Source organism: Oryctolagus cuniculus, chromosome 15, assembly GCF_051225735.1.
Source record: "Oryctolagus cuniculus isolate XC-2025 breed Fujian yellow rabbit chromosome 15, ASM5122573v1, whole genome shotgun sequence".
In the NCBI taxonomy this organism is placed as follows: Eukaryota; Metazoa; Chordata; class Mammalia; order Lagomorpha; family Leporidae; genus Oryctolagus; species Oryctolagus cuniculus.
The window spans coordinates 81,707,524-81,995,881 of record NC_142881.1 but is presented as its reverse complement, the minus strand read 5'-3'; the positions used below and the strand labels follow the sequence as shown (position 1 = coordinate 81,995,881).

Below are 288,358 nucleotides of genomic sequence, written 5' to 3'. Positions count from 1 at the left end.
CCCTGCACCCAATGGGAGACCTGGAGGAAGCTCCTGGCTCCTGGCTTTGGATCGGCACAGCTTCAGCCATTGTGGCCATCTGGGGAGTAAACCTGCAGATAGAAGATTTCTCTCTCTCTCTCTCTCTCTCTCTCTCTCTCTCTCTTTGCCTCTCCGTATTTCAAGTAAATAAATAAATCTTTTTAAAAAAAGAAATAATAGACCATTATTTCCTCACTTGTGACAACTGTTATGAATCCTACATCATGTGATCCTTGTTTTCAAGAAAAATAGTAGGCATGTGTATGATCTCTACATACGAAGTGAACATGGAAAAATGTTGAAAAGATTAAATCTAAGAACATAAATATGATATTTAAAATACATAGACACTTGAATACATTATATAACTCAAAGTAATTCTGCACCAATGGAACATTACTTCCTATAGAAAGAAGGCTAAAAAGTAAATATTAAAAACATGAAATTCAGAAAAACAAGTGGACTGATCAAAAGCAAAGATCATGGCAACAGTATTGGAGGTGCTCAAGGCACTGTGCTGTTGACTTTTTGGGGAATAAAGCGGGGTGACATCTGCTTCTTACGAGGCTGTTTCGAGAAAGTCACCCAAAAGCTTAGCAGAAAAATGCCCAGGAAGCTTTACAAGAGAATCTTCCACGATGACAAAGCTCCTACTCATGCCTCTCATCAAAGAAGGCGATTTTGTGAGAGGTTCAGTGGAAAATAGCCCTGATTTGCTCCTTCTGAATTCTTTTTGTTTCCTAATTAAAAAAAAAAAAAAAACATTATGGAGCCGGTGCTATGGTGTAGTGGGTAAAGCCACTGCCTGCAGTACCAGCATCCCAAATGGGCGCCAGTTGAAGTCCCAGCTGCTCCACTTCGGATCCAGCTCTCTGCTGTGGTCCAAATCCTTGTGCCCCTGCGCCCACGTGGGAGACCCAGAAGAAGCTCCTGGTTCCTTGCTACACACTGGGGCAGCTCTGGCTGTTGCGGCCATCTGGGGAGTGAACCAGTGGATGTAAAACTCTCTCTCTCCTTCTCTGTAACTCTGGCCTTCTGGCCTTCAAGTAAACAAATAAATCTTTTAAAAACATTTAAAAGATACCAATGTTTCTTTGTTTAATAATTAAGTAAACTGAAAATAGATCTTTGTAAAAATTAAGAGTGGGAATGTGAGAAGGAAGGGTTGGAGCACAGGCAAGAGGAAGGTAGGGGGCGCAGTGTCACTACGTTCCTAAATCTGTATCTAGGAAATACACAAAATCTGTATAACTCAAATAATTTTTTTAAAAAAAGATTTACTTATTTATTTGAAACTCAGAATTACAGATAGAGGGGGAACGACAGAGAGAGAGAGTCCATCTGCTGGTTCACTCCCTAAACAGCCAAGACAGCCAGGGCTGAGCCAGGCTGAAGCCAGGAGCCAGGGGCTTCTTCAGGGTCTCCCACATGGGTGCAGGGGTGCAAGCGTTTGGGCCATCCCCTCTGCCTTTCCAGGCACACTAGCAGGGAGCTGGATAGGAGGTGAAGCAGCCGGGACTCGAACCGGTGCCCTTATGGGATACTGGCACTGCAGAAGGTGGTTTAAACCCCGGTGCCACAATGCTAGCCTTCTGTGTTTCTTACAACACACTGTAAAGTCCAGTCTGCTAGTCCTCAAGGGCCAGATCAGTGCTGGCACACACAGATAATCAATGAATGTAAAGTTCCTTTGACCTCCTGTTATCAGCCCCCAGCCTCTCTCACAACTACAGCATCTCATTTCAGAAGATCTGAAATTCAGAGTTGAGTTTTCCTAACTGAAGGAGTCATACCACCCCATGCCACCCTGGCTCTTTTTAAATGCATGCATAATGTATACATTATTTAAATGTATGTATAATGCCTCTTTTTAAAATGTATGCATTTGCTGGCCAGCACCATGGCTCACTTGGTTAATCCTCTGCCTACAGTGCCAGCATTCCATATGGGCGCCGGGTTCTAGTCCCAGTTGCTCCTCTTCCAGTCCAGCTCTCTGCTATGATCCAGGAGGGCTGCGGAGGATGGCCCAAGTGCTTGGGCCCCTGCACCTGCATGGGAGACCGGGAGGAAGCACCTGGCTCCTGGCTTCGGATCGGCACAGTGTGCCGGCCGTGGTGGCCATTTGGGGGGTGAACCAACGGAAGGAAGACCTTTCTCTCTGTCTCTCTCACTGTCTAACTCTGTCAAATAAAAAAAAAAAATGTTTGCATTTGTTCAAAGAACTGGAGGGGAGGGACAGCATTTCACAGTTTTGTTCCAGCAAAGGCATGTTGGCTAGGTGTCTGAATGCCATACAACAACAAAACGCATGGGGCCAAAAACTGGGTTCTGTTCAAAACTAATGGATCTACTGTGCGATTCCAATTTTAGAACAAACTTGAAATGACAAAATTTTAATGATGGAGAACAGACCAGTGGTTGCCAGAGTTAGGGTCAGGGGGAAGGTGTCATTATACAGAGGTTGATTGAACGAGTTCCTTTGCAGTGATGGAGAGTTTTGTGTCTTGATTGTGGAGGTCTCAACACTGATTTACACCTGTGGAGAAACCCCACAGTATTACATACCAGCAGCAGCAACAACAAAAACTGATGAAAACCAAACAAGTGCCACAGTTTAACCAATAGTATTGTACCACTGCCAATTTCCTGACTTCGAAAATACGCTCAGGGATATAAGGTGTTGCTGGGAAAAGCTGTGTGAGGCACACATGTAAAATTCCTATGTGATTTTTGCCTCTTTAGTGGGCTTTAAATTAGCTCAAAATTTTAAAAAGTTTTAAAAATGCAAAACGGAAGTGCACTATTGGTACAAAGGTGAAGATGCTGCTTGGGATGTCCACACCCCTAGTCAGAGTGCCTGGGTCTGAGTGCAAGTTCTACTGCAATGCCAGTTCCTCGCTGATGTCCATCCTGAAGGGAGCGGGTGGTGGCTCAAAGCAGCTGGGTCCCTGCCACCGATGCGGCTGACCTGGATGGGGTTCCCAGCCCCAGCTTCAGGCTGGCACAGCCCTGGCTGCTGTGGACATTTGGGGAGTGAAGCAGCAGACGGGAGCTTTTTCTCTGTGTCTGCCTGTTTCTCTCCTCTCTCTCTCCCTCCCTCTCTCACAAATAAATAAAATAAATGAATTTAAAAATGTATATACTGTATCTGACAGACCATGAATTGAGCAAATAGGAAGAAAAGAAACTCCATAAAATTATTCAACAACTCATGGACTCACCTTCAAGCTGGCCATGAAGGGATCTGATTCTGCTGAGTGTACAAGAGATTTAGAACTAAATCAACCAACGAATCATTGCCCAAGTCTCAGACTGACCACAAGGTGGCACACATGTGGGCTAAATCTGAATCACAGTCCAAAGAAAATGAGTTGAAGCTTGTGGTAGAAATGCAGCCTGGTTATCCGCCTTTAAAAACGACCCAGAGTACAAAATATAATATTTGTAATATTCAGGAAACAATCCTGGATTATGCAGCACTGGAGAATCAGGAAACTCTCAACCTGAGTGGGAAAAGACTATTATTAACAGGCACAGACGCCAAGATAACACAGATGTTAAAATGACTTGGTAGAGACAGTGGCACAGCTATTGTGCGAATGGCCCAACAAGCAATAGTAAACACTCTTGAAAAAAAAAATGACAAATCAGAAGGCTAGCAAATAAGAATGTGTAGGAAGAATCAAATAGGAGTTTTGGAACTGAAAAAAAAATTAACAACCAAAATGTAAAATTCGTTGGATGAAGCAGAGAATGATAACAGAGAGAAAAGAAAAGAAAAAAAAAAAAGAGTGGGAGGAAAAGATGAACAGAGTTTTGGTGATCTGCGTGACCACAATGAAGAATTCAGGCCACTAGAATTCTAGGAATAGACAACTGACAAATATAACAGGTTTTTATTTTACAAGATTTATTTATTTATTTGAGAGTTAGAGTTACAGACAGTGAGATGAAGAGACAGAGAGGAAGGTCTTCCATCCTCTGGTTAACTCCTCAAATGGCCACAATAGCCAGAGCTGTACTGATCTGAAGCCAGGAGCCAGGAGCTTCTTCCAGGTCTCCCACACGGGTGCAGGGGCCAAGGCACCTGGGTCATCTTCTGCTTTCCCAGGACACAGCAGAGAGCTGGACCGGAAGTGGAGCAGCCAGGACTCAAACTGGCACCCATATGGGATGCCAGCGCCTCAGGCAGAGACTTAACCCATTGCACCACAGTGCCGGCCCCAAGAGGTTTATAAAATGGATTCAATGGGGGCTGGAGCTGTGGCATAGCAGGTAAAGTTGCCACCTGCAGTGCCAGCATCCCATATGGGCACCGGTTTGAGACTCGGGTCTCACAGAGAACCCTGCCCTGGAGCAGGAGTATCACGGGGCATCATGGTCACTGAAAGGCCAGAGTGGCTGAAGCAGAAACTGCAGTGAAACTGTACAAAATGAGACTGGGAATTTAGAGCCAAATACAAAAGGAACTGCCTCTTTTTTAAGAATATTGGCAAGGCAGAAAGAGAGGGAAAGAGGGGAGAGAGAGAGATCTGAATTCTGAAAAAAAAAAATATTTTGGCTGCAGAGTGGCAGCCAGCTTGGCGAGGAGCAAGGGCAGGTGCAGGGGAGGCTGAGGCAGCTATGCCAATGTCCATGGTAGGAGAGGGGGATGATCTCGAGTCAGTGTGCTTGGACGAGAGACAAGGCAACAGGACGGTAAGTTATTTAGAAGATAAAGTCAGCCGTGTGCTGATGTGTTGACCACGGGAGACAATGGAGAGGAGGACCTCGAATCAGATCCCCACACAGATTCCTCCTCTTGTAATTCAGTGGGTGATGCGGCCATTCACTGACTCAGAGAGCAGGGGAAGGGTATGTGATGGAGAAGAGGGTGGAGGTCTGCTCTCAGGAGATTTTGATCTCAGTTCTGGACAGATTGGTTTGCAGGGACTTGCAGGCTTCTAAGAGGAGATATGTATTGCAAGTCTGAAACTCAGAGGAGAGATGTATGCTGTCTGCCTATTGATGATAACCAAAAGTCATGTTGTGTAAGAGAATGTCCAGGAAGAAAAATCTGAGTGAGTTGAGAAATGAGAGCCTGTGATTGAATTCTGAGAATGCCAACGTCCGCTTGCTGTGTAGAAAGAAGGAGTTCAGAGAATAAACAGAGAAGACGTGTCCAGAGAAGTAGAGGAAACGCCAGGAAAATGCTGTCGTGTGGAAGCCAAGGGAAGAGTGCTTCGAGAACCACGAGTGACCATTATACCAAAGATGTTGCTGAGAGTTTGAGAAGCAGAGCAGGTGGGCGTTCGATGGGCGGGTCAAGGCACTTCTTCAGGCTCCTGTGTGCCGTATCCGAGTGCCTGCTGCAAGTCTGACGATTCCACGTCCCACCCAGCTCCCTGCTAACACACACCCACACCCTGGGATGTGGCACATGATGGGTCATGTACTTGAGCCCCTGCTACCCCCCGCAAGGGAGACCCAGAGGGAGTCCCTGGATCCTGGACTTGGCCTGACCCAGCCCCAGCCCTGGCTGTTGTAGATATTTAGGAAAGTGAACCAGCAGATGGAAAATCTACATTTTTAACATTTAATAGAAGAAAGAGGGCACTAAGAAATATCTCTCTTCAGCAGAGTTAACTGGATGTGAAATTATGGGAACCAAAACCACACTGGAGTAGTTGAGGAATGAATGGGGGATGAATAAATGAGAACATTTTGAGAAGTTCAACGAACGAAGCAGGGAGACACCGCAATTGCTAGAAGGAATTTGTGGCTAGGATTTGACTTGTACTTAATGGAAGAGCTTGAACACAATTTTAAAAGCCAATGGGAAAATCTAGTTAACAGGATGAAGCTATGGATAAGAGAGAGTACATATAATTAATGTGTTCCAATGCTCCCAGGGAAGCAGAACTGAATAGAATCTATTATTCAATATGAGCTGTGGCTTTAGCTCCTGCGAGAGACGTCTCCCATACTGCAAGGAAATTGAGACACACACACACACACACACACACACACACAGAGAGAGAGAGAGAGAGAGAGAGAATGCAGATGCAAGTCACTGGCAGATCTGGGAAGACAAGCAAATTATACAGAAGCTATAATTTCAATGTGGTTTATTTCTGTGTAATGGATCTGGAATAAAACGACTTGAGCCAGGACTTCGGCTTCTACATGGCAGAGCAGATGTGCCTTCCCGCCCCCCAATGACAACTTGGAGCCCTGGATATCACATAGGGAAAATAGAAGACTCTGGAAGGTGGAGAGATGGAAGGAGACTGGCTGGACCTTAGGCTGTGAGGAACACATGTCAGATGAACCCCCCAGGTTTTCTATTTCTCTTTTATATCCTGGACTCGGAGCTGAAGAAGCACACAACTGGGCAACACCAAGGGGCACAGAGCAGCCCCTCCAGCAGAGTACTATTCTCTGTATCCAAAGTACTAGGAAACATGCAGTCTTGCAAGACAGAAAACTGGGTAATAACTGTTTCACTACGGCAAAAATGACAGAGAAAGGACCATGGCCCACCCTCACCTGCACCAACAAAAACCAAGAGGCAAGCTTAGACGTCCACCTTTGTGGCACTCAAGTGAGGCTTGTCTCCAACTAGGGTGCTCACAGAGAAGGGAAGGATGAAAATCAGCCCTCTCCATCCATAACTGCCAGGGCAGCGTCAGAGGCATCGTGGTGGGAAACCAGACTTTTATGACTACCCATCAGGGGTAATGAGCAACCCCCCTCCCCCTGCCCCACATCGTGGTGTCCGTTAGGACCCAGGGAGGAGCTGGAACTTCCATGTCCAAGCACAAGTAACAAAGAATTCACCAATTTTGGATCTCAATGGAGGCTGAGCAGGGAATGTGGACCTCTACCACTTATGTAGCAGTAACCAGGCAGCATCTACACCTTTTCCGACCAGAGCAGAGAGGTCAACCACACAGAGGATTTCATAATCCAGGGCACGTTTATCGCACAGTGGGTTAAGGCACACTAGGGACACAGCCACCCCATATAAGAGGGCAGGCTTGCGTTCTGCCACCTGCACCTCCAGTCCAGCTTCCTAATGCAGCCTGGTTCAGGATGCAGTGCCCACATCCCGTATGGGCACCAGTTCGAGTCTCAGCTGCTCCACTTCTGACCCAGCTCCCTGCTGATGACCTAGGAAAGCAGTAGAAGATATCCCAGGTGTTTGGGTCCCTACACCCACATGGGAGACCCAGAGGAAGCTCCTGGCTTCTGCCTTCTGATCAGCCCAGCTCCACCCGTTGAGGCCATTTGCGGAGTGAACCAGCAGATGGAGGACCTCTCTGTCTGAAACTCTGCCTCTCAAATAAATCTTTCAAAAAAAAAACAAACAAACAAATAAATAAATAAATAAATCTGGCTTCAAGAAACAGCTAAAGTAAGAAAACTGTGTGGTGTATGTAGATGGGTACGTGGATAGACGATGAGAAGAGAATAGGGAACTAAGAAATAAAGCAAAGATGTTCAACTTATTTTGACAAAAGTGAAGAGCAAGTCGACAGCAGAAAGGTAGACTTTTTACACTTGATCTCAGTGAAAAGGCCAAGACGCGATAAAGGTAAGATTTTTAACAAATAGTCCTGGAGCAACAGGCTACCCAGAGGAAAACAATTAAACTCAACCTAAGTCTCACAGCTTGTTTAAAACGGAGCTCAAAATGAATCACAAACTTAAATATAAAATGACAAAATGTCCAGAAAACTATAAAGCAGTAAAGAATGAGGTAGGGGCCGGCACCATGGCTCACTGGGTTAATCCTCTGCCTGCAGCACCGGCATCCTGTATGGGTGCCGGGTTCCAGTCCCGGTTGCTCCTCTTCCAGCCCAGCTCTCTGCAGTGGCCTGGGAGTGCAGTGGAGGATGGCCTAAGTGCTTGGGCCCTGCACCCGCATGGGAGACCAGGAGGAAGCACCTGGCTCCTGGCTTCGGATCAGTGCAGCGCCGGCCGTAGTGGCCATTTGGGGAGTGAACCAACGGAAGGAGGATCTTTCTCTCTGTCTGTCTCACTCACTGTCTATAACTCTACCCGTCAAATAAATTTTAAAAAATGTAAAAAAAGAATGAGGTAAATACTTTAAGACATGTATTTACAAACAACACAGATGACAAAGGACTAGTATCTAGAAAATGTAAAAGACTCTCACAACTGAACAGTAAAATAGCAATCCAGTTAGAAAACACACATTCCACCTAAGAAGTATGCAGTCGGCATATATGCCCATGAAAAGATGTTCCATGTCATTACCCATGAGGGAAATGCAAGTACAAACCACCCTGGGATGTCGGTATAGACCTATCAAATTGGCTCAAATAAAAATCACTTAAAATATGCAATGCTAGCAAGGATGTGCAGAAACTGGATCAACCCTACCTTGCTAATGAGACTATGAAATGGTACAGCTACACGGGCAACCAGCTTGGTAGTCTCTCAACACTAAATTAATAATAAATTAAAGTGCCAGAGGTTTTTATCCCTCAAAAATTAATTCCTACATTCATGTAAAATACTTCATGTCTACAGCAGCTTAATTTTTAATAGGCAAGAACTGGAATCAACCCTGATGGACCTTAGTGGGCAATACCAGACCATCCATCCCACGGATGTTAATACAAAGGATGGAACTATGGGTACACACAGTGACCTATAGGAACTATGGGTATGCACAGTGACATATAGAAACTATGGATACACAGTGACCTATAGGAACTATGGATACACACAGGGACCTATAGGAACTATGGGTACACACAGGGACCTACAGGAACTATGGGTACACACGGTGACCTATAGGAACTATGGATATGCACAGTGACCTACAGGAACTATGGGTATGCACAGTGACCTATAGGAACTATGGGTATGCACAGTGACCTATAGGAACTATGGGTATGCACAGTGACCTACAGGAACTATGGGTATGCACAGTGACCTATAGGAACTATGGATACACACACTGACCTACAGGAACTATGAATACACAGTGACCTATAGGAACTATGGGTACACACGGTGACCTACAGGAACTATGTGTACGCACAGTGGCCTATAGGAATCTCCAGAGACCCATGCTGACTGATAAAACCCAGTCCCTGGGGCACCTACTCTGTGTGACTGCACACAAATGACATTCAGGATGTGACTCAGTCATGGAGCTGTGGGACAGACTGGAGCCTGTCAGAGGAAATGGGTGTGGCTCTACGAGGATGACGTGAAGTCTTGTGAGGTCCAAAACATTCTCTCCCTTGGTTGTGCCCATTGTGGTCTCCTGGCTTTGGAACTGTACTGTAACTCTGCAAGAGGCTGGTTCTGCAGGAGACTGGATACAGGGTCCAGGGACCCTCTCTGTACTGGGTCTCACCCCATTACGTGAATTTATAGATACTGCAAAATAAACAGGAAAGTTCGACTTTAGAATTACTGAGTGAGGGAGAAGAGGCATGCTTCCGCACATTAAAAGTGTGAAAACTTTCTAGGGATAGTAAAGGAAAAGTCAGCCCACAAGTTCTGGTAGGACCCCTGCTGTCTTGGAGATTGGTGATCAGGAATTTAGAATGCGGCAATCTGCTCTGTTGTGCGAGTTTTCATCACCTGCGCTGTGCCGTCTGGGTATAGAAACAGAGAAAACAGGTGGTGGGGTTTGTTCAGGACAGGGGCATGACAACAAGGTGCAAGAACAATAAGCAACCAAGGACAATTTTTCTCAGATCCCTCTGTTCTCTCCATGCTGCTTGGGCTCAGAATCCTGTTTGCACTTCTTATATGGGCCGAGTGTGTGCTCAGGGCCACACGGGTCCTTGGTCTCTGCCACACTGCACTGTCTGCCCTCAGCGACCGGAAACTAGCCTGGGCTCAGTCCTCCCGCCCTGTACTGCTACAGGTGCTGTGGTTAAGGATGAAGATGAAGGGGATCACAGCGACCCAGGTTGCAATGTGGACTGAAGCAGGGAACAGAAATTCTCCTAGTCTCTACTATCTGATTTCATGGTGTAGTGAGAACTAAATGATAAAACACACACACACACACACACACACACATGAACACAGAGCCAATCATTATTGAGTCAGCCCCCAGTATCTATTGACCCAAAGGGCTTGAATCTGGCCCCACCCCCACTGCCACACATCCCTCCTGGGTGGCCGTTCCCTGATTCAAGTTTTACAACCAGCATCTGCGTAAAACAAAGCCCTGGTTTATAGTGCCTGTGGATCTCCATGGTGTACGTGGCCCGTACAATGTACTAAAGTGACCACACATAAACACACCATAGGCTCTTGTGAGTTGTTAGCAGCAGGTTCCAGCACTGACACTGGAGCTACCCTGGGCCACAGGTTAAGCCCTGCCTTGGTCCTTTCCTAAGAATTCCTTACTAGCCCATGCCCAAGAGGCCACCCGAACATGATCTGTTAGAAAGCTGCCCCCTTTTCTCTCCCAGGGATGACTCTGGGTAAAGGAGGCAGTAGTGTCATCTCTAGACACAAGAGAATGCCAACAATTCTGATGGACAGAGAAACACAACCTCAATTATAGCCAGGGGTCATCTCATTACTTGGATGGCCAACACTGCCCTCTGGGCTCTTTATACCACTTCTGTTTATCTCACAGTTGCTAGGAGCACCTGTCTGCAACTTTACTTCTCATAAGTTGTCCCAGGTCTTCCCTTTCTACTAAGACCAACATTTCCAAGAACAACAACCAGAAAAACTGCATGAAACAAAAGCATCTGGTTGCAGGTTATTTGGGAGCTACTGAAAGATCCAGGAGTTGAGGGCCACAGTCCCATGGAGAATGGTGTGAGGTGCTTCCCACTGGCAGTAGCCACTTTGGTCTGAAGCAAGGAGCTGAGAACCCAGCCAGAGAATGGACCAGAAGCCAAGGGAAGATCATTACCCAGGCAGAGCTTTCCACATATCAGAACCAGGGGAACAAAAGGTGGAGTTTGGGCCAATGAAAACATCCAGATCTTTTCAATGGTGATGTTTACTTATTTCAGGGAGCTGGGAGAACTCCCACCCATTGGTTTATTCACCAAATGTCCACAGCAGCCAAGGATGAAGCTGGGAACCAGTATCTCCATCCAAGTCTCCCTTGTGAGTAGAAAAAAAAAAAAACAACAATTATTTGAGCCATTATCACTGCCTCCCTGGGTCTGCCTTGAAAGGAAGCTGAAGCCAGGAGCCAGAGCCAGCAATCAAAACTAGATACCGTGACGTGGGATGTGGGCACTTGAGCCACTAGGCTAACTGCCAGTTTCCAGCATCTAGACCTTGAGGGACCAAAATCCCGGAGAACAGCAGGTCACAGTAAAAGACAAGCAGACCAGATGCCAGTTTTCCTACTACAACATTAGGTTAACAGACTAAGAAGTAGAGGGGAAGAAAGAATGGGAAAGAGGAGTGCAGGTTTTGGTCATTTTAGTAAGAGGCCAACTTACGGTTCTGAGAATCAGCCATCAGGAGGCGTTGGTAAACGTCGCTGATTTTCACTTGGGATCCCTGGAGGTCCACAGCCTAGGGGTGGAGACGAAGCCAGACTCTTCTAAGGAAGGAAATGCAGACTCGAGCCAGGGCCACCCCAAAAGATTGAGTTATGACCCTCATGCTATTTGCCTGGTCTATGATAGAGTGAATTATCTCTGGGCAATGAGATTATCATTCTGAGCCTTCATAAGTTTTTAATACAATGTCCAACTTTCAATAAGATGTTACCAGGCATGAACATAAAATAACCTCGCTGGCATCTAGTCCAGCACACTAAGGAGCTTGTAGATCATCAGTTCATATGCATAACAAGTGAAAAAACACTGCACAAACTCAAAACAAAAACAAAAACTTTTCCTAGCCTGGTCGGAGAAAAGAGCTCACAGGGTGAATCACTCCGGACCAAAATTTTAGACAAAGCAGCAGGGGCAGAGAATCCCAACCTCCATCAGGGGCTCTGGAGAGGAGCGGGATGGGAAAAGTCTCCTCACTCTTCATGAGCTTACTTCCCAGAGTTCTACTATGTGGGCCATGAACATATTAATGATTTTGAAGATTTATTTATTTACTTATTTGAAAGTCATGGTTAGAGAGGGAGAGACTGAGAGAAAGGTCTTCCACCTGCTGGTTCACTCCCCAGATGGCCAGAATGTCCAGGCCAGGGCCAAGGGCGAAGCCAGGAGCCTGTCTCTACCCCTGTCTCCTATGTGGGTGTAGTGGCCCAGGTACTGGGGCCATCCTCCGCTGCTTTCCCAGGGGCACTAGCTGGAGCTGGATAGGAAGTGGAGCAGCCGAGACTCGAACCAGAACCCAGATTATATTAAATTTGGTGCAGGCTCTTGTCTCCTTCCAAGACAGAAACACAAAATGCAGACCGGCCCCACGTGCAAATAGGAAGGAGGTTATGTAGCACCCAGGAAACACACACACACATTCAGGCCCAGGATGGGCTGCCCCGCACAGAGAAATGCTCAACAAGAGCGGGCCAAAGAACTGCCCGTGGACAAGAGAAAGAGAAAAAAACGAAAATGGTACCTACGGTTTGGTTGGTCCATGCACACGTCGGAGATAGAGAGCAGGAAAGCACCAAGGTGGACGGCTCTGCACGGGGAAAAGCACGCACAAGCGGTCCCTGGCTCCCGGTGTGCAGCGCTCCACGGAGAAAGAGAGAAAACGGCAGCCTTCATCCGCGCTGGAGGTGCAGCTCCTTCCGGCTGGTGCGCCCTCCGAGTAGCTCCACGAATGTGTTGGGGTGCGAGCACGCATCCTGGACCTGGATGTGACAGGTGCATTCTGGGAAGGCGGATGTCATCACACTGACAGTTAAAGACACAGCCTTCCACTGCAGGAGAGGAAGAGTTCCAGGCCCTAACCCTGACTAGTGACACCGTCTCACCGCCACGTTCTCTGAGACTTAACCCACTGCACCACAGTGCCGGCCCCAATAGGTTTTTAAAATGGATTCAATGAGGGCCGGTGCTGTGGCATAGCAGATAAAGCTGCCTCCTACAGTGCCGGCATCCCATATGGGCACTGGTTTGAGACCCGGTTGTTCCACTTCCGACCAGCTTTCTACTATGACCTGGGAAAGCTGTAGAAGATGGCTCAAGTCCTTGGGCCCCGGCACCCATATGGGGGACCTGGAAGAAGCTCCTGGCTCTTGGCTTCAGATTGGGGCAGCTCTGGCCATTGCAGTCCTCGGGGAGTGAACCAGGGGATGGAAGGATGGAAGACATCTCTCTCTCTCTCTCTCTCTCTCTCTCTCTGATCTCTCCTTCTCTCCCTCTGTGTAACTGTGACTTTCAAGTAAAATAAATAAATCTTTTAAAACAAAATTGATTCAATGATTGAACCAAAAATTATAACATTCACCTGATGAATTTTTAATGTGGATTGTTGGGATATGTGGAATATGTAAGAAAACTATGACATAGAAGAGAAAAGAAAGGACCTACCTGATGGTAAAATTTCTCCCTGATACGGCAAAACTGTTACGAGCCTATGAAAAAGAAAGTGTGTGTTATACTTCTGAGGGCAGTCACTAACAATCTATAGAAACAGATAATGTATACATCACAACTGATAAATTAAAATGGAATGAAAAACCATGCAAGTCACCTGACAGCAAGAAAGGAGAAACTGAAATAAAGGAGTTCAATGTCAAAAAACAGATGATGAAATTGGGCTAAATCCAAAACTATCAATGAGTATGTTGAATGCAGCTGGCCTAAACACAGCAAGTGAAGGAGAGAAATTTTCAGAAAGGATTTTATTTTAAATGACCCCTCCTGATGCTGTCTATGACAAACTTACTTCAAATACATCGAAATAGATAAAGTAGTAAAAGGGGTAAATAAATACATCCTGTGCAACATTAATCCAAAAAATTTGAACGACTGTATTAATACTAGAGAAAGTACAATTTGGAGCAGAGAAAATTAGAAGGAGTTAGAAGGGTCATGGCATGTTGCCCAAAGGTGCAATTAAAAAAAAAAAACAATAAAATGATTCTACATGCATATTACATAGCAACATAACTTCACTATGCAAAGTTGACGAAAATCGAAAGAGAAATAGAAATATTTACAATTTTATTTGTAATTGTTGACGCATCAGTTAGTAACAGATAGGACTAGAAGACAATCAGTTAAGGATATTGAAGAATTGCATCAAACTTTCAATCAAATGGGTATAACTGATGTTTTTAGAATACTGCACCCAAAAATAACAGAAGACCCATTTTTTAAGTCCGTAAGGAAATTCACCAATGTAGCCCATTTCTTCATCATAAAACAGACTTTCAAATTTTTTTAAAGAAACTAAATGCTATAAAGAATGTTATTAGATGTAAATTTATTTAATTTATAAATTAATACTACAAAGATAGCTGGAAAACTTCCAATCTTGGAGTAAAACAACACACTTCCTTTTTTTTTTAAAGATTTATTTATTTTATTTGAAAGGCAGAGCTACATAGAGAGAGAAGGAGAGGCAGAGAGAGAGAGAGAGAGAGAGAGGTCTTCCATCTGCTGGTTCACTCCCCTATTGGCAGCAACAGCCAGAGCTGAGCCAATCTGAAGCCAGGAGCCAGGTCTCCCATGCGGTGCAGGGGCCCAAGGACATAGCCCATCTTTACTGTTTTCCCAGGCCAGAAAGCTGGATACGAAAAGGAGCAATCGGGACTCAAAGCGGTGCCCATATAGGATGCTGGCATTGCAGGTGGCAGCCTTACATGCTAGGCCACAGTGCTGGCCCCACGATACACTTCTAAATCCCTAAGTCAAAGAGGAAGCCTCAAGATAAATTAGAAAAGGATATAACTTTAAAAAATTTAAAATGCAGATGTATCAGAGTTATACAGATGCAACTTAAGCAGTATTTGGAGTAAAATTCATAGCAATAAAGGCATTTATTAGAAGAGAAGAAAGATATCTATTCAACAATAATTTTTAGTTTAAAAAAATAACAAAGAACAGCAAAATAAACTAAGCCAAGCATAAGGGAGCAACTAATAAGTCAAAGAGTGAAACAGATTAAAATTGAAAACAAAACAAAAAACTAGTGAACACAAAAACTGCGTCAGCAAAACTGATATATCTTTATTGCAATGATAAAGAAAAAGAGAAGACAAATTATGGAGGTGCCACACACCACATATACATTAGAAGGATAGTAAGTGGGGCCAGTGCTGTGGTGTAGCAGGTAAAGCTGCCTGCAACACTGGCATCCCATATAGGTGATGGTTTGGGTCCCAGCTGCTCCTCTTCTGATCCAGCTCTCTGCTATGGCCTGGGAAAGCAGTGGAAGATGGCCCAAGTGCTTGCACCTCTGCACCCACGTGGGAGACCCAGAGGAAGCTCCTGGCTCAAGCCTGGTCCAGCCCTGGCCGTTGTGGCCATCTGGTGAGTAAAGCAGCAGATGGAAGATCTCTCTGTAACTCTGACTTGCTAATAAATAAATAAATATTTTTAAGAAAGACAGTGAGCTAAAATTCTGCTGAGCTTTATGTACTTAACACTTTATCTGAAATAATACATTTCCCTGAAAGCTATAAACTATAAGCTTAAACAAGATGAAATGAATTAATGATTCTTATAAATATCAAAGCAATAGAATTTTTAGTTTGGCAAAATCTTCTGAAAGATAGCTCTCTACTCCCTGATGGTTTTAGAGGTGAATTATGCCAAATATTCAAAGAAATGACAACAATTATACACACTGTCTTTCAGAAACTAAAAGAAACACTTTCTAAATCATTTTCTCCCACTCTGTGCAATAACTACACAGGCACAACAGAGAAAGGAATATAGTTAAGAAGTGGCAGACAAGAATACTAACATGACTTTTAACTTCAATGCTTCAATGAAGGTGCTTGCATCTCTATGCAGTAGCTGCTTAAATCAAAGAGGTCAGGCCCACATATATGATTGTAGAATCATTACCATAAATCAAATCTTCATTATTTTATATGTATGTTACTAAAAGCAAGGATATCATAAGTTATTTCCTGCAATCAATTTTCATGTATGGTTTCCACTCATCAAAACACAACTAAACGAAACCGCTGTCAGGGACACACATATTTACTACTCCCCGAGGTTATCATTTTTTGAAATCTTTGCGTAGCTACATTTGACAACTGAAATGTCATACTTTGAGGACACAGGCATCAGCCTCTCAAATCTAAGTTGTACAAACAAAAGGACAGCCCCAACTGTTTCAGTTTCATTAGGACAAGAAAGGCATCCACATTCACCTTGGAATCATATATTTGGCCAAATGTTCAGTGGAGTCACACTTTTCTTCTTTTATTAAATTTTAAAACCTTAACTGATTCCTTTCTTCCACTTTTTAACCTTTTTTATGGAAGAAATCTTGACAATTATTAGAATGATAGAATACAGCAGTAAAGTACTTGGCACATTACTGAGTTAGTAACTACAGGATGAAAATGTAAGGAACTCATTCCTTACAGGCATGCACTAAGGGGACAAAGAAGAGGGGAACCATCCTTGCAGCGGTTAGCCAAACAGTTAAGAGGCTAGGAAGAGGCCTATGTAGGTCCAATAAGACAATGCCTGGGTTTAATTCTGGGTTTCATCCTGGGATTCCAGCTTCCTACAAACATGGTTCCAGTGAGACAGCTGATGCTGACTCCAGTAGTTATCTCACATCTGCCCACTTGGGAGACCTGAACTGTGCTTCAAAGCCTTGGTTCTCAGATTCAGCCTGGTCATGTTCCAGGAGTTGCAGGAATACAGGGATTGATCCATCTATGGGATCTGTTCTTGTTTGAACTGGTACATGCCTGTTTTCTTCTTTCTCTTTTGAACAGTTTTTAAGACAGAAAAACAACCATTCCCTTCTCTGTTTTAACATCAACTAATGCTTATTTTTAAAAAATCACACACACACACACACACACACACACACAGAGAGAGAGAGAGAGAGAGAGAGAGATAAATAAACATAAGAGACCATACCTGCTGGTGGCCGTGGTCCCTCAGGAGCCCATGAGGCTGTCTGCTCACTGATGGGAGGGGCGGTGTATTGCTGGAGATGCCACCATACACGGCTATGGGGGCACTGAGAAGGTGGACATGGCTGGGAGCCCACTGTTGACCTCAGCTCCATGCAGCTAGTAGTCCTTATGCTCCTAGTACATAATACCAAATGCACTGTGGCCTCAAAACCTACAACCACTGCCCATCCAGAGGGGTAGGTGGATGAGCTCCCACCCAGCAAGGGCCTGAAACCATCCTGGTCTGAGGGGCTCTAGAGCTCCAAGGAAGGGTGCAGGCTGGCCAGGTAGACAGCTGAGGAGCAGGTGCTACAGGGAGTCTTGGCAGATGGGTAGGCAAAGGCATCCCTGCCTTAGTTGCCACCTAAGCTGGGATGGGGTGGGGGGTACAATGAGGAAGGAAGAACAAGTAGAATCTTCTGGACATTCTTGGGCTGTGAGCCCAGTGGCCACCTGAGGCTCTCCCCAAGGGTTCGAGGTTACGAGGAAAGTGAGTCCAACGTGGTGGGCCAGAAGGAATGGGAGGATATACAGAGAGGACAGAGTGGGAGGCAAGTATGTAGGCCCTCAAGTAGGTTGAAGCTAACATAGAGTAGGAGGGATGGTGGTGCAATGGTGGAAACTGGGTGGATGAGGGTCTCGTAGATGACTAGAAGTGTAAGGCTGCAACGGAGAAAACAGAAGGAGAATGAAGGCATACACAGATTACAACATTTTTAATGACAGATTAGAGTACGTGATGCAGTTGGGAACCAAATCCTGGTTTGAAATCCAAATTCCATACATGACCAAGCACCAGTTTCGATTCAATTTCCTGCTAATGCACACACACGGAGGCAGTAGATGTTGACTCAATCATCTGGTTCCCTTCCTCCAACGTGGGAGGCTTGGACTGAGTTCCCGGCTCCTAGCTTTGGCCTGGCCCAGCCCCAGCAGTTGCAGGCAGTCGAGCAGTGAAGCAGCAGAGGAAAGGAACTCTGTTGGGATTGCTTTACCGAGCAGGTCTGACCGAAGTGATCTTCCCAAAAGATCTCCAATGTTTTAGAAATGGGCCTGATAGGAGCTGGCACTATGGCACGGTCAGTTAAGCCGCAGCCCACAATGCCAGCATCCCATGTGAGCACAGGTTCGAGTCCCAATGCTCCACTTCATTCCATCTCCCTGCTAATTTGCCAGTGAAAACAGTTGATGAGGCCTAAGTGTTTGGGTCCATGCACCACTTTGGGAGACCCGGATGCAGTTCCAGGCTTCTGCCTTTGGCCTGGCCTAACGCTTTCCATTGTGGCCATTTGGGGAGTGAAGTAGCAGATGGAAGATCTCCCTGTCAACTCTGCCTTTCAACTAAACAAATCTTTAATGAGATGGACCTACAAGACCTTGTTCCCCGGGACCAAAAGTTTCATGAGAAGCCAGTTTCAGTATTTCCCGATACCGATCAGCAAGTAAGTGGTATGTATGTTGAGGAAGTACTTAGTTCTATTTAATCACCTCCTTTCTGAGGATTTCATTAACAAAGACTTATACTATATCCTTCTAATAATACAAATAAAGAGAAGTTTTGTGCGAGCAGCACAAAATCAGTACTTACACATCCTTGAGCCTCCAGCATTAGATGTTGCCAAATCAGTACTTACACATCCTTGAGCCTCCAGCATTCACTTACGTGAATTCGACTGCTATTGAATTAATTTCTTCGACTGCTTCTAATTTGGGTGGAGTACAGTCTTACTATGAAGCAGCACAGACTATAATTATGTAAAACATAAAGTTATAAAGACTGTGTAGCAGTTGAATAGTTAATTTACAAGAGTGGAAAGGCAGTGAAATAGAGTAAACGACTGAAAACCAAAGCAGCTTTTACAAAAACATCTAACGTGTGTTGTCAAGTTTGAATCCTCACATGCTATCTATTCCTACAAACACGTTAACTATTCTGTTTTTAAAAACAAAGTATGAAACATCTGATATACCCAGAGTCCATTCTTTATCTCAACTTCCAAACAAATTCTCGGCTTTCCCAACTCTGTGTCACTTCCATGGGCCTTTTACTCACAACTGGGATTGTTGTCACTTCCCAGAGTTCATGACTGACATGAATAAGAAGCCCCATGACACGAAATTTGGGAAGTAAGAAACTGTCCTTTACAACTGTTTCCATAATGAAAGCAAAGTTTGGTTGCCCCACTGAAGGATCTTAAAGAGACCATCACTCTTTTCAGGCTCCTGATTCCATGCACGTCTCCATGAATGGACAACGACAATATAATACTTGGAATGACTCCTGCATCACAAATTGTCTCGAAATTTGAGTTACTAGGTTTTATAAAATACTCATTCTAAATGCTGCGTATCCTCATGAGTAATTTTCCCATCAGCAACACTGAAATGACTGTGAACGTTACTTTCAAAGCCTACACTAAGACCTTGCAGTCACATTTTTCTACCACTTCTTGTGGTAAGTTCCCACATGTGAATCTCTAGAGACAACTGTATCTGAGTACTCTGGTTGTGTTGTGTTCTATCAAAAGACTGTAATGCTCTTCATTCCACATTGGAAATACTATTCACAAGGCACCCATGGTGACCTGTGTGTACATAATTATCATTTAGATTCCTACCACTCCTCATGAATCTGGCCACAACAATGACTCTGGTCTGCTCATCCTCCTTGATGGTAACTCTCTTTAAAGGCAAAAAAATGTGGGTCAACACGGATACTGGGTGGAACGTATGGGGAGATGGGAGTAAGAACATTCACTGAGGAAGACTGAAAACGACTACAGCATTTAAAAGAACGAGGCGGGAGGAACAGAAATCACATCCTTGGTCTGAAAAACATTCACGACCAGGTGCAGAAAAGTCGATCTTCATCTCCTATAATATTCCCAGCACACCTTAAACATTTTGGAAGTCTACCTTCTTCAGAACTGGAAAACAACAACATCTATCTCCTTTCCATTGTTAAGAATGACTTGCACTTGAATGCTCTTATGAGTTTTTAAAACCTTTCATGGTTCCCTCATAATATGCCAAGAAGAAGGTGGAATACTGATGGTTATGTGAACAGACGATCTACAAGGTAGTACTAGAAAATGAAAACAGTCCTTTGATTTTTATTTCGGTGAGCCTCTTCTGACACTCCATCATTACAGAAGAATGTAGAGATAACAAGAAAAAAGATAAAAACACAGTAACGCTCAACAATCAGAATGCCTTGCTCTCTAAGATCAAGTGAAATGAAGAGAACGCAGATCTATTAACTACCTGAAATAACCTCAGGACAAACAGAACTGATGCTTCAGCATAAGATTAGGAAATGGTCCCAAAAGCAATCTCCAAATTCTTCACTTTCACTTATCCAGAAGCCAATCAACGGACCCTGCCTGGCTTCATAAGAACAATAGGTACAGGTTCTAACTTTGAAAGCCTTTACATGGTTCGGCTTCCAAGAAACCAGCATTGATTCAGAAAACTCATTCAACGTTGCATCAGATGGCTAACAGGATGAATCTGGAGTGGTAGCAGAATTCATTGCAAAGAAGTAGAATTTTCTTCAGGCTCACTGAGGAGTACACTTCTAGCATTAAAGAACAGAGATCTAAATATCAGTAAGGACTGATCTGTAATAAATTTATCTAATAGTAAACTTCAAGAAAGTCAGGGATGGGATGATTTTGCAGCATTTTTGCACCGTAATGCATGCACCCAAGGCCAAAGACAAGAAGGATCATCTCCCTACATTCCTAAAACTTAAGACCAACCAATCACTGGTTCATTCCACTTTTAGAGTTATTTAGTGGTCAAAGTGACAAGAAAAACAATATTCCAAATTAGTTTGATTATGTTAGCTTCCATGTTCCTTTTACAATGAGTCTCAAAATGTTCCACCAAAACATGCCTAATGGCAGAATAATCTAACGATGCAATTTGAATGGGCTTATTCATTATTATGGGTGAGAAACTAAACCTGAAATGGCCAAGATGTGTCAAAGAGAACTGGTGTATGGTGAAGTCAGGGCTTGCCCAAGGCAACCTAACCAGACACACCGTTTCACTCTTAATTACCGTTCAACACTATTTGCTCCATATTTTCCATGGCATTCTGTTCAGAAGGTCACTTTGTCAATAACATCATGAGTTTAACATCCTGTGAGTAGATGAATCCTTTCCTTCCTGGAACATGCATAAATGATCTTAAGGCTTCTAAGGCAGCAAGACAGCTGCCACCTGGGCCTCTCCTAACACTGGCTCTATGGGGATCCAGCTATGGTGTAAGAAATCACTCCTACTGCCCATGTTGTGAGGAAGCAGAAGTGAGCCAAGTGGAGACACCACCTGGAGGAAGAAATGGTTACTTTCTGCCAGCTTTCAACAGCCTCATGATGAAGGAACCATCAGCCCAGCCACCACCAGACTATACACACAAGAACTCCAAGTAAGAACCACCCAGCCATCCCCCAAATACTGGGAAATTAATAAGTACCATTTAAACCACAACGTCTGGGATGACTTGTTACACGAGATTAGAAAATTGGAACAAATTTCTTTCTGCACCTAGGACTGCACTGTTTTTCAATATAGAACCATCTAACTAACTGTGTTTAACGCGAGGCTTGGGGCTAATTCTGTGTTTCAATAAAGCTGACAGATGTTTATGAGCACACACTATGTGCTAGGCACTTCTAACACCCTGTTGAACAAAACAAAATGTTCTGCCTTCTCAGAGAGCTTATGTTCCAACAAAGATTAAAACAATTAAAAGTACAAGAGTATTTGCTGAAGTTTGTGGAAAATGACATTTACATATTTACTTTGGTGCAATTTTTTTCACATATTGAAATATATTGCATGCTTCTGGTTTCATTCCTGAGCAATTCACCTTTTCGTTAATCAGTTTTGGACTAGGACTTGAGCTTAAATTGAGTCTTTTTCTTAACATGATTCTCTTGGGAGTTGATGTACGGCTGTTGGTGATGACATTTTGATTCAAACTTATATCTTGACTCTCCTGGTTGTTGCCAATCAGGTCATCACTTGGGGCCACTTGCAGGTGCAATTTATTTTTTAAATCCATGCATGTGAACTTCAGAAAGCTCATGGAAAAGCCCCTCATGAAAAACCCTTGCCAACAGACAACATGGAAGGGTTACTCCGTAACACATGGGCATACCTGTTGTCTGCTAATTCTACTTTCTTGCAGGATATAAATTATGGACCTGAGAAACAATCTTCTGATCCCTTGGCTCAATCTTCCTTTTGCACCTTGCATTCTTGAGATCTATTTCCATATTGCTTTCCAAACACCAATTTATCAGCATTTGCTGAGACATTACTAGTGCAAATGTTGTGTGAAAAGGAGATTAATGATCAGTAATACAAAGTAGATTCTGTCTGATACTGGATAAATCTGAGTGGATCTGGAGGTGTGGTTCAGAGGGTTAAGCTGCATTTGGGACACCAGCTTCCCATATGGGACTTAAGGTTTTGAATCCTGGCTCTTTGGCTTCTGATTCAGCTCCCTGCTAATGCACCTGGGAGGGCAGAAGACAACCCCAGTGCTTGGACTCCTGCCATCCATGTGGGAGATCTGGATTGGGTTCTTGGCTCCTAGCTTTGGCCTGGCCATTGTGGTCATCCAGCGAGTCAATCAGTGGATTAAAAACCTTGCTCTATTATTCATACACACACACAAACACACACACACACACACACACACACACACGTAATTCAAGAAACCATTCCCGGGGCCCGCGCTGTTTCAAAACTGGTAAAGCCGCCGCCTGCAGTGCTGGCATCCCCCACGGGTGCTGGTTTGAGTCCAGGCTGTCCCACTTCCAATCAAGCTCTATGCTATGACCTGGAAAAGCAGTATAAGATGGCTAAAATCCTCGGGGCCCTGCATCCACACGGGAGACCAGAAGAAACCCTGGATCCCAGCTTTGGACCGGCACAGCTCTGGCCACTGCAGCCCTTTGGGGAATGAACCAGCGTTCTCAATCTCTCTGCCTCTCTGTAATCCTCCCTTTCAAATGAATAAATCTTTTTTTTTTTAATTTTGTGACAGGCAGAGTGGACAGAGAGAGAGAGAGAGACAGAGAGAAAGGTCTTCCTTTGCCGTTGGTTCACCCTCCAATGGCTGCCGCGGCCGGCGCGCTGCGGCCAGCGCATCGCGCTGATCCGATGGCAGGAGCCAGGTACTTATCCTGGTCTCCCATGGAGTGTAGGGCCCAAGTACTTTGGGCCATCCTCCACTGCACTCCATGGCCACAGCAGAGAGCTGGCCTGGAAGAGGGGCAACCAGGACGGAATCCGGCGCCCCGACCGGGACTAGAACCCAGTGTGCCAGCGCCACAAGGCGGAGGATTAGCCTAGTGAGCCGCGGCGCTGGCCAAAATGAAGAAAATTTTAACAACAAGGAAGCCATTCTTCAGGCATGTCCCCAAATATAGCTTCAGTCAATGAGTGACAAAAAGTTACAAACACTTATGCAAACACAGAGGCAGGACACATAAAGCTTCGTAAGCAAAAAATGAAACCAAGTACATTAGAAAGTTTATTGTACTTGTAAGAAAAATGCAGATCAAGTAGAAGTCAATATAAAAGCTTTATATTACATATTTATTATATAGACTTTGACCAATGGGCAGAGATCTCTGTGCCATCTAAAGATGTGACTATTTTTCAAAACCTTTCAGTTTTCACAATTAAATTTCATTTTATCAGAGATAAAAAGAATATGATAATTGGGAAAAGCCATGAAATTAGATTTAACGAAAGTAGATCTGGGCTTAAATAGGAGACAAATTAAAACCTAAATTACATTTAGGCTTGGGTAACAAAATGACAACTCTGCGTGAGAATCTATGCACTGTGAACAAACTAGCAAAGCTTAAAAATTTACATGCGGGCATGTATAAAACTAGTCCAGATCCAATTAAATGGGACATTTGGAGGGCTAAAATATTAACTAAAGTCATACACACTCTATTTAAAAACCATGTGAAACTTAAATCAATAATCCTAGAGCTTTAAAAAGGGAAATTGCGTGCATGAACACTCGGTAGCCTTTGTCAATTCAGTGTCTCATGATAACAGATTCAGGTACTTGTGTATTCAGCCTTAAACACAAATGCTTTTGATTATCCAAGGGCCAAGAGACAGCAGGAACAGAAACCAACAGAAAACCTCAGGAGAAGGCAGAAGGTCACAGAGAACCCTACTCCTTTCAACTTATCTCACTCTACATTCCTACTTCCCTAGCCATCCCAAACCAGAATGCATCTCTTCACAATCAACAGGTAGATACTTCCATGAACCCGGAAACTGTCTGCAAACCTGCTCCTCACTTGGGCTAGCACTGAGGCACAGCAGATGAACCGCCGCCTGTGAGGCCAGCATCCCATACGGGCACTGGTTCGAGTCCCAGCTGTTCCACTGCTGATCCAGCCTCCAGCTAATGTGCCCAGCAAGGCAGCAGATGTCTCTATAGTCGAGCTCTCCCACCAACACGGAAGACCTCAATGGAATTCCAGGCTCAAGGTTTTTGCTCTGGCGAGCCCTAGCAATGGCAATCATTTAGGGAGCGAACCAGTGGATGGAAGAACCCCAGGCCCCCGTCACTCTGTCACTATCTGTACTGTGCCTTTATGTCTTTTAAATAAATAAAACCAAAAAACCATTTTTCAAAACCCAACCATTAAGTGCAAAAAAGTTTTTTCATCACTTTGCATCCTATCCAAAACACCCCAGAGAAACATATTTTTACTAGTATTAGTCTGCTTTTTGACTATCAGCACTGCCCCCCCCCAGCACACACACCAAACTGTCGCTCCCCCTCTTCGTGGAGGAACGACACAGAACCCTGCCTAGGCTTCATATCCGAGTCACGGCACCATTATGTCGCTCCCCGTCTTCGTGGGGGAGCGGCACACCGCCGGCCGGCTCTCTCGGGGGCTGCACAGGTGTTCCCTCAGATGTTCCCCTTAGATGTTCCTGGTGCATGCCGTCTCTCTCCTCTTTTATAGTCCTCCTCCGCCAATCCCAACTCGGCTGCCCACACGCCAAGTACGCTGCTCTCCTCCAATCAGGAGCAGGATCAGCTCCTGGAGGTCATCACTCAAGTTGGCAAGAGGCAGCTGCGTAGAAGCTGTTTTCTCCTCTCCCAGCGCCATATTGTGGGAGAGCAGATGCATAGAATAAGTCTTAATTCCAGTAACTCAGTCCAGTCCGGGTTGCTCCCCACACCAAACAGACTGCAGAACAGGCCAGAACCTTGCAGAAGCTGCCAAGCGTCAGGTTGTTTCTGACATATTGTCATACAAACACTGAAGTAAAGACTAAACAGAGCAGTGCCTCCTCACACGGGCACCAAATGCAGGGGAAAGGGTGCAGATCCACAGCAGTCACAATACAAACTCACAGCCAGATCAAACTTAGTCAAAGAAAAGAAACTCCCAGAGTTGGACCAACTGCCAGCGAGCACACAGACTGAACACGTGGCAGAAGGCCCAGACCCCAGCAGGAAGGGCCTTTTTAAATCTTAGGTGGGCTAATGGTGGGTGTGGGTGGTAGCAGGTGGAGACGAGCATCTCTATGCAGGTTCTTCAAGTTTGGCCTCCTGGCTTCCAAACCTGGGGAGAATGCAGGCGGTGGGGGGTGGAGGGGAGAACAATAGGATGTGAGATGAAACTGGTCTCTTGAAAGAAGGCATGAGTAACCAGGAGTTTTTTAAAATGGCTGAGACATCTGTCCTTGTTCCATCAATCCTGATTTTGAGTATAGATAAGGAAGCGGGGCGCTGGTTTCTTTCTGGCTACTTCCTGCTGATACGGGGTGTAGACGTGGGGCAGGGTATCTATACGCTGGATCAGATTGATTGGAGAAGGAGAGAGCAAGCAGCCTTGTATTGCTCCTGCGTGACGGCTCGAGATACAGCAGTCACAGCCTCCTGTAAGGGCTTCTGAAACATGTACATGTTGTACATGGTAGGAACAGCAGCTAACGATTACGAGGATAAAAAGACAAATCAGAAACATTGCCCATGGTGGGAACGATGCCAAAATGAGGACAATGGGGGATATAGGAAAGAAAGAGTCCTGTCCAGTTAATGCGAAGACAGGTTTATGCCTGACCACTCCATGTGTAGGGTGTCTAACAAGCAGATTAGAAACACAAGGTGCAAGCCACAGGACACAGTCATTGTTACAGGATCTAAGAAAGGAGGGAGTTTTCCTACTGAGATGCAAATGGAAACTGACAGAAGGGGTTCAGTAATAAGCAGGTGTGTTTTAAGGCATGGCCAAGGAATCTGTGAGGTCCAGACCTGCCTGTCTCTTCACATGTAGCCCTGGATGAGACATAGCAAGGGAGATGGGAACCCCCTTGGGGAAGACACCCCGTTGACTTCCATTACCTTGTTGGCCGGGGAGGAGGGCTGGCCTGAATAGGAAGTTAGTATTGAAGAGGTGGCATCTGCCTTGATTGGTGCTGACCCGAGGCTGTCCTCCTGATGGCGGTGGTTACTTTGGGAGCTGGGCAGAGGGAAACGCTTTTTAGCCTGGGGCCAACAGGGTCTGCGGTTCTGACCCAGGAGTCCTTCAACCCCGAGGGCAGTTCCGTTTTCCAGTGGCCTGGCTCTTGTCACAGCCGACAGGGCTCTTCATGACAGCTACTTGCCCAATGCCCTGACCCCTCATTTCCTAAACAGGTGCCATTCAAGGGTGGACTGGCCTGGCTGGGTCTCCTTGATGGCAGATCATGGTGTAAAGTGGCCATTAACTGGCCTGCCACCTAACTTTACATTGCTCTTGCTGCCTCACTCGCTCCTCTTTCTCCTGGTCTCTGTTAAAGTAGAACCCAGAAGCAGCCTTTAGGAATGGCAGCCAAGGGGGCGCTCAATCCCGTCGCTAATCTTTGGTGGCCTGAGCTAGCAATCTACGGTCACAGGCATATTACGACAATATTCTTCCTGTGAGGTAAGATGATGCCAATGAGGAGAGCTATGTTCTTCTATGTAAGATCAAAACCTTGAGACCACCCTATCGAAACTGTCTAATATAAGGTCTGAAGATCAAACTGTACACCCTGATGGGGAGTCCTGCAGAATAGAATCAGTTCCCCATCTTGAAGAGACTAGAGAAATGAGGGAACAAGTCAGATTTCCAGACTGCTTACTGTCAATAACTTAAAATCCCGTGAAAACTTAGCAAACATTTCAGCTGTCAAATAACTTATGAAAACATTTACCGAAAGGTCCAATGCCTTCAACCAATGTTAAGAGTACATATAGTTGGAAATACTTCTCAAATGTCTAACACAAGTGTAACCCAACTGAAACAGAGAGCTGTTAATAAATTTTCCCATGTGGACATACAATACATGCACACATATGACACAGTACAGGAGAGTGACAGAACAGTTTGTTACTAGCAGAGAGATTTTTGTCTGCCACTAGACAAGGGAGGGGAAAAGATGGAAGGCGACTAGGCATGGAGCATTCTTTGGAACACAGTTGCTCAGGACTCACCCCTGCTCCTCAGTTTTTTGTTTTTTGTTTTGTTTTGTTTTGTTTTGATAGCTCTGCGAAACATATTATTAGAGATGGCTGGAAAAGAGGTTCTGTCTTTGTGCAAGAGAGAATTTAGATGTGAGAGCAGCAGTGTGAGATGCAGCTCCATTACATTAAGTTTCAGGATTTTCGGGTTCATAGGAGGAGGGAAGCGACGGGTAGAGAAGACTATTTTAATTAGGACAGAAAGGGGGGGACCGTAAAGAGAGCAGGGGCTTAGCTTGTGGGACAGAGGGTGGCATGTGGGAGTGTGGGTGGTGGTGCTGAAGTCAGGCTTCATTGCATCTGAGCAGCAGGCAGAGTCCTTTCTTAAGCTCTTGTTGGGGGAGGTGCTGAGCACCACATGGACCCTGAGAAGGTGGGCACACGTGAGAAAGGCTCCTAGTTGAAGTTTACAGTGCATTGTCTTTGGAGCTTGGCATGTCTCAGGTGCAGAGCTTTCCAGAGCCAATACACATTCTGCTAGCCTTTACACTATCTTTCTACATCCAGGGGGAGGGACTGGCAGAGGAGACTGGAGAGGAGAGATCAGAAAGAGAGGAAAGAGCCAGTTTTGGCTGCCACTGACAGGAGTGGGGAAGAGCCAGACAGGGGGAAGGGTAAGGAGAGGGTCATGGTCCAGAGGCTGCAGCATCCCTGAGAGAACAGTGGAAGGGAAAGTCGAGGGTTCTAGGGGAGATTCCAAGTGTTTCTCTGGTTTTTGGTCTTGGAATTAGAAAAGCTGACCTCAGGGGGGCTTAATGAAGGGGAATCAGGTGGGTTGGCCAGACAGGAATCACCAGATGGACGCTTGGGAGGACCCTGGGGTGGGCAGGGAGGAGGGTCACACTCCCGGGCCAGGATCTCAGAGAGGAGGATATGAGGGAGGGACGGAGAGCTTACAGAGAGTTTGATCTCCCTCAGGAAGAGCAGGATAAAGAGAATTCCGGGGAGAAGAGGCTGGAAGGGTGCTAACTTTCCTTGTTGCCAGTGGAGAGGGAAAAGGAGGCACCAGAGAAAGAGGGGGAATGGAGTGAGCAAAGGGTTGTGTTCCTGAAAGGCCAGCTTCTCAGATGTGGGAGAAAGGAGGGGTGGGCAGGCTGACGATTTAAGGGGTGGCTCCAGGCCTTCTTCCTCCATGAGAAATTAGAGTGAGCAACGTTGACCCCAATGGAGGAAAAGGGCTTGGAATAGGAGCTTCTGACCATTTGCCTTTTCTCTGTGTGAAGTTATTAAAATCTTGGAGAATTTTGAGACAAAAAAAAAAAAAAAAAAAACAACAACACCAAATTCGTGCTGAGGTGGAATAATCGCTTTGGCTTTGTCTCCCCCTTCAGGCCCAGCTTGTGCAAGTCTGCAGAGGCAGGCCAAAGGGGAGCTGAAATTTGGAACCCATGGATTAAGCAAACTACGGTCTGAGGGAAGAGGTTCTTCTAGCAGGGTTTCCCTGGGAAAAAAATCACCTCAACCGAGCACCTAAGTCCTGAGTCCTCTAACAGGAGGCAGCGATAGAAACCAACTAAACACCCAAGCCCTCCGAGGGGGGGATGAACTGGTCACGAGCATCGCCCCAGCATGCCTGAGGTGAGAGTGACCTCTCTTACCCATCTGATGGGCTGAGAACTAGGTCCGATGTGGGCATGCAGCGATGAGATCAGGCAAAGGCTCTGGCTGTGAATTCGCTCCAAATGAGAAGTGCAAGAGGGAGTGAGAAAATGTTCTGGAGAGGCGTCTCTCAGGGCCTTCCAGGTCAGAAGGGAAAAAGGAGATTGTAGGAAAGAGAAGGTTGGGGTGGGTGGAGACACTAAAAAGGGGAAGGATTTGTCCAGATGAAGGGTGGGGGGGTCACAGCTCTCACCCAGAGAATACGAGATCGGCAGATTGGGACAAGATGCTGGCCCTTCCCTCTATTTCTCACACGGGGCACCAAATATAAGCAAAAGGGTGCAGATCAGAGAAAAGACAGAATACGAACTCACAGCCAGACAAAGCTTATCCAAAGAAAACAAATCCGCAGAGATGGGTGACCAACAGCTAGCACACAAGCACAAGCGCGCGCGCACACACACACACACACACATAACACACACACACACACACACACAATACACAGCAGAGTGCCCAGACCCCAATAGGCTGGACCTTTTTATATCTTAGGTGCACTAGGGGTGGGGGGGCAGTAAACAGAGGTAACCTTCTCCATACAAGTTTTTTCAAGTTTTGGCCCCCTGGCTTCCAAACATGGGGAATAATGCAGGGGGTGGGGTGGAGAACACCACATTGAGAGACTCAATTGGTCCCTTGAGAGAAGGTAAGGGTCACAGAAACCTAAAGTGGCTGAGGCGCCTGTCCTTGTTCCATCACTACGTACCTATGTCAAATATACACACACTGAATGTCTTGCTAACAGCAGGTAGAACCGTCTCTGCTGTCAAGCGTTAGTTCTACTGCTGGGCATTAGATGGCTGGGCCCCAGGGTGTTAACTCGACTACTTAATGTATATGCAAATCACACTACTTGTGGGTCTAGGGAGATGATGGTGAGGGAAACTAAGGTAGGAATTCAAGCCAGGTATACCACATATGTGGAAGTGATCCAACCTCACCCAGCATATGGGAGTGGAACCAGATCTTGCAAAATAGGCATTCCAATATTCCAAGATTGGGTGTCAGTGTCCCAAATAATGACAAATGACTGCTCCTTGACACTGCACATCCAGTTGAGTAAGAGTATATCTAATAATTTATGGCATTAATGACCAAGCATTTAACTAACTGCTTTAAAAGTATTATATATACAGGATGTCAGTCAAATCTGTAACACTCCCAAGAAAACATATACAAAAACGCAGGAGTGTGCCCAGTGTCGTCCAAGTAGAGGTACTCAAACTTAAACCTAACTAAAAGATTACATCACATATTAGTTAAGGGTAAAGGTAAGTATTACTATTCCCTGAACACTAAAAGTACTCCTGGTCAGTCCTCTCAGACTGACACTGTCAACATCAACCTTCTGCTGAATCCACTATGTAAATACTAAATACAAGTGTATAAAACAAGTTTTATAAAGTGATCTGGAAAGGTTTTATACAACCCTAGTACTTCATGGCATAAAAATTTCCTCCTGGGGAAAAGTAGCAATTGACTCAATGACCGGATTTGATGTAATTTGATTTTTCCTCCATTCCCTGTATTGTCCAAGTCTTCTATAATGAATGTGCACTTACAAAGAATAAAATTAAAACGAGCTGCACCCTATAACTCAAGGTCCCATCAATCCCGACCTTGCTTTGCATAAATAGAGTAGAGCAGAAATGAGGCACATGAAACTTTTTTTTATAGAACCACAAGGGAGTGGCTGATCTAGATAGTATACTCCAGCACTGTACTGGCCCAGCAGGTGGCCACTACCAATCCTGGGTGACATGCTGGACACACTACACGTGACTAGTCCAAGCTGAAATGGGCTGTAAATGCAAAATATACATTGGATTTTAAACACTTTGGTCCAAAAACACTAAAGAAATCTCTTAACAGTTTTCAGCATATCAATTAAATGTTGAAATGATAGTACTTTGGGTATATTAGGCTAAAAAAACACTGAGGTTGATTTCACATCATTGTCAAATGAGGCTACCAGAAATGAACTCACAGTTTACACTAATTCGTATATTCAAACGAAGCCAGCAGCATGGCCGTCACCTGGGATCTTGTTCAAAGGCAGAGTTTTGGGCCCCAGCCCTGGAGTGCTAAGCAGAATATGCATGTTAACAAGACCCTCAGTTGATCAACATACACACTGAATACTGAGATGCACAGTTAAAGAAAACTTGTATTTTCCCTAAGCGTGACAATCTCACTTTTCTTCAATTTACCCAATCATTAAAATGCTACAAGGCTTTTGTGACAATTCTAGACAACAAGAACCTAAGGTGCATAAAAAATGCAAAAGCGTATTTCACTACCTGTTTTGGTGGTTTCTATTCCACAGAAGATAACAAATTGAAAAATAACAATCCAGTTCTACTATGAACGCTTGTTTTTAAAAATGCAAATTTGCGCAAAAACAACTGATGCATCATGGACTTTCAAACCAACCTATTAATGCACCAAGAACATATCATAGTGTCTGTGCAAAACTGCCAGTGTCAATAGAAAAAAAGACTGAAAATCAATTAAAATACCATAGAGTGTCTATGGAGCCACAAGATGTTAGGAAAATCTAAAGGTGTCCACTTAATAATTTCACCAAAATAAGGAACTTAAAGAATACTAAAAAAATACAAGAAACATTTCAATTTAAAATGTAGGACGAATAGAAAAAAACAGCGTATGACAAAAGTAGTGTAAACTTAGTGCACAAGAATACTGTGCTGATACAAACAATGAACTCATTTAGAGGAAGACACTGTTCTGGTCTCCAAAGTCCTTTCCTGTATGCCACTGCACCTTTTGATTCTACAGAGATGCATTACTCAAAACTAAAGCAAGCAGTTGCTCACGTCCCCATGCTTCTGACTGATTATAATTTAATAAAATTCTGACTGATTATAATTTAATAAAAGGAAATGCGCCCACAGGAAACTGAAAAAGAATTGATTCTCTCTGCTCCACACTCCCACTTAGTTATCCGCCACCCAAGAAAATTTATACAGAGAATCCATACTTATTCACAAGACTATACCAAAAACATCGTTTTGTGTGATTCACCTGCAAAAATGTGAATTTCTGAAGAGCTACTAGTGGAAGTGGGGTACTTAGGCCCTCAAAGATTTGATGAATAAACGATAACGAGCCTGTGAGTTCACACATTGAAAGGAAAGCTTTATCTGATTAAATTCAGTGTAGGAAGTGCTGGTTTCCTTTTTTTAAATGAAATAAAAAATACAGCTAGTTTGAAGAATAGCTTGACGGTAAATCAGATTTTTTTAAATTTTTCAAATGCTGTTTGTATATCCTCTGTGTTTCTCCCCCATTTTTCACTGTCAAGAAGTAAGGTATAGACAAAGGGATCTGTAAGTTACATATAGGCCTTAATACTAAAGGTATACAAATACTAACACACTTTGAAAAAATAACCTCATTTCCAAGAAAATACAGAACAGATCCAACATGGCTGAATAGGGTATAGCAACAATAATATGTTGCACGTTGCGGCCATCTGGGGAGTGAACCAGGGAAAGGAAGACCTTTCTCGCTGTCTCTCCCTCTCACTGTCTGTAACTCTACCTCTCAAATAAGTAAAATCTTGAAAGAAAATTCATGTGGAATCACAAAAGGCCACAAACAGTTGGAGTGATCTGGAACAAGAAAACCCAACCTGGATGAATCATAATGCTCGATTTCAAAGTATTCTACAAAGTTACAGTAATTAACACAGCTTAGTAATGGCATAAAATCCAACACGTAGCTCAATGGGACAGACGAGAGAGCCCAGAATTTAATCTGCATACAGATAGCCAGCTGACTTCTGACAAAAGTGCTCAGACCACACAGTGGCGTTAAGGATAATATTTTCAAAATGGCGCTGGCAAAACTGAATGCATATACGTAGAAGAACCAAAGTAGATCCATATCTCTCTTCACATACAAAAATCAACTGAAGATACATCAAGGACCCAATTTAAGACCTGACATTATGGACATTATGAGGCTGCTAGAAGAAAACGTGGGGAAACACTCAAAGACGATGGTGTGGGAACAACTTCTTGGATGGGAACCCCCGAAGCACAGGCAGCAAAAGCAAAACTAAGGAAACAGGACTATATCAAACTCAGAAACAAAGCACATGACAATTAGAGTGGAGAGACGTACAGCAGAACGGAAAAAATAGTTGCAGGGGATTAATATCCCAAATACACATGCAACTTAAAAAAGTCAACAACAACAAAATCAATCCAGTTCGGAAATGGAAAAGGACTTCAAGAGACAATTCTCAGAAAGAAGAAATACAAATACAAATGGCAAACAACCATATGAAAAAATGCTCAACATCTCCAGGCTTCAGGGAAACTCACATCAAAACCACAATGAGGTATCTCCTTACCCCTATTAGAATGGCTGAAATCCAAACAACAGAGGAACAAGTGCTGGCATGGATGTGGGGAAAGGGGAACACTTAGACGCTGCTGGGAGGAATCTCAGGGAATCGAACAGAAAGAAATGTTTGTGTGTATCAGTACTGATGCGAATACAGTTTGTAAAACTTTGTTTTATGCCTTTGTGAAACCGATGGTTAAAAATGTTATCCTACCACAGTTTCAATGATCTACAGCTACTTAAAGATTTACCACAGAGGGATGAAACGCTCATTTCTCCGTTCAATTACTGTTTACACTCGGTGTCTATAGTCTCACTAAACTGGTATAATTTTGTTTTTTACTCGCTAAACTTATCTAGTGAAGTATTAAGCCTTTTTACTGTAATGTAATTTGAAAATTGGCTCAAAATCTAAACCAAAGACAGAAAGAAAAAGAAGAAGGAAACACAGTGGAAAGGAGAAAGGGGGAGGGAGGAAGGCAATATCATGGTGTTCTTACAGCTGTGTCTACAAAACACACTGAGTCTGCTAAACACTAATTAAAAGAAAAAAAGTAAAGACATACAAAGAAAACCGACGCACATCCATTTGTTCCCCACATCACCGCTTACCCATTTGCCAAACAAACTGCAAAAACGCAGTACAGAACTAAGAAAATAAGGTACATTCAATAAGTAAGAATTATTGAAATGTATTAACTATAAACAGGATATGGTAAAAAAAAAAAGCTACATCACGAAGCTCCACAGAGTACCAAAGTATTTACATAAAATGTGTGTACACATGAAAAAGGTAAAGAGTATATGCAGAGAAATAAATATATGAAGGAAATGAAATTAAAACACATTGTAAGTTCTTAATTTCCTTTTTTAAACTGTTGCTAAACTGTCATGGTTTTTCGAATTCAGAGGGACAAGGATTTGAAATCTTGGTTACCAAGCCAATTAAGGTCACCTGCATCCCAACCCTGAAGAACCCGGGTTCAGTATCCACCTCCGGCTCCTGACTCTAGCTTCCTGTTAAGGTGGATGGGGAAGGCAATTGTGATGGCTCAAGAAATCGGGGAGCTGTTTCTGGCTCCTGCGTCTACCTTCCTGTAATGTGGACCTGGAGGGCAGTGGATAGGACTCAGGCATTTGGGTACCCGTCACCCTTGCTGGGAACACGGAATGAGTTCTCCAGTCCTCAACTCAGCCAGGCTCAGGCCCAGTAGTTGTGGGAATTGGGAAGTCAACCAGCAGATGAGAATCCTCTTTATGGCTGTTTCTTGCCGTGTGTGTGTGTGTGTGTGTGTGCGTGTGTGCGTGTGTGCATGTACATGCATGGGTATGAATATCTGCCTCTGAAATAAATCTTAAGAATACATAGAAACCACCCACTTTGGAAGAATTTTAACTTTAGTTGGTTAAGAGGCAAAGAGATGGAGCTCTCCCATTTACTCCCCCACTCCTTAAATGCCTGCAGCAGCTAGGACTGGGTCAGGCTAAAGTTAAGAGCCAGGAACTCAGTCTCCCATGGGGCTGACAAGTACCCAGACACTTGCCATCACCTGCTATCTCCCCAGGACACACCTCAGCAGGAAAGCTGGAATTGGAAACGATCCAGAGTTCCAATCCAGACGCTGGAACACAGGCCACAGACACCCCAAGCAGAAACTGAACTCCCACATCAAACGTGCGCCCCCAAGCATCTGACAAATGACGCCCACAGGCTGTGAGCCTAAAGCCAGGGCAAGGGGCACTCTCCAAGCTAGAGAAAACCCCCTCGCAACTGCCTGCCTAGCTTCCTTCCCCTTCATTTAGTAGATTACGACTGCTGTGACGTGTCCGGACCCAACCTGTTAATCCGTACTGCCCACCTGATGCCCACGCCACGGCCAACTCAAGCCGCCACCGCGCCCTCTCTCTCTTCTGCTGCCCAACGCAGAGCCACAGCCGCCTGCTTCACTGCCGCCCCAGCGTCACTGAGGCCCCGCCGCCTTCGCCGCGGCTGCCCATCACGTCAGCACCGCCACCCCTACCTGCTGCTTCCTTCCCGGCCGCCCGACGCTGCTGACCCCGGACTCTGCACCAGAGCCGCCCCGCGGTATCTTTCCGCTCCGCCCCGCCCGCCACCGACCTGCGCCATCCAGAGCACCACGTCCCACGGGACGCCCACACGACAGCAGCCGCTTCCTGGCTTCCTGGTTCACTGCCGCTGCAGCCGTTGCCAGCGAACACTGAGGCTTCCGGCCTAGGAAGTCCCAGGCTTCAGTTAGGCCGAGGCACAGCCGCACTTCCCCGCCCAGGACGTCCGACCCGGAGCCGCCACCGCCGCCTCTATCCCCGCCACGCCTCACCGCCGCCTCTATCCCCGCCACCCCTCACCGCCGCTGCCGCCGCCTCCTTCGCCGCACTTCCCAGGGCTACACTCACACCGTCCCCACCTACCTCTGCTTCCTCGCAGACCTCCGACTTCTCAGACCGCCGCCGCCACTTCCTTCCTCACCGCTGCCGCCGATGAACTTAGCTGCCACGCCCACGACGTCGAACGCGACCCCGACGCTACGCACGCTGGCGCCGACGCTGACGCCGACGCTACGCACGCTGACGCCGACGCCGACGCTGACGCCGACGCCGTACAGGACGCTTTGACGCTGACGCTCACTGACACTGCATCTGTGACAGCGTCTGCGTTGTAACGTCGTGTATGGCGTCGGTGTCGGCGTCGGCGCCAGCGTGCGTAGCGTCGGGGTCGCGTTCGACGTCGTGGGCGTGGCAGCTAAGTTCATCGGCGGCAGCGGTGAGGAAGGAAGTGGCGGCGGCGGTCTGAGAAGTCGGAGGTCTGCGAGGAAGCAGAGGTAGGTGGGGACGGTGTGAGTGTAGCCCTGGGAAGTGCGGCGAAGGAGGCGGCGGTGCGGGGTGGCAGGGATAGAGGCGGCAGTGGCTGCTCCGTGCGGGGCATCTTGGGTTGGGAAGTGCGGCTGTGCCTCGGCCTCACTGAAGCCTGGAACTTCCTAGGCCGGAAGCCTCAGTGTTCGCTGGAAGCGGTGAACCAGGAGGCCAGGAAGCAGTGGCTGTTGTGTGGGCGTCCCGTGGGACATGGTACTCTGGATGGCGCAGGTCGGTGGCGGGCGGCGGCGCGGAAAGACTGCCGCCTCTATCCCTGCCACCCCGCACCGCCGCCTCCTTCGCCGCACTTCCCAGGGCTACACTCACACTGTCCCCACCTACCTCTGCTTCCTCGCAGACCTCCGACATCTCAGACCGCCGCCGCCACTTCCTTCCTCACCGCTGCCGCCGATGAACTTAGCTGCCACGCCCACGACGTCGAACGCGACCCCGACGCTACGCACGCTGGCGCCGACGCCGACACCGACGCCATACACGACGTTACAACGCAGACGCTGTCACAGATGCAGTGTCAGTGAGCGTCAGCGTCAAAGCGTCCTGTACAGCGTCGGCGTCAGCGTCGGCGTCGGCGTCAGCGTGCGTAGCGTCGGCGTCAGCGTCGGCGCCAGCGTGCGTAGCGTCGGGGTCGCGTTCGACGTCGTGGGCGTGGCAGCTAAGTTCATCGGCGGCAGCGGTGAGGAAGGAAGTGGCGGCGGCGGTCTGAGAAGTCGGAGGTCTGCGAGGAAGCAGAGGTAGGTGGGGACGGTGTGAGTGTAGCCCTGGGAAGTGCGGCGAAGGAGGCGGCGGCAGCGGCGGTGAGGGGTGGCGGGGATAGAGGCGGCGGTGAGGCGTGGCGGGGATAGAGGCGGCGGTGGCGGCTCCGGGTCGGACGTCCTGGGCGGGGAAGTGCGGCTGTGCCTCGGCCTAACTGAAGCCTGGGACTTCCTAGGCCGGAAGCCTCAGTGTTCGCTGGCAACGGCTGCAGCGGCAGTGAACCAGGAAGCCAGGAAGCGGCTGCTGTCGTGTGGGCGTCCCGTGGGACGTGGTGCTCTGGATGGCGCAGGTCGGTGGCGGGCGGGGCGGAGCGGAAAGATACCGCGGGGCGGCTCTGGTGCAGAGTCCGGGGTCAGCAGCGTCGGGCGGCCGGGAAGGAAGCAGCAGGTAGGGGCGGCGGTGCTGACGTGATGGGCAGCCGCGGCGAAGGCGGCGGGGCCTCAGTGACGCTGGGGCGGCAGTGAAGCAGGCGGCTGTGGCTCTGCGTTGGGCAGCAGAAGAGAGAGAGGGCGCGGTGGCGGCTTGAGTTGGCCGTGGCGTGGGCATCAGGTGGGCAGTACGGATTAACAGGTTGGGTCCGGACACGTCACAGCAGTCGTAATCTACTAAATGAAGGGGAAGGAAGCTAGGCAGGCAGTTGCGAGGGGGTTTTCTCTAGCTTGGAGAGTGCCCCTTGCCCTGGCTTTAGGCTCACAGCCTGTGGGCGTCATTTGTCAGATGCTTGGGGGCGCACGTTTGATGTGGGAGTTCAGTTTCTGCTTGGGGTGTCTGTGGCCTGTGTTCCAGCGTCTGGATTGGAACTCTGGATCGTTTCCAATTCCAGCTTTCCTGCTGAGGTGTGTCCTGGGGAGATAGCAGGTGATGGCAAGTGTCTGGGTACTTGTCAGCCCCATGGGAGACTGAGTTCCTGGCTCTTAACTTTAGCCTGACCCAGTCCTAGCTGCTGCAGGCATTTAAGGAGTGGGGGAGTAAATGGGAGAGCTCCATCTCTTTGCCTCTTAACCAACTAAAGTTAAAATTCTTCCAAAGTGGGTGGTTTCTATGTATTCTTAAGATTTATTTCAGAGGCAGATATTCATACCCATGCATGTACATGCACACACGCACACACGCACACACACACACACACACACACACGGCAAGAAACAGCCATAAAGAGGATTCTCATCTGCTGGTTGACTTCCCAATTCCCACAACTACTGGGCCTGAGCCTGGCTGAGTTGAGGACTGGAGAACTCATTCCGTGTTCCCAGCAAGGGTGACGGGTACCCAAATGCCTGAGTCCTATCCACTGCCCTCCAGGTCCACATTACAGGAAGGTAGACGCAGGAGCCAGAAACAGCTCCCCGATTTCTTGAGCCATCACAATTGCCTTCCCCATCCACCTTAACAGGAAGCTAGAGTCAGGAGCCGGAGGTGGATACTGAACCCGGGTTCTTCAGGGTTGGGATGCAGGTGACCTTAATTGGCTTGGTAACCAAGATTTCAAATCCTTGTCCCTCTGAATTCGAAAAACCATGACAGTTTAGCAACAGTTTAAAAAAGGAAATTAAGAACTTACAATGTGTTTTAATTTCATTTCCTTCATATATTTATTTCTCTGCATATACTCTTTACCTTTTTCATGTGTACACACATTTTATGTAAATACTTTGGTACTCTGTGGAGCTTCGTGATGTAGCTTTTTTTTTTTACCATATCCTGTTTATAGTTAATACATTTCAATAATTCTTACTTATTGAATGTACCTTATTTTCTTAGTTCTGTACTGCGTTTTTGCAGTTTGTTTGGCAAATGGGTAAGCGGTGATGTGGGGAACAAATGGATGTGCGTCGGTTTTCTTTGTATGTCTTTACTTTTTTTCTTTTAATTAGTGTTTAGCAGACTCAGTGTGTTTTGTAGACACAGCTGTAAGAACACCATGATATTGCCTTCCTCCCTCCCCCTTTCTCCTTTCCACTGTGTTTCCTTCTTCTTTTTCTTTCTGTCTTTGGTTTAGATTTTGAGCCAATTTTCAAATTACATTACAGTAAAAAGGCTTAATACTTCACTAGATAAGTTTAGCGAGTAAAAAACAAAATTATACCAGTTTAGTGAGACTATAGACACCGAGTGTAAACAGTAATTGAACGGAGAAATGAGCGTTTCATCCCTCTGTGGTAAATCTTTAAGTAGCTGTAGATCATTGAAACTGTGGTAGGATAACATTTTTAACCATCGGTTTCACAAAGGCATAAAACAAAGTTTTACAAACTGTATTCGCATCAGTACTGATACACACAAACATTTCTTTCTGTTCGATTCCCTGAGATTCCTCCCAGCAGCGTCTAAGTGTTCCCCTTTCCCCACATCCATGCCAGCACTTGTTCCTCTGTTGTTTGGATTTCAGCCATTCTAATAGGGGTAAGGAGATACCTCATTGTGGTTTTGATGTGAGTTTCCCTGAAGCCTGGAGATGTTGAGCATTTTTTCATATGGTTGTTTGCCATTTGTATTTGTATTTCTTCTTTCTGAGAATTGTCTCTTGAAGTCCTTTTCCATTTCCGAACTGGATTGATTTTGTTGTTGTTGACTTTTTTAAGTTGCATGTGTATTTGGGATATTAATCCCCTGCAACTATTTTTTCCGTTCTGCTGTACGTCTCTCCACTCTAATTGTCATGTGCTTTGTTTCTGAGTTTGATATAGTCCTGTTTCCTTAGTTTTGCTTTTGCTGCCTGTGCTTCGGGGGTTCCCATCCAAGAAGTTGTTCCCACACCATCGTCTTTGAGTGTTTCCCCACGTTTTCTTCTAGCAGCCTCATAATGTCCATAATGTCAGGTCTTAAATTGGGTCCTTGATGTATCTTCAGTTGATTTTTGTATGTGAAGAGAGATATGGATCTACTTTGGTTCTTCTACGTATATGCATTCAGTTTTGCCAGCGCCATTTTGAAAATATTATCCTTAACGCCACTGTGTGGTCTGAGCACTTTTGTCAGAAGTCAGCTGGCTATCTGTATGCAGATTAAATTCTGGGCTCTCTCGTCTGTCCCATTGAGCTACGTGTTGGATTTTATGCCATTACTAAGCTGTGTTAATTACTGTAACTTTGTAGAATACTTTGAAATCGAGCATTATGATTCATCCAGGTTGGGTTTTCTTGTTCCAGATCACTCCAACTGTTTGTGGCCTTTTGTGATTCCACATGAATTTTCTTTCAAGATTTTACTTATTTGAGAGGTAGAGTTACAGACAGTGAGAGGGAGAGACAGCGAGAAAGGTCTTCCTTTCCCTGGTTCACTCCCCAGATGGCCGCAACGTGCAACATATTATTGTTGCTATACCCTATTCAGCCATGTTGGATCTGTTCTGTATTTTCTTGGAAATGAGGTTATTTTTTCAAAGTGTGTTAGTATTTGTATACCTTTAGTATTAAGGCCTATATGTAACTTACAGATCCCTTTGTCTATACCTTACTTCTTGACAGTGAAAAATGGGGGAGAAACACAGAGGATATACAAACAGCATTTGAAAAATTTAAAAAAATCTGATTTACCATCAAGCTATTCTTCAAACTAGCTGTATTTTTTATTTCATTTAAAAAAAGGAAACCAGCACTTCCTACACTGAATTTAATCAGATAAAGCTTTCCTTTCAATGTGTGAACTCACAGGCTCGTTATCGTTTATTCATCAAATCTTTGAGGGCCTAAGTACCCCACTTCCACTAGTAGCTCTTCAGAAATTCACATTTTTGCAGGTGAATCACACAAAACGATGTTTTTGGTATAGTCTTGTGAATAAGTATGGATTCTCTGTATAAATTTTCTTGGGTGGCGGATAACTAAGTGGGAGTGTGGAGCAGAGAGAATCAATTCTTTTTCAGTTTCCTGTGGGCGCATTTCCTTTTATTAAATTATAATCAGTCAGAATTTTATTAAATTATAATCAGTCAGAAGCATGGGGACGTGAGCAACTGCTTGCTTTAGTTTTGAGTAATGCATCTCTGTAGAATCAAAAGGTGCAGTGGCATACAGGAAAGGACTTTGGAGACCAGAACAGTGTCTTCCTCTAAATGAGTTCATTGTTTGTATCAGCACAGTATTCTTGTGCACTAAGTTTACACTACTTTTGTCATACGCTGTTTTTTTCTATTCGTCCTACATTTTAAATTGAAATGTTTCTTGTATTTTTTTAGTATTCTTTAAGTTCCTTATTTTGGTGAAATTATTAAGTGGACACCTTTAGATTTTCCTAACATCTTGTGGCTCCATAGACACTCTATGGTATTTTAATTGATTTTCAGTCTTTTTTTCTATTGACACTGGCAGTTTTGCACAGACACTATGATATGTTCTTGGTGCATTAATAGGTTGGTTTGAAAGTCCATGATGCATCAGTTGTTTTTGCGCAAATTTGCATTTTTAAAAACAAGCATTCATAGTAGAACTGGATTGTTATTTTTCAATTTGTTATCTTCTGTGGAATAGAAACCACCAAAACAGGTAGTGAAATACGCTTTTGCATTTTTTATGCACCTTAGGTTCTTGTTGTCTAGAATTGTCACAAAAGCCTTGTAGCATTTTAATGATTGGGTAAATTGAAGAAAAGTGAGATTGTCACGCTTAGGGAAAATACAAGTTTTCTTTAACTGTGCATCTCAGTATTCAGTGTGTATGTTGATCAACTGAGGGTCTTGTTAACATGCATATTCTGCTTAGCACTCCAGGGCTGGGGCCCAAAACTCTGCCTTTGAACAAGATCCCAGGTGACGGCCATGCTGCTGGCTTCGTTTGAATATACGAATTAGTGTAAACTGTGAGTTCATTTCTGGTAGCCTCATTTGACAATGATGTGAAATCAACCTCAGTGTTTTTTTAGCCTAATATACCCAAAGTACTATCATTTCAACATTTAATTGATATGCTGAAAACTGTTAAGAGATTTCTTTAGTGTTTTTGGACCAAAGTGTTTAAAATCCAATGTATATTTTGCATTTACAGCCCATTTCAGCTTGGACTAGTCACGTGTAGTGTGTCCAGCATGTCACCCAGGATTGGTAGTGGCCACCTGCTGGGCCAGTACAGTGCTGGAGTATACTATCTAGATCAGCCACTCCCTTGTGGTTCTATAAAAAAAAGTTTCATGTGCCTCATTTCTGCTCTACTCTATTTATGCAAAGCAAGGTCGGGATTGATGGGACCTTGAGTTATAGGGTGCAGCTCGTTTTAATTTTATTCTTTGTAAGTGCACATTCATTATAGAAGACTTGGACAATACAGGGAATGGAGGAAAAATCAAATTACATCAAATCCGGTCATTGAGTCAATTGCTACTTTTCCCCAGGAGGAAATTTTTATGCCATGAAGTACTAGGGTTGTATAAAACCTTTCCAGATCACTTTATAAAACTTGTTTTATACACTTGTATTTAGTATTTACATAGTGGATTCAGCAGAAGGTTGATGTTGACAGTGTCAGTCTGAGAGGACTGACCAGGAGTACTTTTAGTGTTCAGGGAATAGTAATACTTACCTTTACCCTTAACTAATATGTGATGTAATCTTTTAGTTAGGTTTAAGTTTGAGTACCTCTACTTGGACGACACTGGGCACACTCCTGCGTTTTTGTATATGTTTTCTTGGGAGTGTTACAGATTTGACTGACATCCTGTATATATAATACTTTTAAAGCAGTTAGTTAAATGCTTGGTCATTAATGCCATAAATTATTAGATATACTCTTACTCAACTGGATGTGCAGTGTCAAGGAGCAGTCATTTGTCATTATTTGGGACACTGACACCCAATCTTGGAATATTGGAATGCCTATTTTGCAAGATCTGGTTCCACTCCCATATGCTGGGTGAGGTTGGATCACTTCCACATATGTGGTATACCTGGCTTGAATTCCTACCTTAGTTTCCCTCACCATCATCTCCCTAGACCCACAAGTAGTGTGATTTGCATATACATTAAGTAGTCGAGTTAACACCCTGGGGCCCAGCCATCTAATGCCCAGCAGTAGAACTAACGCTTGACAGCAGAGACGGTTCTACCTGCTGTTAGCAAGACATTCAGTGTGTGTATATTTGACATAGGTACGTAGTGATGGAACAAGGACAGGCGCCTCAGCCACTTTAGGTTTCTGTGACCCTTACCTTCTCTCAAGGGACCAATTGAGTCTCTCAATGTGGTGTTCTCCACCCCACCCCCTGCATTATTCCCCATGTTTGGAAGCCAGGGGGCCAAAACTTGAAAAAACTTGTATGGAGAAGGTTACCTCTGTTTACTGCCCCCCCACCCCTAGTGCACCTAAGATATAAAAAGGTCCAGCCTATTGGGGTCTGGGCACTCTGCTGTGTATTGTGTGTGTGTGTGTGTGTTATGTGTGTGTGTGTGTGTGTGCGCGCGCGCTTGTGCTTGTGTGCTAGCTGTTGGTCACCCATCTCTGCGGATTTGTTTTCTTTGGATAAGCTTTGTCTGGCTGTGAGTTCGTATTCTGTCTTTTCTCTGATCTGCACCCTTTTGCTTATATTTGGTGCCCCGTGTGAGAAATAGAGGGAAGGGCCAGCATCTTGTCCCAATCTGCCGATCTCGTATTCTCTGGGTGAGAGCTGTGACCCCCCCACCCTTCATCTGGACAAATCCTTCCCCTTTTTAGTGTCTCCACCCACCCCTAACCTTCTCTTTCCTACAATCTCCTTTTTCCCTTCTGACCTGGAAGGCCCTGAGAGACGCCTCTCCAGAACATTTTCTCACTCCCTCTTGCACTTCTCATTTGGAGCGAATTCACAGCCAGAGCCTTTGCCTGATCTCATCGCTGCATGCCCACATCGGACCTAGTTCTCAGCCCATCAGATGGGTAAGAGAGGTCACTCTCACCTCAGGCATGCTGGGGCGATGCTCGTGACCAGTTCATCCCCCCCTCGGAGGGCTTGGGTGTTTAGTTGGTTTCTATCGCTGCCTCCTGTTAGAGGACTCAGGACTTAGGTGCTCGGTTGAGGTGATTTTTTTCCCAGGGAAACCCTGCTAGAAGAACCTCTTCCCTCAGACCGTAGTTTGCTTAATCCATGGGTTCCAAATTTCAGCTCCCCTTTGGCCTGCCTCTGCAGACTTGCACAAGCTGGGCCTGAAGGGGGAGACAAAGCCAAAGCGATTATTCCACCTCAGCACGAATTTGGTGTTGTTTTTTTTTTTTTTTTTTTTGTCTCAAAATTCTCCAAGATTTTAATAACTTCACACAGAGAAAAGGCAAATGGTCAGAAGCTCCTATTCCAAGCCCTTTTCCTCCATTGGGGTCAACGTTGCTCACTCTAATTTCTCATGGAGGAAGAAGGCCTGGAGCCACCCCTTAAATCGTCAGCCTGCCCACCCCTCCTTTCTCCCACATCTGAGAAGCTGGCCTTTCAGGAACACAACCCTTTGCTCACTCCATTCCCCCTCTTTCTCTGGTGCCTCCTTTTCCCTCTCCACTGGCAACAAGGAAAGTTAGCACCCTTCCAGCCTCTTCTCCCCGGAATTCTCTTTATCCTGCTCTTCCTGAGGGAGATCAAACTCTCTGTAAGCTCTCCGTCCCTCCCTCATATCCTCCTCTCTGAGATCCTGGCCCGGGAGTGTGACCCTCCTCCCTGCCCACCCCAGGGTCCTCCCAAGCGTCCATCTGGTGATTCCTGTCTGGCCAACCCACCTGATTCCCCTTCATTAAGCCCCCCTGAGGTCAGCTTTTCTAATTCCAAGACCAAAAACCAGAGAAACACTTGGAATCTCCCCTAGAACCCTCGACTTTCCCTTCCACTGTTCTCTCAGGGATGCTGCAGCCTCTGGACCATGACCCTCTCCTTACCCTTCCCCCTGTCTGGCTCTTCCCCACTCCTGTCAGTGGCAGCCAAAACTGGCTCTTTCCTCTCTTTCTGATCTCTCCTCTCCAGTCTCCTCTGCCAGTCCCTCCCCCTGGATGTAGAAAGATAGTGTAAAGGCTAGCAGAATGTGTATTGGCTCTGGAAAGCTCTGCACCTGAGACATGCCAAGCTCCAAAGACAATGCACTGTAAACTTCAACTAGGAGCCTTTCTCACGTGTGCCCACCTTCTCAGGGTCCATGTGGTGCTCAGCACCTCCCCCAACAAGAGCTTAAGAAAGGACTCTGCCTGCTGCTCAGATGCAATGAAGCCTGACTTCAGCACCACCACCCACACTCCCACATGCCACCCTCTGTCCCACAAGCTAAGCCCCTGCTCTCTTTACGGTCCCCCCCTTTCTGTCCTAATTAAAATAGTCTTCTCTACCCGTCGCTTCCCTCCTCCTATGAACCCGAAAATCCTGAAACTTAATGTAATGGAGCTGCATCTCACACTGCTGCTCTCACATCTAAATTCTCTCTTGCACAAAGACAGAACCTCTTTTCCAGCCATCTCTAATAATATGTTTCGCAGAGCTATCAAAACAAAACAAAACAAAACAAAAAACAAAAAAACTGAGGAGCAGGGGTGAGTCCTGAGCAACTGTGTTCCAAAGAATGCTCCATGCCTAGTCGCCTTCCATCTTTTCCCCTCCCTTGTCTAGTGGCAGACAAAAATCTCTCTGCTAGTAACAAACTGTTCTGTCACTCTCCTGTACTGTGTCATATGTGTGCATGTATTGTATGTCCACATGGGAAAATTTATTAACAGCTCTCTGTTTCAGTTGGGTTACACTTGTGTTAGACATTTGAGAAGTATTTCCAACTATATGTACTCTTAACATTGGTTGAAGGCATTGGACCTTTCGGTAAATGTTTTCATAAGTTATTTGACAGCTGAAATGTTTGCTAAGTTTTCACGGGATTTTAAGTTATTGACAGTAAGCAGTCTGGAAATCTGACTTGTTCCCTCATTTCTCTAGTCTCTTCAAGATGGGGAACTGATTCTATTCTGCAGGACTCCCCATCAGGGTGTACAGTTTGATCTTCAGACCTTATATTAGACAGTTTCGATAGGGTGGTCTCAAGGTTTTGATCTTACATAGAAGAACATAGCTCTCCTCATTGGCATCATCTTACCTCACAGGAAGAATATTGTCGTAATATGCCTGTGACCGTAGATTGCTAGCTCAGGCCACCAAAGATTAGCGACGGGATTGAGCGCCCCCTTGGCTGCCATTCCTAAAGGCTGCTTCTGGGTTCTACTTTAACAGAGACCAGGAGAAAGAGGAGCGAGTGAGGCAGCAAGAGCAATGTAAAGTTAGGTGGCAGGCCAGTTAATGGCCACTTTACACCATGATCTGCCATCAAGGAGACCCAGCCAGGCCAGTCCACCCTTGAATGGCACCTGTTTAGGAAATGAGGGGTCAGGGCATTGGGCAAGTAGCTGTCATGAAGAGCCCTGTCGGCTGTGACAAGAGCCAGGCCACTGGAAAACGGAACTGCCCTCGGGGTTGAAGGACTCCTGGGTCAGAACCGCAGACCCTGTTGGCCCCAGGCTAAAAAGCGTTTCCCTCTGCCCAGCTCCCAAAGTAACCACCGCCATCAGGAGGACAGCCTCGGGTCAGCACCAATCAAGGCAGATGCCACCTCTTCAATACTAACTTCCTATTCAGTCCAGCCCTCCTCCCCGGCCAACAAGGTAATGGAAGTCAACGGGGTGTCTTCCCCAAGGGGGTTCCCATCTCCCTTGCTATGTCTCATCCAGGGCTACATGTGAAGAGACAGGCAGGTCTGGACCTCACAGATTCCTTGGCCATGCCTTAAAACACACCTGCTTATTACTGAACCCCTTCTGTCAGTTTCCATTTGCATCTCAGTAGGAAAACTCCCTCCTTTCTTAGATCCTGTAACAATGACTGTGTCCTGTGGCTTGCACCTTGTGTTTCTAATCTGCTTGTTAGACACCCTACACATGGAGTGGTCAGGCATAAACCTGTCTTCGCATTAACTGGACAGGACTCTTTCTTTCCTATATCCCCCATTGTCCTCATTTTGGCATCGTTCCCACCATGGGCAATGTTTCTGATTTGTCTTTTTATCCTCGTAATCGTTAGCTGCTGTTCCTACCATGTACAACATGTACATGTTTCAGAAGCCCTTACAGGAGGCTGTGACTGCTGTATCTCGAGCCGTCACGCAGGAGCAATACAAGGCTGCTTGCTCTCTCCTTCTCCAATCAATCTGATCCAGCGTATAGATACCCTGCCCCACGTCTACACCCCGTATCAGCAGGAAGTAGCCAGAAAGAAACCAGCGCCCCGCTTCCTTATCTATACTCAAAATCAGGATTGATGGAACAAGGACAGATGTCTCAGCCATTTTAAAAAACTCCTGGTTACTCATGCCTTCTTTCAAGAGACCAGTTTCATCTCACATCCTATTGTTCTCCCCTCCACCCCCCACCGCCTGCATTCTCCCCAGGTTTGGAAGCCAGGAGGCCAAACTTGAAGAACCTGCATAGAGATGCTCGTCTCCACCTGCTACCACCCACACCCACCATTAGCCCACCTAAGATTTAAAAAGGCCCTTCCTGCTGGGGTCTGGGCCTTCTGCCACGTGTTCAGTCTGTGTGCTCGCTGGCAGTTGGTCCAACTCTGGGAGTTTCTTTTCTTTGACTAAGTTTGATCTGGCTGTGAGTTTGTATTGTGACTGCTGTGGATCTGCACCCTTTCCCCTGCATTTGGTGCCCGTGTGAGGAGGCACTGCTCTGTTTAGTCTTTACTTCAGTGTTTGTATGACAATATGTCAGAAACAACCTGACGCTTGGCAGCTTCTGCAAGGTTCTGGCCTGTTCTGCAGTCTGTTTGGTGTGGGGAGCAACCCGGACTGGACTGAGTTACTGGAATTAAGACTTATTCTATGCATCTGCTCTCCCACAATATGGCGCTGGGAGAGGAGAAAACAGCTTCTACGCAGCTGCCTCTTGCCAACTTGAGTGATGACCTCCAGGAGCTGATCCTGCTCCTGATTGGAGGAGAGCAGCGTACTTGGCGTGTGGGCAGCCGAGTTGGGATTGGCGGAGGAGGACTATAAAAGAGGAGAGAGACGGCATGCACCAGGAACATCTAAGGGGAACATCTGAGGGAACACCTGTGCAGCCCCCGAGAGAGCCGGCCGGCGGTGTGCCGCTCCCCCACGAAGACGGGGAGCGACATAATGGTGCCGTGACTCGGATATGAAGCCTAGGCAGGGTTCTGTGTCGTTCCTCCACGAAGAGGGGGAGCGACAGTTTGGTGTGTGTGCTGGGGGGGGGGCAGTGCTGATAGTCAAAAAGCAGACTAATACTAGTAAAAATATGTTTCTCTGGGGTGTTTTGGATAGGATGCAAAGTGATGAAAAAACTTTTTTGCACTTAATGGTTGGGTTTTGAAAAATGGTTTTTTGGTTTTATTTATTTAAAAGACATAAAGGCACAGTACAGATAGTGACAGAGTGACGGGGGCCTGGGGTTCTTCCATCCACTGGTTCGCTCCCTAAATGATTGCCATTGCTAGGGCTCGCCAGAGCAAAAACCTTGAGCCTGGAATTCCATTGAGGTCTTCCGTGTTGGTGGGAGAGCTCGACTATAGAGACATCTGCTGCCTTGCTGGGCACATTAGCTGGAGGCTGGATCAGCAGTGGAACAGCTGGGACTCGAACCAGTGCCCGTATGGGATGCTGGCCTCACAGGCGGCGGTTCATCTGCTGTGCCTCAGTGCTAGCCCAAGTGAGGAGCAGGTTTGCAGACAGTTTCCGGGTTCATGGAAGTATCTACCTGTTGATTGTGAAGAGATGCATTCTGGTTTGGGATGGCTAGGGAAGTAGGAATGTAGAGTGAGATAAGTTGAAAGGAGTAGGGTTCTCTGTGACCTTCTGCCTTCTCCTGAGGTTTTCTGTTGGTTTCTGTTCCTGCTGTCTCTTGGCCCTTGGATAATCAAAAGCATTTGTGTTTAAGGCTGAATACACAAGTACCTGAATCTGTTATCATGAGACACTGAATTGACAAAGGCTACCGAGTGTTCATGCACGCAATTTCCCTTTTTAAAGCTCTAGGATTATTGATTTAAGTTTCACATGGTTTTTAAATAGAGTGTGTATGACTTTAGTTAATATTTTAGCCCTCCAAATGTCCCATTTAATTGGATCTGGACTAGTTTTATACATGCCCGCATGTAAATTTTTAAGCTTTGCTAGTTTGTTCACAGTGCATAGATTCTCACGCAGAGTTGTCATTTTGTTACCCAAGCCTAAATGTAATTTAGGTTTTAATTTGTCTCCTATTTAAGCCCAGATCTACTTTCGTTAAATCTAATTTCATGGCTTTTCCCAATTATCATATTCTTTTTATCTCTGATAAAATGAAATTTAATTGTGAAAACTAAAAGGTTTTGAAAAATAGTCACATCTTTAGATGGCACAGAGATCTCTGCCCATTGGTCAAAGTCTATATAATAAATATGTAATATAAAGCTTTTATATTGACTTCTACTTGATCTGCATTTTTCTTACAAGTACAATAAACTTTCTAATGTACTTGGTTTCATTTTTTGCTTACGAAGCTTTATGTGTCCTGCCTCTGTGTTTGCATAAGTGTTTGTAACTTTTTGTCACTCATTGACTGAAGCTATATTTGGGGACATGCCTGAAGAATGGCTTCCTTGTTGTTAAAATTTTCTTCATTTTGGCCAGCGCCGCGGCTCACTAGGCTAATCCTCCGCCTTGTGGCGCTGGCACACTGGGTTCTAGTCCCGGTCGGGGCGCCGGATTCCGTCCTGGTTGCCCCTCTTCCAGGCCAGCTCTCTGCTGTGGCCATGGAGTGCAGTGGAGGATGGCCCAAAGTACTTGGGCCCTACACTCCATGGGAGACCAGGATAAGTACCTGGCTCCTGCCATCGGATCAGCGCGATGCGCTGGCCGCAGCGCGCCGGCCGCGGCAGCCATTGGAGGGTGAACCAACGGCAAAGGAAGACCTTTCTCTCTGTCTCTCTCTCTCTCTCTGTCCACTCTGCCTGTCACAAAATTAAAAAAAAAAAAGATTTATTCATTTGAAAGGGAGGATTACAGAGAGGCAGAGAGATTGAGAACGCTGGTTCATTCCCCAAAGGGCTGCAGTGGCCAGAGCTGTGCCGGTCCAAAGCTGGGATCCAGGGTTTCTTCTGGTCTCCCGTGTGGATGCAGGGCCCCGAGGATTTTAGCCATCTTATACTGCTTTTCCAGGTCATAGCATAGAGCTTGATTGGAAGTGGGACAGCCTGGACTCAAACCAGCACCCGTGGGGGATGCCAGCACTGCAGGCGGCGGCTTTACCAGTTTTGAAACAGCGCGGGCCCCGGGAATGGTTTCTTGAATTACGTGTGTGTGTGTGTGTGTGTGTGTGTGTGTGTGTTTGTGTGTGTGTATGAATAATAGAGCAAGGTTTTTAATCCACTGATTGACTCGCTGGATGACCACAATGGCCAGGCCAAAGCTAGGAGCCAAGAACCCAATCCAGATCTCCCACATGGATGGCAGGAGTCCAAGCACTGGGGTTGTCTTCTGCCCTCCCAGGTGCATTAGCAGGGAGCTGAATCAGAAGCCAAAGAGCCAGGATTCAAAACCTTAAGTCCCATATGGGAAGCTGGTGTCCCAAATGCAGCTTAACCCTCTGAACCACACCTCCAGATCCACTCAGATTTATCCAGTATCAGACAGAATCTACTTTGTATTACTGATCATTAATCTCCTTTTCACACAACATTTGCACTAGTAATGTCTCAGCAAATGCTGATAAATTGGTGTTTGGAAAGCAATATGGAAATAGATCTCAAGAATGCAAGGTGCAAAAGGAAGATTGAGCCAAGGGATCAGAAGATTGTTTCTCAGGTCCATAATTTATATCCTGCAAGAAAGTAGAATTAGCAGACAACAGGTATGCCCATGTGTTACGGAGTAACCCTTCCATGTTGTCTGTTGGCAAGGGTTTTTCATGAGGGGCTTTTCCATGAGCTTTCTGAAGTTCACATGCATGGATTTAAAAAATAAATTGCACCTGCAAGTGGCCCCAAGTGATGACCTGATTGGCAACAACCAGGAGAGTCAAGATATAAGTTTGAATCAAAATGTCATCACCAACAGCCGTACATCAACTCCCAAGAGAATCATGTTAAGAAAAAGACTCAATTTAAGCTCAAGTCCTAGTCCAAAACTGATTAACGAAAAGGTGAATTGCTCAGGAATGAAACCAGAAGCATGCAATATATTTCAATATGTGAAAAAAATTGCACCAAAGTAAATATGTAAATGTCATTTTCCACAAACTTCAGCAAATACTCTTGTACTTTTAATTGTTTTAATCTTTGTTGGAACATAAGCTCTCTGAGAAGGCAGAACATTTTGTTTTGTTCAACAGGGTGTTAGAAGTGCCTAGCACATAGTGTGTGCTCATAAACATCTGTCAGCTTTATTGAAACACAGAATTAGCCCCAAGCCTCGCGTTAAACACAGTTAGTTAGATGGTTCTATATTGAAAAACAGTGCAGTCCTAGGTGCAGAAAGAAATTTGTTCCAATTTTCTAATCTCGTGTAACAAGTCATCCCAGACGTTGTGGTTTAAATGGTACTTATTAATTTCCCAGTATTTGGGGGATGGCTGGGTGGTTCTTACTTGGAGTTCTTGTGTGTATAGTCTGGTGGTGGCTGGGCTGATGGTTCCTTCATCATGAGGCTGTTGAAAGCTGGCAGAAAGTAACCATTTCTTCCTCCAGGTGGTGTCTCCACTTGGCTCACTTCTGCTTCCTCACAACATGGGCAGTAGGAGTGATTTCTTACACCATAGCTGGATCCCCATAGAGCCAGTGTTAGGAGAGGCCCAGGTGGCAGCTGTCTTGCTGCCTTAGAAGCCTTAAGATCATTTATGCATGTTCCAGGAAGGAAAGGATTCATCTACTCACAGGATGTTAAACTCATGATGTTATTGACAAAGTGACCTTCTGAACAGAATGCCATGGAAAATATGGAGCAAATAGTGTTGAACGGTAATTAAGAGTGAAACGGTGTGTCTGGTTAGGTTGCCTTGGGCAAGCCCTGACTTCACCATACACCAGTTCTCTTTGACACATCTTGGCCATTTCAGGTTTAGTTTCTCACCCATAATAATGAATAAGCCCATTCAAATTGCATCGTTAGATTATTCTGCCATTAGGCATGTTTTGGTGGAACATTTTGAGACTCATTGTAAAAGGAACATGGAAGCTAACATAATCAAACTAATTTGGAATATTGTTTTTCTTGTCACTTTGACCACTAAATAACTCTAAAAGTGGAATGAACCAGTGATTGGTTGGTCTTAAGTTTTAGGAATGTAGGGAGATGATCCTTCTTGTCTTTGGCCTTGGGTGCATGCATTACGGTGCAAAAATGCTGCAAAATCATCCCATCCCTGACTTTCTTGAAGTTTACTATTAGATAAATTTATTACAGATCAGTCCTTACTGATATTTAGATCTCTGTTCTTTAATGCTAGAAGTGTACTCCTCAGTGAGCCTGAAGAAAATTCTACTTCTTTGCAATGAATTCTGCTACCACTCCAGATTCATCCTGTTAGCCATCTGATGCAACGTTGAATGAGTTTTCTGAATCAATGCTGGTTTCTTGGAAGCCGAACCATGTAAAGGCTTTCAAAGTTAGAACCTGTACCTATTGTTCTTATGAAGCCAGGCAGGGTCCGTTGATTGGCTTCTGGATAAGTGAAAGTGAAGAATTTGGAGATTGCTTTTGGGACCATTTCCTAATCTTATGCTGAAGCATCAGTTCTGTTTGTCCTGAGGTTATTTCAGGTAGTTAATAGATCTGCGTTCTCTTCATTTCACTTGATCTTAGAGAGCAAGGCATTCTGATTGTTGAGCGTTACTGTGTTTTTATCTTTTTTCTTGTTATCTCTACATTCTTCTGTAATGATGGAGTGTCAGAAGAGGCTCACCGAAATAAAAATCAAAGGACTGTTTTCATTTTCTAGTACTACCTTGTAGATCGTCTGTTCACATAACCATCAGTATTCCACCTTCTTCTTGGCATATTATGAGGGAACCATGAAAGGTTTTAAAAACTCATAAGAGCATTCAAGTGCAAGTCATTCTTAACAATGGAAAGGAGATAGATGTTGTTGTTTTCCAGTTCTGAAGAAGGTAGACTTCCAAAATGTTTAAGGTGTGCTGGGAATATTATAGGAGATGAAGATCGACTTTTCTGCACCTGGTCGTGAATGTTTTTCAGACCAAGGATGTGATTTCTGTTCCTCCCGCCTCGTTCTTTTAAATGCTGTAGTCGTTTTCAGTCTTCCTCAGTGAATGTTCTTACTCCCATCTCCCCATACGTTCCACCCAGTATCCGTGTTGACCCACATTTTTTTGCCTTTAAAGAGAGTTACCATCAAGGAGGATGAGCAGACCAGAGTCATTGTTGTGGCCAGATTCATGAGGAGTGGTAGGAATCTAAATGATAATTGTGTACACACAGGTCACCATGGGTGCCTTGTGAATAGTATTTCCAATGTGGAATGAAGAGCATTACAGTCTTTTGATAGAACACAACACAACCAGAGTACTCAGATACAGTTGTCTCTAGAGATTCACATGTGGGAACTTACCACAAGAAGTGGTAGAAAAATGTGACTGCAAGGTCTTAGTGTAGGCTTTGAAAGTAACGTTCACAGTCATTTCAGTGTTGCTGATGGGAAAATTACTCATGAGGATACGCAGCATTTAGAATGAGTATTTTATAAAACCTAGTAACTCAAATTTCGAGACAATTTGTGATGCAGGAGTCATTCCAAGTATTATATTGTCGTTGTCCATTCATGGAGACGTGCATGGAATCAGGAGCCTGAAAAGAGTGATGGTCTCTTTAAGATCCTTCAGTGGGGCAACCAAACTTTGCTTTCATTATGGAAACAGTTGTAAAGGACAGTTTCTTACTTCCCAAATTTCGTGTCATGGGGCTTCTTATTCATGTCAGTCATGAACTCTGGGAAGTGACAACAATCCCAGTTGTGAGTAAAAGGCCCATGGAAGTGACACAGAGTTGGGAAAGCCGAGAATTTGTTTGGAAGTTGAGATAAAGAATGGACTCTGGGTATATCAGATGTTTCATACTTTGTTTTTAAAAACAGAATAGTTAACGTGTTTGTAGGAATAGATAGCATGTGAGGATTCAAACTTGACAACACACGTTAGATGTTTTTGTAAAAGCTGCTTTGGTTTTCAGTCGTTTACTCTATTTCACTGCCTTTCCACTCTTGTAAATTAACTATTCAACTGCTACACAGTCTTTATAACTTTATGTTTTACATAATTATAGTCTGTGCTGCTTCATAGTAAGACTGTACTCCACCCAAATTAGAAGCAGTCGAAGAAATTAATTCAATAGCAGTCGAATTCACGTAAGTGAATGCTGGAGGCTCAAGGATGTGTAAGTACTGATTTGGCAACATCTAATGCTGGAGGCTCAAGGATGTGTAAGTACTGATTTTGTGCTGCTCGCACAAAACTTCTCTTTATTTGTATTATTAGAAGGATATAGTATAAGTCTTTGTTAATGAAATCCTCAGAAAGGAGGTGATTAAATAGAACTAAGTACTTCCTCAACATACATACCACTTACTTGCTGATCGGTATCGGGAAATACTGAAACTGGCTTCTCATGAAACTTTTGGTCCCGGGGAACAAGGTCTTGTAGGTCCATCTCATTAAAGATTTGTTTAGTTGAAAGGCAGAGTTGACAGGGAGATCTTCCATCTGCTACTTCACTCCCCAAATGGCCACAATGGAAAGCGTTAGGCCAGGCCAAAGGCAGAAGCCTGGAACTGCATCCGGGTCTCCCAAAGTGGTGCATGGACCCAAACACTTAGGCCTCATCAACTGTTTTCACTGGCAAATTAGCAGGGAGATGGAATGAAGTGGAGCATTGGGACTCGAACCTGTGCTCACATGGGATGCTGGCATTGTGGGCTGCGGCTTAACTGACCGTGCCATAGTGCCAGCTCCTATCAGGCCCATTTCTAAAACATTGGAGATCTTTTGGGAAGATCACTTCGGTCAGACCTGCTCGGTAAAGCAATCCCAACAGAGTTCCTTTCCTCTGCTGCTTCACTGCTCGACTGCCTGCAACTGCTGGGGCTGGGCCAGGCCAAAGCTAGGAGCCGGGAACTCAGTCCAAGCCTCCCACGTTGGAGGAAGGGAACCAGATGATTGAGTCAACATCTACTGCCTCCGTGTGTGTGCATTAGCAGGAAATTGAATCGAAACTGGTGCTTGGTCATGTATGGAATTTGGATTTCAAACCAGGATTTGGTTCCCAACTGCATCACGTACTCTAATCTGTCATTAAAAATGTTGTAATCTGTGTATGCCTTCATTCTCCTTCTGTTTTCTCCGTTGCAGCCTTACACTTCTAGTCATCTACGAGACCCTCATCCACCCAGTTTCCACCATTGCACCACCATCCCTCCTACTCTATGTTAGCTTCAACCTACTTGAGGGCCTACATACTTGCCTCCCACTCTGTCCTCTCTGTATATCCTCCCATTCCTTCTGGCCCACCACGTTGGACTCACTTTCCTCGTAACCTCGAACCCTTGGGGAGAGCCTCAGGTGGCCACTGGGCTCACAGCCCAAGAATGTCCAGAAGATTCTACTTGTTCTTCCTTCCTCATTGTACCCCCCACCCCATCCCAGCTTAGGTGGCAACTAAGGCAGGGATGCCTTTGCCTACCCATCTGCCAAGACTCCCTGTAGCACCTGCTCCTCAGCTGTCTACCTGGCCAGCCTGCACCCTTCCTTGGAGCTCTAGAGCCCCTCAGACCAGGATGGTTTCAGGCCCTTGCTGGGTGGGAGCTCATCCACCTACCCCTCTGGATGGGCAGTGGTTGTAGGTTTTGAGGCCACAGTGCATTTGGTATTATGTACTAGGAGCATAAGGACTACTAGCTGCATGGAGCTGAGGTCAACAGTGGGCTCCCAGCCATGTCCACCTTCTCAGTGCCCCCATAGCCGTGTATGGTGGCATCTCCAGCAATACACCGCCCCTCCCATCAGTGAGCAGACAGCCTCATGGGCTCCTGAGGGACCACGGCCACCAGCAGGTATGGTCTCTTATGTTTATTTATCTCTCTCTCTCTCTCTCTCTCTCTCTGTGTGTGTGTGTGTGTGTGTGTGTGTGTGTGATTTTTTAAAAATAAGCATTAGTTGATGTTAAAACAGAGAAGGGAATGGTTGTTTTTCTGTCTTAAAAACTGTTCAAAAGAGAAAGAAGAAAACAGGCATGTACCAGTTCAAACAAGAACAGATCCCATAGATGGATCAATCCCTGTATTCCTGCAACTCCTGGAACATGACCAGGCTGAATCTGAGAACCAAGGCTTTGAAGCACAGTTCAGGTCTCCCAAGTGGGCAGATGTGAGATAACTACTGGAGTCAGCATCAGCTGTCTCACTGGAACCATGTTTGTAGGAAGCTGGAATCCCAGGATGAAACCCAGAATTAAACCCAGGCATTGTCTTATTGGACCTACATAGGCCTCTTCCTAGCCTCTTAACTGTTTGGCTAACCGCTGCAAGGATGGTTCCCCTCTTCTTTGTCCCCTTAGTGCATGCCTGTAAGGAATGAGTTCCTTACATTTTCATCCTGTAGTTACTAACTCAGTAATGTGCCAAGTACTTTACTGCTGTATTCTATCATTCTAATAATTGTCAAGATTTCTTCCATAAAAAAGGTTAAAAAGTGGAAGAAAGGAATCAGTTAAGGTTTTAAAATTTAATAAAAGAAGAAAAGTGTGACTCCACTGAACATTTGGCCAAATATATGATTCCAAGGTGAATGTGGATGCCTTTCTTGTCCTAATGAAACTGAAACAGTTGGGGCTGTCCTTTTGTTTGTACAACTTAGATTTGAGAGGCTGATGCCTGTGTCCTCAAAGTATGACATTTCAGTTGTCAAATGTAGCTACGCAAAGATTTCAAAAAATGATAACCTCGGGGAGTAGTAAATATGTGTGTCCCTGACAGCGGTTTCGTTTAGTTGTGTTTTGATGAGTGGAAACCATACATGAAAATTGATTGCAGGAAATAACTTATGATATCCTTGCTTTTAGTAACATACATATAAAATAATGAAGATTTGATTTATGGTAATGATTCTACAATCATATATGTGGGCCTGACCTCTTTGATTTAAGCAGCTACTGCATAGAGATGCAAGCACCTTCATTGAAGCATTGAAGTTAAAAGTCATGTTAGTATTCTTGTCTGCCACTTCTTAACTATATTCCTTTCTCTGTTGTGCCTGTGTAGTTATTGCACAGAGTGGGAGAAAATGATTTAGAAAGTGTTTCTTTTAGTTTCTGAAAGACAGTGTGTATAATTGTTGTCATTTCTTTGAATATTTGGCATAATTCACCTCTAAAACCATCAGGGAGTAGAGAGCTATCTTTCAGAAGATTTTGCCAAACTAAAAATTCTATTGCTTTGATATTTATAAGAATCATTAATTCATTTCATCTTGTTTAAGCTTATAGTTTATAGCTTTCAGGGAAATGTATTATTTCAGATAAAGTGTTAAGTACATAAAGCTCAGCAGAATTTTAGCTCACTGTCTTTCTTAAAAATATTTATTTATTTATTAGCAAGTCAGAGTTACAGAGAGATCTTCCATCTGCTGCTTTACTCACCAGATGGCCACAACGGCCAGGGCTGGACCAGGCTTGAGCCAGGAGCTTCCTCTGGGTCTCCCACGTGGGTGCAGAGGTGCAAGCACTTGGGCCATCTTCCACTGCTTTCCCAGGCCATAGCAGAGAGCTGGATCAGAAGAGGAGCAGCTGGGACCCAAACCATCACCTATATGGGATGCCAGTGTTGCAGGCAGCTTTACCTGCTACACCACAGCACTGGCCCCACTTACTATCCTTCTAATGTATATGTGGTGTGTGGCACCTCCATAATTTGTCTTCTCTTTTTCTTTATCATTGCAATAAAGATATATCAGTTTTGCTGACGCAGTTTTTGTGTTCACTAGTTTTTTGTTTTATTTTCAATTTTAATCTGTTTCACTCTTTGACTTATTAGTTGCTCCCTTATGCTTGGCTTAGTTTATTTTGCTGTTCTTTGTTATTTTTTTAAACTAAAAATTATTGTTGAATAGATATCTTTCTTCTCTTCTAATAAATGCCTTTATTGCTATGAATTTTACTCCAAATACTGCTTAAGTTGCATCTGTATAACTCTGATACATCTGCATTTTAAATTTTTTAAAGTTATATCCTTTTCTAATTTATCTTGAGGCTTCCTCTTTGACTTAGGGATTTAGAAGTGTATCGTGGGGCCAGCACTGTGGCCTAGCATGTAAGGCTGCCACCTGCAATGCCAGCATCCTATATGGGCACCGCTTTGAGTCCCGATTGCTCCTTTTCGTATCCAGCTTTCTGGCCTGGGAAAACAGTAAAGATGGGCTATGTCCTTGGGCCCCTGCACCGCATGGGAGACCTGGCTCCTGGCTTCAGATTGGCTCAGCTCTGGCTGTTGCTGCCAATAGGGGAGTGAACCAGCAGATGGAAGACCTCTCTCTCTCTCTCTCTCTCTCTGCCTCTCCTTCTCTCTCTATGTAGCTCTGCCTTTCAAATAAAATAAATAAATCTTTAAAAAAAAAAGGAAGTGTGTTGTTTTACTCCAAGATTGGAAGTTTTCCAGCTATCTTTGTAGTATTAATTTATAAATTAAATAAATTTACATCTAATAACATTCTTTATAGCATTTAGTTTCTTTAAAAAAATTTGAAAGTCTGTTTTATGATGAAGAAATGGGCTACATTGGTGAATTTCCTTACGGACTTAAAAAATGGGTCTTCTGTTATTTTTGGGTGCAGTATTCTAAAAACATCAGTTATACCCATTTGATTGAAAGTTTGATGCAATTCTTCAATATCCTTAACTGATTGTCTTCTAGTCCTATCTGTTACTAACTGATGCGTCAACAATTACAAATAAAATTGTAAATATTTCTATTTCTCTTTCGATTTTCGTCAACTTTGCATAGTGAAGTTATGTTGCTATGTAATATGCATGTAGAATCATTTTATTGTTTTTTTTTTTAATTGCACCTTTGGGCAACATGCCATGACCCTTCTAACTCCTTCTAATTTTCTCTGCTCCAAATTGTACTTTCTCTAGTATTAATACAGTCGTTCAAATTTTTTGGATTAATGTTGCACAGGATGTATTTATTTACCCCTTTTACTACTTTATCTATTTCGATGTATTTGAAGTAAGTTTGTCATAGACAGCATCAGGAGGGGTCATTTAAAATAAAATCCTTTCTGAAAATTTCTCTCCTTCACTTGCTGTGTTTAGGCCAGCTGCATTCAACATACTCATTGATAGTTTTGGATTTAGCCCAATTTCATCATCTGTTTTTTGACATTGAACTCCTTTATTTCAGTTTCTCCTTTCTTGCTGTCAGGTGACTTGCATGGTTTTTCATTCCATTTTAATTTATCAGTTGTGATGTATACATTATCTGTTTCTATAGATTGTTAGTGACTGCCCTCAGAAGTATAACACACACTTTCTTTTTCATAGGCTCGTAACAGTTTTGCCGTATCAGGGAGAAATTTTACCATCAGGTAGGTCCTTTCTTTTCTCTTCTATGTCATAGTTTTCTTACATATTCCACATATCCCAACAATCCACATTAAAAATTCATCAGGTGAATGTTATAATTTTTGGTTCAATCATTGAATCAATTTTGTTTTAAAAGATTTATTTATTTTACTTGAAAGTCACAGTTACACAGAGGGAGAGAAGGAGAGATCAGAGAGAGAGAGAGAGAGAGAGAGAGAGAGATGTCTTCCATCCTTCCATCCCCTGGTTCACTCCCCGAGGACTGCAATGGCCAGAGCTGCCCCAATCTGAAGCCAAGAGCCAGGAGCTTCTTCCAGGTCCCCCATATGGGTGCCGGGGCCCAAGGACTTGAGCCATCTTCTACAGCTTTCCCAGGTCATAGTAGAAAGCTGGTCGGAAGTGGAACAACCGGGTCTCAAACCAGTGCCCATATGGGATGCCGGCACTGTAGGAGGCAGCTTTATCTGCTATGCCACAGCACCGGCCCTCATTGAATCCATTTTAAAAACCTATTGGGGCCGGCACTGTGGTGCAGTGGGTTAAGTCTCAGAGAACGTGGCGGTGAGACGGTGTCACTAGTCAGGGTTAGGGCCTGGAACTCTTCCTCTCCTGCAGTGGAAGGCTGTGTCTTTAACTGTCAGTGTGATGACATCCGCCTTCCCAGAATGCACCTGTCACATCCAGGTCCAGGATGCGTGCTCGCACCCCAACACATTCGTGGAGCTACTCGGAGGGCGCACCAGCCGGAAGGAGCTGCACCTCCAGCGCGGATGAAGGCTGCCGTTTTCTCTCTTTCTCCGTGGAGCGCTGCACACCGGGAGCCAGGGACCGCTTGTGCGTGCTTTTCCCCGTGCAGAGCCGTCCACCTTGGTGCTTTCCTGCTCTCTATCTCCGACGTGTGCATGGACCAACCAAACCGTAGGTACCATTTTCGTTTTTTTCTCTTTCTCTTGTCCACGGGCAGTTCTTTGGCCCGCTCTTGTTGAGCATTTCTCTGTGCGGGGCAGCCCATCCTGGGCCTGAATGTGTGTGTGTGTTTCCTGGGTGCTACATAACCTCCTTCCTATTTGCACGTGGGGCCGGTCTGCATTTTGTGTTTCTGTCTTGGAAGGAGACAAGAGCCTGCACCAAATTTAATATAATCTGGGTTCTGGTTCGAGTCTCGGCTGCTCCACTTCCTATCCAGCTCCAGCTAGTGCCCCTGGGAAAGCAGCGGAGGATGGCCCCAGTACCTGGGCCACTACACCCACATAGGAGACAGGGGTAGAGACAGGCTCCTGGCTTCGCCCTTGGCCCTGGCCTGGACATTCTGGCCATCTGGGGAGTGAACCAGCAGGTGGAAGACCTTTCTCTCAGTCTCTCCCTCTCTAACCATGACTTTCAAATAAGTAAATAAATAAATCTTCAAAATCATTAATATGTTCATGGCCCACATAGTAGAACTCTGGGAAGTAAGCTCATGAAGAGTGAGGAGACTTTTCCCATCCCGCTCCTCTCCAGAGCCCCTGATGGAGGTTGGGATTCTCTGCCCCTGCTGCTTTGTCTAAAATTTTGGTCCGGAGTGATTCACCCTGTGAGCTCTTTTCTCCGACCAGGCTAGGAAAAGTTTTTGTTTTTGTTTTGAGTTTGTGCAGTGTTTTTTCACTTGTTATGCATATGAACTGATGATCTACAAGCTCCTTAGTGTGCTGGACTAGATGCCAGCGAGGTTATTTTATGTTCATGCCTGGTAACATCTTATTGAAAGTTGGACATTGTATTAAAAACTTATGAAGGCTCAGAATGATAATCTCATTGCCCAGAGATAATTCACTCTATCATAGACCAGGCAAATAGCATGAGGGTCATAACTCAATCTTTTGGGGTGGCCCTGGCTCGAGTCTGCATTTCCTTCCTTAGAAGAGTCTGGCTTCGTCTCCACCCCTAGGCTGTGGACCTCCAGGGATCCCAAGTGAAAATCAGCGACGTTTACCAACGCCTCCTGATGGCTGATTCTCAGAACCGTAAGTTGGCCTCTTACTAAAATGACCAAAACCTGCACTCCTCTTTCCCATTCTTTCTTCCCCTCTACTTCTTAGTCTGTTAACCTAATGTTGTAGTAGGAAAACTGGCATCTGGTCTGCTTGTGTTTTACTGTGACCTGCTGTTCTCCGGGATTTTGGTCCCTCAAGGTCTAGATGCTGGAAACTGGCAGTTAGCCTAGTGGCTCAAGTGCCCACATCCCACGTCACGGTATCTAGTTTTGATTGCTGGCTCTGGCTCCTGGCTTCAGCTTCCTTTCAAGGCAGACCCAGGGAGGCAGTGATAATGGCTCAAATAATTGTTGTTTTTTTTTTTTCTACTCACAAGGGAGACTTGGATGGAGATACTGGTTCCCAGCTTCATCCTTGGCTGCTGTGGACATTTGGTGAATAAACCAATGGATGGGAGTTCTCCCAGCTCCCTGAAATAAGTAAACATCACCATTGAAAAGATCTGGATGTTTTCATTGGCCCAAACTCCACCTTTTGTTCCCCTGGTTCTGATATGTGGAAAGCTCTGCCTGGGTAATGATCTTCCCTTGGCTTCTGGTCCATTCTCTGGCTGGGTTCTCAGCTCCTTGCTTCAGACCAAAGTGGCTACTGCCAGTGGGAAGCACCTCACACCATTCTCCATGGGACTGTGGCCCTCAACTCCTGGATCTTTCAGTAGCTCCCAAATAACCTGCAACCAGATGCTTTTGTTTCATGCAGTTTTTCTGGTTGTTGTTCTTGGAAATGTTGGTCTTAGTAGAAAGGGAAGACCTGGGACAACTTATGAGAAGTAAAGTTGCAGACAGGTGCTCCTAGCAACTGTGAGATAAACAGAAGTGGTATAAAGAGCCCAGAGGGCAGTGTTGGCCATCCAAGTAATGAGATGACCCCTGGCTATAATTGAGGTTGTGTTTCTCTGTCCATCAGAATTGTTGGCATTCTCTTGTGTCTAGAGATGACACTACTGCCTCCTTTACCCAGAGTCATCCCTGGGAGAGAAAAGGGGGCAGCTTTCTAACAGATCATGTTCGGGTGGCCTCTTGGGCATGGGCTAGTAAGGAATTCTTAGGAAAGGACCAAGGCAGGGCTTAACCTGTGGCCCAGGGTAGCTCCAGTGTCAGTGCTGGAACCTGCTGCTAACAACTCACAAGAGCCTATGGTGTGTTTATGTGTGGTCACTTTAGTACATTGTACGGGCCACGTACACCATGGAGATCCACAGGCACTATAAACCAGGGCTTTGTTTTACGCAGATGCTGGTTGTAAAACTTGAATCAGGGAACGGCCACCCAGGAGGGATGTGTGGCAGTGGGGGTGGGGCCAGATTCAAGCCCTTTGGGTCAATAGATACTGGGGGCTGACTCAATAATGATTGGCTCTGTGTTCATGTGTGTGTGTGTGTGTGTGTGTGTTTTATCATTTAGTTCTCACTACACCATGAAATCAGATAGTAGAGACTAGGAGAATTTCTGTTCCCTGCTTCAGTCCACATTGCAACCTGGGTCGCTGTGATCCCCTTCATCTTCATCCTTAACCACAGCACCTGTAGCAGTACAGGGCGGGAGGACTGAGCCCAGGCTAGTTTCCGGTCGCTGAGGGCAGACAGTGCAGTGTGGCAGAGACCAAGGACCCGTGTGGCCCTGAGCACACACTCGGCCCATATAAGAAGTGCAAACAGGATTCTGAGCCCAAGCAGCATGGAGAGAACAGAGGGATCTGAGAAAAATTGTCCTTGGTTGCTTATTGTTCTTGCACCTTGTTGTCATGCCCCTGTCCTGAACAAACCCCACCACCTGTTTTCTCTGTTTCTATACCCAGACGGCACAGCGCAGGTGATGAAAACTCGCACAACAGAGCAGATTGCCGCATTCTAAATTCCTGATCACCAATCTCCAAGACAGCAGGGGTCCTACCAGAACTTGTGGGCTGACTTTTCCTTTACTATCCCTAGAAAGTTTTCACACTTTTAATGTGCGGAAGCATGCCTCTTCTCCCTCACTCAGTAATTCTAAAGTCGAACTTTCCTGTTTATTTTGCAGTATCTATAAATTCACGTAATGGGGTGAGACCCAGTACAGAGAGGGTCCCTGGACCCTGTATCCAGTCTCCTGCAGAACCAGCCTCTTGCAGAGTTACAGTACAGTTCCAAAGCCAGGAGACCACAATGGGCACAACCAAGGGAGAGAATGTTTTGGACCTCACAAGACTTCACGTCATCCTCGTAGAGCCACACCCATTTCCTCTGACAGGCTCCAGTCTGTCCCACAGCTCCATGACTGAGTCACATCCTGAATGTCATTTGTGTGCAGTCACACAGAGTAGGTGCCCCAGGGACTGGGTTTTATCAGTCAGCATGGGTCTCTGGAGATTCCTATAGGCCACTGTGCGTACACATAGTTCCTGTAGGTCACCGTGTGTACCCATAGTTCCTATAGGTCACTGTGTATTCATAGTTCCTGTAGGTCAGTGTGTGTATCCATAGTTCCTATAGGTCACTGTGCATACCCATAGTTCCTGTAGGTCACTGTGCATACCCATAGTTCCTATAGGTCACTGTGCATACCCATAGTTCCTATAGGTCACTGTGCATACCCATAGTTCCTGTAGGTCACTGTGCATATCCATAGTTCCTATAGGTCACCGTGTGTACCCATAGTTCCTGTAGGTCCCTGTGTGTACCCATAGTTCCTATAGGTCCCTGTGTGTATCCATAGTTCCTATAGGTCACTGTGTATCCATAGTTTCTATATGTCACTGTGCATACCCATAGTTCCTATAGGTCACTGTGTGTACCCATAGTTCCATCCTTTGTATTAACATCCGTGGGATGGATGGTCTGGTATTGCCCACTAAGGTCCATCAGGGTTGATTCCAGTTCTTGCCTATTAAAAATTAAGCTGCTGTAGACATGAAGTATTTTACATGAATGTAGGAATTAATTTTTGAGGGATAAAAACCTCTGGCACTTTAATTTATTATTAATTTAGTGTTGAGAGACTACCAAGCTGGTTGCCCGTGTAGCTGTACCATTTCATAGTCTCATTAGCAAGGTAGGGTTGATCCAGTTTCTGCACATCCTTGCTAGCATTGCATATTTTAAGTGATTTTTATTTGAGCCAATTTGATAGGTCTATACCGACATCCCAGGGTGGTTTGTACTTGCATTTCCCTCATGGGTAATGACATGGAACATCTTTTCATGGGCATATATGCCGACTGCATACTTCTTAGGTGGAATGTGTGTTTTCTAACTGGATTGCTATTTTACTGTTCAGTTGTGAGAGTCTTTTACATTTTCTAGATACTAGTCCTTTGTCATCTGTGTTGTTTGTAAATACATGTCTTAAAGTATTTACCTCATTCTTTTTTTACATTTTTTAAAATTTATTTGACGGGTAGAGTTATAGACAGTGAGTGAGACAGACAGAGAGAAAGATCCTCCTTCCGTTGGTTCACTCCCCAAATGGCCACTACGGCCGGCGCTGCACCGATCCGAAGCCAGGAGCCAGGTGCTTCCTCCTGGTCTCCCATGCGGGTGCAGGGCCCAAGCACTTAGGCCATCCTCCACTGCACTCCCAGGCCACTGCAGAGAGCTGGGCTGGAAGAGGAGCAACCGGGACTGGAACCCGGCACCCATACAGGATGCCGGTGCTGCAGGCAGAGGATTAACCCAGTGAGCCATGGTGCCGGCCCCTACCTCATTCTTTACTGCTTTATAGTTTTCTGGACATTTTGTCATTTTATATTTAAGTTTGTGATTCATTTTGAGCTCCGTTTTAAACAAGCTGTGAGACTTAGGTTGAGTTTAATTGTTTTCCTCTGGGTAGCCTGTTGCTCCAGGACTATTTGTTAAAAATCTTACCTTTATCGCGTCTTGGCCTTTTCACTGAGATCAAGTGTAAAAAGTCTACCTTTCTGCTGTCGACTTGCTCTTCACTTTTGTCAAAATAAGTTGAACATCTTTGCTTTATTTCTTAGTTCCCTATTCTCTTCTCATCGTCTATCCACGTACCCATCTACATACACCACACAGTTTTCTTACTTTAGCTGTTTCTTGAAGCCAGATTTATTTATTTATTTATTTGTTTGTTTGTTTTTTTTTTGAAAGATTTATTTGAGAGGCAGAGTTTCAGACAGAGAGGTCCTCCATCTGCTGGTTCACTCCGCAAATGGCCTCAACGGGTGGAGCTGGGCTGATCAGAAGGCAGAAGCCAGGAGCTTCCTCTGGGTCTCCCATGTGGGTGTAGGGACCCAAACACCTGGGATATCTTCTACTGCTTTCCTAGGTCATCAGCAGGGAGCTGGGTCAGAAGTGGAGCAGCTGAGACTCGAACTGGTGCCCATACGGGATGTGGGCACTGCATCCTGAACCAGGCTGCATTAGGAAGCTGGACTGGAGGTGCAGGTGGCAGAACGCAAGCCTGCCCTCTTATATGGGGTGGCTGTGTCCCTAGTGTGCCTTAACCCACTGTGCGATAAACGTGCCCTGGATTATGAAATCCTCTGTGTGGTTGACCTCTCTGCTCTGGTCGGAAAAGGTGTAGATGCTGCCTGGTTACTGCTACATAAGTGGTAGAGGTCCACATTCCCTGCTCAGCCTCCATTGAGATCCAAAATTGGTGAATTCTTTGTTACTTGTGCTTGGACATGGAAGTTCCAGCTCCTCCCTGGGTCCTAACGGACACCACGATGTGGGGCAGGGGGAGGGGGGTTGCTCATTACCCCTGATGGGTAGTCATAAAAGTCTGGTTTCCCACCACGATGCCTCTGACGCTGCCCTGGCAGTTATGGATGGAGAGGGCTGATTTTCATCCTTCCCTTCTCTGTGAGCGCCCTAGTTGGAGACAAGCCTCACTTGAGTGCCACAAAGGTGGACGTCTAAGCTTGCCTCTTGGTTTTTGTTGGTGCAGGTGAGGGTGGGCCATGGTCCTTTCTCTGTCATTTTTGCCGTAGTGAAACAGTTATTACCCAGTTTTCTGTCTTGCAAGACTGCATGTTTCCTAGTACTTTGGATACAGAGAATAGTACTCTGCTGGAGGGGCTGCTCTGTGCCCCTTGGTGTTGCCCAGTTGTGTGCTTCTTCAGCTCCGAGTCCAGGATATAAAAGAGAAATAGAAAACCTGGGGGGTTCATCTGACATGTGTTCCTCACAGCCTAAGGTCCAGCCAGTCTCCTTCCATCTCTCCACCTTCCAGAGTCTTCTATTTTCCCTATGTGATATCCAGGGCTCCAAGTTGTCATTGGGGGGCGGGAAGGCACATCTGCTCTGCCATGTAGAAGCCGAAGTCCTGGCTCAAGTCGTTTTATTCCAGATCCATTACACAGAAATAAACCACATTGAAATTATAGCTTCTGTATAATTTGCTTGTCTTCCCAGATCTGCCAGTGACTTGCATCTGCATTCTCTCTCTCTCTCTCTCTCTCTCTCTCTGTGTGTGTGTGTGTGTGTGTGTGTGTGTCTCAATTTCCTTGCAGTATGGGAGACGTCTCTCGCAGGAGCTAAAGCCACAGCTCATATTGAATAATAGATTCTATTCAGTTCTGCTTCCCTGGGAGCATTGGAACACATTAATTATATGTACTCTCTCTTATCCATAGCTTCATCCTGTTAACTAGATTTTCCCATTGGCTTTTAAAATTGTGTTCAAGCTCTTCCATTAAGTACAAGTCAAATCCTAGCCACAAATTCCTTCTAGCAATTGCGGTGTCTCCCTGCTTCGTTCGTTGAACTTCTCAAAATGTTCTCATTTATTCATCCCCCATTCATTCCTCAACTACTCCAGTGTGGTTTTGGTTCCCATAATTTCACATCCAGTTAACTCTGCTGAAGAGAGATATTTCTTAGTGCCCTCTTTCTTCTATTAAATGTTAAAAATGTAGATTTTCCATCTGCTGGTTCACTTTCCTAAATATCTACAACAGCCAGGGCTGGGGCTGGGTCAGGCCAAGTCCAGGATCCAGGGACTCCCTCTGGGTCTCCCTTGCGGGGGGTAGCAGGGGCTCAAGTACATGACCCATCATGTGCCACATCCCAGGGTGTGGGTGTGTGTTAGCAGGGAGCTGGGTGGGACGTGGAATCGTCAGACTTGCAGCAGGCACTCGGATACGGCACACAGGAGCCTGAAGAAGTGCCTTGACCCGCCCATCGAACGCCCACCTGCTCTGCTTCTCAAACTCTCAGCAACATCTTTGGTATAATGGTCACTCGTGGTTCTCGAAGCACTCTTCCCTTGGCTTCCACACGACAGCATTTTCCTGGCGTTTCCTCTACTTCTCTGGACACGTCTTCTCTGTTTATTCTCTGAACTCCTTCTTTCTACACAGCAAGCGGACGTTGGCGTTCTCAGAATTCAATCACAGGCTCTCATTTCTCAACTCACTCAGATTTTTCTTCCTGGACATTCTCTTACACAACATGACTTTTGGTTATCATCAATAGGCAGACAGCATACATCTCTCCTCTGAGTTTCAGACTTGCAATACATATCTCCTCTTAGAAGCCTGCAAGTCCCTGCAAACCAATCTGTCCAGAACTGAGATCAAAATCTCCTGAGAGCAGACCTCCACCCTCTTCTCCATCACATACCCTTCCCCTGCTCTCTGAGTCAGTGAATGGCCGCATCACCCACTGAATTACAAGAGGAGGAATCTGTGTGGGGATCTGATTCGAGGTCCTCCTCTCCATTGTCTCCCGTGGTCAACACATCAGCACACGGCTGACTTTATCTTCTAAATAACTTACCGTCCTGTTGCCTTGTCTCTCGTCCAAGCACACTGACTCGAGATCATCCCCCTCTCCTACCATGGACATTGGCATAGCTGCCTCAGCCTCCCCTGCACCTGCCCTTGCTCCTCGCCAAGCTGGCTGCCACTCTGCAGCCAAAATATTTTTTTTTTTTTCAGAATTCAGATCTCTCTCTCTCCCCTCTTTCCCTCTCTTTCTGCCTTGCCAATATTCTTAAAAAAGAGGCAGTTCCTTTTGTATTTGGCTCTAAATTCCCAGTCTCATTTTGTACAGTTTCACTGCAGTTTCTGCTTCAGCCACTCTGGCCTTTCAGTGACCATGATGCCCCGTGATACTCCTGCTCCAGGGCAGGGTTCTCTGTGAGACCCGAGTCTCAAACCGGTGCCCATATGGGATGCTGGCACTGCAGGTGGCAACTTTACCTGCTATGCCACAGCTCCAGCCCCCATTGAATCCATTTTATAAACCTCTTGGGGCCGGCACTGTGGTGCAATGGGTTAAGTCTCTGCCTGAGGCGCTGGCATCCCATATGGGTGCCAGTTTGAGTCCTGGCTGCTCCACTTCCGGTCCAGCTCTCTGCTGTGTCCTGGGAAAGCAGAAGATGACCCAGGTGCCTTGGCCCCTGCACCCGTGTGGGAGACCTGGAAGAAGCTCCTGGCTCCTGGCTTCAGATCAGTACAGCTCTGGCTATTGTGGCCATTTGAGGAGTTAACCAGAGGATGGAAGACCTTCCTCTCTGTCTCTTCATCTCACTGTCTGTAACTCTAACTCTCAAATAAATAAATAAATCTTGTAAAATAAAAACCTGTTATATTTGTCAGTTGTCTATTCCTAGAATTCTAGTGGCCTGAATTCTTCATTGTGGTCACGCAGATCACCAAAACTCTGTTCATCTTTTCCTCCCACTCTTTTTTTTTTTCTTTTCTTTTCTCTCTGTTATCATTCTCTGCTTCATCCAACGAATTTTACATTTTGGTTGTTAATTTTTTTTTCAGTTCCAAAACTCCTATTTGATTCTTCCTACACATTCTTATTTGCTAGCCTTCTGATTTGTCATTTTTTTTTTCAAGAGTGTTTACTATTGCTTGTTGGGCCATTCGCACAATAGCTGTGCCACTGTCTCTACCAAGTCATTTTAACATCTGTGTTATCTTGGCGTCTGTGCCTGTTAATAATAGTCTTTTCCCACTCAGGTTGAGAGTTTCCTGATTCTCCAGTGCTGCATAATCCAGGATTGTTTCCTGAATATTACAAATATTATATTTTGTACTCTGGGTCGTTTTTAAAGGCGGATAACCAGGCTGCATTTCTACCACAAGCTTCAACTCATTTTCTTTGGACTGTGATTCAGATTTAGCCCACATGTGTGCCACCTTGTGGTCAGTCTGAGACTTGGGCAATGATTCGTTGGTTGATTTAGTTCTAAATCTCTTGTACACTCAGCAGAATCAGATCCCTTCATGGCCAGCTTGAAGGTGAGTCCATGAGTTGTTGAATAATTTTATGGAGTTTCTTTTCTTCCTATTTGCTCAATTCATGGTCTGTCAGATACAGTATATACATTTTTAAATTCATTTATTTTATTTATTTGTGAGAGAGGGAGGGAGAGAGAGAGGAGAGAAACAGGCAGACACAGAGAAAAAGCTCCCGTCTGCTGCTTCACTCCCCAAATGTCCACAGCAGCCAGGGCTGTGCCAGCCTGAAGCTGGGGCTGGGAACCCCATCCAGGTCAGCCGCATCGGTGGCAGGGACCCAGCTGCTTTGAGCCACCACCCGCTCCCTTCAGGATGGACATCAGCGAGGAACTGGCATTGCAGTAGAACTTGCACTCAGACCCAGGCACTCTGACTAGGGGTGTGGACATCCCAAGCAGCATCTTCACCTTTGTACCAATAGTGCACTTCCGTTTTGCATTTTTAAAACTTTTTAAAATTTTGAGCTAATTTAAAGCCCACTAAAGAGGCAAAAATCACATAGGAATTTTACATGTGTGCCTCACACAGCTTTTCCCAGCAACACCTTATATCCCTGAGCGTATTTTCGAAGTCAGGAAATTGGCAGTGGTACAATACTATTGGTTAAACTGTGGCACTTGTTTGGTTTTCATCAGTTTTTGTTGTTGCTGCTGCTGGTATGTAATACTGTGGGGTTTCTCCACAGGTGTAAATCAGTGTTGAGACCTCCACAATCAAGACACAAAACTCTCCATCACTGCAAAGGAACTCGTTCAATCAACCTCTGTATAATGACACCTTCCCCCTGACCCTAACTCTGGCAACCACTGGTCTGTTCTCCATCATTAAAATTTTGTCATTTCAAGTTTGTTCTAAAATTGGAATCGCACAGTAGATCCATTAGTTTTGAACAGAACCCAGTTTTTGGCCCCATGCGTTTTGTTGTTGTATGGCATTCAGACACCTAGCCAACATGCCTTTGCTGGAACAAAACTGTGAAATGCTGTCCCTCCCCTCCAGTTCTTTGAACAAATGCAAACATTTTTTTTTTTATTTGACAGAGTTAGACAGTGAGAGAGACAGAGAGAAAGGTCTTCCTTCCGTTGGTTCACCCCCCAAATGGCCACCACGGCCGGCACACTGTGCCGATCCGAAGCCAGGAGCCAGGTGCTTCCTCCCGGTCTCCCATGCAGGTGCAGGGGCCCAAGCACTTGGGCCATCCTCCGCAGCCCTCCTGGATCATAGCAGAGAGCTGGACTGGAAGAGGAGCAACTGGGACTAGAACCCGGCGCCCATATGGAATGCTGGCACTGTAGGCAGAGGATTAACCAAGTGAGCCATGGTGCTGGCCAGCAAATGCATACATTTTAAAAAGAGGCATTATACATACATTTAAATAATGTATACATTATGCATGCATTTAAAAAGAGCCAGGGTGGCATGGGGTGGTATGACTCCTTCAGTTAGGAAAACTCAACTCTGAATTTCAGATCTTCTGAAATGAGATGCTGTAGTTGTGAGAGAGGCTGGGGGCTGATAACAGGAGGTCAAAGGAACTTTACATTCATTGATTATCTGTGTGTGCCAGCACTGATCTGGCCCTTGAGGACTAGCAGACTGGACTTTACAGTGTGGTGTAAGAAACACAGAAGGCTAGCATTGTGGCACCGGGGTTTAAACCACCTTCTGCAGTGCCAGTATCCCATAAGGGCACCGGTTCGAGTCCCGGCTGCTTCACCTCCTATCCAGCTCCCTGCTAGTGTGCCTGGAAAGGCAGAGGGGATGGCCCAAACGCTTGCACCCCTGCACCCATGTGGGAGACCCTGAAGAAGCCCCTGGCTCCTGGCTTCAGCCTGGCTCAGCCCTGGCTGTCTTGGCTGTTTAGGGAGTGAACCAGCAGATGGACTCTCTCTCTCTGTCGTTCCCCCTCTATCTGTAATTCTGAGTTTCAAATAAATAAGTAAATCTTTTTTTAAAAAATTATTTGAGTTATACAGATTTTGTGTATTTCCTAGATACAGATTTAGGAACGTAGTGACACTGCGCCCCCTACCTTCCTCTTGCCTGTGCTCCAACCCTTCCTTCTCACATTCCCACTCTTAATTTTTACAAAGATCTATTTTCAGTTTACTTAATTATTAAACAAAGAAACATTGGTGTCTTTTAAATGTTTTTAAAAGATTTATTTGTTTACTTGAAGGCCAGAAGGCCAGAGTTACAGAGAAGGAGAGAGAGAGAGAGTTTTACATCCACTGGTTCACTCCCCAGATGGCCGCAACAGCCAGAGCTGCCCCAGTGTGTAGCAAGGAACCAGGAGCTTCTTCTGGGTCTCCCACGTGGGCGCAGGGGCACAAGGATTTGGACCACAGCAGAGAGCTGGATCGGAAGTGGAGCAGCTGGGACTTCAACTGGCGCCCATTTGGGATGCTGGTACTGCAGGCAGTGGCTTTACCCACTACACCATAGCACCGGCTCCATAATGTTTTTTTTTTTTTAATTAGGAAACAAAAAATTCAGAAGGAGCAAATCAGGGCTATTTTCCACTGAACCTCTCACAAAATCACCTTCTTTGATGAGAGGCATGAGTAGGAGCTTTGTCGTCGTGGAAGATTCTCTTGTAAAGCTTCCTGGGCATTTTTCTGCTAAGCTTTTGGGTGACTTTCTCGAAACAGCCTCGTAAGAAGCATATGTCACCCCGCTTTATTCCCTAAAAAGTCAACAGCACAGTGCCTTGAGCACCTCCAATACTGTTGCCATGATCTTTGCTTTTGATCAGTCCACTTGTTTTTCTGAATTTCATGTTTTTAATATTTACTTTTTAGCCTTCTTTCTATAGGAAGTAATGTTCCATTGGTGCAGAATTACTTTGAGTTATATAATGTATTCAAGTGTCTATGTATTTTAAATATCATATTTATGTTCTTAGATTTAATCTTTTCAACATTTTTCCATGTTCACTTCGTATGTAGAGATCATACACATGCCTACTATTTTTCTTGAAAACAAGGATCACATGATGTAGGATTCATAACAGTTGTCACAAGTGAGGAAATAATGGTCTATTATTTCTTTTTTTAAAAAGATTTATTTATTTACTTGAAATACGGAGAGGCAGAGAGAGAGAGAGAGAGAGAGAGAGAGAGAGAGAAATCTTCTATCTGCAGGTTTACTCCCCAGATGGCCACAATGGCTGAAGCTGTGCTGATCCAAAGCCAGGAGCCAGGAGCTTCCTCCAGGTCTCCCATTGGGTGCAGGGGCCCAAGGACTTAAGCCATCTTCTGCTGCTTTCTCAGGACATAGCAGAGAGCTGGATCAGAAGTGGAGCAGCTGGGACTCAGACCAGCTGGCACTGTAGGTGGCGTGTTTAAATGCTGCACCACAGCTCCAGCCCCAATAATGGTATATTATTAAATTGTAGAGGTTGAATTCAATGGAGATAATATTTATAACTATGGACCAAACAATATGATACCCACACAGTTTTAATTGTTTCTTTCTCCTATGTGTGTGTGTGTGTGTGTGTGTGTGTGTGTATTAACCTCTACATAGGAGAGGAAACGTGATATTTGTCTTTCTGCATCTGCATTATTTCCTTAACATAATGATCTCCAGTTCCACCCAGAAGTCGGCATATGAAAGAGACTCTTGCACTCCCATGTTAATTGCAGATCAGTTCACAATAGCAAAGAAATGGACTCAACCAAGATGTCCATCAGCTGATGACTGGAAATAGAAAACGTGGTCATATGCAAGGTGGACTGTTAGATGCAGAACACAGTGGTTTCTTTGGCTTTGACTGGACCACATCCACCTCTTGGTAGCCACTTCTCTAGCTGTGCTTTGTCTTCAGAGTCCTTCAGGTAAAGCCAGGTTTCATCTCCTGTTATAACTCTTCAAAGAAATGCTTCAGAATCTTGGTGTCGCTTATTTAAAGTTTCCACTGAAAGTTCCGCTTTTGTCTGCAGCCGAGTTGGATGCCACATTCTGGCACCTGTTGAGTGGAAAGTTTGCTGCACTTTCTTTTTGTGGCCAGAGCTGTTTAAGCTGAACGAGTTGAGGTGTCTGCAGTGGTGGCTGCTGGTTCTGCTGTCAGTTGTGAGTCTTCGTCAAGTAGGGCTTGAATAAGTTTAATTGCTTCCTTGCAGATTGATGTGCGTAGTCTTCTGCTGTGGGCTTATCTTTAACATCCTCTTGTCCCTTTTTGAAATAATTTACCATTTGTAAATTGCTAATTCCACTGGAGCATTGTCTTAATTTCACCATTCTCCCCAACCTTCATAAACTTGGCATTTGTTCTTGCCTCAATTTTAGCAGAATCCATGCTGCTCTGATTCGGTGCCTGATTCAAATGATGTTTGATCTTTCCTAGGGCCTCAAACTAGGTTGTACTCAGGCACAGTATAATAAGTTAGTATGAATTTATTTTGGTGCAAATAAATTTTGCAGCTTAGGCACAGTTTTTTTTTAGAAACTTACTTTCCATGAAAATTTTGAAGACCCCTTGAATATCTCACTAGAGACCACTGGGCAGTTACTTAAGTCCGTGCCTCAGTCGGCTTCCCTTGAATTGCATCACTGGTAGTCCCTATGGAGTGTGTGCTGGCTGGGGGTCCTCCTTGCTGGTTCTGCTGCTCACTGCCTATACGGACTGCTTTCTCCAAGTTCATGGCCCTGGGGGTGCATAGCACAGAAAAGAAACAGAACAGGAGAGCTGCCTCTAGCTGTTCCTGCCTCCTAGGCTTGCCTCTCTCTGAGGTGGTAAGGGGCACATACTCCAGCCTCATGAGGACAGTTGTGCTTCATTTCTGGGCATGGGGCCTTTCTTTACCCTTCTCCCTCTGGTGTGAGACTCCCTTCTCTTGGAGTCTGAAAATCCCAGGCAGCCAAGATGTTCTCAACTCACTCTAACTAATGCTGTATCAGCCATGTGATGCCCCTGTGGAGATGCAGGCATGCCTCTTTATTTTCCCCTCAGTGACAATAAGGTGTAGCTTGTAAATCTCTCAAGTTGATTTTTCACTTTTGATTGCAACCCAGGGCTGATGAAAATTTTCTGCATGTTTATGTCCCATCAGTCCTTCTAATGGAGAGAAAGGCATTTGACCCCTGTGCTCAAGTCAGTAGCCTACTCAAAGTCCTATGCATGACAGAATTTTGTTATGCATTTTAAATGATATGGAGCTCATATACACCCTAGATAAAACTTGATGTCTCTGGTTAAGTCTTCCTGTTTAAATTTATCTGTCTTCCCAGAGCTGGCTCCACTGAACCCTGAAGCTTGAGGAAAGCAGCAGAGCACTTTCCCTGGGAAAGCAGGGGTGATGCCCTAGCGTTCACCTTCCCCTGACCTAACTCTGGACCTGCCCCATGGTGTCCAGCAGCTGTCTGCCGTGGGCATCACTCCTGATGGTCACACACTTGGGACATCTGTACCTGTGCAGCCACTCAGCCACTCCAGCCACTCTCCAGGGCTGGAGAGTGTAAATTCTGTGAATACAGGTACGGGCACAGCTAGTCTGCTGCTGCCTCTCTCATAGTCACATCGGTGTTGAGCACATGATGAACCCTCAGTATTTCCCAAAAATGAATGATTGCAATGAGTAGTGGAGATTTTGTCTACACAACTACCACACGCTGTAGCAAATATTTAAATATAACTAAGTAAGATAAATTTATAAATAACTATATAAAGAAATAAGCAGTTTAAATTAAGAAACTTCTGGGGCTGGTGTTGTGGTATGGTGTATTAAGCCATTGCCTGCAATGCTGGCATCATATATGGATGCCAGTTCAAGTCCTGGATGCTCTGTTTCCCATCTGGTTTCCTCTTTCTTTTTTTTAATTTATTGTATTTATTTGAGAGGTAGAGTTACAGTGAGAGGGAGAGATATCCGCGGGTTCACTCCCCAAATGGTCGCAACCGCCGGAGCTGCGCCCATCTGAAGCCAGGAGCTTCTTCCCGGTCTCCCACGTGGGTGCAGGGGCCCAAGCACTTGGGCCATCTTCTACTGCTTTCCCAGGCCATCGCAGAGAGCTGGTTTGGAAGAGGAGCAGCCGGGACTAGAACTGGTGCCCATACGGGATGCTGGCGCCAGAGGTGGAGGAGTAATCTACTGGGCCACGGCACTGGCCCCTAGTTTCCTGTTAATATGCCTGGGATAGAGTGGAAGACGTCCCAAGTCCTTGGGCGACTGCACCCATATAGGAGACCCAGATATTATTCCAGACTCCTGGCTTTGGTCTGGCCCAGTCTAAACCATTTACCTTCATGTGTAATTAAATTTGAAACAGAATAGCTAAATGGAGTCCAGAAATATCCTACTGGCAAATTAGAGGGTGGACTCATTTACCCAGATAAGGATTCTTAACATTACAAAGGGGAAAAAAGGTCCCTTGAAGTAGCACTTACTTAAGTGTTTGTTTACACATCATTACTTGCTTAACAGAGGACGAAACTAAAAGTTCAGTTGTTCCAAGCTATTGCTGATTAAACAGCAATCAGAAATGAAGATAAAGTGTAAGATTGTAATAACAAATGGACACTTATACATCCATTATAAAAAATCTCATTTTATATAACCCAAAGGGAAAATTCCAGAATCTCCAGGTCTCTGCAGGACACCCAGCCTCTTATTCAAACCACATTTAGCTCACACAAGTAACTGCATAGCTCTGAGCACCTGGGAAGTACGAGGAAGAGACAAGGGATTCTCATTCTTGGATTCTTGGCTCCACATTGCTGTGTCATTAATTCTCCCACTCTTTTGGCCAGAGGAGAAAGAAGGGAGGAGAAATGCCAGGAACTTCAGCAGTCCGTGTAAAGGATCCCAATCACAGGAATCTTGATTCTGTGAACGGGAAAATGGGGTGACTGGGCAGGCCCATTGCTAAGGCCCCATCCAAGCCACTCTGTGTTTTCTCTTGCAATTCTGTGGCAGCAGCAGTTTTCCCTCTGTATGTCAGTAAAAGAAACCTGGCTTCCAAAAAGGAAAGGCAATTTATTCAAGTTTGCTAAGCACGCAAATGAAGGTCCAACTCCATTGGGCTCCCAAGCCTATGACTTCCCCCTTACACATTCTGCCTCTGCAGACATAGCCCAAGGTGACAGGTGATGAAGATGTTACAGGCCTAGGTCTCTTAATCTTTATTCCAGTTTCTTGACCCTACAGAGATAAGGACTCAAGTGTCATAAAGAGCCATATATACAGTACCCCAGTGAGAGCAGGATTCCTTTAACAGAGAGAGTGCGGGCATTCACAGGTGAGTGTGGTTACTCCACACAGATACCTGTCACGCAGAGAGCTGCCTATGAGGAGAGAGGGCAGGAGGAGTTCAGAGAGGACACGGGCACGGTCAAAGGCCTAACAGCAGCCCTCTCAGTATCAGTGTCTTTCCCGAGATCGGGCTGGTGGAGTTTAGCTTGAGTGAGGCTCTCTGAGAGTTCGCTGGCACCTCCACATGTAGGTTAACTTCCACCTGGTCATCATAGTGTCTTCTTCCTGGTTCTGGATGGGACACAGGTGCATCCTGAGAAAGTGGGGTACAAGATTGACAGGGAAGGGATGGAGTTACAGTGCAGGGCTGGCAGAAAGCCCCACTCACATATTTCTCCATAATCTTCCTGCCTAGTTCCCCCAAATCACAAATAGAAAACGAGCAGATCCGCCTCTGTAAACATGATTTGAGGGCTCAGACTAGGTAGTAACAAATCCATGATTTGGATTAAAAAGTTCTTAGGTGCTTTAACCCTGTTCCTTCTATATTCACAGACAGAATTGGTATTGGTCCTACTAGTTAATTATCAGGATTATCCTTAGAGGTCTGACTTAAGGTTCAGATGAAGCAGAGAGAAGTCAGACTTAAGCAGCCTGTGTTCACCCCAAGCCCAAGATGGAACTGGGTACCGTTGATTGCTAGAATTTCCTACTACCCTGAACTCAGATTTTAGCTTTAGGAGATCACAAGTTGTAAAATCTATTCAAATGAATAGATTTCAAAATAATTACTGCCTGATGAATACTGAGATATTCATCATTTAAGCTCAGTCTTATCACATACTTCACCTGACATTAACCAGGCACACCATAAGTATGCCTGAAATTAATACAGTTGGTCTCTAGGCAACTCCAGTCTTTCCCCCACAACCCCATGGGTTCCATGAAACCATCAGTCACGTACTTAGCACTCTCTGACTTTTTAAATAATTAAAACCCTTACAGTCAGGTTTGTTGCATTTGTATTCATTTCCCTCACTCTCTTGAGGGATTTCTTTGGGTAGCTTTAAAAAAGATATTTTATTTATTTGTTTATTTGAAATTCAGTGTGACAGAGATAGGAGAGACAGACAGAAAAAGGGGTCTGATTAACTCCCCAAATGGCCACAGCCACCAGGTTTGAGCCAGGCCGAAACCAGGGGTGAGGAACTCCGCCTGGGTCTTTCACGTGGGTGGCAGGGACTGAAGTACTTGGGACATCTTCACAGCTTTTCCAGGCACATTAGCGGGGAGCTAGATCAGAAGCAGGCCAGCCAGGTTGGAACCAGAACTCCAATATGGGATGTGACATCGCAAGCCGTGGCTTCACCCTTGGTGCCATTATTTATCTTTTTTGAAGTTTATATAAGGGTTCAGCATTTATTGAATGATTTCTATGTGGCAAATAAATTCTCAGAAAGTATTTACTGATTTTAATATTTGAATGCAAAATGATATATTTGGTGACAGCAGGATTTAAGCATAATTGCAAACCACTCATACCTTCATTCAGTCATTCAGCAAATGTTTGTGTTCGCTGTTTGTGTCACACTAGGAATGCAAATACAGAGGTGATTGGCAAGCTTTCTGTCCCTTATAAACCTTCTAATAGGGTGTGAGAAAATGAGAAATTATTGATTATAAGAGAAGAAAATAGAAAGTGCATTGCTGTTGGCAAAGTCTAGGGAAGAATACACAAAGACAGAACCGAACATGAATGGCAGAAGGAGGTGCGAGAATGGAGAGGCTTTGCATGGGAATTGTGTGAGAAGTGACTTGGAATCAGCCAGGTGGACCAAGAAGAAAGGAAGGTAAAAGCACAAGCTTCTGAGACTTGATATTCCAGGGGCCAAGGAGAGTCTCAAGTATGACTGAGTGACACCTGGAAATGAATCAGGAGACGGAGGTGGAAAGTGCGCCTTTCCCTGTGCCTCTGTCTGTGCCCACATGCGCTGAGCACACAGGGCCTGAGCAGCAGGGAACTGTGATATGCAGCACGGCCCTGGCGGAGCAGCAGAGCTGAGAGGTGCTGGCTCCTGTGTGAAGGACAGCACTGCTCTGCAAGGTGAGGCCGAGCTTGCAGGAAGCCAACCCCGGTAGCTGGCCTGAGAGACAGGCCAGAGGGGGCAGTGCAGAACCCCAAGGCATCTGCCATCCATGGCTCACAGTGTGACTCGGGGACTAGATTCTCCTTGATTGCCACCATGATCAGGAGGCCCAACTGAGATGAAGAGGAAACTGGGATGAGGCCTCATCCAGTGCAGCCCAATGGCCAAAGAAAACGGAGACAAATCTAACAGCTGTGGCCTTGTTCCTGTGCAACCTGCAGGCCCCGTGGGGTCCTGAGGACCTGCATAGAAACCGAAGCTCGCTTCCTGTTTGAGACACAGGCACTGGGGTTGGACATTTGAAGGGACAAAGGCTAGACTTTGGGGATGAATAAATCTGGCCCAGAACATGGCTCCAGAAAAAAGAAACCTGAGCTATTTTTAGCAGAACGTCTAGTCTCAGTTTTCCAAGCTGCATACCAACCCCTATTGACCTCTGACCTGTTCCCACATTCATTTTCCTTTCCTGACCTGGAGTGTCTGACCTCTGGAAGAGAGTAGATAATGAAACTCTAGGAGGCTCCAGGCCAGTTCAGCAAAGGCCAGATGAAAAAAAGTCCATGGAAGATCAGTTGAAGGGATATGAGGGCAGCCAGGACAAAGCAGAGAGGGAGCTATGAAGAGTAGGTTCCATGTCAGAGGAAGATCAGGCAGGACACAGTTATAAAATATTTTAGGCTTTTGAGAGCCACATTCTATCTGCATCGCTTATTGTTATTTTGGTTTTCTTTTAAAAAGATTTTTATTATTTATTTATTTGAAAGGCAGAGTTAGAAAGAATCTTGCATTTGCTGGCTCATCCCCCAAATGGCTGCCAAGGCCCAAGGCTGGGCCAGGCCAAAGGCAGGATCCTGGATGCCATTCAGGTCTTCCCCGTGGGTGCAGGGGCCCGAGCACTTGGGCCATCTTCCACTGCTTTCCCACGTGCATTAGCAGGGAGCTGGGTTGGAAGTGGAGCAGCAAAGCTTGAGCTGGCACCCACATGGGATGCTGTGCCCGTAGGTGGCAGCTTACCCCGCTATGCCACAACTGTGGCCCCCAGATGTACATTTAAAGCCTGTGTTGTGTGCTGCATTAAATGAGACCACAGCAGGCCCTGTCTAGGGAATGTACCAGAAGAGCAGTCGGACCAGGTTTGATTGTGCTTTCCCCCAAGTGTTCATGTGTTAGGAGCTTAGCTCCCAGGGTACGATGGAATTTTAACAGGTGAGGCTACATGGAAGGGCCTGGGGATGCTGGATTTCTGGAGTGAGTCTTTGTGAGAATGAGTTGTCATTAAAGCCTGACATGACCTCTGACTCTCTCTCAGGCTTCCTGTCTCCTGATGTGGTTTCTCCCTCTGCCAAGCATCCCTGCATTGTGATGCCATCTGCCACGAGACTCCCTGAAGCAAAGCCAGTGCTGTCACCGCCCCCTGGAACCTCAGAACCGTGAGTGCTTCTCTGTTCTCTGTAAGGTTCCTCAACCTCAGTGGTTCAGTATAGCAATGAGAAATGGGCTAATAGACAACTGAATGTTGTTAAGAATTTGGAAAGTTAAGGACCATGTATGTCACAGTCAGTTTGCTTCGTGATCATCAGAATTCGGATCAACGTAACTGCAGTTTTGTTCACATGGTCAAGAACCGAATCCACAGGGGGATAGTAGGTTCCTGTTGCCCCACGGGTTTCCTTCCTTGCTCCTTCCCTGACCCTCTTCACGTTTCCCCACCCTGGGCCCCTTCTGTTCTTCCCCTTTTAAGCTCAGTTGTGTCTCCCTGGGACATCTTCCTGCTGCATTTGTTCAAGGCCAAGGTGATGGGAACCAACTGAAAGCTTTCCTCTTACCTATTTCTCCATCAAAGGCTGTCAGTCACTTTGCTTGACAGCTGATGCTGCAGGTAGAAAGCCCTGACTTCCCTTCCTCCTAGGTCAGCGGCACAAAAGCAGAGCCTCCTAACATCTGGAAATGGGAAAACTTTTCAAAAATGACTCAGCAGTTGCCGTAGGTGAGGGATTGCCTGGTAATGATGCCTGGGGGAGTGACAGAGCAGATGTACCACACCTCCCCTAAGTCTCCTAACAAAGGATCCCGTTGCCTTCTCTCTGAGAGGGAAGAAGTGGAATAAGGAGGGAAACGGAACTCTGGCCCTTGCTGATACCATGGAGTGGGGCTCACGGAGTCCAAATCCTCTTGGAAGCCTGTATTTTCACTCTTTATTCCAACTGTCATTTCACAGTTGGCTTTCTGGGTAAAGAATGGTTCTGCACATCTGCAAGACAATCTCTCTGCATATCTGTGCAGGAATCTTCTTCATCTGCAGCCTTGTGTACTCATGAGCTCATTTGATCCTTACAGCTGTCATACGTAATCTTTGCCATGATGATAAAAATCATTTAATTCTTACTCTGTTCCACCGAGTATCCTAAGGGTTTTAGGCTGCCTAACTTGATCCATACAAACCCTAGGATGGAGATATCTGATTGTTCCCATTTTGCAGATGCACAAGCTTAAAAGCTGGATAGTTTATCTCCCTTAGACAAAGATGGTCAACTTTTCCAGGTTGCGTAGCTTTTTGATTACAGAGCTGGCATCAAGTGAGGTGTGCTCTTAGCATCTCCCCAGTGTTTGTGTTAGGATGTTAGGTTGTTACACACTTATCTCGCTGAGCAGTGTTTCTGAAACTATAGCTTTTTTAAGAAAAGATTTATTATTTATTTGAAGGGCAGAGTGATAGGATATTAAAGAGAAAGAGAGAGGGAGAGAGAGAGAGAGAGAGAGATAAAGACATGTCTTCCATCTGCTGATTCACTCCCCAAATTGCCACAACACCCAAGGCTGGGCCAGGCTAAAACTAGGAGCCTGGAACTCCATCTGTGTCTCCCACATGGATGAAAGGGGCTCAAGGACTTGGGCCATTCTCCACTGCCACCCCAGGCACATTAGCAGGAGCTAGAGTGGAAGCAGAGCAGCAGCGTTCTAACCGGCACTCTAATATAGGATGCAGGTGTCAAAGGCTTAACCCTCTGTGCCTTACCGCCACCTCCATTGTTTCTCAGACTTCAATGTGTGCAGATTCACCTGTGAAGCTTGTTAAATGCAGATTCATGCAGTAGGTCTGGGGTGAGGCCCATGAACTTGCATTTCAGTAGCTCCTGGGTGATATTGATGCCATGGACCCAGGCTTGACACTTCATATACTTTAGCTTTTAGGACATCACTTGGAGGTGCAACCCTTGTCTCATCAGTGTCCATTTTGAGATTAAAGACCACTTTCAATAGAAGTTTTGTGTCACTGCCTCATCTTGGTAGCTCTGAACATGCTGCAAGCTACTGCTTTGAGTGAGCAGGTGAGCTGACCGTGTGAAGGCAGAGAGCAATCCCTGAGCCAGGTCCTGGAGAACCTCAGAGAAGCCACATCATAGGGCCTCTAAATGCCTTTTTCTGAGAGCTGGGGAAAGCGTTGGCTGCAGAGGAAAGTCCACTCGGTGTGAGAGATGCACCAGGGGAGAGAGACCTACGCCTTGTTCCAAAGGATGCATGCTTTCCCCTCGGGTTATCAAAGCATTGCACTTCCTTTACAGATCATGTGCAAGGTATATAAAATAACGGAAGAGCTTCTCAACTCACCAAATGCTCAGAATCTAGCAAGAACCACTATTTACAACTTTTAGGTATCTACAATGAGTTTTTAAGTGAGATGAAGACATCAACTGGGAGATAAAACAGTTGAGATCTCTGTGTGCTTTTAGATTCATGTCCTGGGATTTGTTTAAAATTCCATCAGCAACATCTTCCTGTGTTGTTAAAGATTCTTTGTAAACGTCATTTTTGATGGGGCCATAGTTTTTCAATCATTTATCCCCATTGTAATTTCTTTAACTATTCCCACATCGCTGTCCTTTCTAGTTACTTTCTGAGGTTTCACTGTTAAGATCAATGTTGAAATACATCTCTGTTTATGAGTTTTGTGATTTCCTTTCAGTAAGTCCTCAGCAGTGAAGTTAGGGGAGCAGTGGTTCCAGACATGTTTGAGAATTACTCCCTGCTGCCAACTTGCCTTCCAGAACAGCTCTTCTCTGGAAAGGACATTTATGGGCATCTTCTCCAACGTGTGGTCCTGGGTCCTGAGGCAGAACCCATGCTCTGGGCCTTCCTCCTCAGGGAACTTCAAAGGGTGTCAGTTTACAGTTCCTGGCATCAGCCCCCTGGTTATTGCAGGCACTGAGGAGTGACCCAGTGATTGCCAGCTCTCTTTCTCTCTCTCTCTCTCTCCCTCTCCCTCTCTCTCTCTCTCTCTCTCTCTCACACACACACACACACACACAAGTAAGGTGTGTTCCCTGTGTCGTGTTGTACTGACTTGAGTTTCTTGCTCATGTCTGAAGCAATTCTAGTCCCACATTATGTACCAGGATTTCACAAGATTATAATGGAGCTCGACAATTCTGATCACCTGTTGGTGTCTTAGCCATTGTAGCATAGGAATGCAACACATTACTCGTGTGTGTGTGTGTGATGATGCCAGTATAGCTAAACCTACTGCACTGCCAGTTGTACAGCACAATTGTGTACATTATATACAATTTTTAACATTCTATTTGAGAGAGGGGGAGCTATCTCCTCCTTTCTTTCATTCCTCAAATGTGTGCAACATCAAGGCTGGGCCGAGTCAAAGGAAAGAGCTGGGAACTCAGTCTGGCTCTCCCATGTAGGTGGCAGGGACCCAACCAGTTGAGCCATCACCCGTTGCTTCTAAGGGTGCACATTTAAAAGAAGCTGGAATCAGTAGAGATGGGACTTGAACCCAGACACTGTGATATGGGATGTGGGCATTCCCAGGGACATCCTCTTTTAAAGACTTGCTTTTATTCTCCAAGAGCATTTTTCAAATGATTCATTGCATTATACAGGCACTGCTTATTCCCCCTCCCTCCATCTTTTCCTTCCTTGGCTTACATTTTTACTTAGTTATTTATTCTTTTTTTTTTCTGATTTTTAAGTTTTTTAATACACAGAGAATAGATTTCATGTGTTTCCTAGGTACAATTATAAGAAATGAAACGCAGTTTCAAGTGACATCTGATATGCTGTGCTAACCACCTGTCCCTACAGTGCATAATACTGATAATGAAAATTTGCGACCATGTTACTGATTTATGTACTATGTCATACACTGTTTTAGAGTGTACTCCTTTGACTTACAAAGGAATCTTTAAAATAGCATGCTGTGTTGGGCTTGTTGCAGCTTCATACATCTTGTGGTTACCACGTCTCTTTACTGCATCAAAAGATCACTTTATGTGGTTGGCCTATCCCATCCACATTCATGTGATTACCCTCTGTGATGACAGCAAAATGAAGAAATGCCTGATAATGCATTGCTCAGCGTATATCCCCATCATTAAGCAACACATGATTGTACTATATTCTGATGGAGATTGCCTTTGTCCTGTGTTTCTGTACAGAGCCCCAGTGACCATGCAAGGGGCAGATGTGTGATGCATTATTAATTAGGCCTATTCCCCTAAGCAGTGGTGGGAGTGGACTGTTGAGAAAGGGAGGAGGGCAGTATGTGGCAGAGCTGGTTAAGCCTCTGCCTGTAGTGCTGGCATCCCAGATGCATGTTGGTCTGAGTTCCACATGCTCCACTTCTGATCCAGCTCCCTGCTAACACACCTAGAAAAGCAACAGAGGATGGCCCAAGTGCCTGGGCTGCTGTCCCCCACGTGGAAGATCTGGATGGGGTTACAGGCTCCCGGCTTCGACCTGGCCCAGCACCAGCTGTTGTGGTCATTTGGGGAGTGAGCTAGCAGGTGAAAAGTCACTCTCTCTCTCCCTCCCTCTCCTGTTTCTGCTCCCTCTCCTTCTCTCTCTGTAACTGTCTTTAGAATAAATAAACTACTGACTTTCCAGTGAATAAGACCCAAGTTGAGGATCCTACATCAATGAATATGTTTTCCATAAAACCAAGCATAGTGGAAGTTCTGGGTTTTGGCTTCTAGATGACAGACACATCGGAGTTTCTAGATTGCATTTTATTTCACCTATAACCTGTTCTCAGAGACTGATTCAGCTCTAGCTCAGAAGGCTCGTGATGTGCTCCTCTGCTGCGTCCTACCATTGTTCCCTGCTTCCTTCCAGAGTCAGGGCAGTCCTTCCCCAGGGGCAGGCTCACCTCTGGCGTTTGGCTGTTTGCTGTTCTATTGCCTGGGATGCTTCTTCTCCCCATACAGACAGAGTCCTTCAAAATGTTCTTGGAGCAGTGGAATGCAAGAAAAGTTAATGTTGGTGCATAGAGTTTTTGGAGCCCATGCATAATTTTACCATAAATAGGCACTTGCTCTGAAATTGTTGAATATTCCTTGTACTTGCACTTGAATGGCTCCTTTTCCCATTGTCATCAACTCTCTGCTCAAATACTTCTCTGTGAGAGAACCTTTCCCAGGTGATTACTTTAAAATAATGTCCAGTCTCTCTTGCACTGCTTTATTTTCCCTGTTGTTCCTACATTCTGACGTGGTGGGTATTTATTTGCTTATTAACCATGCCCTAGTCTGTGTGGTTCGCAGCTGTAACTCCAGCACCTGGATGAACTGGCATGTAGCAGATTCCCAGAAGACATATATGGAATTGGAGAATTTTAATGTGAATTTGTTTTATTTTTAGTTTCTTTGTTATGAAAGACTACTCGTATGCATGCATCCAAATTCATTATCAATTTAGAACACATTTTAGTAGGATCTATTATATGCATAGAACTGTTCCTTTTTTCCAAAGCTGCTTTGCCTATTTTGCCTATTTAGGTTCTTTGCATTTCTGTATGATTTTACAACAAACTGGCCATGTTTTCCAGAAAAAAGAAAAAAAGTTCTGCTAGATTTGGTTAGGGATTGTTTGAATCCTTTGATCATTTTTGGTAAAATGGCATCTGGACAATATTGAGTCTCCCAATCCATAAACATGGAGTGGCTCTTAGTTTATTCATGTCTTTCTTAGGTTCCTTTGGTCATGTTTTTAGTTTTCCATGTCAGCCCTCCAACTTCTGTGGATTCTGCAGTTGTGACTTGAATCAATTAAGGCCTGAAAATATTTGCCAAAACAAAATTGCACTGTATTGAACATGTCCAGTGTTTTTCCTTTATATTATTCCCTAAACAGCATGGTCCAAGAACTGTTTACATAGCATTTACATCGTATTGGGTAATATAAGATCTAGAAGTGACAAAGTATACAAGAGGACGTGCATACGTTGTATGCAAAGACTATGCCCTTGTACTGAAGGACTTCAGCAGCCACGGTTTTAGTATTCTCGGGAAGTCCTGGAAACAATGCCCCACAGTTACTAAAGGATGTCTGTATAGGAATGTATTTATTTTTCTCATATATTTTTTTCAGTGCTGTCGTGAACAGAATCGTTTTCTTAATTTCACACTTGGATTATTCATTGTTCACATATGTAGTTAACCTTGATTTTTATATACTGATTTGGAACTCAGAGACCTTGCTGATCTCTATTTTTAGTTCTGGTCACTTTGTGTTTCTTAAAACATTCCATATATGAGATTGTACATGCAAATAAAGACAGCCTTACATCTGTTTTCCACTGTGAATAGAGCTTATTTCAGTGTGATAGTACTGGATATAATTTCTAGAACAATGTAGAATGAGAGTGGCAAGAGCTGAAATCTATGCATTGCTGTGGATCCTAGGGAGACCACATTCAGTCTCCCATCCTTGAGTATGATATGGGGAGTAGGGTTTCCATAGAAGCCACTTGTCATGTTGAAGACATTGGAAACTATTTTTAACTGCATGACAGTGAAAGCATACATAGAGATTAGTGGGATACTAAGCCTAATATCTAACATAATTGATCTGTCATTGCTCATACCACCACTCTACCATCACAAAGGTTTCAACTTAGTGATACCCAGTGTTTCTGCCACTGGCATTTTGGATGGGTATTCTTTGTTAGTGACTGTCCTGTGCTTTGTAGGGAGTTTAGCACCACCCTGGTATTCTAAAGACTAAATGTTGATGGTGCACACCTATTAAAGTTGTGGTAGTTGTTCTAGCTGGGATCCAGTGCCAGTGGATTTTCTTAGTTACCTTTTCCTCTGAAAATGTGCGTATTTTATAGTTACTCTTAAAGTGGTAGGATTCTGTGTTGATATTATTTTTCTCTCATAAATTTAAAAATGTGTTGACACTGTCTTCTGAACTCCATCATGGTCATCAAATCAGTATTCTCCATATGCACTGTGTTATTTTTCTCTGAATGTCTTTAAAATTTTCCCTTTTTTTTGTTTCAGCATGTTAGCTGGTATTCCTAGGAGTGTGTGTGTGTGTGTGTGAGAGAGAGAGAGAGAGAGAGAAGGGAGAGAGAGGGGGAGAGTTTAAATTGTATTGGTTTAAATGTGCTTATTAATTCTGTAAATGCATGATGTCATTCCCCACAGAAGTGGAATGAAGTCTCCATCTGAAAACAAAAACAAAACTAGTGCATGTATGAAGTCTGATAATGCCAAACACACACCAGTGGAGTTTGAATTTATTACTCATCTAATGCAACTCTCTGGAGAGAGTAGGGCAGGTTTCCCAAGCAGATATGAAATGACGTGAAAGAGCAAGGCAAGGGATTGGCTTGGGTATTTTACTGTGTGGAGGGATTAAGGCCATGATGAATGATCCTGCATGGATTGAACACTCCCTGGTGCAAAAAGAGAGCACACGTGGACTTTCCTGTTTGCTCGTCCAGATGTAGGACACAGAAGGAATATGACTTAAAAATAGGTATCAATCACACATCACAGACGGAATTAAACAATTCATTAGATGTCAGTAAAACTTGAAACATTTAGAAAACTTCATCTCCAACATTTTTTTTTATTTGAACTTCCCCTCCCTGTTGTCTCTCTTCTCTCTCTCCTGTGTGTGTGTGTGTGTGTGTGTGTACACTTCTGCCTCCACCTCTCCCTCCTGTAAATCTCCCCCCATCCCTGATATTTGATAGCTGCAATTACCCTGTCTTCAGGGTCACTTAGTCCTCCTCATCTCTATTCTGATGTAAACACACAGTGTGTCCCTAATGGTAGATACTGCATTTTTATTGTAGAATGCCCTCTCAGATTCTTTGTGTAGTTTCCATTTTCTGATTACATTTCATAACTTTTACTTGTATGAGCACATTTTCCTTTATCTATGAAATATAACTATCATAGCTAATTGGGTACCTTTGTTTACTAATTTCAGTATCGAAATCATCTTGGGATCTGAAAGTTTCAGCTGATTGTTTTGTCTCTTGAGAATAGGTCACTGTTCATTGGTCTTTGTTGCATTTTGTTTTCACGGTATCCTGTACTAATATGGAGATGCTGGATTTTAGATTTTCCCCTGAGGAATATTAACTAGGTTGTACCTCAGTTGATAACTGTGTTTCTTTGTTTGTTGACTCCAATAAGAGTTCAGTTCCTTTCTTTCTTCTTTTTTTTGTTTGAGAGGTAGAGTTACAGACAGTGAGAGAGACAGAGAGAAAGGTCTTCCTTCCGTTGTTTCACCCCCAAAATGGCCGCAACGGCCAGTGCTGCGCCAATCCGAAGCCAGGATCCAGGTGCTTTTTCCTGGTCTCCCATGTGGGTGCAAGGACTCAAGCACTTGGACCATCCTCCACTGACCTCCCGGGCCACAGCAGAGAGCTGGACTGAAAGAAGAGCAACCGGGACTAGAACCCGGCACCCCCGGCATATGGGATGCTGGCACTGCAGGCCGAGGATTAACCAAGTGAGCCACGGTGCCAGCCCCAACAGTTCAGTTTCTAAAAATTTCTATCGGTATGGCTTTGAGTCTGTTCTCTGCCTCTGGGGTTGAGAGTTTGGTTCATGCAACATTTAAACTGCTTCTTTTTAGCTTTTTGTTTGAAAAAGTGCTCCCTCTTCTGGCTTTCTTTTTGGTGGAGGGAGAGGGTAGGTTTTCCTAATCAAGTCGTAGTGGCTGTGGTTACTCCAGTCTGTCCTGGGCTTTGTAGGACAGAAACATCCTCTTAACTGTTAAGAGTTTTAGCTGCCCACACAACTTTGCCCTTCCCTCTGGTTGTATTATTTTGTTTCCCAAATTTTGAAGTCCCTTCCAGATACGGCGCATTTCTCTTCATTCTCCGGTGCCTTTGTGTGATTTTGTTTCTGTGTTTTTCCCATTAAGCTTCAAGGAAGGCAGACTTGTTATCTGCAGGCTGCGTGACTCCAGCAGTAGCTTATATGGCCATCACAGAATCAGTAAAATTACCTCTTGCCACCATTTTTGTTATATGGTCAGTGTTTTTCTCAAAGATTTTAAGGAATTCTTCATGTATTTTGGATATGTCTGTTTGTTCACTAGAGGAGGGTGCTTTGAAAAGTTCATGGAAAATGGCGTTAAAAATTAAATATAGGGGTGGGTATTTCTAGCACCTAAGAGAGCCACATCCCGTGTCAGAGTGCCTGGGCTTGAGTCCTGGCTCCTGATTCCAGCTTCCCGCTGAGGCAGATCCTAGGAGGCAGCAGGCGACAGTTGAAGCAGTTGGGTCCCTGCCGCACACACGTGAGATCTGGGTTGAATTCTTGGCTCCCAGCTTGGGCATGATGGGAGCTCACTATGTGTGCGTCTCTCTCTCTCTCTCTCTCTCTCTCTCTTTGCCACGCAAATGATTTTTTTTTAAAAAAAGGCAAGTTATTTTCACACAAATGGTTTATGGAAAATGAATTATATAAAAAGCGAGGCATGGATTTCAAAATAAATTTATCTTTTAATTGCAAAATACATTTCAAAACCGAAATACATTTATCTTTTAATTCCATTTTCTATAAACTTTTTGTGGTTACTGTGTTTGTTGTGTGATATTTCCTTACACTCTGAGGCTTCTACCTATTACTCTTTACTCTGTCCAAAGCTTATTGATTTATGTTGTGTCTTAAAAATACTTTTGCTTCTTTCATGTCTTGAAGATGTTTCCCTGTTTTCTAGTTGTTATAATATTAATAACAGGCCTTTTGAGGCTTAGTTGGCATATGAGAAAATGTCCCTGTTGATAGGGCAGCATTTGACCAGGTTCGACATGTGTGCACCTGTGAAACCAACTACCCCAGTCACGGTCTTGAACATGTCAGCACCTCCGGGGGCTTCCTGAGTTCCTCGTTAACCTTCCCAGACACACTCAACTACTTACACCGTCTGTCACCATTTATCTCTAGCACTGATCTATTTTCTGTCACTGTTAGCTTATGCATTTAGCATTTGTTACATGTCCTGTAAATGGAATAATACAGTAGGTGGAGATTTTCTGGAGGGTAGGGATGTTTTGGGCTCCATCCCTGCAGCATAATTATTTTGGATTTATCTAAGCTTTATAACTGTTTCGGTAATTCATTTTATTGCATGTATTTTCTTACATGGTATTCCATTACATGGATATCTATATACTTCTTATCTTTTAGCTTATGAGTGGACATTTGGATTGTTCCTATTTTCTGGCTATTTCAAGCCAAGCTTCTATGAATGCTTTCATTAATAAAGCATATGTTTCCAATACTGTTAGGGGAAGATTTGGCCTAGTGGATCAGATACCTATATGCCATGTCAGAATGACTGGGTCCTGAATCCAGTTTCCTACTAACGCACACTCTGGGTGGGAGCAAGTTGTGGCTCATGTAATGCTAGATCATGTGGCAAATGTATATGAATATGTAACTTTTTAAGAAACTGCCAATGTTTCTTCCACTTATTTTGGACTTTAGTTTCTCTTCTTTTTTAAAAGCATGTATTTATTTGTTTATTTTTATTTATTTTGAAATCAGTTACAGAGAGAGAGGTAGAGACAGAGAGAGAGAGATCTTCCATTTGCTGGTTCACTCCCCAGATGGCTACAATGGCCCACATTGGGCCAGGCAGAAGCCAGGAGCCAGGAGCCTCATCTGGATCTCTCATATGGGTGGCAAGAGCCCAAACACTTGGTCCATCTTCCACTGCTTTTCCCAGGCCATAAACAGGGAGCTGGATTGGAAGTGGATCAGCTAGGTCATATATGCTCATATAGGATGCTGGCATTGCCAGTGGTGGCTTTACTCACTCTACCACAACCCCAGCCCCTTCTTATTCTAGTTTCCAAAAGTAGAAATTGAAGTCATTGGTTTGAGCTCTTTCAAAGATTTATTTACTTATTTATTTATTTTTGAAAGAGTTACACAGAGAGAGAAGGAGAGACAGAGAGACAGAGTTCTTCCATCTGCTGGTTCACTCCCCAATTGGCTGCAATGGCTGTGGCTGTGCTGATCTGAAGTCAGGAGCCAGGAGCTTCTACAGGTCTCCCATGTGGGTGTAGGGACCCAAAGCCTTGGGCTGTCTTCCACTGCTTTCCCAGGCCATTAGCAGAGAGCTGGATTGGAATTGGAACAGCCGGGACTCGAACCGGTGCTCATATGGGATGCTGGCACTGCAGGCGGCAGCTTTACCTGCTACGCCACAATGCCAGCCCCTCTTTCTTCATTTCTAATGTAAATGTTTAGTGCTACAATTTTCCCTGTAAGCACTGTAAGCATTGGCAATATCCTATCCTTTCTTTTTTTGTTTGTTTGTTTTGTTTTTAAAGATTTATTTGAAAGAGTTACAGAAAGAGAGAGAGAGAGAGAGAGAAAGAAAGAAAGAGATCTTCCATCCACTGGTTCACTCCCCAGATGGCTGCAACAGCCAGGGCTAGGTCAAGCTGAAGCCAGGAGCCAGAAGCTTCATCTGGGTCTCCCACAGGTTGCAGGGGCCTAGCTTGAACTTTAACTGGCACCTATATGGGATGCTGGCACTGCAGGCAGAGGCCTGACCCACTATACCATGACAGTAGCTCCTGCAATGCCCCATACATTCTGATTTATCAAATTCTCATCTCATTAAGTTTGGAGTGATCTCTAATTTCCCTTTGAATTTCCATTCCACCCATTCACTACTTAGAGGGAAATTAGACCTTCATTTTCAGCTATGTGGGGATTTTATTTTTTATTATTGTTTTCAAATATAATTTTGTTGTGTTCAGAGAACACATTTTGCATGACTTTGGTCATTTTAATTGTCTTAAGACTAGTTTTGTGGCCAAGAGTGTGTCCCATCTTGGTAAAGGTTCCATGTGCCTGGAAACAAATCACGCATTGCTGTTGCGGGCTGGAGTGTCAGACAGATGCACCTAGGACAGACTCTTGGTGTGGTTGCCCTGGTCTTCCACACTCAGTTTCTTCCAGCTGTTTCATCCATTGTCAACAGAAGGGTACGGAGGCTCTGACTACACTTGTGGATTTGTCTGTCTTTACATTTACATTGGCTTTTGTGCTTCACATCTTTTGGATCACTTTTATTAGGTGTGTAAGTATTTAGCTTTATATATATATATATACACACACACACACATATATATATATATACTCATATATATACATATATATATACTTATATATACTTGATGAATTGACCCCTGAAACATATTGAAGTTTATTTATCTCTGATAAAATTCTTTTCTGTGAAATCTACCCAATATTAATATAGCTGGCTTCCTTTTATTTCTTCTATTTAGCATGGCATATTTTTTTGACCCTTTACTTTTGACCTATTTGGGTCAGTATTTTTAAAGTTCTTTTGTAGTCAGCTTATATGTTGATCTTGCTTTTTCCAATCTTGTATGTGCTGCTTTCTGTTTGTGTGGGAAAGCTGCAGGTTTAGACCATTAATATCAAATGTGTTTATTGATATGTTTCAGTGTAAATTTGCCATACCATTCATTTTCAAATGTCCCATCTGATTTTTCCCCTACTCTGTTTCCTCTTTCTCCTTGTTTTGGATAAAAGGCACATTTATTATTATTATTTATTTATTTGATAGAGTTAGGCAGTGAGAGAGAGAGACAGAGGGACAGGTCTTCCTTCCGTTGGTTTACCCCTCAAATGGCCGCTACGGCCAGAGCTATGCCGATCCGAAGCCAGGAGCCAGGTGCTTCTTCCTGGTCTCCCATGCGGGTGCAGGAGCCCAAGCACTTGGGCCATCCTCCACTGCCCTCCTTGGCCACAGCAGAGAGCTGGACTGGAAGAAGAGCAACCAGGACTAGAACCTGGTGCCCATAGGGTATGCCGGCACCACAGGCATGCACGTTAGCCAACTGCTAGAATCAGAAGCAGCCAGGCTTGTAAGTGCTGCACCAAATGCCTGCCCCTTCTTCTCTTCTTCTGTCACTATGTACACACAAGCCAGCCTAAAATAGTACCTTTGCAGTCTGGCCCTTATTGTGTATTCTCCAAAGTGGCTTCCCCAGTTAAGAGGAAAATAAGTTTAGCATCTCTGTTAAATAATCATATTTTCTGTTGATTTTTTGTGGTCTTCAATGTGCTTTAAAATCTCTAGGAAACGAATATAAAAGTGCACTAGTTTTCCTCAGCCTTTTGATCATGGGTTTCTTCAATCTGGTACCTTCTTCAGAGAATAAGGTTCCTTGCTGGAAGAACTTTTCTACAACCATACAAAGATGGGGTTTAGGACCTGGATGGACTCAAAAGCGGAGACAGAGAAAGGCCACTGAATTTGTCTGCATGCGTTTTGGAAATGTTAACTGTAGGATTAATCACAAGTCAAGCAAAAAGCATACACATGCAATAAAGTATACAAGACAGTATGTAAATACATGTACACCATTTAAGCCGTAAGTCACACGACGTCCCACAGTAGTACAAAACAAAATTGTTTTAATGAGACTCGTGTCTCATGTGTGGCATGTGTGATGGATTACAAAGGGAATGGCTATTGGATGATTTAGGAGGAAAAAGAGTCACTCTGTTTTGCGCGACACCCAAATGCCATGACAGATGTAACAAACCATTGCAAGGCTGACTTTTTATTTTTAAATTGGTGAGACTTAGGATTCATGTTTGCAGCAGCCCAACTAGATGCAGCTGGGTAAAAGTTTTGACAAATGGAATTTAGCCCAACTGGGAAGTTACTAGAAAGGAACTCAGAGTGAGGGAAGGATTTCTGTAATCTTCAAATACTGAAGCCAGGAGGTTTGACGAATGGTTGGAGATAATGCAACACAGGAAGACAAAACAGGCCATCCACCTAGGGGCCTTTTTTTTTCCAGGATAGAATACTATTAGATTCTGTATTGGTTTTTTTCTTTAATTCATTTTGAAATCATTTCAGACTTAACAGAAGAGCTGCAAATGTTCTCTCTGCATAACTTTCACTTCCCTTCTCCTAATGCTGCTATTTCATCCACCTGTGGTGCCCTGATCCAAACCATTAAGTCAGTGTGGGCCCAGTATTCGTAACTCAGCCACAGCCTTCACTCGGATCCCAGCAGTGTTCCCACTGAGGTCCTGCTGCTTTTTCTCTCTCTCTCATGTTGGTTCTCCCAGTTTTTGTTTGTGCGGTTTGGACCTCTGTTAGGTGCACATACCTTTAGGGTTCATACGTCTTCTTAGAGAATTAAGGTTTTTTTATACCTTTAACTAATGTTCATCTCTGTCCTTGATAATATCCTTTGATTTTAAATAAGCTTTCCTTGAATCCCCGTAGATACTCTAGCTTGCTTTTGGTTCCTGTTGCCATGGTGCATATTTTTTCATCCTTTTACTTCTAACTTTTTTTGTGTGGCAACTTAAACTAGACTTTGTACAGATAGCAGTACTTGGGTTTTTCCTTATATTCAACTTCACAATCTCTTCTTTTAAGTAACTCACATATCCTAATCACCGTCAATGTGATTACCGGTGTGGTTGGCTTCATATCTATTCTCCTGCTGCTGTTTTAGCCATTTGTTCTTTTTCCTTTTTCCTCTTTTTTGAACTTCTCTTGGGTTGTTTGAGGATTTCATGTCCTCTGTTGACTTACTACTTATACCACTTAAGGTATATTGAGAGTTACTCAAATATTTAAAATGTATATTTTTAATGCATCTAAGTCTACCTTAAAATAACATATCCACTGCACTCTAGAGCAGGGGTCTTAGGTATTCCCAATACCCCACCACCCGTTGTGGTATTGTTTTCATATATTTTACTTTTTTACATACTACAAACACATTTATGGCCAGCATCATGGCTCGCTAGGCTAATCCTCCGCCTGCGGCGCCAGCACACTGGGTTCTAGTCCCAGTCGGGGCGCCGGATTCTGTCCCCGTCGCTCCTCTTCCTGTCCAGCTCTCTGCTGTGGCCCAGGAGTGCAGAGGAGGATGGCCCAAGTGCTTGGGCCATTGTGGGGGGGAGGTAAACCAACGGAAAAGGAAGACCTTTCTCTCTGTCTCTCTCACTGTCCACTCTGCCTGTCAAAAAAAAAAAAAACACATTTACATTAATACTGCTTCTACCTTTGAATGTCAGATATCTTTGATGTTTTAAAATTAATTAGAATGATTAAATAAAAGTAAAGTAAAAATATACATAAATTAAGATGACAGTAAGTAAAAGTAAAGCAATTAAAGTTAAGTGAATTAAAGTTTTAAATTGAAAATAAGTAGAAAATATTTTACAGATATTCATTCCATGTCCAATGATTTTTCATTTTTTCTATCCCTGAATTTCCCAGTGATATTTCCTTTTGTCTCAAAAACTTCTGTGAATATCTTTTGTTGATTAGACCTGTTAACAATGCTTTGTCTTGGGTTTATTTGTGTGGAATCCTTTTTGTTTTCGTCAGTTGAAAATGTTTTCTTAGTTTCTCTATGCTAAGGTTTGTGGTGTACAGAAGCCACCAACATGGTGAGGAAGCAGGGTAATCTTGACCCCAAAGTGTCTGTGTCCTTGGTGGACGTCCATTTAACCCCACTTCTAATCCCAGGCACTTAGTGTTCCATCCTCTGTCTCAGTGACTCTATCTTTCTGAGATCACTAGAGAGACTCATACGTGATTCAGTCTTGTGTCTGATTTAGTCCACTCAGCATAGTATCTTGAGATTAATACATGTTGGATATCAGTGGCTTGTTCCTTTTACTTGTTGAATAGCCTTCTGTTGTATCAGATGTACCCTAACTTCTTTTTAATCCATGGAAGAGCATTTGCATTATTTAGGAATTATAAATAGAACTACTACAACTCTCCATGAACTGATTTTTTTTGTACAAACATGGGTTTGTGTTTTTCTAGAACACATGTTCTCAAAGAAAGGGATAACCCCAAGGTGGAAAATTGGTTTTAGGAGGCAAAAAATATCATACTCCTCCTATATATAAAGTGCCTTGTATAGGTACATAAACTGATGCACAGTCCATCTGTAGTATTAAATTTCATGGGGGAATAATCACCAAAGCTCTGTAAAGAGACACATGAATGTTGTTTTTAAAAAATGTTTAGAAACTATCATAGAGTTGGTACCTAGAAGGGGAGCTGTGGGAACAAACTGTGTGTGTTTATCCTTGTAAATACTGTCCAACTCTTTTCAAAGGGCCGGTAACATTTTGCATTCACCTGCTCATCAGCAATGTGTGATACTGGCAGTTGCTCCACATCCTTGTTAGCTCTTGCCATCGCCAGTAATTTTTTTTCCTAAAGACATTTTTAAATTTGCTATTCAGAGATAATGCTGAATTTATTGTGTATTCTTATAAGTATATTCTTATATAACATTAATATAAATTATGCAGATTTTTAAAAAGATGGGATCACATTATCCTGAGTGTTTCCAGATTCTTCTTTTTCTTATTTCAAGATAGAACAGTAGACATCTTTTTTAAAGACATTTTTATACGTCTATATTGTTTTATTTTGCATTTACCTAATGGCTAATATCAGTGAACATGTTTTGTGTATTTATTTAGCATCTTTATATCATCTTTATTGGAGTGTCTGGTCAAGTCTTTTTTGCACTCTAAAAATATTTTTCAGAGCAAATTTATGTTTACAGAAATATCATACGGAAGGTACAAGGTTCCCATTTACTGCCCTTCCTTCCCTCCAGTTCCCCTGTGATTAACATTTTGCATTTGTGTAGAACGTGTGTTACAACAGTGGGTAGATGTCAACACATTTTTATGACCGAAAGCTCATAGTTTAAATTAGAGTTTTCCCTTTGTATAGTTTTGAGTTATGACAAATACATAACGTATGATAAGCACTGCTGCTATAGCACACAGCATCTCACTGCCTTAGCCATGCCCTGTGGAGCCCCCTCACCCCACCCTGAAACCATGGGAAAGACTGATCTTTACAATAGCAGTCTTTTCATTAATGGAGCAACAGTAAGGCTAACAGATAATGTCCCAGCATAAATAATGGAAAAGAGGATAATGCAGAATCATCAGTTGAAAGTGTAGAGAGAAAATAAAAACCAGTTAATTTGGAATTCTAGGAGGGTGGAGTAAGGTGGTGGCTGAATAAGATGCTTGAGCAAGAATCTCCTTGCAGAGACAGCAATTTGGACAGCTATTCATGTACCCAGGCCCCTCCAAAGAGCTTGGAAAGCCAGGCCGGTGCCTATGGATGGAGTCTGTTGGCTTGCCCTGATATCAGGTGAAGACCCGTGTTCCAGTGGGATGCAGTCATTTCTGGATTGTCATGGCTCTGGCCATTGTGGTAATTGGGGGGTGAAACAACAGATGGAAGACCTCTCTTTTTCTCTCTTCTCTCTGCCTCTCCTTCTCTCTGTATAACTCTGCCTTTTTGTTGTTGTTGTTGTTGTTGTTGTTTTGGACAAGTAGAGTGGACAGTGAGAGAGAGAGAGAGACACAGAGAAAGGTCTTCCTTTGCCGTTGGCTCACCCTCCAATGGCCGCTGCAGCCGGCGCACCACGCTGATCCGAAGCCAGGAGCCAGTTGCTTCTCCTGGTCTCCCATGAGGATGCAGGGCCCAAAGACCTGGGCCATCCTCGACTGCACTCCTGGGCCACAGCAGAGAGCTGGACTAGAAGAGGGGCAATGCGCCCCGACCAGGACTAGAACCCGGTGTGCCGGCACCGTAGGCAGAGGATTAGCCAAGTGAGCCGTGGCACCGGCCTCCTCCTCTGTGTTAAATAATAGTTCAACCAATAGTATTAAGTAGAAAAAGAAACTAGTAAAAAAAATAATAAACGGTTTCTCAACAGTCAAGACAAGGGCTGTTCAAGTCACTGCTTCTCATAGTATAAATGTAACTTCTACAGGTTTTCTTTTAGGTGGTCTGTTGTCACAGATCAGGGGGAACATGTGATTTTTGTCCCTTAGGTACTGGCTTATTTCACTAAGTATGATGTTTTCTAGATTCATCCATTTTGTTGCAAATGACTGGATTTTATCTTTTTTTATTGATGTGTAGTATTTCATAGAGTCCATATCCCATGATTTCTTTAACCAGTATTCATTGATGGGCATTTAGGTTGATTCCGTGTCTTAGCTATTGTGAATTGAGCTGCAAAAAACATGGATATGCAGATAGCTCTTTTATTTGCTGATTTCATTTCCCTTGGATCAATTCCAAGGAGTAGCATGGCTGGGTCGTATGGTAGGACTACGTTCAGGGTTCTGAGGTACCTCCAGACTGTCTTCCATAGTGGCTTTATCAGTTTGCATTCCCACCAACAGTGTATTAGGGTACCTTTTTCCCCACATCCTCTCCAGCATTTGTTGTTTGTTGATTTCTCTATGAAAGCCATTTTAACTGGGGTGAGGTGAAACCTCATTGTGGTTTTGATTTGCATTTCCCTGACGGCTAGTGATCCTGAACGTTTTTTCATGTGTCTGTTGGCCATTTGGATATCCTCTTTTGAAAAACGTCTGTTTAAGTCCTTGGCCTGTCTCTTTAACTGGGTTGTTTAGTTGTTGTGGAGTTTCTTGATCTCTTTGTAGATTCTGGTTATCAATCCTTTATCAGTTGTATAGTTTGCAAATAATTTTTCCCACTCTGTCAATCGCCTCTTCATTTTCCTGGCTGTTTCTTTTGCCATACAGAAACTTCTCGATTTGAAGTAATCCCATTTGTTAATTTTGGCTTTGACTGCCTGTACCTCTGGGGTCTTTTCCAAGAACTCTTTGCCTATGCCAATGTTTTGCAGGGTTTCTCCAGTGTTCTCTAATAATTTGATGGTGTCAGGTCATAGATTTAGATCTTTAATCCATGTTGAGTGGATTTTTGTGTAAGGTAGGGGTTTTGCTTCATACCTCTGCATGTGGAAATCCAGTTTTTTTTTAATTTTTTTTTATTAAATGAATATAAATTTCCAAAGTACGGCTTATGGATTACAATGGCTTCCCCCCCATAACGTCCCTCCCACCCGCAACCCTCCCCTTTCCCACTCCCTCTCCCCTTCCATTCACATGAGGATTCATTTTCGATTCTCTTTATATACAGAAGATCAGTTTAGCATATATTAAGTAAAGATTTCAACAGTTTGCTCCTACACAGAAACATAAAGTGAAAAATAATAGATGATTTTTTAAATGATGATGAAATCAGATCAGACCTATTGTCATGTTTAATCCCAGTGAGAGTCAAGTTGGGAATTGCTAATTTCTTCTTTTTTTTTTTTTTAACAGAAGATCAGTTTAGTATACATTAAGTAAAGATTTCAACAGTTTGCACCCCCATAGAAACACAGAGTGAAATATCCTGTTTGAATACTCGTTATAGCATTAAGTCTCAATGTACAGCACATTAAGGACAGAGATCCTACATGAGGAGTAAGTGCACAGTGACTCCTGTTGTTGACTTTACCAATTGACACTCCCGTTTATGGCATCAGTAATCTCCCTATGCACCAGTCATGAGTTTCCAAGGCTATGGAAGCCCCTTGAGTTGGGACGGTTACGGCTCGTGTGAAGCCGGGGCTGCGGCGGCGACTGCTCCTGCTGCCGCTCCCGGCCTGAGCCCGCCGCTGGGCTGGAAGGAGCGGCTGCGGGCTGGGCTGGCGGGGACTGGGGCCTCGCTGTGGTTTGTGGCGGGGTTTGGGCTGCTTTATGCTCTGAGGGTCCCGCTGAGGCTGTGCGAGAACTTGGCAGCGGTGACAGTATTTTTAAATTCATTGACACCCAAATTCTATGTGGCACTTACAGGGACATCTTCTTTGATATCAGGAGTAATATTTATATTTGAGTGGTGGTACTTCCATAAGCATGGCACGTCTTTTATCGAGCAAGTGTCTGTAAGCCATTTGAGACCACTGATGGGAGGAACAGAGAGCAGCATTTCGGAAATCCAGTTTTCCCAGCACCATTTGTTGAAGAGACTGTCCTTGCTCCAGGGATTGATTTAGCTTCTTGATCAAATGTAAGTTGGTTATAGATGTTTGGATTGATTTCTGGTGTTTCTGTTTTGTTCCATTGGTCTGTGTATCTGTCTTTGTACTTTGTATCAGGCTGTTTTGATTATAACTACTCCAGTATGTCTTGAAATCTGGTATTGTGATACCCCAGCTTTATCTATTTGAGGTCTCCTGTGCTGCCATATGAATTTCAGCATCTTTTTTTTATTCGACAGATAGAGTTAGACAGTGAGAGAGAGAGACAGAGAGAAAGGTCTTCCTTCTGTCGGTTCACTCCCCAGATGGTCGCTACAGCCGGAGCTACGCCAATCCGAAGCCAGGAGCCAAGTGCTTCCTCCTGGTCTCCGATATTGGTGCAGGGGGCCAAGCACTTGGGCCATCTTTCACTGCCTTCCTGGGCCACAACAGAGAGCTGGACTGGAAGAGGAGCAACCAGGACTAGAACCCGGCGCCCAAATGGGATGCCGGCGCTGCAGGTGGAGGATTAATCAAGTGAGCCATAGGGCTGGCCCCTCAGCACCATTTTTTCTAGATCTGAGAAGAATATATTTGGTATTTTGATTGGTTTTGCATGGAATCTGTAAATTGTTTTTGGAAGAATGGACATTTTGATGATATTGATTCTGCCAATCCATGAACATGGAAGATTTTTCCCTTTTTTTTTTTGGATCTTCTTCTATTTCTTTCTTTAATGTTTTGTAATTCTCATCATAGAGATCTTTGACATCCTTGGTTAAATTTATTTGAAGATATTTGATTTTTTTTGTAGCTATTATGAATGGGACTGATCCTAGAAGATCTTTCTCAGCTGTGGCATTGTCTCACACACCATTAACACATGGTTATGCAAGGGCAGATTGCATGTTTTAAATTAATTTTCTCTTACAATAACTCAAAAGACTGGAGGGCCCAGTGCTGTGGCATAGTGGGTGAAACTGCCACCTGCAGTGCCGGCATCCCATATATCCTCAGTCGAAGTGACCCCAGGTTAGGCACACACCGCCCAGAAGCGTAACACCACTTCTCGGTTCCTTGTTTTACTTTTGGTTCACCTGACAAATTCACATAAGGGACTGATCATCCCAGAATTCAGAACCAAGTCATCTTTCCTCACTTGAGAGAGGTGACTCTCCAGAGACACCGTGTGGGCATACGGCCTTGACCTAATGAATCAAGGAGGTCCCCCATAAGCAGAGGACATACCAACGATCTGATACACCACTGTCTGTTCGTCTAACGTAGGGAACCCCCTGCATAGTGCCATCAGCATCTGAGGTGCTAGGAATTTGTTTAGTTATGGCAGAAGTGCTGTGAGTGTCTTTCCTTTGGCTAGAATTGGCGTGGCACGCCAGTCTTAAGTGCTCAAACATGGGAAAGATACCCCCCTCTCAGAAGCCCACACAGATTACCAAACATAATGAATTGGAGACTGATAAGAGCCTGTCACTCTAGGCCTCTGCCTCACAGGCAACAGTTGACTTAGGGAGAGAGCCCTGACAGTGAAAATGACATGACAGCAGACAATGCAGCAATGCCTAGTCAGCCACCCCCCAAATACCTGTGGGATGAACTTAGACGACCTCAAGATGATAACCCACATGAGTTCATCCCATCCGTACCCAGTGAGGATTCCCACGTTTGTGGCAGTCCCCAGGCACCCCAGGCCCTCAGGGCAGCCACTAAACCGCATCCCACCCGCATGTTTGCCGTTAATGTAGGAGCGGGTGCAGAATTCAGGCCCTGGATTCCAGTGCCTGTAGAAAGGCTTCTGCTAACCAAGGGCTGAGGATATGCTTGTGTCTTTCCAGAGAATGCGGGACAGCCCATTTGGGTAGCAGCCAGAAACATCAAGCCTGCAACTGACAGTCAACCAGAACCAGCTGAACAAGACTGAGAGTCCGCTTTATTAGTGGACACACCTGTACCAATTGTCAAGCTGCTGCCCTATCATCCTACCCTGAGGGACTGCCCATAGCCACATCCACTACTGCTTTATATCCCACTTAGCTCTGGTCAGTCATTCAAACAGCCAATAGCCTGTGTGCAGTCATGCTATTCCTGATTACCATTGTTCCTTATTCTTACCCCCTTTTGAGCAAGCACTCCTGTGGTCTCCTGTTTTGAGCGCTGGTTAGTCAATGACGGGTAAGATCCCCTGGGGGACAACCTAAGACAGGCACAGCTGCATACGGAGACCACATGGAAACGGGGTCAACAATGGTATGGCCAAGAATCATGCCTCCCATTGCTCAAAAATAAACAAAACGGGGGAAATGTGGTGGAATAAGGCCATGCCAAGATGGCCACTGGCGAGCGAGCATCAGTTACGCAGGAATGGCTTTGAAACCCACCTGGCAAAGGAGCCTGCCTGGCAACAGGCAGTGATTGGTTAGGGCATAAACCACCCCTTGACTGGATTGATTGGCTGTGTTGGCTATATAAGCTGCTGCACCAACTGAAGTAAACGAGTGTGCAAGCTGCTCTCCTCTGGCCTGCTTTCACCCGACTCCCAGGGTCTATGTGGTGACTCCGTGCCTCTTGCCCCCACCACACTTCTCCTCTCAGAATGAATCCACCTCAACATGCATGCACACACCCATGTACACGTCATGTTCCTCCTCTGTGCATCTCTTAAGAAATGGCTCAGCTTGAGCAAAGTTGACAGGAGTGGAAGGTGGAGCTCAGCACCACCAAAGGTAGCAGCCAAGGACAATGCCTCATTTTATAGAGATTCTTTCTGGTGGTTTTTTTTTTTTTCCCCTCATGGACCCTTCTGAAAGTCTGGTGAATTTCATGGAGCTCTTCTCACAGTAAATTTTTATTTTTTTAAAAAAATTTATTTGTTCAAAAAACAGAGAACCTATTGTTTCACTGAACAAATATCCACAAAACCAGTGCTGGGCTAGACTGAAGCCAGGAGCTAGGAACCCAACCCAGATCTCCCACATGGGTGTCAGGGACCCAAGTCCTTGAGCTACCACTACTGCCTCCCAGGGTCTGAAATGGCAGGAAGCTGGAATTGCACATGGAGCCAGGAGCCAAACCCGCACACTTCAAGATGGAATGTAGGCATTCCAAGTACCTTCTTAAACAGTGTGCCAAACACCTGCCCCTCACCGTATTTTGTTTTAGATGTCTGAAATGAAATATACAGAACTACAAAAGAAAGCAGTTATACTAAAGAAGTTATCAAAATGTGCCCTACAATGAAAGGTATCCTTGTTATTCTGTGATGTTTGACAAATACATTCAGCCCATCGACTAACACTATAGACAAGATGTAAGAAATGGTTCTATCAATGCAAGAACTTCCCCAGTCTCTTTGTGGTCAATCCTTCCCTCAACTTCCAATCGTGGTGATCATTGGTCTATCTTTTCTCCTATGAATTTTTTTCTGTTCTACAATATCATCTTTTTGGTCAGTTTTCTTCTACTCTGTGTGTTGCACTTAAGGTTCATCCAAGTTGTCTCATATAGCATCAGTAGTTCAATCCTTTTTGTTTCTGTGTGGTATTCCAGTATATCAATGTGCCAGAATCTGCTTGTCCGTTCATTCCCTGAAGGGCAGTTCCGTTACTTCCAGGCTTTTTGGTGATTAAGAATAAAGACCCTATAAGTATTCATATACAGATTTTTGTGTGTGTGAACACGAGTTTTCATTTCTCTTGGGTAAATAAGGATTGCTGCATCTATTTGCTTGAAAACTCCAAGTTTTAGCATATACTTGAAAATGCACAACTATTTCTTTTAAATTCATAACAAAGGCCATATTCAAAGGTGAAAGTACTTTCTTCCCAGGAGATTTTTCCATGTGTTTCGATCAGTGAGAGGAATGGTTTGTTCACTAGCAAAGTCACTGTTCATAATAATTTCGTTAGCACTTTAAAAAGTGTCTTGGCTGTCAATGTAGATGACACATATTCTTTTGGCTTACTTGACTCACCTGATGGACATTGTCCTACTACGGGAATGGAGTGACAGTCTTGCTGCAGATGAAGTCTTGGTGTGCTCTTGTTGGTCACTCTGCCAATACCAAGTAGGAGCCTGTGGTCTGATGCAGACGGAGGGGCTGACCACTCTGTCTTACAGGCTTTTCCTTGGAACAGGGGCAAGGGTGGAGGTGGCAGACTCCAGACTTCTTTAGAGAACTTGTGTTAATTCTGCTGTCACCAGTTAACCATATGAGCTATGAGCTGAGCAAGCCTTTTGTCTCTGTGGGCATCCGTTTTAGAGCTCACCCTAAGGCAAGATGAATAAAGTGCTCAAGGTGCAGAAGTACAGAAGGCACTCACCTTGGGGCTGGCCCTGCACCTTCATAATACTGTGAGCACCGGTTCCTTAAGTGCTGCCCCCCAGGGCTTCACTTGCCCAAGTTCAGGTTGTAGTCATCTATATAGTAAGGAGGTAGGTTCCATAATCCTAGCATTAACTTTTTATGACCCAAACTAATGCTTAGGACAACACACAACCAAAATAAGATTTAAATGTATTCAGTTGATTTTGGATAAGAGCCATGCTTGATAATGGAGACCAAAAATACATTTTTCTTTTAACAGAAGGGCATACTTCCTTTTCCCTCCACTTCAGAAAGGCTATATGAATGTTCTCCAGCCACCCTGTAACCTCAGTTCTACCCATGGTCCTCAGCTCACTGGTTACAGTACTTTTCTGTGGTGCATAACCCAGATCATTCCTTCTCTTGCCCTACGATGATAGATTCCCACGTGCAGTCTAAGAATTCTCAAAATGTCTGTATTTGTGGGTTGATGTGGGACAGAGATATTAAGAAGTACACTAGCTACATACACCCTTAGGAGTGATACTTGTTTTATTCTGAATTTGAAATAATGAGGAAAGATGGTATTAAAATATTTGTAAAAAGCTAATTTGTGAGATTATGGTAGATTGCTTTTTTATTTGGCCATTCAATAACAAGATCAAGTCTTTAAGCTATAAAATTGTAATTACTGTAGTGTGTGTACCTTCAGGAGAGAGTTTAGAAGTAGAATTGCTGGGTCCGAGCGTAAATGGGCCTATGTAATTTTCTAGGTATCGCCAAAGTCCCCCTCCAAAGAGAATGAGCCCTTTGCTTTCTGCTGGTGCTGTAGGAGAGTGCCTACACCACACAGATTCGTACCAGGCTATATTGGGCAACTAGGAGGATTTTTTTTTTTTTTGCCATTTTGGTGGTTGAAAATAATATCTCATTATAATTTTAATTTACATTTCCCTCACTGTATAAACAAGCTTGAGCATCTTTTCATATGATTACAAGTCATTTTCATTTCTTTTTCTGTGAATTCTGTTTATTTCTTTAGCCTCTGTTTCTGCAAAGTTGATGGCTTTTTTCTTTTCTATATTTGAATCTCTATTTTAAGAAAATTCAGATTTGTTTGCCTTATTAGTATGACTCTTTATTTTCCATATGGAATGTGCCCTTTAACTTACATGTAGTATTTGTTTCTTATCACACATCTTTTAAAAATATAAAAATGTATCTATCTTTATTCCTTATTTGCTGCTTCTGGATTTTGAGTAACATAGTAAGATTTCCCAACTCGCAGATTATGATGGATTTATCCATGTATTCTTCTGGTAGGTGCATGATTTCATTTAAAATTTGAGATACATTTGAAAACCTGATAATTACAAAGAACGATCCAATGTTATCATTCTCCAGCTGGACCAAAGCTGCTAATTTAAATTTTAATCTTTTCTCTGTATTTTGGAAATTATTCCTGTATCATATACTCGATTTCCATGTGCAATTGTTTCTACTTACATATTTCCTATTGTTTCACTGGCCTGCCAGTACCTCACTGTTTTAATCATAGAAGTTTTAGGACACGTTTTACTGTCTGATTAGGCTGGAATTCACTCATTGCTCCTTTTTCCATGTTTATAAATTTGGAGAGAGGGAGAGGGAAAGAGAGAGGAGAAAAAGAGGAAGAAAGAGAGAGAGAGAGAGAGAATCTCCCATTTTGCTGGTTCACTCCTGAAATGTCCCAGATATCAGGAAGTGACCCAGCCAAAGCCAGTAGGCAGGAATTCAGTTCAAGGCTCTCACGTAGGTGGCAGTGAACCAAACTCTTGAGCCGTTACCTGCTGCCTTCCATGGTGTGCATCAAGAGTGGAGCTGTGACTGCATCACAGACACGCGTATGTGGGATGAGGGCATGCAGTGACTTACCAGCTGGGCCAAATGCCTGTCCCACATGATTCCTTCGGAAGAAGAATAAAATGGGAAGCATCAGTCTGCTTGGTTTTAGAATTTGTTATATAGCCATGGAAATCAAGACAGCATGGAATAGTATTGGCAAAGGGAGGCACACAGATGAAGGGAACAGAGTAGAGATCCAAGAAATAGCTCCTCACAAATACGGCTAACTGATTTTTGACAAAGGAGAAACAATAATTCAGGGCAGAAGGACATCCTTTTAACAAATGGTGCTGGAACAATTGGACAGACATAGGCAAAAAAAAAAAAGAAAAAAAAAGAAAAAAATCTTAACCTAAACTCACATCCTATCTACAAATTAAATCAAGTGGATCACAAATTTAAATAGAAAACATAAAACGTCTTCTAAAGGAAAACATAGGAGAAACTCTTCAGGACACATGGCAAGAAAAAAACATCCTATACACCCCAAAAGCATGACTGTAAAGGGAAATGGTGTTAAAATGGGCTTCATTAGAATGAAACATTTGTCTGCAATTGGCCCTGTTAAAAGATTAGAAAGACAGACTACATACTCCGAGAAATAATCTGCAAAGCTGAGATCTCACAAAGGACTCATGCTTAGACTACAGATGCTGTTTGGGTTATGATGTTACCTCTGGATAAACCCATACATCATAAGTTGAAAATACCATGTTGAAAATGCATTTAATCTATTTACCCTACAGAACAGCCTAGCTCATCCTTGCCTGTCTTAAACATGCTCCAAACACCTATGTGAGCTGTCAGTTGAACAAAAACACAAGTCCTGGCCGGCGCCGCGGCTCAATAGGCTAATCCTCCACCTGCGGTGTGGGCACACCGGGTTCTAGTCCTGGTCAGGGTGCTGGATTCTGTCCCAGTTGCCCCTCTTCCAGGCCAGCTCTCTGCTATGGCCCTGGAGTGCAGGGGAGGATGGCCCAGGTCCTTGGGCCCTGCACCTGCATGGGAGACCAGGAAGGGCGCCTGGCTCCTGGCTTCAGGTCAGCGCGATGCGCTGGCTGCATTGCACTGACCGCGGCGGCCATTGGAGGGTGAACCAACGGCAAAGGGAGGACCTTTCTCTCTGTCTCTCTCACTGTCCACTCTGCCTGTCCAAAAAAAAAAAAAAAAAAAAACCACAAGTCCTGTTTTATCATACAGTGTTGAGTATCTCATGTAACAGACACAGATGGACATTTTATAGACATGATGGGATGGGAAAACACAACATGGGGGCGTGATTACTGGGTCTATACTTAGTTTATAAATATGCTCCATTAGTTTTCTATTCCTGCCAAAACAAACTTAAGAAACTCAAATGCCGCAGACTTACTCTCTTGACATCTTAGTATTCATGGGTCCAGAGTGGTCACACAGGCCAACACAGTGAATGGTCACACAGACTACAAGAAATGGCAGTAGGGCTCTTTCTGGAGACTCTAGGTAAGAATTATTTCCTTGACTTTTCCAACAGGAAGTACCTGTCTTCCTTGGATTATGACTCCATTCAGCCATCTTCAATGCCAATAATGTCATCTCTCTCCAACCCGTGTTTTCTCCCTAATCTCTCTCTCTCTCTCTCTCTCTCTCTCTCACACACACACACCCACCCACCCACCCACCATACTCAGAAAAGATTCTTTGCTTCTGAGGACTCAAGCATTAAGAAATAATATGCTTACCAAGGTTTTTAATTATTTTTGAAACGAATTTTATTGATTTGTTTGATAAGCAAAGTGGCAGAGAGAGAGAGAGAGAGAGAGAGAGATCTTCCATCCATTGGTTTACTCCCCACATCGCCACAACTGCTTGGGCTAGGAGGGGCTAGGCTGAGGACAGGAGCCTGTAACTTCATCCAGGTCTCCCACATGGGGGAAAGGGGGAGCTGGATCAGAAGCAGGACAACCGGACACTGGCACCAACACTCCAATATGGGATGCTGACATCACAGGTGGCAGCTTAACCCACTGTGCTGCCACTACGTAGGCCCCAAGGTCTTTAACCTTGAAATCACATGTACAGGGTCACTCTTGCTAGCTAAGGAATGTTCAAAGCAGTTTATTTGTGATAACCAAATATTGGAAAGGGCCCAAATGCCCTTTGGCGGGTGAATAGCTAAACCATGCTACACTCACACCATGCAATACTATGCAGTAATGAAAAGGGGACAGGCTGTGCATAGATCTCAAGGGCACTATGGCTAGTGGAAAAAGTTAATCTGAAAAGGTCATTGCCGGCCTGTGCTGTGGCATAGTAGGTTAAGCCTCTGCCTGTGCACCAGCATCCCAGCTGGGCACTGGTTCGTGACCCGGCTGCTCTACTTCCCATCCGGCTCTTTGCCATGGCTTAGGAAAGCAATGGAAGATGGCACAAGTCCTTGGGCCCCTGCATCCACGTGGGAGTTCAGAAGAAGCTCCTGGCTCCTGGCTTCAGATCGGCTCAGCTTCGGCCATTGTGTCCAAATGGGGAGTGAACCATCGGATGGAAGACCTCTCTCTGCCTCTCCTCTCTCTGTGTAACCCTTTGGAATAAATAAATAAATCTTCACTAAAATACACTTGGTTTCGTCCAGATTTTGATGTAAATTGACTAAGGTGGGGACTGGGAATGGACACTTATTAGAACTCTCCAGATAATTCAAGGGCAGAGCTGAGGCTGAGAGCTACATCTCTAATCCTTGTTATTCTAAGTGTCTTCTTTGGGCCAGCAGCAACAGCACATGACCTAGGAACTGCTACAGTCTCCAAATCCCAGGCCCTACCTCGGGCTTCCTGCATGAGAAGTGCATTTTCACAACATCCCTGGTTGATTCTTAGACACATGGGGGTTTGAGAAGTATTGCTCTCCAGCAGGGTTTAATGCTGAGGAGCAGAAAACAAGAACAAAAGGAAAATTTTCAGGTTTAGACAGCAACTGTAACGAGAGCCAAAGACAAGGCTGCTGATGAACAGGTGGTTCCTTTTGTCTGCATTGTCAAGATGAGCTCCCGCATTGATCAAATCATGGGCTAATTGCCGACCTTCCTCCCTGTGCCCGTGGCTACAGATGAACTCAGTGATGGGAGCCGGGTTAACTGGCTGCTCAAAACAGATCTCATTCCCTTCCTGGAGTGTGGATGGGACATACTAATGAGCCTCATCTGTGCCCATCCTAACGTGGCCACGCTGGGAGTTCTCCAGCAGTGTCTTGCGTGCATGGCTGAAGCTGTGTGGAGTCCATGGCACCGCAGCATATAAACCAGATTCATTAATCCAGTTGTGTGTAGCCGTTTATTTGTGTGAGCCGATCTTATTGCGGGCATGGTTAAGAAGGCATTAGGGTATAGAGATGAAGAGGGCCTCCTTGGAGAAACTTGATGGACTAGGGGGTCAGAGGCTCTGAGAGACACTTAATGCCCAGTGTGAGGAGAGTGGTGGAAACCCCAGAAGGAAAGCCCCAGAACCACATTCGGAGGAGGTTCACAGTCAGAGAAGGTGATTGTCAGGATCATGTCAAGTCATTCCTGTTAACTCCCCAGGCTGTGAGGATGAGAAAGGGCAAGGGGGCATTAAGCAGACAGGGGGAAGAGAGAGAGCAAAGTCAGGAGGCATGAAATTTCTGGAAATCTTGCTTCTCTTTTTTTATATTCAGGGTTTGTAAAAAAAAAATTTTTTTTTGGACCTAGAAGCTCAAATTGTTTTCTTTTGTGGAGAGTCAGGAGGGTGATTTATGCTTAATTTTGGGCTTGAAGCCCAAAATATTTCCAGTGTGGACAGAGACCCTAAAGGCTGCTACAGTCTGAACAGAAAAGCACAAAGCAAAAAGCAAATGAATGCACTGTTTTGAGTCTGGGGACTCCTGGCACATGGAGGTCTACTCAAGGTCACTTCTGATTTTTTCACCCAGGACAAGCAGTCAAACAACCTGCCCCTGGAGCCTTGTGACATAGGGATACACATGGAGGAGGCTGATAGCCAACAGGATGGAGAGTCTATGTCTCAGGAAGCAAACAGACCCAAAAGGCAAAAGGAGACCTTACAGGGACTAGACTCACTCTAGATGTCAGTCTCTGGAGCTCTGTATCAGAGATGGAGTCAGAGACATGGGTTCATATCAGAGCCTTGAAACCCAGCAACCATGAGAAAGAGAAAAAGTCTGAGTAAAACACCAAACACAAGGCCAAGTTTGATATAGGTGATCAACGCCAATTCCCCTCCTGGCCACAGCTCCCTTTCCGTGCTAACGCTCTGGGAGCCAAACCCAGATTTCAGTGGTAACTAGCACTGTTTGCTTCTCTTTGACTTCTTGTCTTTAGTGAGAGCCTCTCTTACTGTTGGGTGAAGATCCATGGGACAGTCAACAAAAGCATTGAAATGTCCCCCTCTCTTCCTTCCTTTCCTTCCTTGCTCCCTTCCACATTAAATGAACGCATTGCAGCTGTCTGCATTCTGAGGGCTGAAACACATTCAGAACGAATGCAAGGAATTAACATTCAAGGGATTATCTCCTTTCAACCCTCAACATAGCTCTATGAAGTAGGTAATAGCATGCTATTCCCATTTTACAAGTTTAGAAACACTGAGGCATGTAATCTTGCCCAAGACCACTCAGCTCCCAAGTGTTGGAACTGATCTGTCCAAGTTTACCCTGGACTGGGCTGCTTTTAGTGGGGCTGTTTCTTATGCCTGTGGCTCAGTAGACACTGCAGAGACGTCTATATGACCTCAGATGCCCCAGTTGCCGTGGTGTCTGGGTCACCACCCGTGGAAAAAGACTCCGATGATCTTGGAACAGTCCTGAGATGGGGAAATGTTGCCTTGGGTATGGGTTCTGTGACCTGAGACCAGATAGTCTAGGGCTGCCCGGAGAGGGTTCATGTGATGTGTCCATGTGTCTCATTTAGAGTGTGTGTTGTATCATGGGATCAACGCAGGACTCGGATCCGGGGAAGGGCACATGAGTCACAGCTGCAGAATGACTCCATTCTGTTGGATGCTAGCAGGCGAGTTAGCCTGAAAACAAGTTATGCTTATGGAAGGGTTGGATGAGTCCGTTGTGGACAGCCCTGAGTGTAGCGGGTCATTTCTTGTCTGTAATTACTCTGGCCTCTGTTGGGGATGGAAAATAAGGTTAATCCATTACAGTCTGTCCCTAGGGCCAAGACCCCCTTGGTTATTTCCGCTTTTAAAATTCCTTGTTTTATTCAAACGAATGCAATTATTGTTTTAAATTTGTAAATGAATATAATTAACAAAGAAATTCTAACTCAAGTACAGGATTACATTTATTTGGCATCTACTCCATTAACGTCTAGTGTTGAAAAACCATTGTTAATTGTGTGCGCACTGTTAATTAACTCAACATGTTTAATGGTTGTTTTCTTAAATAACTAGTAGGCCACATGTAAATGATCTTTCAAGCATTCACATTTCATTTTGTAAGAGTAAAACCACAGGACAGATTGCTCGACGCATTAGGTTGAACGCGGCCCATGGCTCCCTTGTGCTGTCTTAGGGAAATGGAAAACCCTCCTCACCACCTCAAGCGAATGCCCATACAAACCCAGAGGGGCCAACATTCCTACACTTGGAAATATTACCACATTGTCAAAAGAGCAGCAGATCTGCAATGTAAATTGTGAAACATATGTTGATTCCGTTTTTCCTGTAACAGTAAACTCAGCATTCTTTTAAGCTCAGAAACAAAAATCGTGACATCTAGCACTACCTGTACACGGGATGGGTGCTGGGGCCAGTGCTGCCTGCAGTGTGGGCATCCCATATAGGTACCAGTTCATATCCTGGATGCTTCATTTCTGATCCAGCTCTCTGCTAGGGCCTGGGAAAGCAGTAGAAAGATGGCCCAAGTCCTTGGGCCCCTGTACCCGTGTGGGAGACCAGGAAGCTGCTCCTGGATCCTGGCTTTGGATTGGCACAGCTCCGGCCATTGAAGCCATCTGGGGAGTGAACCAGCAGATGGAAGAGCTCTCTCTGTCTGTCTCTGTCTGCCTCTGCCTCTGCCTCTTTGTAACTCTGCCTCTCAAATATAGATACATCTTAAAAAAAATAAGGGGGGATGGGTGCCTTTTTCCATTTCACTCTCATAAAGGTCCTACAATTAATCGGTTTATCATCCCATTTTATATACCCAGGCAGGTAACATTCAGTTTCCCAGGGTCACACACCTAGTGTAGTAGCCACTAGGGACACTTGGTGAACATTTCCTATTTCCTGTTCATCTAAGTGGGATGGCCAGCAGTCTCCTTTTGTGGTCATAGCTTAAAACAACTAATTACCCAGGCTGAAACTGTGGTGCACAGAGTTAAGTTGCAACCTGTGGTGCCAGCATCCCATGTGGGAGCCGGTTTGTATACCAGCTGCTCCACTTCTGATCCAGCTCCCTGTTAATGCACCAGGGAAGGCAGCAGCAGATGACCCAAGTCCCTGGACCCCTGCGCCCACATGGGAGACTAGAAGAAGCTCCAGGCTCTTGGCTTCGGATTGGCCCAGCTCTGGCCGTTGTAGCCACTGGAGGAGTGAACCAGTGGATGAAAGGTGTCTCTCAGTCTCTCTCCTTCTCTTAAAAACATTACCCCACTTCTTGCTTGTTGAGCATCTGTCAGAGACAGAAGATTCATTCTTCAGCACACCTGGAAAACTCCTTCTGTAATCTTGCTTGGCATCATGTGTATTGAAACAGATGTTTTAGTCTGCTCAGGAGACAGGAGGGTGTGTTTTTGAATTTTGTGGTTATTTTGTTTTGTTTTACTTACGATGCAGGGAGGCACCATGGTGAATCTAGAGGAAGGAAAGAGGGTGTGTGTGTGTGTGTGTGTGTGTCGAGAAAAAGATGAGCAAGTGCATGAGCAGGACCAAGTCAGAACTAGAGATGTGTAGAGCAGCACGCAAGAAAAGAACTGCACTACATATGAGGGCTCTTGGAAAATGAATCTAATGAGAAAACTATGCATGGAAATAATAAAAGGTTCTGTAGCAAAACAAAAGAAACATCTAGGTATACTTGCAACAAAATATGCAAAATCTCTATGAGGATCACCACAAAGCTCCTAAAAAAGTCTCAAGGAAGAATTAAACATTTGGAGACACATTCTATGGTCATGGATTGGAAGACTCATTCTAGCCCAGATAGCTGTATTTCTTCACTTGATAGACCAACGCAGTCTTAATCAAAATCCTATCAACAGGGCCAGTGCTGTGGCGTAGCGGGTGCTAGCATTCCATATAGGCGCTGCTTCAAGTCCTGGCTGCTCCTCTTCCAATCTAGCTCTCTACTATGGCCTGGGAAAGCAGTAGAAGATGGCCCAAGTGCTTGGGCCCCTACCATCTGTATGGGAGAATCAGATGAAGGTTGGGGCTCCTGGCTTCAGATCAGCACAGTTCCAGCTGTTGTGGCCAATTGGGGAGTGAACCAGCAGATGGAAGACCTCTTTTTCTCTCTCTCTCTCTCTCTCTCTCTCTGCCTCTCCTTCTCTGTGTAACTCTTTGAAATAAATCTTTAAAAAAAATCCTATCAACATGTTTTACAATTACCAAACTGATTTTAAAATGTATGTGGGGATGAAGATACCCCGAAGATCCCACCTCCCATAATTGAAGATGAACATATTGGAGGATTGACGTGTCACAGCTTCACTAACTTAAGAGACAGCCAGTCATGGCAATGTGGGACTGGTGAGAGTCAGAATGGTAACCCCGGAAAAGACCTTCACGAATACAGTTATCAGATCTTTGACAAGAAAGCAAAGTGATACAAAGGAGAAAATCTTAAGAAAGAGCACCAGGTTTGTGAAATCTCCATTCCAGGAGAGGGCAAAGGACTGTCACCAAAGGCAGGTGGCTTTCAATGGAGACGGATGTCTGCAGGTCACCCTGCACATGGCTGACCAGGGGAGGATGGTTCGAGGCCATAGGCAGCAGGAAAGTCTCTAGGTGTGCGTTCCCATTAGTAACACTGTTTAGGGCATGCGCCTGGACAGGTGGATGCCTGCACATCTCTGAGTACACTGCGGTCCACCCAGGAAGCCAGGGCAGAGCAGGGAGCACAGGACAGGCTTGACCTGGACAGGGGCCTTCCCATCCACTTTGCCCGCCCTGTAGCAACCTTGCCTGCAAGCTCATCATCAGGCTCACATCTTCCCCCAGATAAGGAGCAGAAGAAGTAGGTGAAGACTCCAAAATATGGCCTTATGGTTCCCAGGAACAAGAGGACCAGCCTCGAGCACTGGAGAACAGGAGCAGGCTCAGGACTGGCCCATGGCTGTGGCTCCCCACCCTGGAGAGATGAGTCATCAGCACAGTAGCCACTTGTCACCCTCTATCTCGTCAGCTTCTGGCCTCAGTGTGATTCTGCAAAAAGCACCCTGTGGGGACCAGCGATTCTGAGCCCTTGGGGTCCTGCCAGTGACACAGCCATGGCTCATTCAAGAACGGAGTACAGAGTGGTCAACTCCAAACCAGACTCAACAGCTAGAGAATCCTAGGCCTTCCAGACCCAGGGGAAAATGGCTATGGCCTAACCTGCCCCATTGGGATGACCCAGGTGGCTTCTGATGAACAGGGCCTAGTCGCCTTTTGGAGGTCGTGTGGGTTGAGGAAGAGGCTACAAGTGTCAGGGACCCTTGGAGAACTGGGATGCTCTCTCTGCCCAAGGTAGGGTTCCAGACTCCTTCCCTGTGGATCCTCCAGGCCAGGAGCCTCTGAGCCAGGAGTCTCTTCTCCCAACGTCAGGGGACACATTCTCCATGCTAATGACCCCTAGTGACAGCATGACCTGGAGAAGCTGAACCCACTGTGACAGCAGCCCAGGAGGCCTGAGCTGCTAGAGGGCATGTGGGCATCTGGCCAGCCAGGTGTGCCACCAGGACCACCTGGACATTCTGGGGCTGCCTCCACCCACTGGCATCCTGGTCTGTGGTCAGAAGTGCCCTGGGGTCCTCTTGCAGGCTCAGGCCATGAGATGCTGGATTGTGAGATGGGGCAGGGAGGAAAGAAGAGTGGGAACCTGGTGCCCACACACCCAGGACAGTGCACAGAGGTGATCATGGGCCTGGTCCCTTGGCTGGGCCCACACTCCTGAACTGTCCCAAAGACCACATGTACCCAGCCACTGCTGCTCCTCCAGTTTTCCCCTGGTCCACGCTGGGCACAGGTCAATCTCAGGAAGTGATGGAGCACCCCGAGCCGGGTCTCTGACTGCATCTGGAGGCTGTGGCACCTCCAGCCTCTTGCAAGGGACTCAGGGACCCTGTGTGGCAGCTCGGCTCCAGGGGTCACAAAATCAAAGGCATTCTGAAACAATTTAATACACAATCAACAAGGGGCAGAAGTTCCCAAGGGTTCCTTCACAAAGGCGGGAGGGGTATGTGGCAGCCCACAGGTGCCTGGGTTCATGTCCTATCTCATCTCCTGCTCTGAGGGTGCCCATAGCAACTGTGGCAGTGGACTGGCTCCTTGGCCGAGATGAGCCAGCGTGAGGCCGCTCAGGGAGGGGGAGAGGAGCTCCAGAGAGGAGCCTTGTCAATTGGGGAGGCCACCAGGCATAGAGAAGCTAGATGCTGGCCAAGTTGAGCTAGGGTGAGGAAGCTCAGGGAGGGGAGAGGAGCTGCAGAGAGGAGCCTTGTCAGGCGGGAGGTGCTGGGCATAGAGAAGCTAGGCTTCTGGCCGAGTTGAGCTAGGGTGAGGAAGCTCAGGGAGGGGAGAGGAGCTGCAGAGAGGAGCCTTGTCAGGCGGGAGGTGCTGGGCATAGAGAAGCTAGGCTTCTGGCCGAGTTGAGCTAGGGTGAGGAAGCTCAGGGAGGGAGAGAGGAGCTCCAGAGAGGAGCCTTGTCAATCAGGGAGGCGCCGGGCATAGAGAAGCTAGATGCTGGCCGCGTTGAGCTAGGATAAGGCGTCATGGTGAGGGAGAGGAGCTCCAGAGAGGAGCCTTGTCAATCAGGGAGGATGCCGGGCGTAGAGAAGCTAGATGCTGGCCGAGTTGGGCTAGGGTGAGGAAGCTCAGGTGGGGGAGAGGAGCTCCAGAGAGGAGCCTTGTCAATCTGGGAGGATGCCGGGCGTAGAGAAGCTAGATGCTGGCCGAGTTGGGCTAGGGTGAGGAAGCTCAGGTGGGGGAGAGGAGCTCCAGAGAGGAGCCTTGTCAATCAGGGAGGATGCCGGGCAAAGAGAAGCTAGATGCTGGCCGCGTTGAGCTAGGGTGAGGCAGCTCAGGGAGGGAGAGAGGAGCTCCAGAGAGGAGCCTTGACCATCAGGGAGGCCGGCGGGCATAGACAAGCTAGCCTCCTTGGCCGAGATGAGCATGGGTGAAGCCTCAGGATGGGGGAGAGGAGCTCCAGAGAGGAGCCTTGTCCATCGGGGAGGCCGCTGTGCTCAGACAGCCTAAGCTTCTGGCCCGTCTGAGCTGGACACCTGGTGGGCTGTTCTTCCCCTCCAGGTGCCCACACACATCCAGCTCCTCCATGGAATGGGCAGCAAGGAGGCCTCGAGCCAGGGAGGGCACACAGGCCTGGTCTCCCAGTGCAGAGCTGGCTCCTGCAGGCTCCAGCCCGTGAGTGTCCCCAGAGTGCATGGGGCTCCCATGCAGGGAGGGCATCTTCAGCCTTGCTCCCAGGGCTGGCACAGCCTGCATGGGCCCGGGATCCAGGGGCTCTGAGGCAGGTGGGGGAGGGGCCCTGAGACCCTGCTGGCCACCCAGCTCCAGGGGCCAGAAATCAGCGCCTTTGACAGGCGGGCTGAGATTTGGGAGGCCCCCCCATCGGGATAGGTCTCCCCTGCTCTGCAAGCTCTGTGGGGCCAAGAGGCCTGGGCCACGCAGAGACTCTGAGGACTTCACAGACAGGGCTGGGGACGAGGGCTCTGAGGAGGCACCCTCTTCACAGCCTCCCTCCTCGTCCTCTTCAAAAATTGTCTCGGGCAGGACGAATCTCAGGTCCCGAAGCAGCTTTGGCCAGGGAGACGCAGGACACTCAGCAGCCTGGTCTTCCTCCCCTTCCTCCTCCTCTTCGTCCTCTTCCTGCTTCTCCAGGCCGCTGTAGTACTCCTCGTCCTCAGAGTCGGAGTCATCTTGGAAGGTCACGTTGAGTTTGGTCAGGGAAGTCCAGCGCCGGAGGGGGCCTGGCTCGTCCAGCCAGGAGCACTGTGGGCCCGAGAGGTGGGCGGCGCCCCCTGACCCTGAGGCCCCCGTGGAGGAGCCCTGGCCGCGGGGCTGGGTGCTGCTCTTGCCACGACTGCCCTTCTCCTCCTTGGTGTGTTGCTTGGAGTCGGGCTGGACGGCAGATCCGAGAGGACCGGTCTCCCCGGGGACAGAAGCTGAAGCCCCCGCTGGCTCCTGGGGAGCTGCAGCAGCAGGGTGACAGCCTTTGCTCTCCGCAACGATGGTCTTGATGGACACTGGTGGGGGAGCGCGCTCCTGAGAGCCAGGCGGCACCTGCAGGGCCGGGCTGCCATCTTCGGTTGGCTTATCTGGAAAAAGAACAGATGGGTTTAATTTCTCCACGGCCACCATCTGGCCTGCAGGGTGCCTGCCCTGACCTGACCCTTGGGGTCCCCATTACTCGGTGTGATGCTCAGGACACCTCCAGCCTGCTGGCCGCAGAAGGAATGGTGCATGCAGCCTGGGCCATGGGAATGACAGGGACACCTCTGGTTCTCCCCTCAAAGCCCACAGACTGGACAGGCCTTGAGCCCCCCACCTCACTCTCTCATCTCTGGAGACTGCTGGCACCAACTCAGGACCCCATTACCTACCCCACCTGAAATCCTGGGCCCTAACAGTGCATTGGCTGAGTTACCCGCATCTGAGTCCCTCCTCAATTGTAGGAAGGGAACTGAGCCTAAGATGATGGGGGTGAGAGCTGGGGCTGTGGGGCAGACATGGGGTCTGGCCAGGCCCTCGGGGACAGGGAATGTGGTTTCCAAAGAGGTGGCAGGGGTTCCCTGTGTCCTCTGCCCCTGGGCCACAGTCCCTTTCCCGGTGAAACTGGGCTGTCATTGCTTCTGTCTCACGAGCACCCAGGGGAGGCAGCACCTGGAAGCACAGTGGGGACTTCCCAGTGTCTGAACAGGCTGCCCCTGGGCCCCCACTGCCAGCCTCTAGAGCTGGGACAAAGCCATCTCTGCTCTGCATGGGGACCCAGGTGCTCAGGTCCTTGTCAGCAGGGGACAAGAACGGGGACCCCTCTGCACCAGAGCCCAGAGGCCACTGCTGCTCCGGGTCCTGCTAACTTCTGTTGGCCCAAGGCTAGGACTGCAGAGCCCACACTCAGCTGAACTTGGGTTCTGCCGTGGGGGACCCCAGCGCCTGCCTCTGCGCCCACCCTGCTCACAGGAGTGGACTCGGCCCCCACTACTGGGTTCAGGGCACGTGGGCCTTCCAGGGGTCCTCAGATGGCTGAAGGGGATCCAGTGCCGGCTGGACCACCCCGCAGGAGGATCCAGGGAAGCTGCCCGAGGCCCCGCCAGGCCATGCTGTCAGAAGCTCCTGAAAGCAGAACTGCTGAGCCCAGGGAGGACAAGGAGGACTAGGAAGAGGTGAGTCCCTGGGTGGGGCTGCCAGGGCCTGGCACTCCCACTACTGACTCCCCCAAGGGAGCATGGGACGGGGCCGTGTGCTGGACTCACCTTCGGGAGGCAGGAGGCACTGCAGCTTCCCCAGCTCACGCATGGAGGCCCGCAGCTGCCTGATGACTGCATCCTCGCTCAGTGACCAGGCCTGCTTCAGGGTCACCTGCAGGAACTCCCGGATGTGGTCCCTGGACATCTTCATCAGGCGCTCTAGACATGGGGGTGGGTGTCAGGCTAGGAGGAGCCCTAGGCATGGCGTAGCCACCATGGCTGCTCCAACCCTTGTTTCTGCTGCAACCCCTGACCCTGGCCCTGTCCCCCACTTGCTGGCCCTGAGGCTCAGCCTCAGCTTGGACCACCCTCAGCAGGACAGGGCCTGCCTGGTCTGCACAGCAGGCTCCTTCCTGTGTCTGCTGGGCCTGGGGAAGCTCAGCTCTGCTCAGAGTCACAGGCCACCAGGTCAAGAGAGCCAGGCAGTGGGGAAGGAGCGCATGCAGGAACTCCTGGATGTGGTCCCGGGGCATCTTCAACATGGGCTCTGGACATGGGGGTGGGTGTCAGGCTGGGAGGCGCCATTTTTGGGGGTTGGGGATGAAACGGGATTCGCAATGCCCCCTAAGCTGGCCAAGAACTCAGAAAACTCGTCCCTCCCCTAGGTTCTGCTCACCCGGGCCAAGCATGGGACCCCCCCAACTCCTCCATCCCCAGCACCCAGGCCTCTGTGGGCCCTGAGGACTTACTTCGGTGGACCTTGAGGACGGTGTACACCATGCCGGTGAGTACGTGCGCGCCCTCAAGGATGTAAATGTCGAACATCCGAAGTGCCAGGGGGAACGGCACCTGGGGAACAGAGGCATTGGAGGACCCCACGCATCAGGGCCTTAGTAGGACCCACAGTGGGTGGGTGTGCAGTGTCATAGGGCATCCTAGCTGTGCCCTAGAAGCCCAGAGAGAAAGAGTACCAAGGCCTATCCAGGACCCTGGGGCCACGCGGACTGCTCTGCACACTTTGGAAGCCACCCTGGAGATGCCAGACAGCCCAGGGACCTGGGGGAGGGGTCAGCCCTTGGGCTGTGCTGAAACCAGCCTGTGGCACCCAGGGTCTATGGATCTGCTGCCTCTCACTGTAGGGCTCTGGCCTTTGCCAGGCTCTCAGGATGGGTCCTGGTGGGACCTGTCCCCTCCTTGCTGTCCCTGAGGCTCAGCCTCAGCTTGGACCACCCTCAGCAGAGCAGGGCCTGCCTGGTCTGCACAGCAGGCTCCCTCCTGTGTCTGTTGGGGCTGGGGGAGCTCAGAGTCAGAGACCACCAGGTAAAGAGAGCCAGGTACTGGGGCAGGAGCTTCCCTGGGCAAGGGGTCCCTGGGGCACTTACCCCATCCAGGAAGCACTGGATGTACCAGTGGGCGGTGTAGTCCTCAAGGCACACACCCTCCTTCTCCTGAGAAGAGGCAGAGGGGGCTCAGGGCCCAGGGCCCAGGGCCCAGGCCTGACTCCCTCTAATCTGAGCCCTGTGGCAGAGCCCCTGGGTGCAGGAAGCCCAGCAGCAGGTGCATCCCCCCTCCCAGCGATGCAGATTCCTGAAAGGACACAGGTCCCTCAGTCCACTCTACCCTGGGGACAGCATCTCCCTTCAATCTACACAAACTCTGGGGGAACAAGTGGTGGAAAACACACCAACACCCAAGCTGCCACAGACCCCAGTAACAAGGAAAGTCTTGGTGAGGACGTAGCCTCCCCTGGCCCAGGAAGCAGTCAGGACCCCTCTCTGTCCTCCCCTCCCTCAGCACAGAGCCCCCGAGGGGAGAAAGGAGATGTTTACTTACCAGGTGTTTCTCCAGGGAGGGGAGCACGCGACGCATGATAGCTCCCAGGTGGTGCTGGAATCGCTCCAGTTTTGGGGAGTCCGGTGTGTAGAAATCTGAGTAATAGCAACCCCCCGGCCCTCACTTCAGAGTGTCTTCCCGGGAAGGCTGGAAAGTCAAAGGCTTGGAGCGGGTTCTTTCTGAACATGGAGGGTCAGGGGAAGCTCTAACAGGCAGGGGAGACTCAGGGGAAGGGGGGGTACAGCTGACAGCCCAGGGCAGGCTGCCTAAGGTGACCTCTGGGCTGACTGCAGTCACACTGGGTGCCTCAGGGCCATCTGGACACTCAGGGTGAGGAGGGGTCACCCTAGAATGGATGCTCCTTCTGCAAGGGTGTGGCTCAGTGGGTGGGAGTCTGAGTAGAGATGTGAAGCAGTAAGGCCAGTAGAGACCTAAGGGTCATTTGTCAAAGACAAGGCACAGGACCTTTGTGTGATGGGAAGTGAGGGGTATGGCTTGGTATTGGACCCTCTGCCGGCCATGGCTTCTAAGGAACCATTCTGAGGGAGACTGCCCTATGCACGCAGCAGCCAGTGAGGGACAATGTCCCAGTCACTTGTCTGCATGCCCATCCCTGCACTTGCACAGACCACGCCCACCACACCCATCACCCACCATGCATCGCGTGCTGGCTGTCCCCCATGAGCTGGACTAGTGCCCAGAAAGCATCCTCTTCACTCAGCCACATCAGCAGCAGGGCTGCCACGTGGCTTAGGCCCTGGCTGTAGCCCAATTCCTGGAAGAACACAAAACACATCAGAGGGACCTCCCTGGCTGGGATGATCTCACGTGGCAAGGGTGACCTCTCCTGGGAGAGCTGAGCATTACCACCAGGCCCCACTGCTGCCCCTTGGGTGTCAGGATCTCTCAAAGTTCCTGGAGAGAATCCTGCAGGGTCTGAGCGCAGGCTGTGCAGGGTTAAGAAGAGGTATGAGCCCCACCCCAGATGTCAGGAAGGGGAAGACTGTTGTGGGAGTGCAGACTGCACACCCGTGATGGCCTCTGGAGCTCTCTGCTGCACAGGTGCCCTGCTGGGCCCCACTGCAGACGTGAGGAAGAAGCACCATAGTAAGGCCTGCCTGGGCCAGAACAGAGCCCAGCCCAGGAGAAGGCTTCCGTTCTGCCCCAGAACTTGAGGTTGGGGCCAAGGAGGCCATGAGCTTGAACTCTACCCCTCAGTCTCTGCCTTGTGGATTAGAGAGGCCCCCTCAACCCAGGCTAGGATTTCTGTGACCAGGGGCACCCTGCATGGACAGCTCTGGATATGACCTTGGAACGTTATCGCAGAATACTCACGGGGTTGTACATTGAGTATGCGAGGAGGACCTCAAATAAGGAGCGTTGTCTGGAAGAGAGAGGACAGAGGCTGTGCGTCCAGTGCTGCCGAGGCTCTCAGTGTGGCTCTGCCTAACAGAGCCTGACAGCCACACGCAGGGCCCTTGATACTCTGCTCATGAGCAGTCCACCGTGTGGATGAGTGCTGCCTGCAGGGACATGCACATCTCCCAGGGTGCAGTCATGTGCAGTTTCGTTTCCCCAGGTGGGTGTTCATTGCAGAGGTGAGCGTCCCACTGTGGGAAGTGCAGTCCCGTGGGTCTAAGCCATGGAGAGTCAGCCTCCCATGCACGTTCATTCTGATAGGGAGCAGCTCCTGTGGCCTATCTGTTCCCCATGAGCCTCTGTGGCCAAACTCCCCACCTCCCCCAGCCCGTGGCCACCACTGCCCTGTTGTGTGTCCCGGATTTGGCCTCTTGCAGACGTCCTGTGAGTGGATCACAGCACGTGTAGCCTTTGAGGGACGCTTCCTCTCTTAGCAGGATGCACCTGAGATGCATCCAGGTGAGCCCAGGGCCGAGCCTCGTCCTGCCTCTCACTGAATCCCATTCTAGGATTCAGCTGGGACATGGGTTGCTTATCCGTTTCCCCACTGAGCATTGTGCAGGCTAGTCCTGTGTCCAGTGACTGTGAACACAACCCTGAATCTTGCGTGAGGGTTTTATGCACTCAGCTGTTCTGGTGGTTGTGTAAATGTGCGTGTGTGCTGGGGTTCGTGTGGAAGGTGTGTGTCTCTCATTGTGAGAAATGGCCCTGGGTGCTGCTGGGGGCCTGGGCACTGTGCTCTGTTCCTGCAACGAACCGGAATTGCGCTCACCTCACGTTTTCCCCAGCACCCGGCGTTCAGTGGTCTTAGTTCCCCCATTCTCACAGCTGTGCGCTGGTGCCCCGTTGTGGTTTAGGTGCTAAGCATGTTTTCACGCGTTGAGTAGGAGAGTTGTGTGTGCCATCATGCAGGGGCCCTCCTGAGCCTTGGCCCATGTCAGGGCAGGGAACCCTCATTTGCTTTCTTATAATTGAGATTTACAAACTTCATTTTCTGTATTTTGTAAATACTGTCTCCCCTTGTGTTCCTTTTCATTTCATTCCCACCAAAGTGTCTTTGGGAAAGCAAACTGTTCAGTATAAATAGAAGGCCATGGATCCATTTTTTTCTGTCCAAGAGGAATTATGCTTTAGGTGTGAGCCCACGTCTCTCCTAGGACCCCATGTGTCCCAGGACCCTTGCATCTCCCTCCCCCAGGGCCCCTCCAGCCCAGAGGCCTCACTTGGCTCCGTATCGCTCTCGAAACATGATGTGACTTCTGAACGTGCGTGCTACATCTTCATCGATCTGTTGGACTTGATCTGAGCACAACCTGGCCCGTTCCTTCATCTCCTGCAGGGCAGGGCCGAGGCGGGGGGGGCAGCCTCAGGACGAGCCAACCCCCACTGTCACACAAGCACCCCAAAGCCACATCAGCTCTTCTGGTTGGCAGGGAGAGTTCCCCTTGAGGGAAGCTCATTCCCCTGATCCACGGAGGGTCATGGGTTCCCCACTCACCTTAGTGTCCACGCCACCCCCAGTGCCCAGCAGAGGGGCCACTGCGGACCCGCTACAGTCAGCCTGAGGCCAAGGGCTCTGCCAATGTCCTTCTGTGCTACCTCTGCCTTCCCAGAGCAGGAGAGACTGAATCAGGCCTCCGAGCCTCCTCACTGGGCTCTCAGGCCCCACAGGACAGGAGTCAGCCTCACCCTGACCAGCCTTCAGGGCTGCCCCCTGCAGGAGAGCCCCAGCTCCATCAAGAGAGTGGACACCCTTCTTGGACTTGGAGCTGGCCCCAGGGGCAGCCCCCACTTGAAGACTTGGGCGAGGGCGGGGCTGGCGGCTCAGTTGCTCCTTGCTCCCTGATGTCAGCCAGGGAGGTGACAGCCTGGGGCCAGCCCTCTGATGGATCAGCCCTCATTCCCAGAAGCAGTTGAGAGCTGACTCTGACCGATGGAACCAGCAGGCCAGGTGGGGGCTGGGTGAGCTGAGGCCAGGCCAGGCATGAGAAGGCCCAGGTGAAGGCAGGGCCCGGCGAGCATAACAAATGCACAAGCAGGGTCAGGTGTGGGGAGGGCCGTTAGGGACAGAGCCAGCTGAGGGCCCTAGCACACAGGACTTCCACCTCATTCCAGGCCGTCTCTATCCATTCAGGACCCAGCACAATGGCACTGGGCAGTCCTGGGCCTAGAGGCAAGGCGGAACCACAGGGATGAGGGCTGTGGCCCTGACCGGATCCTTGTGTCCAGGCCCATTTGTGTGTGGGGAGACATGGAGGAGGCTTCTGGGGAGACGTGGATGAGGCAGAGGGGAGGGCCGGGTGGGGGCCCCAACCAAATGACCACTCCTCCTTGGCATTACTTGTCCACCACACGGGAGCCTTGCGCTCCTGAGCAGGCCCGAGTGGGTCGGCCTGCCTCAGATTGCACGCAGAGCCATACCTCGAATTTGCCAGGGTTCTGGGCCTTCCTGGTATCCACGGAGAGCATCATGGCCCACACCTTGCCACGCACCTGGGCAGGGATGCCTTTCTCAATTCTCCGGTGGAACTACAGGAGAGAGGAGGCTCTGGTGAGACCCGCCCCAGGCCCTCTGTTGGGGGGAGCGTAGGGTGAGACAGCAGGAAGGGGAGCCCTGGGCTCTGTGCTGTGTCCGCAGATCTGCCTGGACCTGGGCCTCCTGACCCAACAGTGAGAGGAGGGCCGAGGGCTCAGTGCAGGCTCTGTGGTGCACTCACTGCCCACACAGGGCACCAGGAACTGTGCCTGCCCTGCATCTGGGAGTGGCCCCAGGGGAGACTGGATCTTCTACTGCGACAGTGTCCTGGGTGCAAGGGCATTGGGCTGAGATGACCTGTGTCCTTTCAGGGCAGGACAGTTGTGTCTGAGAGGCACAGCGATGGGCACTGTCCATCCCAACTCCACCCCCAGTGGTCCCCAGGGGCCCTCAGGTCCAGGTACCTTCTCACTGCTGCGGTACTTGGTGAAATTTCGCAGCATCTTGTTCCATTTTTGCAGTCGGCGGCCCTCCTGATGTTTACGCTGGGAATGGAGACAGGATGGTGTGAGCTCAGCAGTGTCCTCTGGAGGAGGGAGGCCACGGGTGCAGCTCAGGAGGCTGTGGACAACTCAGCTGGGAGGAGCCAGCAAAGGGGCAGACCACAGCACCCAGACCTTCCAACTAGGGGAGCCTCAGGGGCTTGAGTATAAATAAAAGGACAAGCATCCTCAAGCTAGTCCCATGTCATCCAGGAAAGTCGGTCACAGTGGCCCACAGGCAGGGACCCAGAGCTGCAGGCCTGCACTGGGGTATGTGGGCCTCAACAGATCTCCTGGGGACTGCTGTCCCTGGAGGACCATATGGCACTCCTCTAACCACTGCCCATACCCACAGGCCTGCTAGTTCTGCCTCCTAGATGAAGAGTCCATGGCCAAGGTCAGCTTACCCATTGCACTGCCAGGCATCCATGCCTGGGTGGCTTCTGCTTACTGAAAAGCAAGAGTGACAACACCATGAGAATGGGCACTGAACCAAGCATGGTCCACTTCCCCAGCAAGGCTGGTAGAAGACCTGTGTCCTCCTCACCCTGCTGAGGCACAGCCCAGTGCACAGAGAAGGGCAGGGATGGGGCAGCCATGCTGCAGGCAGACACCCAGCAGGGGCTGGGGCTTGAGGCACCTGGGACCACCACACCCCCAAGGTTATCCCCCACCCACCTTCCCCACTATGCACTGGCCACCTGAGGTGCCTGCTCCCCACCTCACCCTCCTCTGTTAGCCCAGACCGTGGCCATCTCTCTACCCTTGGCTCCTGCTTTTTCTCCAGGTTCTGGGCACAACATGGAGCCAGAACCCCCTATCCCATGCTAAGGTGGGCTGCTCAGTCATGCCAAAGACGGCCCGAGATGGCTCATCCCTCTAGATCACCGGAGCCTACCCTCCAGACATGGGGCTGCTCTCCCTGACATCTGTTGGAACAGCCTCCAATCTGACTCCTGCCCGCAGGCCCCACTCCTCCCAGCACAGACCTGGGGCTGGGCCCTCAGCTGCACCCTCCCTGTGGTCTGTACTGTGGGAGCCTGCAGGCAGGCTGAGAGCTGCAGAGGCCACACCGCTGGCCATCTCTCAGACTAGGTCTTAATAAGCCTTTAGCCTAGCCCTGAGGCTGAGGCCCCTGTTGGACAACTGCCCACCTGCTAGGCTGGTGCCCCAACCCTGTGGACACAGCTATGGGGTGGCGATGGCCAGGCTGTGTCCCTTGGGAGCAGGGCAGGACCCTCAAGCCACCACCTCTACTTAACATGAACAGATGCCTCAGAGTAAGAGTGCCAGTGTCTACCCTACAGCCAGCCCTTTCCCATCCTGCATTCTTGAGTCACAGGGTCACTCGGCTCTGCCCGTATACTGACCTGTGCCTGCACTGTGACAACAGCTTGGATCAAGGAGGGGGCCTGGGGACAGGTGTGCTACCTAATGGCGGGGTTTATGACCCTGGTCCCTCCCCTGGGTGGATCGGGGTGCAGAGGACTCACCACAGGAAGCCAAGTTTGTCTGGGACGAGGGCTCCACTCTCGTCGTCCTCTTCTCCCAGGTGAAACTGGGGCCATTTACGGGGACCCTGCAGGGGAGAGGGGACCCAGGTGAGAATCCCGGGTCTCAGCCACTGGGGGAGCTGAGCCACCCTCCTGCTGTGTCCCCAGGGAGGTGGGGTCTGGCTCTCACAAGCACAGTACTTGAGGCAGGGTCCTACCTCCTCCCCCAGCACCCTGGCCCGTACCTGCTCATATTTCAAGATGATTGCTGCTCGCTCCTGGGCCCTGCCGGACCTCAGGGCGTCCATATCCAATCTGTAAGACACACACGCACTTGTGAGCCAGTACAGGGGAGCCCACGGGAACTGTTGCCCCGAGGTCTGTCCCCCTGGTCAGAGGGGGGACAGCCACAAAGCCAGGTGGGCGGCCACCTGGTGGTCGGGTCCCAGGAGGATGACTTGTTCAGAGCACAGGGACTAGGGATGGTTGGGGAAGGACAGCCCCCACCTTGCCTCCCCTGCCCTCAGAAAGGATGCTCCTCCCCCAGCCTGGCATCCACGTGTCCTCCAGGGAGCCCAAGTCTCCCTGGCCCGCTCCCAGCCCCCGAATCTCTGGAGCTCTCAGAGGTGGACTCACTGCCCCACCTGACACCAGCTGATCCAACACCTAGTCTTGAACCCGTGTCCAGACACAGACTCACACCAAGGCCCATTCGACACTGATGCCCAGCAGAGTGGGAGGAATGAGACGACTATATACACACTCTGCACACAGGGGCCGCTGAGAGCTCAGCCACAACACTCATGGAACCTGGCGTGGGAGACCAGTGCCACCCACCTGGCGTGACCTTCCCTGCGTCACAGGTCACGCAGAGAGCAAGTCTCACTCACCTCCTTTGAGTATCCATTAGATTCTATGAAATGTGCTTCCTGCCTACGCTACCAACATCTGGTCAGTTGGGCAGTAGATGCACGACTGGCCACTGGTTGCCGACAACCAAGAGTGCACAATTCTCAGTGACTGTGATGTCACAGAATCCTGCCAGCCAATCCCAAGTGGCTCTGCTGTGGCAGGGGTCAGGGTTCTCAGCCCTGGCTTAATTAAAGGTCACCAGAAGTGGGGCCTGTGTTCTCCCCAGGGCCCAGGTGAAGAGGGCAGGGCTCTGGCAGAACTGCCCCAGAACCAGGGGTGCCAGGGCCCTCTGCCACCTGCCATAACGGTCCCAAGTCTCAGGCAACCTGCACCTCCTGCCCCTCATTTCTTCCTCTGCCATTTTATTACAGCCCAACTGTGAAGTCCTCTTTATTTGAACACAAGGTGGAACAGGGTGCCCCATCATGGCCAGTCCTTCTTCCTGAGGTTCCCACACTCGGGGCTGCCCCTGAATGACCTGAACGGAGACTCCCAGGGTTGCAGCCTGCTGTCCTACCACAGGCCTGACCCCAGCACTCCCAACCCCTGCTGACCCCTCCTGCTCTGTTCCAGCCCCTCTTCCCAGGAGTTGTAGGAGGTGGACACAGGGGGTCCTCCTGGGATGGAGGGCAGGGGAGCAGCCCGCCGAGCACCACCTGCATAGGACCTCAAGCTGGCATGGCCCAGACTGTCCAGAGCGGGAACCAGGGCCCTGTCCTAACACTGACCAGGGCTTCAGGCACAGAGTGCTGAGAACTCCTGGGCACCAGCTCCTGAGCCGCATGCTGGTAACACCGGGCTGCTGCTCACCATAAGGACAGGGACAGCACATGTCGGGCAGGAGCAGCCACAGGCCCGCAGCTCCCCAGGGTGCTGATCACCAGGTTGCTCCCTGCAGGGAAAGCGACTCAGCCCTCCCCCAGCACCTCCTTGGTCCTGGGCCCCACACTGCCCCTAGGCTGCCACCTTGGGGCCACAGTCGGTTCTTTTCCCTCAAGGGCCTGTTGTTCTGCCTCTCTGCCCACTTCCCTTGCCCTGGCATGGGGACCACAGTGTCCAGGGCCCTGGTCACCAATACACCTGCTGGCCTCCTCTGCGGGTGGGAACGAGTACACAGCTGTGTCATGTGCAGAGATGCTGTCCAGCAAGACTTGGGTTTTAACTGATTCTGTTATTCCCCTCCCCACTCAGCTTCTCCTCTTTTAAATATCATTGTACATTCTTTTGGAGATTCACAAAGTACTGTAAAATAACACAATGAATGATGATTAGGGATCACCCAGCTTCAGCAGTCAAATATTCTAAATTTTATGGAAGATGCCTATGGGTTTCCTTTCTCTGCCTGGGTTCATTCTCCAGATTCCCTAGGGTTAGTGGTCTCCAGATTGCATTTTTCTCCACTCGGGGTGATGTTTTGCTCTCGAGTCAGACTCAGGAGCCGAGGCTGGGGGTGGATCCCGGGTGGTACAGTATGGGATGAAGGTGTCCCAGTGGTATCTTCCCCACTATGCCTGCCCTGGGGTTGCTATCAGGGACAGGTCTGGTCCTCCTCCAGCCCCATCTCACTTGGGCTCCTGCTGGGTAATGCCGTCTGCCATGAGGCCCTCACCAGAAGCTGGTGCCCGTGCCACACTCTCGGGCTGGTCAAGCCACAAGCTAAAGTGAACTTTCATTTTCTAAGCAACGCAGCTTCAGGTATTTTGCTATTGCCACACAGAGTGGGCCAGGACTTCCCTCCAACTTCAGCAAAGTGCCCTCCAATGTGCTTGAAGGGTTTCTGAGAAAGCCTCTTCCCAGAGTATCAGGTGCTCCTCATTCCGGATTTCAGCAGAGGTCTCCTGAAAGCCCACTCTGGCTTCCTGTGCCACCTAAACACCCAGGCACTGAGTTATCTTTTAGGGGTGGCTGGGAGTAAAGGCAGAGGCCAGCTCAGCAGCACTGCTCAGGGCATCTGGGAGTCCGGCAGGACTTTGAGTCCCTCCAGTCAACCTCAAGAGAGGGCACGGGACTCATTTGTGTCCTGAGAGACAGGAGATTGGCAGGTGCAGGGAAACACTGAGTCTGCGAATTAGCCGCCACTTCTTACAGGGCGCTCTGGAGCCGCTCCTGCGTTTCAAGTGAGCCATGGGCCCGCGTGCACGGCTGAGAGCTGTAGCTACTTGGCCGCAGAGATCACCTCTGACAGTGGTGCTTAGGGAGTGCAAGGTGAGCCTGCGTGCTAGGGCCCTTCCCACCCACAGCACGTGACCTCAGCACACAGACCAGACCCCTCCAGCGTGCTGCTCCAGCCCTTCCTTGAGAATTGCTCTGAGTCCCAGGGCCAAGGGCTCTGCTCCCGTGGTGTTCACACACAGGCACAGCCACATCGCCCATGGGACCCAGTGTGGGAGACCAGTGTCACCCACCTGGGCAGGACCTTCCCCAAGAGCAAATCCCACTCACCTCCATCGTGAATCCATTGGATTCTGCCAAATGTGCCTCCTGCCTATGCTACCAACACCTGGTCAGTTGGGCAGTAGATGCACTACTGGCCACTTGTCACCTCACAGCCCAGAGTGTGCATCCTCAGTGACTGTGATGTCACAGAAGCCTGCCAGCCAACCCCAAGTGGCTCTGCTGTGGCAGGGGGTCAGGGTCCTCAGTCCTGGCTTTATCAAAAGTCACCACAAGTGGGGCCTGTGTTTTCCCCAGGGCCCAAGCGAAGAGGGCAGGGCTCTGGCAAGGGTGCCATGGAACCAGTGGTGCAATCCAGAGCACCTGCCCCTTTGTGTCAGGCTCCCTCTGGGTTCCTGTGGGGCTGTTTGGTGGGACAACTTAAGGGTTGAACTCTGCAGTCCTGATTTTTTTCATTTTTTCCTGAAGTGGCCAGGGCCCCATAGTAAAGGAGAAGTTCCAGTAGGGAAATCATCTAGAAACTTGGAATGCACAGAGGGAAGATAATACAAATCTCTCAGTGCCAAGTATGTGATGCCATGTATGTGATATAAATTTATAAGGTATTATCGCACATTTCAGAAATATATCACCACACTGTATATTCTAAATGTCTCCTACTGTTCTCGGCTTTCTGATTTCTCAAATACGTCTTCTGTGCTGTCAAATATATTTTAAAAGTAAGTATCTTTTTAATGGCCCAAAGTGGGTCACCTCGACAGAACAGGAGAAAAATCACAATTTCTCCTGGTGCTAACTGCTTTGTACATGCAGAGGTGGCCAGAGAGAGGGAAAAAGGAGACTGCTCTTTTCCAGGTTGTGATGTAGGAGGGGTGAGGTTGACAAGGTGCATGGGCCCAGATGCTACCTGCAAATCTGGCTCCATGGTACCTTCAGGAGGGAAGAGAAAGGGGTGTGGTCTCTGCTGTCGGGGTGGGAGAGGACAGAGGGAAGGGTACCGCGTGTAGCATGGACCCTGTCTGGGCTATCCTATTTACTCCTCCTCGGGTCCCTGGGGGTGGCATTTTATCTTTGATCTGCCGACCAAGAATCAGGCCCAGGGCCAGGTAATGCACTGAGGGTCATTGCTTGGGCCTGGAGCCCAGGTGTCTGGGGCTCCACACCCAGCACTGCCAGCAGGGGATGCGAGGGTGGCCCTGTGTGTTTGCCCAGGGTGTGCCTGTAGGAGAGGCTGTTCTGAGTGTCCCTTTGGAGATAGTGGCCCTGTGACCTGAGCTCCTGCCCTAGCCAGCTGTTTGTCATCAGCACCTACCCTGGCAGGAGCTCAGCCTGCAGTCTTTCCTAAACATTTGCTTGAGGGGAGAGATGCCAGGGCCCATGCTGTGTCTTTCTTTCGCCAGCTCCCTTCTCTGCCCTTGTACACACAGCTGTCTATCAGAAGGGTGTTGAGTCAAGGCCAAGACCAAGGCTGTATTGCCCTGTTCACCTGTCAATCAGGGGTCCTCTCCCCAGGAAGTACTGCCTCTTATCCAGGACATTGGGGTGGTACCATGTAAACACTTCCGTTTTTTCGAAAGCTCATAAAAAGTGAGGAAGGACGGAAGCGCTCTCTCCTCATAGACTCAGGACAAGCAGAGCAGGGTATGATGATTCCCTTCCCTTAGCCCTTTCTCCATTAATAAAGCCCTAATGGGCCTGTGTATTTTTCTCACTTTGTAACTAAAGTTTACCACACTGCAGGCTGTGTTTGGGCCTGTATTTAGAATTCTTCTCTAAGTTAAAGGCAAGAGTCTGGAAAATTAATTTAGGCCGAGACCCAGCCCATAACATTCCCAGTCCCAGACTGACCCACTCAGGAGTCGGGTCAGGTCCGTGGATCCCACCATTTTGGGAGACGCCCATGCTTTCACTGGAAGGGTCTCTGCCAGGACATCTTCCCTGCAAGCCTGGGGCCCTGGTCCCATGCTCCCCTCACTGTCCACAGGAGCTGTTGGGAAGCTGCTTTCCCAACCCCTCGGGCCGGAGCTGCCCTCCAGCTGTTGTCTCCAACTCCCAGGCCAGGCCCACACAGCTGGGGGTCAGGTTGGTTCTGACCTGCTAACTGTTAGCAGTGTGGTTTGTTCAGAACCAGTACTGCCCAGGCTGCAGGCGGGAGCCACAGCGGCACTTGGAAAGTTCCTGGAAAGTGGAATTGAAAGATGGGTTGCTTTTGTGTGGGGGGAAAAATCTTTGTAATCAGTGCATACAAGGGGTCTACAGAACATTCTTGGAAATGTATATTATGAAAAAAAGTGCATGGACTTCAGGTTTTTTTTTTTCTTAACCAAAATGAACTTGTCATTGAATTCTGTTTTTCGTGAACTTGAATTACCCTCGTGTTTTTGGTATCACTCACATGCACACTGTGGCTCCACAATGATTCATTTGTTGCTGCTGTTGCTGTGTTCAGCTGTGTCCTGTGATAAGATGCTATCCACCTGCCCCTGAGGAACAGGCTGGAACCCTGTCTATGAGCATCACAGTCATTATCAGGGCCTGCTGCGTGCCCTGTGCTCGTTAGAGGCACTGCCTGCTATGGAACTGATTTAAGCATCATGCCTGTGATGATCCCCTTTTGCAGAGGAGAGAATGGCTCAAGGCCATTAAGCTGAGTTTTGAAAGGCGAAGGATTCAAACCCTGGCTGTCTTACTCCAAGGCCAGGACTTCTAAGTGCCTTATCACCTTGCACATCAGTGCTGCTCTCTCTCTCCTGGAGCTTGCATGGAGACTCTGATCCAGAGCAGCCTCTCAAAGGCTGAGAGGTGGAGTGACATAGACATGCTTTGAAACCGTCAGCCTTGTGGCTGTGGGTCTCACTTCACCCATCTATAAAATGGGTGTAATGATTGCTTCTCTCTGGCATTGCTTGGGAAATAACAAATACTGAGTGTAGAGCCTGGATAAGTCTGTTGTGAATGCCCCGTAGCTGAAAACTGCTCTCACTGGGGAAGCACAGGGCCTGTGGCCTTGGGACCCAGTCCCAAGCAAATGCCACAGAAATGCCTCTCCCTCATAATCATTGTCCCACGGCTGTGATGGATAGCTCAGAAAAGCAGTATTGCTGACAGCCTTTTCTGTATGGCCCCTCGTGAGAATCTCTGGCTTCCTCCATTGGCTTCTGCCTGTGCTCAGCCAGCTGGACCACAGCCAGGTGTTGGGGAGTCAGGAGGGATTAGCCACAGGCCTGTTCCAGATGCAGAAGGTTATTACATGCATGGTCTCCAATGAGTCACATCTGCCCATGTCGACTTTGGGCCAGGCCCATGATTTTGCTTTGGCCAAGGGCACACCAATCAATGTGATGTGGGTAGAGGCTGGACGGGTATGCACGCATTACAGTGTGAGGCCGGCCAAGACCACATGGAGGAGCCACTGAAGCACCCAACTGTCCAGCCATGATCACCAGACACTCAAGTGAGGCCATCAAGGTGCGCACCAATCCCCAGTTGACCTCCCATGACCACAGGTGCAGGGCACTTTCTGCCCTGGCAGTGGAGCTGTGCTGGGGTTGCCTCCACGTGTGCTGGAGGGCCTGGCTGTCAGGGTGCTTCCTCACTACTCACCTCCTAAGGAGAGGGATGCTTCTGGTCTGCAGTGTTTTTTTTTTTTGGGGGGGGCAGCGTCTCTGCCATGAATGCTCTCTCTGCACGTGGTGGATGGTGGTTTGGGTACTGGCCACGCCTATGCCTCAGTTTGCTGTGTAGAACCTGCTACTCTTGGAGTATGTCAGCAGGGTAACCCCACATGACCTCAGCTGCCTCTGTTTGCATGCAGAAGTCACAGCTGCCCAGTCACCCCTGCTCCCTCCCACAGAACAGTTGTATGCCTGTGCCTGCGTTTTACATGTGCACACCCCAGGTCCTGCCCAGCTTTGTGGCAGATCATCTTCTGTGCACATCAAAGATGGCACTTGCTCTTGAAGTGAGCTTCCCCATTCACTTCCAGGCTCAGGAGGCAGGCCACTAAGAATGCGTGGGCAGCCTGGCACTCCTGGCTGAAAAGGGTGTTAAATACTCAGGTACCTCAGCTCCACCAAGGAGCAGGGATAAATATGGCAGGTAGGAAATGGGCCTAAATTGCTCTTGATGACTCTATTCAATAATGTTGGTCTTTTCCTTCCAGTCCCACATAACAACAGTCATTTTCAAAATGGGGTGCTGCAGTTGTTTTTAAGGAGAAATTGACAATAGTGACCTATAGAGCAGTAATTTGCCAAATGTTCTTTCTTTAAGCTGTTCGCTGGAAGATGCGAGAAGCCCATGAATGCAGAACTCGAGGTGAAAAATGGCTGTACCTGACGATAGTGCCAAGTGCGGAGCCAGTGCACAACCTTGGCGGTGATGTTCAGAGGCAGAGCTGAGGCCAGCGAGAGGCAGAAACGGGAGCTTGCACCCCAGACAACTAGGCTCAGAAGGTACTGAATAAACCTTATTTCACTTTGCAAGTGCATTTTACCTAGCTATCTCTGCACTTCAGAGCCCCACAATAGGATTCTAACCCGGAAGTCACTGATTATTGTCATTGGACAGGAGGGATGGTGGCTCCAAGAACCACTCATCAGAGTGCCTGACAAATGCTCTGACTGCACCCAAACAATGCTGAGCCCTTAGATTCCTTATGCAAATTCAGAAGCAGCAGCCCAGGTACTCTGCTTGGGACTGGGTTCACTTCGAGATCACAGGTGCATGTGATTCATTCTTTAGGCTCTCGTGCTGCTGGATGTCGGGTGCCCAAGGTGAGAGTATGTGTGGGTGTTTTGCGTATGCTCATCTGAGACTCTGACTCTGCTCTGCTCGGGGCTGGCATTTGTTCTGGAGTTCTCCCTGCAGTCCTCCTCCCTTGCTTGCAGTTCATGAAGGTAGAGAGCATCACAGGCCAGACTTGCTGGCCAGGGTGAGGGGTGGGAGACAGTGCATCACAGCGTCCAGGGTGCAGTGGCTTCCAAGGTATCGCCCCTCCTGCCTTTGAATTTCCTGAAGCCCAGACACTCAAGACCTTTTGTTAAAGGCCTTTCAGGGCAACAAGAGGAGGGAGAGGGAGTAGATTTTCCATAGTCTGAGAGAGGTGATGGGAAGAAGGGTGCTCATACTACTTAATGACATCTTTTAGAGGGAGCAAGGCGTCAGGGGAAATAGTTCCCAGTGTGGGCCAGGGGAGAATGGCTTGCAATTCTCAGCCTTTACAAAACTCCTGCACCTTGTAATGTGCACTGCAAGGGGGTACTGCTGGGTCCCCTGAGCCTCCTTTGGCCTTAAGCCATGGAGTTGTCAGCAGCAACCCTGTTGTGGCTGGAGGCCTCCCTGTGGTTTACGGACTCTGTCTATGGGTGAACCTGAAAGAGAAGGTGGCCCCAGTGATGAATGAGATTTTGTTTTAAAAAAGTTTTATTTATTTGCAAGGCAGAGTCACAGAGTATGAGAGAGAAAGAGAGAGAGAGAGAGAGAGAGGGAGGGAGGGAGGGAGAGAGAGAGAGAGAGAGAAAGAGAGAGAGAATATCTTCTCTCTGCTGATTCACTCCCCAAATTGTCGAAACAGCCAAGACTGGGACAGACAGAAGCCAGGAGCCAGGAACTCCACCTGGGTTTCTCACATGAGTGGCGGGGGCACAAGCACTTGGGCCATCTTCCACTGCCTTCCCAAGCGCATTAGTAGGGAGCTGGATCAGAAGTATAGCAGGTGGGACTGAGACCAGACTCCAATATGGAGTACCAGGGTTGCAAGCAGTGGCATAACCTGCTGTGCCATGATGCTGGTCTCACAAAGGAGATTCAATTCCTTTTTTTTCTGCCAATATTTTATTATATCAATGGCACTACATTTAAATGGCCATGAAGGCCAATTCAATGTAGTTCCATTGGAATAAAATTCAAGGATTTGAAATGCAAAGGATCATGGGAGAATGTAATTAAAAGCTGTCTATTTGGGTGCAAAGCTTTTTGAAATCCGTGCATAGTTTGTTAATCATACGTACATTTTCCATGAACTGTTTGAAGACCTGTCATCCACAGCAGCGAGCTGGGTGAGGAAGGGCAAGGCTCCTCCCACAAGTGGAGGCCTCCTAGAGGGAATAAGCTGTGGGTCATCGGTCAGCCTCTGTGTCCTGGGGCTGTCATGGAAGGACCTCTTGGGGAGTCAGCAGGGGAGGCTCAGGAGGCTGCTGGGGCAGAGGGCAGGGCTGCAGCGTGAGGGAGAAGCTGACATGGGCAGCAGTGTGCTCAGACGGAGGGGCAGCTTCCTGCTTCTCAGTTTCCACACCTGATGTCCATCCTCCAGGGGATGACTTCAGTGGAGGGTACAATTCCTGTCTATGAAACAGCTCCATCCCCTTGTGGTCCTGTCAAATAAGAGGAACCCAAATAGGAATCTGGGCTGGGCTAACCCAAACACTCTCTATGATGAGATTCTTAATCGTTGCCAACAGCAGGAGGCATGTTGGTGCTGACCCCTCCCCACACATCCTCCCGTTGCATCACCCCACTGCCACCTGTACTGCTGGTTTGGTGCCAGTGCCCGGCCATCATCCTCTGCCTCACTCAGGGTGAGCTCGGTTGCTACAGCAACAATACCCTGGAATCTCAGTGGTGTAAACAAGCACATCCATTTCTCTCTCAGCTTGGAGGCTCTCCCTCACTCAGGCAGGGAGCAGCCTCCCCCTCTCTGCTTCCCTGAGAAACAGGGCTCCTGTCCTGGCCTTTCTGCTTCAGAGGCCCCAGTGGTCAGGAGGGCCTTCCTGGAAAATCATCTGTGTCCCACCCTGTGGGCTGTGACCAGTCAGGGGTATCAGGGCAGCCTGCATCCACATCTGGTTCCAGGTGGGTTCCAGTTGCTGGAAAAGCATCTCTGGAGATTTCCTCTGTCTCTGTCCAGAGTCTGAGACCAGCAGGGTGATGGGTGGCAGCCATTTTGGTGGGAAGTGCAGTACACCAGTGGCATATGTGGTGGCCTCTGTTCCCGTTTCTCCTTTTGGGGTACTTGCCAAGATTCTATCAAGTATGTGGGCTCAACCAGATGCCCTGGGGACTCTTACTTCTACGTGGCATGTATGGCATCATCCTGGACCCACTGACCAGCACTGAATTCCAGAGGCAAATGGGTCACTCTGGGTCGCTAGCATGGTGCTTGTTTGTGTGACCTTGGGACACCAAAATGGTGCAAACATGTTGATTTGAGGTGATTCTCCCACATGTTAGATATAAAATATATTCAGAATTCCAGATACTGACAGCTTGCTGCTGACTCTGGTGTTTACCCTGTGTGTGGGTAGATCTGTGTGTCATCACACACTCCCCAACTGCAGTGCTGTCTCTGGTCCACAGCACCAAAAGGTAGCAAAGGTGGTGACCAGGTTCCTTTATCCTGTGCCTCCCCCACCCCCCTATCTCTGGTTACCAGGTGGTCACCCCAGCCCCTCTGCAGACTCTGTGCCAAGTATATGGTGGTCCCTGGCTGCACCTGTATTCCCAGAGGACTTTCAAGACTATTGCTCTACAGTGCAATGAGCTCTGACAGAGGGCGTTTCTTGCTGTTGATTCAGTGGTGATGTAGTGCTCTCATGTGCTGGTCTTTTTCTTTTTCTTTTTTAAAAAGATTTTATTAATTTTTTGAGAGGGAGAGTTACAGAGAGAGAGAGAAGGATAGACAGAGAGAAAGGTCTTCCATCTGCTGGTTCACTCCTCATATGGCCACAATGGCCAGAGCAGAATAGGTCTGAAGCCAGGAGCCAGGAGATGATTTCTCTGGGTCTCCCATGAAGGTGCAGGGGTCCAAGTCCTGGGGTCATCTTTTATTGCTTTCTCAGGCCATAGCAGAGAGCTGGATTGGAAGAGAAGCAGTGGGAACATGAAATGGTGCCCATATGGGATGATGGCATGGCAGGTGGAGGCTTAGCCTGCTATGCCACAGTGCTGGCCCCATGGACTGGTCTTAAGTCATGCAGAATGGAGGACAGAAATTCCTTGTGAGGATGGGCTCTTTTACCTCTACCCCACCTCCCTGCTGGCGTATGGAAGGCAGGTGTGTTATCCGTAATGGTAGAGGTACCATTTTAGGAATGCAGCAATTATAGCCTAGAGTTCAATAGAGGACATGGTAGGGACATGTGCTGTTCTCCTTCGATGCTATAAAACACCAAATGCTAAATTTAACACCAACAGAAAATGAGCTATCTCCCACGTTTTCCTGTGCACTATGATTAAGAATTGCATTGTGTGGACATCATCAATGAAACAAAATAATGACCTCTAAGAATGCCACTGGAAGCCAGAGTTCATGGATGGCGTGTATGATAGATGATGTAATGGTCACACATGAGTAATGATGTCACTAATATCAAATAACTTGAGGGGCAAAATATCTATGTTATTTCACTAAATCAGTTTCCAAGGTCAATAGCCATGGCTCCTGAATGATAACAGTGCTGATACCTTTTACTTATTAGAGGGGATGTAGAAATGGTATACTGGACAACAAAGGACATGAAGAGATGGTATGCTCATTGGACAGAAAGCAATTATATCAATATCCATATATACAAATACACCCAGCAGTCACCAGAATCCTGAGAGTGAACATCTCCATGTCTCCCAGAAGTTTCCTTGTGCCCTTTGGCAAACTTTCTTTGCTCTGTCCCACTACTCACTCTCCTTGGGCAGCCACTAGTCTACTTTCTATCATTATACACTAATTTGAATTTCTAGAATTTTCTACTAATAGAATCATTCAGTATGTCCAAATACTTAAATAGATGCAAGCTTTTTTTAAAAGATTTATTTATTTGAAAGAGTTACAGAGAGAGGTAGAGAGAGAGAGAGAGAATCTTCCATCTGTTGGTTCACTCCCCAGATGGCCACAACGGCCGGAGCTGTGCCAATCTGAAGCCAGGAGCCAGGAGCTTCTTCCTGGTCTCCCACATGGGTGCAGGGGCCCATGGACTTGGGCCATCCTCTACTGCTATCCCAGGCCATAGCAGAGAGCTGGATCAGAAGTGAAGCAGCCGGGACTAGAACCGGCACCCATTTGGGATGCTGGTGCTTGAGGTCAGGGCGTTTGTCGCTCCCCGTCTTCGTGGAGGAACGACACAGGACCCTGCGCTGTTCTTTCGTCTGCTCGGCCCTCCCCGGGTTTGCTGCTGGTTCTTCCCGGGTTGGCTACCGACCCTTCCACCTCCGTGGAAGGGTGGTTCCCCCTAGCCACTTTCCCCACTTCCGTGGGGGAGCGGCATACCGCCGGCCGGCTCTCTCGGGGGCTGCACAGGTGTTCCTTCAGATAGATGTTCCTGGTGCATGTTGTCTCTCTCCTCCTTTATAGTCCTCTTCCGCCAATCCCAACTCTGCTACCCACACGCCGAGTACGCTGCTCTCCTCCAATCAGGAGCAGGTCCTGCTGTTTATTGGTTGAACTGGAGGCAGCTGTGTAGAAGCTGTTTCTCCCTTCTCAGCGCCATATTGTGGGAGAGCAGATGCATAGAATAAGTCTTAATTCCAGTAACTTAGTCTGGTCCGAGTTGCTCCCCACAGGCGTTAACTTGCTGTGCCACAGTGCCAGCCCCAACAGAAACTTTTAATATTTTGGGGGTAAATATTGAAGAATGGAATAGCTGCCTCATCTTGTAGCTTTCATTGAATTCCACAAATTTTGGTGGTTTTTTTTTATTAAATTGTTTTAATTCATTAAAATACCTTCTAATTTCCCTTTTGATGTATTCTTTTACCAATGGGTTACTCAGAAGTGTGTTATTTAGATTCCAAAAATTTGGTGATGTTCCAGATAACTTTCTATTGTTGATTGCTAATCTAATGGTATGGTAATCACAGAATTCATTCTGTATGACTTAAATACTTGAAAATTTGTTGACACTTGTTTTGTTTTTTGAATTTCCCCATATAGTTACTATTTTCAGTGCTTTTTGGTCCTTTGTGTAAATCTAGATTTCTATATGAATCATTTTTCTTCAGATATCTTTTCCTTCATGTGTGTGAGCAAAGGAGAGAGAAACAGAATATAAGCTCTCTGATATCTTTTCTTTTAAGGACACTAATTCTATATGAGCAGGGCCCCATATCTATGACCTTATTAGCCACCAGTGCCTCTATAAAGACCCTATCTTCAAATGCAGTTATACTGGAGGTTGACATTCCAATGTAAGAGTTTGTGAGTGAGGGGCACAATTCATTCCATAGGAGAAGATGACTTGGAAATATGGAGACAGGGGTGAGGGGTAACTTGGGGGCAACAGAAAGCTGAGGGAAGAGAGGAGTTCATGGAAATGCGAGGTCAACACAGTGAGACAATGCGGTCATAATAAAACGGACAGTTCCAGTGCACTGTGTAGGTATTGTGGGCAGCTCTTTACCTGGGTGACCTCTGATTCCTCGTGGCACTGTGTGTGGTCAGCTTGCTTTAGAGTTCAGGAAACAGAGACTTGTGGAAGTTGGATAACCTGACGGAGGATCCCGCAGCTGCTGAGGAGAGCTGCATTCAAACTGGGCTCCCTTAACCCAGGTGTGCTGTTTTCGCTAGGCTCAGCTGCCTCTCGGTAGGGGTTGCTGCTGAGAAGAGACCTGGCTTGGAAGAGGCTTAGGAAGCATCAGTGAGGCTGTGGGCGTCAGAAGGGAGGTTTTCTGATGTGGGTAGTTGGGAGCTATAGAAGTGTGCCCTGGCCAGTGTAGACTAGCGTGAAGGACATTGGTGCTCTTTGATGTATCTGTTGGGTACTCATGGAAAAGAAGACTCCAGGGCTCTGTGTTGTGGTGCAGCAGGCAAAGCTGCCCACTGTGATGCCAGCATCCTGTGACCCAGTGCTGGTTTGAGTCCCAGATGCTCTGCTTCTCATACAGCTTCCTGCTAACACACCTGGGAAAGCAGCAGAAGATGGTTCAAGCACTAGGGCCCTTGCACTCACATGGGAGACCCGGATGGAGTTCCAGGCTCCTGACTTGAGGCCCGCCAGGCCTAGCTTCAGTGGTTGCAAGCATTTGGGGAGTACACGAGTGTGGAAATCCTTCTGTCTCTCCATCTCACTCTGTCACTGTCTTTCAAATAAATAAATAAATACATCTTAAAAAAAAGAAAGAAAAATGACTCCAACTGCTGTGGTGGGGGGGGGGGAAGGTCCCCAGCTGTATTTACTCCAGGTTCTTATCTCCATGTGAGATAAAATTCAAAGTGGAGTCATATATTGAGTGCAAGAACAGAAGGATTTATTTAGAGAGAGAACATTTGAAAGTTAAGGTGGGTAGCCCCATGAGGAGAGGCACACACTACAAGGAGCAGCATTTGTAGCCCAGTTCAGTGGTCTCTTTTATTGGATAGGGGCAGTGACCTAACTGAATATACAAATAGGGTGGAGCTTGGGCAGGGTTCAGTGCATGTGATGATTCCTGGGAAGGCTTTCTTGGCATCTCCACGTGGAGCCCAGTGTACACACACTCATAATGGCATCTTTATGATACAGGAGGCTCAGGTGCATCAATTAAATTGGCCTGCAGGGAGGGGGGAGTTAGGATCCAGGCAATGAGACAGAGACTGCTGGAAACTTCTTAGCTCCTTTGTTCCTCACTGGCTCCCTGCCTCATCTGTATCACAAGTAGCTTTAGGAAGCTCAACATTCTGTGTTCACTGGCATCAGAACTGTGTGCACCACTTCAGATCTTTTCTGTGTCATCGCCCTTCTCTTGTTCTGGGCTGCACCTCTGGTGACACCTCTGCATGGGCTACACCTGCAGGCAGGTGCACAGGTGTCTGACTTTGCCTGCTGTCACCATGGGCACCTACTCTGAGCCCCTACAAAATCATGGACACATTTTCTTCTTTTTCTGTCACAATGGCCAAAAGCCTTCAGCACTCCACTTTCAGCAATGAGCAGATCATCCAGGTAGAAAACCAATAAGGAATCCAGGGTTTACAGGCCAGCAGCAGCCCTGGCTGGTGGCAGCCAGCCTGGAATGCAGAGTCATTTCCCCCTCTTCTCTTTCTCTGCTCCCCTGCTCCTTTCCTTTGGCCTACTGCTTGGGATTATACTTAACACAGTGATAGTACTTAAGGCCTCTGCCTAAGGCTCTTTGTTTATTTTTACTAAATGTTTATTTTTATCTGCTTGAAAGAGAATGAGTGAGCGAGAGAAACCCCCTCCCACTGGTTTACTCCACAAGTGCCTGCAACAACCAGGACTACGCCAGACTTAAGCCAGGAGCCAGGAACTCCACCCAGGTCTCCCATGTGGGCAGCAGGAACCCAAGTACTTGGTCCATCACTTACTACCTTCCAGAATGTATTAGCAGGGATCTGGGTCAGAAACAGAGTAGACAGGACTTGAACTGTGATAGAGGATGCCAGTGGCATCCCAAGATGCCTCTTGCCACAATACCCTGTGCCCTCATTTCCTTTTGAAAATAAGGTTAAGACACCAAGACCATAACATCTCTTCCTTGGAGACTTAAAATGTGTATAAACATAATATGGTTTCTGAGAATTCTTGCAGAAACTTCTCTGCATAGTTCAAAGTCTCAATTTTATTAAGGACTCTTCAAAATAATGTGACACTGGGGCCAGTGCTGTGGCGCAGCAGGTTGAAGCCCTGGCCTGAATTGCCAGCATCCCATATGGGCGCTGATTCTAGTCCGGCTGCTCCTTTTCTGGTCCAGCTCTCTGCTATGGCCTGGGAAAGCAATGGAAGACAGGCCGGGTCCTTTGGCCCCTGCACCTATGTGGGAGATTCGGAGGAAGCTCCTGGATCCTTCAGCTTGGCACAGCTCTGGCCATTGCAGCCATCTGGGGAATGAAACCAGTGGATGGAAGACCTCTCTCTCTGTCTCTACCTCTCTCTGTAACTCTTTCAAATAAATAAAATAAATCTTTTAAAAAAATAAGGTGACACTAATTCAACTCCAAGATTATAGCATTCTATGGACCATAGGTCAGGCATAGTGTATTTTCAAGGGCAGGGCCAGCCAACATTTTCCTATAAAAAGCCACATGGCAAATATTTTAGGCTTTGCAGGCAATAAGGCCTCTGTCACCTGTACTTAACTTTGGCATTGTAGCACAGAAAGTGCAGACACAAATGAGCATGGCTATGTCTCAATAAAGCGCTATTTATGACAACAAGTAGTGGACTGGATTTGGCCTTTGGGCTATAGTTTGTTGACACCTGCTAAGAGAAACACACTTGTGAATGGAGGACATTGGTGGAGGATCAGGCAGAAGCAACATAAATGGAATGAGGGAAAAAGACAAGGAGGTTGACATTCTCTTCTTGCTGCTAAGTATCTCTTATGCTTCTTGTGTCTTCTGAATTCCTCAGTCTTGTTCGCATGGCAAGCATGGAACATAACTTCTTGCTTTACCTACAGTATTTTTGTGCAGTTAAGGTTGAACAGGTGTTCAACCCGTTGGCTTCCTTGACCTTTCACATAAAAGCACAGCATTTCCAGAGTCCTTCTCTGCCTTGTGACATTGGGGGAGGGAGGGAGACAGACGACGGGTGGTGTGTGTTAATGACATCTTATCCTTTCTGCCCATTTCTGGGACTGATCTCATGGCTCTGCCACTGCAAGCATGCTATTTGCCATGGGGTGCACCTTGTGGAGAGCCACAGGGCCAGATGGAAGAGGGGCCTAAGTAGCTGTTCCTCATGACATCTATTGGAGAAAATAGATTAATTCTCCAGTAAAGTGACATAAAGTGGCTGAATGGATAAAAACATAGGACTCAACTATATTCTGGCTACAAGAGACTCACTATACTTGTAAAGATTTACTGAGGAGAAAGGGATTGAAAAGGTATTCCATGCAGATGGGAACCAGAAAAGGACAGGAGTAGCTATATTTCTATAAAACAGACTAAGTAAAAACTGGAAGATAGGACAGAGAGGGTCATTCAATAATGACTAAGAGGTCAGTTCATCAAGGGGATCTAACAGTTGTAAATATATATGCACCCAACAATCGATGTCTGAATTTATGAAGTAATTACTAGTAGACCTGAGGGGAGAAATAGGCTGTACTACAGTGATAGTAGAGGAATTCAACACTCCAGTTTCAGCAATGAACAGATCATTCAGGTAGAAAAAGAAAGGAAACACCAGACTTAAACTATACTTCAGAGTGGATTGACTTAACAGATATCTATAGGACATTCCATCCAAATGCAGCAGAATGCACATTCTTCTCAAGTGCACACAGCCCATTCTCCAGGGTAAATCATACATTAGATCATAAAAGATGATTGAAATCATACCAGCTGTATTTTTGATCACCTATCTTTTCCAGTGGTATGGCACTAGAAATTAATAACAGAATGCATTTAGGAAAACTTACAGAAACATGGAAATGAAGCAACATGCTCCTGAATAATCACTGGGTCAATGAAGAAATTAAAGCGTATCTTGAGACAAATGAAGTGGAAACTGACATATCAAAATTTGTGGCAGCAGCCAAAACAATTCTTTTTTTTAAGGATTTATTTATTTATCTGAAGAGTTACACAGAGAGAGAAGAGGCAGAGAGAGAGAGAGAGAGAGAGACATAGAGATAGATACAGGGGCTGGCGCTGTGACTCACTTAGTTAATCCTCTGCCTGCGGTACCAGCATCCCATATGGCGCCAGGTTCTGGTCCCAGTGACTCCTCTTCCAGTCCAACTCTCTGCTGTGGCCCGGGAGGGCAGTGGAGGATGGCCCAGGTGCTTGGGCCCCTGCACCTGCATGGGAGACCAGGAGGAAGCACCTGGCTCCTGGCTTCAGATCAGCATAGCTCTGGCTGTAGTGGCCATTTTGGGGATGAACCAATGGAAGGAAGACCTTTCTCTATGTCTGTCTCTCACTGTCTAACTCTATCTGTCAAATAAATAAATAAATTTTTAAAAAGAGAGAGAGGTCTCCATCCGATGGCCCACTCCCCAGCTGGCTGCAATGGCTGGAGCTGCGCTGATCCAAAGCCAGGAAACAGGAACTTCCTCCAGATCTCCCACGCTGGTACAGGGGTTCAAGGACCAGGCCACAGCAGAGAGCCAGATCGGAAGCCGAGCAGCTGGGCCCCGAACCGGCAACCATGTGGGATGCCAGCGCCCCAGGCCAGGGTGCCACAACACTAGCCCCAGCCAAAGCAATTGTAAGAGAGAAGTTTAGAGCAAGAAATACCTACAAGAAGAAAGAAGTTTTCAAATAAGCAATCTATTGTCATAGCTCTAATAACTAGAAATAGGAAAAGAACAGCTAAGCCTAAAGTTAGCAGAGGGGAGATAATAAATATCAGAGAAGCCATAGGGATCAGGAAGAGAATAGGAGAGATCAATAAAACCAAGAGTTGGCTCTTTGAGAAGACAAAACAATTTAACAAATCCTTAGCTAGGCCAGGGAAAAAAGGGGGCTCAAATAAATTCAGAAATGAAAGAGGGAACATTAAAACTGATACCACAAATACACAAAGGATTATAGGAGGTCACTTTATCAATTACACAGCCATACAGAAAAACGGATAGATTCCTAGACACATATAACCCACCAAACTGAATCATGAAGGAATAGAAAAGTTGAGTAGATAAATAATGGGTAAAGAAATTAAATCATTAATAAAAATTCTCTCACCAAAGGAAAGCCCAGGACCTGATGCCTTCATTGCTGAATTCTACTAATAATTTATAATAGAAATCATACCGGTCCTTTTCAAACTTTTCAAAAATATTGCAAAAGAAGCTATACTGCCAAACTTACTTTATGAGGCCAGCATTACTGTAAAACCAAAACCAGACAAGGATACTGCAGTGAAAGAAAATTACAGGCCAATATTCCTAACGAATGTGATTGCAAAAATCCTCAATGAAATACTAGCAAATGGGATTCAATAGTGCATGAAAAGGATCATGGGTCATCACAGAGTGGGATTTATCTCAGCGATGCAAGGATGGTTCAACACAGGGAAGTCTGTAAATATGATATATCACATTAACAGAATTAAGGAAAAAAACTGTATTATCACCTTGAAAGATGCAGAAAAAGCATTGGACAGAATTCAGCATTGTTTTAGGATAAAAGCTGTCAACAAGCTAGTGAAAGTGGAAGAAGGACTGTACCACTTCACGATGAAAACCATATATGACCAATCCACAGGTAACGTCATACTTAATGGGGAAACATTGAAAGTTTCCCTCTAAGATGAGGAATGAGACAAGGATGCCTAATTGTATCATTATTTGACATAGTAGTAGAAGTCCCAGCCAGAGCAATTAGGCAAGAGAGAAATAAAACGGCAATAAATCAGAAAGAAAGAAGTTAAATTGTCCTTATTTGCATGTGACATAATCTTACACGTAGAAAACACTGAATACTCCTCCTCCAATTGTTAGCACCAAAAATAAATTCAGTAAAGTTGCAGGATGAAGAATCAGCAACAAAGACTAGACAAGTTTCTACACACTGATAACAAACTGTCTAAAAGAGGCATGAAGAAGACTGCATGCACAATAGCTACCAAAAATATGAAAAAATTAATCAAGGGGGTGAAAAACTTGTATAATGGAAACGGAGGAAGACACAAATAAATGGAAAGATATTTTATAACTTTGGATTGGAAGAATTAGTAATACTTTTTTTTTTTTTAACAGGCAGAGTGGACAGTGAGAGAGAGAGACAGAGAGAAAGGTCTTCCTTTTGCCGTTGGTTCACCCTCCAATGGCCTCCGCGGCTGGTGCACTGCAGCTGGTGCACCGCGCTGATCCAATGGCAGGAGCCAGTGCTTTTCCTGGTTTCCCATGGGGTGCAGGGCCCAAGCACTTGGGCCATCCTCCACTGCACTCCCTGGCAACAGCAGAGAGCTGGCCTGGAAGAGGGGCAACCGGGTCAGAATCTGGCGCCCCGACCAGGACTAGAACCCGGTGTGCCGGCGCCACAAGGCGGAGGATTGGCCTATTGAGCCGCGGTGCCGGCCAGTAATACTTTTTAAATGTCCATCCTACCCAAACAATCTATAGATTCAATGAAATTCTTATCAAAATTCCAGTAACACTTTTCATAGAAATGGAAGAAACAATCCTGAAATTCATAGGAAACCACAGGAACCTTAAATCCCCAAGCCATCTTGAGCAAACAGAATAAAGCTGGAGGCATCACACTACTTAGTTTCAAAATATACAGAATGATATAGTAATCAAAACATTGTACTGGTATAAAAATAGACACAATAGAACATAATAGAGATCCCAGAAACAAGTCAGAATGTTTATGATCAATTTATTTTGTTTAAACTTTTATTAAGCAAAAATAATTTCCAAAGTACGGTTAATGGATTACAATGGCTTCCCCCCCCATAACTTCCCTCCCACCCGCACCCCTCCCATCTCCCGCTCCCTCTCCCCTTCCATTCACATCAAGATTCATTTTCAATTATATGATCAATTTATTTGTGAAAAATTGCCGAGAACACATAATTGAGAAAGGACAGTCTCTTTGATATGGGATGTTGGGACTACTGGATAACCACACGCAGAAATATGAAGTCAGGCTTTTATCTCACAGGACATAAATGTAAGACTTGAAACTGAAATCTAATAGAAGGAAACATAGGAAAAAGCTAGTCTGGGCAGTGATTATTTGGGATATGAACCTCAAAGCACAGGTAACAAGCGTGAAAGAGACAAGTGGGATTACCTCACACAAGAAAACAATCAACAGAGTAAGGGGAAAACAGTTGAAACCATACATCTAGTAAGGGGTCAATATCAAACAGATAAGGTGCTCATATTAAATAGTAACCAAATCAATAACTCAGCTGAAAAATGGGCAAAAGATCTGACTAGAAATTTGTCAAAATAAGATGTACAAATAGCTAACGTGTATGAAAACAAATTCAGCATCTCTATTCATCAGAGAAATGCAGATTAAAACCACCATGAGATGTCATGTCACACCTGTTAGAGTGGCTGCCATAAAAATGAGAAAGGAGGAGGAGATGTGGAGAAAGGGAAACACTCATACTCTGTTGGTGGGAATGTAAATTAAATTAGTACAACCACTATGGAAAATAGTATGGTTGTTCCTCAAAAAATTAAAATAGAGCTACAGTATGTACCTAGCAATCCCACCACTGGGTATACAACCAGAGAAAAGGAAATCAGTATGTTAAAGAGGCATCTGCATGCCCATGTTCGTTGTGGTACAATTTGTAGTAGCCAAGATATAGACTCTATCCAGGTGTCTATCAATGGATGAATGGATACAGACAATGTGGTATACACACAAAATAGAATATTACTTTAAAAGGAATAACAGGGGACAGTGGTGTAGCGCAGTAGGCTAAGCCACAGCCTGCAATGCCAACATCCCATATAGGTGCCAGTTCAAGACCCGGCTCCTCCACTTCTGCTCTAGCTCCCTGCAAGTGCACCTGGGAAAGCAATGGAGGATGGCCCAAGTCCTTAGATCCCTGAACTCACATGGGAGAACCAGAAGAAGCTCCTGACCCCTGGCTTCGGCTTGGCCCAGCCCTGGTTGTTGTGGCTATTTGGGGAGTGAATCAGCAGATAGAATATTCTCTCTCTTTCTCTCTCTCTCTCTCTCTCTGCAACTCTGCCTTTCAGTTTTTTTAAAAAAGGAATTACAGCCTGTGATTTGTAAAACATGGATAAACCTGGAGGTGATTATGGTAACTAAAATATGCCAGGCGCAGAAAGACAAACTCCACATGCTGTCACTTACATGTGGAATGTAAGAAAACCAAACTCAAAGAAGTAGAGGGTGGAATGGTGGGTACCAGGGTCAAGCAGGGTCTGCCTGTTGGCAGGATGTTGATAAAATGATACAAAATTTCAGGTAAATAGGAGGAATTAAAATCATCTATTGTATAACATGAAGACCATGGGAACAAATTGTATTCTTGAGGATTTACTAGGAATAAATTTTAAGTGTTCTCATCACAGAAAAGGTAAGAGCGTTGAGATAATCCATGTCAATGAACTCATTTAGCCATTCCAAAATGTGCATGCATTTCAAAATGTTGTGCTGTATGTGATAAGTACATGTAATTTTTGCCAGTTAAAATGCATTCATAAGTAATAAACAGGCCTGATTCAACAGCCTCTCGGAGGTCACCAGACCGTTTTTCTGGCTGAGAAGAGTGGACTCCAGCCTTTGGTAGCACCTCTGCTTGCCTTGGGAAAGATCTGAGGTGCCGGTGGGGGTCTCCCCAAGGGTGACCAAGGCATCCGTTTCTGTCTGCAGCAGTTGGGTCTGCCAGAGGCGGGAGCTGAGGCGGCTCAGTCAGTCTTTGCCATTGTCTAACCGGAAGGAAAGTTTCTTTCCCTCCCCACTGCACTCTGAGCACTCTGCAAGGACCGGAAGAGCTTCCTTTAACAACTCACACTGAAAGGCAGTCCTGAGCTGGAATTTCACTGAGGGCAGCCCCGGGGGTGGGAGTGGGAGCCAAGAGGTCAGGCTTCCTGACAGGCAGGCGGGCACACCTCGGCCAGTCAGCCCAGCGGTCCCTGGTTCCCGCCCAGTCTCAGCCTGGGGGAGAGCAGGTTTTCCCTGAGAGCGGCCTTCCACGTCCACCGGGAGTCCTGGAGGCCTTGGGATGGGCAGGGCAGCCACTGCCTTTGTGCCTGGGCCTGGTGACTGTCCCTTTCGTGCTGCTGCTTGCCCATGCCTCACCCTGACCTGGCCATTCTCTGCAGGACTCTGGTCTCTCGGCACCTGCACACCACTGTGTCAAATTCTGCAACCCACCATTTGCCCACCTTGGCCAAGGCCCGGGCAGCTGCTGAGGCCGGCAGTCTGGGGGCTCCATTTTGCTTCTCCTTAGGGCTGAAGACTTTTTTTCTTCATCATTTCTTCCCCCAGCCATGGACAGGGCTTCTGGGTCCAGGGACGACAACCACACGAGAACTCTGGGGCAGCTGTGTCGGTTGCAGCATTCAAGTCGCAAGTACTTGATCCGGCACCTGCAGCCTCCCTGGATGCCAAGGGCCGAGCAGCCGGAAGCGCACCTGCACACAGATGTGGGAGGCGGGCAGCGTCCCGCGGGACAACGGCTGCGCCTGGACGCCCACCCTGTGGGCAGCGCTCCCCGGCGGGACGCTGTGACCCGGAAGTGCTGCTGGCGCGTGACCTGCTGCTCCCGCGCGCCTGGGTTCCAGCCTGAGCGTTGAAGAAACGGCCAGGAGCCGCCAGGAGCTGGTGTCCGAGGCTGGGAAAGACCCCGCCCAGCCAAGGGTCAGGCCCGTGGCGGCCACGCCGTTTTCGGGGACGTGCTGGAACTCTTCGTGATTTTCTGCGGGGGCCCTAGCGGTTCTCCTCGGCGGCTTCCGTAAGTTTTCACCTCAGGACTTTCAGTTTTGTTCCTGAGAAACGGGTATTTTCCCCTCCTACAGGGAAGGTTGATGGAGGAAGGAAGGTGTGGACGAGAGGGGGAGAGGGGGAGAGAGAGTAGGAGACGGGAGAAGAGAGAGGAAGGAGGGAGGGAGGGAGAGTGAGCAAGAACTTTTCCCGCCGGCCCTGAGAACATCTTGTGGCCAGAAGTACCCGTGGCGCCTCAGTGAGAAGAGGCCATCGCCGCCTCTCTTTTCTGAATCCTACTGAAGTGTGACGTGTGCTGCAGTGTGCCTGCGGAATTCACAGGTGTACAGCTGAGGGACACACAGACCCAGCACTCGTGGCACTAGCGTTACGATGAAAGTAAAAACAGAGCCGGCGCCGCGTCTCACTAGGCTAATCCTCCGCCTTGTGGCGCTGGCACACCGGGTTCTAGTCCCGGTCGGGGTGCTGGATTCTGTCCTGGTTGCTCCTCTTCCAGGCCAGCTCTCTGCTGTGGCCAGGGAGTGCAGTGGAGGATGGCCCAGGTGCTTGGGCCCTGCACCCCATGGGAGACCAGGAGAAGCACCTGGCTCCTGCCATCGGATCAGCGCGGTGCTCTGGCCGCAGCGCGCCGGCCGTGGCGGCCATTGGAGGGTGAACCAACGGCAAAGGAAGACCTTTCTCTCTGTCTCTCTCACTGTCCACTCTGCCTGTAAAAAAAGGAAAGAAAAGAAAGTAAATACTGAAACCCAGGACTCCCTCTTGGGCTGTGTTCCACCATCGCTCTGGATATGTGTGTCTTGCTTTTGTGGGGCAGCGTTATCTTTGTGAGGGTCGTCTGCATTCTTCCGGTGGGTCATGGAAGGCTATTCCTGCGGCTCTAGCGTTCCTGCGTCCATGGCCATTGGAGTAGTTCTGTCCGCGTTCTATGCAGACCCTCTGTGAATGTCTGCAGCAGATCGCTGATGGCAGCACCGTGTGTCCGCGCAGGCACACGCGTTCCTGTAGGAACTGGAGGGGCTGTGTCACTGAGTGCGCGTGTTCAGCCTTGAGCCTGCTGTCTCAGGTGTGGATGCACCTTCCTGCCAGCAGTGTGTGAGTCCTGATTGCTTCCTGTCCACAACACCTGGCATTAGGCACGTCTTTGCCCTTTTCAGTCCTTCCAGAGAGTTACCACGATAGGGCCCTGTGGTTGTGGGGTGTGTGTGTGTGTGTGTGTGTCTTTTTCAAATCTTGTAGTGTCGGCCGGCACCGCGGCTCACTAGGGTAATCCTCTGCCTGCGGTGCCGGCACCCTGGGTTCTAGTCCCAGTTGGGGCGCCGGATTCTGTCCCGGTTGCCCCTCTTCCAGGCCAGCTCTCTGCTGTGGCCTGGGAGGGCAGTGGAGGATGGCCCAAGTCCTTGGGCCCTGCACCCGCTTGGGAGACCAGGAGGAAGCACCTGGCTCCTGGCTTCGGATCAGCGCAGCGCACCGGCCATAGCGGCCATTTGGGGGGTGAACCAACAGAAGGAAGACCTTTTGTCTCTCTCTCTTTCACTGTCTAAATCTATCTGTCAAAAAAAAAAAAAAGTTTCTAGAAAAACTGGAATTAAAATGTAAGCTTACTTTGATGCAAAACAGTTTTGAAATCCATGCATCATTTCTTCCTTCTAAATGCTTTACCTGATCTTTTATAAGCTTCCTTGTACACATGGCTTTCAAAAAGTTTTGCACCAACATAAACTGAGCTTTTATCCCAGTTTCCCGCCAATTTTTGCAGCCCCCTCAGACTTGCTCTCCACTCCTGATGTCTTTCACCAGCCGTGGGTTTTGTCTGTTCTGGAGCGTCCTGTTAATGGAACGAGACGTCATGTTGCTTCCAGAGCCTGTGGCTCAGCCATGCTTGCTGCTGCACAGAACCCTTGTGTGTTCCCTGTGATGGCTGAGCACCCTGCAGGACGTGAGTAGACCCGTGTTGGCAGCTGGCAACCCCTTCTTACTCTGATGGCCATTTGCATGGTTTCCCGTGTTTGGCTGTGATGAGCAAAGGTGCTGTTATATGTGATCTTGTCCCAGTCTGCCTGTGAATGCACATTTTCATTGTTCTGGGGGAAATGCACCTACCAGTAAGCTAGCTGGGTTCTAGAGTAGGTGTAAGGTTTTTGAAGAACTTGCTAAACTGGTTTACAATGTGGTTGTACCATTTTATACTCTCTAAGGTGATGTTTGGGAATTCTGTTTTCTCCCCAACCTTGCCCACATTCAGGGCCATCAGTTGTTTTACACTAGCCATTGTATTGTGTGAGAGTACCCCATGTGGTCTTTTTTTTAAAAGATTTATTTATTTATTTGAAAGACAGAGTTATACAGAGAGGGGAGAGGGGAGAGGGAAATGTCTTCCATCTGATGGTTCACTCCCCAATTGGCTGCAATGGCTGGAGCTGCACAGATCCAAAGGCAGAAGCCAGGAGCTTCTTCCAGGTCTCCCATGCGGGTGCAGGGGCCCAAGGACTTGGGCCATCCTCCACTGCTTTCCCAGGCTATAGCAGAGAGCTGGATTGGAAGTGGAACAGCCAGGTCTCAAACCGGCTCCCGTATTGGATGCTGGTGTTTCAGGCCAGGGCCTTAACCCACTGTGTCACACTTTCAGGCCCCTCCATGGGGTCTTAATCTGCATTTCTCTAATGACTAATGATGCCCAGCACTTTTATTGTGGCCTGCAAGGAGGGGCTTCTTGTCCATTCACAGCATTCCATCATGAAGTGTCCAAGACTTCTGCTCATATTTTATTTTTAAAATGTTGATTTTAATGGACATACAATATTTATCTTTATTTGTGGAATACAGTATTCTAATTCAATACTTGTATACAGTATGTAATGACCAAATCAGGGTAATGAGCATTTCTACATCCTTATATATTTTGTTTAGAGCCTTAGAGTTACTGTCTTCTGGTTCTTTTCAGAACAGTGGGTTACTCTGAACTGCACCTGCTCTCTTGTGGTGTTGAACACTGGAACTTATTCTAACTGTATTCTGATACCTGTTACTCAACCTGTCCCTGCCCTCCTCCTCTGTACCCTTCCTAGCTTCTAATATTCACTATTTTCCTACTGAAGTATGTGATCTTGTCCCAGTCTGCCTGTGGATGTGCATTTTCATTGTTCTGGGGGAAATGCATACTTCCTGCTACTTTGGGCATTTCCTGGCTTGGATGAATATGAATATAGCCACTGTAAACACTTATCACTAGCTTTTTTGCAAATATATATTTTCATTTCTCTTGAGTAAATATCTAGGGATGGATTTCTAGATTGTATACTAAATGTATGTTTCACTTGAAAAGAAATGGTTAAACCACTTTCCTAGAATGGCTGCTTGGAGTGTGCAGTTGGCTTAGTAGGTAAAAAACTACGTGGGATACCCATGTCCCTAATCAGAGTACCTGGGATTGAGTCCCAGCTCCACTTCTAATTCCAACTTGCTGCTAATGCACAGCTTTAGAGGCAGCAGGCTAATGGCTCAGGTAGTTGAATTTCTGTCACCGGGGTGGGAGATTCAGCTTTAGTTCCCAGTTTTAGGCTTCAACCTGGCCCTGCATCCGCTGTTAGGTAATGAACCAGCAAATAGGAGGTCTGTTTCTTTCTCTTTCAAATAAATAAATAAGGCACTCGGATCTGGCTGAAAAGCCCATGAGAGTATTTCAGGCATGGAAAGCCAAGACACTCTGGCAAAAAGATCTCTGTGAGTGAGATCCCAGTGGAAAGAACAGGTCTTCAAAGAGGGAGGTGCCTTTCTCTGAAGGGAGGAGAGAACCTCCACTTTGACTATGACCGTGTCTAAACAAGATAAGAGTCGGAGAACTCAAGGGGCTTCCATAGCCTTGGAAACTCATAACTGGTGCATAGGGAGATTACTGATGCCATAAACAGGAGTGTCAATTTGTAAAGTCAACAACAGGAGTCACTGTGCACTTACTCCTCATGTAGGATCTCTGTCCTTAACGTGCTGTACACTGAGGCTTAATGCTATAACGAGTACTCAAACAGTATATTCCACTTTGTGTTTCTATGGGGGTGCAAACGATTGAAATCTTTACTTAATGTACACTAAACTGATCTTCTGTAAAAAAAAAAAAAAAAGAAATTATCAATTCCCAACTTGATTCTCACTGGGATTAAACATGACAATAGGTCTGATCTGATTTCATCATCATTTAAAAAAAAATCATCTATTATATTTCACTTTATGTTTCTGTGTGGGAGCAAACTGTTGAAATACTTACTTAAGGTATACTAAGCTGATCTCCTGTATATTAAGATAATCGAAAATGAATCTTGATGTGAATGGAAGGGGAGAGGGAGTGGGAAAGGGGAGGGTTGTGGGTGGGAGGGACGGTATGGGGGGGGAAGCCATTGTAACACATGAGTCGTACTTTGGAAATTTATATTCATTAAATAAAAGATAAAAAAAAAAACATAAAGTCACTGTTGCATTTTGGGTTTGTGGGTGTTTTAGTTGCTTTATATTCTCCCCAAGAATTTTATTTTTTTCCTGGTAAATGTTTACTATAATGGTTAGTTGTTATTGCTTAGTTTGATCAAGGTCTAGTGTTGCTGAGAAGCATCTCAAAATGGAGCCTAGCATTAAGACATTAACTGTGGAGGTGATAATTGAATTCTGCATGTTGTGATTTGGTCTTTGGGGCCAGTCTGACCTATGCGTGTCTTCCTTAATTTAAGGAGTTGATTTTTTTTTAACTTTTATTTAATGAATATAAATTTCCAAAGTACAGCTTTTGGATTACAATGGCTTCCCCCCCATAACGTCCCTCCTACCCACAACCCTCCCCTTTCCCACTCCCTCTCCCCTTCCATTCACATCAAGATTCATTTTCGATTCTCTTTATATACAGAAGATCAGTTTAACATACATTAAGCAAAGATTTCAACAGTTTGCTCCCACACAGAAACATAAAGTGAAAAATACTGTTTGAGTACTAGTTATAGCATTAAATCTCAATGTACAGCACACTAAGGACAAAGATCCTACATGAGTAAGTGCACAGTGACTCCTGTTGTTGACTTAACAAATTGACACTCTTGTTTATGGCATCAGTAATCACCCTAGGCTCTTGTCATGAGTTGCCAAGGCTATGGAAGCCCTCTGAGTTCACTGACTCTGATCATTTTTAGACAAGGCCATGGTCAAAGTGGAAGTTCTCTCCTCCCTTCAGAGAAAGGTACCTCCTTCTTTGATGACCCGTTCTTTCCACTGGGATCTCACTCATGGAGATCTTTCATTTAGGTTTTTTTTTCCCCCAGAGTATCTTGGCTTTCCATGCCTGAAATACTCTCATGGGCATTTCAGCTGGATCCGCATGCCTTAAGGGCTGATTTTGAGGCCAGAGTGCTATTAGGACATTTGCCATTCTATGGGTCTGCTGTGTATCTCACTTCCCATGTTGGATCATTCTCTCCCTTTTTGATTCTATCAGCTAGTATTTGCAGACACTATTCTTGTTTATGTGATCCCTTTGGTTCTTAGTCCTATCATTACGATCAATTGTGAACAGAAATTGATCACTGGGACTAGTGAGATGGCATTGGTACATGCCACCTCGATGGGATTGAATTGGAATCCCCTGGTATGTTTCTAAGTCTACCGTTTGAGGTAAGTCAGCTTGAGCATGTCCCAAATTGCACATCTCTTCCCTCTCTTATTCCCACTCTTATATTTAACAGCGATCACTTTTCAGTTAAGTTTCAGCACTTAAGAAGAATTGTGTATTGATTACAGTATTCAACCAAAAGTATTAAGTAGAACAAACAAAAAAAAATACTAAGAGGGATAACATATTAAGCTGCTCATCAACAGTCAGGGTGAGGGCTGATCAAGTCACCCTTTCTCATAGTGTTCATTTCACTTTAACAGGTTTCCTTTTTGGTGCTCAGTTAGTTGTCACCTATCAAGGAGAACAAGTGGTATTTGTCCCTTTGGGATTGGCTTATTTCACTCAACATAATGTTTTCCAAATTCCTAACAGGGATCACTTTTCAGATAAAATTTAAACACCTAAGAACAATTGTGTGTTAATTACAGAGTTCAACCAATGGTACTAGAACAAAAAAAAAATACTAAAATGGATAAAGTATTACATTGTACATCAGCCGTCAGGACAAGAGCTGATCAAGTCACTGTTTCTCACAATGTCCATTTCACTTCAACAAGTTTCCCCTTTGGTGCTCAGTTAGTTGTCGCCAATCAGGAAGAACATATGATATTTGACCCTTTGGGACTGGCTCAATTCACTCAGCATGATGTTTTCCAAATTCCTCCATCTTGTTGCAAATGACCGGGTTTCGTTGTTTTTGACTGCTGTATAGTATTCTATAGAGTACATGTCCCATAATTTCTTTATCCAGTCTACTGTTGATGGGCATTTGGGTTGGTTCCAGGTCTTAGCTATTGTGAATTGAGCTGCAATAAACATTAATGTGCAGACAGCTTGTTTGTTTGCCAATTTAATTTCCATTGTGTAAATTCCAAGGAGTGGGATGGCTGGGTTGAATGGTAGGGTTATCTTCAGGTTTCTGAGGAATCTCCAGACTGACTTCCATAGTGGCTTAACCAGTTTGCATTCCCACCAACAGTGGGTTAGTGTCCCTTTTTCCCCACATCCTCTCCAGCATCTATTGTTGGTAGATTTCTGAATGTCAGCCAGTCTAACTGGGGTGAGGTGGAACCTCATTGTGGTTTTGATTTGCATTTCCCTGATTGCTAGTGATCTTGAACATTTTTTCATGTGTCTGTTGGCCATTTGGATTTCCTCTTTTGAAAAATGTCTATTGAGGTCCTTGGCCCATCTCTTAAGTGGGTTGTTTGTTTTGATGTTGTGGAGTTTCTTGATTTCTTTGTAGATTCTGGTTATCAACCCTTTATCAGTGGCATAGTTTGCAAATATATTTTCCCATTCTGTCGGTTGTCTCTTCACTTTCCTGATTGTTTCTTTTGCAGTACAGAAACTTCTCAATTTGATGCAATCCCAAATGTTAATTTTGGCTTTGACTGCCTGTGCTTCTGGGGTGTTTTCCAAGAAGTCATTGCCGGTACCTATATCTTGCAGTGTTTTTCCAATGCTCTCTAATAATTTGATGGTGTCAGGTCGTAGATTTAAGTCTTTAATCCATGTTGAGTGGATTTTTGTGTAAGGTGAAAGGTAGGGGTCTTGCTTCATCATTCTGCATGTGGAAATCCAATTTTCCCAGCACCATTTATTGAATAGACTGTCCTTGCTCCAGGGATTGGTTTTGGACCCTTGATCAAATATGAGTTGGCTGTAGATGTTTGGATTGATTTCTGGTGTTTCAATTCTGTTCCATTAGTCTATCCATCTGTTTCTGTACCAGTACCATGCTGTTTTGATTACAACTGCCCTGTAGTATGTCCTGAAATCTGGTATTGTGATGCCTCTGGCTTTGTTTTTGTTGTACAAGATTGCTTTAGCTATTCGAGGTCTCCTGTGTCTCCATATAAATTTCAGCATCATTTTTTCTAGATCTGAGAAGAAGGTCTTCGGTATCTTGATTGGTATTGCATTGAATGTATAAATTGCTTTTGGGAGAATGGACATTTTGATGATATTGATTCTTCCAATCCATGAGCATGGAAGATTTTTCCATTTTTTGGTATCCTCTTCTATTTCTTTCTTTAAGGTTTTGTAATTTTCATCATAGAGATCTTTAACGTCCTTGGTTAAGTTTATTCCAAGGTATTTGATTGTTTTTATAGCTATTGTGAATGGGATTGATCTTAGAAGTTCTTCCTCAGCCATGGCATTGTCTGTGTATACAAAGGCTGTTGATTTTTGTGCATTGATTTTATACCCTGCTACTTTGCCAAACTCTTCTATGAGTTCCAATAGTCTCTTAGAAGAGTTCTTTGGATACCCTAAATAAAGAATCATATCATCTGCAAAGAGGGTCTCTCTATATTTTTAAAGACTTAATTTATTTAAGAGGTAGGGTTATAGACAGAGAGGGAGAGACAGAGGGAATGGTCTTCCACCTGCTGGTTCACTCCCCAAATGGCCACAACATTTGGAGCTGAGCCAATCCAAAGCCAGGAGTCAGGGGCTTCTTCTAAGCCTCCCATGTGGGTGCAGGAGCACAAGCACCTGGACCATCTTCCACTGCCTTCCCAGACCATAGAAGAGAGCTGGGTTAGAAGAGGAGCAGCTGGGACTTGAACTGGCACCCACATGGGACGCTGACACCATAGGCAGTGGCTCTACCCACTATACCAAAGTGCCAGCCCCTTTTACATCTATATTTATGGGTGATATTTATTTGTAGTTTTATTTGTGATATATATTATTTTGGCATCAGTTAAATACTGGTATCCTGGAATAAGATGGAATATTTTCCCTTCATCTACATTTTGCAGGGGTTAGTGAATTAATTATCCTATAAATGTTTGGGGGCATTTACCAATAAAGACATCTAGTCCTGGACTTTTCTTCATGGGACTTTTAAATTTAATTATTAATATAGTTTTTTTGTTATAGGTATATTAAGATTTTATGTTTCTATTTGAGTAAGTTTTTAGTAGTCGTGTATTTCTATGAATTTATCCACTTTATCTAAGTTGTCTAACTTATTGGCATGTGATATTTCCATAGTGTTCTGTAATGTTTTGAATGTTTGTAAGGGTGGCAATGTCCCTTTCATTTCTGATCTTTACTAATTTAAGATTTTTTCCGTTTTCTTTTTCTAATTATGTTTATATGTTTCACTGATTTTTTTTAAATAATCTTTTGGCTTCCTTGGATATCTGATTTTTTCTATTCTGTTTATTTCAATTTTAGTCTTTATTTTTCCTCCTGTTTGCTTTAGATTTAATTTGCTGTTTAGTTTTTTAAGGTGAAAGTTTAGTTTTATTGATATGATATCTTTAATGCTTTAATATAAACATTTACAGCTATAAAATTTCCTGTGGCAAACAGTAGAGATATGGGGTTGGCATTGTGATATAGCAGGTAGAGCCACTGCCTGAGATGCCAGCATCCAATACGGGTGCTGGTTCGTGTCCCAGCTGTCCCACTGCTGATCTAGTCCTGGTAATGGCAGCAGAACATGGCCTGAGTACTTGGGCCTGTCACCCATGTGGGGGACCCAGAAGCTCGTTGCATTGGCCTGGCTCTGCCCTGGCTGTCGCAGATACCTGGGGAGTGGACCAGTGGATGGAAGATCTTTTTCTCTCTGTTTCTCCCTCTCTGACTCTTTCAATTAAATAATTAAATCTCAGAAAAACAAAAACAGCATAGATGTTCCTCAGCAAACTGAATGTATAACCACCAAATATTCCAGCAAGGAACAACATGATATCAACATTCTGCCAATGGCTTCTTCCTATTTGTAAGGCAGAGGCTGCGGTAGGGCCTTGCGCTGGTGCGGGTTTTCCCTCCTCAGCTCTGCAGGGTGGGTGCTAGGTCTGGGAGTCGCCGCTACCTGTCAGGCCTGGCTGTAGTCGCTCTTGCTCTCCCTTGTGCGCCTTCGGGCCAGGCAAGGTGCAGCATCCCGAGCAGAAGGGGTGACAAAGGGGGCCGCCCCCCCCACCCCTCTCTCCCGTGCCAAGATGTGGATCCAGGTTCGAACCGTGGACGGCTCCCAGACACGCACCATCGAGGACGTTTCTCATGAAGCTACGATTGAGGAGCTGCGCCAGCGGGTTTGGGCGCTATTTGATGTGCGGTCTGAGTGCCAGCACCTTTTCTACCAGCGCAAGCAGTTGGAGAATGGATATACTTTATTTGACTATGATGCTGGACTGAATATTATTCAGCTACTAGTTTGCCCAGACTCTGATCTTCCTAGCACATCTAAACAGACTGATACACAGGTTAACCCATGTTCTAATAGTCCACCTAAAGTCAAGAAAACTTCAAGAGTGGGATCTTCCAGTCAACCATCCACATCAACTGGTGTCTATCTTATTGATCCTGGCGTTGGACTATATAAGGTAAATGAATTGGTGGATGCCAGAGATGTCGGCCTTGGTGCTTGGTTTGAAGCACATATACAGTGTTACTAGAGCTTCTGATGGACATTCACGTGGCAAAACTCCACTGAAGAATGGCAGTTCTTATACAAGGACTAATGGAAATAGAAATCATAATTCCAAAGAGAACATAAACAAATTGGACAGTGTACCTGTATGTTTACTCTGTTGCTGCTGATGAAGACGTTATTTATCATATCCAGTATGATGAATATCCAGAAAGTGGTACTCTAGAAATGGATGTAAAGGATCTTCGACCACGAGCTAGAACCATTTTAAAACGGAATGAACTAAATGTTGGTGATGTGGTAATGGTTAATTATAATGTAGAAAATCTAGGAAAAAGAGGTTTTTGGTTTGATGTGGAAATTACAACATTGAAGACAATCTCAAGGACCAAAAAGAACTTCGTGTGAAAATTTTCTTGGGGTAAGACTCTCCTCACTGATGCCATTTAATTAATGAATTAATCAGGGAAGATGAGTTTTAGGTGTTGAGCACATATCCCTTTGTTAAAAAAAAAAAAGATAGCTCTTATGAAAGGTGGAAATTTCATATTTTAGGAGAGAGTATTTTTTAAAGATTTATTTATTTATTTATTTATTTATGTATGTATGTATTTGAAAGGTAGAGTTGCAGACAGGCGGTGGGCGGGGGGGAGGGTCTTCTGTCCGCTGGTTCACTCCCCAGATGGCCAGGTGGCTGAAGCCAGGAGCTTCTTCCAGGTCTCCCAGGTGGGTGCAATGGCCCAGGGACTTGGGCCATCTTCCGCTGCTTTCCCAAGCCATAGCAAAGAGCTGGATCGGAAGTGGAGCAGCCGGGACTCAAACCAGCACCCATATAGCAGGCAGTGGCTTTACCCACTACACCACAGCACCAGCCTCTGTAGGGGAATATTTTTATACATTCTTGAGAATTTTTTAAAGTGAGAATGGCTTAATTCTTCATCTCTTTTCAAGTTTGGAGTTATTTGAAACAATCTTGGAAATGGCTGAGTATTTTATTGGAGAAATCATTACTTATAAAATTCTTATAGATCAAATGAAACATTACATAAGAGCATTTTTTAAATTATTATTTGTTTGAAAGATAGTTTGCAAAGAGAGAGAAGAAAAGACAGAGTTCCTGCATCCGCTGGTTCACTCCCCAATGGCTGCAGCGTTCAGGGCTGTGCCAGGCTGAAGCCGGGAGCTGGGAGCCGGGAGTCTCCTCCAGATCTCCCACATAGGTGCACAGGCCCAGGGCCCCCTGGACATCTTCTGCAGCTTTCCCGGGTGCATCGCAGGGAGCTGGATCAGAAGTGGAGCAGCTGGGACTAAAAACAGTGCTCACATGGGATGTTGGCACTGCAGGCCATGGTGTAACCTGCTATACCACAGCACTGACCCCTACATAAGAGCATTTTAATAGCCATAATTACTGTTGAAGATCAGTGTTGATGTACTATAAATGGATGACAACCTAACAGCTATCTGCTGGACTTCTAAGACTAGCTGCAATTTTCCTTCATAGTAATTTTCTTCAACAAACTTAATAGAATTTCAAATGCAAAAAGTCCCATGGACTATTAGATCTTGCTATTTCCATTATTACTTCTTTGAGATGTTTTCCCCATGATACAAAGTCCTGGGCATTGTTTCAGTTACCTTCTTACACTTAGGAAAATACCCCATCTGCCTTTTCTGAATCGAGTTTATTTGCAGAATTATCACTAGTTTACTTTTTAAAAATGAAAATTCCTGTAAAATTGTTTCCAGTTCTTTACTATAAATAATACTTAAGTAATGATCGTGATGTATGCATTTTATGCATACTATTTCTTTATAATTATTTCTTAGGTTTGAGCATTGACCTTGAGTGTCCTCTTTTACATATGAGAAACTTAGATCTTTGTCAAGTTCTGGTTAAATGGATTAGTGATACAAGGTGACACATCTGGGAGTAAGCATCTGCTTATGGTTAAAAATATAAAGCAAAGTAGGTAAACCACATTCTGCTAGCCACCTGTGTTTGTAAATTTTTTTTTAAACACTACAGTTCCTTACTGCCATTAGTCATCTATGGCTTTTTGTGCTCAACAGCATTGTTAAATAGTTATGACTTTTTATACTAATCACTGTCTGACCCTAATGGAAAAGTTTTGCTGATACCTGAAATAAGGAAAGAGAATGTGAGCTACTGAATGAAACTTGTATTTTAGAAAACAAATTTCAGAACTTTCTATACAGACAAGTGTGAGTCTAATTCTGAATTCTAAACAACTTGACATTTCATGACCAAGAAAAAGAGAAAGCAACCTAAATAAACTGTTGAGCAGGGAACCTTGCAATGCATTTGAGTGTTGGAAGTATAAAAAAGTATGCATGCCCAATAGGAGGGTAACACAGTATACTTAAAAGTACTGAACTAAAAATGTTTTCTATAAAAAAAGAAGTTCCCCAAATGATTCTCAAAGTGGGGCACCCTGACTTTAAGGACTAGAACTATGATTTAGTGAAAATTATGGATAGACAAATACTGATTTGATAAAACAATGTGACGGCTATCCAAATAGTAAAACACACTGTTTTATAAAATGCTTTTTATCATTTACGATTTTACTAGAAGTGTTAGGAACATAAGAGCTGAAACAAAAAGTGTGACTTGTGGGTGGGATTTTTTTCCATAACTAGAAATCTTTTTGCCTTATTAGAAAGAATGGGTAAATACTCACAGTGAAATAACCATGGTAAAGGTATATAGCATTAGAGTTCCATGGTTCTGGAGTCCCATTCACTCTAACTTTTGTCAGACTTAATTTCTGCTTATCAGATGGCTTTGATTTGCATTTCCTTCACTATGAATGGAGTTGAGAACCTTTTCCTATAGTTATTGCAATTTGAATATCTTTTCTGAGCATCTGATTTCAAACTTTAGTGTGCTTTTTTGTTTTTAACTGAGTAGTCTGTCTTACTAGGTTTTAGAAGTTCCATTTATGGAGACTAGACCATTTCAGTTGTATAAAACAAAAATATCGTTTCCAGCTCTAGCACTGTGTTTTTTCTTTATGATGTTTGGATATAGTTTTCTTCATTTTAACGTAGTTGAAGTTATTAAAGTTGAAGGGAGTTTTTGTGCTTTTATGTTGTACTTAAGGAACTTTCCTATCCAGAGATCATAAAGATACTCTTTTATTACCCAGGTCATCCTTTCTTGTTCTTCAAGTAGGTCTTATATGAGGGTAGTTTGGAAAAATGGAATTAAAAGATAAAGCTTTATGTTAGTTCAAAAAAGTATAATCCATGTATGTATTTCTTCATAATATGTACTGCTGTTACTTTTTGAAGAGCCCTTACATGCATGAATTTCAAAAATTTTGGGCACCAACATGAATTTTTATTTTAGTTCCATTTCCATGTACTTTTTGAGATACCCTCATATGTTCTTAGCTCTGTGTATTTTCATCTGAATTTTCTAGTCATTTTTTCTCTTACTGGCGTCCTAGGAATGCAAGAAGCCTTTGATCTTACTTCCAGTAGTTTTACTAGACTTACTAATTTTAATTTATATCTTAATTGTTTGGGAATGTCTACCATTATAATCTGAATTATGACATTTTTGTTTTGTCTTTTCTTCATTTTTGATGTCTTTGTCTTTTTTCACCAATTGGGCCTTCCATACATTGTTGAAAAAAAGTAGGGAGAGCTAGCATCATTTTTTACCTCCTGATCTCCAGGACAAAACTTCTAAAATTTTGTCTATAATGTATTTCTTAAAATTCATAAAATAACTTGGTGAATAATTCTTTTCTTGTCTTATAGTAGTTTTGTGTCCCTTTCTTGAATGTTTGGTAGGACTTTTAAGTCCTTTAGGGCTGAATTTTCTTTGTGGGAAAGTTTTCTATGGTTGATTAGATTTCTGCAATGATCATTGGACTATTCCTATTTTCTGGTTTTTTTTTTTTTAAGATTTATCTATTTTATTTGAAAGGCAATTGCAGAGAGGAGGAGCAAGAGAGAGGGGTCGTCTGTCTGCTGGTTCACTCCCCAAATAGCCACAACAGCTTGGTCTGGGCCAGGCAGGAGCCAGGGCTTCATCTGGGTCTCTTATGTGGGTACACAGGCTCAAGGACTTTCCCAGGAGCATTAGCAGGGAGCTGGATCAGAGGCAGGGAAGCCGGGCCTCAGACTGGAGCCCATATGTGATGCCGGCACCACAGGCAGCAGTTTGACCCACTGTGCCACAGTGCTGGCCGCATATTTCCTATTTTTTGAAAAATGTTTTAAATTTTTTAAAAATTTGACAGGCCCAGTGAGACAGAGAGCTCCTATTTGCTTGTTCTCTTCCCAAATGTTCACAACAAACAGAGCTGGACAAGGCCAGCTAGGACCCAGGAACCCATCCAGGTCTCCCATGTGGGTCTCAGGGATCATGTCACTTGAGCCATCACTTGCCCCCTGGGTCTACATTGGAAGTAGGCTGAAATCCGGAGCCAGAGCTGGTGCTACATCGGGCACTCTGAGGTGGGAGGTGAGCATTTTAACAGCTATGCCAAACACTTTCCCTTCTTTTTGAACTGGAATTCAATTATCTAGAAATTTGTCCATTGCATCTAAATTTTTAAATTTGCCATAAATGTATTTATTAACCATATATTTTTAGGTGTATGTTATCTACTATGATATTCCTTACTTTATTCCTGAATTTAGTTTGTGACTTTTTGATCAATCTCATCAGAGGTTTATCACATTTGTTAGATTTTTGCAATGAACTAACCTTCAGCTTTAATCCTCTCTATTGTATTGACGGTGCAAAGGAAGAAGCAAATAGAGGACATGACTTTTAATCTGCCCTGGAGATTTGATAAGGGAACTTGGAGTTAAAGTTCATGCTTGTTTCTATTTTTAATTTGTGGGTACCAAAAAGTGAATATGCTTGAACTGTGTAATTCTAGTTAGCAAATACAATTTTTAAGTTGTCACTTTCTGTTTGTATTTTAGCTTTAAAGAAAAAGCACAGGTTTGGAGTCTAAATACCTTTTTCAATAGTGTGTCCACTTGCTATTATAATGATATTGTATTTAACACCATGTGAAGTTATATAAGTTTAAATACTCACAAGTAAAGTAGAATTTGGTGGGCAAGGCTAGCATAGTGGATAGAGAGAAAAAACCTGTTGCCTCAGAATATCTCACATATACCCTCCTCTACCTCCAGGAAAGCCAGCCTCTACTGAGGAGATACCAAAAGTGAGTGACACATTTCTTTTTATCATTTTTAAAATTCTTTTTATTTTAACTTTAGTTTTTTTTTTTTTTCAAGTGAGTTGTTCTATGTTTATCATCTTGGCTGTCAATAGACAAAAGCCTCTGTCCCAGATGAACCCAAATGGAAACAAGTGTGGGCCCTTAGGAAGCCCTCGTCAGTCTAACTGTGTTGAGTCTTCTGGGAGCTGTTTTAGCTACAGCCTGACTCCAGGCTGTGTTGGGTTAGAACTATTCTGGATGGGGCCTGCACTGTGGTGTAGCAAGTAAAGCCACCGCCTGCAGTGCCGGCATCCCATATGGATGCTGGTTCAAGTCCCGGCTGCTCCTCTTCTGATCCAGCTCTCTGCTGTGGCCTGGGAAAGAGCAGACGATGACCCAAGTCCTTGGGCCCCTGTACCCACGTGGGAGACCCAGAAGAAGCTCCTGGCTTTGGATCAACGCAGCTCGGGCCATTGTGGCCATTTAGGGAGTGAACCCACGGATGGAAGACCTCTCTCTCTGTCTCTCTGCCTCTGCCTCCCTGTAACTCTGCCTTTCAAATAAATAAATAAATCTTAAAAAAAAAGGAAAAAATTTTTCTGGAGAGGATGAAGGATGAAGTCATCAGCTCAGAGCCTGTTTTTTTTTTTTTCCTAGTGACCTGTGACATTATTGACATTTTCCAACACTAAATTTAAGAAGGACTAGGCCCCTTTGGACAGGCACTGTGGCCCACACAGGAAACAGACAATCCTGAGATTTAGTATGTGTAGGCCCAGCAGGATCCAGTGGAAAGTTTGACATCTTAATCATGTTCTTACTCAGTCATCCACAGCTAATATATCTTCCTGGCAAAGCAGGTGTCTTCCATAAGGAACACAATGGGGGCAGATTGTTATCATAAGAGGCTGCCAAAGTCTGCTCTAAATTGTCCCTGAACCACTGATAATAAACCAAATTGCTACAAATAGACATCAGTTTGCAGAAATGTTAGCTGTCCAAGGGATGCCTTTGGCTTGGGGAGCAGAGGCAAATGTGTTACAAGTATCAGGTGTGTAGGAAGGGAACTTGAAGTTAGCTTTGAGGACAGCTATTGGGTCAATTGTGATAGTGAGTTGTGCTGTTCTTTGAGTGTTCCCAAGAGTTTGTCCTCAGCCTCCTCAAATCATAGTTGGTATTTTCAACAGTATGCTCCATTGGACTGGACAGGTTTACTGCTTTGGAATCCTAGGCCATATGTGAGACTGTTTGAGTTCTTGTATGAAAAAGACTGATGAGTGAGAAATTTTCATCCTGTTTTGCATCAGGGTTATACAGTGGTGACTGAAGGAATGGAGTGGAATTGGGCCAGAATCATTGCTTTTACTCTGTTTAGTCCAGGGTTCCTTGAGTGTTTGGAGAGCTGGGGCTGGAAAAGAATAGAGCCCTTTCCCAAGTGTTCAGATGCAAGAGTGTAGTGAGCTAGATGTGGAGCACTGGGCTTCGGGGGCAGCAGCACACACTCGCCTTCCCAGGGGAAGTTTTGGCGGGGAACTTTGAAGGGTCAAGACGGAGAAGAGAAAGTACATACTCTGCCCTTTCTCTTTTCTCCTCGACTGCCTGGGCTTTCATCTCTTTCCTTTTTAAAGCACAGGCTACTGTTTCAGAGAAGTCTTTATTTTATAAAATTTGGAGTGCAAACAGAAAGGGGAGAGCAGAAGTGTTATTCGTAGCCTCACCACCCAAAGATGAGCAATAACACACATTTAAGCCTGTTTTCTTTCTGTCTTTCACTCTGCCTGGTTACTTTTACCTAATTTTGATTTTTTTACTCACATTTTATTTCACTTTATGTGTTAGTACTGATTCTTTACAAACTGCTTTAATGGCTATATAATATTCTAACAGATGGGAATAGTATAAATTACTTAGCAGTTGTTGAATGTTCAATTTTTTTTCAGTGCTCTTTTTTATAAGTGAGAGTACACTAAATATCTCTGCAAATAACTCTTTCTCTGAATTTAAAAATATTTCCTGAGGATGGAGTGCTAGAAGCACAATTACTATGTTAAAGTAGGTAAGTATACCCAATACTCTTTTATGTGTTTTCTTCCCCCCCCTCCCTCCACCTCCCTCCCTCTTCCTCTCCCCCTTTCATCATGCTATAGGTTAGGTCTCTAAACTTACTGATCCTACATAGCTGCAATTTTGTACACTGTCACCTAATGTTCTTAGTATAATGCATGGGGTATGTATGGGTGTGTGTATGTGTAACCAAGTTAGCTTCCTGAAAATCATACAAATTGACAAACCCAGTCCCATTTTCCTAAATTTTGTGTTCCATTAAATGATCCTCACCACTGTAACCACAATAGCAAGGCTTACTAATTATAAGAAATCTGATTGTTATGTTGGAAGATAACTGCAATATTTTTCAAGTGCATTTGAGATCAAAATATACCTGGAAGGGAGTGGGCATTTAGCTTAACACTTAAGATGCCTGTATCCCACTTCAGAGTTTCTGAGTTCAATTCCTGGGCCCAACTCCGGATTCCAGCTTCCCACCAGTGTAGACCTTGGGAGGCTGTGCTGATGGCTCAAGGAATCAGGTTTTTATCAACCACATAGGAAATGTGTATTGAGTTCCTGCTCCTGGCATGGCCCTGCCCCAGCCCCAGCCATTGTGAACATTTAGGGAGTGAATCAGAGGTGGGAATTCTCTCCACCTCTGTCTCTAAACTAAAAAGTAAAAGCCACATGGGAGCTGAATGTGGGAGTCCCTGCTTACAGAAACAGCCCTGTTGCCCACAGATGTCTGGGACCTGATGATCAGAGACAGGGCATGGCTTCAGATGGGACACCAGGTGGGGTGAACAGACCCCATTCATGTGAGTTCTCAGCCTCACAGAAGTTTACATGAAACGTCAGTTTAAAGAAAACAGAAATTACCCCTCGTTCCATCCTCAGATAATTACATGAATCTAAAGCTTATAAATAAGATGCCAAAGTAGCAATTTTGGCAACCTTAAATTCCAGGACACTAGAACTTAGGGAGGCTGTGCTAGAAAAGACAAATAAGTGCTGTATTTATTTATATGGCATTTATATCTCATTAGCACTTTGCTAACATACTTTGAAATGTATATAAACTCATGTTAGAAACCTTTTATATATTATAAATTATTCATTAATTATGTTGTAATTAAAGTTATATTTTTACATTTTATAAACACGCCATTTACACACATATATGAGGAGAGAGCACACATGCATGCACGCTCATTGAGCTCATGAGAGACCTGTCCTTTCCTTTCCCTCCAGGCTCACTTACGGCTTTCCATTTTCTATTGCATTCTGCTTGTGTCTCGGGACTGTTACAAATGCTCGGTAGCTGAGAGTGCACTAAAGAGGGTCTAGGTACCTCACTGAGCCTAATCATGGCTTCTACAGTAACAAGAACAATGACAGCTGAATGTCTTGCTTAGGCTGTGCCAGCAGCTGTGCTGAGCATCTCCATGGATTCTCCGATTTTATCAGCACAGCAACTCCAGGGTTTGGTGTCGTACCCATTTGATAGGCAGACTGACTGAGATCTTGAGGGCTTAAATGACTTACCCAAGCTCATTCATCTAATAGTCAGTGCTCAGGGGTGGGTGTGGCCCAAGGCTGAGGCATGCAGAAAGGAATCACTTGTTTCACATTAAGCCTAGAAACGAAATACTCATTTGCGTGGATTTCAAAACATTTCTGTGCTCCAGTGAATAGATCTTCAGCTTCCGTTTCCATGAACTTTTGAAGTACCCATGTGTGAAGTTCTTATATTTTTTTAAGATTTATTTATTTATTTATTTGACAGGTAGAGTTATAGACAGTGAGGAGACACACAGAGAGAAAGGTGTTCCATCCCTTGGTTCACTCCCCAAATGGCCGCTACAGCCAGTGGTATGCTGATCCAATGCCAGGAGCCAGGTGCTTCTTCCTGGTCTCCCATGCAGGTGCAGGGGCCCAAGCACTTGGGCCATCCGCCATTGCCTTCCTGGGCCACAGCAGAGAGCTGGACTGGAAGAGGAGCAACCAGGACTAGAACCCGGCGCCCATATGGGATGCTGGCACTGCAGGTGGAGGATTAACCTAGTGTGCCACGGCATCGGCCCCACATTCTTGTATTTTAAAAGTGAAAAATAGAGTAGGAAAACTGTAAGTTTAGGATGCTCTTTAGTTGTAGTGAGAGTGGACTGTCATAGCTAGTGGCCAGTTGTGTTCTCTGCAAATACTAACAGATGCACCACAGTGAGCACCAGAGTTGGGAGTCACACCCAGTGCAGGGAAGCTCTGGACAGAAGCTCTGAGCCTGGTTTCTGTGTGGCTGAAGAAGAGGCTGCCACCTTGATTGGCCAGCCATACCCCTGGCATTCCAGGACACAGACCCAGAGCCTGTTCTTTCAAATGTTGCACAGCTCATTTTTTAAATAAATCTTTTATTTAATAAATATAAATTTCGTAGGTGCAGCTTTTTGGATTATAGTGGTTCTCCCCCACTTACCTGCCCTCCCACTCCCACTGGTGTACCACCTCCTACTCCCTCTCCCATCCCATTCTTCACTAAGATTCATTTTTATTTATCTTTATATACAGAAGATCAACTCCAAGTAAAGATTTCAACAGCTTGCACCCACACAGACACACAAAGTATAAAGTACTGTTTGAAGACTAGTTTTACCATTAATTCTCATAGTACAACTTATTAAGGACAGAGGTCCTACATGGGGAACAAGTGCACAGTGACTCTGGCACAGCTTTTTTTTTTTTTTTTTTTTTTTTTTTTTTTTTGACAGGCAGAGTTAGTGAGAGAGAGAGACAGAGAGAAAGGTCTTCCTTTGCCATTGGTTCACCCTCCAATGGCCGCCGCGGCCAGTGCGCTGCGGCCAGCGCACCACGCTGATCCGATGGCAGGAGCCAGGTGCTTCTCCTGGTCTCCCATGGGTTGCAGGGCCCAAGTACTTGGGCCATCCTCCACTGCACTCCCTGGCCACAGCAGAGAGCTGGCCTGGAAGAGGGGCAACCGGGACAGAATCCGGTGCCCCGACTGGGACTAGAACTCAGTGTCCTGGTGCCGCAAGGTGGAGGATTAGCCTAGTGAGCCACGGCGCCGGCCAGCTTATTTTTTAAAACTGAATTTTGAGGCTTTAGATTTCATAAGGCTGACATTTTTTGCCTGGTAAGCCAATACTTTCCAATGCATTCTTGTTGAGCAATGTGGATGTTTTGTTCAAATCCTAAGCGAAAGTCAATTACAGAGTAAAAGGGAAGGTAAAATATATACAGTTATAAGCCAGAACGTAATGACAGTCATGTCACGTGATGGCAGACCTGTAACACTGCTAAGGCTGCATGTTGAGGACATTCTCTAGCCTCAGGCACCTACATTTTGTATAAAAGTAAGCTGAGGGACCTGGTGCTGTGGCGTAGTAGGCTTAGCCTCCACCTGTGGTGCTGGCATCCCATATGGGTGCCAGTTTTTGTCCTGGCTGCTCCTCTTTCAGTCCAACTCTCTGCTGATGGCCTGGGAAAGCAATGGAAATGGCCCAGGGGCATGAGCCCCTACACCCACGTGGAAGACCCTGAAGAAGCTCCTGGCTTCCAATCAGCTCAGCTCCAGCCATTGCTGCCATTTGGGGAGTGAACCAGCAGATGGAAGATCTTTTCTCTGTCTCTCCCACTCTAACTTTACCTCTTAAATAAATTTAAAACATTTTTTTTTAAATGGGAAGCTGAAAATAACTTATGCATCTTAAAAATTCAGAGAAGAGTAGAATGAATCAAATGGGGGGAGCAATAGATGTCAGAGGAAATGAAGGTGATAGAAAATAAAGAGGAACTGTTCACAGCACAGCCTGTGGAGTGATGGAGTCTGTGTTGCACTGGGGTTTTGCCCTTGCATTATCGGGCTACTGGTGCTCCAGCTCTGCTAAAAGCTCAGGTGCAGGCCCTGAGGGGCACAAAGGATTTGCTCTGGTCAGAGTTTGGTTGCTGTGGTAACAGTACTCTGTGATGGTGGTGGGGCTTTAAGCCGTGACTGGGTCAGAAGGGCTCTGTCGTCCTGAAGGGGCTGATCCCAGTATCACAGGAGTGGCTCAGTCCTTGAAAGAGTACATTCTTGACAAAAGAGTGACTTTGCCTGACTCTTCCTCACAGGCCCTCCACCCTGTGTAACACCCCGCCAGAGATGGCTCTTCACTGGGAATTCCAGCCTACAGAACCCATATGAGTGCCTGTTGTTGATAAACTGCCATCTGTGGTGGTCTGTTACAGCAGCAGAACATGGGCTGGGACATGGGCTTCTGCCAGTGTCTGATCCTGCTATCTGTTGAGCTTGGTAGCAGTCCTAACAGTAATTGCTGTGTTTCCTGAGCACTTACTCCATGCTCGTGGCCTTGCTGCATTAGCTTATTAATCTTTACAGCTTCCTACAAGGTAGATACGTTTTCCACACTTCCAACGCTAGGGAATGAGCCCTAGTTTAGAGGTTTCATTTATCCAGTGGTGACTTCCTGAGTGTTTACTTTGTGCTAGGCAGCCTTCTCAGTGAAGGTGCAGTACTGAACAAAACGTGCCTGTATGGATTTCCATCCTAGTAGCAACTGCCCGAAGTTACCAGAGGGGAGTTGTGAAGCTGGCTCACGTCATTAGTCACTTCCAATCTGCTTTCCTTTTTCAGCACCACACCCTGACCACATGGCTGCTGACCACTGCACCTGCTTCACAGGGGACTGGCACCTCAGCGTGGAGATGAGCAATGGTGAACACACAGAAGGGCCTGGTGAGTGCCAGCCCGTGTGGCTCACATTCACTTTGTTCTCGCGTGGCCCTGACCTCTTTCAGCTCTCATACACATGTCCCGAGCAGAAGGTCCAGTGCCTTTGTGTGCTCAAGGATATAACTTTACCCAGAAGGAAGTCTGGCCTGTGTCCTTGGCTTCTGGGAGGTTATCTCTGCGTCTTTGGAGTGTGACCCATGACAGGATGGTCTTTGTCCACCTAGGAGCACTGGGTCCTGCCGCAGAGTCTACAATACAATTTGGGGATGGGGCTAGCCATGTGAGTCAGTCTCAGTGGGCACTGGCCATGCTAGAAGGAACAGTGATGTGAATGGCGGCTGTCTATCACATAGTGTCCGGTGACCCCAGAGGCACTGAAGACTGAGATCGAGCATGTAGACAGTCAGTCATGCCTGTGGGTGGAGCCCCAGTGAAATCCCTGAACACCAGAGCTCGAGTGAGCTTCCCTGGTTGGCAGTACTCTGCGTCGTCACACACGATCGCCAGGAGAGTGACAGTGTCCTGGCTCCACAGGGGGCGGACAGCAGGAAGCTGTGTCCTGGGTGCTTCACCCATTGGCTGAGCCAGTCTCTGTCCTTTCCCTGCATTAAACCCTAACTGTGAGTCTTTCTGTGAGTCCTTTTGATTCATTATCAAAACTGAGTGGTTTGAGGGAACACTTGAGCTTGCAGTAGGGGTCAGAATGGAGGGCCATCTTGTGGAATGTTCCCTCAAACTTTGCACCAAACTTCAAACTTCATGCAGTACACTTCCCAGGTCTATTTTGGGGATACATTAGATTGAGAAAAACTGAAACCAGTCTGCATAATAGGAGAATGCCCCAGCTTCATGCTGGAATCATTGCTCCAGCAGTGGCCAAGGCAGCCTGTGCCCTGAGAACAGCAATAGCAGGGCAGGGACAAGTTCTGAAACCAGGCCCCAGGGCTTGGGGCTCAGCCTCCATCAAGGGTGAACGTGCACCTTAGGGTGTGCAGCTCACACCTCGGGTGACAGCTACTTCTTCCATGGCCTCAGAACATTTTCCCTCCTTTATGTGATTACTTATTTACATCCTCTGTCATCCTAAAGGGATTGGAAGTAACTTGAATAGGTATGTATGTGCTCCAGTGAACTCACTTTCCAAAAAAAAAAGGGGGGGTGGGGAGGGAAGTGGCAGAGGAAGAGGGAGGGGAGCAAATGGGAAAGGAGCGAGAAGAAGGAGTTGGGTTGAGATTGACATCCAAAGTGCGCACCATAAACATCGCTTGCATCTACTCATTACGTTGTTTAAAGCCTCCATGTCCTTATTTATGTGCGTGTTTGTTTATTTACTTCCTTATTTATTTATTTCTGGCCTACTTACTCTGTCTCTGACTTTTCATTGCATTAAGAGCCTTCTACTGTAATAGTTGCTTGTCAGTTTTCTCCTGCATTCCTAATGGTTTTGCCTTACGCTACGATGCTGTGTGATTCATTTCCAGTGGTTCATGATTGTTAGGTCTTCATCATGGGCTACACTTTCTAGCTATGCAAAGTAAACCATTTCTCTACTTAATGCATTTTGCTGTGGATTCTATCTTGATACTAAAATGGGTACTCCTAAGCTATTATCTGTGAACAGCCACTATACCCTTGAGTAACTTTTTAATGGCAAGGTTTCAGTGTCATTTGGTTTTGTTTGTTTCTGATAAAAGCAGTATATATTTGTATTTGTTTTCAATGCAGTCCCGGAAATCTTGAGTTTGACAGAAGAGTTTAAAGTGATTGTGTGTTATCAGAGTTGATGTTTGGTATTTCTCATTCCCACACTAGCAGGTCTATCTTGAAGTTTCGGATTTCCTTCATCCATCTCCCCAAGTCTCCACCGTCTCCCTCTAATTAACATTCACCTCTTCTTCCTTACCTCCATAAATTGTATCACCAGACACCCAAATTATTGCACATAATATATGCACATAATATATGCACATAATAAAAAACACAGGGGTCTGTGTTTCCAACAAGCTTCTCAAGGAGGCACTCATGGTGGCTTGGGTGCAGATGGGAGAAGCATTATATGTCAGCTACACTGTTGGTTTATGGGGATGGAGCAGGCTGGCAGATTGGGGACCCCCATCACCACCAAAACAATCTAAAGAGCTTTGCTTGGGACACAGAGTTTCTTCCATGTGGCTGTTCCAATGCATTTTGTTTCACTATTGCCCTTCTAGTTGCCTATTAGGGAGCTCTGAGTTGCTCTGTTCTACTCATCTTCTCTTTCCAAGGTCAGCACACTTGTCTGGGACATGTCCACTTGCACATCGATTTTTAGAACATGCTTTACTTCGTTGGTGTTGGACTGAGGTCAAAGGCCTCTGCTTTTAGAAGCTGTGGTTCATTTTGGTGGGGTGTTGGGAGAGAATTATTATCTCTGTAGCTGTGTGAGACCCAGGTTTTAAATCAGTTACTATCAAGATGCCCTGGCCTACTCAGGCTTATGTGTTTTTTTGTTTGTTTAATCTTCAGCTTAGAGCTTCCCCTGGGTTATCTTAGAACAAATTTTATTTATCCCTGTTGTTTTGGGCAGTTTATTATCACTCTTACTATTCTGACTTCTGTTTCAATCCAATTTTATCTCATTTCCATATTCTTGACAATTCAAAAATAATTTTTGGGCCATTGAAAACAATTTCTTATTTCCAAGGCTGCTTCTGGTTTCATTACACTAATGAATCTCTTGGGAAAAAGGTAAATTTATGTTTCTCTTTATGGATGCTTGGAATTTCTTTGATATCAGTCTATTTCTTTCTTATCAGATTGTATTTTTTGATTCTACTGATAACATAAAAGAGATAGTTTAATTCTGTTTTCCCCCATAGAGTATGATTTTAGAGAGTTGCTTTATCTCTTTTTCTCTTAATGATTCACAAAGTCTGCAGGGGCCTCTGTATCCCTCCCTGCCTCCTAGTTTTTTCCTTTTTCTATTTACTCATTCTTCACTGCAGAGCCATTTATCCAGGCACAGTATTTTGCCAAGAAAACTTTCAATTCACTTCTGACCAGGTACAGGTTATAAAAAGAACACCCCTTGCCAAGAAAGGTTGCACATTGAATTTCCTGAATCAGTCACTTTCATTGGCGTTTTATTCATCCTGTGCTGCCAGAGGCCACCAAGTGCCTTTTCAAAGTATTCCAGGAGTGGTGGTCTTCAAATGGTAGCTCTTGAGTCTACAGGAAATGGAAATATAACTACTAAATCATTTTTCTGTACTATTGACAAATGAATAAATGATGTAAGTAATGAGCAACATGTAATTTTGCTCCTGAGTTGTCTCTTTCTCATGCTGTTTATGGGATGAATTGGAAGAGGGTCAATTCTACAGGTCATGGGGTTTCGTTAAACATATTACTAGGGAGGGTTATAAAGTGAAGATCAGCAAGGCAGAGTTCTGGGTTCCTGATCTCCAGGCATCCTTCCGGGATACCCCTGCACCACAGCCATTGGGATTTGTTTTGTCTGTGCTCTGCAGGAGGGGCTTCAGTAGAGTGACCACCTCCCTTGCTAACCCTTTTAATCTATGCTGCCTTGGTGGTGACAGAAGAGGTCAGATGCAGTTTGTTTAGGGAGGTGTTGGAATATGTATCAGGAGATGCTGGGAGGCTCTGAGAAACTGTAGATCTTCTACTGCTAGGACGGGGGCAGAGCTCCCCATGGATGACTGGGCTCAGGCCAGTCACCTACCACTGGGTGTTGGAGTAGTCCTTGGTCTTGGTCTCAACCACAGTGCAAAGCACTTTCCAGAGAAGTATCTAGGGATCATTTTTCCGATGACCCCACCCAATTTTCCACAGATTATAATTCATTAAGATGTCTAAAATTTGGTCAATAAAAAGAGTATCTTTAATTTCCCATTTAATCTTGAGAGTCTATGAATCTGTGGGATTTTTTAAGTTTATTTATTTGAAAGGCAGAATGACAGAGAGTTGGAGAGAGAGAGAGAGAGAAAAGTTTGGTTGATTGATTTATTTCATCTGCTAATTTTCTCTCCAAACTGCCTGCAACAGCCAGGGGTAGGCCTGGCTGGGGCTGTGAACTAGGAGCTCCATCTGGGTTTCCCATGTGGATGTTACAGGCACAAGTATGTGAATCATCATCTGTTGCCTCTGGAGTGTTCTTGAGCAGGAAGATGGATTGGAGGTAGAGGCAAGACTTGACCTCAGGCACTCTGATGCAGGATGTGTGTCCTAGGCAGCAGCCTACCCTCTATCACAACACTCATCCCACAAATCTGTGATTGTAATGCAATCTGTTTTTAAAGTTGTCACATACATATTTATCTTTTTTACTATTTTACTTTGAAATAATTTCATATTTCTGGAAAAGTTGCAAAGATAACAGAATTCCTGTTTAGCTGTGAAAGAAGAAGGACCTCATCCAATATGTCCATATCCATATGTCCATATCCTAACCTCTAGAACCTGTCACTGTGTCACCTTGAAAGGCAAAAGGGACTTTGTAGCTGTGATTGACTTACGGTTGTAGAGAAGGGGATGCTACTCTGGTTGATCTTGATGACCCACAGTAAGCACAGGGGTCCTGATAAGGGAAAGGGGAGGCTGGGGAGTGCAGGAGGGATTTGGAGATGCTGTGCTGCTGTCTTTGAAGAGGGGACAGGGATATGAGCCAAGCTGGAAGGTGGAGAGGCAAGGAAACAACTTGCTGAATAGGCCGAGAGTTTTACTCTGGGAACAGGAGAGTGTTCTGGAGACAGATGGCGGGTGGTGATCATTGCACAGTAATGTACACGTGCTGAATGCCACTGGTAAATTTTATGTTATGCACATTTCACCAGTTCTCTAAAAAGGAAAGGAAGGGGCCGGCACTGTGGTGTAGTGAGGAAAGCCACTGCCTGCAGTGCCAGCATCGCATATGGGTGCCGGTTCAAGTCCTGGCTGCTCCACTTCCAATCCAGCTCTCTGTTGTGGCCTGGGAAAGCAGTGGAAGAAGGCCCAAGTCCTTGGGCTCCTGCACCCACGTGGGAAACCAGGAAGAAGTTCTGGCTCCTGGCTTCGGATCAGCCCAGTTTTTTCTGTTTTGGCCATTTGGGGAGTGAGCCAGCTGATGGGAGATTGACACTCTCTCTCTCTCTCTCTCTCTGTGTGTGTGTGTGTGTGTGTGTGTCTTTGTGCCTCTGCCTTTCTGTAACTCTGCCTTTCAAGTAAATTAATAAGCCTTTTAAAAAATGGGTGGGGGAACAGATTCTGCCCTAGAGCCTCCAGACGGGAGATCTTGATTTTAGCCTAGTGATGCATCTGCCCTGTAGAATGATAATGTGCTTGTGCTGTTAGGTCAGAAAGTTGTGGTCCTTTGTTATAGCATCAATAACAAACCAGGCCAGTTCCCTTCACTTAGTTTTCCTTAGTGTTAAATCTTTTGTAAACAACATGCCCTGTGTATTAAAACTAGGAAATTAATATTGGAATGATCTTGTTAACTAAACTTCAGGTTTCCCCCAGGTTTTCCACTGGTGTTCTTTACCTGGTCCCCTCATCCAATCCAGGATTGCATTTAGCTTCCATTTACTTTCATTAGTCTGGTCTAAACTGTGACAGTTTCTCCATCTTTTGGTTTTATGAGCTTGGAACTTTTGAAGAGTCCTGGTCCGATACTTGTGGCATATAAATCAATTTAGGTTTATTTTCCTCATGATTAGAGTGAAGTGTGGGTTTGGATGAGAAAACCACAGAAGTGATGTGCTCTTCTCATCATATCACACCAGAGGCTGTCATGTGATATCAATACATTCTATTATCAGTGGTGACAGTGGCTGAGAGAGTGATAGTGCATTTCTCCACTGTGAAGTTCCTGTTCTCCATTTCCAGACTTCCCTCTATAAAGTTGCTGCAGTTTTATTTCACAGTCTCTATTGGTAAAGGTATACGAGATCTTTCAGAGTCACCCGAATTGGGTGTGAATGCCAGATGTGCCACTTCCCAGTTTTACAAAGTTGGAAAATCAATCTCATGTGCACGAGCCTCATGCCTTTCTTTTTTTTTTATTTATTTGTACTATTTCTTTTTTTTTAAAACTTTTATTTAATGAATATAAATTTCCAAAGTACAGCTTATGGATTACAATGGCTTCCCCCCCATAACGTCCCTCCTACCCACAACCCTCCCCTTTCCCACTCCCTCTTCCCTTCCATTCACATCAAGATTCATTTTCGATTCTCTTTATATACAGAAGATCAGTTTAACATACATTAAGCAAAGATTTCAACAGTTTGCTCCCACACAGAAACATAAAGTGAAAAATACTGTTTGAGTACTAGTTATAGCATTAAATCTCAATGTACAGCACACTAAGGACAGAGATCCTACATGAGGAGTAAGTGCACAGTGACTCCTGTTGTTGACTTAACAAATTGACACTCTTTTTTATGGCCTCAGTAATCACCCTAGGCTCTTGTCATGAGTTGCCAAGGCTATGGAAGCCCTCTGAGTTCACTGACTCTGATCATTTTTAGACAAGGCCATGGTCAAAGTGGAAGTTCTCTCCTCCCTTCAGAGAAAGGTACCTCCTTCTTTGATGACCCGTTCTTTCCACTGGGATCTCACTCGTGGAGATCTTTCATTTAGGTGTTTTTTTTTTTTTTTTTTTTTTGCCAGAGTGTCTTGGCTTTCCATGCCTGAAATACTCTCATGGGCTTTTCAGCTGGATCCGCATGCCTTAAGGGCTGATTCTGAGGCCAGAGTGCTGTTTAGGGCATCTGCCATTCTATGAGTCTGTTGTGTATCTCACTTCCCATGTAGGATCGTTCTCTCCCTTTTTGATTCTATCAGCTAGTATTTGCAGACACTATTCTTGTTTATGTGATCCCTTTGGTTCTTAGTCCTATCATTATGATCAATTGTGAACAGAAATTGATCACTGGGACTAGTGAGATGGCATTGGTACATGCCCCCTTGATGGGATTGAATTGGAACCCCCTGGTATGTTTCTAAGTCTACCGTTTGAGGTAAGTCAGCTTGAGCATGTCCCGAATTGCACATCTCTTACCTCTCTTATTCCCACTCTTTGTATTTTTTTTATTTTTTTTATTTTTTTAACTTTTATTTAATAAATATAAATTTCCAAAGTACAGCTTTTGGATTATAGCAGCTTTTTCTCCCCATAACCTCCCTCCCACCCGCAACCATCCCATCTCCCGCTCCCTCTCCCTTCCCATTTACATCAAAATTCATTTTTAATTATCTTTATATACAGAAGATCAATTTAGTATATGCTAAGTAAGGTTTTCAACAGTTTGCACCCACACAGAAACACAAAGTGTAAAGTACTGTTTGAGTATTAGTTAAACCGCTAATTCACATAGTACAATACATTAAGGACAGAGATCCTACATGGGGAGTAGATGCACAGTGACTCCTGTTGTCGATTTAACAATTGACACTCTTATTTATGGCATCAGTAATCACCCGAGGCTCCAACGCCGATCTTATTTAGACAATGTCATAGTCAAAGTATCATTTCCGAAATGAAAAGACTTGAAAGTCATTACTCTCCTCATTACAACAATAATAAGCTAAACAAAACAAATATCAACAGCTTCTCTGGGCACACTAAGGAGTTGCAGTTACAATGCAATGAGCACCCAGGAATCATCAAAGGTTGTAAAGCTGGAATCACAGCTGGGACCTGCTTATCTGGAACAGAGCCCTGGCTGAAGCACTTAGAGGGTAACTTTGTGTGAAGGCAATTTTACCCAGTGGCTGGAGGCCATTCCTACCATGAATGGGAAACTCCCAGGCAACATGGACTTAGGGATCCAATACTTTGCTTTATCTTGAGGAATCCCACCAACTTTTCACAGTAGAGGGCTTAGAAACATCATTTATTAGCTATGACAGGGAAGAGGAACAGTAACCATTGTGAAATAGGATGAAAACCATCTTCTTATTTAAAGGCTTAAATGTGAATCGTTTAAATATATTCATTAAAAGATAAAGATTGACAAAGTGAGTATAATAACAATGTTCGGCTACATCTTGTCTTTTGGACATTCACTAAATATACTGATTCAGACAAGTTCAAATAAAGCGATAGCAAAAGATATGTTAAAACTAATTGAAAGAAAGCTGGAGGTACTACACTAATTTCAGATAAATGGAATTCAGAACAAGGAAAATTATCAGAGACAAACAGGAAGATTACTTAATGATTAGGCAGCCATTGCTTTAAAACCTAGCAAATTTGTGTATACACCTAAATTCAGAACTGCAAAATACACTTCAAAAACCTACAGAATGAGGGTGGGCATTCTGGCAAAGCAGGGTACGCCACTGCTTGGGACACCTGTATTCCATTTTGGAGTGCTGTTTGGAATTCTAGATGCTCCCCTCTCAATCCATCTCTCTGTCTTTCTGCTGCATGGTTGACCAGGATGGAATTCCTGGCTTAAGCCTGCCTCATGCCTTTCTTTGTAAAACTGGAAGAGTGAAAGCTATGGCTGTCGTGAGGATGACATGAGATGGCACAGCTAGTTACTGAGCAAGTACTCCTTCATCCTCCACAACTCGGCAAGAGTCAGGTTGAAGGGAAAGGGTGCCAGTGGTGGGTATCAGTGATGGACAAGTGATGATAAGGACTGTGCCAGCTGAGAGCTCACCATGTGACAGGAAGGGTGGCCATGTACATATCACAGATGGGGCCTGCGGAGCACCGTGAGAGTGCACAGTGTGAGCCTCTTCCCTGGATGTCAGGAAGGTCGCTGGGCACGGTGCTCGGGAGGTACACAGAGCTCTCTGCTCTTGGGGCACAGAAGTGTGCTCTCCTTGCTCCACCCTGGAGCACGTCCTAGTCTCCCACACTAGATCACAAAAAGGTGTTTCTCATTTTGAGCCCCATGGATTCAGAAGAGCCTTTGAAATGCCAGTGTAGGTGATGATGCGCCTAGCGGGAGCTGTGTCTGCAGTGGTTTCCTCGTGTCCCTGACCACAGTCTCTTGCCTGGCCTGTGTCACTAGCCCAGTGTTGGGCATACATGCTCCATGGAAACCTCACGTTTGTGCATGGGCTCCTTCAGCACATGCTAACTGCCTGGGATGAAATCTGTCTTGAAAACTTCCATGCATTCAGGCTGTTAAACTTTGCACAAGCATTTCACAAGGGTATACTGCCTACGTGCATTTCTGATCCCTTCACTTCTTTTTTATTTTTATTTTTTTTGACAGGCAGAGTTAGACAGTGAGAGAGAGAGAGAGAGAAAGAGAGAAAGGTCTTGCTTTCCATTGGTTCACCCCCCCCCCCCAAATGGCTGCTATGGCCGGCGTGCTGTGCCAGTCTGAAGCCAGGAGCCAGGAGCTTCCTCCTGGTCTCCCCTGTGAGTGCAGGGCCCAACCACATGGGCCATCCTCCACTGCACTCCTGGGCCACAGCAGAGAGCTGGACTGGAAGAGGAGCAACCGGGACAGAATCTGGCAACCCGGGGTGCTGGTGCTGCAGGCAGAGGATTAGCCAAGTGAGTCGCGGCACCGGCCTCCCTTCGCTTCTAAAGGAGAGATGAAACTTCCCGAGCCTTGTTGCATACATAGGCAGTCGTTGAAAGAAAACTTGTATATTTAAAAAGTGAAAAGTAAATGAACTCCTGCATAACCATTACTGAAGTCCAACAATTACAAGATTTGGGCACCTCTGCTTACTGTGTCCTCCCTCCTGGTTAAGAGTTTTCTGGCTGATGTCTTTAAGTAAATGCCAGGTATCCTGTCACTTTATACCTATTTTTTTTTGGTGTATATCTTTAAAAATATACAGCTTTTCGGCCGGCGCTGTGGCTCAATAGGCTCTGCCTGCAGTGCCGGCACCCTGGATTCTAATCCCAGTTGGGGTGCCGGATTCTGTCCCAGTTGCTCCTCTTCCAGGCCAGCTCTCTGCTGTGGCCCAAGTGCTTGGGCCCTGCACCCGTATGGGAGACCAGGAGAAGCACCTGGCTCCTGGCTTTGGATCAGTGTGGTGTGCCGGCCACAGCGTGCCGGCTGCAGCAGCCATTGGCCATTGGAGGGGTAAACCAATGGAAAAAAGGAAGTTCTAGAAAAATGGATTTTTTTTTTGACAGGCAGAGTTATACAGTGAGAAAGAGAGAGAGAGAGAGAAAGGTCTTCCTTCTGTTGGTTCACCCCCTAAATGGCCGCTACTGCCGGTGCTGCATCGATCCGAAGCCAGGAGCCAGGTGCTTCCTCCTGGTCTCCCATGTGGGTGCAGGGCCCAAGGACTTGGGCCATCCTCCACTGCCTTCCTGGGCAAGAGCAGAGAGCTGGACTGGAAGAGGAGCAACCAGGACAGAATCCAGCGCCCTAGCCGGGACTAGAACCCAGGGTACTGGTGCCACAGGCAGAGGATTAGCCTAGTGAGCAGTGGCGCTGGCCAGAAACATGGAATTTAAAGATGAATTTGTTTTGGTATGAAAAAAATTAAAACCATGCAAGGATTTCTTTTTTTATTTTTGGACAAAAAAATAAACCTGCCTTTTAATTCCATTTTCAGTGAACTTTAAAAATTATTTGAGAAGCAGAGAGACAGCCTCTCTCTTTCCCTCCCCCCTCAAGTACACAGGGTTAGGAGGGTCCTACCTACTGCTTTATTCTTCAAATGCCTGCAACAGTTGGGGCTGGGCTTGGGCAGAAACTGGGACCTAAGAATATTTTTAAAAAGATTTTATTTATTTGAGAGATAGAGTTACAGACAGTGAAATGGAGAGACAGAGAGAAAAGTCTTCTGGCTGCTGGTTCACTCCCCAGGTGGCCACAATGGCTGGAGCTGCACTGATCTGAAGCCAGGAGCCAGGTGCTTCCTCCTGGTCTCCCACATGGGTGCAGGGGCCCAAAGACTTGGGCCATCCTCCACTGCTTTCCCAGGCCACAGCAAAGAGCTGGATTTCAAGAGGAGCAGCCAGGACTAGAACCTGTGCCCATATGGGATGCTGGCACCTCAGGTGGAGGATTAACCTGTGCACCATGGCGCCTGCCCCAGGAACCTAAGACTTTAATCCAGGTCTCTCATGTTAATGGCAGGGTCCTGATTATTTAGGCTGTTAGCTACTGTCTCCCAGGGTTTGCGTTATCAGGAAGCTGGAAGTTGAGAGCCAGAGATAAGTATAGAACCTGAGTGTTATGATATGGGACGTGGGCGTCTTAATCCTTAGCCCAAACACTCACCCCCCTATGCACGTTTTGAGGTACCTTTGTATATTCCTGACTAGCTGATGTAGCAGTTGGTGGTACATGAAAAGGAGATAGGAGATTGAAAGAATGCCTAGAAAATGCCCATTTTCCCACAAGGGAGTTGGAAATAATCTTCTGACTTCTTTTCTTGCTTCTTCTGTGCTCTGTTTGAACTGTCATATTTCAAAGCACTGGAGACTGACCTGTGTGTCTGTGACCCCTTTGTCTTGAACCTTGTCACTATCATGTGTGAATCACAAGGGGAGGTACACCGCAGTCTTCCATGGTGATCAATAGCCCTTTGCTGGGCCATAGCATCAGAAACTCTCACTGCAGGGGACTAGTAGTTGACTTGATCATGGATTCACGCAAACATACTGTTCTGTAAAGTTTTAAAATCCCCATTCCTTAAAAACAAATGTAGCTCTAACCTCGAGTGGACCCTCAAAGGATCCTGGATTGCTTCTGAGTCTGCTATCTCTGCAGGGAGACTGTCTTCAGAATTGCTTTTGGGGCCCCATCATGTCATTGTGAAATTGCTGTTAGTAATCTCACCAGCATTTCCCAGATCTGTTGCAGATAAGCTTGAGCACGTGCGACTCCCTGGCTTCTAGTGTTATTTAGAGAATTGGAGGACTTAAAGCACTTATTTTTTTCAACTCATTTCTCATCATAATCCACCAATATCACAGTGTTTTTATTCTCCATTTCATTTTTAAATGATCCTATTAGTTGGGGGAAACCCAAGTGATATTTTTCTTTACTGTGGCCTCGTCTCCTCTTTGCCTTTGTTAGAACTCAGGGATTATATACCTGTCACTAAATCAGAATTCAGCCATTTGCTTAAACAATTTTCAGTGGATTTCACTAGGGTTGGAGTAAAGACAGCTCCTTCTGTTCCATATAAATGATATTTACAACCTGTCTCTCTGTCTCTTCGGAGACCAGTGGTGCTCCTCTTTGGTTATTGAGGCTGGTAGCTTGGTTATCAGGGAACTGTCCATGCGGTACTCCTGGTGTTTTGGGCTGTGTTTATCAAAGTTAAAGTGAGACTTTGGATGGAGTGGAGAATGAGTCAGGCTTTAAGCCTGAAGCAGCATGGCCCTGTCATGACTCCTGCATGTTGACTCAGCAGAAGCTTGGTTCAGGCGTGTGGATGTCATCATTCCCAGGTTTGGGGCTGCAAATGTCATTAGATTATCAGGTGAAACCAACACTGCATGCTACCGTGGAGCGGGTGATGCTGAAGGAACTTTTGGAGAAGTGGCTGCTTCAGGAGCATTGCTGCCCTACACTGATTTCTTCTATGGGGCCCCTCAGTAATGATATCCAGCCTAGCAAAGTGTACTTTATGCATTCATGGTTATTTAAGTAATGCAGATTCCCTCCCCCAATGCACTCATATAATCAAAGGCCCCGTTCTGTTTAATTTGACAAAGCACTCACTGACAGTTTGTAGCACTAGGAATGGTGAGAGGAATAGAAGTGAGACAGTTCCTGTGCATGTGGTGGCTTAGTTGAGTGGATTTGGTGAGGGACATGCTGTGACATAGTGACAGGGTCGGGGGGGAGGGAGTCAGGGCTGAGACTGGGGAAATGACCAGCTGGGGGATTTTCCTCTCTAAGCAGGTGACTTACTGCACAAAAGCTGCTCCAGTACAATTCCTTTATATAAGGGGACTTCAGAAAGTTTGTGGAAAGAGCATTTAGCCTTGCAGTTACAGGCACCCAGGAATTCCTGGGTGTCTCATTCTCCACATGAAACAGAAGCAGTGGCAGCCTGACGTGCCGGTTCAGTCTGTTTGAGATAGCTGACTCTGTCACTGAGCTATGTCAGCTGAGTGCCACCTGATGCCACAGCAGTCATCTCCCTGACATTATCAGTGCCACAAGAAAGCTGCTTTCCTGTTGGAGACTTGTGTGAGCATCCTTCTCCTGGGAACGCAAAATCGTGCATCTTGTCCATTTCTTCCTGGGGAGTAATAAAAAGGTGTGCACTGGGCATGGGTGAGTTGGGGGAGGCCAAAATGATCAGATCTCTGTTTTCTTCAACAGTGAGTCAAGATCAAGAGATAACATGAACCCCACCCTTCTTCTCTCTGAGCCTAAAACAAAGTGAATAAATTCTTGCATGTTGCAGCATACTTAGGGGGCACTCCATGGGGGGGGTACTTTAAAACAGGAAGTGCTTTCCAATTCATTCATGTTTTGGCACTGTTCAGATGCCTTTAATTATTTTGAACTCTTTGGCAACAGGAGGACAATTGGTTTTGATAGCTATCCTCTAAGCTTTAGCTCTTTGTATCTTCTGGGAGTAATGAAAGACAGAAAAATGCATTGCTGATGGCTTTGCAATGTAAATAAAAAGAGGAGAATAAAAGAACAAGCCCTTCCTGTTCCCTCACTCTGGTTTTCCCATAAAAACATTTTTGTGGTTCCTAGCAATCCTCTCAAGACAGGGAGACAAAGATTGTATTGTAGATGGAACAGTCTTAATTAGTGAAATTGACAAGAAAATACTTATCTCTTCATACTGAATGACAGCAAAACACAACTTAGGGAATTTGTCATTTATGCAAGACTAAAAAGTGATTTTGTTGTATCATGTTTTCTCAACCTGATGAGTTTATGGACAGGTTTTTGTGTAGCTTCCTGGATCATGAATATTCTGAATTCTCAGCTTTTCTTATCAGCAAAGAAAAAACAATTTACTCCATAGGGCCTGAGCAAAGTACTTCAGACTCTTTATATTTCTTCTATTAGAGAAGCTAATTCTCTGCTTGAAAGGGAAGTTGACTATTTTTTCCTCATATATTTCTTGATCAAAGAGAGGCAATTTTATTATTATATATTGTAATTTTCTTAAGGAAGAAAAAGCCGTGTACTTTTGAGCTCCACAGTGCTAAACCCTAGACACCTTTTCAATCCATATTGTGTCTAATGAAAGAGTCATTTGCTAAAACAACTGTCTCTTCTAATAGAACACAAATATTTGTCAAGCATTTTTCCATTAGAAATAGTGCACAGCTGTGCCAAGAACCAGTTCATCCTCTGTGAGTCAGCAGGTTCTTCCAACAGAGTGAGAGGCATTGCTGCTGTCCCACAAGCCAGGGATATTGTGGGGAGTTATTTGCTGTGCAAAATTTGCCAAAAGCCTGTTCTGATTATCTCTAGGCATATTTATCATTGAATTCTGTGTTAATTTCAAGAGTAGTATCAATAAACAATATTGTTTATATGAGGGTACTTTAAAACGTTTGTGGAACACAAAAGGTAAGTTTATTTTGGTGAAAAAAATTGTGAAACCCATGAATATAAGGGGTCTTCAAAAAGTTTATGGAAAGTTCATATTGTGAAAAAACACAAGGATTTAAAAATTCTTTTTGCACCAAGATCTTTTTTTCCTAATTTTTACTAGCCTTTTGAAGTATGTTAGTGAATCATCTTTTCCCTTATATTGCACACACTATTGCTTCTCTTTGTTTTTTACAGGTTATGGATTTATTTTGGAAGACTAGAATGATTATTGTTTTTCCAGAGAAGACGTTATGACTTCTCTGAAAAAGAACCCGACCCCATAGCACTGATGACTGTGCTGCTAAGCCATGAGGCTTCCTTACAGCCCAGGATGGCTACTCTGGGTTCCTGAGAATCCTGGAAGTGGGGTGAGGGCTGGAGAGGAAGGCCAGTGCTGGGGGCCTCTCCCTCCTCTCGCTGCCTGTTATGAGGTTGAGCCTTGGACATCCAAAGCCTTGCGTAATTGGGTTCAGGTGCAAGGAACATTTTCTCAGTGTGTGTTTGCACAGATTGGCAATATCAATATGTCAGCCATAAAGTGGTGATAGCCAGAATTGGCTTCCTTATGCTTTGGCTGAGTAGGAAGGTTGGGCCCCAAGAACAAGGGAAGAGCCCATGGGGAAAGGCTCTGACTGTTCTGTCTGGGGGCACTGCCATGCTGCTTTTGAAGTCTGTATCCTTTGCCAACAAAATTAGGACTTTTTATAGGTGAGTGGGGGTGTGAATATGTGGTGGCTGTTCACAGTGCCGTTTCCTAAGATACAGTCTTACTTCAAGGACTGGGAGTGGATGGAGTGCTTAGTTCAATAAGGCCAAATTTCCAATGTCTATCCTTGTGTTATCCAGTCATATTTTTTTATGCTCCTACTAACTCATTATGGGTACAGATTTGCCTATAGCGCTATATCCTGTTACGTCTTATTCATGTTCACTCCATCATACTGAGGCATATTACATCTTTAAGCTTATCAACTTTACTGAGGCATTCTTGATGTTCAATCAATTGCACACCTGTGAAGTGGACAAGTTAATATGTGGCATATAGGTGTCACCCAGGAAGCATTTCACAGTCAAAAAAAAATCATGTCCATCAGTCCCAGAGGTGCTTGCTTGTAACTCCGCCTACCACATCTCTGACCCTCTAAGGATCTGCTTTCTGTTGTTGTAAATTTATTTTCATCTTTTGGAATTTAACGTCAGCGGAATCAGGAAGTATGAACTATTTTTGGTATGGTTTCGTTTCTTTTTTTTTTCTAAAAGATTTTTTATTTATTTATTTGAAAGAGTTACAGACAGTGAGAAGGTAAGACAGAGAGAAAGGTCTTCTGTCCACTAGTTCACTCCCCAAATGGCCGCAATGGCCAGAGCTGTGCTGATCCGAAGCCAGAAGCCAGGAGCTTCCTCAGGTCTCCCACATGGGTGCAGGGGCCCAAGGAATTGGGCCATCCTCCATTGCCTTCCCAGGCCACAACAGAGAGCTGGGTCAGAAGTGGAGCAGCCGAGACTTGAACGGGTGCCTATATGGGATGCTGACACTGCAGGCGGGGCATTAACCTACTGCACCACAGCACCGGCCCCTGGTATGGTTTCTTTCATCTACTCTAATCAGTATGATTTTCTCCATTTTTATTCTTGAGTACCATCACATCATGTGGACATATAGCGATTTCTTTATCCGATTGCACATTTGTGTTACTTCAGTTGTTGCCTACCTCAAACAAAGCTACTATTCATATTAACACACAAGTCCTTGTGTGGTCATAAGCTTTTATTTCTCTTGGGTGAATGCCTTAAAGTGGAATGGTAGGTGTGTGATTAATTTTTTATGAAACTGGCCACTTATTTTACAAAATATTTGTGCCATTGATATTTCTGGCTGTCCTGCCTCCTTGCCAACAATCTTTTACTTTTAGAACTTCTAATAGGTTATACAGTGGAATCTTACTGGGGTTTTGATTTTCCATTCCCTGATGACTATTGATGTTGGGTTAATGGGTGATCTCTAATGGATATGCACTTACTTTCGATCCATGAATCTATTTGGTAAAATACTCCTTCAACTATCTGGCCTGTTTACATTGTCTGTATTATCTTCTCTTAGTTATTTTAGAGTTCTTTATGTGTTTTGTTTATAAGTTGTTTATCAGATATATATTTTCAACTATTTTTTCCCTATCTGGTTTGTCTTTTAATTATCATAATGTCTTTGGAAAATAGAAGTTCCTAATTTTAAAGAAACCTAATTTATCACTTTTATTTATATTTTAGGTTGTAGTTTTTGTTTGTAGGCAAAGAAATCTTTGCCTAACTCAAGGTCACAAACGTTTTCTGCATATTTTTGTTTAGAATTTTTGCAGTTTTGGTTCTACATTTTGGTTTGATAAATTTTGAGTTAATTTTAGTATAAGGTGGGAGGTTTGGGTTTAATCTCTTTTGCCCTCATTTTCCACACACACGTTCAAATATTCCAATTGTTCTTCATCTTTGTCAAAAATCAGTTAATTATATATGTATAGGTCTATTTCTAGACTCATTATTATGTTCAGCTGACTTATTTGTCTAATTTTGTTCTCTTATAGTTTAGTTTTTTGGGAGAGTAATCTGTGTCCTTTCTATTTCCATATGAATTTTAGAACAGTTTGTCAATTTCTATTTTTAAATAGCTTGCTGAGATTTTGATTGGAAGTACATTGAATCTATAAATTCACTTAGCACTAATTGACATTTGAAGAATATGGAATATTCCATTCCAAGGCATAGTATTATCTCTGAGATACTTAGATTTTAATTTTTTTTTAGTTTGCAGTGCATGGATTTTATAGAGATCTTGCTGAATTTCTCCAAAAATCTCATTTTTATGATATTGTATATTGTGTCTTAATTTCAGTTTCCAGTTGATTGTTGCTAAGACATAATAATGCTCTTGATTTTTGTAAACTAACTTTTTATCCTGCAGTGCTATTTAACTTACTTATTAGTTACAGGTGCTTCTGTGTAGATTCCATAGAATTTCCTACATGAACCATAACATCTCTGGCTAATAAAGACAGAATCTACCTCAAGATGTTGTTAATGTCGTTTTCTTGATCTACTGAACTACCTAGAGCCTCCTGTATACCGGGAAGTGATCTGAAAATAGTTGTTCTCTTCTGCTTTGGTTGCTTTTCATTTCCTTAATTGCCTATAGCATCAGCTAGAAATCTTAGCACTATGGGGAAAGTGGACATCCTTACTTTTCTCCTGATTTTAGACACAGTTCTTTATTTTCAACGACAAGAATGATAGTACCTTCAGGTTTTTAGTATATTTCCTGCTCATATTGAAAACATTTCTCTTCTACTTTGCTGAGAGTTTTATTAGGGTTGAATGCTGATTTTTTTTTATTTTTAATTTTATTTAAATTTATTTGAGATGTAGAGTTACAGAGAGAGTGAGAGAAAGAAAGGTCTTCCATCTGCTAGTTCACTCCCCAAATGGTCGCATGGGCTGAAGCTGGGCTGATCCAAAGCCAGGAGCCAAGAGCTTCTTCTGGGTCTCCCACATGGGTGGCAGGGGCCCAAGCACTTGGGCCATCCTCTAGTGCTTTCCCAGACCACTAGCAGGGAGCTGAATCAGAAGAGGAGCAGCCAGGACATGAACCAGCATCCATAGGATGCTGGTGCTGCAGACAGAAGTTTAACCTACTATGCCACAGTGCTGGCCCCTAAATGCTGATTCTTCTCAAATGCTTTTTCTGTATGTATTGAGTGATTTTTTAAAGTCTGTTATGTCATGAATAACAGTGATCATATATATATATATATATATGTGTGTGTGTGTGTGTGTATATATCTTGTATTCTTGGGATAAACTTCATTTTGTGATAACATGTTTTCTTGTATGACATTTTAAAAAATTAATGTGGAAGGCAAGGAGTGAACCAGAAAGAGAGAGAGATCTTCCATCCACTGCTTTACTCCCCCAGTGTCCACAATAGCCAGGACTGTGTCACGCTGAAGCCAGGAGCTAGGAACTCTGTGTCTCACATATGAGTGGCAGGATTCCAAGTTCTTGGATCATCTTTTGATGTCTTCCAAGGTGCATCAGTAGTAGGATGGATTGGAAATGGAGCAGCTTGGACTCAAAATAGAATTGAAATGCTGGCACTTCAAGCAGTGGCTTTAACCCACTGTGCCACAGCACCAGCCCCTTTTTGCCTATCATTGTATGTACTTTGCTTAAATTTTTGTTAATAATTTTGAATATGCATTTATTAAGGTGATTGGTCTTCAGCTTTTGTTTTCCTTTTAATATCTCTATGTGGTTTTGATGTCAAAGTAATGCTGACCTTGTAGAAAGTGCTAGGCAGTATTTCCTTTAATTTTCTGGAATAGGTTATGTAAAACTGTTATAATTTCTTCTTTGAGTTTTTGATAAAATTCATGACTCATCAGTTCTTGGAATTTTTTTGTGTGTGAAGGATTTTTAATTTTCCTATACATTGAGTTTCTTTAATAAATATATGGTTTTGCAAAATACATATTTCTTTTGTGAGCTTTGGTAGTTGTGTCTTTCAAGGACTTTCTCTCATCTGACTAGGTTTCCTAGATGTTAGCATGTTAAAATATTCTGTTATTATCCCTTTAATGTAGGAGTGTGCAGGGTTTGAGTGATGTCACCGTTCCCTATTCTGAAATTGGTGATTTGTGTCTCCTTCCCCTATGTATTCCCAGGCCAGTATCACCAGAGGATTATCCATTTTATTGACTTTCTTAGGGATGTTTGTAGGTTTTTCCTCTATTGTTCTTAACTATTCATTGATTTTCACCTTAAGTTTCATCATTTTATTTCTTTGCTTTTGATTTATTTTTATTTTTCTAGTTTTTTTTAACATAGAATTTGTCATTGAATTAAGAACTTTCTTTTTCTGAAAAAAGTCAGCATTTAATGATACACTACCCCTCAATACTGCTTTAACTGAACCCACAAATTTTTATAAAAATGATTGTTATTGTGTATTTTTAAGGTATACAACATGATATGGGATGCAGTTGATAATGAAAAGGTTGCTCTGGTGAAGCAGATTAAAATATCCATTCTGTCTTGTGGTTACCTGTGTTTTTTGTTTTACTGGCAAGAGCATTAAAATCCATTCATTTAACATGAATCCCCAATACAGGACAGTTTTGTTACCTGTAGTCCTGGCTAGGATTTGAATGTAGTTTGAGTGTCTCCAAGGCTTCACGTATTGAAATTCAGTCCCACTGTACAGTATTAGAAGGGTGGAAACTCAGCCTGACTGTGGTGTCTGGTGGTGAGGCCTCGAAGAGATTGTTGGATCAGCGGAGCTCACTGGGGCAGGGCACCCGGTCTGTGGTCCCGGTGGCTTTACCTGGAGAGGAGGTCAGACACAGAGCTACGTGCTCCCTGTCCCTTGCCCCGTGCTTCCCCTGGTGGCCTTGGGACTGACTGCAGGAAGGCATCACCAAATGGGACCCTTCGACCCTGCACCTCCATCACCTCTTTATCATGTGGCCTGTGTCAGGTATTTCCTTGTCATAATGTGAAGGTGACTGGTATGTCCTCATGCTGTGCATTAGCTCTCTAGAATTGTCCATCCTGGGTTGGCTGCTTTGTGTCTTCTGACCTTCATCTCTCTACCCCCCACCCCCACCCCCACCCCTTGGTAACTCTTCCCCTTGGTGACCATTGTTTTGCTTCCTATTTTTGCATACTTGAATTTGGATAGTTATTTATATTGCACGTGTCTTTAACTGAGATCCTGTGGTCCTTAGTGTGTCTAGCTCATTTCACTTAGCATGATGTCCTTTAAACTCACCTATTTTGTATCTTCTTTTCTGTGGCTGAATGGTATTTGTGTGTGTGTGTATGTGTGTTTCTTTGTCCTTTTGTCTGCTGATGACACATAGGTTGTCTTTGCACCTTGGCTATTGTGAACAGTGCAGTACTGAACATGGGCATATAGATAACTTTATGAAGTGACTTCTGTTCCTTTGAGTCTATACCAAGAGCAGGGATTGCCGGTCATAGGGCATTTATTTTTATTTATTTATTTGACAGGTAGAGTTATAGACAGTAAGAGAGAGAGAGACAGAGAGAAAGGTCTTCCTTCCATTTGTTCACTCCCCATATGGCCTCTGCGGCCAGCGCTGCACCAGTCCTTGCGGGTGCAGGGTCCAAGCACTTGGGCCATCCTCCACTGCCTTCCCAGGCCACAGCAGAGAGCTGGACTGGAAGAGGAGCAACTGGAACTAGAACATGGTGTTTTGGTTTTTTTTGGCAGATTTATTTTTAATGTCTTTAGATACCACCATACTGTTTCCTGTAATAGTTATAATTCGAAATACTTTGTTTTCATTGTTGTTCAGTTCAAAATGATAATTTCCCATTTTGATTTCTTGTTTGATTCATGAGTCATTTAAAAAGCACAATTCAGAGAGAGAATTAAATGAAAATGAGCAAATAAATACCCAGAATGGAGCTTGCTCTGGGAGTCCATATCAATCTGGACAATTGGGTAGAAACTGGTGAGAGAGAGCAGGGTACTGAGGGCCCAGGAGTGGTGGATGCTGGTAAGATGACCTCTAGAGACAAGGTTTCACCCTGCAGGAAAAATACAGAATTGGGTCTGGAGTCCTCATATGCTGGAGCATTGCTTACTGAAGAATTTAAATGGACACATTTGAAAGTGTCAGGACCGGAGAGGCTGTTGTGAGAAGGCCCTGTTTCTGTGGAAGGGAAGGGGGTGGAAGGGTACGGCGGTTCTGGGTGGGTTAGTGGTGAGAAGGCGGCAGGTGGAGGAAGTTAACAGTGCTACACAGACTCCAGGATGTCTGAATTAGAAGAGAGAAATCTTACTGTGTATTAAGAGACAAGGATGCTCTGGAATTGTGGAAACTCATGGACTGTCCAGATGTAGAAGGGGACCAGTGGCTGATCTGGAAAAGTAGAAGACTTTTTTTTAAATCTTAATTTTTTAAAAGATTTTATTTATTTATTTGAGAGGTAGAGATACAGACAGACGGAGAGACAGACAGAAAGATCTTCCACCAGCTGGTTCCCTCCCCAAATGGCTGCAGTGGCTAAAGCTGGGCCAATCTGAAGCCAGGAGCCAGGGTCTTTTTCTGGGTCTCCCACATGGGTACTGGGGCCCAAGCACATGGGCTGTCTACTGCTTTCCCAGGACACAGCACAGGGCTGGATCAGAAGAGCAGCAGCCAGGACACAAACCAGTGCTCACATGGGATGCCTGTACCACAGGCGGAGGCTTACTGGGCCACAGAGCTGGCCCAGTAGGAGACATTTTTAAAATAAAATACAATGAAATGTAGAATTCACCCAAAACAAGTACAAATGGTAAATAGAAAGTAGGAATCAATGTCAGGCTAATAATATTTCTCTACATTGAAAACCAAGAGCCATAACACAAACATTCCAGCAGGAGTCAAGTACTACTAAATAAGCACTTGCAGATACTAAAGAATATCTTGATTCAAACTTTGAGATATCTCCTGGTGAAACTTTTAAATGTTAATAGTAGAGAAAGATAGTGTCATCTGGGTGTGCAGGCCTAGAAGACCATCCAGGCAGCAAAGAAAAGAGAGAGTCAGGTTGGTGTCTGATTGCTTACCAGCAGTCTGCAAAACAAGAACAAGGAGGAACAACATTTTCAAGAAACAAAAGGAAAAACAATTTCAAGAAACAAAAGTAGTGGCCGAAAACTGTGTCCAGACACGCTGTCCTCAAAGTGTCAGCACAGCAAAACAATTTTAAACATTCAGAAGCTCAGGGCTGCTGTCTTCAGATCTTTCCCAGAAGAATCCATGAGAGAAGAGCTTTGCGTGCATCAGGAGTGGCAAAGCAGCTTTGGCAAAGGCTGGGCAAGATGATCACCATGAATCATGTGTGCTCTTCCCCTGTCCCAGGAAGGGCCAAGCCGAGTGCTGCCTGGCCTCCATCCCAGCCTCACTTCCGGAAACATGGCCTCAGTGGGCTGACCTAGGATCAGCCAGGCAGAAATGTTTTCTAGGTCATTCTTGGCTGCGGGTGAACATCTCAATCCTTTTTTACTTTATTTTATTTTATTTCATTTTATTTTTAAGATTTATTTACTTCAGAGGCAGAGTTACAGACAGAGAGGTCTTCCATCCACTGGTTCATTCCCCAAATGGCCACAATGGCTGGAGCTGAGCTGAGCTGACCCGAAGACAGGAGTTTCTTCTGGGTTTCCCAGTCAGGTGGAGGGGCCCAAGCACATGGGCCATCTTCCACTGCTTTCCCAGACCATCAACAGGGAGCTGGATCAGAAATAGGGCAAGTGGATACTTAACCTACTACACCACAGTGCTGGCCCCACTTCTCAGTCTTGATAAAGAAATGGAAAATAGACCATTTATTTCAATAGGTAATACGTTCTCCATGTGTTCCTTCCCCAGCTGTGGTTGCCTAAGGTCAGAGACAATCCAGCGACAGCACTGCGAAGCAGCAGGGGGCTGGAGGCCACAGCCTGCCCGTGGAAATGTGTAGAGAATTGGAGTTTGAGTCATACTGGCAGGGGCAGACTGTCTTGCACAGAGGAAACAAGGAAGGTGGAAGTTCTGATTGTCTCCAGTGGCCTTCCCTTTGGTATTTGAATCCTTGTGTCGGGTGACAAAGACTGTTCAGTCCCCTTCCATTTCATGTTAAATGTGCATGTGGAGAGGGAGGGGTGTTCTCTTTGTTCCAAACACTCCTAAGCCTTGGTTCCAGTAGCAGGCAGTGGGCATCCTAAAGTTTTTTTAAAGGTTTCCTTCCTCTGTTTACTTTCCCTGACTATACAAGGTGTGGTCTTGTACTAGCAGCAGCTGCATCATCATGCAGCTTGTTAGAAATACAAACTTGTATGTGTTTCTAAAGTGCATCTCAAATTTGAATAAACACACCCATTGTGTGGGAATCTTATTAAAAACCTAGACTTAGGCCCCACCCTAGGCTTCTGAACCAGAGATTTTGCATATCTTGCAAGCTCTCCGGTGATTTCAGTGCTGCTGGGCCTCATGCCTCGCCCAGGTCACTTAGGCTCAGCTCGTCTCCTAAATACTTGTGGAGGAAATCTTTCTGATAGCCCCATTTTCCCTATAAACACAAGTGTCCCGTGTTTCCCTGTAGATATCTAATGAGAGCAATATGGCATCCTAGATGGAGAGAATCTGCTCCTCTTTGGAGGACCCAGGCCTCGGTGTTGTCCGCTGTGGTTGTTCTTGGCTGGATTTCCTTTGGCTGACGTTATTAGGAAGCTGCACAAGGGCTCATGAATCCCACTTGTGCACAATTGTCTTGAACTTTTTCATGATCTCTTGTCCGTTGCACAGAAGGCTGCCCCTTAATGTATTGGCAAATGTACTGTGTAACACATCAGTAGGATGAAATCCAACACACAGTAAACCTGTGTTATTTGATTTTGATTGATCATAATCACATGGGCCTTTTAAAGAAACAAGATTCATGGGCCTTACCCCAGAGATGCTGAATCAGAATGGAGGTGGGACAGGAATCTGCATTTTTTTTTTACACACAATTTATGGGTGATATACTGCTCTGTGTATTCCTGCAGCTGACAAATAATTCCCCTGGAGTTGTGTAACCTGGTGATAGGAGGTCAGGCAAAAAATGGGCAAAGATAATAAGAATACAAAAGTTTCTGACAATTCAATTAACCATCTTAGTCTAATGGGACCCTCAGTAATTGGAAAATACACATTTTTTAGAACACATAAGTAGTAATTATCAAAATTGTCCATGTAGTAGGATTTAAGTAAGCTTCCAAAATATAACAGAATGGTTATACATATACACAGATTATATTTTCTAACAATGTTAGGATCCAACAGAACACTTTTTACTTAAAATGCCCCACATGTTCAGAAATCTAAAAACACATTACTAAATAATTTGTATGTCAAAGATGAAGCCATAATGAATATTAGAAAATGTTTAGGGAAACATAATAAAACCACTCCTGAAATTTGTGTGATGCAGAGAAGTGGTAATTCAAGGGAAGTTTAAGTGGAAAGGATAAAGAAAATGGGAAAATCTGTAAACTGAGAATCTAATTTAGGAAATTTGAAAGTGAATGTCAAACTAAAGACAAAAAGAACTGAAAAGAAATAAAATGCAGAGTTGGTTTTTTGAAAAGATCATTTGAAAACTATTCAGAAAGATTGAATAATAATTAGAGAAAGGTATTAAGAATAAAGAGGACATACATAAATATACAACAGAAATTAAAAACTAATACAATAATATATAAATGGTACTTGCCTGTAAATTTGAAATTCAAGATTATCAAAAAATATGGTTCATCAAAACTGAGCCAAAAAGAAACAAAAATCCACAAAGTTAAACCAAAATCTCCCAATTACATAAAAATTAAAACAACCAACATCATCAAAAAAGTCAAGATAATTTTGCATTCGAATTCTATCAAAAGTTAAAGTAATAGACAATTCTCATAGGATAAGCGTGTACAAATCCTACCAGAAAACAAAACTTTATTTTGTAAGAATAATAATAAATCGGGGCTGGCACCTTGGCTCACTTGGTTAATCTCCCGCCTGCAGCACTGGCGTCCCATATGGGTGCTGGGTTCTAGTCCCGGCTGCTCCTCTTCCAGTCCAGCTCTCTGCTGTGGCCCGGGAGGGCAGTGGAGGATGGCCCAAGTGCTTGGGCCCCTGTACCCTCATGGGAGACCAGGAGGAAGCACCTGACTCCTGGCTTCAGATCAGCATAGCTCGGCCATGGCTGCCATTTTGGGAGAACCAACGAAACGAAGGGAAGACCTTTCTCTCTGTCTCTCTCTCTCTCACTCTGTCAAAAAAAAAAAAAAATCTACATGAAAACTGTAAGAGCAATAAAATTACAAGCCAGTCTGACTCATGAACATACATGCAGAAATCTTAAGGTATCTGTCAAATGGGTTCGTACTCTATGAAAATGGCCGTGTGTCACGTCTGATAGGAGTTATCCCAGGAACACATGGGTATGTTCGTGTTAGAATGCCTCTTGTTTGTCTTCACCGTGTTTAGAGGACTTGGATGAAAGCATGTCCACAGATGCAGAGGCTCTGTCCAGAGTACTTGCAGGTGGTCAGTAGTAAAACTGAGAAGATTGGTACTGGCAGGAAACATCCTGAATCTGATAGAGGGCACTAGTCAGCAAGTAACCTTGTGTGACCTGTTCAGTGGTGGAAACCTAGAACCAGTCTCTTTAGGCTCGGACACCAGGTAAGGAGCAGTGTTCTTCACGGGGAGGTCCTGTGCAGTGTAGCCAGGCAAGACAAGTAGAATTTATGGAGGCAGAAGAAAACTGTCGTTATTCACATGTGGTATAAACACAAATATGTGGAAACTGCAAAAAGTTCATGGAAAAATGGAGTTAAAAGATAAGTTTATTTTGGTGCAAAAAATTTTCGAAATCCATGTAGTTTTTTTTTTTTTTCATGTTTCCATGAAATCTTTGGAGACCCCTGGATAGCCTACCCTAATATTCCATAAGCAGATACTTATAAACAAGAATGAATTCAAATTCTGCTACACAAATTCTAAATCTGAAAATAAATTGTACTTTACTTTTAGTATGTAAGAGGCAGAGAGGGTCCGGCACCTTGGCTCACTTGGTTAATGTTCCACCTGCAGCGCCGGCATCCCAATGGGTGCAGGGTTCTAGTCCAGGTTGCTCCTCTTCCAGTCTAGCTCTCTGCTGTGGCCTGGGAAAGCAGTGGAGGATGGCCCAGGTGCTTGGGCCCTGCACCCACATGGGAGACCAGGAGGAGGCACCTGGCTCCTGGCTTCGAATCGGCGTAGCTCCGGCCATAGAGGCCATTTGGGGGGTGAACCAATGAAGGGAAGACCTCTCTCTCCGTCTCTCAACTCTGTCAAATAATTAATAATAAAAAAAGAGAGAAAGTGAGAGAGTTCCCCAAATGTCCCCAACAGGTGGGACTGGGCCAGACTGAAGCTAGGAGCCAGAAACCACGTGGCTGTCAGGGACCCAGCTACTTGAGCCATTACTTGCTGCTTCTCATGGTCACATTAGCAGGAAGCTGGAAGCAGGAGTGGAACCAGACATAATCCCAGAGACTCTGATAAGGGATGCAGGTGTCTTAACTGGTGTCTTAACCATTAGGCTAATGTGGGCCTTAGACCCTAATGGTACCTCTGTATGCTAGCAGCAAGAAATAGAAAAATGTCATTATTTTTAAAAATGGATTTAACGAAGTGCTAACAAAAATGTAATGAACTAAGGAATACCTGTAATAAACTTAATGTCCCTATTGAAAAAATATAAAATTTTGGGGCTGGTGCTGTGGTGTAGCAAGTGAAGCTACCACCTGTGGCTGCAGCATCCCATGTGGGTGCTGGTTCCAGTCCGGGTTGCTCCAGTTCTAGTCCAGTTTCCTGCCGTTGCAGCTGGGAAAGTAGCAGAAGATGGCCCTGCACCTACATGGGAGACCCAGAGGAAGCTCCTGACTTCAGATTAGCCTAGCTCCAGCCAGTGTGGCCATTTAGGGAGTGAACCAGTAGATGAAAGATATCTCCCACCACTTTGCCTTTCAAATACATGATTAAGTCTTTTAAAAATATGAAATTTTATGGAATAATATTAAAGGTCATTTGAATTAATGGAGAAATATAACAAATGTTCATAGAGAGCTACAATACTTTTAAAATGTTAGTTCTTCCCCATAGGACTCACAGACTTTTTTTAAAAAATTTTTTTTATTTTTATTTTTTTTTTATTTTTTGACAGGCAGAGTGGACAGTGAGAGAGAGAGACAGAGAGAAAGGTCTTCCTTTGCCGTTGGTTCACCCTCCAATGGCCGCCGCGGCCGGCGCACCGCGCTGATCCGATGGCAGGAGCCAGGAGCCAGGTGCTTTTCCTGGTCTCCCATGGGGTGCAGGGCCCAAGCACCTGGGCCATCCTCCACTGCACTCCCTGGCCACAGGAGAGAGCTGGCCTGGAAGAGGGGCAACCGGGACAGAACCCGGCGCCCCGATTGGGACTAGAACCTGGTGTGCTGGCACCGTTAGGCGGAGGATTAGTCTAGTGAGCTGCGGCGCCAGCCCAGGACTCACAGACTTTTTGATTTGAGGAATGCTAGCAGTTTTTCTTGGAATCTGACAAGGGGAAGCTAAAATTTGTTGAGGACAATGTCGGATAGAGCCAAGAAGAAGGAAAAAAATGGATAGAAAATGCACAACTAGATATCATACCTTAATAAACTAATAATAAACTATATTATTATTTATGAGAGAGACAACTAAACCAATAGAATAGAACTTAGAGTCCAAAACAGAAGAACTTGAACTATGAGGGAGCCAGCAGTACAGACTTTCAGATAGGTACTTAAAACTGTTGTGTTGGGATGGTTGCTTTTACGTGGAAAATGAAGTTAGACTATTATATTTTTCAGTTCACTAAAATTAATTCTAGGTGGATTACACACTTTAACTAGAAAAGAAATCATTTTAAAATTCTCGTAAAAAATGGTAAAATATTTCTGTGACTTTGAATTAGGGAAGTATTTATTAATCAAGATATAAAAAAAAACAGACTGTGAACCTGATTAACTTGCCTGCAGTAAAATTTAGAGACCTGAACCTCAGGAGACCCTAACGAGCCCTAGATGACAAGCTTGAAGAGAAGCTGGGAACAACTAGAAAGATGTTAGTGTGCAGAACATACAAAGAACCCCCAATTCAAGAGAATTGGTAAAAGAAGTCTGTAGAGTAAAACAATGAACCAAAGACATAAATAGCCATATCACCAAAAGGAAACACACATGGCCAATAACGTGAACATACACCCAAACATGTTAATACCACAAAATACATATTGAATTACTGCACAGCTGCATTGTGTGCAGTTTCAGAAAACTGCCAAGAAATTCAACTGAGAGGAAGATGGAAAATAGTGTGATGACCCGACGAAGAAATACTATAATACAACACTGAGAAATGAGTGTATTGCCCCAATGAATCCCAAAGGAAGAAGGGACAAAAGGTTCAGAAGAAATCATGTTGAACAGGGCTTTATAAATTAAAAAATAAGAAAATATTCAACCAGTGCTTATGCATTAAAGCTATAGAGAAAAGCAAAGGAATGATAAATAAAAAAATACCAGAATGTGAGGATGTGGTTATTTGTTGGTGGGGGGGCAGAAGGATGTGATTAGAGATAATAATGGGAAATATCTATTTCTTAATTGGCATAGTGAGATCCTGGGTATTTAAATGCTGTGTTTTATATCTTACATATGCTAAGTTATTTAAATATTTGAAGGTAGCATACTTAAAATGGATGATTCAGTCAAATCTGTTTTTCTGTATCAGAAACACAAAAAAACTGCTACAAAGCTAATGTAAAACTTTGTGTGATTGCAATTCCTAAGGCAGCTAGAATGAGTCAGAGGGTAATGTCCTTGCCTTTACCTAGAAAATAAATCCATGAAATACTTAGAGTCCAGGCTTTCAGCAGTCCACATTTAGTTAAATCCAGTTTTCTTGCTTTTTAATTTAATTTTAATTTGATTTCCTGGGACATTTTCTTTTTTTTGTTTGTTTGTTTCTTGATAAGTTTTCTTAGGTATATTTAATGTAATATCCAATGTAATTTTGAGATACGTATAGATGATAAAACAGTTACTGTGGTGGAGCATATTAAGGAAAACATCAGTTTGGCTCTTCTCAAAAACGCTCACATGGGTTTTCTGTTTGTTTACCATCTCAGAATGTTTTTTTGGCTTCCTTTATGAGACATGGACAACAGAAACACACCAGGTTTTTCAGTAGAGAGGACTTAATGGAAGCTGTTACACAGGCATTTAAGAAAGCAAAATGGGAACACAACAACAGAACCTGATACCAGCTAACGATGGGAAATGCATGGAAGATGACGGTGTGCAGAAGTGGAATCTTGGAGAGGATTCGTGCAGTCCAGGCTCAGTCTTGAGAAACATGGATGCTGTTTGGCAGCTCAAGGAGACCCCTGACAGAGCAGGGCCCATCTCTAGGAAGTACTGTTGGTTATCAAGGCGAGGCGCCTCCTGGTGCTTCTGAGGCTGCACCTGCCAGTGGGAAGTACAAGGAGAGTGCTCCTTTCTTGCCTTCAGCTTTCCAGTTTCCTTCCAGAGCCCCCATTGATGGAAACTGAAAGGAAACAGCTGGCCAAGAAAGAGAGCATTTTGTTTCCAGGATTCTAACTTCAGCATCACAAAGCCAAATAGCAGAGGGTGGGTGTGAGGCTGTAGCTTAATAACTATCACTCTGTACCTGTCTTCGGGCTTCAAGTATTGGAGTGCCTCAGGGCTTCTTCCTTAGTCTATTCTTTTTCCTGTCTGTACTCTCTGGCATTACATCCACTCTCAAGCTTTTTGTGAGTATATCATAAAACTCCCAAATGTGTTTCCCTGGCTTTCCCTTGAGCTCCACGCTTGTATATCCATCAAAGTAACTTGGATGCCCCCAAAGCAATTGCAGACTCACTCCTTGCAAAATGGAGTTCTTGCAATTCAGAACTTGTTTCCCTTTCTCTTCTCAGTGAACCTCATCACCAGTCATGTAGTTGTGCAAGCAAAACACATGGACATACTTCTTGGTTTCCTCCTTTATATTCACCCCACTGTTTATCCAACCCATCAACATTTTTGAGGTTTGCACTCAGATCTCTCCTTTTTACCCATGGCCTTGGCCATAGCCATGGCATGATTGCTTCTCACATGGGCCACAGTAATCACCTTTCAACATCTCTTCCTTTTGTTACTCATTTCCTTGATTCCTGGCATAATAGCCTAAGTGATCTTTAAAAAATATAAATTATCATGTTAATCTTCCATCCTTCAAAAATTTCCATTCACAGGACAAAAAAGACCTCTGTGACTGCCTGACCTGGACTGTGCCGGTTCCCCACACCTGACACCGTTCTTCCTGTGCACTGCTCTCTGGCCAGGGCAGCAGGCATGGCCGGCTCCTGTCATCTTTCACATCTGAGATTGAATGTGACTTCTTTGCAGTGGTCTTTCCTTGTTGCCTGTGTACAGTAGCCTGCTTGTTTTGCTGCTGCACTCTGTAATTTCTTACTGTTTATTTTCATATTAATACTTGCATTGGTTTTTTTCACTTGTTTAATAGGTGAGCTCTAACATTTGTGTTTTAAGACCTTATCTTTAAACCACTGTGTCTCCAGGAGCTACCACAGTGTCTGCCACACAGAGGCTTTCAGCAAATGTGTGTTGAATTATTGAGGGCTGTGAGAGCATCTAAATTCCAGTTATTTCCATGTGTATTAATCTGGGTGAATTCAAATAAAAAGCAAACCAGCATGCAAGAGTAAGTTCTCTTATGTCTAGAAAGTAGCCTAGAAATGTTTGTTTTAAAGGTAGTGCATCCAAGAGTGACACCAGCAGTCTCCACCTACCCAACCATTTACAGTTTCAAGTTCCTGCTGGGCCCTTCTGCAGCCAGAATTGTTGACGACCAGTTCGCTGGCCCAGGTCACCTCCCTGCATCTGAGCAGAGTGCTTAGTGTCCATTTGATTAAAAGGGGCCACACATCTTACCCCGATGGCCAATTTTGACATTATTTTTAAATATTTATTTATTTACTTGACAAAGTAAAAGAGAGGGAGAGATACAGGGATACTTCCATCCCAAATGCCCACAACAGTCAGGGTTAGGCCAGGTCGAAACCATGAGCCAGGACTTTCCTTGGATCTCTCTGTGTATTTGGGGCTTCATCCACTGCCTCCCAGATACACTAGCAGGGAGCTGGATTGGAAGCACAGAGTAGCCAGGACTCAAGCCGGGGAGTCTTTTTCTTGATATGGGACGAGAGCGTCCCAAGCAGCAGGTTAACCCGCTATGCTAAAAAATACCATACCTGCCATGACATGAATTTTTGTCTTCTTTTCCAGCCGGCAGCTTAGAACATGGTGCAGAGGAGAGACCTTGGAATCCAAGAGATTCAACTTAGATCTGTTTTCACACTACTCACTTTGTTGGCATCTCTGACTTTTAGTTCCTCATTGTAATGTGCTACAAGTAATATTTGTATCATAGGATGTCTGTGAGGATTAACATAAATAAAATGTGTACAGTATCTTAAAGTGTGTGGTACAAATTTCCAGGAATTCTGTGAAGCTGACCTTGTGGTGTTCAGAATTTAGGAGAAAGCTGTCAGCACAAGCTCATTTCCTCTGCTTCCCTCTGTATCTGTATTTGCTGGATAGGAGTCATCCTCCAGCTCTGGGCTGCCTTTCCTTTCCTTCCCAGGATCCTTTCTCTGCTCTTGTCCATTTTGCTCTTGGCCAGAAGGTCCACCTCTGATTGGGGCCCATGAGAAGCACTGGTGGAGTTAGCAGGAGCCTGTATTCCTGGCTGCCTCCCTGCAGGGCTGCCAGGAGGGCCTGTGTTCCTCAGCCGGTGGTCTGAGCTCTGACAGAGACCCTGTGAAGGGCATCCTCTCTGCCTCTGGGCTGCAGTAACTGATCTTTGCTCTCACTCCTTTGAGGCAGGTGATGACTCTCTGCTTTACTCAAGGTAATGGGCTTCCTGCTGTGGGCCCCTGGTATCCTACTCACCCCCTTTCAGTGGTCCCTTTGTTAAGCTGTCTTTGAACTGTTCTAATTTGGGTGTGTCATCTATTTCTGCCTGAATTGGCCTGATCTAAGTAGCCAGTAGTGTACTCTCAGTTCTGATCCACACTTTGTCCAGCTTGAATACACACACACACACACACACACAGATGCACACAGACAGATGTGAGTCATGTGCTTGCTTCTACCATTTCCCCTTGTGGGGACCAGGGAGCACTGCCTGGCTACTGCTTCACTCTAGATGAACCTGTCTGGCCTGTGGCAGCCATCAGCCATCCCGATGGGCCCAGGCATCTCTCTGCCAATACACTCCCTGCAGGACTGTGACTGCTCTCTAGTGATTGCTCCAGTTGGCCATCCCATCAGTGTCCTAATCTGAGTAGGCGCTCTCAGCTTCCCTGGTCTGGGAACAGCGCCAGCACTGTGGGTCTCTGACACTTGTAGAAGTGGCTGTCAGCTGTTGTCTCAGCTGAAACATTCCCACAAGATCTGCTCCCTTTCTCTGTTCACCTCTGCCAGGATGGGGAGCAAAGTGTTTCCTCATGTCCTGGTCACTTGCACAGCCGCCAGGTCTGTGGAAGCATCAGGGCTGCCAGGCAACGGAGTGAGTGGCAAAGAGGCCAGCATGGTGGAACTGTGGTCCAGCTCTCTGGACTACATTTAGGCCAGTTTTTTGGTAAGGGCCCCGGGATGCTATTGTTTTACAAATCAAGAATCCAGCTGGAGACAGCTCTGATGATGTGACTCCATGCATCCTTCATACTTCCTTGCAGATCTCAAGTTGTTGATTGTTATGATGTTTGAAAAAGATGTTAAACTTACAAAAGATTTTCATTGTTACTACCACGGCATCCTTCTAGCCTCTAAAACACAGGGTGAAAGGATAAAATGTGCCTTTCCTGGTGTGACTCACTATCTTGCTTCCCTTAACTCTGGAGTCTGAACTTTATACACTGCCCTAAAGTCTGTCAGCCAAAGCCACACACAACTGCTGACCCTCTCCAGGCTTACCCATGATGCCCTGGGCACAGAAGGAGTGCTGTGAGTTATTACATATTTTAAGATTTATTTTACTTATTTGAAAGGCAGATTGACAAGGAGAGGTGGAGAAAGAGATCTTCCATCCATTGATTCACTCCACAAATGACTGAAAGAGCTGGGGCTGGGCCAGGCACATACAGGAACCTGGACCTGTATCCTTTTCTCCACCTGGGTGGCTGGGGCCCAGCTACTTGGGCCATCTCCCACTGCCTTCCCAGGCCCATTAGCAGAGAGCTGGATGAGAAGCAATGCAGGGCTCCAACCAGTGCTCTGATAGAGGATGCTGGTGTTGCAGGTGGTGACTTAACCTGCTATACCACAAAGCCAGTCCCTACTTTTATCTTTAAAGCTCTGTCTTTGAAAGACTGGTGAAGAAGAGAAACATAATAGACAAATGGGACCATTTGAGATGGTCCTTCTTGACAATGTGGAGAAATAGGAGTGGGCTCAGACTGAAATTAGTGGCATCGTAACTGGTGACCTATGCTAGCAAAGGCTGTTTATTAATAACATGTCCATGCGGAGAGAGGCTTCTGGGAAGCTGCTCCTATGTAATACTCCTTCCTGTCCTGCTCAAGACCCTCTCACAAAATTCAGTAAAGATCTAAAAAGACTACTTATTGATATTACTTATGTCATAAAACTAGGCCATATAGAAGGCATTTGGGTGGCAAAATTAGGATTCAGATGCTCTCAGTTGTTGGGAAAAATGGGCTAAAATTTGCAAGGAAAAATCAGAAAAACTCAGAGCTACACAGACACACACACACATGCAAAGACAGCAGCTTCTTTTTCTTCTTTTTTTTTTTTTTTTGTTTTTTTGACACGCAGACTTAGGTGCTTCCTCCTGGTCTCCCATGCGGATGCAGGGCCCAGGCACCTGGGCCATCCTCCACTGCCTTCCAGGCCACAGCAGACAGCTAGACTGGAAGAGGAGCAACCGGGACAGAATCTGGTGCCCCAAATGGGACTAGAACCCGGGGTGCTGGCACCGCAGGTGGAGGATTAGCCAAGTGAGCCGGCCAAGACAGCAGCTTCTAATAGCAGGCACTATCTGACGGGAATTTCCACCAAACACAAAGCAAAGCAAACTATTTGAAAAGCTCCTACCCAAGCTCAGCCTCAGGATGTGACCACGTGAAAACAGCTGGGAATACCATGTATCCTGCCTCTGCCATCTGCCTCCTCACTCTTATCCTGGGTTTGGCCACAGTTTAAAACATAGCAGCATTGACCGGCAGTCCCTGCAAGGAGGCTGACGCCAGGTGGTCCGAGAGCCTGACAGGACTGCCTCAACCTTGCATTTTTCTATCAGGGGCCCCTCACTGGAATAGCTCCAGGGTCTAGGCGGGAAGTCAGTTGAATGAAGAGTGGGGGGGGGGGGAGAGGTGGGACTGTTGCGAGCCCAGGATGCTAAGGGAGTCCTGATGTACACCCACATCTGGCAGCCTCGCTCAGTTCCAGCTGCTGCCAGCTTTGATGGGAGCGTTCTGTCATCCTCTGGCCTCTGCTTTCAGCTTCTGTTAAATCTCTGAGTTAGTTAACGTTGGCATTGATTTTTATTTTTTCTTTTTTTGTGGTATACCATGTGCAGCATAAAGTTTACCGTTGTAACCATTTTCAAGCACATAGTGCAGTGGCATTAACTACGTTCACAGTGTTAAGCAACCATTGCCACCATCCATCTCCGAAGTGTTTTCATATTCTCCAACAGAAGACCTGTCCCTGTTAATAATAACTCCCCGTGCCCCACTCCCTTTCAGCCCCTGGCAAAGTGCATTCTAGTTTGTCTTTATGAATTTGAGTAATCCAGGTACCTCATCTAAGTGGAATCATTACAATAGTTGTTCTTTTGTGTCTGGCTTACTCACTTAGCATAATGTTTTCAGGATTCAGCGCTATTGGCACATATGTCAGATTTTCACTCTTTTTAAGAAGTATTTTGTTTTTTTATTATGGTAAACATAAAATTTACCATCCTAACAATTTTAAGATTTATTTGTAATTATTTGAAAGGTGGAGTTAGAAAGAGAATCCATCTTCTATCCACTGGTTCGCTCCACAGTGAACGGCTGGAGCTGGGCTGATCCGAAGCCAGGAGCTGCTTCCGGGTTTCCCCCATGGGTGTAGGGGCCCAAGCACTCAGGCCATGTTCCACTGCTTTCCCAGGCCACAGCGGGGAGCTGAGTTGGAAGTGGAGCAGCCAGGACTTGAACCAGCACTCATATGGGATGCTGGTGCAGCAGACAGCAGCTTAACCCACTGTGCTGCAGCACTGATTCCCATCTTAACAGTTTTTAAAATTATAGTTCAGTCGTGCTAAGTGTGTATTCACATGGTTGTACATTTTTTTTTTCTTTAAGACAGAATTACCAAGAGGGAGAGACACTTTTTAAGGCTAGACCAGATTTCCATGTATAAACTGCATGGGTCTCCATCTGTTGTAGGCCCTTAGGATGCTGCCACCTTTTGGTTGCTGTGGGTAATGCTGTGACTAACATCAAGGGGTACATGCTTGTTTCAGCCCCATGTTTGTCCAGAACTGGAATTAATGGGTTGTCTGACAATTCTGTGTTTAATTTTTTTGAGGATGTATTGTTTTATCAACATTTTACATTCCCACTGGGAATATACAGGTTTCCAATATCTCCACATCCTCACCAACCACTTGTTACTTTCTGTTTTGTTTGTTCGCATGCTTTTATAATAGCCATCCAAATGGGTTGAAGTGGTATCTTATTATGGTTTGTTTAGTTTTCTGTAATGAGTAGGGTGTTGGTTAGTTTAGTTATGTGTTTATACTGCCTGTATATCTTCTTTGAAGAACCATCTGTTCAAATATTTTGTCAATTTTTAAACTGGGTTTTTCGTTTTTGAACTATTGAGGCATAGTTCTTTGTACATTCTGGATATCAATCACTTACAGAGCATAAGATTTTCAGCTATTTCAATCATTCTGTGTTGTCTTTCACATTGTTGATAATGTATGATTCCTAAAAGCTTTTAGTTTTGATGAAATCCAACTAGTTTATTTTTATTTTATTTGCATGTGCTTTTGGTGGGTATCATACCTAAGAAATAATTGCCAAATCCTAAGTAATGAAGCTTTCTCCTTGTGTTTTTTTCTAAACATTTAAAAAAAAATAAAGTTAGCTCTTATATTTAGATCTTTGATGAATTTTCTAAAAATAATTTTTAGTGTGTATATTATTGGCATACAATATGATGTGTTGGAACACATATAGATAGAAAAAGAGCTGCCATAGTGAAACATTAACACCATCATCTCATAGAGCTACCTTTTAAACCTTTGTATGTTTTCGGCAACAGTGTATTTTCACTTATTTAAATGTAAACATCAAAATATTTTATTAGCAATAATTGTACGTATTTATGAGGCACAATATGGCATTTCAGCACATGTATACAGTATGTATTGATCAGATCAGGGTGATTGGCATTTCCCTCTCTTTGTCATTAATTCATGATTAGCGTCTTGAAGCCTCTCTCCTTTATTTGCTTAGAAACTGTATGATAGGTTGTTGTGACCTGCAGCTACCCCATCGTGCTGTGCAGCACCAGGAGCTTACTCTTTTTGTCTAACTCTGACTTAGAACTGATCTAGTCCCCTCTGTTTCCCCACCCCAGGCTCTAACTCTAGGCTCAAATTGAGTTTTTCAGCTTGCGGCTATGAGGAAGAACATGTAATATTTGTCTTTATGTATGTGGCTTATTTTACTTAACATAATATCCTCCAGCTCCATTCATTTTTTTTTCTGTGAATGACAGGATTTCATACTTTCTTATGGGTAAAGAATACTGGTTGATTCCATATCTTGGCTGTTGTAAATAACACTGCAGTGAATGTGGTGGTGCAGGTTTGCTCTCTCTGATACAGTGATGTCATGTCTTTGGGATATTTACTCAGTAGTAGGACTGCTGGATCATTTGGCAGGTTTATTTCTAGTTTCTTAAGGAATTGCCAAAATGTTTCCTATTTCTTTTTGGTTTTGTGGCACATGTAGCTAAAATCTTATTCATTTAGCATGAATCCTACATGCAGTCAATTTGTGGCTGTGAAGATCCAGTTAAATTCTTTTGCATGTAGACTGCAGTATCCCCGATGCCATTTGTTGAAAGAATGCTATTTTTCCCACTGAATGGTCTTAACATTCAACCATATATTTATATAAGGATTTATTTATGGACTTTCTATTTCTATTCATTTATTTCAATTTCTAGTCAGTGTATTTCCTATTACATTGGTCTATATGTCTGGCTTTATATTTGTACCATTAAGTTTTTTTTTTTTTTTCAAGATTTAGTCATTTATTTGAAAGACAAAGTTACAGAGAGGCAGAGGCAGAGAGAGAGGTTTTCAATCCCCTGGTTCACTTCCCAAAAGGCTACAACTGCTGGAGCTGCTCTGATCTGGAACCAGGAGCTTATTCCTGGTTTCCCACATGGGTGCAGGGGGTCCAAGGACTTGGGCCATTTTCCACTTTCCCAGATGCATTAGCATAGATCTGGATTGGAAGTGGAGCAGCTGGGACTCGAACTGGTAGCCATATGGGATACCAGCACTGCAGGCAGAGGCTTTACCTGTTACACCACAGCACTGGCCCCAGTAGGTCCACTTCTAAGTGAGACACACACACATACACACACCGCTTTTAGTATCTCGACAGAAAATAACAGTAGATTCCAACCAAGAAACAAGTCTCAGTCTACCCTGATTCTATCTACATCATTAAAAATCTGAAATACCATAAAGTAGTGTCTAAAGATGATTGATTAAAGAATGTTTCTTTATCTAATAACTTCAAACTAAGTACAGTTGTGTATTGGTAGCAAACAGCAGACATTTTCAGATGTGAAAGATTTCAGAAAACTTCTGTATACACAGTTGTCTCTTGATAGCCATAGGGGATTGGTCCCAAGATCCTTGGAAGATAGCCAAATTGGCAGATACTCATATAAATCATGCACATGATCTTATACTTTAAATCTTGCTAGATTACTTATAACCCTCAGCACTGTGTAAATTCTATGTAAATAGTTGTATACTGTATTATTTAGGGACTAATAAGAAGGTGAAAATTTTGTACATGTTCGGTACAGTCGTGACTATTTTTAAAGCTTAATTATTGAAAGGCTGAGAGACACAGAGAGATCCCATCCATTGCCGCACTCTCCAACTGCTGACAATGGCCAGGATTAGGCAGAGGCCAGGAGCCCTGAATTCAATCCTGGTCTCCACTTGGGTGGTGGAAACCCAAGCACATGAGCCATCACTGCTGCCACTCAGGGTCTGCGTTGATGGGCTGCTGGAGTCAGGAGCTGGAGTCAAGCATGGAACCCATTCGCTCTGATGGGGAGTGTGGGTGTCTTAACTGCTGTGCCAAACGACTGCCCCCAGGTGTGGTTGCTTTCTTGAATATTTTGAGTCTGTGATTGTTTAAGTCCATGGGTGTGGAACTCACAGAAATGGAGGGCTGACTTTCTGTGTCTAATTTCATGAACAATTATTTGAAGACAAACTCCAGTGTCCTTAAAGATGAATAAAAATGAGTTTCTCCAAAAAGTGAAGAGATCATAGTATGGAAGTATCAGAGGAATATCTGACTTGGAGCAAAACCAGCTGGCGTCAACAGGAATCATCACACAACCAGAGGGGCCATTGAGAAAAAATGGGCTCGGTGTCTTCTGTGGAGTGCTCCGGTGTTCTCCAGTGAAACAGAGAGACGCTGCCTCACACAGAGCTTTTCTGAGAAACCTGGGTCCATGTGACATGACTGCAGGCTGCAGCAGAGAATGAGATGGCGAAAGACGGCCAGAATTGCATCTGGAATTTCTTATTTGTGCCACAAGGCTAATATTTCAAAGTAATTTTGGTGAAAAAAATACGGAAAACGATAGTGCCTGGTCAAGTGCCTCTTGCATAATGTACTAAAGGAGGTCAAATGTTAGTTGAACTGAAAACATTATGTAAACATTTTTAATAAATCATGAACACTGGGCAGTTGTTCAAGTACAGGATGTAAGAGAACAGACTTGTCAGCTTGTCCTAGGGAGTAACCCAAGGCTGATCGCAGCTCTTTATTTGAAAATTTGAAAGGGTTGCTTAAGAACTGATTGGATCCCAAGTAGCAAGATAGAAATAAAGGATATAGAAACAGAGAGGACGGGCCAGCCCTGTGGTGCAGTGGGTTAAAGCCCCGGCCTGAGCGCCGGCATCCTATATGGGTGCCGGTTCAAGTCCTGGCTGCTCCACTCTGATCCAGCTTTCTGCTATGGCCTGGGATAGCAATAGAAGATAGCCCAAGTCCTTGGGACTCTGCATCCACATGGGAGACCCGGAGGAAGCTCCTGGCTCCTGGCTTTGGATTGGCACAGCTCTGGCTGTTGCGGCCATCTGGGGAGTGAACCAGCAGATGGAAGACCTCTCTCTCTGTCTCTACCCTCTCTCTGTAACTCTGTCTTTCAAATAAATAAAATAAATCTTAAAAAAAAAAAGAAACAGAGAGGACATGGTCTAGTCTTTTTTTCTGACCTGGTGAAATTCCATCTGAACCCAGGATTCTGGACACAGAATCTGGACACAGCGTCAGGATTAAAGTTGGACTGACATCAACACCACACACCTCCCTTGTACCAGGGAAGTTTGGAATCTGCTGTGTGGCCTCATCTTCCGGTGAAGGAGAGTGAAGTAATTTCTAATATTAAGAATAGATAGACCAGCGCCATGGCTCACTTGGCTAATCCTCAGCCTGCGGCGCCAGCATCCTGGGTTCTAGTCCCGGTCAGGGCTCTGGTTTCTAGACCCAGTTGCTGCTCTTCCAGTCCAGCTCTCTGCTGTGGCCCAGGAGGGCAGTGGAGGATGGTCCAAGTGCTTGGGCCCCTGTACCCACATGGGAGACCGCGAGGAAGCACCTGGCTCCTGGCTTCAGATCAGTGCAGCGCCGGCCATAGCGGTAATTATTAGGGGAGTGAACCAACGGAGGAAGACCTTTCTCTTTCTCTCTCACTGTCTATAACTCTCTCTCTTTCTCTCTCTCACTGTCCAACTCTATCTGTCAAAACAAAAAAAAAAAAGAATAGAGAAGATGCAGAGATTGGGCAATAGGTGGGCCGTTACAAGAAGGAGTGTTTTTAATTTTTTAACTCATTTATCGAGAGGCGGGGGTGAGGATATGCTCCCATCTGCTGGCTGACTTCCCCAAATGTCCACAGTGACATGACTGGTGCTGGGCTGGGGCTGAAGTCGGGAGCTGGGAACACAGTTCAGGTCTCCATGTGGGTGGCAGGAACCCAATCACTTGAGCCATCAAAGTTGCCTTTCCAAAAAAAAAAAAAAAAAAAAAAAAAAAAAAAAAAAAAACCTAAATGAAAGATCTCTGTGAGTGAGATCCCAGTGGGAAGAATGGGCCATCAAAGAAGGAGGTACCTTTCTCTGAAGGGAGGAGAGAACTTCCACTTTGACTATGACCTCCTTTAAATAAGATCGGAGTCGGCAAACTCAAAAGGCTTCCATAGCCTTGGCAACTCATGACAAGAGCCTAGGGTGATTACTTTTGCCATAAACAAGAGTCTCAATTTGCTAAGTGAACAACAGGAGTCACTGTGCACTTACTCCTCATGTAGAATCTCTGTCCTTAATGTGTTGTTCAATGTGAATTAATGCTATAAGTAGTACTGAAACAGTATTTTACACTTTGTGTTTCTGTGTGGGTGCAAACTGTTGAAATCTTTACTTAATATATACTAAATTGATCTTCTGTATATAAAGATAATTGAAAATGAATCTTGATGTGAATGGAATTGGAGAGGGAGTGGGAGATGGGAGGGTTGCAGGTGGGAGGGAAGTTATGAGGGGGGGATGCCATTGTAATCCAAAAACTGTACTTTGGAAATTTATATTTATTAAGTAAAAGTTAAAAAAAAAGTTACCTTCCAAGGTCTACATTAGCAGATGGCTGGAGTCTGGAGCTGGGGCCAGTGATTGAGCCCATGTTCTCCGATGTGGTCCCCGAGTCTTAACTGCAAGGCTAAATATCCACTCTTGGCACTTGTGGTTTTGATTTTAAAGAAGGAATATTAAAGAGGAAGTTTTATTTTTAAATTTGTATATGATCATAAATTTCTGTGACATTGTGAAGTTCAAAAGTACCTTCCCCACAGTGGTCTGAACACGCTCCATATCTCTGGATATGTTTACCAAACGCTTCACACGGATCTGGGGTTTGGGTGTGTCCCAGGCCCAGGAGAATGCTGGCATGAAACTGATATAGAGAATCTCGTCATGTCTCCGTGACTATCAGAACTTCTTTGGCATTTTTCCCCCTGGCAAATTAAAGAACACAATTTGATTTTGATACCCAGACCTCACACTCCAACACACTGCAAGGTGAAGACATTTCTGGTTTCGTAGTGTGTTGATTAAACGTTCATTCCTTGGGTCATCTCTGACTACTCCCCTGGAAGGTTGGCCCATTCAGATTACTATAGGAGATGATGATTCATATTTGAAAATTGAGTCAAGGAGTACACATTTGGCCTAATGGTTAAGATTCTCACATCACATTCCCTATTGGAATACCTGGGTTTAATGCCCAGCCCTGCCCCTGTCTCCAGCTTCCTGCTAATGCAGACCCTAAGAGGCCACAGTGATGGCCTGAGTGATTATATTCCTGCCACCCATGGAGAAAACCTGGATTCAGTTCCAGGTTCCTGACCTCAGCCATAGGCCATTGTGGGTATTTGGGGAGTGAACCAATAGATGGGAGTTCTATTTGTCTTTCTCACTCTCTTTACTTCTCAAATAACTATTATATAATTTATATGTATTTTATATATATACATTTACAAAAGACATGAATCAAGAATTTCTGGGACAAGAAAAAAAATACCCCCCATTCAGCTTTTAAGGCACATGCAGATAATTCTTGGTGATCTGATTCTGGAGTTGTCCTTTCTCCTAAGCCCTCTTTGCATGGTCAGAATGGGGATATCTATGAATGAGATTTGAATGTGGTTCACATTGGGTGTACCACTTGAATGAATTGGCGTGTGTGTATTTGCTGAGGTAGATTCAGCAGCTTTTGTTTAGGAAGAGAAACCCAAGAGAGCAGTGTGAAAATATTTCTTGTGTCCCTATGAGACACCAAGTGCTTTCCTTTATCAGTGTTTTCTCAAAGCAATCCACAGAGGCATAGAAATGTGTGTAGTTATGTGGCTCAAATGTGGGTTTGAACCCTGGTCTTAGCCACTGCTTTGCCCCAGAGGTGTAGGCCGTAGAGGGAAACCAATGGTTTTGCTCTCCAGGCCCCACTGCTCCAAGGGCAAACCTAGTCCAGAAGACTCTACCTTCAGTAACCTTTCCGTTTCCTCCTGTCCAGTGCTGGCCCAGTGCTCCTACCCCGATCCAGGAGCTTACCTAAGGGCTCTGGAGTAAGACCATGCTAAGGGGATTCAGTCATTTTGATTTTATTACTTCATTCCATTCATCTTATTCCTTCATTAGTACTCTTTTCCATTCATCAAGGTGATGATAGCCCTTCTGAATTAAACATGGTTTCTCTTAGGAGAGAGCTCAAAGGAATCATGGAAATCAGACAAAGTGACACAGTAGCTACTGGCAGAAGGAAGCCCACTATAGGCATTGGCAGGTGATCCCAGCATCACAGCAGAGCCATGTGGAGGCAGATTGCTGTGCACAGAAGTTATGGGATCCTACTGGGCTGAAGTTCTGCCCTGGTGGCTCAGGGTGGAGGTTGGGGTGGCCCCAGTAGCATTTAAAGAGCAGACAGGACTCCTCTAGAGAGAAAGAGGCTGATGTGAAGATGGCCCCTCTATGTGAGCTGGAAGGCCACAAGGTTTGAGAGATGTCATTGTATGAAGCCTTTGTCCAGATGGTGTCCAATAAGATGTCTGTCCTCTGATCTGGACAGAAGTCCCAAGTTTCTTGAGCTTTCCAGTTGAGTTCAACAATCTGTTACATGCAAGGTTCCATGCTAGGTACCAGCTGCATTGGCTTCAAGATTCCTTGGTGTTTATAGGTCAGCTTCTATATCCAGCTGCAGGATCCTCCATCTCCTTGCAGCCACTGAGAATCTGACAGGGGCGGTGTAGTGCTTGGCCACGTGGTGCTTGCACACCTAGGGCTCTATTTCTGTTGCTCCCCTGACAGTGCTCTCACCATGGTGACTCACGGTGTCTGTTCACCATAGCTGCTGGGATAGTGTAGTTCTGTCTTCCTTTTAGCTTCCCAGCAGCAGCTACACTGTGACCACGGACTCCCTGAGTTATCTTTCAATTTTATTGCCTAACACATCCTGGACTTCCCTACTATTCAAACTCTCTCAAGTAGCCCTTTTTAAAAGAATTGTTTTAAATTTTATTTAAAGGAAGAAAGGGAGGGAGGAAAGGAGGAAGAGAGACATGTAGCTTTTCTTTACTAGTTCATACCCCAAATGCCCACAACAGCCAGAGCTGAGAGAGAGAGAGAGAGAAAGAGATTGATTGATTCAGAGAGAGAGATAGATCTGCTCTCTACTAGTTCACACACCAGATGCCTGCAACAGCCAGGACTGAGCCAGGCCAAAGCAGGAGCTGGGAACTCAACCTGGGTCTCCCATGTGAATAGCAGGGACCCAAATACTAGAGCCACTACCTGCTGTCTTCCAGGGTGTGTATTAGCAGGAAACTGGAATTGGGAGTGGAGCCAGGATGTGACCCCAGGCACTCTAGTACTGGATGTGGGTGTCCCAAGTGTTGTCTTAACCGCTGTGTCAAATCAAATGCTCACCCATCTTAAATAACCTTCTAACAATTTCTTTCTCATCCCTTTTTATTTGACTGCTTTATTTCTAGTTTTCATATTCTTTGAGTCATGATCCAAATGAAGTCCATCTATTACAGTTATTTCATATGTCTCTTAAATCTCTCTTAATCAATAGATTGGAAGGTATTTTCTGTAAATGGCTGGATAATTAATATTTCTGTCTTTGAAGGCCAGATACTCTGTCACAACTACTCAAGTCTGACATTTTACCATGAAAGCAGCTATAGATAATAGATACATGAATTGACATGGCTGTGCGCCAGTGAAGCCTCATTTACAGAAATGGTATGGTGGCTGGATGTGGCTCATTGACCATGGTTTGTTGACCCCTGTTTTAATCTATACATGCTCTATTTCTTCTATTTCCCCTGTGCAGTTGCTTGTTGAAGACATTGTGTCATTTATTGCATGGAGTTTTCCACAGCCTGGATCCTACTGATCGCAGGACCCTCTGTGCTCTGCATTTGCTGTAAGTTTTTGTGGATCTACAGGCACCATCAGACTCAGTTATGATGTTTTAACAAGAAGCCGGTTGTTTGCTCTTCTGTCACCCAGTGCATACGGTGAAGTTGACTGTCCTTTTATGATGCTGGTGATGACCATTGCCTAGATCTGTTAGTCCATTAGGATGGTGTTTGTAATTATGTTCTCCCTTCTCCTTTACTAGCATGGACCTTCCTAGAAAAGAAATTTTCCCTCATCAGCTGTCTCTTACCCGGGTATGTGTTTTCTATAGGAGAGGCAGGAACAGTGTTTGATTATTTCTCATTACTTGCCAGCTTCAAAATAGTGAATCAGTTACCCAGTATCCTCCAGAGTCAACCGGTGAGTCAGCGCGTTGTATTGCCTGTGCTGTTTGTGTGTGTGGGGAACTTACTCAATGTGTCACCGCCATCTTCAGGGAGTCCCTCAGGGGGTTGATGCATTCTTTGCGTTCAGGTAGAAAGAGCTGTTTAGCACATATTGCGTGATTCCTGCTCTGCATGGTTCTTTTCAGAGGGACACAGTGTTTAGAGAGTACAACCTGGAAGAGAAGGTGCTCATGGCTGCTGAGTCTATCTTTATTTCTAGGCTTTTGCAGTAAACAGATCTAGGAAATGGTGTTCTAAAGTTAAAAATCACTGTAGGCACCGGCGCCGTGGCTCACTAGGCTAATCCTCCGCCTAGCAGCGCCGGCACACAGGGTTCTAGTCCTGGTCGGGGCACCGGATTCTGTCCCGGCTGCCCCTCTTCCAGGCCAGCTCTCTGCTGTGGCCAGGGAGTGCAGTGGAGGATGGCCCAAGTCACTGGGCCCTGCACCCCATGGGAGAACAGGATAGGCACCTGGCTCCTGCCTTCAGATCAGTGCGGTGTGCCGGCGGCCATTGGAGGGTGAACCAATGGCAAAAGGAAGACCTTTCTCTCTGTCTCTCTGTCCCTCTCTCTTTCACCGTCTAACTCTGCCTGTCAAAAAAAAAAAAAAAGAAAGAAAGAAAGAAAGAAAGAAAGAAAACAAAAAACAAACACACAAAAAAGATTCCTCCTGCATTTTATAAGTTGAAGGGTATTAATTTACACAACACATTTAATTGAGCGTGCTGTGTGCTAGACATTATGCTGGGCTCTGAGATAAAGGGGAGACATGATAGAATCAGTCTCTGCTCCTGTGGAACTCTTACCTCCTGGGCTGATACACACAGGAAAGAAACACAACTCCTTCACTGCATTCTAAGTATGATGCATGCTGTCAGGGAGAAGTAAGTGCTGTCATGAGAGATTAAGGAGGAAAACTGACATAGTCTGGAGCTATCAGGAAGGCTTCTCTTAAGAGGGTAAAGTTTCATCTGTTGTTTATAGAGGATAGCAGGAGTACCTGAGCAAAGGGCAGGTACCAGGAAGGGAGTCCCAGGCAGTGGGAGTGAGATGTGTGAATGTTTAGAGAGGACAAGAGCATGACTTTCTGGAGGAGCTATGAGATAGCCATTGTGGGAGATACAGAGGGAATCTGACAAGACTTGGCTGAGGGGTAGGGAGAATGTGAGCCTTATCCTAAGAATAGGAGGAAGCAGCTTCAGGGTTTTGGGTCTGGGATTAGCATTAACAGATGACTGTTTCAGAGACAGTTGTGGCTAGGATTTGTGGTGAATGGCTTGGAGAGAACTGACAGGGTTGGCTCTTGAGCTGTATCCATGGAGGGATAGGTAGTTGCAGACTCACAGAGAGGAAGAATGGAATGTTATCTTCAGGAAGTAGGATGGGCAGTTGATTGTTTCTGGAAGGTGAAGGAAGAAGGAAGCCTTCTGTTGAACATGACTTTTAAACTATGGAAGTTTTCATAGTTTGTTACAGGGTTTTCCAGTTTGTTAGGAGTTTGCCTCTTGGACAGCATGATTACTGTAAGTATCATTCTAAACTTTGTAAACATTGCCCCCCTTCTGAGACTCCATCTGGCTATATGTTCAAAAAGCATGGCTCTCACTACCTTTACTTATGTGGAACAGTGGACAATCTATCCAAAAGATATTTTACAATTACAATGGACAGAATTGAAATTCTTTTGAGATACCAAAACTTGGTTTTCTCCCAACTAAATTAGAATACTAGTTCTAACACAAAATGACCTGAATGGGGTGCAGAGTTTAGTTGACATTTAGAGATGTCCAAATAAATTCAGGTCTTGAAGATTGCTTCTCTCCAAAAACATAGTCTCTGAACTCACTGTGGCTAATAAAAAATTAAAAGAGAAAGAAGAGTCATCAAGGCTCAGGCTTCTTCCCCCAACTCTTGCTCCCCCACTCCTTCTCCTCCTCTGCCTCCCAATCCCACACTTGCTGGGCTTCCCTTCTACTCTTAGGACCCTGAAGCTCATACTGATTTCCCTGTTCCTACAAAACATGTTCAGACTCACCCTTTCAAGCTCCATTTGAATAACCAGGGTATTCTCTCAAATATTTCCTGTATACCCTGAACAAAGTCTGAGCTAGGGCTATAGCTGTGAGTTCTCCAAGCTTAATGAAGATCTTTGTAAATTGATTGAAGAATTTCAAATTGTTATACAAACTTAGGAACTTGTTTGTGTGACCTTTCTCAATTAATACATATCCTCACTGACTAAGGTCAGGCACAACACTGGATGGCAAAGTAGGTTGGAACATTCCTCTAAGGAACCTCCAGTGCAATATGTTACCCACCAGGAAAATAAAAAAAAAAAAAAAAGAAGTTACCAAAAATCATTCTTAAGCATTCACTAAACCAGCAGGCTAGAAAAGATCCAAGCCTGCACCCTAAAGAAAGGTGGAATAGTTTATAAGGAAAACTCTGAATGCCTCCTTCAAATGTGATAGCTACCAAAATGTCTTTGAGTTTTATGTTTGTAAGTGGCTTAGTTGAAGATCTTGCCATTATACTTAGACAGCCTCTACTTAATAGGGAAACAGTGCTCACCTCCCTTTTAATTAACCTTATGAACTAAGTAACCTTAAAGCAAGGAAAATAGAGCTTCCACCACTTTCTACCCCTCTTAACAGAACATGGCAATCTGACATCATAAAACCAGTCTTCTAGGGGTCTTCTACTACTACAGAAAGCATGGAGAGGGGAGAGAATTTGTGTACAATTAAAATGTGCCAAACAACCCCATGAGAAACAATTTTTCATGTCCTCTATGGACCAAGGGTCTCTAAGGAAACAGAGGATTGTGTATGGCCATACCACCCTGAATGCTCCGAATCTCGTCTGACCTTGGAAACAGAGGATCAGAATTCTGATCTTTCCCCTTCATCTTTTGTGTGAACCTCCCCAATGATCAGAGAGGAGATTCTTGGTGTGCTCTCTGACACCAGAGCAGCATTCTCTGTGCTGAACCGCACACATCTCAAGCAGCCCTTTTCTTGGAGGGCTAGGGGGAGTTTCTAATACACCTTCAGCAGTGTTTAAATCCTTACTTTTGCTTTTTCAATTAGATCCTCTCTGGGAGGACAGTCATTCCTTTTTTTAAATTTTTTTAATTTTTTTTTTTTTATTTTTTGACAGGCAGAATGGGCAGTGACAGAGAGAGAAGAGAGAACGGTCTTCCTTTACCATTGGTTCACTCTCTAATGGCTGCTGCAGCTGGCGCACTGTGGCCGGTGCACCATGCTGATCCGAAGCCAGGAGCCAGGTGCTTCTCCTGGTCTCCCATGCGGGTGCAGGACCCAAGGACTTGGGCCATCCTCCACTGCCCTCCCGGGCCACAGCAGAGAGCTGGCCTGGAAGAGAGGCAACTGGGACAGAATCCGGTGCCCTGACTGGGACTAGAACCCGGTGTGCCGGCGCCACAGCTGGAGGATTAGCCTATTGAGCCACAGCGCCAGCCAGTCATTCCTTTTTAGTTCTTTCCTCAGCACCAGTTCACTTACTTAGAAGAGACTTGGAAAGATAGCAGGCTATCATTTCATTTTCCTTGAAGGAGAGATAATTCTTGGAATTGACTTACCCTCCACTTTTAACTGACAACGCTGAACATTTTTTCTGCACCGTTGGCCATTTTTATCCTTAACCTAAAGAATGAAAATGCTGAGGGTTTGGCTATTTTTTCAGAGAGGTTCTTGAGGAACTCTGGGTTCAGTCCACAATGGACACTGAACAAGTCCATTTGACTGCATTGACAAAGATTCAAATTGACCAAATGAGCTCCTTTCTTAGAGAATTTCCACTAAACCCTGAAATTCTTACAGGAATTATAAGAAGAATAAGAAATTATAGAAGAATAAGAAAAATCCAAGGATCTTGCACCAACCCCTCTAGCTCTTCTGGCCTTCCTGTAGTGAAACCAAATGGATGAGGGTGGAGATTTGTACATACCTCAAAGTCATCAATACTATTGGCATTCCATGACACCTCATCATTCCAAATCCCATGCTTTGTATCCCATTGAATGCATTTTTCAGTGATAGACCATGTAGTGTGTGCTGTGAAGTCCAAGAGGCAATTTTTATTTACCTCTACGTGGGAAGAGCAACACTGTGAGTACACCTGGATGGTAGTGCCTTGAGGATATACTGAAAGCCCCTCACAGATGCTGAAGGCAGGTTGGACAGATGCTTCTTTCCCTTGGGACTGACTCTCTCCTGTAGTACATTGGTGAGCTCTTTATTCCTCTTCTGAAGAAGTCTGTGAACATGATAGCATTCCTTCCCTTAAACTTCTCCCAGACAAAAACCACAAAGTTTTCAGCAAAAAACTCCTATATACCCCGGAATATTTAGGACACTGGATATCAAACCAAGAACTTGATTTGGATCCTCATACACTTAAAGGCATAGTAAACTATTCTCAATCTCAGACCAAGAGATGATTACAAGGGTTTTTGGGCCCTGCATGATACTGTGGAAATGGGATACCCATGTTTTCTTTGAAAGTTTATCCCTTAAACACCTCTCTGAAAGCAAACAAACCATGTCCCCTGGACTGTGGAGAGAATGCCTGTATAGTCTTCTGTTAGTTAAAAGGACTTTCATGTTCTCCTGCTGTTGGACACTCCTAGTATCATTTCCTTTTCTTCCTTTTTGTGCATCAAAGAGAAAGAAATGCACTGGGGCTCCTTACTCAGAAACATGGAGATCAACGCAGGCTCCCTTAAGTATTACAGTCAGCCATCAGATTCAGTAGCTGAGGGACTCCTTTACCTGCCTAAGAGCTGCATCAGCCACAGTGGCTTTAACTACGTCCACAGAAAGGTAGTCATGGGCTCTCACTAACTATGCACTTTCTGAAGCTGTAGGAGCTTTATTCAACTCTCGTCAAATGCAACAGCTTTCTGCAAGCAAATTCACTTCCTATGAGATCTTGTTCACCTTCTCATGTGAGCATACTTTGAAATGCTCATGGAAGATGGAATTAAATGATAATTTTTTTTTGGTAAAACAATTTTGGAATCTGTGACTTTTTTAATATTCATTTTAATGGAACTATTAGAAGACCTATTATTCTTTCCTGCTGTGGTAAGCTTATTCCAACAACCATCTTTTCTGTACCTGATAAGGTGCCTTATGACTGTCTAACTGGCTACAAAAGCCTAGAGTTTATTTACATGAACCTCCTATATCAAACACATAATTTTTGTGGTTTATTGGTGGATCATAAATGGCAGATAATGAAGGAAATATTACCCTGAATGTGCTATTAGCACCTACCTTTTTGGAGTAGTTGAAGCAACCCTGCTGCCAATGTCTACTTGAGCCCAAAAAGCAGAACTCTATGCCTAACTAGAACTTGAAAGGTAAACTAAATATTGACAACATAGCAGTTATGCCTTTGGGCATGTTCATGGTGTTGACATGCTTTGGAAACAGAATTTGTGCTCTCTAGTGGAAAGTAAATTAAAAATGGTACATTTGTTGATAATTTATTAAATCCCATTCAGCTGCTCTCTGCTTTAGCCATAATCAAATTTCTGGGCACTAAAAACTGGAATCTGATGAAGCTACAGATACAAATTGGCTGATACAGCAAAAACATCTGCCTTGAGTTCCAGTATGGTTGAAATCTTGTAGGTATTATTGATCATCCCTTCCCCAATGTTTAAATGATGTTAAACATGCCCAGTCTTGATCACCACATAAAAATTTTATGGGCCAGCATTGTGGAATAGTGGATAAAGCTGCAGCGTGTGACATCAGTATCCCATGTGGGTGCCAATACATGTCCTGGCTGCTCCACTTCTGATCCAACTCCCTGCTAATGTGCCTGAAAAAAGCAGTGGAAGATGGCTGTAGTGTCTCTCCATGTGGGAGACCCAGGTGAAGCTCCTGGCTTCAGCCTGGCCCTGCCTGGCCATTGAGGCCACCTAACGAGTGAACCAGCAAATGGATGATCTCTCTCTCTGTGTTTCTCCCTCCCTCTCTATAACTCTTTCAAATAAGTAGATAAATATTTTTGAAAATGTATGGATTTATGTGGTTAATGTTTGCATTTGCCCGACCACAAATTTATGGTGTGGTTCCTATAATAAACCAATATTACCAGAATCTGTGAATAAAGCCCTACCAAAAATGACACATCAGATGACTCATTGGGCAAATAATGGACTAGTAAGTTTTATGAAACAGTATTGGAAGGGAAACATTTCAGAGGCTGTCAGAAAGGCATAGCTTTCTTGGACTATTTGTCCATAATTGAACTAGACAAGACAATCAATACAGTTCAGGTCATTTTGACCTGCCTAATGGGCCCTTTTAGGTTTGGCAAAGGATTTCTGTCCAGCTGCCTCCCTCTCAAGGTTGTAAAATGTTCTTTTTATGAGTTATATGTTTCCCATTGGGTAGAAGCATTCCCTTCCTGGTGTGCCATTGCCTCAGCAAAACTGTCATTAGAACAGATTACTTCTACATGGAGCATTCCTTCTGAGTTACACAGTCGCTGAAGAACTCACTTCACTGGCCAGGTGATACAACAAATGTGCAGTGTTTGGTACATATTACAACACTTACATTGCAACGATAATCCCTGTTCTTCCAGATTGGCAGAATAAATAGCATCGTCGAAATTCAAGTGGCAAAATTTATGGATGCATTAAAATTGCCCACCAAAAGCACTGCTTCTGATTCTATTGAATCTAAGGACTGTACCTTTTGTAAAATATAAGTTGTCACTTTTTGACATTATAACTGGATGGCGGATGCATTAACCTGCTTTGCTTTTGATAGCCACTTGATTAAAAGAGACATTCTCTAGTATTTCCAGGGAATAACTCCTTGGTAAGTGGTTCCAGGGAACCACTCCTTGGTAAAACAGTCTTTTCACAGTGAGCTCATGGGAGATAAAGAAACCAAACATCCTGCCCTTCCATTTGGTGATTGTGTCTATTAGAATAAGCATTTCTAAGATTTCCACCCATTGTGATAGAAAGTACATATCAGGTCCTCCTCACCAACCCCTGTGCTGCCAAACTAAAAGGTTTTGATTCTTGAATGAATGTTGCTCATGTGTAGAAAGCTCCTAGTCCCTGCTGGAACCCAGAAACTTGAAGCCAAACTGACCGAGAAGTGAAGCAGATGACTGCAAAGTGGTGACTGCTCACCTCAGACCTCCAGACCAGTGTCTGATTGATCTCCTGATGGAGTTGGCCTTTTGTGTGTTGCCTTCACTACAGTCTTGGTTTTTGCCTTCTAGTCCCTCACACTATAGTTATGCTGAATTATATCTTGGCAGAGTGAGCAAATGTTTGCACTGAAGCCAATATCTCCTGTTAAATTTGGATAAATATTTCTGACAAAGTAGACACAGAGTTGGAAAGAGTCTGTGCATGTGCTGATTAGCTAAGTAGAACCACTATTAAGATGTTTGACTTTCTTTTTTTAATTTTTTTTTAAAGATTTTATTTACTTATTTGAAAGTCAGAGGTACACAAAGAGGAGAGGCCGAGAGAAAGAGAGAGAGAGAGAAAGGTTTTCCATTCGATGGTTCACTCCCGAGATGGCTGCAATCTTAAGCCAGCAGCCAGGAGCTTCTTCCAGGTCTCCCATGCAGGTGCAGGGGCCCAAAGACTTGGGCCATCTTCTACTGCTTTCCCAGACCACAGCAGGGAGCTGGATCGGAAGAGGAGCAGCTGGGACTAGAACCAGCACCCATATGGGATGCTGGTGCTTCAGGCCATGGCATTAACCCACTGCACCACAGCACAGGCCCCAAGATGTTTGACTTTCTGAGCTCTTCAGCTAACTGCCTTCTAAAGTCAGAATGTAGCTAACATCTGGTCTTCTACTTTTGTTACTCACTGTGTTTATTGGAATACTTAAGCTACTCCTGTCACTCCTTACTCAAATCCGCTTAGAAATAACAGTTTCACCAAGGTCATATAATGGTCAATCAAGCTGACGATTCAGAGAAGGCAACTTTTGTTGGGACCTAAGCAGACTTGAGAGCTCTCTTCTCAAAACCTCCCTGTTACTTGACTGTGGCCCTGTCTAGCTCTACACTTCTTAAAACCATGAGATCCTCTCTGAGCCAAGTCCACCCCTGTGATGACAACTCAGATGTGCTGGTTGAACAGTGATGCTTTCTGGGGAGAAATCTTGATCAAAATGGGGAAGTGTGAAAGAAAATGACATACCCAAGGCTAAAGCTTTCTAAAGCAGGGTCAGGAGACTGAGAGAGGATTGTGCTCCTATGCTAAAGTTAAATCCATAAGAAGTTGTAATAGACATGGACAAGCAGCTAACATTGGTATTCATCAGCCTTTAATATCTTGCAACTGGCAATGCCCTAACACACTAACCAATCAGCATGGGTTTGTGATTTAGGATTTCTGCTGAGCCAGCAAGCTGCCTCTGAAATTGGCTTTTTGTGGAAATTCCCTGTATAAAAAGCTCTACTGTGCTGCCATCGCTAAACTGTGGTTGGTGATCATGTATTCATAGGGATGTTAACTTGCCTGCAGTGTGGATTTCATTCATTTTGCTTGGCTACATACAGGCATGGAGAAAGTGCTAGGTTCATCTGTGATTGCAGTTCTGCCAGGTGACTTGGTGAAAGGAAGGAAGGGGAGGAACACTATTGGTTCTGTGAGCTACTAGTGGGCTGTGGACTCTATATATGATTATAATATCATTTTCTTCTATCTGTTGCAAATATTTTTCTAAATTTCTAAAGATAGTTTAAGGGGGTATAGTAACACAGAAAGTAGGACCATATATAGAATCTGTACATTTTTTTAGATTTGTTTATTTGAAAGGCAGAATTACAGAGACAGAGAGCCAGAGCGAGGGTGAGCAAGAGAGAAAGATTTTCCATCTACTGATTAACTCACCAAATGGCTGCAATGGCTGAGGCTGAGCCAGGCTGAAGCTAGGAGCCTAGAATTTCATTGGGGTCTCCCACATTGGAAGTGGGGCAATTGGGACTTGAATCTGTATCTATATGGTATGGCAGCATTACAGGCAGTGACCTAACCCACTGCATCACAGTATAGGCCCCAAATATGCACATTTTTAAGTATGTTATCTATGTTTTTTATCTATGTTTATTAATTTGAAGTTTAATACATACTCTAAAACCAAATATTAAATTAAAATTGGTAATATTTTTATCATATATTTTTAAAGTTTTGACAATTATTTATTTGTTCCTCTGAATTTTCTGAGGTACTTTTCTATAATTTCCTGTCTATAGAGTCACCTAGGAGGATTTCATTTCCCTTTGCTATGAGCTACCAATGTGACCTCAACCAGATTACAGAATCCCTGACATTTTAACCACATGCTGTCACAAGCTGTGTGCATGGCTCTGGCACATCCTTGTTTCTCCTTCATGTCTCTGCTCAGAGACCTTCGTTAAGAATCATCTCCACTCTATTTGCCCTGGTGAACTTTGGAATCATGTCAGCAAGTTCCCCTCAAAACCAGTCAGTTTTATAAGAATAAAATTAAGCCCATGCCTTATTCAAATACTTAAGACAGTATGTATTAAGCTTCTCTATTTCAAGAATGTTTTTTTAAATTTGAGCAATGTCTTAGAGTTATTTTTTCATATAATTTTTTGTGTTTGTCTTCCTAGGGTATTTATAATTTTATTCCTTATATATTACTTATGTAATTTTTAGAAACTGATTATTCATGGATAAGTAAGTAGATTTACATGAACTCACTTTGAGGGATCAATGCTTAGAACATCATTAGGGAACTCATTAGTGTACCATAAATTCAGCATTCGCAGCATTCTTTTTTGTTTTAGATGTTCTTATTTTCAATTTAGGACAACAATGCACTGTAGAATCATAATGGATAGCTCTTGTGTACTTTCACCTTCTCCAGGGATAACATCTCACACAGCCACAGTATGTCCTATGCAATTCATATTGGTGCAACTGAAGTAGATGCCCTTTTGGGATTCACAATCAGTATTCCTTTAAAAAATGAAATATGGGGCCCACTGCTGTGGCACAGCAGGTTAAGCTGCAGCCTATGATGCCAGCATCCAATGTGAGCATTAGTTTGAGTCCCAGCTACTTCACTTCTGATCTAGCTCCCTGCTGTTGCACCTGGGAAAGCAAGGGAAGATGGCCCAAGTGCTTGGACCCCTGCTGCTCTGCTACCCATGTGGGAGACTCAGATAGAGTTTCTGGCTATTGGCTTTGTTCTGGCTCGGCCCTGGGCATTGTGGCCATTTGGGAGTGAACCAACAGATGGAAGGTCTCCCCCTCCCACTTTCTGTCATTCATTCACCCAATCACTCTGCCTTTCTTTAAAAAAAAAAAAAAAGAAATATAGATGGATGTTTGGCATAGAAGTTATATCCTGAATTCCTGGGTTCAATAGCCAACTCCGATTCCTGACTTCAGCTTCCTACCAATGCTGCCTCCCAGGGTCTGGTCATTGGAAACAATTGAGGAGTGAACTCAAAGATTGGAGTGCTCTCTCTCTCTCTCTCTCTCTCTCTCTCTCTCATAAATAAATAGCTAGAGAATAGAGTGAACTGGAAGGAGCATATCAGGAGGCATCATGAGGGGTATTTGGCATGCTATGCTTATCACAACAGTTTAGAACTACTTGAGATGGCTGCATCCCATATTAGGCTGGGGTCAAGTCCTGGCTCTGCCCTTGATTCCAGTTTTGTACTGATTTGCACACTGAGAGGCAGCAAGTGATGGCTTAAGTGTTTTGAGTCCTTGCCACCCAGGGGAGATAGAATTCCGGCTTCTGTCTGGCCCAGCTCCAATTTTGGAGGGCATTTGGAGAGTGAACCAATGGATAGGAGCTCTGTCTGTTTCTTTGCCTTTCAAATAAAATGAAAATAAATCAATTAATAAAAATTGTGAAAAGAAGACTTTATAAGTAATATGGGTATTAGGTATGTTTTATGAAAGCTTTTTTTCACTCTTGCTGGGTTAGGATACAAAATGTCAGGTCTGTGCCCAAAGAGCTCAAAAAATATTGTGCTGGACCTTTATCAATTGTAATAAACTTCCCCAGTGTCTGAGTAGATTTAGAATGAGGGCACGTCTTTGCCATTTGGAAAAGAATCAAAAATAGGACTCTTTGTTATTTAAAAGGCATGAACCCTCGGGAAGGGGGGAAGTCACTTCCTGGCCACAAACCCCTGCATCATGTCACATGCCTCACCAAGTGTTATTTAGATATCAGGTTTCACTGTAACAGTGTTTTCCGCTCCAAATGTTTTACATGCTGGGCAATTAGGATAATTATTTCAGAATATATTAATTTCAGAATTGGAGTATCAGTGAGGCAATTTCAACAGAGAATTGGGAACTGGCCATTGTTGGGCAAGTCTTTCTGATTCTGAAATTCATTTTTTTTGCATTTAACCATGGTAAGATGGAACTGATGCCTTTTCTGCTTTCCGTGTGTGTGGATTAAAGGATAAATAGTCCTTGATTTGCCCTTTGGGTGGCTCCTAGTGGGGAAGGTGTTTCTTAGGTATGAAATAATGGCACTCTGTATTACTATGGGCATGATAAAGGGATTTGGGTGGAGCATGGTGTAGGGCATCTGGGGAGAACATGTGGTGACCTCACGGGCAGGCAAGTGGCCCCTATCCTGAGACTTGAAGGCCATGGAGGATTGCTTGGTGGATGAGATGTGGAAGGCAAACTGACAATGAGAGAACTGTGTGATACACACAGCAACCAGAGGTGGTGGTGTGGGAAAATACAAGGACACAGATTTTCCTTCTCTTCTTTGGTGCATTTTTGGGTAGGGTGGGGAAATTAGTGAAGAAAACACATAATTCTGGCAGAGGCAAAATGTAAGAAAGCCCTGGAGATCAGAAGAGAAGGTGGGCTGAGGGAGGGACTGCCCTTTGAGGCCTCTTAACAGAGCTCTGTAATTAGCACTGGGCAGGAACAAAGGCAAATCCAGGGGTTCAGAGAGCCCATAAGCCTCAAAAATCTGAAAAGCGAATCAGCTCATCGTCATCAAGTACTTAATTGGGTGCCTGCCAAGTCCACACGTGGAGTTCTGTTCCTCATGGCAGAAATACATGCCACTGAGTTTACATTCACTCTGCTGCCTCAGTCAGTTGTTTCACAGCCAGCATAAATCAATAGCAACCACCCGGGGCACAGTGATTGTTGGAGGTTCAGTTCACAATGAAGGCAGAACAAACCCCAAACCACAGGCATACCCACTGCCTGGACCCACAGGCATCGCTGAGGCCTGGGGAGCCAGGGAGCCATTCCAGCCCTCAGAGGTCCCTGGAATAATAGTTATGGAATAATAAATAGTTTGGAATAATAAATAGTTATTCACTGTTTAATCCTTCACCACCTGCATCGTCTGAAAACCTCAGGCAGTAAAGGGCAGCTTGTTTGGGGCTGGCGTGGGAGGAATTCCAATGAAGCCCTGTGCCCAGATCTGTCCCCATTGCTGTCACTGTCTCTGTGCACCCAGAGCACAGAGTATGTGGATCTAATGATCTACCAGCTGACAGAGGGGCCCAGCCAGACACCATCTGACTATGATGGCCACTAGAGAGCCTCTTCCTCTTCACCCTCTCCTGGAACCCAACCCTCCTCAAACGTGGGATTGGAAGTTTTTGTAAAGAAACACCAAAGACTTTGATTCTAGTGAGTATTGTTTTTACAGAATTGCTGGAGGAGAGCTTGCAAATGCATAGGATCTAAAAATACTAGACAAATCCTCTTTTGGCAATGTCTTTGGGGAAATAGTGTCCCCCGCCCCCAGATGCTGGTGGTAGATTGAGGACCTGGGAGAAGGAGCGCAGAGCTAGAGGTGACCAGCAGCTTCCACTAGCCCTCAGTCACCAGGACTCCAGCACTGGAGGGCTTAACACTTCGCCCCTGGGAAGTTGACCCAGGCTAAGGCAATACTGAGGAGAGGTTTCCCTGCACAGCGCCTGAGGCTGCAGATGGGTACCTGGGAGCACACAGAGCATCACTGAACAGGAGCCTGCCCCTGCAGCATCTGGGAGAAGGAATGGTAGGGCCAAGTCAGAGAAATTGAAGGCTTTGGTGAGTCCCTCATCTCTGCTTGGTAATGTGCTCTTAGATCTCACTACCCAATCTTGAGTTGTTGTCATTTCCCTCTCCAAGGGTCAGCCCCATAAAGTGACTTAATTGATTCTTTGCTTTGTCCTGTCTGGAGAGCCATTCCTCTAAAATGAAGTTTAGTTTTTTTTTTTTTTTTTTTTTTTTTTTTTTTTTTTTTGAGAGGCAAGGAGAGATGGAGAAATACATCAGTCCTGTCTGCTGATTCACTCCCCAAATGCCTAAAACACGCATTACTGGGTGGAAGCTGGGAGCTGGAACTCCATCTGGGTCTCTCACCTGAGTAACAGGGACCCAACTACTTGTGCCACCTTGAGGCTTTCTAGGATGCTCATTAGCAGGAAGCTGAAATCAGGAGCAGAGCTCAGACTCAAACCCTGGTACTGCAGGGTGGGATGTGGGCATCTTGACTGATGCCTCAACCACCAGGCTACCTGTCCATCACTACGACTGGAGAATCTTAATATAGTCTGGGGTGAGGGTTTTTTCATGAATAGCACAAATCTTTTGTTTATAGCACAAATATTAGAGTCTGGGATCTTCAAAACTTGGGCTTTTGAAATCCATAAGCCTCTGTTTAGAGGCTTTAATTTGGTACCATTTTTCTCAATGAAGCAATGATGCTGCTGATTGAAGGCCATGGAAAGTGTAAGGAGTGCAAATGCCTGGGGAGAAAATTTCTCCAAATACCATCCATGGCACTTATTGGACAGAAATTAAGCTTCTATCTGCTTGGATTCCCCCAAGCTGCTAACAGTGTTTTTAAATTTCTTGTAATAAGACATGAAAAAAGAAATGAGATGTAAATAGTAAAATAAAACAATTGATGATTTTCTGGTTACATGGGTACTTAGAAAATCTAAAGCAATCAATTCAAGCACTATTATTGTAGTTCAAAATGTAGAACAGTTGCATGATAAAAATAATATATCTGTGTATTTAAAAATCAGTATGCATGGTTGTGATTGTAGTGACCTCAAAATTTTTAGTCTTCCATTTTACAGAATATCCTGTCATAAACTTGTTTCTCTGTTGTAGGGTGTTCTAAATACTATCTTCATAGTTGATAGGTTTTTTTCAATAGAATTCTTAAAATCAATGTTTTTTTTTTTTTCACTCCAACCATGATCGATAAGATGTAAAATACAAAAAAAAAAAAAAAATCTGTCCATGGTAACAGATAACATGATGATCTACTGTCTCTAACTGAGGGTTTTGGGCCCTCATTTTTCCTGTCATCTATCATATGGCATACATAATATTGTCATCCTTATTTTCCTAAAAAAAATCTTGACTATCAAAGACCTAAAAGAATCTTGACTAAATTTCCATGCAACCACCATCATGCAGTGAACACAGCAGAATCTAATAGATATCTAGACTTTAAAAGCAAACAAAGAGCAAACTTCTGTATAGTAGAACATAACAAAATCAAGAGGAAAATGACTTGTTTGTGTCAAGTCTAACAAGGAGAAAAGATGAAGAGCTTATTCAAATGCACATGCACTCTCAAGAATGCAGTGTTTTACTGTGTAAGGGATGTGAACAAAAAAGAGCATCTACAATTAGCCAAGGATTGATTGGAAGGTGTCCATCATTTTTAGTATTCAAAGAATCGCTAATGTGCACTACCTGTAGAAGTCATTTTGTAGATGCTAAGCAAAGTGAAATATTATGATAATGGAACTTGAAGTTGGCTGGTATATGGTCCTATTGACATGATTATTCATGACTGGTAAGACTTGAAATGGGAAGAACTCCTTTCAACAACGTTGTGGAAATATTTAGTGAGAGACATAAAGGTCTTCACATTTTTCTTGACCCAACAGTTTCAAACTTTATGAATTTATGGCAGTGTTTTCCAGGATAAAAACTCCACATTTGCACAGATAATTTTGTTGCAGCAAAAGAAGGGTGTGGTTAGTTAGTGTGTGCACTGACAGGTCTGCTCTTGGACTTGCTCATTGACAAGTCTCTCAACTACCTGGTGACCTTGGGCAAATGATGTGACTAAACTGTGTCCCAGTTTCTTCATGTGGATAATCATGATGGGGCCTAAATTGAGAATTGTGGTGAGGATCAAATGAGTTAACAAATAGAGAGTAACTTAAAAATGTGTGGAACATTGTAAGCACTCTCTATAACAATGATTACAACAAGAATGTTTTTAAGAGATCAACTTAACTACTCAACAGTAGGAGAATTGTTTAAACATTATATTACTCTGACATGATGCCACTTCATAAAACCATTAATATGGTATTTTAATGACTTTAAGACAGAAAAACAAGGTTATGGTAGAATATTGAGCATAATGGAAGGCAAAAATTTCAGAGGTTCCTAAGGTTACAACCATGGACAATATGTATGAAGGTGGGAAGAGGAAAAGCATCTGTTAGTGTAGGGTAGTTGGATCTGGGTAGTTTGCAGAGCAGTTCCTTTATCCTTGTGTCACCTTTTTCAATTTTAAAAAAGTAAGCTATACCATAATGAAACCAATTCCTTCTTCTTTTTTTTTTTTTTTTTTTTTTTTTTTGACAGGAAGAGTTAGTGAGAGAGAGAGAGTCAGAAAGATATTCCTTCTGTTGGGTCACCCCCTAAATGGCCACTTCAGCAGGCGCACTGCCCCAATCTGAAGCCCGAAGCCACTTGCTTCTTCCTGGTCTCCCATGTGGGTGCAGGGCCCAAGCACTTGGGCCATCCTCCACTGCCTTCCCGGGCCACAGCAGAGAGCTGGACTGAAGAGGAGCAACCGGGACAGAATCTGGTGCCCCAACCGGGACTAGAACCCTGGGTGTCTGTGCCACAGGTGGAGGATAAGCCAAGTGAGCCATGGTGCCGGCTACCAATTCCTTCTAAACACTGCCTTTGGTTTGGGCTGCTTGGGTGTGCTAACTTGAGGACTTGGGATAAGGTCATTTGTGGAACCTCAGGGGTGCAGATGCCAGACTCGGCAGCAGTAGCAGGGAGTGCACATTGGCATGGCCTCCAAGCCCCAGTCCATTCAGTAAGTGGCTCCAGCCCACTCTGCATGGCTCTGGCCCTGCTGTGGAGGCAGGTGATCCTGTCCAGTCAGATCATCTCTGTAAGTGAGATTCTTTGGTCCATTTTTTCTGTTGTTTTCTTTTTTTATTAAAGATTATGATTACTTTTTTGAAAAAATACATTGATTTACATTATACATAATATACACTATTAGGTGTAATTAGCCCACAAAAATCTGCCCATACTGAATGTGCACAAGCTGCTGAGTTTAGAAAGACGCCCATGACTGCTACTACTACTTCATCAAGGTGATAACCTTGTCCATCACTTCTGAAAGTTTCCTCCTGCACCACTGCCCCCTTTTATTTGTTTTATTGTGGTAAGGACAAGAGACAGAAATGGGGCATTGTTGTTTAACAGGCATAATGGTTTCAATTTTGCAAGAGGAATAAGTCCTAGAGAGCTGCTGTATGTCATAGTGCCTGGAGTTAACGCACATGTAGCTACTTGAGGGGGACTTGGTTTTATCTGAGAAGATGCTAAGGGCCTCAGCATATGCTGCTGTTAGATGGTCCAGGGCAAACATTTGAACAGCACTTCCTGAGGAAGAATTGAGCAGTGAGATGATTGAGTTGCTGGGAATTTGGCCAGCTCTTGCCCTTGCAGGGATGAGCCTGTACCAGAATGAGACTAGAAAAGGAGGACTAGTTTATAAGAGTATTAAAGGGGAAGATAATCTGGGATCCTTGTCCAAATGCTGGTGCCTTGGATGGTAATGGTCCTGTACTGCTATGATATTTAGATTCTGGCCTTCCAGAGATACTCGGACTCTAGGCAGTAAGGTGTGACTTGAGGCCAGATCACTTCTTTGCTTTGCCACTAAGGTGATGTCTGTGCATCATAGCAAATACACTGCAGTGGTGGGCCTTGTGTTTACTGCTTGATGTGTTAAGAACAAGACTCATGGGCCCCACAAGACTGATTGTATTGGCTCATTCATTTTGTTAAGTAATATTTGAGGTCAACTGTGGGTCAGGCACTATTCTAGGCTCTGGGGATATGCCGAGGGCAACGACTAATCCATGCCTCAGGAAGACTGTTCACTCTGTACAGATGGCAATGAATAGATTAGCAAGGACACATATCATTTCATGTGCCTGAGACTAAAAAGAAAAATAAAGCAGGAGAGGATGGAGAGTGACAAGTGTAAGAGGGCCACTTCAGATAGAGTGGGGAACACTTCAAGGAAGTTACATTTGGTCAATGGGCTAACTGCAAGGAGAAAGTGAGATCTGAGATCTACATGAAACATAACAGGAAATTTTTTTTGCCTTACATAAATATACCTAGAATCCAGACACTTCTCCCAGTCTTCACTGCCAACTCTCTGGACCAAATCACCATTAATATCTAATCCTCCATCACAACTGGTCTGTTCTCAACACAGCCTCTAGGGTGTGTTTTTAGAAGTCAAAAGTTGTACGGTGCAATTTTAGTGCTGAAAGTCATGAATGACTTCCCATATTGCTTACAGTCAAACTTCAAGTTCTTAGCATAGCCTTCAAGGTCTGATGTGAGCTGTGTTTGTCTCCTGTGGCTCTGTGAACTAGGATGAGTGTTCTGTACAGTGTGGGCTAAGGCCTTTCACCCCAATTATCATCCTAAACCTGGAGGAACAGAGCCTTCTGTCGCTTCCCTGGGCCCATAATTGACTCTGAACAGCTCCAAGGAGGCTGGAGACAGTGGAGACTGTAATAACAGCTGAGGACTAAGAGGGTTTCCTATCTCACAATCTCACTCCTAGAAAACAATGAGAGAATTTGGTCAATGGCAAGGGCTGAAACCTATTGTGTTTAGGTAACTAAAATACACATCACCAATCTGGATGTTTTGACAGTGAACTTTATTTGCGGATTGATGTTGCATTCATTTTGCTAGTTCTGACATCTGATGGAGACCAGATAAAGAAACACAGTTTTTAAAGGTAAAACACAGTATTCTGGAGGCTGGGCCTAGAAGGGGCACACATCATTTTCTACCTAATTCCAATGGCCAGAGCTGATCATAAACCCCTCCTGGATACAAAAGGATAAGTAGATATTTGCCTGTGTGCCAGGAAGAGAAAGGTTTGGATGTCCTGCCACACCTGGAAGAGCTGGCTCCTGTGCATGAGCTGGGTCTCAGTGTTGAGAATTCCAGGCAGATGAAATGACATAACAGGCTGTGTTCACTCTTCTGGCAGAACTCGGGCCTTCATCAGCACACCTAAAGCCATGGCTTAAAATACTATCTATACTCGGGTACCCCAGGCATTTTTATCTCCAATTCAGACCCCCTTCTGAACTCCACACTTGAATGTTGTTATCCAGCTGTCCACTGCAACTCTCTGTTTGGGTACTTAATGTGTCATTCAAAAGTAATACTTCTAAAATGGAACTCCTAAATTCTTCCCTGTCTCTCCAAACTTCCTAATCTCAATGAAAAACAATTGCATTATGCCAGATACTCAGGACATGGCTTCTTCATTTATTTAGCTCTTTGCTAACATTTCTAGCTCATCAACAAGTTCCTTTGGTTCTGTCATCAAAACAGCAGCATTTTCCATAGATTTTCCTTCTCTTCGCTAATGCCACCTTTGACTTAACCACCATCATCTTTTGCCTGGAGTTTTGCAACGTCCTACTGGTAGATTTCCCAGCTTTGTTCCTTGGCTCTTGTTTCCAGACATTCAAATTTCTATGATACTGACATCTCTCAGTAGAATCTTCTGAAAAAAGAAATCCCATTTTCAGAGGTCCATGGTCCCCAGAACTTTTCCAGGACCACTTCCACTCTCTTTTGAGGTACCCAGACCTGCAGGCTCTGTGTGGAAGAGATTTTCACTCAGCCCTTGGTCTGAGTAGCTTGGAAGCTGGTGTCAACCGGATCAAGTCTTTCTAATTCAAGGCGTATTTTAGGAGTGGTGCACATCTTGGAGCTGTCCAGATACCTGTTGTATCAGAATGTAAAATTCACACTATACAAACTAGTGCTCAGAGTACAGAAGGTTTATTGGACAAAGAATAGGTGGTCGTGAGCAGAACAGAGACATACAGAAATGAATTGGACAGTACCCCTGCCCTGTCATCTCTTCCACATGGACAGCCACAATTCACCTCAGAGGAGAAAAATTAGACTCAAGAGGTCCCATCAGATGCAGAGGCTCACAGAGCACAGCTGGACTGGTCTGGCCCCCAGGGCCAGAGAGGGGCAGTGCCTCCAGTCTATGTCAATAGCTGGAAAGGGGTGAGGTAGGGATGAGGATGATGCTTTTCCTTTGGAATAGACAGGGAAACTGAGCCCTCCGGGGAGCCAGGGAGTGTATGTAGAGGTGGCCCAGAGAGGGGCAGGGCAGCATAGCCCTGTCTCAGTGGAGGTGGTGCAAGCTGTGGCAGTTCCCCTGATGACCCAGAAGCTGTGCAGGCAGGGCAGGTGGAGCTGGCAGGTGAGCAGCAACTGGGCACAGGTGTAGCCTGGTGCTGCTACAGGTGGCTAGAGCACCGCAAGGCCTTGTTGCAGGTGCTGCATATGAAGGGCTTAGTGTAATGCATGGCGGCTCTGCAGCTGCAGAGGACTGGCAAAGACACTGGTGCACTCAGGTAGCTGTAGCTCTAGTGAGGCTGGGAATCCCTCAGCTGCACAGTGCACATGTAGAGGACTCGGCTGGCACTGACGAAGCTTGTGGTGGAGGGAGGAGTGTAAGTAGAGGCCTTGGGGGGGCAGTAGGCATGACCTTTGGAGAGGAGGGCCAAGGTAGGGGGACCATGGTGGCATCTTAAGTGACAACTGTGGAGGGAAAGAAGTTAAAATCACCACTTCCTTCCCTTTTTCTCACTGCTTGTTACCCCTTTCTAGGCTTTATTTTTTTAAGATTTATTTATTTATTTATTTGAAAGAGTTACACAGAGAGAGGAGAGGCAGAGAGAGAGAGAGAGGTCCTCCATCTGACGGTCCACTCCCCAATTGGCTGCAATGGCTGGAGCTGTGCTGATCCAAAGCCAGGAAGCTCCTCCAGGTCTCCCAGGCAGGTGCAGGGGCTCAAGGACTTGGGCCATCCTCCACTGCTTTCCCAGGCCACAGCAGAGAGCCGGATCAGAAGAGGAGCAGCCAAGACTAGAACTGGTGCCCATATGGGATGCTGGCACCCCAGGCCAGGGTATTAATCTACTGCACCACAGTGCCGGCCCCCTTTCTAGGCCTTCGACTGATCTTACCTCCAAAATGAAAACTGACTCCAGACCAGGTCTGCAGATTCCGTAAAGATGCTCCTGGGCCACCTCCCACAGAACTCAGCAAGACTGGGGGCAACCTGCCCTTGCCCCTGAGTCCTCCACCTGGCCTGCTCAGAGCCTGAGTGATGTCCTCCCTCTTCACTTCCCTATCCTCTGTGCACCAACAGCAATCAGTTTCCAAGTCAGTTTCCTTCTTTTATCTTCTCAGCCTCCCTGTCCCACACTGGGGACTGCCTGGCTCCTCCCCTTGGGCCATGCCTGAGCCTGGGGGATTCTCCAGACACCACCTGGAAAGCATCCCTTTTCTGCAGACATCTCTGCCTGTCAACTTCACCCCTGGGATTTCCCCAGAACCCCACTAACCCAATTCCCTCCACACCTGTAGGCCTCTCCATCCTCCTACACTATGGAACCCCTCTTGCAGATCTTTGGGATGCCTCAGACACCTTCCCTCTCAGCACACCAGGGCCCCTGTGTCCTGCTGCCTGCTCTGTTATGAGGCACTGATCTTTACTTCTCTCTGTCCTCTCCTAGTCCACGTTACACATACCAGGACACCTGGGCTACCTTTGCCAAATTGTACCTCGGCATCCCCCTTTCAATATATGACTGGCATCTCTGTTTCCCTTCTTTTCTACCTCCTCAGCCCCCTTCCCTGCCCCCATTCGCAGTAGGCCCTTGTACCTATTTTTGGGTCTGCTTCCCAAATGGCTTCTCTGGTCCCCTCCCTTCTGTAAGCCCCATCCACATCCAGGCATCTCTGCTCCCCAATCCTGCCACATCACCTGAGGGTCCACTTCTACTCCCTTTACTTACCGAAGGAGCCCTGCACCTCTGCTTCCTCCCTTGGCCAGCCACGTGGATCCCACCTTCCCCTTCCTTGCCACACAGCACACTCACCCTAGTGGTTCCAGCCCACACCCCCGGCTTTAGCCCCAACTCAAGCTCCTACATCCCTCCTAGGCCCCATACCTGGTGCATGGCCTCTCAGTCTGCACGGGCTGCCATAGTCCTGGGGCTTTTCTTGGCAAGTGCACCCTAATGCCTATTTTAAACTTGAAGGTGTCCTTGGAAAGATAGAGCAGCCATGCCTTGTAAGCTAGGTTTATATTGATGGCATTGTTTTCTAGAATGGGGATTGGGACCAAGTCACGAAAGGAGTCACAGAGGTCTGTGTTACCTTGAGCTCACCCGTGCACCCCATCACCTGAATGTCCCTGTTTCATTTGATCAGAGTCAAGAGCACTCTCCGGTCTTGTTTTATTCTGTGGCTGAGATCAAACAAGTTGTTCAAGTGTCTTGGGATATGTTTAATTAGATTAAGAGGCAAACAAGAAGTCACAGGTGAATGAGTGAATCACAAGTCATTACTGGGGCCACAGGAGCAGGGTTCATCTGAAAAGAAAGGAAAAGAGAAAGAGTAGGCCAGTAGGTCCATAGAGCACATGTGACCAAGTGGAAAATGGATGGGGGATCGTGGACATAGGGGAGAGGGATAAAACAGAGTCCTGGCCAGAAGGGAGAAATGGGGACACAATTCTCAAAGCAATCTAGACTCAGAATTCAGACTGGTGCAGCATCCATGCTTCCTTGTCAGTGAAACCCTTAAGCCCTTTAATATTGCACTCAGGTTGCTGCTCTCAAAGCAGATCTAGACTCAGAATTCAGACTGGTGCAGCATCCATGCTTCCTTGTCAGTGAAACCCTTAAGCCCTTTAATATTGCACTCAGGTTGGTTGTTTGGAAGCAGCTAGGTGGGAGCTAGGGCCTGCAGCTGCTTGTCTCCCTGTTTCAGTTGTCATCTCAGGCAGGCACCTGAGGGACAGGAGCCAAGAAAGAAAAGGCCCTTTGTTTTCTTCCTGGAGTTCAGTGCTGCGCAAGCGTTTTGTCATCGATTCTTTAACAGCCTGTAGGGAGGAATTATTACTCCTATTTCAAAGGAGGGGTAAATGTGATCTGGTGACACCAATCACATCGTTCATAGCCAAGGGATCTGCAGAGTTATGGGTTTACACCTGGTGTTTGTGACATCTCAGCCTGTGCTCTTGGATGTAACACTGTCCTCTCAACCATGAAAGCTGGACTGCAGGACAGTCCATATCTGAGTGATGGACAAGTGACACTCGAGGGCAGGAACCACTTGCTTTCATTTCTGTATTAGGAGCATCCGTTACAGAACTTTGAAGATGTGTGGTAAAAATAGAACTGGGCCAGCATTGTGGCCAGTGGTTTAATGATTGTAATGTGGACATCTCATATTGGAATATTCATTTGCATTCCAGCTACTCTGCTTCCAATTCAGCTCCCTGCTTTCACGCCTGGGAAGTCAGAGAATGATGACTCAAGTACTCGAGTCCTCCGCCATCCATGTTGGAGACTTGGATGGAGTTCCATGCTCCCAGCTTCAGCCTGGCCATTTGAGGAGTGAGACAGCAGATGGAAGATCTTGCTCTCACTCTTGCTGACGCTGTTAACTCTTTCTCATGCTGTCACTCTGCCTTTCAAATATGTAAACCTTTTTAAAAGCTAATTGCCTGAAATGGGCTATTCAGCAGTTATCTTTTATTTGTTTATTTATTTATTTATTTATTTGAAAGTCAGAGTTAGAGAAGGAGAGGCAGAGATAGAGGTCTTCTCTCTGCTGATTTTCTCCCCAGTTGGCCACAGCAGCCAGAGCTGCACTGATTTGAAGCCAGGAGCCAGGTGCTTCTTTCCAGTTTCCCAGGCAGGTACAGGGGCCCAAGGAATTGGGCCATCTTCTACTGTTTTCTCAGGCCGTAGCAGAGAGCTGGATTGGAAATGGAGCAGCTGGGACTCGAACTTGCATCCATATGGGATGCCAACACCGCAGGCAGCGGCTTTACCAGGTATACCACAGTGCCGGCCCCAACTGTTATCTTTTAAATAATCAAGCACAGAAAGCAATCTGAGATTCTAAGACACTAGGAAAGAGAGGTTGGTGCCTCCATTTTTATCAAGGAACTTTTTCTTCATTGAACCTCCCAATATCATCCTGCACTGTATACTTTATATAATTCCAACCACCAGCCCCTTACACATATACTTCAGATGGCCAGGCTTGCTTGCTTTCAGGGAAAATTGCCAGGCTTGTTTTCACTGTAACTAATATTTCTCTGAGCATCAACTTCCATTGTCTTTGTAACTGCGCCTCTCCCGCTGGGCTTTGTGTCCATTAAGGCACAGGAGGCTGGGGGCAAGGCTGTGGCTGGTTGTAGGAAAGCTCATTTTGTTACACTAAAGAGTCACTGTTGGGAAGTAACTAGCTGTGTGCTTTAGTATCCACGATCATCCACAAGGCATCCCTCCCTTATCTTAGAGGAAGAAAAGGAGCAGCCTGCTGGAATACCAGCCTTAAAGAAGTGCTTCGTATTGCTGTGAAAATACACAGGGGAGCCACACAGAATGCAGCATCTGACCTTGACTCCAGGGCAAATGGTACTAATGTGAACTCAATGCCGTTTCACTGGGCCTGGGAAAAATGCAAAGCCCTTTGTCCTATGCCTTCTGAGCAAAGCTGCTGAGCCACTATTCCTGCTTTGGAAGCTGAAGATGGCCAAGCACTTTGCACCAGTATCTGAGTTCTCAGGGTCTTCAGGTGTCTCCCTTGGCTAGATGGCTTGAGGGGAAATTACCCCACCTCCAGTCCTTTTCCCACAAGCAGGTGCCATGGAAGATGGGTTTCTCTTTTGCATCCAACAGTGTTTCAGGGCACCGTGACCTCTTCTCAGGAGAATTCTATGCAGTTTCCTCCTCTTAACCCACAGTCTCCCCTTTCTCTAGAGACCAAGTCCCCTTTCTTCAGAGGTCAAGCCTCTATACAATATTCTCAAAACGTGTTCCCAGGACCAACAACATCAGCGTCACATGGGAACTTGCAAGAGATGGAGATCTCAGTCTGTACCCCAGACCTGTTGAATCAGAAACCCTGGGAGTGGATCCCAGTGAAATTCTGAGGCACTTTAAGGTTTGAGATCCACTGTTTTTGGCCCCAAAAGAAGCTCATTTTGTTGTATTGAGGATTTCACAGTAAAGAAGGAGGCTGGCATTCAGTTTTTGTGGCAAAATCTCTTTGCACCAGTCATCCCATGCCACCTCTGCCAGCAGCGTCAACTCCATCGTTTGATCTTCCTTTAGCTCTGAAGAGCTTTCGAACTGAGCCTCACCCTTTGATGCTCCCTCTGCTTTGCTTCTCTTTGAGAGATTGATTCTCATTGTAGGTGAACTCTGACACCTCTTCACTGTATTGGCAGGTCCTCGACAGACTGTAAACATAAGGGACTTGTCTTTGAGGCAGGATGTGCAGGATTAGTCTAGACAAGGGCAGGAGTGACAGTACCTGCAGAGAGGTGAGGAAGGAAGATGACCCAGCTTGGGCTGTAACTTGTCCTCTATTTGCGGGCAGTGGAGTGAGTGTATATTCAGGGTCCGTGCGGGGTTAATCCAGAAACAGGTGGTTGTACCTGTTTAGGGTGGGGAGTAGTAATGTTGCCATATCTGGGGACTGGACCCCTGGAGCTCAGCTGTCCTGGGCAGAGGGACATGCAGAAGATCATGGTTGACAATGGATGCTAAGGAAGGGTAGGAAGCAAGGAGTTTGGACCAAGGTGGCTGTCATGGGAAGCTGCAGAGCACAGTGTTCTGGAAGGGCATCCACAGCAATGGTCATGTGGTGTGAAAGTAACTGAATTTTAGAGGAAAAGTCAGTATCAAAAGATACTGCAGATTTTACAATGACCATGTCAGAGGGCTTGAAGCCTGTGAGAATTGAGATGGTCAATAGTATTATGAGCTCAGGTTAATAGGAACAGGGCTATAGTCAGCAGGTATTCCAGCATGCCTCAGCCTTTATGTGCAAGCCCTTTGTGCCTGGGGACAGCCTTCACTAGCCCACATTCCTTTATCTGTGGATGGGGCCACTTGGTGACAACCCACAGCCTCTCTTATTGCAGAACCCATTTATGGCTTCCATTTGTGATGGAAGCAGAGCTAGATAGCTGGTGCTGGGATTCTTCTTATTTGCACATTCAGTGTGTGAGTTTAGGGGAGTTTGATGTTCATTTCATTCTCCAGTGTGACTGTGGACATGATGAAAGACATATCTGTCTGGACCCAAGCAGTCTCTTTAGCAGGAATACCCAGCTGCTTCAGAGGTTCATCTGTGGACCTTTTTCTAAAACTGATGGGTGATTTCTGTAGGTGACAAAAGGCCCGAAGGCCTCATTGTTGGTCATAATAGCTACACACTCACACACACACACACACACACACACCCTGAGGACCAGTGTCTCTCAATTAGTGTTAATGGTTGATTATTTTCAGAGGCCTCATTCCATCCATCTCATCTGGATGACCTTGCTCCATACTGTGAGATGGGTTTCATGTGGGGCATGTAAGGAACTAAGCCCAAAACAGATTTTAAAAGATGATACATACCATGTGGAGAATCATCTTAGCTATCTTAAACATTTGTGAGTTCACATACAGGCTTGACAGTTACATTGCCTACGACTGCATTTTCAGAGGGTGATAAACTACCCACGAATGGGGGAATCAAAGAGTTCTTTGTCTTCCGTAGGTTATGCTCATGACTCCTGGGGCCACAGCTAGTGCAGGAGTTTTGCGGTATTGATGATACAGGAGACACATGCCTTTTAAGAAAGGAGGAAGAACTTCAGTTGTACACCGTTTTCCGAGTGAGTACTGGATGTTGTGGATGTTGGGTTTCACAATAGGGCTGCATATTCTTTGACAGTTTTCCAACACTATGTCCCATCCTGTTGAATGTGGATGGGTTTGTGACTACTTCACCAAGAGAGCAGGGCACAAGGGATGCTGTGTGACTTCTGAGGCTAGATCAAGGGAGCCAAGCAGCTTCTGCCTGGTTTTCTGGAATTCTCACCCCTGGAACCCTGAGCCTCTGTGTGCTAAGTCTGACTACCTTACGGTGTTGTAATGGAGAGGTCACATTTAGGTACCCTGAGCCCACCTTCTACACCTTTGAGATAAATCTAGCCAAGCCATTTGTAACAAGTCCATGCATTCAAGTCTTACTGGCTGGGCACCTAAACCTTGTGGAGTGGGTATGAACCATCCTTGATCTGCCCAACCCAGATTTCTGACCCACTGAATCTGAGAGAATAATAAAATGATGTTCTGTGCCACTGAACTTTGAGGGGGTTGTTGTGTAGCAGTAAATAAGTAGAACAGTAGGTAAGACTGGAATTAACATAGTAACAATAGCTACATATGGTACTATTCTTGTTCTACATATGGCAAAATAGGTCAAGCCAAAGTATTTCTAGTTAGCTGGGGTGGGGATGGAGTAATAGTGATATCAAGATAAGTGTATCTTTGTTTGAAGACAACCATGTGTCTCCTTGGGGAAGTACCTCAGAGAATTTGCAGGTTGGGGACTGGTCACCCAGGCATAACTGCCTGGTTGGTTTCAGGTGAACCATGTATGTGTCAGCATTCATGACCTCATTGGAGATCATTAAGCTGTCCAGTTCCCACTGGGACCCTGTGGACAGGAATGGTTTTGGTGTAGTAGGTTGTTAACAAGGAATTACTACCACAATAGTGCTGTAGAACATGCCTGTCCTCCCCCCAGTGGTTTAATGAAAAAGCATTGATTTATCTCATGAGTCTAGGCACAGAGATCTGAAGGAGAAGTCACGAGGACTTTGCTGTTACCCGCAGCATCACCACTTGAGCTGTGCAGGGGGTTGCCTGCTGCCGGGGCATCCCCATGTCAGTGCTTCGGCCACTAAGGGGGAACCTGCCGCTGCTGATGGCGCCTCTGATGGTGAGCTGAGAGTGCTAAAAGATGCTGGAGTAACAGCCACAGCTCTGCTCCAGGTGCCAGAACTGGAAGCAGGAAGAGTCCTTTCTTTCCTTTACCTATTTCTAGTGTCCTTCCCATGACTCAGTGTTGGCCCAAAACTAACAGGAAGGAGTGACAAGGGATTCTGGGCAATGTAGTTTTTGAACTACCTGTTCTAGAATCACACAGCACAGGGAGGTGGGTGGGGAGTGGTTCCAGGGCTGAGAAACAGTAGGCAAATGACTGACACATTTGGGAATCTTAATTCTTGAAAACTTCAAGAAAATCTTTCAAAATATTGTTGACAAATCACAATAAATTAGAACTCTTTTTGCTAAGAAAAATATAATCCTGGGCCAATGTTGTGGCACAATGGATTAAACCACTGTCTGCAACACCAGCATCCCATGTAGGAGCCCCAGTTTGAGTCCCAGCTGCTCTGGGACTTGGGGCCAGGCCACCCACATGGGAGTTCCTGGCTCGTGACTTTGGCCTGGCCCAGCCCTGGCTATTGGGACCATTTGGGGAATGAACCCAACAGGTGGATGATGTCTTTCTCTGTATGTCTCTCCCTCTCTGTCACTCCACTTTTCAAATACATAAATCTTTAAAAAGTATATAATCTGAATGCAAGACAACTTAAGCAAAAGCAAATTTTGACACCTAAAGCTGAATACTCAAAAAAAAAAAAAAAAGCTAGATATACAGGATTAAGTGAGGTCTTCAGTGCTTAGTTTCTCTCCATGTCTACTTTCTCACTCCATTTTCTTTCTTGTTTGCTTTTCCATTCTTAGACAGGATCTCTTATATGGTAACAAGACTCTCAGTAGATTTGTATAATAACTTCATAGCCACGAAAATAATGGGGGCAGGGGGAGAGGTGGGTATTTGGCTTTAGCAGTTAAGACTCTGGTTAAGATACCAGTAAAGATGCCTGCATCCCATGTCAAAGTACTTGGGTTTGATTTCTGACTCTTAACAAGCAGTTCCAGCTCACTGCAGACCTTGTGGGTTGAGGTGGGTGGAGAGACAGCAGATGATGGCTCAACTAGTTGGTTCCCTGCACCTTTGTGGGAGATCTGGGCTGAGTCCCAGGCTTCTGAGTTCTGGCTCCAGTCTGGCTCAGCCCTGGCTTTTGTGGGCCTTTGGGGAGTGAACTAGCCAATGGAAACTTTCTTTCTCTCCCTCCCTCACTCTCTGATTCTCTCTCAAATAAATAAATCAAATTTTACAATTAATAGGGGTTCTTCCTCTCCCTTTCAGTTCTTCCACCCACATTCTTGAGCCAGTACTGATTGGTTCTGAAATGCCATGTGCTAGATTGTGCTAGGTTCAGCCACTTAAATATAGCTGGAGTTCAAGGATTGGATCCTGCTAGCTTCAAGGTTGGGGTAAACTCCCTCCCAGGATCTCTCAACTCTGAGAGGACTGACAGACTCAACCTGGAACTTTGACAGCTGTCACACATACTCATCATGAGAAAATCTCTTTTTCCTAGTCAGACCTTTGTAGCTTTTTCACCTGAGTGGAGTTCAGAGACAGCTGGGGAGGTGTCCCCAGCTCAGCACAGCAGGACACCGGGGACTTCTGAGCACTGAGAATTTCACTTCTTAGGGAATCTCAGTTGCCTTCCTGGAGTCCATCCCCTTTCGGAGAGAGAGAGCCCCTCATTTCCCAGCCTTGCAGGAATCACCCTACACCAGCTTCAGCTGTGGGCTCCGAACACCTGGAGCCAATCAGTACTCCCTACCTCAGGTCCCTGTTCTGTGTTCATGGACTGTGTAGGGAGCTCAGGAATCCCAGAGAAAGCTGGGGCATGGACTCTCTTTGCTGTGCTTGAATAGTAGTAGAGAACATTGCTATTGTTAAATCCACTATTGCATCCATTGCTGGTACTACTATTACTGTGATTACAAAAAACAACAGTGACTCTTGTAGAATTATGCTATATATAAATAAATATATATGTACACATGTTCTTTATATATATTGCCTCACTTAGGAAAACAACCCTGTAGGGTAGAGGTCATTACTGTTCTCATTTTAAAGAAAAAAATTTGAACCAGAGAAGTTAAGTACTTGCCCAAGGTCACAGAGGTGAAGTGCTGTGGTTCGGATTTAAAACAAGGGACACATGTTCTGCTTTGTGAAACTTGTAACTGCTGAAGACCTAAGTGGAAGTCTGAAGGTAGTGGGAGGCCACCATGTGGCACTGAGGTGTGCACAGATGGAGAGGAACCAAAGGTGCTGTCTTGCATGTCCAGTATCAAGTTCTTCCTGCAGCCAGAAATACCTAATTCTGCTCTTGTAAGTTACATGAATCAGTGGATTTTTCTGTATGACTTCAACCCTTGTGAGACAGGTTTCTTTGCCTTCCAACTGAACGAAACCACATGCAGAAGCTGGTTCCAGGGAGCAGAGGTTGACAGTGCTGGACACTGATGTGGCATTGACTGAGCTTATGTGTGGAGAGGGGTAATGAGAGGAAAGCCTCCACTGCCAGCAGCAGGATTAACACTACTGGTTATGCTGCAGTGCGTTAACTGCTCAATTGCCCCCTGTTGGTTTTTGATATTCAGACCACTTATCTTTCAAGCTGTAGCATTAGGGGTCTTGGAGAAAATTAGGATGTTGAAGTTGGCCACTTGTTACAGCCTCCAGGAAGGCCTGCTCCAGTTATCTAATGATATGTACCAAGCCGCTCTGAAACGCAGCAGCTTAAAACACACATTTATTATGAGCATTCACAGTATGTGGGGTGCCTGGGCTCACTCAGTGGTCAGTGCCTGGAGTCCGTCATGTTGCAGTCCACTGATGGACTAAGAAGACTCAGCTGGGTTGGACGTGCAGCCTTGTGCTCTCACAGGGCAGGGAGTTGATGTGGGTGGTTTTCTGGGAGCTCAGTTAAGCTATTAACCTGAGTGCCTTCAGGTGGCATCTGTAATCATGGAAGCTGATTATTTTGGGTTAAGATTTATTTATTTTATAGACAGAGTGACAGAGAGAGAGAGAGAGAGAGAGAGAGAGAGAGAGAGAGAAAGAGAGAGATCATTCATTCATTCACTGGTTCATTCCCCAAATGTCTACAACAGGCTGGGGCTAGTCCATGCTAAAGCCAGGAGCCCAGAACTCCATCTGTGTCTCCCATATGGGTGGGATGGGCCTAAGCACTTGAGCTATATACCACTGCTTTTCCAGGTACAACGGAGTGAACTGGATTGGAAGTGGAGCAACTGGGACTCAAAACAGAAGTTTGACATGAGATTCTGGTGTTGTAGGCTGAACCCATGAGCCACAACCCTGGGCCCTAAGCTCTGTTTTAAGAGGGTGTGTCCTGGGCCCATATGGATGCCAGTTCAAGTCCCGGCTGCTCCACTTCCAATCCAGCTCTCTGCTATGGTCTGAGAAAGTAGTAGAAGATGGCCCAAGTGCCTGGGCCCCTGCACCCATGTGAGACACCTGGAAGATGCTCCTGGCTTCTGGCTCCTGGCTTTGGATTGGCACAGCTCTGGCGGTTGTGGCCAATTAGGGAGTGAACCAACAGATGGAAGACCTCTCTCTCTCTCTGCCTTTCCTTCTCTCTCTGGGTAACTCTTTCAAATAAATAAATCTTTAAAAAAAAAAAAAAGAGGGCATATCCCAAGCATTCAAAAGGCCTGGATTTTAAGCTAGCATTCTGTCACTTATGAGAGAGTCAGATGAACCCATTAGTTTTCAGAGGAAAGGGTCACAGAAGGGCAGGCATGCTGGGAGGTACAGCTTTCTGGGATCAGCACGGTGCGCCAGCCGCAGCGACCATTGGGTGATGAACCAACGTAAAAAGGAAGAACTTTCTCTCTGTCTCTCTCTCTCACTGTCCACTCTGCCTGTCCAAAAAAAAAAAAAAATGCCAGACAGAAAGAATTCAACTTTCCTTGGACTGCCACAGGCCCTGGGGAACACAGAGGGACTGACTACTGGATGCAGATCTTTATCCCTGTTCCTCCCTGGTAGCAGGAAGAGCAACACCTGCTGAGCCTTGCACCGACCACCCAAAGCAAGTCAAGGGGATTCTGAGAGGAAAACCTCTTGACATGGTGGGGGTGCACAGGTGAGAGTCCTGTTTATCAACCCAGATTGGCTTAGAGCAGCACCATTTATTCTCTCCCAGATACCAGTCTGCTGGAGTGAATGAACCTGCCTCTTACCTCAGGTGTGTATGTGACCTGGGGCACCTCAGGTGTATTCCACTGTGGCCCAGGGAGCAGCCACTGGAGGGAAAGTTTTCTTAGGGAAATAGCACACATGGGAGAGGGGGACCCCACCCAGGCCAGCACATCTCAAGCTGTTGTTTGCAGGGCGTCTGCTAACAATTCATTGGCCAAGAGCTGAGCACCTTCAGAGCACTGGGTATTCCCATTCCCAAGAAGGTTGGCCATGGATGTTTTGAATAACATTAGAAGCCTGAGCTGTATTGGGTTCAACTGCTACCTGTGGCATCCTATATGAGCACTGGTTCAAATTTGGCTGTTCTTCTGATCTAGCTCCCTGCTAATGTGCCTGGAAAAGCAGTGTTGAGTGGCCAAAGCACTGGGGCTCCTGCCACCCACATGGGAGACCCAGATGGAGTTCCAGGCTCCTGTGTCAGCCTGGCCCAGCCTCTGCTGTTGCAGCCATTTGGGGAGTGAACCAACAGATGGAAGATCTCTTTTTGTCCCCCCCTCCACCTCTAATTCTGCCTTTCAAATAAATAAATCTTAAAATAATCGAAATTCTGTGCCTGCAGAATCTTACCTGGGTGTGTCTGGCATAAAAGGGAGAAGTCTGGATCTGCCTGTAAAGTGTTAGCCATCCTTGTCATGGAGCAGTAGCATAACACATGGTTCGGATTTTCTATGTTATTTTCCACATTTCATACACTTATGATGTCATGTTTTCATAATCAGAACACACATGACAGAGAAAATGCCTTCTGAGAAGCCTTGTCCTTCTCAGCTGAGGGAAGCAAGAACAAGACAGCCTCGATGGAGCGGATGAGGGCTGGGACTTTGGTTTTTCATCCCAGTGGTTTGCAAAGGAAAAGTGAATGCTGCAAAACCCGCCTTGTTTTCTAAGCTTGTTCAATTCTGTGGTCAGGGCAGAGGCTAAAGAGCTGCTGTTTATAAGACGTTGACTTTTATTCAGGGCCTAGTGACAGGAAACTTTTGGAGGAATGAATGTCCATGCTCCATCCTGTTAAGAAGGCGATGAGTGCCTGGGTCAAGGATGCTCACTGTCTTCTCGGATTCCTCTGCTCTCCCTGTCCCCATCTGCAAAATGCCAAGGCTGAGTGCAGTGATCGGTGAGGTCCCTTGCAGATGTCACTTCCAGTAATTCCACTGTTCCTCTAGCAGCTCGGTTATCTCCAGATCTAACACGTTAAAAGACGCACCCCAAAGGAAGAGTTCTAATTCCCTCCCTGGCCTTGTGCTGACGTCTTTATGGTAGCTCACACAGAAGCACATGTGGGAGCTTCTTTTATTATTGTTTCCCAGTTGCACAAATATTAATAGGTATTGTGGAAATTTAAAAACACAAAGAGGATGGGCGTTTGATGTGGCACTTGAGACGCTCGCTGTTCCAGAGCCCTCGTCCCCTATACGAAGGCCTGGGTGGAGTGCCCATTCCGCTTCTGATTCTGTCTTCCCACTAGTGCACAGTAGGCATTAATGGGAGGAATTGGTGATGGCTGAAGTGCTTGGGTCCCTGCTACCCATGTGGGAGTCCTGAATTGAGTTCTAGGCTCCTAGCTTTAGCTTGACCCGGCCCCTGCTGTTGCATGCTTATGAGGACTGAACCAGTGATGAAAGTTCTCTCCGTCTGTCTCTCTACCTTTCAAATAAAAATGAAATATATAAAAAAATAAGGGCTTAGCCTCCATCTACCTTTAAAAAATAAAAATACAGAGAAAAAATTTACTTATAATTCCACCACCGTTAACTTTTTTTCTTTCTTTTTTTTTTTTTTTTTTTTTTTGACAGGCAGAGTTAGACAGTGAGAGACAGAGAACAGTCTGCCTTCCATTGGTTCACTTCCCAAATGGCCACCACAGCTGGCGTGCTGTGCTGATACGAAGCCAGGAGCCAGGTGCTTCCTCCTGGTCTCCCATGCGGGTGCAGGGCGCAAGCACTTGGGCCATCCTCCACTGCACTCCCGGGCCATAGCAGAGAGCTGGACTGGAAGAGGAACAACTGGGACAGAATCCGGCACCCCAACAGGGACAAGAACATGGAGAACTGGTGCTACAGGCGGAGGATTAGCCTAGTGAGCCACAGCGCCGGCCCACTGTTAGCTTTTATAATACGGTATGGGGGGGAAGCCATAGTAATCCATTATTCGTACTTTGGAAACGTATATTCATTAAATAAAAGTTAAAAAAATAAAATAAAATAAAATTGTTCCAACCAAGGAAAAAAAAAAAATACATTTCCAGTATTTTTCCATTGCATGTGTACCAGAACTATCTTGAACAACTATTTATTTATTTGAAAGGCAGAAAATGAGAGAGAAATAAATCCACTGGTTCACTCCTTAAGTGCTTGCAACTTCTGGGCATGGGCCAGGCTGAAGCCAGAAACCAGTAACCTATCCTGGTCTCCCGTATTAGCGGCAGGAATTTGAACAATCATCTGCTGCTTCCAAGGTGTGTTTGCAGGGGGATGGATCAGAAGTGGGTAGCCAGGACTCTAATAAGCACTCTAATAATCAGTTGCTGATCTCTCAAGTGGTGGCTGAACCTGCTGTGCCACAATGCCCTCCCCTGAACGGACCTCATTTTTATTTCTGCTTTATAAGTTGTGACATTTCCTGTACAATTATCTTCTAATCTATTATTTTTAATAATTACTAAACTAATATTTTAATAATTACTAAACTAATAACTACTAACATTTTAATAATTTAATAATAAAATTATTAAATGAGATTTAATAATTTAAAAAATTTTCTTCATGGATTGCAATACAGGTAATCCATTTTTGACCTTTATGTGTTTTCAGTGTGGGGAATGGATGAAGAGTTTGAACAGCCTGAGTTTGAAATACTGGATCTAGGATTCCTTACAGAGTGTGTGACTGGCCAGAGGTCCTGACACCTTTAAGACTCAAGTGGAAACACAGCATCTACTATCTATGGAAGGTTTCTTGTGAAGATGAAATAATACTGGTTATGACACAGGTCAGTGTCCCAATCATGCATCCCATGCTTGTTCCCCACCCTGTCTTCTGCCTTCATTAGCAGCTTCACTTTCCACAGAGGACCCTCCAACTCTCTCTGTGGAACCGGAAAAGGAAGGCTGCAAACACTTGGCAATTAGATCGTAGTATTTCTGATTTGAGTAAAAGATATGTACACATACATACACACACATATGTATAAGCCTGTATATATACTTATAAAAGGTATATATATGTTCATTCTTGTGAGGTGATTGCTCTTGTCCCCAAGCTGGGTACAATACAGCATGAGTTAACCAGGTGTTTGGGTATCCCCAGCACCAGACAACCCTGTGAAGTCAGCCAGGGGCCATATGCCCTTTGCATTTCTCTGTGGAGAGGACATGCAGTAGATGAGGGGACCCAGAGCACCCACGGATCCTTGTATTAGGGACTCTTGTGTCCCTAGCTGCTCAGCCTCCAAATGACCCATCCTTTATATTAACAATACCATGTAGGGCAGCCTAGAACACGTTTGATCCCTAGGCCCCTGTCCCTTAGAGGCTGGTGGTGACATGAAGGACAAGCTGTCCCCTGTAAAGGAGGGGGCTTTACAGAAACAGCCCTGTTCTCACGCGGAGCAGAGTTCCTTTAAGATAATTTCTTACAAGTATAATTACCCTTTTAAGTTTGGGCAGCTTTAAGGCTTTTAATAAATATACACTATTTTGCCCTCAGAATGATTTCAGAAAGTTACACTCTGTTTTCATGTGTTTTTACCAAAATTAGGAAAAAGTACATAGCTAAATTCCACTATTATGATTCTAAAATTAATATATACATGCTTACTGAAAGAGCACCCAATTTTTTAAAAAATCCAGTGCATTTTTCTACAAAATGAGCTCTGCATCATTATTTTTAATGCAAGCTAGCATTCCATGGTATCATAGTGTTTGATGTAGTCAGGTATTTATTAATTAGTTTAGATCTATTATTTTGTTATTTGCTAAATTTTACAGTGAGTCTTGAAAATATATCTTCATAAATTTTTTCAATTATACTTTCAGTATAAATTTTAGAAATGAACTTGCAGAGTTAAAGGATAGTCAAGGGGCTGGTGTTGTGATGCAGTGGGGTAAGCCACTACTGGCATCACACACTGGAATGTTGGATTGAGTCCTGGCTACTCTGCCTCATCCAGCTTCCTGCTAATGTGCCAAGGGAGGCATCAGAAGAAGGCGAAGATGGCCTGGGTGTTTGGGCCCCCCACCAGCCATGTGAGAGATCTGCATAGAGTTCCTGTCTCCTGATATAGCCTGGCACACACTTCGCTTCTGTGGCCATTTGAGGAGTGAACCAGTGGATACAAGATGTCTCTCTCTCTCTCTCTCTCTGCCTTTCAAATAATTTTTAAAAAAAATAATCTTTAAAGAATAAAAATAGGTCGGTACCGCAGCTCACTAGGCTAATCCTCTGCCTGTGGTGCTGATACCCCGTGTTCTAGTCCCAGTTGAGGCGCTGGATTCTGTCTCGGTTGCTCCTCTTCCAGTCCAGCTCTCTGCTGTGGCCCCGGGAGTGCAGTGGAGGATGGCCCAAGTCCTTGCGCCCTGCACCCACATGGGCTTCTGGCTTTGGATTGGTGCAGTGTGCCGGCCGTAGCAGCCATTTGGGGGGTGAACCAACGGAAGGAAGACATTTCTCTCTGTCTCTCTCTCTAACTGCCTGTCAAAACAAACAAAAATAATAAAAATAAAGGATAGGCAGTCTTAGAACTTTCTGTTTAAAATCTACTCATTATCAGATCACTCCTAAAAAGGTTATGCTAACTTTGCCTCTGGCTAGGAGTAACGGATTCTGAATGACATTGATGACATTGATTATTGTTATTTTTAGCTTTGCTTTTTTTTGGATCAAAAGGTACAATGTTTAACAACATTTAACTATTTATATTGCTATTTTTTCTAAATTGTATTTCTTAATTTGCTGATAACTTTGATGTGTTTTGTTTATAAGCCATTGACATTGGTCTCCTAGGGGATTTCCTATATTTTTTTCTTCTTTTTTAACTGAGATTCTGTTTGGTTTGCTGTGTATACTATTAATATTGCATTAATAATTATATATATAATATAAATATATATATATAATTTAATAGCACATATTAGTTATTGCTATGTATTAGATTATTTTTCATATGTATTTTAATTTCACGAGTTTTTCATGTGACTCTTACCTGTCCTTTACATGCCAAGCTCAGAATGTTCTTATCCCTAGATTACAGTTTTTCAAGTTATCTTAAAATTGTATTTCCATTATTTGAATCTTGAATTTCTCTGGAATCATTTAGATGGAAGCTAGAGATCAGAACCTAATTTTGGGGGGCATTTAATTGATTAATTTTATTGAAATAAAGGTGTGTCTGTTTACACTGAAAAAAAAAATGTTCTCATTGGCACTTTGCTGGGGACAGCACCTTTGAAATTAAGGCCGTGGTGCTGCTACTCAAACAGGCAGATCACAGTGCCAGCCTCCTTCTCAGCACAGGCCATGAGGATGGCAGATGGGGAGTCCTCTGTGCTTCACAGAAGCTCCCACTTGTGCTCTGGCTTCTCGATCCTCCTGGGAATGCCAACTCTACCCCTAGCTCTTCAAATCTGGAGGGACAGTTTCTTCATTCAACAGTTATTGAGGTTCTGACTGACTCTTTAGTGTTAAAAAGGAGTATCTCAGGTGCCCTGCCCTGAGATAGTTTACCACGGAGAAGGTATCATCTCCACCAGCTCACATCCCAGTGCAGGCAATAGGGATATGACTGACAGCACTGACTGACAGTCATCATCAGGGCCAAACTATAATAGCTGCACACAACTGTGGGGTGCATCAGTACAAACCCCCCAAAACAGGGAAGGAAGAAACTGTGTGATAAATGGAACATTCTTCCATTGGATGAATCTAGGTCTGCAGTGGAGACATGCTGAAAATGAGGGCGATCAGCAGGGCAGCATCGTGCAGAAGCACTCCGTAATTCCCTAGCTCCTTCGGTCCCTTCACTACAGTGAAGATATCATTCAGGAACACAAAAATACAGCGTCCAGATGAAAGGCACCATCAGAGCCTCTCTGTGGCCCCGCCCCCACCCCATTGTGTTGAATGGTTAATCAGAATCCAGTTTCATTTTGTCCAAATTTAGCCAGTTTTCCTGTCACCAATTATAATAAATAATACATTGTTTATACATATGAGATTTGCCTGTATCGTAGACTATGTTTCATTTTGTCTGCTTTAGAAATCTGAGCTCATGTTCTTTGCCCCATTTTCAGTGTGTGCACCCTGATTACTTGGGTTAAATCATTGAGGCTTTTAATGTGGCCTGAAATATGTGTTCTTTCATTACTCTTTGTGAACATTTCTTCTATTTTCATACAAATAAATGTGATTCCAGTACAAATCAATATCCCCATTTCAATGTTGTTGATGAATTTATAGATTAATGTAGGAGAAAATGACATTTTTGCAATTGTGTCTTTCCTTCAGGAACATGTGAGGTCCTAATATTACATTCGTTAGACATGTGTCATTTCTTTCAGGTAAGTCTTGTTAAATTTATATTAGGCCATGCTATTTGTTGCATAATATCAAAATAACTTTATTCTTAATAGCACCAGTTTGTGAGTATTGATATAAAAGCTTTTTCTTTTGTAAAGATTACTTTTGTAACCTAAAATGATCCTTAATTGTCGTCATACATTTTAACATGCTATTTTTAATTTTTATCTCTTTTTTAAATTAAAAAAATGTTAAGGTAAACACATTTCATGTATTTCATGGATACAGATTTAGGAACACAGTGGTACTTCCCACGCATGCTCCCACCCTTCTTCCTCCTTCTTTTCTTATTTCCTCTCTTAATTTTTATAATGATATATTTTTGATAAGTGAATAGTTCAACAAAAATACGAATTACACAAACGCTGTTCCTGAACAGTAGAGACAAGGGATGTAAACAATTATCGAATCTTAAAATGTCAGTTTCACTGCTACACATTACATTTTTGGTACACAAATGTACACAGATCTGGTAAAATACGATATTTGTCCTTTTGGGACTGGCTTATTTCACTAAGTATAATGGTTTCCAGTTGCATCCACTTTGTTACAAAAGGCAGGATATCATCCTTTTTATGGCTGAGTAGTATTTCCTAGTGTATATGTACAACAGTTTCTTTATCCAGTCATCAGTTGATAGACATCTCGATTAATTCCTAGTAAGCATTCATACTTGCAAATCATGATAATTTGGGTCATTTTAGCTTCTAATTATACATTTTTCCCCTTTGAGGCATAGCTAGAGGTTCTAGGACAAAAAAACATTCTGGTGATGTTAGGGTTCCTTTTTCCTTCTTGATTTATTAGCATGCTTCAAAATATGAACAATATTTTCTATGGATTCTGATTTTCTTCAATGACATTTACCTTTTACTTTCCCAGAATCTACTAAGAGATTCATGCATTTTTCTTCCTCTTATGTGATGAGTTAAATAATGTATATTTCTATTAAATTATTGTTGAATTTCCAGATAAAGTCTTTATTATTTTTTGACTCTGTTTTATATTATGCCACAGGATTCAATTTTATCAGACTTGGTTTATGATGTTACAATTTACAGCCATTTCAGCATTTTACTCCTCCTCTTCTTTCTCCTCCTCCTCATGCATGAATAAGCATGATCAGACATAAGCTGAATGCATAAAATACCTTAAAATGTACTTACATAATTTTTACCTTTAACATTATTCTTAAGGTATGTGTCATTACTTTACTTCAGGAAAATGATTTAGAACAGTTAAGTGTCCGAGTCATAAAATATTTCTTTGCAATAGAGCAAGAATTTTAATGTAGTTCCAATTAATTTCTAAGCCTCTGATTTTAATCATTTCATGTATCCTTTATTTTTAGTGGAAAGATCGGTACATAGATTATTTCTGAGAGTTCTCTTTGTCAAATTTTATTTTCAGGGGTTGGGCTCATCTAGTAAAACAAGTTGAAATGCTTTCAGTCTTTTGAAATGTTATTAAATATTTTAAATATTAAATTAAAAATTTCCCCTCTATCTGAAAATATGTTTATTGTTCCAGAAGAGTGTATTTTCATTTTTCCTGTATCAAACTTGCTTGATTTTACTGACTTTGTAAAAGAAAAAGTACTCTATATATCAGTTAGGATGTTTTTCTCAGTTTGATTTGGTTTAAGAATTATGTCTTAGCTTCTTGGATTAAATACCCATTTCATTAACTCTCTAAAATGATCATGAGACCAAACAAAGCTCGTGTTTTTATCCTTCTTCCAATGTCCTACTGAAAAGACCCTACTCTTGTAATAGGGATAAATGCACACAGTCAATAAAGCACAAAATATGTAAGAAATTCAGTGATCAAGGGAGCATGTGACAGTAGGGAAGGGTTGGTGAGTAGGAAGGAAAGCCCTCTAGGAGTTTAGGGGAAGGATTCTACCCTACCTCACACACATGAACATGGACTACAGAGCAAATCCATTAAACCATGACATAAATGTTCTCACGTGTGTCTCTTAGTACCACAAGATCTTTGACAATTCATTTGTCCAGCGAACAGTATAAACAATGAGAAAAGTGAACTCAAGAAAACAGAAATTGAAAAAAATACATTAGTAAATTTTAAAGATTAAAAATATTTGAGAACAACAACAAAAATCCCACTGATAAAACAATGATCACTAAACTAAATTAAAATTTCAGCAGAAGTAGTGGGTATTACATAACCAAACCAAACAAGAAACAACACACAAAGGATAGAACTACATATCTAGCCTAATGTTTTGTTACTCCTATGCCAAATATCCTCATTCCTCTCCCCACAGGCCCTCTGCAGATTACTTATGTAACTTGATAATACTTTGCCTGTCTGACGAATGCCTCTCTGTCACAGACAGGCACTTGATGTACTTTGGTCAGCAAAAAGTGAGTGAGTGGACTTAATGAGTATGATGCTGAACCGGGACTTTGGCCACCTGTTGGGCCCCACTCTCTTCTCTTCGCTTCTCTCTGAAGACAGCCATGGAAAACCATATGGGGCTGCTCATTCAGCCCAGGGCCTATCTACAAGTAACCTGGGGCAGCTGATGCCCACATAGCACAAGGGAAATAGAATCCTTTCTTATTAGAAGCACTGAAATGTCAGGATTGTTTGTTATCACAATGTTTGGTAGTCAGCTGGCTGATTCCACAAGCTTGAGTAATTATCCCAAATTCGGGGGGGAAGCATAAGAATGAGTGAATATGAATTTTAAAGATAAAACTTGAAAGACAGGTGGGATAAGAATCCAGAACACATGGGGAAGGAGTTCAAAAGCATTTTGTGATTAAATTGGAAGCACAAGAAGGGCATGAGTCGATCAGGGAATGATTACATTCTATAGAACAGTAAATATTTCTGTTGTGAAATGTGTCACTATTGTTCCCTTATTTTTTATTCAATGCAACTTTGCAGATTTCTTCTTTCAATTCCAGGACATTTTTCCTGATTACCTCTGATCCTCAAGTGTGTAGAACAATGAGTGATACCAAGTTAGTTCTTTTTGAAGCATCTAAAGGAAAATGACTATTTTTCATGATAATTCATCTTCTTTCTGTCTTATTGGTCCCTTGTTCCTGGCAGAAAACCAAAGGCCCCTGCTCTGTCCTGAATGTGCACACCCCCTACACACAAGTTCCCCTCATGGTTCCCATGTTGGAAGTTAATTGCCGATGTTGTAGTGTGAAGAGGTGGGCCCTTAGGGTGTGGTTAAGTCCTGACAGTGAGGCCCTCACAGATGATGGACTGCCGGGGTGGAGGGAGTGGGTGCTGCCTTTCCCTCCGCTGAGGGCACAGCAGTGAGGCATCATCCTGCAAGCCCGCGGCAGCCCTCACTGGACACACCAAACCTGTGCTGCCCTCACAGGTGCTCCCCACGCTCCAGCACTGGGAGGAGTGAATTTCTATCTTTTGTGAATCACCTACCCTCAGGCATTTTGTTAGACCATTGCAAGCAGACGAAGCTGTTTTATCCTTGGTTTTCTGAGTTGGAAGGGGTACGGGAAGATAGCTTCAGAGCCTTCACTTTCTCCAGAGAAACAAGCAGGTTCTCTCTCTCTTTTTTTTTTTTTTTTTGACAGGCAGAGTTAGACAGTGAGAGAGAGAGAGAGAGACAGAGAGAAAGGTCTTCCCTTTGCTGTTGGTTCACCCTTCAATGGCCGGCGCAACTGGCGCGCTGCGTCCAGTGCACCACTGCTGATCTGAAAGCCAGGAGCCAGCTGCTTCTGGTTTCCCATGGGATGCAGGGCCCAAACACTTGGGCCATCCTCCACTGCACTCTCGGGCCACAGCAGAGAGCTGGCCTGGAAGAGGGGCAACTGGGACAGAATCCAGTGCCCCGACTTGGACTAGAACCTGGTGTGTCAGTGCCGCAAGGCAGAGGATTAGCCTATTGAGCCACGTCACCGGATGAAACAGGCAGGCTCTTCTTCACTCCCTGCTGCCTAGGCTGGAAAAGGGAAAGCTCATCCAGTGAACTGTGGTTGAGAAATCAGTTCTTTTGCTTTCTGTAGATCTGTTGTAATACATATTTAAAAACTAGTTATTTAAAAGTAAAATCCAAGGCATACTGGAGTTCTTGTTTCTCTTATTTCAAAGTGTAGCATGGTCTGTGCTGTGGTGTAGCAGCACCTCCTGCAGTGCCAGCATCCCACATGGGTACCAGTTTGAGTCCTGGCTGCTCCACTTCCAATTGATTTCCCTGTTAACATGCCTGGGAAAGCAGCAAAAGATGCCCCAAGTGCTTGGACCCCTGCCACCCACGTGGGAGACCTGGATGAAGCTCCTGGGTCCTGGCTTCCAACTGCCCCAGCTCCGGCCTTTGCGGCCATTTGGGGAATGAACAAGTGGATGGAAGACCCCCCTCTCTCTGTCTCTCTGTCTAACTCTGCCCTTCAAGTAAATAAATAAATCTTAAAAAAAAGACAATGCATCATACACCATCATCTCTCAGTTGATAAGGAAAAAAAGAGCACTTGAGTTTTAAGATAAAAACACATTTTCTCCTAAGTAGCAAACATATGAGGGCACTTCAAAAACTTCATGCAGGGGCCCGCACTGTGGTGTATTGGGCTAAGCCTCTGCCTGCTGTGCCAGCATTCCATATGGGTGCCCATTCATGTCCCAGCTGTTCCTCTTCTGATACAGCTCTCTGCTGATAGCCTGGGAAAGCAGTGGAAGACAGCCTAAATGCTTGAGTGATCAGAAATCTGTGAGTGATCAGAGCCTATCACTCCAGGCCTCTGCCTCACAGGCAACAGTTGATGATTTGGGGAGAGAGAGCTGCAACAGTGAAATGACAGTGAAATTGCAGACAACACAGCAATGCCTGGTCAGCCATCCCCCAAATACCTGTAGGATGAACACAGATGACCTCGAGGTAATAACCCACATGAGGTCATCCCATCCGCACTCAGTGAGAATCCCCATGTTTGCGGCAGTCCTCAGGCACCCCAGGCTCTCAGGGCAGCCACTAGACCCCATCCCACCTGCATGTTTGCTGTTAATTTAGGAGCAGATGCAGAATTCAGACCCTGGATTCCAACACCTGTAGAAAGTCTTCTGCTAACCAAGGGCCGAGGATATGCTTGTGTCTTTCCAGAAAATGCGGGACAGCCCATTTGGGTCCCAGCCAGAAACATCAAGCCTGCAACTGACAGTCAACCAGAACCAGCTGAACAAGACTGAGAGCCCGCCTTGTTAGCGGACGCACCTCCCCAATCATCCTACCCTGAGGAACTGCCCATAGCCACATCCATTACTGCTTTGTACCCCACTAGCTCTGGTCAGCCACTCAAATGGCCCACAGCCTGCATGTGGTCATGCCATTCCTGATTACCACTGTTCCTCATTCCTACCCCTTCTGAGCAAGCACTCCTGTGGTCTCCCATTTTGAGCGCTGGTTAGTCAACGACGGGTAAGATCCCCTGGGGGACAACCTAAGACAGGCACAGCTGCGTATGGAGACCACATGGAAACGGGGTCAACAATGGCATGGCCAAGTATCATGCCTCCCGTTGCTCAAAAATAAACGAAAAGGGGGAAATGTAGTGCAATGAGAAGGTGAGAAGGTCATGCCAAGATGGCCGCTGGCAAGTGAGTGTCAGTTACTCAGGAATGGCTTTGAAATCCACCTGGCAAGGGAGCCTGCCTGGTAACAGGCTGTGATTGGATGGCTTTGGAAACCACATGGCAACAGAGCCTGCCTGGCAACAAGCTGTGATTGGATGGTTTCAGATACTGCCTGGCAACAGGTTGTGATTGGTTAGGGCATAAACCACCCCTTGACTGGATTGGCTGGCTTGGCTATTTAAGCTGCTGTACCAACTGAAATAAATGAGTCTGCGGGCTGCTCACCTCTGGCCTGCTTTCACCCAACTCCGGGGGTCTGTGTGGTGACTCCATATCTCTTGCCCCCACCACACTCCTCCTCTCAGAAGGAATCCATAGCAACACCTTCCTACTGTTTACATGTCTCAGTTGGACATCGCTGTGCTTGAAATCAGACTCCTCCTTGATAAGATGTTAAATAGAAGAATCTATGAGAAGAAAACTGGGAAGAAATTTGGGGAAATATCTAGCAAGCTAATGCTCTGGTTTTATTTTACTTTGTAAGATTTATTTTCTTTATTTGAAAGAGTGCAATGGAGATCGGGAGAGCCAGAGAAAGAGATCTTCCATCCACCGATTCACTCCCTAAATGGCTACAATGGCAGGGGCTATACCAGGCCAGAGCCAGGAACCCAGAAACAGAGCTTCATCTGGGTCTGACATCACAGCAGGTACCCAAACACTTGGGCCATCTTCTACTGCCTTCCCAGGGGCATTAGTCGGATGCTGGATTGGAAGTGGAGCAGCTGGGTCATGAACTGGCACTCTGATATGGGATGCCCATGTCGCAAGTGGTGGCTTATCCCATTATACCATAATGCCAGCCCTCAACTAATGCTCTGTTAAGGGCAAGGTTTTCCTTTCTGAAAATAAATTGAACTTTGATTTGATGTAGGATATATGATATTGAAATCTGAGGAATGGTCTCCAAAGATGATCAGGCCCTAATAGTTGGAACCTGTGAAGGCAGTCTTACATGGAAGAGGGAAATTCACACATGTGATTGAATTAAGGGTCTGGTGTTGGGCAGATTGTCCTGAATGTTCCTGGTGGGTCTTTGGAAGAGAAAGGTGGAAGGAAACTCTACAATAGATGAGGAGAAAACAATGCCATGCTAGAAGCAGAGATTGGAGTGGTGCATTTTGAAGGTGGAAGTTAGGGCCCAAACCAAGAAATATATGTGACCCTTAGGAGGAGCAGCAAAAGGCATTAGGGAGCGTGTAGCCTCACCAGCACCTTGACTTCAATCCAGTGAGACTCAGTTCAGACTTCTGGTCTCTAGAATTGTAAGATAATACATTGCTGCTGCATTAAGCTACCAAATATATGCTGATTTCTTACAGCAGCCTTAGGAAGCTAATACTGATAGTACCTGGAAAAATTGTTGTAGTTTCTGAATTGCCCTACATATTGGAAGACTCTGCTCTGAAAAAAAAAAATCCACAAAATTTTGTTCAATGTGCAACATTTGGTTTATTAGATTTTTATTTATTTATTTATTTTTTTGAGAGGCACATAGAAAAAGAGAAATCTTCCATCAGCTGGTTGACTCCCTAAATGTCCACAAGGTGCTGGGCAAGAGTTAAAGTCAGGAGCCAAGAACTCAATCCTGGTTCCCCATGGGTGGCAGGATACACAATTATTTAAGCCATCACTACTGCTTCCCAGGGTCTCTATTTATAGGAAGCTGGAGTCAGGCGCTGGGGCCTGGGAATCCACCACGGGTATGTAATTGGAACCCCAGGTATGCTTACCCCTAGCCAAACACCCACCCCCAGTGAGTTTCTGTAGACCTAAATGTGCCCTAGGCACTATTCATTTGTGGAAATTATTTGGAATGAAGACTAGGAATGAAACCTTTCAGTTTTTTAAGGATTGAACTGTGGCCGCCTCGAGGTTGTTGATGTTTTAACCTGGAGTGGCTGTGAATGCAACCTTCTTTGTGGTGGGGTCTGGTTAGATGATATAATTAAGATAATGCCAGAGTGGGCTCTAATCCAACTGGACTGGCATCTTTAGAAAAGGGGGATTTTTGGATATGGAGGCAGACACATACAGGGGAGGATGAGACAAAGACACAGGACGACACGGTCTGCAGATGGGGAGCACCTGAGGCTGCCCGAGCTAGGAGAGGGGCAAAGAACAAGTTCCCCTCACAGCTCTCCAGGAACCAGCCCTGCAGACACCTTGCTCTCCACCTCTGAGCCTCCAGAGCTGGGATAGTGCACATTACACCCCTGATGCTCCAGCCCGTGGTCTGTGGGACTTTGTTTGGGGAACCCTAGGAAATGAGTACACAGCTATCACCAAGGTTTTGGGCATTGCTGCTTTTTTTTTTTTTTTAAACAAAACTGTCCCATGTGCTACTGCATTCTCATGCCCTCTCATTCATTACTCCTGTAGGCTACAGTCAAGCCTTCCCACTAGGAGTTGTTTAAATCAGGTTTTGTTTTATTTTTTTGAGTTTACATTTAAATTTTAAATGAATGAATTTCTAGGTAGCTAATTCTATGTTTACATTGGCAAGCTGCCTTACTAACAAATCTGAATAACTCTCTGTCCCTTGCTATGCTTCTATCTTTTATTCTTTCTCAGCTACAATCATAAAGCCCACATTTCATGGAACATGGCATGGACAGGATTGCTAAATGGATTGGGATGGTCTTGAGTTTCCAGGACCCAAGGAGAGCAGAGTTCTGCAGATAATCTGGAGATCAGGAAAGACTGGGTAGGGAGTGGGAAAGTTCTTCACCCCTACCCCCAGTTCCCATTCATCTGTAAATGAGTCCAGAGTCCAGAACCAAAGTGTGCTTTTCCACTTTAAGTGGCTGAGGGCTCCTTGAGGGTTAATGCTCTTTCTGTGCTTAAGCATAACAATGCAAACCAAAGATTTCACTCCTTGGAGGTCTTGAATAGAGCTGCCTGCATAGTAGCTGAAGGGATGCAGGGTTCCTGATAGGGACTTCTCTCTGGGTTATGCATCTTGAGTCTGTTCACATGCCCTTTTCTCATCAGACACCTACCTTCTAGGGAACTGGGCAGGGCAAGAGAGTGGGTGTGAAAGCACAGTGCTCAGATCTGTTTCCTCCCTGTGCAGTGTTGAATGGAGTCGGGTCCCAGGACCACCAGTCAGGGCAAGGCTACCTGCAAGGGCTGGCTTTCCTTTAGTCCTAGGCTTGGAGAGTTTATTTCTGACATGGGAGCTGGTGAGATGATCATGGATGCAGTGGAGCTGAGCTAGCGTGTGAAGGAGAGGTGCGTCTTAATTTGGTTTCTCTGACTTGGAGAATTTGTAGATCAGAATATTGTAAAGTTATTGGCACCAGTTTTAGTCACACCTATTGCTGAGAAGTGACATTTGGGTAGAGTTTTGTAAGGTGTCCAGCACGTAACAAATCTTCCCAGACAGACGAATCAATTAATTCACAGGCTTTTATTGGGGTTCTGCTCCCAGGCGAGGTTCCCCAGCCCCAACAGAGCAACAGAGCTGGGGGCTGGGGAAGTCACGTGTCAGAGATTGGGAGAGCTCCTTTTATAGATTCAGGGCATGGGGGTTAAAGGTTGAGGCAGGTCTGATCCTCATTGGTGGACCTTTAGGCACCAGCAGTGACCTTGACAAGGACTTTCTTCCCAGCAAGTACAGGTAGGAACTTTCCATTCCTGGAAGTATAGGACTTCCTTCCATGCGGATCCCAAAGCTACCAAGTTTCAAGACTAATTTGATGGGAATTTAGAACAGAGAAATAGTCACATCATCTTGCTAATTCTACCACTGCTCAGAAGTCAGAAAATCATAATAGCTAACCATTCTCTAAGAGTTTACTGTGTGCAGATCCTATTCTATGCATTTTTTCCTGCAATAATTCATTTAATCCACAGAAGAACCTTTTATGGTGAGAAATAGAGTGGAAGGTTCGAGTAATCACTGAGCCAGCACATCAGAAGCAAACATGTTTTAACAACTTGGCAAATAGGAAAATGATGTTCACTTGGCTTTAAATGCTGGGAACTGGTTTAGAATATGTTTAGAATATGCTGAGAAAGAAGCCTGCAGGCTCCCTAGAAGTTGCTTCAGGACCTGAAACACTGTTACATGTTTCCCACACCTAGAACTCTGAGTGTGTGTGTGTGTGTGTGTGTGTGTGTGTGTGTGTTTGAATCTATTCATGATTAGTATTATAACAAGTTTGTTTTGCTGTTTATGTTTTTTATATTGAACCTCTTTGTGTCAGTAGGATGATTGGTTGATTGATTAGTTCATTATTTGTTGATTGAACACACCTGCTGTGTACCAGACCCTGGGTTAGGCACTGAGGACACACAGAGAACCATGTTCTTTGCACTAAAAATATTTATGATCTAGCTCAATTTTGACTGTGCCTGCTACAATACTGAGGCAAAAACCAACATTTAAATTACCCAGAAAAAAACTAAAAAGGAAAGGTGGGACTAAAGGGGAAACAGAATCTTTTAGGTGAAGGGACTCCCTAAACCCCAGAAATTAGGGGTAGGTTTTGCATCCCAGTGGGTTAAGCCACCACTGGGGATGCCCACATCCTATATCAGAGTGCCAGTGGAAGTCCAGGCTACTACACCTCTAATCTAGTTCCCTACTGATCCTTGGGAAGCAGTAGATTATAGCCCAAGTAACATGGGTCTCTGCCACCCAAGTGGGAGATCTGGATGGAATTCCTGGCTCCTGGCTTCAGCCTGGCTTAGCACTGGCTGTTGTAGCCATTTAAAGAGTGAACCAGCAGATGGAAGATCTCTCTCTCTCTCTCTCTCTCCACCCCCACCCTCTCTTTCTAGTATTCTGCCTTTCAAACAAACAAATACTACAAAACAAACCCAGAATTCAGGACAAGGGTCTAACCTTGGTCTGTGCCAGTCTCAACTGTTCTTTCTTCTATTTCCTTCTCCCTCTTCAGCAGAACAAAGAAGTGCCTATAGCCCCCAGTTAGCCTGGCTGGAGGAATCCCCTAAAATCATGCTGGGGGGAGCAGAGGCTGTGCCTGTCCGTTGGTCACAGACTTCATCCTCAGCTGTAACCATTTGTTTGCATGAATGCAGTGGGGAGATTTGTCTTTGTATTTTAATTTTTAAAAAGTATTTTTGTCTCCGTCCTCCACTGAAATAAAAAGGTCAACCAAGGATCATGAACAAATCATGCCTGGAGTGGTGGAGAGAAAGCAAAGGGAGAGGCAGTGCTTTGTCTGTGGATCAGCCTGTTTAGGACAGAGCTAAAAAACATTTTGTTTCAAGCCAAGTTTAGTGCATTTGTCAATAAAACCAGGCTTGGAAAGGGCAGAAATCAGCCCTGCTTGTCACAAAGTCCCCCATGGGTAAGAATCCATGCCTAGCAGAGGGGCTTGCAGATGGCAGTGGTCTTCATCCTAATAATAGTCCTGCTCTGGCCACCTGGAGCTGGGCCGCAGCAGACTCAGTGGTGAGGACTTAAATACAAGGTATGGCCCCAGGATGCTGCAGTACGTGAGTGAGGAGTGCGCAGGGACAGGAGGGAGTTGATGTAGGATTCGTTGGTGAGCAGGCTGCTTTCACAGGCAAGTGGGGAAGTCAGAGTTTCCCAGAAAGTGCGTGGAAACTTTCACATTAGTTTTCTTAGGGATGTGGGGAGCTCACAGCTGGGCAGTGCCAGGAATTTGTAGTTCAATAGTTCAGTTCTCAGAGTGGTTGGGAACATTGGTTATGGTGAGATCAGAATCTTTGCATACAGATATGCTAGCTGGAACCTTCAAACATAGAGCAAGTGAACTTCACGATGCAGCAGCCTCCCTTGCTTATGGAGAGCCTGGACTGTGTTTAGGCCCTGACAATGCTCTGCAGGGCTAAGCAAGGCCCTTGCAGCTCAAGGATGGAGGACAGGAGCAGCAAAAGCAGAATGTTCCCTTCAGCCATTAGGACCCAATGGGGCCTCCAGATTCTCTCAGGCTTCACCTTGTGCAGTGAAGTAAAAAGAAAAGACTGAAATGAACTGGGAAGAAGAAAGAGGACTCATTGGGTGTGAAGACAGTTGTGGAAGATGGAATTCTGTTTGGTCTAGCAGGTGAAGAAAGAGGTGCGATTGAGACCTGATGTGTCCAGGGCTCTGTGACTTGGGGCCTGCATGGTCTACTTGTGTAAAGATGTTGTTGAAACACTGCTTATACTGCAAGATACAACAGCACCCCTGATTGTCAAATAGCCACATCCTAGGTGGGAGGGTGTGTGCTCAATGGGGCACATGTGGGAAGCTCTTTCCCCATCCTCTCCCACACTTTTAATATTTTCCCAAATTGCTTGATGTCAACCATGCTGTAATTTATAATCTTCTTGAAATTAGCATGTTTCACTTTGTTTTCTTTGCTCACTGTTTTGAAGACAGCCTGGTTAAATCCTTCCCACTCAAGAAATCGCTAGTCAAAATATTTTAGGAAGGAAGCACAAACATTCATTGTTTGCCTTATTAAAAATTAACGCAGGCAGATGGAGAAAGACTATGTGTGTGCTTGTCTCAGTCCTACTTGTGGTCTGTCCCTGTTCTCATCTGGCACATGAGGTCTCAACTCAATATTCTAACCCTACAAGGTTGCAGGAATACAGGAATGAGACTGAGGTTAAAATATCTTAGGGTCACACCAGGGAAGGAAGTGGAGTCAGAGCTGGAGCTGGAGATGTTTGGGCCAGACCCATGTTGCCCCTGAAGCACTGTAATAGGGCAAGAAGAAGGTGTCTGTGTTTCTTGTGTATAACATAGTGAGAAAACTTGCCTGCTCTGAACTCCAAGCAGCACTTCCCAAAGAGAGCAGAAACTGTTTCTGCATTTCTGGATACTCTGCCCTCCAGATATTTTTGAGTCTCTTGCCTATGAACTCCCTTGGATTCTTTGAGTCAGCCAGGCATCCGTGTCTGTGAGCGCTCTTTGAGTCCTTCCCCTGTGCCAGATGCTCTCTTGGGTGAGAATAACTTGCTTCCTGCCTTCTTCGAGGCCGCAATTTTGTGGGGATGTGCTCCAAAAGAATCTTCGGCAGTAGGGGAAGTCCTCTGATGAGGCCAGTGCCCAGTGTTCTGGGGATCCATGGGAGGGGCACCTGGTGGCCTAAATTATTCAGACAGCTATGTTTGGGAGCACAGCTGTCATCCTTACCTCTAGCAGTTTTCCACTCCAGGGACAAACTGCCCTAGGAAGGGGGAAAGCCTGGTGGGAAACAAACCTTCTTTCTCTAGCTGGGATTGGGCAAGCTGCCTCAGGTGGCTCCTCATTTAGAATAGCACAGTCTCGAAAGTGGGTCACAGCTGAGAGCCGTCAAGTGAAGCGTTTTGTAGGGAGATCAATCATGAGAAGAAACAAGTGGTCCTTATGGTTTCACTGTAACCTACAACTTTTGATCAGAGGGGCGGTTCTCCATTTTATTTTTCATTATCTGAAGACAGCATTTAAAATAATGTTTATTTTTTTTTCAAAAGCAGAGTAATGGGGATAAAAATAAAAGGGGAAGGGTGGGGTAGTGGAAAGATTATCCATTCTCTGGTTCACTTCTCAAATACATGCAACCTCCAGGGCTGGGATGGGCCAAGCCAAAGCCAGGAACCAGGCACTCCATCCAGGTTTCCTACTTGGGTTGCAGGTGTTCAATTACTTAAGCTATCACCTGCCGCTTTCTAGGGTGTACATTAGCAGGAAGCTGGATCAGAGTGGGGCTTGATCTTAGGCCCTCTAATATGTGAAATGGGCATCGCAAGTAGCAGTTTAACCCTGGGTTAACCCACTGTGCCAGAATGCCAACCTCAAGGACAACATTGTTTTTAGGTGCAGTGTTATGTCAGGCATCTCAGCTCTGATTGGGTTGTAATGTGTTTCCACATTGCAGACAAAGAACCTGAGACAGCAATTTGTTGACTTACTCAAGGTCACACTGCTTACCAACGTCTCGACTGAGGGGTGGAAGAATGTGCAGGATCTCATGGGGCCAAGAGCAGGGTGAAACCTAAGACAAGCCAGAGCCCACTGAAATTGACTGCAGCTTAAACTGTATTGCCTACAAACACCAAGAAGGCACTGTGCTGCCATGGGTTGTAGTTGTTGAGCAGAGTATGATGCAGTTGTTATGAGCATAATAGCAGGATCCCTAGAGTGTGGGGAAAGGTGGCAAGAAGAGGTGGAGACTTGATCCCACAAAGTCTGCTTCTATCAGAGAGATGCAGACTCAGGCTTGCCCTTCTACTGGGTCAGCAGGATGGGGAGTGCAGTGAAACTCAACAGGACAAGGGGGCTTGGCCAAATATTCAGAGCAGGGAGTCAATACCAGGGCACAAACTTGGGGTGTCTGGTCCTTCTGTCTGCCACAGGCCCACTAGGAATGAATCTAGCTCACCTGTTCACAGTGAGGAGTCTCTAAACAGACAGCCATGCCTGCCCAGAAATTCATTTTAATCTTTTAGATGTGAAACACAACTTGAACTTTCCATTCTGACGTGGAAGCAGGCTGGGGCAGATTACAGGTGCCGGGCCCTGAACTGTTGTGAGGCAGAGCTCAGCATCCCCTTGCAGGCAATGACCTTGGCTGGCCACTGCTTGATGGTTGGGATCCCTTGTGGCACAGTCTCCCATGGCAGGGGCTCTCCCTCTCTCAGACCCTCTGCTTTACCAGAGCCATGGCCTCAGAGCCCCTCTGGGTTCCTCACGTTGAGCCAGGAAACACAGATTTGCAGCTGGCTGTTTTATACCCTGTCGAGCTCCCCAACAAGTCTGCTCTACATCTCTAATCAATAGGCTGAGCTGCAGCACCACTTCCCAGCTGTGGTGGACCATGGGCTGTGAAAGGCTCACTCCAGGACTTGGAGTCTGTCACTCAGGTGTAGCCACATAGACCTAAAAATCAGGGAAAGACACCGAGATACAATGAGAAACAGGGGCTGTGTGCCTGCCTGAACCCCAAGGCTCTAGTTCTCTGCCTGCTCTGTCCCTCCTATGTGTGGACACCAGGGAGGACCCCACAGACCCTAGTCCAGGGACATGCTGGGCCTCCCGGTGGTGCAGGGAGGTCCCTGTGCCAAGCAGAGAATGTGCTCCAAGACTTCCTTGGAGAACTGGCCCTTCTGTCATTGGCTTACATTGTCTTCAGATGAAATTCCTCTCTCTAGTCGCAGCTTCTCTCCACGCTCCTCTCCTCTGTGGCAGTGAGTCCCAAATACTCACTTACCCTGTGTGTGTCCTCCAGGCCCCCCGCTGCCATTGCTCACATTGTCCTGGGCTTGGAAGGCCTACACATTGCTATTTCTTGAAATTGCCCTTCCTTCAGAGAGCAGCCTTCACAATAAAACTTTCTTCTATGCCTCCCAGGAGACCAGGAACTTATTGTCTTTCCTGCTCATAAATCTCTGCAATAAGCTTTTATTATGCCCCTTCTGAGAGTTGGCTTTTTTTCCCTCTTGGAGTCTCTCTCCTTAGATCAGGAGCTCCTGGAGGGCAGGGGCAACACTGATTTATTCTGCGTCCTGCCCAGGGCACTCATGGTGGTGTCCCCACACAGAAGGACCCAGTAGGTATCTCAAGACCGCAATGATAACCTACAGTCTGTTCTTCTCAAGCAGCTTCCCAGGCTGCAGCCAGGGCATGGGGCAAGGTCACACACGCTTGGTGTGATCTCTCACTGGTTTCATGCTAGTGATCTCTCAAAACCTTCTATTTCCTCACGTGGAAGGTAGGATTATAATTACTTGATGACAGATAATGGCAGAATCTAGATGTCCACCTACTTGATCCCAGTCCCCATATACTCCCCACTTGGACAAAAGAGCATAGGAAGGACCTATGTACCACAGGGGAAAACCCAGGATACAGTGTGCACTTCGTTTTTTGTTTTTTTTTTGTTGTTGTTTTTTTTTTTTTAAGATTTATTTATTTATTGGAAAGAGTTACAGAGAGGCAGAGGCGAGAGAGGCAAAGAGACAGAGAGGTCTTCCCTCCACTGGTTCACTCACCAAATGGCCACAAAGGCCAGAGTTGGGCCAATCCAAAGCCAGGAGCCAGGAGCCTCCTCTGGGTCTCCCTCATGGGTGCAGGGGCCCAAGGGCTTGGGGTGTCTTCTACTGCTTTCCCAGGCCATAGCAGAGAGCTGGATCAGAAGTGGAGCAGCTGGGACTCAAACTGGCACCCATATGGGATGCTGGCACTGCAACACTCGCTATGCCACAGTGCTGGCCCCAGGAACACAGAATTTCCAGAGCTTGCTGATCAACAAGGAATTCTGCTGGTCCCTCCACTCTGTTTATATTGAGCCTCATTTGTGTGCTTTGCCCTGATGCTAACTAACCTCAATACTTTAGCCATCTATGTAGTATTCTGCTGTGTGATTATATCTGGATTTATTCAGCTCATTACTAATTAAGATGGCCCAAGCACTGGGACCGTCTTCTACTGCTTTCCCAGGCCGTAGCAGAGAGCTTGATCAGAAGTGGAGCAGCTGGGACTCGAAACAGCACCCATATGGGATGTCAGCACTGCAGGTGGCAGCTTTACCTGCTATGCCGGCCCCTGTGGACTTCTTGCAGAGGTTACACTTCCAGGTGCCCCTGTGGGTCCTACATATGGACTGAGCAGGGGAGCTGTCCTCTGTCCAAAATCAAGTTAGAGGCAGCCTTTAGAGGCTTATTGCAAAGGGTTTTTTTTCTTCAAAGTCTCTTGACTCTCCCTGGTCTTACCAAGACAAGGTGGGAGATTGTCACAGGTTCTACCTTGCTTACTAGATTCAGGGAACAAGACCCCTCTATTCCCCACAAAAGGAGGCTTTTCTGAGTCTGGTTTTGTTAATGCACTGTTCAGTTGCTCCACCAGGTTTCCTTTCCTGCTGGACCAGCCTATTTCACTAATTCCATCTTCCTGAGTGTGCCCTTTTATCTTCCACACACTTCAGAGTTCCTCCATGCTGGTGAAATATTATGCATGCAGCTATTTGGGGGGGATTCCATCTTTGTAAACCCATTATTTGAATAACAACAGCATGGTCTGAATTAGGCAGAAACAGAATGGAAACATTATATACTGATGTTGGTATCAGACTTTTCCTTCTACCTGGGAGCCATTTTCCTCTGAGCATCAGTCATAAGATAGAGATGATCTTACCTACCCCAGATGGCTGCTTGAACATCAGATGCCATGGGGTGTGTTCAGATCCTGCCACAGAGCCAGTGTTTGGCTCAGTGGGTTAAGCTGCCTCCTACATTAGAGTACCTGGGATGGAATCCTGTTTCAGCACCCAATCCAGCTTCCTGCTAATGTGCCTGGGAGATAATTGATGATTCAAGGACTTGAGTCCTTCCCAGCTATGTGGGAGACCTGGATGGATTCCTAGCTCCTTGATTTGGCCTGTCCCAGGCTCAGCTCTTGTGGACCTTTGGAGAGTGAACCAATGAATAGAAAATCTCAATTCTCTCTCTCCCTCTCCTTCCCTTTCTCCCTCCCTCTCTCCCCCTCCCTCTCTGCCCCTCCCTCTCCCCCCCCCTTTCACTGTGCCTTTTGAATAAATAATAGTTTAAAAATCTTATCACAGTAATTGGTTTAAAATAGGTCTTTGGTACATGTTGGTACATTTTTAATTCTCTCTTGAAGGTTAACCCAACATGATCCTTTCCCCATTTGACTACCTGAAACATTTCCTAGGAGGGAAGACTTGGGATTCAGGCTTGGCCAACACTAAATTTATTACCTCATCACTTTCTGTGAGCAAGAGAAGAACAGTGTCAAGTGCAGTGTGGTTATTGAGGACATGGGTTCTGGAGTCGGTTCTCCATAGCTGTGTTTCTGAATCTGCACAGATGTATATCCAGGGTCCAGATGCCAAGCTTCTCCCTCATCCACTTGCCTGTGGACATAATATTGCAGTGGTCATAATAGTATTCAGTCCACATAACTCTGCAGATTAAAGAAGAACATGTGTGTGAAATGGAAGTATAGATTTGATACTACACAATAAGTGCTGCAAACTACTTATACTTGAGTAAAAAACACTTTCAGTGGAAGTGAATAATGAAATTCATAGCAACCAGCCATGGAGTGAATTTGCTTGTCATCAAGATAATCAAGAAGAAATAGTGACCAAAATACTCTGCTCCATTTGCAGACTTCTGGAATGCTAGGACTGGCAGTGCCTTTGGAATTCTAACACATCAGTATTTCCCACATTGTGATCCACAATGATTAAGCAGTTTTCTAGGGAAAATAATATCCTGTGATCAAAAGAAGTCTGGCAGACATGACATTCAAATCCTTCCCATGCTTTGGAGTTTTAAGTCCACATTAGAATGTTAAAAGCTATGCAACTCCATAGTTTGAGAAACTTATTTACAATTGTTTAGCCAGTCTTCACCCAACCTTACTTGACAATGAAACCACATACTTTACTGAGCACCCTTTGAGTTCTCTAATGCTGCACAAGAGATTGCCTCCACATTTAGTGGTTTCAGATAACAGCGAAGATGTGTATTTCAAAATCCCATGTATTTCCTGTGCTGGAAGGTGGAAGATGCTGTCCCAGTTGGTGCTGTCTGGGGTGCCACTTGTCTCATGTGATTTCTTGTTTCCAGATGGCTTTCTTACAAAGGTGTGCTCAAGACAGTGTTTCAGTAGGGCCAACAACAGAACCATTAGGCAGCCAAAGGCCTAACTCCTGAAAGTTGGACAACAGCACTTCTGCTGCATAGTATCAGGTAAAACAAGTCACAAGGCCAGGCTGGAATCCAGGGATGTGAACACTGCTGTTCCTCTTGGTGGGAGGCCAAAGTGGCATTGCAGAGGGTCACTGAGAGTGGTACAAGGAAGTGCCATGGCCATCTTGGAGTACAATCTACTACTACACACAGAACACAGTTTAGGAAATGCTAATATAGAATAAGCCCCACATTTTCTGGGTTTTGATACTGAGATTCATGGGCATTGATTGGTTTTCCCAAGGATACATAGCTGGTAGTCCACAGAGCTGAGGTTACACTCTGGTCCCCAGACTCCAGGTTTTCTTACTTTACCATGTTGTTCCAGAGGATGACTGATTGTGAATGATTTCAGTGTTGTCCAAACACTTCCTCCCTAAATTTTCAGGGTCCAAGAACTTGTTGTTGGCCTTCTAAGCCAGTCTGGTTTGACTGTTAAAACAGGAATAACTCAATCCACCAGGGACTTGCTTCCTGTCTGTCCCTTCCATTTAGGATAGGTTCTGGTCAAACTTGGTGGTTTTGAATGGCATGTGCAAGGTGAGCTGTCTCTCTGAAACCTCTCGTGAGAACCACGTAAGCAGGTTCTTTTCTTTTGCCAATACTTTTGCTGAGTTTTCTGGGTCTCTATTGAGTCCAGCATGTTTACAATCCACAGTCGGATCTTTACCTAACCCCCCATGTCTCTAAAACTACAATCCACCCCAGGTTAGTTACATCAGTGAATTTACTTAATGCTTATCTAAAATGGCAACTTATCCTAAACATGCCTTTCATGTTATTAAAATGCTTAAAAGCAAATCCAGAAATAATAACCCCTCCATGAATTTTCCTTGAACTGATCAAGACAAGCATGAAAACCTAACCTGATTTTTATGTCTACAAATTCTGCTCAAGCCCCTTCTACTTAATTTTTATGAAGACCCCTTATTTTGCATGCTCTGTGAGATTTTTATTGACTTTACTCAAAGCATGTATGGGGCTTGGACATTTTCTACCTAAGTTCAGTCTTCTGTTTATGTATAATGTGTTTGAATTTTATTTTATTTTCTTTTAATGCCAGCACTATGACTTAGTCTTGGATTCTGTGCTTTCCAATGGAGGAAGACGCATCTGAATTGCTCTTTGCAGAAGCCCGAAGTCATATCTGCTGCCCCAGTGAACGGGGAATACTTGGTAACAACAGCTTGGTCAATGTCTCCATGACAGGGACCCCTAGCCACATTGCTTAAACATTTGCATGAACTTGACTTTAAATGTCCTAGCTTGCTTTGCTCAGGAAGCCTAATGAAAAAGACACATTAAACAAAGGCATGCTTTGCAGACAGGACACGAGACTGTGGCTTTGTATTCCTTTTGTATTAATGTTTATTGTGAACAGAACCCAGCCTCTCTCTACATGGCATTTTCTGCTCATGTGTCACAGCATGACAGGCTCTGAAGGCTGCATCTCCTTCCCATTCTTAGCTCATTACAAGGTGGGGTGAACAGAAGGATGAAGGGTTTTGTGGCTGTGATTTATGCATGAGGAGCAGAGGTGGATGTTAAGTCCCTCACCTGATATTTAAATCTAAGGCTACCAGGGAACTAAACAGGAGAAAGAAAATAACAGGTGACATTATAAACATAGCCAGTATCAAATAAACTTTGAAAGATCTCTCTGGAAATGCTGTTAAAATGCAGCTCAACTCTTTGTTTATTTGGTTGATTTTCTCTGAGGCTGAGGGTGCAAGAAGCAGGAAAATAAATACATCATGTGATGCCTGTGTTGCAGAACTACAGAGAGGCAGGTTAACTGATGAAGTTCAAGTGTCAAGGAGAAAATCCCCTTTGAGCCACTTTGGATCTCGGAAGGTGCCAATCTTCCTGGGCCCTGATATTAAAGTCCTATTAGTGTGAAACTAGGTCCAGTTGGCAGAAGAGAGCAGCAAATGACATTTTGGAGGCTGGCCTAATCGGATGAACAATTAAATCACATTCCCCTGAAATCTGCCTTTCCAACTATTGTCTGTGCTCATGTCAAGATGGAAAGTCACTTTGTGCAAGCATGTTGGTTTAGAAATGAAATGTCCTCTAACATAAATTGAAGCAATTTCTCTGTTCATCAGGTCACCTTTCTAGAATTCTCTGAGAGTCACCTGCAGTCACAGTCTTCCCTTTAAAGCATCTGCCCTCACATCCACCCACTCCACTCCCTACCTTTCTTTCTACTTATCGACTCACCAGAATTAGTAACTCATTTTGGTGCTATTTCTGCTGTAGGGTTACCCAAGTTAATATGTATGTAACTGTGGCTGACTCATCATTCACTGGAGTTTGAAACATCAGAAGCAATGAGTTAAGGGAATGGAGAAGGAGACAGCAAGGTCATTGCAGTCTCCTACCAAACAAGCTTTCTTTTCCCTGGGGACTGGGACCAGTTTCCTGTGAAAATGTCAGGTATCATGGAAGCGAGTTCATGAAGGAACTAAGATCAAAATGCTCCAATGTGTTCTTTTAGAAAATGAGAACATTATAGGAGAGATGTGTGCAGTCCTCAGAGAGGAAGGGTTGTTCAGAGGTGTGTGTGTGGTGGTGGTGGGGCAGGTAGGTTGATGCAGGAGACTGTCACAGCCTAGGTATTTACTGTAGGGACAAGAGCCACTAAGCCAACTCATCTCAAGTCAACCCTGGGAGCATTTGTGGGGAGGTTGGAAAGTTAAAATGAAGGTTCATGAATCACTGATAAAAGTTTTTTTTTTATATTTTTTTATTTAGTAAATATAAATTTTAAAAGTACAGTTAATGGATTACAATGGCTTCCCCCCCATAATTTCCCTCCCACTCACATCCCTCCCATCTCCCGCTCCCTCTCCCATTCCATTCACAACAAGATTCATTTTCAATTATCTTTACATACAGAAGATCAATTTAGTATATATTAAGTAAAGATTTCATCAGTTTGCACCCACACAGAAACACAAAGTGTAAAATACTGTTTCAGTACTAGTTAGCGCATTACTTCACATTGGACAACACATTAAGGACAGATCCCACATGAGAAGTAAGTACACAGTGACTCCTGTTGTTGACTTAACAATTTGACACTCTTGTTTATGGCGTCAGTAATCTCCCTAGGCTCTAATCATGAGTTGCCAAGGCTATGGAAGCCTTTTGAGTTTGCCGACTTTGATCTTATTCGGACAGGGTGATAGTCAAAGTGGAAGTTCTCTCCTCCCTTCAGAGAAAGGTACCTCCTCCTTCTTTGATGACCCCATTCTTTCCACTGGGATCTCACTCACAGAGATCTTCCATTTAGGCCTTCTTCTTCTTCTTCTTCTCCCCCCCCCCCCCCAGGGTGTCTTGGCTTTCCATGCCTAAAATACTCTCATGGGCTCTTCAGCCATATCCAAATGCCTTAAGGGCTGATTCTGAAGCCAGAGTGCTATTTAGGACATCTGCCATTCTATGAGTCTACTGTGTATCCCGCTTCCCATGATGGATCGTTCTCTCCCTTTTTGATTCTATCAGCTAGTATTAGCAGACACTAGTCTTGTTGGTGTGATCCCTTTGACTCTTAGGCCTATCATTATGATCAATTGTGAACTGAAATTGATTACTTGGACTAGTGAGATGGCATTGGTACATGCCACCTTGATGGGATTGTATGGGGATACCCTGGCATGATTCTAACTCCACCATTTGGGGCAAGTCCGATTAAGCATGTCCCAAATTGTACATCTCCTCCCTCTCTTATTCCCACTCTTATGTTTAGCAAGGATCACTTTTCAGTTAAAATTTAAACACCTAAGAATAATTGTGTGTTAATACAGAGTTCAACCAATAGTACTAGAACAAAACAAAGAGAAAATACTGAAAAGGATAAAGTATTACATTGTACATCAACAGTCAGGACAAGAGCTGATCAAGTCACTGTTTCTCAGTGTCCATTTCACTTCAACAGGTTTCCCCTTTGGTGCTCAGTTAGTTGTCGCCGATCAGGGAGAACATATGATATTTGTCCCTTTGGGACTGGCTTAATTCACTCAGTGTAATGTTATTAGAGAGCATTGGAGAAACTCTGCAAGATATAGGTACTGGCAAAGACTTCCTAGAAAATACCCCAGAAGCACAGACAGTCAAAGCCAAAATTAACATTTGAGATTGCATCAAATTGAGAAGTTTCTGTACTTCAAAAGAAACAGTCAGGAAAGTGAAGAGGCAACCGACAGAATGGGAAAAAATATTCGCAAACTATGCAACAGATAAAGGGTTGATAACCAGAATCTACAAAGAAATCAAGAAACTCCACAACATCAAAACAAACAACCCACTTAAGAGATGGGCCAAGGACCTCAATAGACATTTTTCAAAAGAGGAAATCCAAATGGCCAACAGACACATGAAAAAATGTTCAAGATCACTAGCAATCAGGGAAATGCAAATCAAAACCACAATGAGGTTTCACCTACCCCGGTTAGACTGGCTCACATTCAGAAATCTACCAACAATAGATGCTGGAGAGGATGTGGGGAAAAAGGGACACTAACCCAATGTTGGTAGGAATGTACATTGGTTAAGCCACTACGGAAGTCAGTCTGGAGATTCCTCAGAAACCTGAATATAACCCTACCATTCAACCCAGCCATCCCACTCCTTGGAATTTACTCAAAGGAAATGAAATTAGCAAACAAACAAGCTGTCTGCACATTAATGTTTATTGCAGCTCAATTCACAATAGCTAAGACCTGGAACCAACCCAAATGCCCATCAACAGTAGACTGGATAAAGAAATTATGGGACATGTACTCTATAGAATACTGTACAGCAGTCAAAAACAATGAAACCCAGTCATTTGCAACAAGATGGAGGAATCTGGAAAACATTATGCTGAGTGAATTAAGCCAGTCCCAAAGGGACAAATGTCATATGCTGAGTGATATAAGATTTTTTTAAAGTCAGCTTTGCTAACACTGAAAAGGAACCATCTAACTTTGTCACTAGAGTGAGCAGTCTCTTAAAGGCCAGTTCCTCTGATGGACTGCATGCTGGGGAGATACCATAACTTGTATCTGAAGCTATATCATGCATATTTTCTCCTACCCAAGCAAAAGTAGAGTCAGCTCCTCAGTAAGTAATCAAGTAGTATATGTTTTTTTAAAAAATATCTTTTTAGAGCTCCTGATTCTGGAATGTGGAATAGGTATTTCTTTCTTTATTACTCCCACTAATGATTACTGAAAAAATTGGCTATTATTTAGAAAACAAGGATAAGAATACTGAAAGGTATAGAAATGAAGGCAGACCAACTAGGGACTTTAGCACCCAAGAAATAACACAGTGGTGAATTTCCTGGGTTTCCTTTGTTCTTACATATTTCAGACTGAGACCTCAAGAAGCCAGCATTTCAGAAGTCCCAACGAGTGTAGACAAAATAAGCCATAACCAAAGCCTGCTTTCTCTTGTCAAAGAATCAAGAAAAGCACAGCCGAGCAAGACAGAAATCACTTAATCAGCAATCATTGGATTGCACATAAAGACCCCAGTTAGTCCTATCACACCAGACAAGGCCAAGTGTGGAGCCTACACTTCGAGCTTCTTAATTCAGAAACGAACAGCAGCACCCTCCTTGGGATGGTGTCAAGGCCCAATAGGGAACTTAGATTTTTCATCTTCACTTGTCTTTAGAGAGACCTGGCTTGTTGTCAGTGGAGGCCATATGGAACTCTTGTGTGTTCACCCCAAAGCTAGCCACTCATTGCAGTAATGAGACACCTCTCCTCCTTTGTACTGGGGTAGTGTCCTAGGAAGCATACCAGAGCCTTCTAGGACACTTTTGTTTTGTTTTGTTTTACTTACAATGCAGGGAGGCACCATGGTGAATCTAGAGGAAGGAAAGAGGGTGTGTGTGTGTGTGTGTGTGTGTGTGTGGGTGGGTGTGTGTGTGGAGAAAAAGAGCAGCAAGTGCATGAGCAAGACCAAGTCAGAACTAGAGATGTGTAGAGCAGCACATACGAAAAGTACTACACTAACATATGAGGGCTCTTGGAAAATGAATCTAATGAGAAAACTATGCATGGAAATTAAAAAAAAATGTTCTGTAGCAAAACAAATGAAACATCTGGGTATACTTCCAACAAAATATGTAAAATCTCTATGAGGATCACCACAAAGCTCCTAAAAAATATCTCAAGGAAGAACTAAACATTTGGAGACAAATTCTATGGTTATGAATTGGAAGACTTAATCTAGCCAAGATATCTGTATTTCTTCACTTGATAGACCAACACAGTCTTAATCCAAATCCTATCAACGTTTCCAGCGCTGTGGCGTAGCGGGTGCTGACATTCCATATAGATCCTGCCTTGAGTCCCGGCTACTCCTCTTCCAATCTATCTCTCTACTACGGCCTGGGAAAGCAGTAGATGGTGGCCCAAGTGCTTGGGCCCCTACCGTCTGTATGAGAGAATCGGATGAAGGTTGGGGCTCCTGGCTTCAGATCAGCACAGTTCCAGCTGTTGTGGGCAATTGGAGAGTGAGTCAGCAGATGGAAGACCTCTCTCTCTCTTTCTATCTCTCTCTCTCTTCCTCACCTTCTCTGTGTAACTCTTTAAAATAAATAAATCTTCAAAAAAAATCCTATCAAGATGTTTTACAATTAGCAAACTGATTTTAAAATGTATGTGGGGAAGAAGATACCCCGAAGATCCCACTGCCCATAATTGAAGATGAACACACTGGAGGACTGACGTGTCACAGCTTCACTAACTTATGAGACAGCCAATCATGGCAATGTGGGACTGGTGAGAGTCAGAATGGTAACCCCGGAAGAGACCTTCACGAATACAGTTATCAGATCTTTGACAAGAAAGCAAAGTGATACAATGGAGAAAGTCTTCTTAAGAAAGAGCACCAGGTTAGTGAAATCTCCATTCCAGGAGAGGGCAAAGGACTGTCACCAAAGGCAGGTGGCTTTCAATGGAGATGCATGCCTGCAGGTCACCCTGCACATGGATGGCCAGGGGAGGATGGTTCGAGGCCATAGGCACCAGGAAAGTCTCTAGGTGTGCGTTCCCATTAGTAACAATGTTTAGGGCATGTGCCTGGACAGGTGGACTGCCTGCACATCGCTGAGTACACTGCGGTCCACCCAGGAAGCCAGGGCAGAGCAGGGAGCACAGCACAGGCTTGACCTGGACAGAGGCCTTCCCATCCACTTTGCCTGCCCTGTAGCAACCTTGCCTGCAAGCTCATCATCGGGCTCACATCTTCCCCCAGATAAGGAGCAGAAGAAGAAGGTGAAGACTCCAAAATATGGCCTTATGGTTCCCAGGAACAAGAGGACCAGCCTTGAGCACTGGAGAACAGGAAGCAGGCTCAGGACTGGCCCATGGCTGTGGCTCCCCACCCTGGAGAGATGAGTCATCAGCACAGTAGCCACTTGTCACCCTCTATCTCGTCAGATTCTGGCCTCAGTGTGATTCTGCAAAAAGCACCCTGTGGGGACCAGCGATTCTGAGCCCTTGGGGTCCTGCCACTGACACAGCCATGGCTCATTCAAGAATGGAGTACAGAGTGGTCAACTCCAAACCAGACTCAACAGCTAGAGAATCCTAGGCCTTCCAGACCCAGGGGAAAATGGCTATGGCCTAACCTGCCCCATTGGGATGACCCAGGTGGCTTCTGATGAACAGGGCCTAGTCGCCTTTTGGAGGTCGTGTGGGTTGAGGAAGAGGCTACAAGTGTCTGGGACCCTTGGAGAACTGGGATGCTCTCTCTGCCCAAGGCAGGGTTGCAGACTCCTTCCCTGTGGAGCCTCCAGACCAGGAGCCTCTGAGCCAGGAGTCTCTTCTCCCAACATCAGGGGACATATTCTCCATGCTAATGACCCCTAGTGACAGCATGACCTGGAGAAGCTGAACCCACTGTGACAGCAGCCCAGGAGGCCTGAGCTGCCAGAGGGCATGTGGGCATCTGGCCAGCCAGGTGTGCCACCAGGACTAGCTGGACATTCTGGGGCTGCCTCCACCCACTGGCATCCTGGTCTGTGGTCAGAAGTGCCCTGGGGTCCTCTCGCAGGCTCAGGCCATGAGATGCTGGATTGTGAGATGGGGCAGGGAGGATGGAAGGCAGAGAAGGAAGAAGAGTGGGAACCTGGTGCCCACACACCCAGGACAGTGCACAGAGGTGATCATGGGCCTGGTCCCTTGGCTGGACCCACACTCCTGAACTGTCCCAAAGGCCACATATACCCAGCCATTCCTGCTCCTCTGGTCCTTCCCTGGTCCACGCTGGGCACAGGTCAATCTCAGGAACAGATGGAACACCCTGAGCAGGGTCTCTCATTGCATCTGGAGGCTGTGGCACCTCCAGCCCCTTGCAAGGGACTCAGGGACCCTGTGTGGCAGCTCGGCTCCAGGGGTCACAAAATCAAATACATTCTGAAATAAACAATTTAATATACAATCAACAAGGGGCAGAAATTCCCGGGTTCCCTCACGAAGGAGGGAGGGGTATGTGGCAGCCCACAGGTGCCTGGGTCTGTGTCCTACCGCATCTGCTCTGAGGGTGCCCATAGCAACTGTGGCAGTGGACTGGCTCCTTGGCTGAGATGAACTAGGGTGAGGCCGCTCAGGGAGGGGGAGAGGAGCTCCAGAGAGGAGCCTTGTCAATCAGGGAGGTCAATGGGCATAGAGAAGCTAGGCTTCTGGCTGAGTTCAGCTAGGGTGAGGCCTCAGGTAGGGGGAGAGGAGCTCCAGAGAGGAGCCTTGTCCATCGGGGAGGCCGCTGTGCTTAGACAATTTAGGCTTCTGGCCCGTCTGAGCTGGACACCTGGTGGGCTGTTCTTCCCCTCCAGGTGCCCACACACATCCAGCTCCTCCATGGAGTGGGCAGCAAGGAGGCCTTGAGCCAGGGAGGGCACACAGGCCTGGTCTCCCAGCGCAGGGCTGGCTCCTGCAGGCTCCCACCCATGACTATCCCCAGAGTGCATGGGCTCCCATGAAGGGAGGGCATCTTCAGCCCTGCTTCCAGGGCTGGTACAGCCTGCATGGGCCCGGGATCCAGGGGCTCTGAGGCAGGTGAAGGAGGGGCCCTGAGACCCTGCTGGCCACCCAGCTCCAGGGGCCAGGAATCAGCACCTTTGACAGGCGGGCTGAGATTTGGGAGGCCCCCCCATTGGGACAGGTCTCCCCTGCTCTGCAAGCTCTGTGGGGCCAAGAGGCCCAGGCCATGCAGACACTCTGAGGACTTCACAGACAGGGCTGGGGACGAGGGCTCCGGGGAGGCGCCCTCTTCACAGCCTCCCTCCTTGTCCTCTTCAAAAATCGTTTCAGGCAAGATGAATCCCAGGTCCCGCAGCAGCTTTGGCCAGGGCGACACAGGGCACTCGGCAGCCCGGTCTTCCTCCTCTTCCTCCTCCTCTTCCTCCTCCTCTTCCTCCTCTTCCTGCTCCTCCAGGCCGTTGTAGTACTCCTCGTTGTCAGAGTCGGAGTCGTCATCTTGGAAGGTCATGTTGAGTTTGGTCAGGGAAGTCCAGCGCCGGAGGGGGCCTGCTCATCCAGCCAGGAGCACTGTGGGCCCGAGGGGTGGGTGGTGCCCCCTGACCCTGAGGCCCCCGTGGAGGAGCCCTGGCCGTGGGGCTGGGTGGTGCTCTCGCCACGACTGCCCTCCTTCTTGGCGTGTTGCTTGGTTTCGGGCTGGACGGGAGATGCGAGAGGACCGGTCTCCCCGGGGACAGAAACTGAAGCCCCCACTGGCTCCTGGGGAGCTGCAGCAGCAGGGTGGCAGCCTTTGCTCTCCTCAACGATGGTCTTGAGGGACACTGGTGGGGGAGTGCGCTCCTGAGAGCCAGGCGGCACCTGCAGGGCCGGGCTGCCATCTTCGGTTGGTTTTGCTGGAAGAACAGATGGGTTTTGCTTCTGTACAGCCACCATCTGGCCTGCAGGGTGCCTGCCCTGCCCTGACCCTTGGGGTCCCCATCGCTCGGTGTGATGCTCAGGATACCTCCAGCCTGCTGGCCACAGAAGGAATGGTGCATGCAGCCTGGGCCATGGGAATGACAGGGACACCTCTGGTTCTTCCCCCAAAGCGCACAGACTGGACAGGCCTTGAGCCCCCCTCCTCACTCTCTCATCTCTGCGGACTGCAGGCACCAATGCAGGACCCCATCACCTACCCCACCTGAAATCCTGGGCCCTAACAGTGCATTGGCTGAGTTACCCGCATCTGAGTCCCTCCTGAATTGTAGGAAGGGAACTGAGCCTAAGATGATGGGGGTGAGAGCTGGGGTTGTGGGGCAGACATGGAGTCTGGTTCAGGCCCTCGGGGACAGGGAATGCAGTTTCTAAAGAGGTGGCAGTGGTGCCCTGTGTCCTCTGCCCCTGGGCCACTGTCCCTTTCCCGGTGAGATTGGGCTGTCAACGCTTCTGTCCCACTAGCACCCAGGGGAAGCAGCACCTGGAAGCACAGTGGGGCCTCCCCAGTGCCTGAACAACCTGCCCCTGGGCCCCCACTGCCAGCCCCTAGAGCTGGGACAAACCCATCTCTGCTCTGCATGGGGACCCATGATCTCAGGTCCTTGGTGGCAGTAGCAGCAGGGGACGAGCACGGAGACCCCTCCCCACCAGAGCCCAGAGGCCAGCGCTGCTCCGGGTTCTGCTGACTTCTGTTGGCCTGAGGCTAGGACTGCAGAGCATACACTCAGCTGCACTTGGGTTCTGCCATGGGGGCCTGCAGCGCCTGCCTCTACGCCCACCCTGCTCACAGGAGTGGACTCGGCCCCCACAACTGGGCTAAGGACACCTGGGCCTTCCAGGGGTCCTCAGATGGCTGAAGAGGATCCAGTGCCTGCTGGAACACCCTGCAGGAGGATCCAGGGAAGCTGCCCGAGGCCCCGCCAGGCCATGCTGTCAGAAGCTCCTGAAAGCAGAACTGCTGAGCCCGGGGAGGACAAGGAGGACTAGGAAGAGGTGAGTCCCTGGGTGGGGCTGCCAAGGCCTGGCACTCCCACTACTGACTCCCCCAATGGAGAATGGGACAGGGCTGTGTGCTGGACTCACCTTCGGGAGGCAGGAGGCACTGCAGCTTCCCCAGCTCACGCATGGAGGCCCGCAGCTGCCTGATGACTGCATCCTCGCTCAGTGACCAGGCCTGCTTCAGGGTCACCTGCAGGAACTCCTGGTTGTGGTCCCTGGACATCTTCATCAGGCACTCTAGACATGGGGGTGGGCATCAGGCTAGGAGGAGCCCTAGGGATGGTGTAGCCACCATGGCTGCTCCAATCCTTGTTCCTGCTGCAACCCCTGACCCTGGCCCTGTCCCCCACTTGCTGGCCCTGAGGCTCAGCCTCAGCTTGGACCACCCTCAGCAGGACAGGGCCTGCCTGGTCTGCACAGCAGGCTCCTTCCTGTGTCTGCTGGGGCTGGGGGAGCTCAGCCCTGCTCAGAGTCACAGGCCACCAGGTTAAGAGAGCCAGGCACTGGGGAAGGAGCACATGCAGGAACTCCTGGATATGGTCCTGGGACATCTTCACCATGGGCTCTAGACATGGGGGTGGGTGTCAGGCTGGGAGGCGCCATAGGGATGGTGCAGCCATGGTGGCTGCTCCATCCCTGTGCCTGCACCAGACATGGTCTGCAGACCCCCTTGGACACCCATGAGTATCAAGCACTAGAGGGGACTGACCAGGGGACACTTTTCCTGGGCAATGACCTTGGCCACTTCTCCCTGTGGACTTTGAGTTTTTGCTGTTGGGGATGAAACGGGATTCTCAGAGCCCCCTAAGTCGGCCAAGAACTCAGAAAACTCATCCCTCCCCCAGGTTCTGCTCACCCAGGCCAAGCATGAGAACCCCCCAAGTCCTCCATCCCCAGCACCATGGCCTCTGATGGCCCTGAGGACTTACTTCGATGGACCTTGAGGATGGTGTATGCCATGATGGTGAGTATGTGTGCGCCCTCAAGGATGTAGATGTCCCACATCTGAAGTGCCAGGGGGAACGGCACCTGGGGGACAGAGGCATTGGAGGACCCCGCACATCAGGGCCTCAGCAGGGCCCACAGTGGGTGGGTGTGTGGTGTCACAGGGCATCCTAGCTGTGTCCTAGAAGCCCAGAGAGAAAGAGCACCAAGGCCTATCCAGGACCCTGGTGCCACCCAGACTGCTCTGCACACTTTGGAAGCCACACTGGGATCCCAGACTCCCATGAACCTGGTAGATGGTTCAGCCCTTGGGCTGTGCAGAAACTAGCCTGTGCCACCCAAGGTCTATGGATCTCTTGCCTCTCACTGTAGGGCTCTGGCCTTTGCCAGGCTCTCAGGATGAGTCCTGGTGGGACCTGTCCCCTCCTTGCTGTCCCTGAGGCTCAGCCTCAACTTGGACCACCCTCAGCAGGACAGGGCCTGCCTGGTCTGCACAGCAGGCTCCCTCCTGTATCTGTTGGGGCTGGGGGAGCTCAGAGTCAGAGGCCACCAGGTCAAGAGAGCCAGGTACTGGGGAAGGAGCTTCCCTGGTCAAGGGGTCCCTGGGGCACTTACCCCATCCAGGAAGCACTGGATGTACCAGTGGGTGGTGTAGTCCTCGAGGCACACCCCCTCCTTCTCCTGAGAAGAGGCAAAGGCAGAGGAGGCTCAGGGCCCAGGGCCCAGGCCTAACTCGCTCTAATCTGCGCCCTGTGGCAGAGCCCTTGGGTACAGGAAGCCCAGCAGCAGGTGCATCCCCTCTCATAGCCATGCAGGTTCTTGAGGAAACACAGGTCCCTCAGTCCACTCTGCCCTGGGGACAGCGTCTCCCTTCAATCTACACAAACTCTGGGGGACCAAGTGCTGGAAATCAAACCAGCACCCAAGCTTCCGTGGACCCCAGTAACCAAGGAAAGCCTTGGTGAGGACATAGCCTCCCCTGGCCCAGGAAGCAGTCAGGACCCCTCTCTGTCCTCCCCTCCCTGAGCACAGAGCCCCCGAGGGGAGAAAGGAGATGTTTACTTACCAGGTGTTTCTCCAGGGAGAGGAGCACGCGATGCATGATATCTCCGAGGTGTTGCTGGAATCGCTCCAGTTTTGGGGAGTCTGGTCTGTAGAAATCTGTGTAATAGCAACCCACCAGCCCTCATTCAGAGTGTCTTCTCAGGAAGGTTGGAAAGCCAAAGGCTTGGGGTGGGGTCTTTCTGAACACAGAGGGTCAGGGGAGGCTCTAACAGGCAGGGGAGTATCAGGGGAAGGGGGGTACAGCTGACAGCCCAGGGCAGGCTAAGGTGACCTCTGGGCAGACTGCAGTGAAACTGGGTGCCTCAGGGCCATCTGGACACTCAGGGTGAGGAGGGGTCACCCTAGAATGGATGCTTCTTCTGCAAGGGTGTGGCTCAGTGGGTGGGAGTCTGAGTAGAGATTGAAGCAGTAAGGCCAGTAGAGACCTAAAGGTCATTTGTCAAAGACAAGGCACAGGACCTTTGTGTGATGGGAAGTGAGGGGTATGGCTTGGTATTGGGCCCTCTGCCGGCCATGGCTTCTAAGGAAGTATTCTGAGGGAGACCGCCCTATGCACGCAGCAGCCAGTGAGGGACAATGTCCCAGTCACTTGTCTGCATGCCCATCCCTGCACTTGCACGGACCACACCCACCACACCCATCACCCACCATGCATCGCGTGCTGGCTGTCCTCCATGAGCTGGACTAGTGCCCAACAAGCATCCTCTTCACTCAGCCACATCAGCAGCAGGGCTGCCACGTGGCTTAGGCCCTGGCTGTAGCCCAATTCCTGGAAGAACACAAAACACATCAGAGGGACCTCCCTGGCTGGGATGATCTCAAGTGGTAAGGGTGACCTCTCCTGGGAGGGCTGAGCGTTACTACCAGGCCCCACTGCTGCCCCTTGAGTATGAGGATCTCAGGGACTGGAGCACACGCCAGCTCTCAAAGTTCCTGGAGAGAATCCTGCAGGGTCTGAGCGCAGGCTGTGCAGGGTTAAGAAGAGGTATGAGCCCCACCCCAGATGTCAGAAAGGGGAAGAATGTTGTGGGGGAGTGCAGACTGCACACCCGTGATGGCCTCTGGAGCTCTCTGCTGCACAGGTGCCCTGCTGGGCCCCACTGCAGATGTGAGGAAGAAGCACCATAGTAAGGCCTGCCTGGGCCAGAACAGAGCCCAGCCCAGGAGAAGGCTTCCGTTCTGCCCCCAGAACTTGAGGTTGGGGCCAAGGAGGCCATGAGCTTGAACTCTACCCCTCAGTCTCTGCCTTGTGGATTAGAGAGGCCCCCTCAACCCAGCTAGGATCTCTGTGACCAAGGGTGCCCTGCATGGACAGCTCTGGATATGACCTTGGAATGTTATCGCAGAATACTCACGGGGTTGTACATCGAGTATGCGAGGAGCACCTCAAATAAGGAGTGTTGTCTGGAAGA

The 288,358-nt window shown here is 45.4% G+C and overlaps 3 protein-coding genes and 3 long non-coding RNA genes across 30 annotated transcripts; 3 read left to right on the top strand and 3 right to left on the bottom strand.

Moving 5' to 3' along the window:
* Positions 1-2,398: 2,398 nt before the first annotated feature.
* On the bottom strand, positions 2,399-36,863 carry LOC149122113 (uncharacterized). The gene is made up of 7 exons (XM_089313638.1): positions 36,705-36,863; positions 36,054-36,619; positions 35,743-35,856; positions 13,473-13,516; positions 12,557-12,790; positions 11,472-11,547; positions 2,399-2,557 (listed from the first exon to the last, which is right to left on the bottom strand). The coding sequence occupies exons 1-6, from the start codon at positions 36,861-36,863 to the stop codon at positions 11,483-11,485; spliced, it is 1,182 nt and encodes a 393-aa protein (XP_089169764.1). The 3' UTR covers positions 2,399-2,557; positions 11,472-11,482.
* Positions 36,864-36,905: 42 nt separating this feature from the next.
* On the top strand, positions 36,906-104,235 carry LOC103346767 (uncharacterized). The gene is made up of 9 exons (XR_016221084.1): positions 36,906-37,246; positions 37,444-37,557; positions 56,130-56,302; positions 59,788-59,831; positions 60,514-60,747; positions 61,757-61,832; positions 80,711-80,831; positions 100,398-100,611; positions 102,415-104,235. It is a non-coding gene; the product is annotated as an uncharacterized LOC103346767 (long non-coding RNA).
* Positions 104,236-116,386: 12,151 nt separating this feature from the next.
* Positions 116,387-123,690, bottom strand: LOC149122112 (uncharacterized). Of its 2 annotated transcripts, XM_089314134.1 has the most exons (7): positions 122,518-123,690; positions 121,837-121,957; positions 121,183-121,277; positions 120,732-120,797; positions 120,099-120,198; positions 119,416-119,568; positions 116,387-118,257 (listed from the first exon to the last, which is right to left on the bottom strand). In XM_089314134.1, the coding sequence occupies exons 1-7, from the start codon at positions 122,527-122,529 to the stop codon at positions 117,107-117,109; spliced, it is 1,698 nt and encodes a 565-aa protein (XP_089170260.1). In that variant the 5' UTR covers positions 122,530-123,690; the 3' UTR covers positions 116,387-117,106. The 2 variants fall into 2 exon arrangements, with proteins under 2 accessions (XP_089170260.1, XP_089170259.1); XM_089314133.1 differs by lacking the exon at positions 122,518-123,690 and having other exon boundaries at positions 121,837-122,490.
* Positions 119,120-134,866, top strand: LOC149122111 (uncharacterized). Its single transcript, XR_016221761.1, has 3 exons — positions 119,120-119,325; positions 120,015-120,133; positions 134,691-134,866. It is a non-coding gene; the product is annotated as an uncharacterized LOC149122111 (long non-coding RNA).
* A 15,101-nt stretch (positions 134,867-149,967) lies between these two features.
* On the top strand, positions 149,968-275,310 carry LOC149122110 (uncharacterized). Of its 24 annotated transcripts, none has more exons than XR_016221127.1 (9): positions 149,968-150,751; positions 152,539-152,677; positions 172,698-172,799; positions 217,181-217,273; positions 243,638-243,755; positions 251,902-252,079; positions 255,592-255,644; positions 273,859-273,981; positions 275,045-275,310. It is a non-coding gene; the product is annotated as an uncharacterized LOC149122110 (long non-coding RNA). The 24 variants fall into 24 exon arrangements; XR_016221121.1 differs by lacking the exon at positions 152,539-152,677 and adding an exon at positions 165,972-166,003 and having other exon boundaries at positions 149,978-150,751; XR_016221117.1 differs by lacking the exon at positions 152,539-152,677 and adding an exon at positions 249,036-249,077 and having other exon boundaries at positions 149,985-150,751.
* Positions 275,311-281,831: 6,521 nt separating this feature from the next.
* Positions 281,832-285,163, bottom strand: LOC149122109 (uncharacterized). Its single transcript, XM_089313675.1, has 2 exons — positions 285,021-285,163; positions 281,832-283,855 (listed from the first exon to the last, which is right to left on the bottom strand). The coding sequence occupies exon 2, from the start codon at positions 283,471-283,473 to the stop codon at positions 282,763-282,765; it is 711 nt and encodes a 236-aa protein (XP_089169801.1). The 5' UTR covers positions 283,474-283,855; positions 285,021-285,163; the 3' UTR covers positions 281,832-282,762.
* Between the last annotated feature and the right edge of the window lie 3,195 nt (positions 285,164-288,358).

Coding starts and splice junctions, on each gene's coding strand:
- LOC149122113 (XM_089313638.1), bottom strand. CDS start 36,863: ATGTCGGAGGTCTGCGAGGAAGCAGAGGTAGGTGGGGACAGTGTGAGT. Junction 35,857..36,053: donor AGGTCTGCGAGGAAGCAGAG/GTAGGTGGGGAC, acceptor GGGACTTCCTAG/GCCGGAAGCCTCAGTGTTCG. Junction 12,791..13,472: donor GGGAGAAATTTTACCATCAG/GTAGGTCCTTTC, acceptor TGTCACATCCAG/GTCCAGGATGCGTGCTCGCA.
- LOC149122112 (XM_089314133.1), bottom strand. CDS start 121,978: ATGTGTTTTGTGTTCTTCCAGGAATTGGGCTACAGCCAGGGCCTAAGC. Junction 120,798..121,182: donor CCTCCCTGGAGAAACACCTG/GTAAGTAAACAT, acceptor GCCTCTTCTCAG/GAGAAGGAGGGTGTGTGCCT. Junction 120,199..120,731: donor TCCAGTGCTTCCTGGATGGG/GTAAGTGCCCCA, acceptor TCTGTTCCCCAG/GTGCCGTTCCCCCTGGCACT.
- LOC149122109 (XM_089313675.1), bottom strand. CDS start 283,473: ATGACCTTCCAAGATGACGACTCCGACTCTGACAACGAGGAGTACTAC.